This window comes from Leguminivora glycinivorella, chromosome Z (assembly GCF_023078275.1).
Source record: "Leguminivora glycinivorella isolate SPB_JAAS2020 chromosome Z, LegGlyc_1.1, whole genome shotgun sequence".
NCBI lineage: Eukaryota > Metazoa > Arthropoda > Insecta > Lepidoptera > Tortricidae > Leguminivora > Leguminivora glycinivorella.
The window spans coordinates 19494482-19782839 of record NC_062998.1 but is presented as its reverse complement, the minus strand read 5'-3'; the positions used below and the strand labels follow the sequence as shown (position 1 = coordinate 19782839).

General features: G+C 38.5%; 9 protein-coding genes across 31 annotated transcripts in view; 6 read left to right on the top strand and 3 right to left on the bottom strand.

Moving 5' to 3' along the window:
• The first annotated feature begins 11852 nt into the window (after window positions 1–11852).
• Window positions 11853–38516, top strand: LOC125240954 (inter-alpha-trypsin inhibitor heavy chain H4-like). Of its 13 annotated transcripts, XM_048149164.1 has the most exons (23): window positions 11853–12010; window positions 19334–19444; window positions 20099–20316; window positions 20577–20687; window positions 20816–21069; window positions 22234–22337; window positions 22723–22851; window positions 23575–23775; window positions 24911–25082; window positions 25417–25671; window positions 25993–26136; window positions 26680–26846; window positions 28022–28168; window positions 29186–29359; window positions 30343–30430; window positions 30838–30858; window positions 30937–31008; window positions 32078–32179; window positions 35088–35141; window positions 35643–35744; window positions 36855–37168; window positions 37491–37642; window positions 38120–38516. In XM_048149164.1, the coding sequence occupies exons 2-23, from the start codon at window positions 19340–19342 to the stop codon at window positions 38175–38177; spliced, it is 3144 nt and encodes a 1047-aa protein (XP_048005121.1). In that variant the 5' UTR covers window positions 11853–12010; window positions 19334–19339; the 3' UTR covers window positions 38178–38516. The 13 variants fall into 13 exon arrangements, with proteins under 13 accessions (XP_048005121.1, XP_048005123.1, XP_048005126.1 ...); XM_048149166.1 differs by lacking the exon at window positions 30937–31008; XM_048149169.1 differs by lacking the exon at window positions 32078–32179.
• Window positions 38517–46855: 8339 nt separating this feature from the next.
• Window positions 46856–49006, top strand: LOC125241704 (transmembrane protein 256 homolog). The gene is made up of 3 exons (XM_048150301.1): window positions 46856–47113; window positions 47245–47520; window positions 47739–49006. Exons 1-3 carry the CDS (start codon window positions 47042–47044, stop codon window positions 47880–47882), a joined length of 492 nt encoding a protein of 163 aa, XP_048006258.1. The 5' UTR covers window positions 46856–47041; the 3' UTR covers window positions 47883–49006.
• A 14858-nt stretch (window positions 49007–63864) lies between these two features.
• LOC125241933 lies at window positions 63865–70610 on the top strand. Its single transcript, XM_048150645.1, has 5 exons — window positions 63865–65286; window positions 65625–65773; window positions 66634–66867; window positions 68493–68731; window positions 69289–70610. Exons 1-5 carry the CDS (start codon window positions 64920–64922, stop codon window positions 69359–69361), a joined length of 1062 nt encoding a protein of 353 aa, XP_048006602.1. The 5' UTR covers window positions 63865–64919; the 3' UTR covers window positions 69362–70610.
• A 2594-nt stretch (window positions 70611–73204) lies between these two features.
• Window positions 73205–186620, bottom strand: LOC125241886 (E3 ubiquitin-protein ligase TRIP12). Of its 7 annotated transcripts, none has more exons than XM_048150571.1 (38): window positions 186301–186620; window positions 129809–130109; window positions 126774–127642; window positions 126236–126349; window positions 126016–126107; window positions 124655–124753; window positions 124091–124202; window positions 120607–120680; window positions 120108–120204; window positions 117371–117598; window positions 115169–115359; window positions 114628–114816; window positions 113490–113638; window positions 113241–113376; window positions 95794–95958; window positions 92264–92438; window positions 91082–91303; window positions 90613–90791; window positions 90270–90482; window positions 89835–89961; window positions 89360–89480; window positions 87888–88066; window positions 87262–87433; window positions 83569–83767; window positions 82466–82674; window positions 81574–81754; window positions 81024–81121; window positions 80629–80766; window positions 79378–79502; window positions 78615–78767; window positions 77980–78209; window positions 77676–77767; window positions 75842–76547; window positions 75542–75730; window positions 74929–75097; window positions 74539–74655; window positions 74224–74403; window positions 73205–74142 (listed from the first exon to the last, which is right to left on the bottom strand). In XM_048150571.1, the coding sequence occupies exons 2-38, from the start codon at window positions 129868–129870 to the stop codon at window positions 73946–73948; spliced, it is 6948 nt and encodes a 2315-aa protein (XP_048006528.1). In that variant the 5' UTR covers window positions 129871–130109; window positions 186301–186620; the 3' UTR covers window positions 73205–73945. The 7 variants fall into 7 exon arrangements, with proteins under 7 accessions (XP_048006528.1, XP_048006535.1, XP_048006533.1 ...); XM_048150578.1 differs by having other exon boundaries at window positions 89396–89480; XM_048150576.1 differs by having other exon boundaries at window positions 126774–127630.
• A 3550-nt stretch (window positions 186621–190170) lies between these two features.
• Window positions 190171–194946, bottom strand: LOC125241158 (zinc finger protein 626). 4 transcript variants are annotated; one of them, XM_048149501.1, is made up of 5 exons: window positions 193859–194946; window positions 191554–191751; window positions 190899–191002; window positions 190663–190702; window positions 190171–190584 (listed from the first exon to the last, which is right to left on the bottom strand). In XM_048149501.1, exons 1-5 carry the CDS (start codon window positions 194730–194732, stop codon window positions 190232–190234), a joined length of 1569 nt encoding a protein of 522 aa, XP_048005458.1. In that variant the 5' UTR covers window positions 194733–194946; the 3' UTR covers window positions 190171–190231. The 4 variants fall into 4 exon arrangements, with proteins under 4 accessions (XP_048005458.1, XP_048005457.1, XP_048005459.1 ...); XM_048149500.1 differs by having other exon boundaries at window positions 190171–190702; window positions 193859–194926; XM_048149502.1 differs by having other exon boundaries at window positions 190171–190702; window positions 194674–194765.
• Window positions 194947–196976: 2030 nt separating this feature from the next.
• LOC125241519 (coiled-coil domain-containing protein 39) lies at window positions 196977–231578 on the top strand. 2 transcript variants are annotated; one of them, XM_048150041.1, is made up of 24 exons: window positions 196977–197208; window positions 197314–197422; window positions 197652–197799; window positions 198658–198815; window positions 198957–199076; window positions 199154–199255; window positions 199368–199559; window positions 200825–200950; window positions 201633–201722; window positions 203885–204011; window positions 205537–205625; window positions 206585–206682; window positions 207843–207972; window positions 208186–208380; window positions 209056–209195; window positions 218227–218302; window positions 222026–222185; window positions 223508–223673; window positions 224295–224442; window positions 224827–225002; window positions 225764–225807; window positions 226154–226257; window positions 229097–229121; window positions 231406–231578. In XM_048150041.1, the coding sequence occupies exons 1-24, from the start codon at window positions 197081–197083 to the stop codon at window positions 231513–231515; spliced, it is 2961 nt and encodes a 986-aa protein (XP_048005998.1). In that variant the 5' UTR covers window positions 196977–197080; the 3' UTR covers window positions 231516–231578. The 2 variants fall into 2 exon arrangements, with proteins under 2 accessions (XP_048005998.1, XP_048005997.1); XM_048150040.1 differs by having other exon boundaries at window positions 226154–226272.
• A 7361-nt stretch (window positions 231579–238939) lies between these two features.
• LOC125241544 (ankyrin repeat domain-containing protein 13C) lies at window positions 238940–242474 on the bottom strand. The gene has a single exon (XM_048150073.1). The coding sequence runs from the start codon at window positions 242118–242120 to the stop codon at window positions 240789–240791; it is 1332 nt and encodes a 443-aa protein (XP_048006030.1). The 5' UTR covers window positions 242121–242474; the 3' UTR covers window positions 238940–240788.
• Window positions 242475–243788: 1314 nt separating this feature from the next.
• Window positions 243789–279351, top strand: LOC125241356 (basic proline-rich protein-like). The gene is made up of 3 exons (XM_048149799.1): window positions 243789–243971; window positions 244535–244680; window positions 279024–279351. Exon 3 carries the CDS (start codon window positions 279112–279114, stop codon window positions 279349–279351), a length of 240 nt encoding a protein of 79 aa, XP_048005756.1. The 5' UTR covers window positions 243789–243971; window positions 244535–244680; window positions 279024–279111.
• Window positions 279352–285624: 6273 nt separating this feature from the next.
• LOC125241354 overlaps window positions 285625–288358 on the top strand; it is a 2764-nt gene continuing 30 nt past the window's right edge. Inside the window, exons 1-2 of the mRNA XM_048149797.1 lie at window positions 285625–286170; window positions 286535–288358. The exon at window positions 286535–288358 is cut by the window's right edge and continues 30 nt beyond it. Coding sequence (XP_048005754.1) covers window positions 285927–286170; window positions 286535–288189 — 1899 coding nt within the window. The 5' untranslated portion in view covers window positions 285625–285926 and the 3' untranslated portion in view covers window positions 288190–288358. The remainder of the gene's footprint in view (window positions 286171–286534) is intronic.

Genomic DNA, 288358 nt, shown 5'->3' with positions numbered 1-288358 from the left:
AGAAAACTGTTGCCGGCCTGAAAAGTGGTGATGTTCTTCCCAACACCCATTTATCTCCTATAAAATGTTCATGGATTTCCCTAATAGTTTTAATAATTGAAGAAAATGGCATATCGGAATGATTTGACGGCCGAGATTCAGCATAGGTCGTTATACTTAAGAGCAAGAGCCCAGAGCCACCAGACCTTCCTCATTTTCTCAAGGACGAAACTTTGGGATAATGTAGAGTTCGTATCGACGTTTAATGTCTGCATATTACCTAGTACGGCCCGTCAGTTTCCTATTTTCTCAAGGATGATTTTTATATATGTGTTAGAAAATATTGCTAGGAATTGATAATCATTATTTCTTGACCCCCGATTTGCTTCTACGTCAACATTTGAAGTTTTGAGTTAGTGTACTGTAAAAATTTGATTCCGAACATGCTTCAAAAGTACTGTTAAACACAATGCAACGAGCCACGATATAGGACTATCTATATGCATAGCTGGGCACCGTTAATCAAATAGTTAACTTCGTTAATCGCTAATCCGTTACTAACTTCGTTAATCGTTAAAGCGATACATTTCGACAAATTTAACGTAAGTTAAAGTTAATCGTTAATCCGTTAACACGTGAAAAAAATGAACTTTTCTTTAAATATTTAGTTGCATCAGTATCCACTATAACGTATTATATTTCTGTAAAAGGCCGAAGTACAGCTAGCCTATTGAACTCTAGGCTGCACGTGGAAGGCAGTGATCGCCTGAGCTACTGCCAAGAGCTGTGTCAGGAGAGATGCTGGCGGTGACGGGACTGTTGTGGCACTTTGGGCGGTAGAGGCTAGGGAAGCGAATGTGGTCGTAAATAGGGCTCGAATTTGCTGCCATTGAATTTGCTATCACTACAACAGTCGCCATGGTAAAGCTTAGGATTCACCGAATCAAAGTTAGTAAAAGAAAATCCACGTGAAGAATACTTTTTTAGGTAATATTTCGGACTTTTAGCAATCGACATCGGTAAAACCTAGGATTTACCGGCAAATCATAGGATTTGCCGTACTTCGGGCTTTTATAGTAACGTTCAGAACGTGTTTTTCGCAGCGCAGATGGCGCCTGTGCCCTACTAGATTAACGATTAACGGACTCGGAGAACTTTAACGGAAGTTAACGAGTCCGTTAACATTTTTTCAAGTTAACTTAAAAGTTAATCCGTTAATCGAAATGTTAACTTCGTTAATTAACGATTAACGGATTAACGAGTTAATGCCCAGCTATGTCTATATGCACCTAGCCACCTACAGATGTACTAGTGCGAAAAGAATTTCCTTCGTATTTTTACGGAAACGTATGAACGTGTCATGTTATTTCAGTCAGTCTCGGTACAAGATGTACTGTGACGCTGTCTGAACTAACATGACATACGAAAATTTCCAGAAAAAAATACGAAAAAAACCTTTTCTCAAACATGCAATGAAATATTGTCTTTTCTCAAACATGCAATGAAATATTGTCTTTACGTTCCTTAAAATGGGCTGGGAAGTATCGCTTTTTGGGCGCAACAACTCGAGAGGACTGTAAAGGGATTTCATATTATTTTTTAGGCCTAGGCCTGCAAAGTAACTTTTTTTTATAAAATATTGTCCTTTAGAGCATTTTTTTTTATTTCATTGTATGTTTGAGAAAAGCACTATACATGCCTCGGCGTGAAAACGGATTCCCGGCCTCGTATCCCTATCCGGCCTCGCTCGCACGCTCGCTCGGCCGTATATACCCACTTGGCCGGAAATCCTCATTTTCCCGGCCTCTGATGTAATGTACTATTACGTTCTTTAAAATGGGCTGGGAAGTATCGCTTTTTGGGCGCAACAACTCGAGAGGACTGTAAAGGGATTTCATATTATTTTTCAGGCCTAGGCCTGCAAAGTAACTTTTTTTTATAAAATATTGTCCTTTAGAGCATTTTTTTTTATTTCATTTACTATTTCGCACTACATCTGTACTTGTGTATATAACTTTACAATACCTTTACAAAACTGATTTTTTTATACAACATTCAATTTCCCACTGAATATACCTATTAATTAAAACAAACTTTTCTCAAACATGGTATGAAATATTGATGTTATGTGCCTTATAATTGGCAGCGAAGTATGACGTTGCAGGTGCGGTGCGGCTAGGACGATTGATAGATAATGGAATTTCATACAAACCTTGCAGGCCAAGGCCGGCAAAGTCTTCTTTTTTAATTTATAAACACAGATAATTGTGACATAACATCCAGGTATTTAGCCAATTAAAAAAAAACTATAAGGGGCTTTATAGACGTGCCGACTGCAACTGGTACGGGCCCTAGACAATATTTGATCTTGGGGTGCGTTTTCATACAAAAAAAAATTTTTCGTTTTTTTTTTTAATTTTTTTTTAATTTTATGTTTTTTTATAGGCGTATACGGGGTAATTAAAGGGGAACGAAAATTCGATTATTTTTGCGCTACGACGCACCGTTTAGGAGATACAGCCATCCAAAGTTACTATTTTCAGTAGACTTTATTTATTTCATACCATGTTTGAGAAAAGCACTATACATAGTATACATACCTCGGCGGGAAATGGGGTTGCCCGCCTCAGACCTATCCGGCCTCGCTCGTTTATATGTCTTCGGCCGGCAACCCCATTTGTCCCGGCCTCTGTTAGTAATGTACTATTGTTATTGTTTTCCTTGTTTTCGTTGCACGCTTATTCTTAGTTAAGTAATCGTCAGCCGGCGTCAACACATAGATAAAGTCGCTCTTTCCAAGAAACTAGATTCAGAGTTATTCGTTGCTCAAGGTGGAATGAATAACTTACAATAGAACTGTCACCAAAAAACGTCGTATTTTTTAAAAACAGCAAAACTGTGAGCATAGCACTCCTGTGACCCCTTTCTGAAGGCTACAAGCGAGGATTATTTATATAGGATTCACATACTTCATACTAAGAGTCGTACCTCGATTTTTAGTGCCACATAATTAAATACTATCGTAACTACACTGATGATGCCTACAGATTTATTTTTTTCAACGTGATATCATGATTTTAAAATAAAGAAATATGGCATTTGTTGTTATAAAAAATAAAAACACCCTAAAATATTTGGGGAAAATATGATTTTGGCCACTTCGAGGCTGCGAACAGCGCCATCTAGTTTTAAGCCTGAAAGGCCCATACATTTCAGGGGTACGCTTTTTTTGTATGGGCTTTGTCATTCATGCTACAAGTTACAAATTACAAGAGGTAGTCTGTAGTCTCTGTCTAATATGAGAAGTTGAAAAGAAAAGAGTCTTCCGCTTGTAACTTTTAGTAATATAAAACGCGCCACTGCAATGCTCTTGTATGCAGATCACAGATGTCATATATACCATAGATCAAGCAAACGTATCTACTTAGCGTGTCAAATGAACTCAGTGAAATCCACTGAGTTGTCCGTCTTTACTCGCAGCTTGCAGCTTTCGGGCGTCAATTTTTGTAAGTTGAAGTCAATCAAAACATAAAAAATGCCTCGTTACGTGATATTCAATTGCAACAACACAAAAATTATGAACAATCAAGAGCCTGAGACATATTTAAAATTACAGGCAAGAAACAACTTCAGTACAAAATTTGACACGCTCGGCCCCTATACAAATAGATGAACTTGTTTCTTCTATATAAATAAAGTTCTGTGATGCAGATACATTTTTGTACTACTGTTCATATTGAAGTATACAAAGTACAGAAACTATGAAGAAATATCAATAATAAATTTAAACGGAGAACGACGTAGGTAACAATAACAACAGGCGGACTTATCGCTATACGGCTATCTTTTCCAGACAACATTCAGATAGCGAACTGACGAACCTGTGCTCAAAACTTATGTTCGGGTGACACGCGCAAATATTCAGTGGGCCTTAAAACTGCTGCTAAGCACTACTTATCAATAATAATTTAGCCCCTCTTTAAGACTGCCTAGTCCTTGACCACCAAAAGTGGCAGTTTATGTTCGATGGGTCGGAGCTCGGAGCCCAGTCCACTTTGAAACCACTGCCCTAGGCATTAGGGACTGTATCGTTAAGTATAAGGACAAAAAAAACCTGGTCTAAATATTGACATGTGCATAATTTTTGTATTATTATGTTCCGAGAGTATGATCTGAAGATATTGGTAAGCATTATTTGATATTTATAAGATGGTCTGATATTTTTTTTTATTTTAGGGAGTTTATGGTGAAAGTACCATAAACTCCCTAAAATAAAAATAAGGTCTAGCGAATAAATTTCGGACAACCCCTATCTGGCTTAATTTGTGAATATTCCAATAACCCTTTTGTACGATTTCAACAAACAAAGGTTAATCAAAGACCTTTACAGAGGACAGCGGAATCACATTTTTTGCCATACTAAATTGAACCTTATCACTGAGTCAGAAAGGTGATCGTATCAGACTAGCGAAAACGGTCCACATGACAGGGCATTGTTTGGGCTGGTGTCCCTCTCGCACGTGTGGCCAGTGTTAATGAGGTTACCATAGTAGGAGTATTTTTATCTGTATATTACCTGACTTTATAACTTCTTTTATTATTTTAGTGTTATATTCAAACTAGGGTTTCGATATATTTTAAAGAATTGGCAAATAATTATAATGTAATTATTTTGATGCCAATAAATCAAAGATTTGTATAATTAAAAAATACTTTCAATTGGGTATTAGTAGATTCAGTAGTAACTTTGAAAATTGACTGGTATCCCCAATTTATGACAGTGATGACGTCACTGAATAATGTTGACATTGTCAGTAAGTGCGAGAGGGACACCAGCCCAAACAATGCCCTCTCATGTGGACACAGACCTAACTACTCATTCTGGTTTAAGTATAATTCTGTGAGGTTAATATGCTGCCAAAACATATCCTTCATGGTTGTTCAATTGCAATTGCAAGCAGGATGAGAGAAACAGATAAAAAAATTAGCCATAGGCCAAAGTCTAATAGACATTCATGGTGTTTGAACAGACCCTAAACCACGAAGTTTGTGAATTTTCTAGAAGCATTTGTCCGAAATCGTAATTGGTACTCGGGAGGATTAAATTAATATTGTCTAAACCATATGCTTTACGTCGAGTTTCTAGGACAAAATGCGTATCTTATTATGTGACTTATTAAGCCCATGTCTTGTTATAAGAAAAAAATATAATAGCAAATAAATACGGCTACTCAAAGTTGTCTTCATACTTAACGATACAGTCTTTAGTATTCTACCCCTAAATAAATAGTTACCTAACACATTCTGATGTGTGTAATTCTTTGGGCTTTAGGCGCATTGACAAAATCGGAAAAAAGTATTGTTAATATTTACCTCAGAACTCTGGTTATATTAACGTTTTGTTGCGATTTTGCTCGCTGACCTGAGAAATTGCAGTCAGTCAGAGAGTCAGTAACGCATTAGTGATTTTTAGTGTTCCGTTCCTAACAGAGCCCTTATTATATATAATAATACGTTCGTGAATCTGTTTGACAGCGGGTTTTATCTTAAAAAACATCACAGGTGATTTTTCAGTGTTCATATTACAAAATTGAAATTTATAAAAACCAATGGTGAAAATAGGTTGGGTGACTTGGGTGACGACCAAAACTCACTAAGTGGGTATTATGTACCTCAAATTAATAGCCATAGTGAACTACTTATATATATGCTGAACTGAATGGCAAGTCTAGTGTCGGAGGCCAAAATCCACTACGCACGGTGGGCTGGATGGCTCGAAAAAAGGACATTCGCACTTTTTTCAGAAAATCATTTTTTGAAAAATGCTATCTGATAGAGAATTATATAACAAACAATAAATGTGGAATACATTTTTTCGAAATAAGGCATATTGACAGCAGAAAAAAATAAAGTCTGTTTTTTTTTGTATGGGACTCAAAAATAGGTATGTTGTTTCTCAGAAACTATTAGAGGTCCCGTCTTCTACCTTTCAAGGCTTTGTTTTTATACTTTTATAGAGTAGGAAACGATAAGCAGATTTTGTATACAGGTGCTGTTTTTTTTTTAGTCCAATAAAAAGTCCACACATTTTCGATTTTTTCGTTTATGTCTTTCTTGGGCTTTTTACATTATATTTCGATAGTTGAAAGTAAAAATGATAATAAAACATAATATATGTAACGTTTATTAAGTTATAAACACATCCTAAGTACATTTTTTACATTTTTCATACAACTAAAAAGTAAATAATCTAATTTTTTACAATAGACACATTTCACTTAAAATAAACAACTAACAACAAAAATTAATATGGTTATGGTATAATAATAACGATAGGATACATAACATCTCTAAAAATGATTGAGTTGTAAATAAATAACTAACAACATATTTGAACCAGAATCAACTCTTTCTCAAAAAAAAAAATGTCAAAAATCGTCGCATCTGTAACTTTTTATTATTATTATAGAATTAAACTATCGAGAAATATTGTGGAATCCCAACAAAGACGTAAACGAAAAAATCAAAAATGTGTGAACTTTTTACTGGACTAAAAAAAAACAGCATCTGTATACAAAATCTGCTTATCGTTTCCTACTCTATAAAAGTAGAAGAATAAAGTCTTGAAAGGTAGAAGACGGGACCTCTAATAGTTTCTGAGAAACAAGACACCTATTTTTCGGTCCCATACAAAAAAAAACCGGCCAAGAGCGTGTCGGGCCACGCTCAGTGTAGGGTTCCGTAGTTTTTCGTATTTTTCTCAAAAACTACTGAACCTATCAAGTTCAAAATAATTTTCCTAGAAAGTCTTTACAAAGTTCTACTTTGGTGATTTTTTTCATATTTTTTAAACATATGGTTCAAAAGTTAGAGGGGGGGGGGACGCACTTTTTTTCCTTTAAGAGCGATTATTTCCGAAACTATTAATATTATCAAAAAATGATTTTAGTAAACCCTTATTCATTTTTAAATACCTATCCAACAATATATCACACGTTGGGGTTGGAATGAAAAACAATATCAGCCCCCACTTTGCATGTAGGGGGGGTACCCTAATAAAACATTTTTTCCCATTTTTTATTTTTGCACTTTGTTGGCGTGATTGATATACATATTGGTACCAAATTTCAGCTTTCTAGTGCTTACGGTTACTGAGATTATCCGCGGACGGACGGACGGACGGACGGACGGACGGACGGACAGACAGACATGGCGAAACTATAAGGGTTCCTAGTTGACTACGGAACCCTAAAAAACAGACTTTATTTTTTTCTGCTGTCAATATGCCTTATTTTGAAAAAATGTATTCCACATTTATTGTTCCTTATATAATTCTCTATCGGATAGCATTTTTCAAAAAATGATTTTCTGAAAAAAGTTCGAATGTCCTCTTTTCGAGCCATCCAGCCCACCGTGCTACGGGTCGCTGAGCGAGCGAAGTAAGTAGGTAAGTAAGTGGACCATATATGCAGCACAACAAATAAATATATATAAAGTCAACCCTTTAGAAGAAACAAAAACCCTATACAACCCTATACTAATACTGTGAAATATAGTTAAAAATTAGGTGGGAAATATTGTATATTCCCACAGTGATGCAATAAGGTTCCAATATAGGCATGTGAGTTATTCAATGCTCTTTGGGTATGTGCGGAACCTTCGGGACGCGAGTACCGCTTGCACTAGGTTAGGTTAGTTTTCTATGTCATAGAGGTCTATTGTGCGTCATAGTTCGCGTCCCATCGACCTGTGTATATGAATGTAGGTAATGTAAAACACAATGGGTGGGCACTCGTTTCTGTACGAGTAATGTGAAGCCAACTCAAAGTACCTACCTACTCTTAAAGCCTTCACAAACCGTCTACTCGTCTCCTTTAAAGATTCTTTAATAGGACTGGTGGGGGTTAGGTACTAGTGCTCAAATACACCTAATTGTATACTCGTAAAGGAAAATCTTTGCTGCATGGTCACCGGTGTAAAATTAATAACATTTATAACTGCTCAGTTCACCTTCGAAGTCGACAATATAAATACATAATACCGTAAAACGGGGCTACCTTGCACCAAAATTTGCTCCAAACTTTTTACACATTGATTTTTGAGAAAATTGAATATGCAGAAGTATATTTTTATATGTATATGTATATACAAAAGACCTTCCCGAATTTTAACTGCCAATGTCTAAAATTGTGGTATGATATTAATGGTTGTCTATTGTTTGCCCGACAGTCATTTAACATAATATTCATTTGCCCGAATCTAACTTGCCTGAATTTCATTTGCCCGAATGATTTGTTTACCATAAAAATCATATGACATACTCGTTGTTTATCCGAATATTACCTTCCATAATCATACAATGCCATACTATTTGTTAGCTATATTATTAAGTGCAATAATATGGTTTCATAGAATATTCAAACGCCATAAGCAATTATTGCCATATTAATTGTTGCCCATATTATTACCTAACCTAACCTACTTTCTGATAGCAGTTTCATTTTCCAGGGGTCACAGTTCTAACCTAACCTAACCTACTTTTCCAGCAGTTTCATTCTCCAGGGGTCACAGTTCTAACCTAACCTAACCTACTTTCTGATAGCAGTTTCATTTTCCAGGGGTCGCAGTTCTAACCTAAACTAACCTACTGTCTGATAGTATTTTCATTTTCCGGGGGTCACAGTTCTAACCTAACCTAACCTACTTTTCAAGCAGTTTCCTTTTCCAGAGGTTCACAGTTCTAACCTAACCTAACCTACTTTCTGATAGCAGTTTCATTTTCCAGGGGTCACAGTTCTAACCTAACCTAACCTACTTTCTGATAGCAGTTTCATTTTCTAGTCCTTCTAGTACCTATTATAGTAGTTTTCGATTCTGCCAAAGCACATTATGGAAATAGACTTTTCTGGACGCTAATTTGTATGACAAATGATGGTATGGAATGTGGTAATTACGGATTTCGATGATTCTGACAAATGACATTATGGAAACTGACTTTATGGGAAACAAAGTTTCTGGCACTAGATTAATATAGTAAACAATGATTATGGCATAAGATGTTATGAGAAACAATATTATGATTGTTGAATAGGATGGCAAATAAAATTATGGCAAATGAAATTCTGGCAAATGGGGGTATCCCGATATTAATAATATCAGCCCCATATCAAAAAATAAGTTAGGAGCATTGTTACCCGGTGTCTGGGTAACATTGCTCCTGAACTGAATTTATAAAAAAGAATGTTGCTTAAAGTTTAGAAAATCAGTTCTACCCCTTGCTCAATCGAATAACGGCATCCGATAAATCATTAAACCTAAGAAGCTGTAACATTTTAATTACGCACTAGCTCACTATACGACAGACCCAATAAAAATACAGAAAAATAAGTCGGCGTGCATCTATCGCTATGTGATTCGATCCTTCTGTAATATTTTGTACTTAAATACCAGTATTTTTGTATGACGTCTGAAAAGCAAAAAAAAATTTTTTGCTTGTAGTGTAGTGAATTTATTTATTTGACACTTTTTTGATATGTGTATAAGGGTGGATTTGTATAATTCAGCGGTTCTCAAACTTATTTTCTCATGGAACCCTTTTGGAAAGCAAAATATCTGATGGAACCCTTAAATTAAATAAATAAAAAAAATAGTTTATAGCAAGGTTTTATAGAAGAGAGTTGAAATTGCATATCAGTCAGCCAAAATTCACACGGAGCCCCCAGAGAGGTTTTGCGGAGCCCTAGGGCTCCGCGGAGCACACTTTGAGAATGGCTGGTATAATTCATCTAATCAACCATACATTTTGATTTTTGAGGCAATCAAACCATATTTAAAGGTGGTTCAAAGTTACCCATAGGGGAGCAAAGTAGCCTCGTTTTACGGTACCTACATGATTATAATTTTTTTTTTTGTGTAACAAAAGAGAGTATCCGAATATTTTGCAAAAATGTAATTTCAGGTGCAACATTTTATCAATGACTTTTCTTTCCACGCGCACTAAACAGGTTGCTTTCTTTTATAACAAAGTTCTCATCTGTTCATCTGAACCTCGGTCCTCGAGCAAGTTACCCGACTGGCATAGACCACCCAGATGTTCAGGTCCTGTCCTGGTCTCGGGTGAGACAGATGTCGGATCCGGATCCGCATAACTTTACTTTTAACAGCGCATTAGCTCAACTGAGGGGCCGTAAAATCATATTCAATTAAATCTATTTGTTATTATTTCATTTTTTCATTTCATTTATTAACCATAATGTAATATGATCATTACATGGTAAGTCAGCATTTTACAATATTTTATAACATTTTACTATGTAAGTAAGTAAGCTTAGTATTAATCATAATAAATAATAATCTATTTACAAATTTCGTCAATTACATTTACACATGAAACTTTGCCAGTCAAACATAGAAAATCTGAAATGAGTCCAGTAAAGGGGGGATCATACTAAATGTAACAATCCATGTTAAAGGGATACAAAAAAGCGTGTAATCGAGGGGGAGGGGTCCAAAAATTTGAAATTTTGCTTGACGTCATATGTGGACGGCCCCTTGGATTAAAACTTAACATTTTCTTCTACACTATAAAACAAAAACACATTTCTACATAATCCAACAATGGCAAGTATCTTTAACCGAACCCCATAGGAAGGCAGTTGTTTTTTTCTTAATAGTTATTTGTTATACAAGGGGGCAAAGTTGTATTTTAACGCCGAGTGTGGAATTGAAAAACGAGCAAGTGAAAGGATTCTATAGTTGAACCACGAGCGAAGCGAGTGGTTCGAGAATAGAATCCTGAACTTGCGAGTTTTTTAACACACGAGAAGTAAAATACATTTGCACCCGAGTGTAACACAAAACTTTTCCCCTCACTATAGCGAGGAAACTACAACGCAAAAAATGCGTTAATCACTGCTTCCAGTAGTTCCACAGGTGGTAAATCATCTTTATTACTAGATTCACCTACTTTTATCAATTTTAAAGGAGTTAATTTGACTTTATTCAAGGTCAAATTACTTTACCCACTAGTGGATAAAATGCGTTTTTACCCGCTGGTATTAAAGGACAAAACACGTGTTTCCGAGCTAGTGAGGGGAAAAAATTATTTCTCCGCAAAATACATGTTCATACGTAAATTGATATTTAACAAATCAGTCACGTCTGCATTGCTTCTTTGTATCTTTTATAATTTATGGGTATGAGTACCTACCTACGGATATACTTTCTATAAATATTGTTTTTTGGAATAAAGAGAATTGTATTGAATTTTAATGTGAATACCTACCTACCTACACACCTACAGACACATGCGGACTGGCACTGGCACTATCAGCTGAATAATATGTTATTTTATCCTAGTAATCCACTTGTTAGACCCATTTAAGATTTTTGTAGGTTTTGTTTTATGTAAATGTTGATTTTTTTTTTAATTATAATCTTTGGTAATTAGACTGTAATTGTACATTGAGTACAAGTCAATATTTATAAGCACAAGTCTATTCGAGATCGAGTATAATGATATATGTAAAGATTTAGAAAAGTTGAGTCAACCTTTATCGGATGAGTTTACCTAATTGTTTTAAAATATTTAGAGTCAATCACAATTCACAAGCCATACTTCCTATTTGTGTAAACATATATTCAGACTAAATTATCAGTTCTGTTGAACAGAATTAAATACTGGAAAGTCCCTGCAACAGATTTGGGTTTTTGTATATGTTATGTTGTCAAAACAGGGCATGGAAAACCCTGCCTATTGGAACCGGCCGGGCCGGTAATGCGCTAGAGACGCAGCGCCGAGACCCTGCACAAGAATGTAGATAGCTATACACGTTGAACCCGCGGCGGCGGCGGCCGAGCGATAATATATGTAATATAAGTCGTCTGGTGGGCAGCGGAGCCGCGAGTTGCGTGGCGGCCGACGGCGACTGTACACGTAGCGGGCTCTCCACTCCTACCTTCGACTAGCGAGGAACGTGCCAGAATTTGACGGCCAATTGGAGCAATCATCTCGTTGAGAGTAAACAAACCGGTGCGTATGACTTTATGTAATATTGGGCTCTTGCATGCCGTGCCGGTAGCGAATCTAACTCTATCCTATCTTTAAATGTCTGGCTTCCCTGTAGTTTTCCTCATCTTTGTTTTGGATAGGTATCTTATCTTACGTTGATAAATTCAACAAAAACTTATATGTAGCTATGTTTGATAATTCGTATTCGTCTCATTATCCTTATTTATAGTCATGTCAGATGATTCTTATTTTATTATTAGTTACCGAATGAAAATAAATCAGAAATCAAGGTTAAGTAGGCGCCAATGTCCGATTTTTTGTATATTTACGATTAAGCACATACACTACATTGTTATATAGTCATAGGTACATAATTATTTACATAGTATACGTTGGTATTAGTAAACAAACAACAAAGTTGGTAGGATTAGGTATTCCTAATTTATATTTGTCGTTTGTAAAATGAGGCAATATTTAATGTAAATACTTATTTTATTATCTACTTACTACCTACCTACTTAACTTCTTCGTTAGGCAATTTGTTCGATGAATAGTTTTTCCTAAGATTTAAATGCGTTCTATTATTGGATTATGAAATCCTTTTAATACGCTCACAATTGGATGATTTTATTTGTTTTGTTATTAACAATTGCATTATAGTAAGACAACAATAAAGATGAATGCATAATTTATGCATGTTTACATTAGTACTAGATAGGCATGCAACAGTGATGCAACACAAATGCTGACCCTAAAGGATTTAGAGAGCTAGGACTCCTAATTTAGAGGAAGGAGGAGTTGGCTGGGCCTCTAGGACCGGGCCTTGTGGGTAAGTTTCCCTATAATTCAGCCCAGACTTATGTTCAATCAACTACCGTAATGTGAAGTCAATCCTATTGATTAATATTTTAACAATATAAAACAATTTACAGAAAGGCCATTTTATCGCTGAATAGCAATATCTTCCAGGTGTAATTTACTTGTTAAAATGACGTTGTTGTTAAATAGGAGTTAAGTTGTTTCATTTCATTGCATACCTGTCGCCTGACTATAGCCTGTACTCTATATCGCCAACATCGTGAGCGCGGAAGTCGGAAAGTGAAGAGAAACGATCCACTTTAAGTACCCACTGTTCTATTCAATTCGCAGTCGCTAACGACGTCCGTTCTGGCACACTGGTGGCACCCAATCCAATCCAAAGGAGGATACCTACAGTGATGCCGATCAATGACTGATTTTCTAAAAGTTATACCAATAACCATAATATTATGTATCTTCAACTGATATTCACTGTATGTTAACTTGTGAATAAACTTCAGTCGTAGGTACCATGGAAGAATTTTAACTCGCTATGTTTTACGTTACAAAGGCAATTGAAATATGGTACAAGTCTCCCATAGATCTTTAATTTTTCATAGTTTTTTTAAATAAAATATTAAAGTTCACGGTAATGTAGATTATGTAGATAAATGTTTTATATCCGCTCGATCAAATCCATACTATTATTATAAATGGGAAAGTGTGTGTGTCTGTTTGTTTGTCCGTCTTTCACGGCAAAACGGAGCGACGAATTGAAGTGACTTTTTATGTGGAGATAGTTGAAGGGATGGAGAGTGACATAGGCTACTTTTTGTCTCTTTCTAACGTGAGTGAAATCGCGGGCAAAAGCTAGTTTAGTATAATAACGAATGCTGTAAAGTGTTCGAAACGTCGGGATGAATTGTAAATTCATTATACGCGATATAATCCGTTTCCATAGTTTTATTTCATTAGTATAATAAGTTTAAAAGCTTAGATGAGTTGTCGAGTATTTCCGCATTGGAGTCATATTGCAACTAGTTATTTATTGATTGCGGGCTGCGGCCACTCCTCGAGGACCTCCACTTATCGTCGTCCTAGGCCTGACCAATCTTTTCTGAACGCATTCTAATCGTTTACAGCCCATCGTGAATGCTATGTATTATACTACTCTTTGATTATGCTACTCTCCGGGCCCGTCTCGCCACTTCGTTTGTTTATTTATAAATACATTGACTGCCGGTATATGCGGCCAACAGTATAGTTATTACCTACGTTTGATTTTCCTTGAACTTTTTTAATACATACAAGAAAAAACGTGGATACATTTTATTCTTTTTTTGTTACTTTGATCGTGGCTAGGCATCTTTAAACACACTACCTGTAAGTGTCGACGAGAAGATCCGTTAACATATAATGTTTTTTAGCGCTTTAAAGTTGGTATACAGAGTGATTCACGGCTCTGACAATAGTGTAGGTAGGGCTAATAAAATAATAGGGAAACTTACGAGTAAGTAAGTTAATACGTATGAATCGTATGATACATAAATAAGTAAATAACGGGTTGACTTTAAAACATTGAGGCTCTTCTGGATTCTAGTTCCAGTAGATAAATAGGATTCCTGATAATTAAATATTGATAATTTACTTTTTTTTTACGCGAATAAGTTTTCTTTTGAGTGGAGTGAATAAATATTTGGTTAGTAGCCGTTTAACTATTGTGAATGTGTTTAGTAAAGCGTCCCACTTTGTCGGTTATCATTCGGGCGAGATTTACTTGTATCTTTACCTATATGAATAAACTGACAAAGCGCAAACGGCTTTATAGCAATCGACAAAGTGGGACGTTTTCCCGTGCACACTCACATTTAAGATTTAAAGTTACCCCAACAGTTCCTTAAGCTACACTAATTGTTATTTAATATTCAAATGATTTACTGAAAATCATCCTGTACAATTTTTGGTCAGTTATTGTCCAAAATCAAAAATTGCAATTTTCTGTAACCATCTACTCAAACTAAATAGTTCTAAAATGTAATCAACGATGACGCTTCTTAAAACACTCTGTATCATTGGCCGGTGCTTCGCGCCGACTAGTTTAACCGGCTAAGGTACGGCTACACATGATGATCCGCACACTCACATCACGAACTCACGATCTTCCTCCTCCGTTACCGATACCTTTAAATATTTATACATAAGACTTATTACCATGTCACTTGTTACAAATAAATAGGTACCTATACCCAAATAATGTCCATGGAAAATTGCATATGGCTGGTTGTGAAATAAAAACTTCGACAATAGTAGAGCTACGTAATTTATCTTTTGTTACCGTATCTGCTTCGCTGTTTGCGGCTGCTTCATTTATGTTTCATTGACATACAACAATATACAAACAAGCGTCTGTTTAAGAGTCTTTTGAATCACACATGGATACTCGTGTATAAATAATTTTTAAGAAAAAAAAAACCGCCTTCCTTTGGGATTCTGGTGATAAATACTTTCAAATGTTGGATTATGTTATCAATTCGTCTGTATATTTTTTAATGTTTGTTATTCGATATCTCCGTCATTTCTGAACCAATTTTGAAATCTGGATGATTCTGAAGTACTTACAGATGAGAATGATTATCAGAACGGAACTCTAACCAGGGGCGGCTCACTCTTCATCAGCAGTTCCACTGCACCAAATGTCACTGTTCTGGACGTAAGTGCATGCTGTTCTTATAAAAATACCAAAGTCACTATAAGTGTGCCGTTCAGATTTGAGGAGTTCCGTTCTGACCATCATCAGCAATTCCACTGCACCAAATATCACTGTTCTGGACGTAAGTGCATGCTGTTCTTATAAAAATACCAAAGTCACTATAAGTGTGCCGTTCAGATTTGAGGAGTTCCATTCTGACCATCATCAGGAGTTCCACTGCACCAAATGTCACTGTTCCGTACGTAAATGCATGCTGTTCCTTTAAAAACACAAAAATCACCATATGTATGCCTTTCAGATTTGAGGAGTTCCCTCGATTTCTCCAGGGTCCCATCATCAGAACTGGGTGCTGAGAAAAATGGGACCAATCTGTATGCATATACATTCAATCAAAAAAAAAATTTTCAAAATCGGTCTAGTAACGACGGAGATATCGAGGAACAAATATTAAAAAAAAAAAAAAAAAAACATACAGACGACTTGATAACCCCTTCCTTTGAGATTTGGAAGGCGGTTAAAAAAATGCCATTTATTTTAATACAATAGGGGTGCTTGTACTTGACTCATTGACAGTCAACGTTTCACTAATACCAAAGAGGATCGAGTATTATAGAGAGTTACTGTCAAAGGAAAATGTGTAATCACAGTGCGTAGACTGCCATCTCTCGACACAAGCTTAAAACTTTTGAACCTCAGTTTTGACATTTTTGCCCATATTCTTAGCTTGATATGTTTTAAAATGTCAAATATTAATATTAGCGCCATCTAGCCGAGCGTACCCCAAAGGTGTAATGCCATCTAGGCCACCGTACCTTTTTCTGTATGGTACTGAGGTAAGTTTTTTCTTAGACTTTATCTGTCTATACGGAGTTATATATGTCTTTGCTAATACTAAGTATAAGTAAAGTAGGCAAAGTATCGATTTTATTTCCCAGTAATTCGAATGCAGAAATCATTTATTTAAAGCAGGAAATAATGGATTTTGCAAACCGTATGAGCAACGCCTGATTTCACGTCTAAGTTTGAACAAAAACATTTATGTTTGTGTGCTACCACTGCTAAGCAAGCACTAAGTATCAAATAGGTAAAGTATCGATTTTTATTTTCCAGTAATTCGAGAACACAAAACATTTTTTAAAGCAGGAAATAGCTTAATAGATATTGCAAACCCTATAAGCAACACCTGATTTCACGTCTAAGTGTGAACAAAAAAACATTAAATGTTAATGTGCTAACACCATCGATTTAAACTTCTCTAGATACACTATCACCTACAAATTCGGCACTCAAAAGTGTCCGATCGCTTAGTTGCAAATGTGTGCGTCCAGTTGACAAACGAAAACTTCGCAATGTAGTAAAAACTACTTTCATTTTTTTACAAAAACAACGTTATTTCTTAGTACTTAAAGTTCAATTTCAAATGCAAGCAATTGGCGGTTATGACATTAATGAATGTGATCATCGCGAAAGCCATAAAATTTTATTACCGCAGATCGCAGGTGTGCATATTTTTAAAAAAATCTACGTCTTATTGCAACTAACTTAAGTTTAATTTCGTTTGCGCTGCAACAATCTAAACGCCATTTTTACATTGGGAACGAGGATGGACAGAGGCATCATGGGAGTCGCGCTATGAGATGAAAGGCGAGAATGAGGAAATTTGCGGTATTTTTGCGAAAAACTGTTTTAAAAAATCCTATTAGATAGAAAATTTCTTAAGGAACAAAACGTTTGGTATAACATTTTTCGAGATGTTGCGTATTTTAAGCGAAAAAAAATGAGTTTTTACTGTACGATATTTTTATTGATATTATCTCAAACAAAAAAATATATAAGGTACGGCGGGACAATTTGGACTGGGGGACAATTGCAACTGAACTGATTAATATCTCCACGTTTTGCAATGTTTGCATTATTAAATAGAGTCAACTGAGGTATATATATATATATATATATATATATATAAATATATATATATATATATATATGTGTGTGTGTGTGTGTAGGTATGTATATATATAACATATGTGTGTGTGTGTGTGAGGGTGCACTTGGAGAATATGAATTAAGTAGCTATTAAAACAAAGAAGAATTGAACGATGACATTAATTTATTATTCTACGTATAATTTCTTTCAAAGCTTTGTTTGGGTAAATCTTCTCTCCGCTCCTCAGCTATAATCTTGCGCCATTTTTCCCTTTCAACGTCTTGTTTTGGGAATCTGGAATAAAAAGCTTTTTTATTACTTAAAAACGAATTTGCTATTCCCGGGTTGTTTCTTTTTATAATTAAAGTAATTTATAAGATATGTATTAATATTATTGAATTGAAATCATTTATTTCAGACTTATTGGTCCATAATAATAAATAAATACATACATTATTAATATGAAATAGGCTTCTTTTACAAAAAATATAAATTAGCGACTCCATCATTCCATTTTTAACTATGTTCCACTTCATCCATCTTTTGTCGCCGTCCGCTCATTACTAGTATAGCGCGAGAGAAAGAGACAAACTGCGTAAGACCAAATCAAGGAATTTACTTTAATTATTCTAGAAAATAAATGTTTTTTGTAAGTTAGGAAGCCATTTTGACCACAAATGCATAACATTATAAAATTATTAACAATTACTTACCGGAAATACGATACGTCATCCTTTTTCAACGTATATAAGGTGTTATTTTTGCACTTTTTTACGGAGCACTTAGGCATGTTGCCGACACGGCGGATGAAGCGCTACTGACCGCCCAATTGTGCTTAGAACATTTTCAAGCACAATTTGCTGCGGACACATTCTAAGCCGTGATGGTGCATCTAGGTAGTTTAGATCGATGGCTAACACTGGTAAGCAAGTATTGGCGAGGGGTATTTCCCAAGACCGAAACGGTCGGCCGGGCCGAGACCACGCGCGGTTTCTTGTTTTCTGCAACTTAGGTAGGTACCCAGAACGCGCGTGATAGCATGTCATCAGCTTATCGGAAATGTTTGTAGGTACATTTACTTATAGTTAGGTAAAACAATGATCTCATTTTGACCTCTGTTCTGAGAATATTTATCGTATTTGTCCTCTGTTGCACAATCCTAAATGTTTTTTTGCCACGATTAAAACGTGGTGTAAACAAAGTACATATGTATATGTAGATATAATTTATAGCACTGATAAATACAAATAAGACACACGGATTTACTTTATTTAAGGTATTAGCGCCTAAGATGGCCCGGTTTTTAAGATAAGGTGCATTACGGTAATTACAAAAGTCGTCTAATTTCGAAAGTCGCATCAATACACTAACATTATTTCCATCATATCAAGGTTCCCCTTTCGAATTTACCCGCGCATTTCTGTCATTCGGAATTACCCTAATGCACCTTATCTCACTTTCTGGTACTGGTACAGCTTAAATTATGTCTATGTTCGTTAGTACCATAAACAGAACTAGAAGTTAATATTAAAACTGAAAATAAGGTGACATAAACGATAACGATGGGCTACTTTAGGCGGCGGTACCTTATTCATCAGTATAAATGTATAATCGGGCTTTCATGAGTCGTGGCAATAAGACGAAATAGCGCAAGCAAGAAGTTGAATCATCACTTAGGGCCAGTTACATCAACCACATTTGACAGACACATCATCGTCACGCAGCAGACGTCTATGGAACTTTCCATACAATAAAATTTATCGAACGCTTTAACGGTGACAGACAGTTTGATGCAACCGGCCTAAGTCACTTTTATTCGCCTTCACGAGGAAACAACATAGTATTCTTTTTTGCAGAACAATGAAGAAGCCCTTTAGGAAATGGTGTTGAAAACATTGTTTTATTTCAGAGTAAGATGCTACGGTGGACGTTGTTGGTGGCAGCGCTGTGCGCGGCGGCTGCCACGGCCCTGCCCGCCAGCACCCACGACCCTCTAGTCGTCACTCGAGATGAAAATGAGGTATTTCAATTGTATTTTCTTTTGACTCGTATAAATTTCTTGAAATTGTGTTGTGAAGTCTCGGTATTTCAAACTAAATGTAGGTTTAGTTTTAATTTTGACTATAGTACAATAAACACACAAGTGTTATTGAGATTTTTAAGTAGGTATAGTGCGAAGACCTATACATATATCTTTTACACTTGATTGTTGTACTTTTTTGTGTATACTGAGAACCTATTTGTGTATACTGTCCGCGAAAGAGCAAAATTTCGACGATAGCTCATTTTTGTATCGAACACGACTGTACCATAGAATAAAATAGTAATTTACTATTCTTCTGAGTCATTGCGTGAAGCAATAGTTTGGACTCATGTCTTGAATAAATAACAGTTGTAGGTACTTTTATTTAAGTACAATCACTCGCAATAATATGAGGTTTTCCATAAAAGAAGGTTGCTGATGGTTCATGTGCAATGAAAGCTTTGGTCGTCCTGACTCGCCGCGGTCTGTATGCTATGTTTGAAAATGTTTGGGTGTTGTCGTTATCGCCTTCCGGCGTATGAACGATGTGTCGTTGGACGTCGCCTGCGGCAAGTCGGGACGACCAAGGCTACATAAACTTTTGTCACCTCGGGAATCCGTACCAGTCTAAATATTGACGTCGTTACTTAGCCGAGCACAAGCCCGACGTCGTCAACGCCGGCGCCGCCGACGACGAGCGGGCCGCCGCCGCCGCTGAAGGTGACGGAGATGGACGTGCGCTCCGAGGTGTCGATGCGGTACGCGCGCACGGCCGTGGTCACGCGCGTGCGCAACCCCGCCGACCGCGGCCAAGAGGCCGTGTTCCGGGTGCTCATACCGGAGACCGCCTTCATCAGCGGATTCCAAATGTAATTTTGCACATATTCATATACATACATAGACATAATCAAGGGCTTTGAAAACAGGATACTTACTGAGAATATTTCTGGATCCGACCGATAGTGGCATTGGCAAATATAGGTACCTTGAAAGTTTTCATTAAGTAACTATTAGGACATGAAAAGATGTTCTTTGCTAGTTTATAGTTTTTTTTTCATTCCCATATAAACGAATCTATTCTTTGTTACTTAAAAACAGTTTGACACACGTGATTGTTATTATTTTACAGGACTTTGGACGGAAAGACGTACAAAGCTTATGTAAAAGAAAAGGAAGAAGCTAAAAGGATATATGACCAGGCAGTCTCTCAAGGAATAAGTGCCGGTCATGTCGCTGCCAAGTAAGTTTTTTAGAATATGTAGAAATTATTTACGAATGTTTATGACTTATATGCTGGCTTTGTACATTTTCATAGCATTAGATCAGCATCAAAATAATAGAAATGCTACATGTATTTTGATATTTCAGAGCCCGCGACTCCAACGAGTTCATGGTGAACGTAAACGTGGGACCAAACAGCTTGGGTGTCTTCAATCTGACTTACGAGGAGCTGCTCGTGCGGCGCAACGGCGTGTACAACCACGACATCAACTTGCTGCCCGGCGCGCCCGTGCCCAAGCTCACCGTGACCGTGCATGTGCGCGAGGCGCAGCCGCTCACCACGCTGCGTGTGCCCGAGGTGCGCACCGGCAACGAGATCGACCCCACCGAGGAGGACCCCAGTGAGTACCGTACACCACATGCTGCACGGCAACCGTGCAAAAGCTCACCGTGACCGTGCACGTGCGCGAGGCGCAGCCGCTCACCGCGCTGCGCGTGCCCGAGGTGCGCACCGGCAACGAGATCGACCCCACCGAGGAGGACCCCAGTGAGTACCGTACACCACATGCTGCACGGCAACCGTGCAAAAGCTCACCGTGACCGTGCACGTGCGCGAGGCGCAGCCGCTCACCGCGCTGCGCGTGCCCGAGGTGCGCACCGGCAACGAGATCGACCCCACCGAGGAGGACCCCAGTGAGTACCGTACACCACATGCTGCACGGCAAGCGTGCACAAGCTCACCGTGACCGTGCACGTGCGCGAGGCGCAGCCGCTCACCGCGCTGCGCTTGCCCGAGGTGCGCACCGGCAACGAGATCGACCCCACCGAGGAGGACCCCAGTGAGTACCGTACACCACATGCTGCACGGCAAGCGTGCACAAGCTCACCGTGACCGTGCACGTGCGCGAGGCGCAGCCGCTCACCGCGCTGCGCGTGCCCGAGGTGCGCACCGGTAACGAGATCGACCTCACCGAGGAGGACCCCAGTGAGTACCGTACACCACATGCTGCACGGCAAGCGTGCACAAGCTCACCGTGACCGTGCACGTGCGCGAGTGTGCTGGTTTTTGCTTATCCGAGCGTCTTATCAGCAACGTTTCGCTTGTTGTTTTCCGAGGAATTTTTCATTTGTCGTGAGTCAGGAGGACATGCATAAAAATTGGGAGAACCCCGTCAGATTTGCAAACGCAAAACTGCAAACTGTCTACCTACTACTGACAGCTTTCATACATCTGAGTAGGTAACTACTGTAAATAGGTAACAGATTAGAAACGTTAAAATGTTAATTTTCTATAGGAGGCATACGCGTGTATGATTCCTATAGAAAATTAAACACCTTGAAGGACAGAACGTATCGTCGCAACGAAATTAAGAACACCGTTTAAAATTCTTAACAACAAGCATAGCAAAAACAAGCAACAAAACAAAAACGTGTACGAAGTTGGTCACAAGGATTACACGCTAAATACTCATGTTTTGAACTGCTCAATATCACATGCAACGCAGCAGTGATTTATTTAGTCTGTTGATATGAATATTAATGAAGATAGTTTTTGTCGGCGGCAGGTAACGCGATAGCGGTTATCGAGAGGTCGGAGGACAAGCGCGAGGCGACCATCACCTTCAAGCCGGATCTCGAGGAGCAAAAGAGACTCATGCAAGTCTATGAGGTTAGCAGTTAATCAATTTACCGTAGATGTGTATCAATTGCGTCGATATATTGCTATACAGATCACGATTTATCTTTGTCATTATTAAAATTCACACGTGTATTCTTGAATACATATATTATTATAATTATCGCTTTTATTGTGCTTTGAGTATTTTTTCTATGTAAATGACGATCGTTATTAGGAGGTACTATTAATAATATTACTTTAGAATTTATAAGGTAATGTAATTTTTTACAATCATGTTGAGAAGATAAACATAATTTTGACAAATTTATATTGTAATTTTTATCATTAAATAGAGAAACCTAAATCTAATCTATTTTCCAACTGCAACAAGACTTGAAAATATAAGACTTAATAACACGGTCCGTTAATTTTACAGGATAAAAGCAAGGAATCGCAACAGTCTTCCAGACCTTGGTACCACACTGAGAAGACCCCACCGAAAGGGGTGCTGGGACAATTTGTGGTGCAGTACGATGTGGAACGCCCAAAGAATGGTGAAATTCTTGTAAGTATTCGAGATCCCCTGTTTTTTTGTGTTTTTATAAAGCTTAGATTAAGTTAAGATTTCAATAGGAGTCCAAATACAGCTTGGATCTATGTTCTGCAATTATTGTGTTTGTATGTGCGAGTTACATTAATTGTAGTCGTAAATTAGAGTAATAACGAAACAGCGCCATCATCTCGATAAACATTTGTACACTTTTTAAATTTGCTGTTGTTTTATACACGGTCTAACACGAGGTTACCGAAAGATTGTAACCACGCATTTCTGAGGCCAAAAACAGATTAAATGTTATATGACGTCAAGTAAAATTCGCCAAAAAAAATTTTTTTTATGTGTATTTTTTAAATGTATTTTCACATAAAATCTCAATGTTATTCGTAAAAGAGGCACTTAAAATAAACTTTTACTTTTTTTTTCTCATTATATACTTTTTTCAGTGAGTAGATCACTTGTCACTTTTTCACATCTATGAGCGAAGATAGATTATGCCCGATAATAGCATCATCGCCACCAAAACACATCGCGTTTTGTGCTGAGAAATAATAATTAATTGTTAATTTTTTTTAATGCTAATAACTCTTAAGGTAGGAGAAATCCAGATTTTTTTTGACATTTTAGTCTTCTAATCTAATGTGATCAGGAATACGCTGTTAAAATTATTCGGTTTCCTCTTGTTGCACCGTGTATAGTGACGTTAACAGACTATAATGGATTTTGAAATAGGTGAACGATGGTTACTTCGTGCATTTCTTCGCGCCGGAGTCGCTGCCGCCGCTGACCAAGCTGGTGGTGTTCGTGCTGGACACGTCCGGCTCCATGTCCGACCGCAAGATCGTGCAGCTGCGCGAGGCCATGCAGGCCATCCTCTCCGAGCTGCGCGAGGGCGACCACTTCAGCGTCGTGGAGTTCAGCTCCAGCGTCAAGGTACCGTGTCCCACCGCAAGATCGTGCAGCTGCGCGAGGCCATGCGGGCCATCCTCTCCGAGCTGCGCGAGGGCGACCACTTCAGCGTCGTGGAGTTCAGCTCCAGCGTCAAGGTACCGTGTCCCACCGCAAGATCGTGCAGCTGCGCGAGGCCATGCGGGCCATCCTCTCCGAGCTGCGCGAGGGCGACCACTTCAGCGTCGTGGAGTTCAGCTCCAGCGTCAAGGTACCGTGTCCCACCGCAAGATCGTGCAGCTGCGCGAGGCCATGCGGGCCATCCTCTCCGAGCTGCGCGAGGGCGACCACTTCAGCGTCGTGGAGTTCAGCTCCAGCGTCAAGGTACCGTGTCCCACCGCAAGATCGTGCAGCTGCGCGAGGCCATGCGGGCCATCCTCTCCGAGCTGCGCGAGGGCGACCACTTCAGCGTCGTGGAGTTCAGCTCCAGCGTCAAGGTACCGTGTCCGACCGCAAGACCGTGCAGCTGCGCGAGGCCATGCGGGCCATCCTCTCCGAGCTGCGCGAGGGCGACCACTTCAGCGTCGTGGAGTTCAGCTCCAGCGTCAAGGTACCGTGTCCCACCGCAAGATCGTGCAGCTGCGCGAGGCCATGCGGGCCATCCTCTCCGAGCTGCGCGAGGGCGACCACTTCAGCGTCGTGGAGTTCAGCTCCAGCGTCAAGGTACCGTGTCCGACCGCAAGACCGTGCAGCTGCGCGAGGCCATGCGGGCCATCCTCTCCGAGCTGCGCGAGGGCGACCACTTCAGCGTCGTGGAGTTCAGCTCCAGCGTCAAGGTACCGTGTCCCACCGCATGACCGTGCGAATGGCTCTCAGGCAGTAGAGCTAGACATCCCAGTAATTCTTTGCTACGTGAACTGCGTGGACAGTGCACTACTACGACTACGAAAGTTTGTGTATCTTCGTTTCTGTATCCGTAGTAAACCCCTATCCCTGTATACGTTGTAAATATTTTGCCGTACCCATGGCAACACGATACATAATTTTATATTTAGTTGAAAAAGTTTCAGTCTCCATACGTAACTACCTACTAGCTAATTTTACTCTGCAAACGTTGCAGTGTGATTGTTTCTGCCTAAACTGTCACTATTCAGAACCTTACGTGATGTTGTACTAACAGGTCCACGACCTGAAGGAAGCCGACGAGCCGGCCGCGTCCCCGCCGCAGGACTACTACTACAGCTTCAACAGCGACCACAGCCGCAAGGTGACGCTGCTGCCGCCCTCCCCGGCCACCAAGGAGAACATCGAGAAAGCCAAGGTCATCGTCAGCAGGCTCGTCGCGGTCGGAGGTTAGTCCTACACTATTATAATCCTTGGCATTATTTTCCTCCATTTGGTATACTTTCTCATCAAAGCTCGGAAAAACGCTCGTGATTTTGAAATCATAACTATAATTTAGGATTTAGGAGTCGGAATTGTCCGTAATACGCAGCCTAGAGCCGTTATTTGACATGGGTAAATAGGAGCCTCTACGTTGTTCGGAGCATGACGAAAATTATCTAAATGACGAGAATTTCTCCGAACCTCGTTCGTCAACAATAAAGTATTGGCCCAGCCAAATTTTATTATACGTAATTACGTGTACATACACATCGGACTACATCGGACGTGTTACTTGCGCAGGTACAAACATCGCCAGCGCGCTCGACGTGGCCATCGACATCGTGCGCAAGGGCGTGGCCAGGCCGGCGCTCACGGGCAAGACGGGCGCCACGGGCAAGACGGGCGCCACGGGCGAGACCGGCGCCACCGGCAAGACCGGCGCCACCGCCGAGACGGGCGCCACCGGCGGCACGGCCGACGACCAGACCAGCGCTCCGCCGGCGGACTCCACTTCTGTCGCCCCTACTACTGAGGCTAACCAGGACGCTGATGAAGGTGAGACCAACCAACCTTTCATTTCATCAGTTTATAAACGGTCGTAGTTATGCGGAAGCATTCCAACCCAACAAAAAAACAATAGTCATTCTTACAAAGCTGCGTTCATTATTTTCATGAGATTTCATTGTACGTACTTGTCTTGCGTACCTATTTATAAAATGTGACTGTATGTGTAAAGGCATAAAATAGTCACCAATGACTAAGCACAAGTTTATATCACAGTAAGTGGCAGTAAAACAAGGCTGGATTACGTTTTTTTTAAGTCTCGAAACAATGGCATACGCTAATAGGTTACCAATAAAAAGTGTACAATTTCAGAGAAGCAAGAGCTGGAGTCCATCATCGTGTTCCTGACGGACGGCGAGCCGACGGTGGGCGAGACGGACCCCAAGCGCATCATCAGCCGCGTCTCCGAGAAGAACTCGGGCCCGCGCAAGGCCTCCATCTTCTGCCTCGCCTTCGGTATGTTTATGTCCCACATAACCAATATAAATTGAATTTTGCATTGAATCCTGCCAGTTTTTTAAAAATCGTAGCGATTTTGTTTCATCGTACGACGCCTTTCCTTAGTAACTGAACTACTCCAAGTCCACACATAATTTATTTATTTATTTAATCTTTTTGTACAGTCGACTACAAAGAGATGTATCCACTTTTTCACCTTATTACAATGCAATAAGGTGAAAAAATGGATACATCTCTTTCTAGTCGACTGTACACAAAGAAAAAAAACTTAGTACAAAAGGCGAACTTAATGCCAGACAGCATAATTAAACAAGTTTCACAGGTAGAAAAAGGTGTCATAATGTATGTTTGAACCGCATTTTTATATAGTGATCTACGTAGATTATTTTATTGTTGCATACTATAGGTATATTTTTTTGTGATTAATTTCAATTCAGATTAAGTTGTCGCAGGTACTAAAAATAGACAACTGACGACTGTCCGGACTGTCTGGCTAGTTCTTAGCGTAACCTGGAACTATAATGAACTGTTTGTGCGCAGGTGAAGACGCAGATCGTACGTTCCTGCGCAAGCTGGCGCTGCGCAACGACGGGTTCATGCGGCACATCTACGAGGCGGCCGACGCGGCGCTGCAGCTGCGCGACTTCTACAAGCAGATCTCCTCGCCGCTGCTCGACGACGTCACCTTCACATACCCGCCCGAACAGGTCTGAACATGTCTCCCGTACTCAACCCTATGGCTGCTGCTGAACGAAACGTCAGCAAAGCCATTCCAAATGGACGCCAACGCTTATGATGTTTGCGGGAGGGTGTATCACACTCTTGACAAACAACGGCAAACAGCGATTACAAATAAATAAATTTCCGTTTTTTTATACAAATAAATGGTGGGTGTGGGGATGCCGTGTTTGTGTTCGGTGGTGTTTTGCATGACTTTAGTGTTTATGGAAAACACCAAGAGCGTGCAGCCGCTATAACATCATCCCTTGTTTATAAACTGAGTCTCGATGGATGTCGTAGAACGTTTTCATCGACTTTCAATAAACCCAAAAGGAGTATCGGAGGCTAGTCATTATTTGTAAATGACTATCCTTATTGGGAGACACAGTAGGCCTCAGGTAATTCATCTTGGAGCAGGAGGGCACACAGCATTTTTAGGGTTCCGTAGCCAAAATGGCAAAAACGGAACCCTTATAGTTTCGTCATGTCCGTCTGTCCGTCTGTCCGTCTGTCCGTCTGTCCGTCTGTCACAGCCGATTTACTCGGAAACTATAAGTACTACAGTGATGAAATTTGATGGGAATATGTGTTGTATGAACCGCTACAAAATTATGACACTAAATAGTAAAAAAAGAATTGAGAATACATGTAACTGAGGGATGAAAATTTTTTTTTCGATGTACATACCCGTTTATCAATGGAAAGGTCTTTTAAAATGATATAAAGTTTTCTAAAAAACATTTTTCTTAAAGTGAACGGTTTTTGAGATATCAGCTCTCAAAGTCGTAAAAAGTATGTCCCCCCCCCCTCTATTTTTATAACTACGAAAATTCTAAAAAAAATAGAGGTGATGCATGCTAATTAACTCTTTCAACGATTTTTGGTTTGATCAAAGTATCTCTTATAGTTTTTGAGATAGGTTGATTTAACTGTAATTTTGGCAGGTGTATAAATTGACATAATAAGTTTATTATATTTGCTGCTACGGAACCCTTTGTGCGCGAGCCCGACTCGCACTTGTATTATTTTCCATTTGTAATGTGATTTTTGACTAGCATGATGAGAAGATAAACATAACTTTGACATGTAATAAATTTATGGTGTAATTTTTATTATGAAGTAAAGAAATCTAAATGTATTTTATTGTGTTGTGCGTGTGCAGATCGCAGAGGGCTCGCTGACGAAGCACAAGTTCCGCACGTACTACGCTGGCTCCGAGGTGGTGGTAGCGGGCCGCGTGGCGCCCGACGCCACCGAGCTGGCGCCGCGCGTAGAAGGCTTCTGCGGCGTTGAGGACGGCCACGGCAAGGTACCTATGTCTACAAATCGTATTACCCCCCTTGAAACCATAGTTTTAATGCGGTCTTCAAATTGAATCAGGATCGCCCGACGCTTGTGTTCTATGTGCGAGCAAGACATCGCTATAGCGCTGTAGTGATCATACATCGGAGCGACGTGAGGAAAACAATCGCAAAAGATGTCAATAGGCTACTTGACCCTTTTTTAAAGTCTGTCTTATATTAATAATTACTGTCCAATTAACCGAAAAAAAATATTACCATATTATTATGACTTGAAAACCGCAAAACACATTTTTAAAGTATACTTTCATATGATTAACTCGACATGAAGTTAAGTTAGGTTCTATGACGTCACTACATCGCTGACAGCGTTTTCGGTGGCCAAAGTTAAAGCAATATGACACATTTTTAATCGAAAATACGTAGTCATAATACATTTTGAATACCCAAAATCGAATGTTTATAGATAGAAGGTTTCTCAAGTCAAATACTACAGAAAAGAATCATTTCTTGTGCCAAATTCGATATGAGTCTAGTAGCCTATTAAGGCTGCAGGTCAATACCAACTTTCGTACATAGACAAAGGGTGGGTTGCGCTAAACCGCCTATCACCGTTAAAGCGTTCGCAGAATTTTATGTCTGTTAATTGTAGTTGATGCAACTGGCCCTTAGAGAGGCCCCTGGACGCGCCTAGCGGCATAGGCACGGTGTTAATATGACTCATGAATGTAAACAGCTTTATTGATGTACTTATGAATATTTACCCGTGTGGTGACGGGTTAAGAATTTCACCACCCCCTTCCTTCCCGTGGGTGTTGTAGAAGGCGACTGTGGGATATGGGTTAAATTGTGGCGTAGGCGAGAGGCTGGCAACCTGTCACTGCAATGTCACAATTTGGATTTCTTTCAACCCCTTATTGCCAAGAGTGGCACTGAAACTTAGTAGTTCATATGCTCTGCCTACCCCTTTATGGGATACAAGCGTGATTATATGTATGTATATGTATTATGAATATGTTCCTCAGAAACATTACACGGTGTTCCCGCGCGTGCCGGTGGCGCGCGCGCGCGACCAGTACCTGCCGCTGGAGCGGCTGTGGGTGAGCCTCACCATCCGTCAGCTGCTGGACCGCAAGGACGCCGCCGACGGCCCGCTGCCCGACGACCCGGAGGCCAAGGCCAAGGAGCTGGCGCTTAAGGTACTACTCTACTACATCAGCAATTCCCGTCAACTTTGTACAATGCCACGTCAGCAAATTTTAATTGATCCTATTTTGTTACCAACATTTAGTAATATAATTCGACTTTCGCAAGATATATACAGGATAATTGTTATAATTAAGAAAATATAGATACTAGAGAACCTTAATGACGAAATAAAACTTAATAAAATCTCAATTAATCAACAAAATCTTGGTAACAAAATAGGAATTAATAAAAACAAATTTAACTTTTCCCTTAATTTTTGTACAAAGTTGACGGGAATTGCTGACATACTATACTGGTATTACTGGTCAGACACAGTATAGCACGTTATCTTACTGCGTTTTCACATTATCCGATTCGATATCGAATGTAGGACCGATATCCCTTATATTTAAGCCACCATTAGACTTATATATTGACCGGTATATAGACCATGATTATCTTTTTGATTTTTGTCGAGCTCCCGATATATCGACGCAGTTGCATGCATCATGATCACGGAAAAACTCCACGAAACGTAATCACGGTCTCTATAAGTCAATATAAGTCTAATGAAAATAACCGTGAATCATTCAAAACTCTTCAGCCACCATCTTTGTCTTTGAAATCTTTCCTACATCCGATATCGGATCGGATAATATGAAAACGGAACGTGACTGTAATACATGAGACTACTGAATACAATGAAGTCTAGTGCCACACCTCGGACACTGGCGATCAAATATATGAAAGAGGCGCGTTCCTAGCACACAGTCTAAGCTCGTGTAGGTGAACGCGTACTATGCTTGTATGAGTGACATATGACAGGTCAACCGTTCGCGTTTTTGACAGGCGGTAACTGTGAGGTAACCGAGAGGGGGTGGGCGGCACTTTCAGCGGGGAGCGGGAGTGGCCATACTGTACGATAATACTCTTTATTATACTGTGCTAGTGCTATAATCGTGAAAAATTAATACATTTTTACCTTTGTTTTCAGTACGAGCTGGTGACCCCGCTGACCTCTCTCGTGGTAGTGAAGCCCAACGCCACCAACGCCGTGGACACTCAGTCAGTGGACGAACCAAGTGAGTACCTACTCTCTTCATTATCCTACCAACCAAAATCATTATATGTTATGTATGATTTAAAAATTCTTAATGGTACAGAGTTCATAAATATACATGCATTTTTTCACTTTATTGTATGCGTTATATTTATGAACTCGACTGTATATCACGGAAAAATGTAAATATTATAGTATATTAACCATCAATATTAAATGTAAGTATTAACCAAGTATTCCGATGACTATTACTAATGATGATATGTTGTATCATATGTACAAGGGACGATAAAATACTTCATGACCACTTAATTTTTATATATTTTTTGTAACCAAAGTTTTTCTCGAATAGCTTTTCCTCTGACCTTTATAACATGCTAGATTGCTAGATGCTAGATTGTAACAAAGTGTGTTTTGTCGTTGTTCCAGATCGTCCAGGCGTCGGTGGACGTGAGTATAAGTTGTAATAAGTAATAATGTGTTGCGTGCATGGTGTGGGTGGTGGTTGAGACGTGGGCTTTGTTGCAGCCGTGGCCGCGCACAGCTTCGCCAGCTACCCCTCCTCGCTGCTGGTGGGCAACGCGGGACACGCGGGATACCGTGAGTACCCTGTCGCTTTCTTGGCATTGCTTGTCAACAACCGTATACTCATAAACTATGTGCATTGGAGGCCGTTTAAAACAAGCTTTATGCTACTGAAATGGGGCAACAGCTACTATTTCATTTCATGATTTATAATATAACCCCCTTATTCAAAAACGTTCACTAAAGTTAATATAAGCCGATCCCTTTCTGTCACACCAATACGTCGGAAAGGGACAAACGATTTTTATCGGCTTGATAACTTTAGTTTACGTTTATAAGGGGGTAAGGATATAAAATCTAACCGTTACTTTGATGTCTCATCAGTACAGACCATACATTGAATTAAATGACGCTAGATTTCTCTTTTTTCCCGTAAAATAATACCATTAGTATATGTACTTTGAAGTCTTTGAACGCACTCAACCAAACCACTAGTGCATACGCTGTCTCTGATTTAATATATGGTCTGTGATTGCGGAGTTTGTTAGCATGTGTGTTGTGTTTCCATGGAACGATTGTCTAGTCAGTACTTCTCTATACCATTCGGATCTTGAATCGATTATCCTTCAACTATATCAATTACTACATCCTTTTTTTTTATTAACATTATTGAATGATCCAAATGGAATTGTTTGATGTGTTTATTTACTGCATTTCGTGCATGAAACACTATCATGTGCCGAAACATTTAAAAAAAATTGCAACATTAAAACAAGTTCCAAACAAAACCAAACTCTAAAGAGTTGAAATATCATTAGTAAAATAATGTGATCTAAAGCAGAGCTGCCGCTCAGTTAATAAATATTATGAAAAAAAAAACCGTTTTTCTACCAATAATTGGGGTAGAGAAGGTTGCTCCTCCACAAAAACCCTGTCTAACCGTAGAGACCGAACCAACTTTGGTTAATTCATGACCGAATGAGATGCCATAGGCGTTTATCTCTGTGTCCCTGAGATTGTCCAGAGTTGGCCCAACGCGAGCATCAGGCTGGGTGAGAATCATGGCGAATATCGAGTGTGGTGGAATGCGTGTGAAGTGTGATGTGCGTATCTGTGCTTACTGGGCGCTTGTTTTGTTCTAAAGAGGCTTTCTCTGGCGCGCCTATGCCGGTCGCGGACTTCGCCGTCGAATCTGCTGACTATTACGAAGCCGAGGATTACGACGGCCAAGGCGATGCAAATCGAGGTTTGTGTAAAGACTGATCTCTAGTAATAAGTATGTCTTTGTTGGACTAGATCATTTCTACTAGATATGATTGTGTGTGTGTGGATTGAGTGAGCACCTTCCGAAAATAAAAAAAAATATGCTGATCATTTAGTAAAAATTCTAAAACAATTGTAAAACGAATCTCTGAATTTGTAAAAAGATAAATCAAAAGATACAGCCATTAACATGTGCTCACTCAGTTCTCACAAACTACCAGCGAAAACAGTGAATATATTCATTTAACATATAATATTTATATACTAACATTTAGTAAAAAATAGGCCAACCTACCTTTATAAATATTAGATCACCTAGTGACGTATTAAATTTTTTACAAATAGTTTCTTATGCTCACTCAATCCACACACTTTTGAAAAGCCGAATTTTGATGAAAAACATAAGATTTAGACCGCTATTATATGTGTATAGTTTAGTAAAAGTGAAATGGGAATTTGTAAAATACAAAACGAATCACTAACGTGTCAGGTTTTTTTATAATAAATTTTTGTAAGTGCTCACTCAGTCCACACGTTTTGAGAAAGTTAAAAATGTAAATATCTTACGATTTGTAGCACCTAAGACACTCGAAAGTACTTCAACATTTAGTAAAAATTTTTACTAAATATCCACCATCTAATATTTTATATTCGTTGTCTGGTTTTAAAGATAATCAGACATAACTTTTCTCATACAAATGTATCAAGTACGGTGACCACACTATGTCGGCTCCTGATTTTCCCCACCTTTCCATTGTCATATTGAGATTGGGGAGTTTCGTTCAATTTTGATAATAGTTTACCGGATTTGTAAGTGGGAGCGAGAAAAGAATAACTATTTCTCGCTCCCACTTACAAATCCGGTACGCTCATCTGTTAGCGCGATTAGATTACCAGGTTCTGGTTTCTTACTAGTGAAGTATTATATTCTTTGTTTCTTACCAATTATTATTCATGTCCTTTTTAATGCATGCATGTCGATATGGTTATTATCCTGACGTCGATAAAAATTACACAATACACATCATCACTAGGCCAAGAACATAACCTAAAAACAGTTTGCAGATGGAGAATAATTCTCCTAATATTATTAATATGGTATTAGTTTAATATTATCAAAATTGAACGAACGAAACTCCCCAATCTCAATATGACAATGGGAAGGTGGGGAAAATCAGGAGCCGACATAGTGTGGTCACCCTACTTGATACATTTGTATGAGAAAAGTTATGTCTGAATATCTTTAAAACCAGACAACGAATATAAAATATTAGATGGTGGATATTTAGTAAAAATTTTTACTAAATGTTGAAGTACTTTCGAGTGTCTTAGGTGCTACAAATCGTAAGATATTTACATTTTTAACTTTCTCAAAACGTGTGGACTGAGTGAGCACTTACAAAAATTTATTATAAAAAAACCTGACACGTTAGTGGTTCGTTTTGTATTTTACAAATTTCCATTTCACTTTTACTAAACTATACACATATAATAGCGGTCTAAATCTTAAGTTTTTCATCAAAATTCGGCTTTTCAAAAGTGTGTGGATTGAGTGAGCATAAGAAACTATTTGTAAAAAATTTAATACGTCACTAGGTGATCTAATATTTATAGAGGTAGGTTGGCCTATTTTTTACTAAATGTTAGTATATAAATATTATATGTTAAATGAATATATTCACTGTTTTCGTTGGTAGTTTGTGAGAACTGAGTGAGCACATGTTAATGGCTGTATCTTTTGATTTATCTTTTTACAAATTCAGAGATTCGTTTTACAATTGTTTTAGAACTTTTACTAAATGATCAGCATATTTTTTTTTATTTTCGGAAGGTGCTCACTCAATCCACACACACACGATATCCCTTAACACAAACCGCCCTCTAAGACAATAGGTATGATAATCGTTTGTAGAAAGCGAATATGAATCGCTAAGATAAACGTAGAGAGAATTTATAGAATCGATAGCATCTTTTGACTTCAAAGTCAGGATGACAATTGTTTACAGAAGATTGCTTTAGATGGGCATTAGACATTTGCAAATAGATGCAGCGAAGTCCTTTCCTTGTCATGAAGCGCCAGTGGAAATATATTATGACAAATAGTTATTGATCACCCCATTATAAAGTACTACTAACGTTAAGTATTATACATTTTACATTTTATTTTTGCCAATGTCTATTCAAATAAGTAAACATAAAAACTATGCATAGGAATCAAAAGTAAACAACAAGTAGGTGCCAAATAACCACGACGTCGTTGCGTTATCGTGGAATAATAAGAATACCTAATGACACGTTTGCTTTGTTTATAATATTTTCGTGGAATTATCTGAGTCCAACAAATATGTATACTTATTACGCGAGTAATAAATACTATAACTATCTCCAATACACTGGAATATCGATTACTATTCAATGCCTAATCTGTTAGAAAGTGTTAGTTATCTTAAACTTATTCTCTCTTAAACAAAACATCTTTGAAATGTCGTTAAATAAGTAAGTACTTACTCTATAAGTTGTAATTGATTAACACATAATCGACAGCATTGTAGGTTCTATTGGCATTATTAGACAACAATCATTTTGACAATTTTATATTACCTAGTCATATTTGCATTAACTAATGATATAGAACACTCGGAATCCGTTGATTTTTTTGCAATTAAATCTGAAAAATCTTAGACCGATACTTAACGTTTTTTTTTTATTCGTAGCTGCTCGGGCAGGCATTACAAATTATGAAATGTTGTCAATTGAGCTTAAGGTTGCTCTCATGGGTATGGTTCCCACATCAAAAGGGTGCTAGGTTCATTCAAATCATTTATGTCATGAAAAAAAATATTTGTTCAACTCACAACAGTCACAACAGTTTACATAATACCTCTTTTTAGGTAAAATAATACCTGTGTTAAGAGGTACAGCTCTTCTTACAAACAGATCAGGTGGTGAGTTTAGAATTATAAGTATTATAATTTATAAGATACTAGCTTTTGCCCGCGGCTTCGCTCGCGTTTGAAAGAGACAAAAAATAGCCTATGTCACTCTCCAACCCTTCAACTATTTCCACTTAAAAATCGTGTCAATTCGCCGTTCCGTTTTGCCGTGAAAGACGGACAAACAAACAGACACACACACTTTTCCATTTATAATATTAGTATGGATGTGATACATATTGACCTCGTCCTGTGTTGTCGACGCCGGGGAAAATCGTTCATATAAAAGTCGGTTGTTAGTTCACGTCATCATTTCATGCATTGAGCGGAGGAAATTGTGTTACGACTGCCTGTCCACGCCTAGCATGTGCATATGATTTAAAAGATTGTAAGCATGATTGGGATTCATGAAATAAATAAGTAAGTACACTCAGAGCATGGAAAATATTTCATTAAGGTTTTCTTATAGCCTGTCGCCCTGACGATAGTAATTGGTAAATGTGTAAATTTCAGGACCATCACCGATGAGTGGCTATAGTAGCTATAGTGGCTATAGTTATCCCCGTCGTCGGTACCACAGTTCTATGTATCGGACGGATAGGCCTGCCATATCAGGTAGGCCTGCCAGGGATATTTAAGAGTTAGACAAGCAAGTAGATATGGAAAGTCCAAGCGGGGGTTCGAGTCATATGGGTCATACAGAATAAAATTGCAAACGCGAGCGTAGTGATCGCGATTTTTTTCATATTAATAACACAACGTTGGGATGTGATATGTATCATACAGAGAAAGGACATGTTGCGACAGTTATCTATCAGTGTCGCATAGGGTTTCACGACTCGGTCGAGTCCTGAGGTGAGGAGAGGCGGGCCGGTTAAACGCCCCCGACTTCAGATCTGGAAAGTTTTGATGGACATGCGAAGTTATTTACATACAATGTAGATACGCGATATACGCATTTCGTGCAACTGGTAAAGTACATACAAATACAAAAATATTTCTTCTGTACTACGTTTTGTAACTTCGCTCCTTGAATTTTAAGACGACAATTTTATGTAACATAACATGCTGTCGATTTCATAAGTATAAATAACTTAATATATAATTCGAAAGTACTTACTTGTATGACAACATATTATTTATAATATACAGGGTGGTCCAAACCTAGATGTCAAGAATTTTTTTGATTCCTCAATCCTCACATCATGGGCTATCAGAATATATGGAAGAAAATTACAAAAATTCGTAACTCGAAAAGCACAAAAAATCGACCAATATACATGGTATATTCTAATAGCCCATGATGTGAGGAATCTAAAAAAAGATTTTGACGTCAGGGTTTGGACCACCCTGTATATCACATTATGTTAAGGCAGGGGTCGGTGAAACAGTTCGCGAGCCACATGCAGCTCATTAAGCTACTTAATATACATACAAAATAAATATGTATTATTTTACATAGATACCTGACAATATTTATATTTTTTCAAGATTTTGATACTCGTATCTACTGAGGTTTTCTCTTCTGAAAAACTGTCCGACCCCTGTGTTAATATACCTACATGTACAACATAGAATAGTCTCTTCACGCCCTCATAATTATCATACTTGGAAACACACTTAATATATGAAATATTGAACGTGTTTTGCTAGCTCTGCTAGAGATATAATGTTTATTTATCTCATCTTCCGTGAATGTTGAAAACTAATTAAGATGTGTTTAAGGAGGCTTAGCTGGAGGATCAGCCGCGTATGGGATCGCGGGCCCGCCCCGGCCCGGCCTCCCCGCGCCCGCGCTCTACCCGCCATCGGCGCCCGCGCACTACCCGTCCGCGTCCTACCGGCCCGCGGCGCTCGCGCCCCCGTCGACCACACGCACGACCGCTGCGGACCTCAACGAGATGACTGCGAGCCCCTTGCAGCCCTACCACTTGGAGCAGTTCGGTTGGGTGCAACCCCTGCTCGATGACAAATCGGATGCGCTCGTTTTACAAGTGAACGGGACGACTATTAACCTTAAACTTACCAAGGATAATAATGTACGTTTTTTGACAGCCTTTGTTTATTATAACTATTTCATATACGTGTTGCATCTTAAATAGAAACTCTCAGTAATGCTTCGTTTGAAATAAGAATATTTTAACAGAATTTCATATGGATATGACCTTCCGGAAAGTCACATGTACTTTTTTGTAATTCGCCCATTAATGGATTACATATCTATCTGAAAATAAATATTCTAAATCTACATTTATAATTCTAGCACGATTAGATTTCTGTCTTAAGTAACCTACTTGGTCCAACAACCGATTGCCTCGTGTACAAAAGCAGTTACTGATAGTTTGTGAACACGGTTTGCAGGCGCCCTCTGAGGCGAGCGACGCGGCGTGCGCGCGCGCCACCGACGGCGCCGCCGGCGTGTGCGTCTACCTCACGCGCTGCGCCGCCGCGCGCAACATCACGCAGCAGCTCTACCGGGACATACACTGCGCAGTGCATGCTTCCAACCAAGGGTAACCAAATACGCTTCATATATATCTTACATGAGAACATCGGAGTTCACGTTCGTACACATAATGTGTAACAGCTGTGTACCTATCTAAAGCTAATACTTGGTGATGAGATACTGAATGTCACGACGAAGTAGGTGTTTGATGTCTTGGGACTCTAATCTCGTACGGGACTTTTAATAAATCACCTCAAGGATCAAGGAAGAAATTTGCTTTTGTTGATCCGGATGTTCTCTACAGATTGCAATCCTTATCTGATTCTCATGAAATCAGATTCCATGTTGCAATATTTGTAAAATTTTCAATATGCTGTAATTGGCATAAAGGTTTGCCTAAGAACATGAAATCAGATTCCATGTTGCAATATTTGTAAAATTTTCAATTTGCTGTAATTGGCATAAAGGTTTGCCTAAGAACATTGGGAGTTTATTAACTGTGTATAATGACGTACAATATAATATGCAATAACGATGTTTCCAGGTATGCAGGCGTGTGCTGCCCCAGCGCAAGCGTGGCGGCGCAGGGCCCGGCGCCGTGAGCTGTCCTGGCTGCCAACACTCAGAACAATCTTGTTCGAAACACTTACATATTATACTCTAAACATTATCCAAATGTTGTGAAAATGTGATTTTAATGTTTAAGTCAGACACACACTTAGACTTATTATATAAGGTACTATTTACTAAGTAGATACGAATATGAATAATGTTTATTAAATGGAAGAAAATTTCAGTAGTTAAGTGTTTAGTCCATTTATTTTGTGCGATGTTTTGTCAAATTCCATTTTTTACTTCTTTGTCGATAGCATAACTTCAATGACAGCAGTTTTTGTCCGCTTAGTGCAATTAAAAAAATAAAGAGTGATATATCGCATTTATAACTGCAGTTTCATTTTTTTTTTTTTTTTCTAACGGCTCTTTCAGCTTGGTAATAAGACACACTTAGAAATCAAAATATGTCTTCCATATAAAGGACATGACTGCTGTGAAAACATTATTTTTCATCACACGTGCCCGAAAAAGATCATATAATGCAGGTTTATATTTTTTCACAGAATAATAATATTTTTTCTTGAATATACATTCAAGAAAAAATATTATTATTCTGTGAAAAAATATAAATCCTGACCAGATATATGATATGACTACGCGCCATGTTGCGGAATTACATTAGAACTAATCTTCATACTATAGGCAATAGTTATATATTTTTGGTCAGGCATTAACTCCCTTTTTTTGCAAATGTGACGAAAAACATTGTATGTAACTCTAGAGGTCATAATATGGTAAACTGAACCTGCAGCTGTCGTGAATTAAAATCTCCGTTTACAATATTTTACCCCTCCCTCTACCCTCCTTGCACACCTGAGCAACTATATTCGGAGTTGGTTCCTGGGCTTTATGCTCATGGTCTTGAATGTTGTTTTGAGTATTTTTTAATGTAGGGGAAATGTGGACAAAATTATTTTCCCTAATACAGCTATGTTTCCGGAAGACGAAAGGCGTGAAGAGACGCAATAAGCTAGAAGTGTGTCATATTTCAATAACATATGGCCATGGCTGAACTAGATCTCCTGAGTTATAGCCTGACAAGTTTTTATTTGACCCTCGCCACGTTGCGGATTTTCAGCTGAACTAATTTCTTTTACTGGCAAGGATTAATATTTGACACCCGTCGTCAAAAGTCATTGAATGTCAGTGATGTAAACGAGAAGTAAATATTTTCAATTTTCTAACGGTTTCATCGCAAATTTGCCCAAAATAATATTTAAAAAAGTGAAAATAATTATACTTAAGGTGATAAATTACTAACAAAAAAAAAGGATGAAGGATTTCACAGTATTTCGTTAACAATGTTCCGAAATCGGTTGTTGACATGTCCGGTACTGACAATTTATAGTGCGGTTGTCCTGTACTGATTATTTGGTTTCGATTTAGCTTAATATATTTTTGTTCTTATTTAAGGTGTCTGTAGCTCTGCCGTGAAAAATATTTATAGAAATAAGAAGGCCGTTACATCATTGACACCAGTATAAAACAAGGTCCCACGCAAAAAGAAAATAAACATCGACGACTTCGATAAAGGCACAAGATTCATGGATTTTAGCCTGTGCAGAAACAAGAAGCGAGTATTGAAACCTTGCTTATTAAACATTCATTCATTCATTCATTTATTCCTTTATAAAACATAGTTTTACTGTGTTGTATGCATACTGCATGTAGGTGTCTATGAATAAGACTTAGTTGACATATGTCTGTATTTTCTATTGTCTTTTCATTCCTTTAATAGATATTGTTTTGGAAGCACGCTTTCCTATTTATGCCCGTTATTCCCGTAGCGTAGTCCCATATTTCACATTGGCGACGATCTGGACTTGCGCTATCATGTGTTAATAGATTTGGGAAAGAACTGTGTACCGTGTATAAGAGTGTGTGGCGTATGCTGTTGTGTGGGCAAACATGGCTGTGGGTAAGATCGAGCCTTTCGACGCAAACAACGATAAATGGTCATCGTACTTAGACCGTATTGAACAATATTTTATTGTCAATGATGTCAAGGAGGAAAAAAAAGTCGCAACATTAATCACCTTTATCGGCGGTCCTACCTATGAGCTGTTAGTGACCCTTTGTTCACCCAAGAAACCACACGAATTGTCATATAGTGAGATTGATAAAGTTATGTCACAACATCTGCAACCAACACCTAGTATATTAGCTGAGAGGTACAAGTTCCGCCAAAGAACAAAATCAAACGGAGCCTATTTCGGATTACGTGGCGGTTTTAAAGAAGTTGGCAAGGACGTGCGACTTCAAATCGGGCTTAGACGAAAATTTAAGGGATCAGTTTGTCTGTGGATTGTTCAGCGAGTCGATCAGACAAAGGTTGTTCGCGGAAGAGGACGTCAGTTTTTCAAATGCGTACAAACTAGCCCATGGTTTAGAAGCGGCGGAGACGAACGCGGCGGCTGTGAACGGCAAGCGGTCGACGAACGGTGACGATGCCGTGACATGTCATGCTGTCACGAGTGCAACCCAACGCAGTGAGGGCAGTCTAGAGATGTGCCAAACCGAAAATATCGCAAACCGGGCTGAACGGTTTGATTTTCTACGTAAACCGGTTTCAACCCGGTTTGACCAAACCGAGTTGCTACGACGGTCCTTAGCGTATTAATGTAGCGGTTAGGTTTGGCCCGTGTGAAGCGATTCGTCAAAATTGAACACGAATCAAGTCGGTCGGGTTGAGTCGAGTCAAGTTATGCCCGAAACACATGATATAAACGTGTTTTTTTATTTATTTAAAATTAAAGTTGTGTTTGAACGAGCTAAACTGAAACTAAATTAATGCAAATAAATATATTTCATTTCATCAAAATATTCGTAACGGAGACAGAATTCACAGAATATCGGTAAGGGCGGCAAGCCGGCAACGGCAGAATAGCGGGAGCATTTAATTACAGTTGTACAAACTGTTGTAAACTGTTATATTTCCCCATAGAGTTAAGGTCCATGTATTTCCCCATTTATTATTAGGAAAAAGAGCACCATCTGTTATAATTGATTTCAAACCAAAGCGAGCACGGTCGGGCGGACCGGGAGCGTGTTTCAGATTCTGGCCGTGGCGCCACTTCCGCGCGAAAGTACAGCTATCCTGCTTGCACTCGCTGGCTTGCAGTTCCGATACCGATATTGCCGGTTTCGTTATCAACATTTTCGAGTTGAGTCATGTGGGAGTGGGACCGATCGGTACGTTCGTTCGGCTGCGTTCCGTCTGCTCGTTGGAACCGGTTTGGTGGACTGTCAAACCGAGTCGGGCCGAGTTGAGCCTAACTCGGTTTGAACCGGGTTGGCAAACCGGGTTGACACATCTCTGGGGCAGTCGACGGAGCCACGGGGCAGCGGCGAGCGGCGAGCGAGCGCGCGGCCGCTACAGCGATGGCGCAGCCGGCGGGAGCGGCGCGCCTGGCGCAGCTGCAGGCGCGCGAGGCACGCTGGCGGAGCGGCGTTCGGCGTTGGGAGCGGCTCGACTCACTCGAGCTGTCGGGCTTGCGGCGGGCAGCATAATGCAGCGAGATGCAAATTTCGCGTTTATGTATGCCGCGTATGTAATGAGGAAGGCCACCTCAAAAGAATGTGCCCTAAACTTGCCGCAGGAGGCGCGAGTTACACAGAGGGCAATCATGTGAACGAAGGGATATCGACGACAGTGTTGAGGTAATGAGTTCCATTTATAACATAAGTAATTCAAAAGATTACAGACCCTATTATGTAACATTAGATGTTAATAATAGAGAGTTAGAAATGGAGATAGACACTGGTAGTCGGATATCATGTATTAGCTTCGATTGTTATCGTGAAATGTTCAGTGACTGTGAGTTACGAAATTCCAATCTGTCATTGCGTTATCTCACAGGCCCTCCCGTAACAATCGTAGGTAAAATAATGCCTATCGTTAAATATAAGGATAAAATGCGTCAATTTCCTTTGTATATCGTGAAAGGCGGGAGGACGACCTTAATAGGTCGCGAATGGTTAGAGGAGCTGGGTATTGTAGATCCTAAAAGTTTCCCGTGTAACAATATAGTGATGGGAGGGAAATTTGATTTAAAAACGTTCAGTTCCAGATACGCGCAGGTTTTTGAAGACGGGCTGGGGTGCTACACGGGCGAGCCGGTGGGTTTTCGGCTGCGAGAAGGCGCGACGCCCGTGTTCATGCGCGCGCGCCCCCTGGCGTTCGCGTTGCGCGAGCCGGTCGACCGCGCGCTGGACCAGCTGGTGAGTGACGGCATCATCACCCCGGTCGAGAGTTCGGACTGGGCCACGCCAATTGTACCAGTAGTAAAGTCGGACGGCTCTATACGTATCTGTGCTGATTATAAACTGACGCTCAACAAATGGTTAGAAATAGATAGGTACCCTCTGCCTAGGATAGATGACTTGTTAGTGAAATTAAATGGTGGGGACAAATTTTCAAAAATTGATTTAAGTCAGGCTTATGCGCAATTTCCGTTGGACGATACCAAGAAATTTACGACAATTAATACCCATAAAGGCCTGTTTCAGTACAATCGCCTGGTATATGGCCTCGCTTCAAGCCCTGGTATCTTTCAACGCAAGCTGGAACAAATGTTTGCTGACTTACCCACGGTCGGGGTCTACCTTGATGATGTGATCATAACGGCGAAAAACGACGACGATCATTTAAAAATACTTTGTCAGGTTTTTGACAGATTACTAAAGTACGGTCTGAAAATAAAAAAAGAAAAATGCACTTTTTTTGCGGATTCGGTCACTTATTTAGGTTTTGTCATTTCAAGGGAAGGAGTGTCAGCATGCTCAAGTAAAGTTGAAGTCATAAATAAAATGTCAAGTCCACAGAATGTTTCAGAGCTGCGATCATTTCTTGGAATGATAATGTATTACGCAAAATTTGTTAAAAATTTAAGCACGATACTGTCCCCTCTGTATGAATTATTAAAGAAAGATGTCAGGTTTGTATGGAGTAAAGCTTTTCAGGCCGCATTTGAAGAAATTAAGAGGAAGTTGCAGTCAAGTGAGGTACTGGCGCATTACTCGAGCGAGCTGCCGCTGGTGCTGACGACGGACGCGAGCAGCACGGGCGTGGCGGCCGTGATCGCGCACCGCACGCCGGCCGGCGAGCGCCCGGTCGCCTACGCGAGTCGGGTACTGAGCTCCGCCGAGCGACACTACTCGCAGATCGAGAAAGAGGCGCTGGCGATTATATATGGTGTTCAAAAATTTCACCAATACTTATATGGCAGGAAATTCCTTTTGAAGACTGATCACAAACCACTGGTAACCATTTTTGGAGACAAAGCCGGTATACCTACTATGGCTGCGAGTCGGTTACAGAGATGGGCGGTGATCATGTCTGGGTATCATTTTGATATAGAATATGTTAGGAGTGAAGATAATGGAGCGGACGCATTGTCGCGATTGATTACCGGGTCTGACAGAAAGGTACGATCGGAGATAACATATCTTAATTATGTACAAAACTTTTTACCTATAACTAGTACTGATATTAAAAAAGCAACCAGCAAAGATCCGATTTTAGTAAAAGTTATGATGTATATTGCTTCAGGATGGCCTGCTTATACTGTGATGATGAAAACCTTAAACCTTATCACACTCGTAGAAATGAGTTGTACATGGAGGCCGGGTGTATATTATGGGGGTATAGGATAATAGTGCCGTCTGTTTTTCAAAGCAAAATTTTACAAGAGCTGCATGTGGGACATGTGGGCATGGTGAAGATGAAGAGCACGGCCCGCAGCTACGTGTGGTGGCCCGGCATCGACGCGGCCGTGGAGCGCGTGTGCCGCGAGTGCGCCGCGTGCGTGGCCGAGAGCAGCGCGCCGCCCCGGGCGCCTCCCAAGCCGTGGCCGTACATTACAGAACCATGGACGCGTCTACATGTCGACTTTTTAGGCCCTATCGAGGACGAATCGTTTTTTGTTATCGTAGATTCGACTACGAAATGGATCGAAATTTTCCGAATGCCAAGAACGACGACGTCATCGGTCATTAAAGTTTTGTGTGAAACTTTTTCTAGATTCGGTTTGCCAAGGTCGATAGTTTCTGATAATGGTCCTCAATTTTGTAGCGCACAATATGATCAATTTTTACAATCAAATCACAGACCAACCCCTATAGACATCTATTACAAGACGACTCGCGGTCGCCAGCCTTCCTAGTATTTGCACTGATATAAGCGCGGGCGCTCGCCGTGCCCGATCAGTATCGACCAAGTAACAGACCCGAAAGCAGCGCGTGTTTTTCGCACAAAAAAATTGGAAAAGGGTATTTTGATGCCTTAAAGATGTCCACCTGTAGTGTGAAATGGTGTGGAAAGGTAACAAGAAGCTCAAATTTAAAAACAGACGGCATTACATTCCACAAATAAGTCATATTTATAATTTATTCAGAGCCGGCATAGGTCAACTTACATTGGCCACTTACGCGTCAGTAGAGGGACAGTCATACTTCTGTCCCTTTTCATCTGGCGCGACTGCCCGCCGTCCTTGAAACGGCCAATCACAGCGCGCTTAACACATTCCCCGCCCGCTCCTCGCACCCCAAACACCGGTGACTCGTATCGCGAACCAAATATACAAGACTGCCACTCTATAGGAGGTTCTCTGTGGACACCGACATATCATCCAGCGTCAAACGGTGCCGCTGAGAACGCCGTTAAGCTTTGTAAGAAGGCAATCAAGAAGGCAAAGCGAGAGGGGGTGGATATCGACTTAGCCTTGCAAGCATATCTAATGTCCTACAGAAACGCAATTCACGGCACCACGGGCGATTCTCCTGCATTGTTGCTGCAGAAACGGAGGCTGCGCTGCCGACTAGATTTGCTTCGTGGAGTAGAGGAGCGCGAGCGTACTGTGCAGCGCGCGCAGGAGAGGCAAGTTAGAGCCGCTGGGGGTCGCGAGCGTCAATTTCAAGTAGGGGATCTAGTGCACATGCGTGAGCACGCCAATTCGGAAAGGTGGATAAAGGGTACAATAAAAGAATTAGTAGGCTCTAGGAATTACATGGTGGAAAGGGTGGATGGTTCGTTAGTTAAAAAGCACGTTGATCAAATTAAGCACAGTGAGCGCAATCGTATTGGTACGTCGTTGGTGTGGCCTAGTTGGGATACGTCTGGTGGTGAGGTGTCGGGCACAGCTGATCCGGCGAGTGCAGGGACCGCGGGCGCGCATGAACAGGGGTCCACCCCGGCCGCTGCTGAGCCAGTGGCACCAGTGGCACCGTTGCCGAGGGCCCAGCCGGCTACTAGCCGTTTTGGTCGACTCTTAAAGCCTGTGAGATTCTTTCCGATGCCGGATATTGATTAATAGCTGTTTGCATTTATTTTCTTGTGAATTTTATAAGGTTGCCTATTATTCAATGCCTTGGTTTGTTATACCTGCTATCTTCAATTAAGTGTGAGGGTGTGTTGTATGCATACTGCATGTAGGTGTCTATGAATAAGACTTAGTTGACATATGTCTGTATTTTCTATTGTCTTTTCATTCCTTTAATAGATATTGTTTTGGAAGCACGCTTTCCTATTTATGCCCGTTATTCCCGTAGCGTAGTCCCATATTTCACATTTACATGTCAACAAAATTACATATAAATACAATTATTCTTCTTTGTTATTTTTTGTTATTAAGTGTCTACAGTCGGCACTTATAACTTACATAGTTAATGCAAACATGCTGTCGAAGATACATTTCAATTTTATAATTCAAAATGGTTGGTATAGTGAACCAGTTCAAGAGTGCACGTCGTTGAAAAATTCGTCAACAGTGTAATACGCTTCAAGCATAAGTTTATTTTTAAGTTCATTTACGAAAGATTTGTTATTACTCACATTTTTTATTTTTAGTGGTATTTGATTATATATTTTAGGACCTATTGAGTGGAGACACTTTTTAGACTTGGCTAAACGAGTACATGGTTGACGGAACTTTGATTCTCTAAAACCCTGTTTTCATTTTCTACAAATATTAACGCGAAACCAGTACACGCTGTCCCCACTATATATGACGTCCGCACATTATTGCCATATGAAAGCGGTTTGTAGCGACACTCTTTCAGGGTCAAATAAAATCTTGTCAGGCTATAATCTAAAGTAGCTAACAAACGACCGCACCGTACGGCGACCTTGAAGTTATTTCACGTAAGTGAGAGCGAGAAAAGAATAGCTTTTTCTCGCTCCCACTTACAGGAGGTCATGTGTTAGCACTAAAAGTGAAACTAGCAAGAAGTTTTTGCGTTTACTCCAGTTGATCAAATTGTCAATTCTAACCAATTGTATAGAAAATATTCCTGCACTTCGTAACAATGCTTGTGTTTGTTGAGGACGTTTGATCAAGCGCCGTGTGTGAGAGCCACAAATTTCAAACATACCGGACTGTTTGAGCTGACTGTTAAAACTTTATTTTTTTTAAAAGATTTTGTCGTTTTCTTAGGTGTATGAAACAACACATGTGACGTCACGAAGCTGTTGTCTTGACGTTTGTAACTTACGCTCTTTCTGCTCGAAGTAGTAATAAGAAGGGATTTTCTCATTAAAATAGCAGTTTTTGGAAAAATAAAAAAATACGTGTATCTTTTAGTATTAAGTTCTTTCAAACCAAACAATAAAAAGTAGTACTCAAAAATATGAAATGTTGTCAATTAAGCGAAAAATATGTTGGTAGTGGCAGTATGGTGTTACTATTTTAGCCCTGAAGCAATGATGAACTGATTAAAAAGTTATATTGTCAAGTTGACATTGACAGTCCAAGATAAATTTTACCACAAGATACGTTTTTATTGATCCAACTTCCGGGAATTTATCCCCATCCTTTCACAGTTTTATAATATCAATTGTAAATAAACAAAAGGTATGGTAAATTTGATGGATACTTTGATGATAAATACGGTGACGGACGGAGCTATGACTTTCTTGCGCCACATCGTAAGTTGCCAATCCATTCATTGTTGAATGATAAGGCAAAACATTATCTAGTTCAACCTGTTTGACGTAAATGATTTGCATGTCCAATTTATTCGGTATTCACGTAATCAGTACTCTATTTGGATTTTCAGGGCGTGTTTAAGTCGAAAACTGTTGAAGCTCCACCAGTAACTATAATAGTAAAGATGCCTTTGTGGGAGTTGGCGCAAGAAGCTGGGCCGTTCGTGCGGTTCGCCGGCCTGAGCGGAGCCTCTGCCGTAGTGCTAGGAGCTATGGGTGCCCATCGCACTTTCCCAGAAACTGATACCAAAGAAGATCTGAGGAAAATATTTGACACTGCTAATCGGTTCCACTTTTTACACACTTTAGCACTAATGACAGTGCCACTGTGCAAAAGACCATTCATCGTAAGTTAACAATGTTTTGGACAGCCCCACTGATGCACTTATTATTTTAAACATACTAATTCTATTAAATGATGATGTCATATAATATGACATTTACTTAACTCTTGCACAGTGAAGGTTACCAAAATCTCTGCCAGTTTAAGTTGGTATGACTGTAATATAGCTTGTAATATAAAGAAATTACAAGGTTGTGTAGGTTTGTTTTACTGTTATTACAGGCTGGAGCATTCTTCATGGCTGGGATGGGGTTATTCTGTGGTACCTGTTATTACCATGCATTCACTGGAGACCGCAGTTTGCGTCGACTTACTCCAATAGGTGGTTCATGCCTCATACTTGGCTGGATAGCCATGGTATTTTAAGCACAATACAATGTATAACATAATTATCAGTCATGTGTATCTTATCACTTCATTTATATTAGTGTTAATTGATAATTGTCGTTTTTGGAAATGGTATGGATATTTTATTAGAGAACTGTATGCATGTTTAGTAGGATTTTCTAGATAAAAACTATTTTTTAGTCTATTATGAGCTTCGGAACATAACTTATTTAAACCTTATTTTCTTCCAGTTTGCTTATACAAGTCAAATACATTGTGTAGTAGATAATGTTTAATGGTTGAATAGGAATGAAGTGATAATTACTGTACTTTGTGTACTTTTTGCTTCCATCATTTTGTAGAATAGGGAACATCTTCATACAATATACCCATTTAAAAATATAGTATTTTCCTTTGTCATATGTAATTGTAACATTATAAAAAGTTTCTTTTTAGTATTTCCGCCTGTGAGGTTTAAAAATGATTCACGCTGCATACAATATTTGAAGAAACCTTGGAACAGGTTTCCCTAGAGGATTATTCATTATGTGACAAAAGCCTGATAACCGCCACCGCTGGCCCCTTTCCATCTTAAAGTGATCACATAAATAGTATGGGCGTGTTCCTTAAATTGTTTTCAGATCAGCAACCACTTTGTCACGTCTTAGTGTATTTAAAACTCAAAGAGATGAGGTCTGCTCAAGAATATGTGACGTTATCTGGGTAAAGGGACGTTATTGTCGATGGCGCTTACAGCGTTATGAGCGATGTCCGTATACAAATACGACGCCGCGGGACGTAAGCGCCATCGACAATAAGGTTCCTTTACCCAGATAACGTCACATATGTCATCAGTAATGTAAATAAATGTATAGGGTAATTTCATGTAACAGAGTAAAGACTTACCAATGATTTGTTTATTTCTTTATGGCCCAAATTTAATTATCAATATGTCTATTGGTTAAAGATTAAAAGTAAGCTTATCTAGAGAAAACTTAACACTTTCATTTGCATTATAAATAAATGAATATGCAATTAAGTTGGTCACTTACTTTACAGTTACATGAATTTACCCAATACAGTTATTGGTTGTCGATAAATAGAGATTTAGAGACATAAGTAATTTTATTGTTATGAAAGTAAAGGTAGGTCCATATGTAAAATTGAGTTTTATTTAAAAAAATTTTAATGTCCATAGTTCATACGAATAAAAAAAGTATAAAACCTGTGTCGTTTGACTGTATGTCGATGTCATCGGGAAAGCTATAAATACATTTATTGAGATAGGAGGCAAACGAGCAGACATGTCGCCAGATGGTATGCGATCACTGCCGCCCATGGACACCCGAAACACCAGAAGTGATAGAGGTGCGTTGCCGGCCTTTAAGATGGGTGTATGCTCTTTTCTTGAAGGTCGTAGATTGTTTCACTATAAATAGGTAAGTGTAGCCAACAATTTAACATACTGTAGATTCGAATACTTATTTAATAAAGCAAGAGAACTGCTGCTCAAGGCGTGATTAGATATTCAATGCTTTCGAATGAGAATAGCCGGTTAGGGTCCCCCCACATCTAGCGTCTCGCGAGCGTCGCGTCGGGCCAACTGTATGGAAAAAGACGCCGCGTCGACGCGACGTCGACGTGGCGTCAGGCTTTGCCCATACAGTTGGCCCGACGCGACGCTCGCGAGACACTAGATGTGGGGGGACCCTTACGCGTGAGTGAGAACCCTTTAAATGCATGATGATGTATATATGCATTTATATGTAGCTATCCAAAATCATATTTATTAGTCCGTGCTTTTGCGCGCACATTTGCCTCGCTCGAGCAAATTTGCTGGGCAAGATGGCGGCCTTCGGTCAGCTGTTCAAAATAGTTCTACCAATGTTAGATATTTGCTAAGTTATAGGACTAGTATTATACATTGGTGTAGTTGCAGGTTTGACAGCCTACAGTCCGAAGTCGTAGAGTGAGACAGAAACATTATAATAGCTCTCTTGTCATTTGAGTAGATTGGCAATGTGCCTAGAGATTATCATATTGTTATTAATGTTAATGACTTTCTATGACACATTAAACATTATTTTAGACATTGTTATTAAATATAATATATTATTTATATTATAACTTTTCCAAAAGTAGAATGTCATAGTATAGTTAAGCCTACAGCAAAACGCTTCTTGAAAGTAGTTAATAACAAAACGCTTATGTCAAACACTCTAATTTAAAAATGGAAAAGGTAAAACAACGCTTCTCAAAAAGTCTCCATGTAATAAACCGAGTTCAGTTTTCTAACGTGTTTTCGTCCGTTTTCCTCCTGTTTCTATTATCAGAAGTGGGATGAACATTAAAGAAAATGAAGAAAAAGCGCGATCGTAAGGGGCGTCATCGTGACTATCGTGAGCGTCTTCGCACTAGATCCAGGTCTAAGACCCCCAGTACAGACAACAATGTAGCTTCTTCGCGAAGAAGTCGTTCACGCCAGCGTGATACATCCAAACGGTATCGGAGGAATACTTCGAAAAGTCGAAATTCTGGCAAAAGATATCGAAGTAGTTCCGATACGGATTCATCAACAGTTGTGTTTAGGAGCAAGAAGCTTCGTAAAAGCAAGCCACACCAACGAAGAAACAGTGATATTATTAATACATATGAGACACCCCAAAGACAGCAAAGCTTGAAATCTTCACACACGCCTACTGAAAGCTCTGCCAGACGTGCAACAGTTCAAGTGCCAGTTCATAGAGAAGATACACATGTTAGAGAAGTGACAACCACTTTAGAGCAACGAAGTGCTAAGAATGTTCAGTTGGCATCAGTGAATAACTGCGGCTATCCTACAGGACCGGAATTAAGGACAGAACCTTATCGTATTCACATGATAGACAACACTTCTATACCTAGGCAAGCCCCATCGGTAGTGCAACATACATATCCAGAGGTAACATCAATGCATACAGGCATGGAGGTCAGGTCAGGTATGCAATCATCAGCCACGGGTCACACATTGCAGCTTATAGAAAGTGGTGTATCAGCGGGGCCTATAGTACCAGCGTGGCCAATCAGTGTGTCTGAACATCAGGACAGAGCTGCTCAGGATAGTACAAGTAACATTGCAGATCAAAGTGTGCCAAATGCTTCTGGTCAGTTAACTTTTCAAGATTTTATGAACTTTATGAGTAGCTATATTAAACCTGAACAAAATAAAATTCAATGTGATAAAAATATAGTACCTGAATTTAATCCTGCTATTAAAAGTCATAAAATAGAAACTTGGATTTCTAAGGTTAATGAATGTGCACTGATTTATGGTTGGTCTGATAGGCAAACTTCCTTTTATGCATTGCCCAGGTTAGTGGGACATGCTAAGCTTTGGTATGAAACTTTATTAACAGTAAATTATTCTTGGCCAGAGTGGCAACAACAATTAAAAAATGCATTCCCATCCGATGTAAATTATGGTTCTTTATTGAGTGAATTGTTGGACAGAAGGCTCAAGGCAACTGAAACATTAGATGATTATTACTATTCAAAAATGGCTTTACTAAATGCATGTGAAATTACAAACAAGAAGGCTGTAGATTGTTTGATTCATGGACTTGATGATAGGACTATTCGTGCTAGTGCAACTTCAGCAAGGTTTACACAACCCGAGCAGTTATTAAAGTACTTGAAAGAAATGAATCGTGATAGTAAGGAGTCAAGGCTAGTCAAAAATGAATCTAGTCCAATTAGTAATAATAATGTTCCATGTACATCTTGTAACTTAGTAGGTCACCATGCAAGTCAGTGTAAAAAGAAGTTCAGTTGTTTTAATTGCAAAGAGCCGGGACATATAGTAGTGAATTGTTCAAAGACATTGATTAAATGTGATAAATGTAATAAAATTGGTCATAAAACTGCAGATTGTTATTTTAGATAAAAATACAAAATGCCAGTTCTGAGACTGATAGTGATAATGATAAAAACTAATTGTTATGATACATATAGTTGGCTGAAATTAACTTTAATAGTAAGAGTTCTATTCTGTTGAATATGGTGAATTTAAAATGTGATACTTAGATAACATATTTTCTAGATGTAGAAGGTGATATTATTAATATATAAAAAGTGCTATTCCTATGTGTTATTCTATGTATATGATATTCTGATGAAGTCCACTGTGCAGTAAAGGCTGGAAGTCGTTGGGTGGCCAGATCAATTGTGAACTGGTGAAGTCCACGGTGCAGCTGGAGCTGGAAGTCGTTGGGTGATCAGATGTAAATGCAAAGTTATGTTAATGTTATTAGTTTGATATGTCGCTTATTGTTTCTGGTGAAGTCCACGGTGCAGTAAAGGCTGGAAGTCGTTGGGTGGCCAGATCAATTGTGAACTGGTGAAGTCCACGGTGCAGCTGGAGCTGGAAGTCGTTGGGTGATCAGATGTAAATGCAAAGTTATGTTAATGTTATTAATTTGATATGTTGCTTATGGTTTTGGTGAAGTCCACGGTGTAGTTAAAGCTGGAAGTCGTTGGGTGGCCAGATCAATTGTGAACTGGTGTAGTCCACGGTGCAGTTTGAGCTAGAAGTCGTTGGGTGGCTGGAACCAGTAGTGAAGTCTACAGTACAATGTTTCTTAATTATTATTGAATTTGGAGTTGTAACACTTGTGACTAGCTACAACTAGGTTTTCATTTTAATTAATGTGGAAATTGTTTAATATTTGTGAAACTAAATCTATAAAATTGATATTGTTAATTATTTAACATTTAGTATTTTGTTTAGGGACAAACAAATTTTCATCAGGAAGGCCGACTGTTAGATATTTGCTAAGTTATAGGACTAGTATTATACATTGGTGTAGTTGCAGGTTTGACAGCCTACAGTCCGAAGTCGTAGAGTGAGACAGAAACATTATAATAGCTCTCTTGTCATTTGAGTAGATTGGCAATGTGCCTAGAGATTATCATATTGTTATTAATGTTAATGACTTTCTATGACACATTAAACATTATTTTAGACATTGTTATTAAATATAATATATTATTTATATTATAACTTTTCCAAAAGTAGAATGTCATAGTATAGTTAAGCCTACAGCAAAACGCTTCTTGAAAGTAGTTAATAACAAAACGCTTATGTCAAACACTCTAATTTAAAAATGGAAAAGGTAAAACAACGCTTCTCAAAAAGTCTCCATGTAATAAGGATTATTTTGTTTTACAATCTTCACACTAAGAAGGCACTGGTCCCACCGCGAGCTAGTAAGCTATGAGCTATCGGCTATAAAAACGAACAAAAGATAATCATTCCCGTGTAAATAAAACAGACATGGCGATGTTTATAGTTACTCGCCCAGCGGTGAGCTTGGTTCTACTAATAAAATTAATAAAAACCCGGCCAAGAGCGTGTCGGGCCACGCTCAGTGTAGGGTTCCGTAGTTTTTCGTATTTTTGACGTGATAACGTCTAATAACTCGTTACTACGGGCAGCATGCACGAAAAAGATGACGTCATTGTCCCGTTTCGCAATATAGCTTTTGCGCCATCTATTGGCGCGCGTTGGAACTAAGCGGCTGATCGATGCGCTCGGTATGGTTATAGCGTGTGGCCTGAGTAAAGCACCACAGCTGGGACAGATGGCGCGCCCGTGTGTTGTTCTCGACAAAATTAATTATTTTAATTTATACGACTTTTTATATATATATATATATAAATACTACTATTATGGCTCATTAACATTGGCCACACGTGCGAGAGGGACACCAGCCCAAACAATGCCCTCTCATGTGGACCGTTTTCGATAGTTCAGAATAGCGAAAACGGTCACCTTTTTGTCTCAGTAATAAGGTAGTAGTAGTAGTAGTAGTAACTCTTTATTGTACAAAAACACATTAAAAAAAAAAAAGCATACGTTAAGATGTGAAGTACAAGGGCGAACTTATCCCTTTGAGGGATCTCTTCCAGTTAACCTTTGAGTAAATGAGAGAGAAAACTTGAAGAGGGTAACAAATTCCGCAATTTGTACAACATGGTACCATAAAGACAATGGGCAAATAATATATAAATAATTAATAAATAAATAAATACACATACAGTAATAGGATAAACCTAACTATATCACACAAAAAGGAATGTGAAAGATACACAAAGAGTTGACAAGGAACACAAAATATATACAAAGCAACAAGGCAAATTAGTCAGATAACCATAGCTTCTTTAACCTCTCCTTGAGCGACGCGACCGATTGTGCCTGCCTAAACGAGACGGGCAGTTCATTCCATAGTTTCACTGCACGGACAGCAAAAGACTTGTGGTATCCACGAGATTTGTGAGGGGAATGGCAAGAGATAAATTCGCGCTAGAACGCAGACGGTGGCCACTGCCATCAGCCAGAAAAGTAAATTTTTCAGAGAGGTATAAAGGAGAAGAAGGTGTAAAAAGAGCATTAAAGAGAAGAGAAACAGCGTGGAGATCCCTACGGCGGCGGATAGGAAGCCAGTTAAGTTTTTGACGGTAGTAAGACACATGGTCGTACTTCGGCAGACCGAAAATGTACCGTATGCAAACATTTTGCAAGCGCTCTAACTTATTTAAAAGATCTTCCGACATGTCGAGGTTCACAGCATCGCCATAGTCGAGTAACGGCAGTAACAGTGAGCGAGCTAACATAGTTTTGGTATCGAGAGGCAGGAAATTCTGTAGGCGCCTCAGTGAGTGGAGAGAACCAAAGAGCTTTTTGCTGATCTCAGATACATGAGGGGCCCAGGAAAGTGTTTGGTCCATGGTGACCCCTAGATTTTTGACGGTTGGTGAGAAAGGAATTGGAACACCATCAAAGAAAATACTAGGTGACACCAGCTCCGACAGTCTTGAGACGTAGTAGGGACTACCGAAAACGATCGCCTGCGATTTCATGGCATTAACTTTAAGTCCGAAAGGTTCAATTTAGTATGGCAAAAAATGTGATTCCGCTGTCCCCTGTCTTTGGAACTCACTGACAATGACATTTGGGCCGCTAAACATGGTACAATAGGGACTGAGCTCACACTTTTTTGCCATACTAAATTGAACTTTATCACCGGCGCAGAAAGGCGTTCTTGTCAGACTAGTAAAAGTTTTTGGCTTAACAACTCAATCTAGCTTAATATATATAAATCTATGGCATAGAACAACATGTCGGGTCCCTATATATAGGTCTAAGGTTTTATTTGAAAATTGAAATGGTCATACAATGCCAAAAATTGTAAGTATTTGCAATATTACTTTCTATTATAGTAAAACATATATTTTTTAAGGATTATAATATATGTATATACGTATGTTTTTTCATAGCCAAATCTCTGCTTTGGCAAACATTGCCATCATTGCGGTAAATGGATGGAGCGAAGAGCTTTGAGGAAAGATTGTAAGTATTCACTTCTGATAATTGTGTTAAAGGCTTTTTATCTATCTACTCACACCAGTATTCCCAAAAGTTATTGGCAAATCACTAGAAAGAGTGCAGAGGAAGTTATGTAGGCACATTTACAAACGACTGTACGGGTATTACCCATATATGTATCCATCTCTATTCGTAACAGGCCCCGTAGCCGAATGGCATTTCTCCGACGCCAAACGAAAGCGATACGCCGCTGGCTCTGTCGCGCCAATACGCAAGCGCGATAGAGATAGATATCTACTAGCGCTTCGTTTCGTGAGCGTTTCGTGAGCGATTGTGCCATTCGGCTAGCCACTCAGGAATGGTTGGTCTTCAAACTCTAGAAACCAGACGGAAACTGCTGCATATTATGCATTACCGCCAACTGTTTCACCATAGAGTATATAGATGACGCATCCGTGCTTGAGAGAATGGGGCTGCAAGTACCAAGAGCGAATGTGGTGGTTGGCATGCCGGGCGCGGTGCCGGCGCGGCGGCGGCGGCGCCTGTTCGCGGCGGCCGGCGCACCGCTCGAGCCCGAGCTGCTCTTAACCGCATCATGTTGGAGACAGACGATATTGACATATTTGCTGATAGTGTTGGTGTGTTTTACAGAAAACTCTTAAGGTTCATAGACCCTACACTCCTTAGGTGATTAATGTAATAACCATAGTTTAACTTTTAAGTGTGTTTGCTTTTATTTATGTCAATTTAACATGTACATAATTATATTACCACATAAGTGCTTTGGTGAAATACTGTTAACTTTTGTGTATTTTTAATAAATAAATAAAAAATCGTGAAAAAAGTCCCAGAACGGGCCCCTTTTGCTATACTCTGACCGCCCCTGTCTATACTACTGTAATGTTTGACGTTATCACGTTAAACTGCCGTCCGTAAACCGACTTTACAGACAACCAATTTTTCTCAAAAACTACTGAACCTATCAAGTTCAGAACAATTTTCCTAGAAAGTCTTTATAAAGTTCTACTTTCGTGATTTTTTTCATATTTTTTAAACATATGGTTCAAAAGTTAGAGGGGGGGGGGACGCACTTTTTTTTCCTTTAGGAGCGATTATTTCCGAAAATATTAATATTATCAAAAATTGGTTGTCTGTAAAGTCGGTTTACGGACGGCAGTTTAACGTGATAACGTCAAACATTACAGTAGTATAGACAGGGGCGGTCAGAGTATAGCAAAAGGGGCCCGTTCTGGGACTTTTTTCACGATTTTTTATTTATTTATTAAAAATACACAAAAGTTAACAGTATTTCACCAAAGCACTTATGTGGTAATATAATTATGTACATGTTAAATTGACATAAATAAAAGCAAACACACTTAAAAGTTAAACTATGGTTATTACATTAATCACCTAAGGAGTGTAGGGTCTATGAACCTTAAGAGTTTTCTGTAAAACACACCAACACTATCAGCAAATATGTCAATATCGTCTGTCTCCAACATGATGCGGTTAAGAGCAGCTCGGGCTCGAGCGGTGCGCCGGCCGCCGCGAACAGGCGCCGCCGCCGCCGCGCCGGCACCGCGCCCGGCATGCCAACCACCACATTCGCTCTTGGTACTTGCAGCCCCATTCTCTCAAGCACGGATGCGTCATCTATATACTCTATGGTGAAACAGTTGGCGGTAATGCATAATATGCAGCAGTTTCCGTCTGGTTTCTAGAGTTTGAAGACCAACCATTCCTGGGTGGCTAGCCGAATGGCACAATCGCTCACGAAACGCTCACGAAACGAAGCGCTAGTAGATATCTATCTCTATCGCGCTTGCGTATTGGCGCGACAGAGCCAGCGGCGTATCGCTTTCGTTTGGCGTCGGAGAAATGCCATTCGACTACGGGGCCTGTTACGAATAGAGATGGATACATATATGGGTAATACCCGTACAGTCGTTTGTAAATGTGCCTACATAACTTCCTCTGCACTCTTTCTAGTGATTTGCCAATAACTTTTGGGAATACTGGTGTGAGTAGATAGATAAAAAGCCTTTAACACAATTATCAGAAGTGAATACTTACAATCTTTCCTCAAAGCTCTTCGCTCCATCCATTTACCGCAATGATGGCAATGTTTGCCAAAGCAGAGATTTGGCTATGAAAAAACATACGTATATACATATATTATAATCCTTAAAAAATATATGTTTTACTATAATAGAAAGTAATATTGCAAATACTTACAATTTTTGGCATTGTATGACCATTTCAATTTTCAAATAAAACAGACCTATATATAGGGACCCGACATGTTGTTCTATGCCATAGATTTATATATATTAAGCTAGATTGAGTTCAAAGTCCAAAAGTCCAAAAACTTTTACTAGTCTGACAAGAACGCCTTTCTGCGCCGGTGATAAAGTTCAATTTAGTATGGCAAAAAAGTGTGAGCTCAGTCCCTATTGTACCATGTTTAGCGGCCCAAATGTCATTGTCAGTGAGTTCCAAAGACAGGGGACAGCGGAATCACATTTTTTGCCATACTAAATTGAACCTTTCGGACTTAAAGTTAATGCCATGAAATCGCAGGCGATCGTTTTCGGTAGTCCCTACTACGTCTCAAGACTGTCGGAGCTGGTGTCACCTAGTATTTTCTTTGATGGTGTTCCAATTCCTTTCTCACCAACCGTCAAAAATCTAGGGGTCACCATGGACCAAACACTTTCCTGGGCCCCTCATGTATCTGAGATCAGCAAAAAGCTCTTTGGTTCTCTCCACTCACTGAGGCGCCTACAGAATTTCCTGCCTCTCGATACCAAAACTATGTTAGCTCGCTCACTGTTACTGCCGTTACTCGACTATGGCGATGCTGTGAACCTCGACATGTCGGAAGATCTTTTAAATAAGTTAGAGCGCTTGCAAAATGTTTGCATACGGTACATTTTCGGTCTGCCGAAGTACGACCATGTGTCTTACTACCGTCAAAAACTTAACTGGCTTCCTATCCGCCGCCGTAGGGATCTCCACGCTGTTTCTCTTCTCTTTAATGCTCTTTTTACACCTTCTTCTCCTTTATACCTCTCTGAAAAATTTACTTTTCTGGCTGATGGCAGTGGCCACCGTCTGCGTTCTAGCGCGAATTTATCTCTTGCCATTCCCCCTCACAAATCTCGTGGATACCACAAGTCTTTTGCTGTCCGTGCAGTGAAACTATGGAATGAACTGCCCGTCTCGTTTAGGCAGGCACAATCGGTCGCGTCGCTCAAGGAGAGGTTAAAGAAGCTATGGTTATCTGACTAATTTGCCTTGTTGCTTTGTATATATTTTGTGTTCCTTGTCAACTCTTTAGTGTATCTTTCACATTCCTTTTTGTGTGATATAGTTAGGTTTATCCTATTACTGTATGTGTATTTATTTATTTATTAATTATTTATATATTATTTGCCCATTGTCTTTATGGTACCATGTTGTACAAATTGCGGAATTTGTTACCCTCTTCAAGTTTTCTCTCTCATTTACTCAAAGGTTAACTGGAAGAGATCCCTCAAAGGGATAAGTTCGCCCTTGTGCTTCACATCTTAACGTATGCTTTTTTTTTTAATGTGTTTTTGTACAATAAAGAGTTACTACTACTACTACTACTACCTTATTACTGAGACAAAAAGGTGACCGTTTTCGCTATTCTGAACTATCGAAAACGGTCCACATGAGAGGGCATTGTTTGGGCTGGTGTCCCTCTCGCACGTGTGGCCAATGTTAATGAGCCATAATAGTAGTATTTATATATATATATATAAAAAGTCGTATAAATTAAAATAATTAATTTTGTCGAGAACAACACACGGGCGCGCCATCTGTCTCAGCTGTGGTGCTTTACTCAGGCCACACGCTATAACCATACCGAGCGCATCGATCAGCCGCTTAGTTCCAACGCGCGCCAATAGATGGCGCAAAAGCTATATTGCGAAACGGGACAATGACGTCATCTTTTTCGTGCATGCTGCCCGTAGTAACGAGTTATTAGACGTTATCACGTCAAAAACGATCTTAGTAAACCCTTATTCATTTTTAAATACCTATCCAACAATATATCACACGTTGGGGTTGGAATGAAAAAAAATATCAGCCCCCACTTTACATGTAGGGGGGGTACCCTAATAAAACATTTTTTTTTCATTTTTTATTTTTGCACTTTGTCGGCGTGATTGATATACATATTGGTACCAAATTTCAGCTTTTTAGTGCTAACGGTTACTGAGAATATACTAGTATTTTACTAATCGATGACCAGCTTGACCGTGCAGGATTGTCACTACCATCTTGAAGCATTGTGCTGAGCTTGGGCCAAAGTATACCAATTTCGGCTATTGTTCAAAAAAATATATTTTTTTGTGTTTTCGACCTGACACCTATATAAAGTTCAATCTAACGATTAGCACTTGTGAAAGAATGGAGTGTTTATTTATATTTTTTGAAAGTATTTTTTCATAAATTTATATTTTGATTATGTTTTTATTTCCGCTACCCAACGGTTGACTGGTAGAGATCGCTCTTTAGCGATAAGACCGCCTGTTGTCTGCCTCTATTTATAATTATTTGTTTTGTCTCCACTGTATCTTTTGCTGAGGTGTGCCAATAAAGAGTATCCTATTTATCTATCTATCTATATATGTATTGCAGTTTGGAGTGAGCAGCATCTTCAGCCGTGACGTCGAGCTGTCAGGAGTGTCTTCAGCGGAGGGACTCTTCGTGCAGGAGTTGGTGCAACACGTCGCGGTTCGCGTCGACAACACCGACACGTCTGCGACACAACTCTCAGGTACTTGTTACATCGTACTTGCCTAGACGTCTAGTTGGAAAGTAATGGCAAATGTATGAAGAGATCACCCGATATTGTAGGGCATTTTCGCGAAAAAAGTAAAAAATGGTTTTTTTTTCCGAAATAGGTAAATATAATGTTTTTCTTACGCAGAATCACAAGCCCTTTTCACAAGTCCTATTCGTTACTATTTTTCAAACCCAGCGGTTATAAAGTGGAAAGTATGCAAAATAATAGAACATTTTGAGACTACTTTTTTGTCTCTCGTTTTTTTTTATCCTAGATCGAAAGGGCTCGTGATTCTGAGTAGGAAAAACATAAAATGTACCTACCTTAAAAAATTTTTTGTTTGGTGATTCTTCTCGCGAAAATGCCCAGAAAGTACTAGAAACATCAGTGCACTAACTTTTTTTTCGCACCATTTTCTCTATTGTGTCATACAGTAAATTTCCAAGCTTACTACTTATAGTCAATGTTTGAAGGATTATACAAAAAAAAAGTTCATAATTAAGCGTTTAATTTACAGCATCCAACGCGGTTCAAGAGTCCCTCAAGAACATCCCATTGTCCAGCATCAAAGAGCCCCGCCGCTTCAGCGTCGACCGACCGTTCATGTTCTTCATCATCGACCGCCTCGACAACTTGGTCGTCATCGCTGGAAAAGTCATTGACCCAGAAGCACCAACGCCGTTCGAAATTTAAACAACTTATATTATTTTAAGAAACAAAAGACTTAATTTTTAGGGTTCCGTAGTCAACTAGGAACCCTTATAGTTTCGCCATGTCTGTCTGTCCGTCCGTCCGTCCGTCCGTCCGTCCGTCCGTCCGTCCGTCCGCGGATAATCTCAGTAACTGTAAGTACTAGAAAGCTGAAATTTGGTACCAATATGTATATCAATCACGCCAACAAAGTGCAAAAATAAAAAATGGAAAAAAATGTTTTATTAGGGTAGCCCCCCTACATGTAAAGTGGGGGCTGATTTTTTTTTCATTCCAACTCTAACGTGTGATATATTGTTGGATAGGTATTTAAAAATGAATAAGGGTTTACTAACATCGTTTTTTGATAATACTAAAATTTTCGGAAATAATCGCTCCTAAAGGAAAAAAAAAGTGCGTCCCCCCCCCTCTAACTTTTGAACCATATGTTTAAAAAATATGAAAAAAATCACAAAAGTAGAACTTTATAAAGACTTTCTAGGAAAATTGTTTTGAACTTGATAGGTTCAGTAGTTTTTTAAAAAATACGGAAAACTACGGAACCCTACACTGAGCGTGGCCCGACACGCTCTTGGCCGCTTTTTATGACTATTTTCAAGTTCGATTCAGGAGTAAGCCGTTAGTCAATTGTTTGTTTATAAAACCTTTTTCTCTATTTGGAACATGATTATGTTTCGCTGTGAATTTAATGTACTGTAATTGTCTTTTCCCCTCACTAGCTCGGAAACACGTGTTTTGTCCTTCAATACCAGCGGGTAAAAACGCATTTTATCCACTAGTGGGTAAAGTAATTTGACCTTGAATAAAGTCAAATTTACTGCTTTAAAATGGATAAAAGTAGGTGAATCTAGTAATAAAGATGATTTACCACCTGTGGAACTACTGGAAGCAGTGATAAACGCATTTTTTGCGTTGTAGTTTCCTCGCTATAGTGAGGGGAAAAGTTTTGTGTTACACTCGGGTGCAAATGTATTTTACTTCTCGTGTGTTAAAAAACTCGCAAGTTCAGGATTCTATTCTTGAACCACTCGCTTCGCTCGTGGTTCAACTATAGAATCCTTTCACTTGCTCGTTTTTTAATTCCACACTCGGCGTTAAAATACAACTTTGCCCCCTTGTATAACAAATAACTATTAATTTTAAATCTACAACAAAGCAAACCAGAAGCATTTGATAATTGAAAGTACACAGCGTAGGTTTAAGTAATTAGATTAAGATTATTTATTTTAGTGGCAGTTGTGATCGTGATTAAGATTATATTTATTTTTATTGAAATACAGTTTAGTTTTTATGCGCCTAACTACCCGTCCCAGTTTTTAATAAAAATAAATACCTTATTCAACAAACAGAGCTTTAAATGGCATCATACATTATTATATATTCTTATTTATTTTAGATAATTATATTAGCAAGAATTTTGTTTGCATATTTTCATTGGATTATGACATTTATGACTTATAAACATTCATTTTTATTACTTAGGTACTTATACTTATATTTGTATTCCATGTGTTAGAACTAGAACCATGTTACATAAAATAAAATACATACATACATCATGGACCTAATATTATACGGACGTAACGCTCAATACTAAAAAAACTGTGATTCATTAGACTTGACACAAGCGTACACCCGTAAGGGACAGATATAGAATAATGGAGCGAATTTAAGAATCACTTTAAAAATGGCTGACAGTTTACCATAAACAACCTACGTAATTTGGGCGGATAATAAGCTTGACAAGTCACGTCCTTATTGTTTGCCACAAACTCGTTTGTGGCAGCGGCGAAAAAGTGAAACTATGACAAAGACAAAAAATAACATTTTGCTCTCTGTCACTCTTATTATAATTTGTATGTGACCATCTCGTTCGGTAGTGGTATTATTATTTGGCTGTCTAGTCTATAGCAGGGATGTAACGGAAGTGCTTTTAACGGAAGCGGAAGCGGAAGCAGAAGTTTAGAATTTATTTTAACGGAAGCAGAAGCGGAACCGGAACCAGAAGCGGAACTTATAGATGTTAAAAATGAAAAGAAAAATACCACATAGGTATTACATAAACCAAAAATAACTAAATTACCTAGAACTTTTAGGTGTTTATGAACTAAGAATTGGCTTGGAATATTACTTATACAATCCAAAAATTAAAATCACCTTAGTTGTTTACTCACTAAAAATCACATAAGAATAATCAACCTTTTTTATGCCGTAAAAGGTTTTAGAAACGGAAAGAAAAGTTACCCGTTAGGTATAATACAATCCAAAACTAACCAGTTAAAGTTATATGTGTAATTGTTAGCACACAATTACATTTTTAAATTAAATGAAGTGATTCTAAAATAAGTAGGTAGGTAAATTGTATTTAATAAACAAAAGCTTGGCAGCTTCATCTTCCTGCAGTCTGCTTCTAAGGGGATCGTAGATATAAGCCCTGCACCACTGAATAGTTGTTCACTTGCTACAGAACTAGGTGGACAGGACAAAACATTGGCGCGAAAATCGAATGAAGCGATTGATATTTAGTATCGCAACACGTGGCAGCGGAGAGATGAGCGAATGACAGGTATAAACCTGTTGGTCTTTGATGTACGCCGCTCATGTCCCACCGTCGCGCTAGGTTTCGACATCCGCTATAACTTCCGTTTGAAAAATAACAGAACCGGAACCGAAGCGGATGTGTAAAACAAAACGGAAGTTCCGCAGAAACGGAAGCAGAAGCAGAGCTCCGTTACATCCCTGGTCTATAGTATCCTTTGTTTAAGGATTCTATCATCCACATTGACAGCTCTGTCTATGAGCTCATCCACTAATCTCCTGTCAGTCGGATCGAGGCGCCCGTGGCGAAAATATCTAAAGAAAAATAAGAAAATATGCCTACATGCGTTGTCAAACTTTGTAAAAATGACACCTATCGAAAGAAAAAAAGTACGGAGTAACTTTTCATGCGTAAATTAATACGTTATCAAGTTATTATACGTAAAATCACAATATTCATTAATGTTCATAATCATAAACCAACAAATTGCAAAACAAGAATGTGACCAGTATTTTTTTAAATAGTGTTTGCACACGGTGCACAGAGTCATTATTATTTGTTAAAAACAAGATATTTCTAAGTTTCAAGTGAAATAATTAATTTATGATAAATTAAATGAAGAATTGATTTTCTTTTGACCTGAATTATAATTATTTTGATTTTAAATCGTGTTTGCATATCGCTAACCGTCTGCCATTGCTGGCTTGAAGGTTCCGCCACCAAGCCATAAAATAGAATTAAATAAAATCCGCCATTGTAGGGTCACAGCCGGTCTTCAGTGAGGCTCTCTCTGTTTCTATTACTACTCTATGACATACATAAAAACGCCTGTATCCCATAAGGGGTAGGCAGAGCGCATGCAACTACTAAAGCGTCAGTGCCACTTTTGGCAAATAAGGAGTTGAAAGAAAACGAAACTGTGATAGTACAAATTAATTATGCCTATTATGAACATTACATTTTATAATGAAATGCCCTTTTATTTAAAAAATAAACTGGTCAAATCACAACTTCAAATAAACGAAGTTTGCCGCATTATTATTTAGAAATGTAACATTTAAGTTATTAAAATAATCTTTCATTAGGTATTTAATACATTATTTGACGCTTGACATTATACCTACAGTGATCTACTCAAGATGTACAAATTAGTTTTGTGAGAGAAAAGACGGTAGACGATACCCGATGTGAAGAGACTGACGAGTTTTATGAAGCTACCCGACATAAATCATCTTCAGTTTAAACACGGCGAATAACGGTCACCCTGGCCGTGACTCGTGCCTGCAGGTTATAGTGCAATAACATTTATAAAACAAGAATAAGATAACCAAACAACAAGTGTTCATAGAAGCTGTGTAAGGTGATTTCACTGAAGTCGAATATGGATAAATACCAAGACAAAGAAAATGTAAAAGCGAAAACAAGGATTCCTTTACCATTGCCACCCCTGCCAGCTCTGCCAAACCACTTGCTTAAAAAATAAGCGAGAGACCCCCATTGAATACATTAGCTGGCCCTAATGGACTCAGTCAAAATGTGCCCTCTAGTTTGCTTTGCGTGGCTGGACCAAGCAATGCAAAAAACAAAAGCATCGTGGATAGACTGAAAAGTCCTTTTCAAATTGACACAAAATTCGTAACAATGCAACGGGGATGTGAATATTTGGACTTTAATTTTGTTGCTTACCAAGATGATAAGCGAAGAGTTTCAGAGCCAACTGTCATTACTGTTAGCAGTGATGAGGAAAATGAATCAAATGAAAAGGAAATATATTTCACTGATAAAGACAGCCTTGCTAATAAGAGGCGGATGTCAGCAAGCACTCCGGCCCTTAACACATTAGTTCCAGCCAGGGTGAAGAATATCAAGCGAAGCTTAAAGAGACCTCATAGTAGGGAACTGCAAGGGTTAACGCCGCTGGAAAATCGGGAAAAGGTGGATGATAGAGTGAAACGGAGACTGAATTTCAATCAGACAGTTAGAGAGAGGATGCAGACACCTGATTTATGTACGTAGCATAACCTAATCACAAAATTAATATTAAAAAAAAAAAAACCCCGACCGCGATATAGTGGACCGATTTCCATGAGACATGGCTAAGAACACTCCCGACTAATTCAGCTTTCAAACAAAAAAAACTAAATCTAAATCGGTTTATCCGTTTGGGAGCTACGATGTCACAGACAGAAACACACACAGACAGACAGACAGACACGTCAAATGTATAACACCCCGTCGTTTTTGCGTCGGGGGTTAAAAATGATTAATAACAATTTTTTTTAAACTTTTTCCTATTTAGATCATTTGGATTTCTATTAAAATCATATTGTGTTATTTTATTTACAGCACTGAAATCATACATGGCTAATATGGACAGAGATTACGCAGGTGAAATTCTATCATATCTTCTACAAGCCGAGAGGAAAACAGCGGCGCTCCCGCGGGTGAAGAGTGAGACGAGAGCTGGCGTTATCATCTGGCTGATGAAAATAAATGTATGTGTCATATAATTTCCTATCTAAATACAATGAGCCCGATAGGGACATGTTATAAACCTAAATATGTAAATGCAATGTACTAAGAAAACGTGACCAGCACCGGTAGCATGGTCGCGCGATAGACGATAAAATATCAGGCCGTCCCTATCGCACTATTAGTAAGTGCGATAGGGACGGCCAGATGTTTTATCATTTATCGCGCGACCATAATTGCCTGCCAGGGTACGTAGCCGAATGACACAAACGCTCACGAAACGGTCACGAAACGAAACACTCGTAGATATCTATCTCTATCGCTCTTGCGTATGGGCGCGACAGATCCAGACTACCTTTAGCGGCGTTTCGTTTTCGTTTTGCGTCGCAGAAATGCCATTCGGCTACGGCAAGTGGGCAGGCCTCCAGTTGGCCGCGGCTGTAAACGAACCAGCGTCCATTGCTATCGCGGTGCTGATTCAGATTTACACATCTTGTGATGGTTTTGATTTCGATCTTGGTGATTATGATTAGTGTAATATGGATTGAATTATTTGCTCCAAAATCAAGATTAACGCTAAACACCAAAATGATCTTCAAGGTCTTAATAAAGCTATATTATAATGTTGTCTTCGGTTACCGCGATAGTTACTCATGAAATAAAACTATGGAAACGGATTTAAAGGTCGGGATGAATTTTAAATTCATTATACGCGATTTAATCCGTTTCCATAGTTTTATTTCTATATCAAATGATTAAATTAGATATTTGATAAATAATCCATTTTGTAGTTAAAACTACGAACCTATTATTGTTTGACGAGTAACTAAGTTCGAGTTTACTTCCATAATGATATTGTCATTGACAATCGAATTCAACCTAGGGCGTAGACGGCAACCCAGCCACCATTCAAACTGCGGTGTGGTACCTGGACGCCGTGCTGGCCACCGGCAACGTGACGCTAGAGAATATGCAGCTAGTGGCCGCAGCAGCGTACTGGATAGCGACCAAGCACCACGGCCCGCTGACTCCTGCGTCCAAGCTTGTCAAATACGCCAACCATGCCTTTACGCACCAGAGGCTGTTGGAAGCGGAGAAAGTAATATTGGCTAGATTGGTATGTACCTATACTACATATATACTTCTGAAAAACAGAACCCTTATAAGACCAGTTTCTTGATCATGGGCATAAGACGCTGGAGAACATACAACTGATTCTCGCGGCGGCCTACTGGATTGTGACCAAGCCCCACGGGCCGCTGACTCCTGCGTCCAAGCTTGTCAAATACGCCAACCACAGAACTAAATCTTGATATAGTTCTGTGACGCCAACCATGCCTTTACGCACCAGAGGCTACTGGAAGCGGAGAAAGTCATATTGGCTAGATTGGTATGTATCCTGATTTTTTAGGGTTCCGTAGTCAACTAGGAACCCTTATATTTCGCCATGTTTCGTCCATCCGTCCGTCCGTCCGTCCGTCCGTCCGTCCGTCCGTCCGTCCGTCCGTCCGTCCGTCCGTCCGTCCGTCCGTCCGCGGATAATCTCAGTAACCGTTAGCCACAGAGAACCTCCTATAGAGTGGCAGTCTTGTATATTTGGTTCGCGATACGAGTCACCAGTGTTTGGGGTGCGAGGAGCGGGCGGGGAATGTGTTAAGCGCGCTGTGATTGGCCGTTTCAAGGACGGCGGGCAGTCGCGCCAGATGAAAAGGGACAGAAGTATGACTGTCCCTCTACTGACGCGTAAGTGGCCAATGTAAGTTGACCTATGCCGGCTCTGAATAAATTATAAATATGACTTATTTGTGGAATGTAATGCCGTCTGTTTTTAAATTTGAGCTTCTTGTTACCTTTCCACACCATTTCACACTACAGGTGGACATCTTTAAGGCATCAAAATACCCTTTTCCAATTTTTTTGTGCGAAAAACACGCGCTGCTTTCGGGTCTGTTACTTGGTCGATACTGATCGGGCACGGCGAGCGCCCGCGCTTATATCAGTGCAAATACTAGGAAGGCTGGCCACCGCGAGTCGTCTTGTAATAGATGTCTATAGGGGTTGGTCTGTGCCGTTAGCACTAGAAAGCTGAAATTTGGTACCAATATGTATATCAATCACGCCAACAAAGTGCAAAAATAAAAAATGGGAAATTTTTGTTTATTAGGGTACCCCCCCTACATGCAAAGTGGGGGCTGATATTTTTTTTCATTCCAACCCCAACGTGTGATATATTGTTGGATAGGTATTTAAAAATGAATAAGGGTTTACTAAAATCATTTTTTGATAATGTTAATACTTTCGGAAATAATCGCTCTTAAAGGAAAAAAAAGTGCGTCCCCCCCCTCTAACTTTTGAACCATATGTTTAAAAAATATGAAAAAAATCACCAAAGTAGAACTTTGTAAAGACTTTCTAGGAAAATTGTTTTGAACTTGATAGGTTCAGTAGTTTTTGAGAAAAATACGAAAAACTACGGAACCCTACACTGAGCGTGGCCCGACACGCTCTTGGCCGGTTTTTTTATGAGTTCCGTGAAGTTTGTTTGATCAGTGTTCTGAAAAGGTTGCAAGTTAAAATCTGTTTTTGTTAATGATTTTAATTTTTCAAATAATACAAAAAAAAATACCTTTCTCACTGACGTAATGCACTAAACCCTGATCCGTCCTTAACACAACATCAACAAACGTCACCTTATTTTATCAGTTTATTATAGTTATAAAATGTACTCTTTGTTTTGTACAGAAATTTCCTCTCCTACCAGTAGTGCCCCAAGACTACATCTGGTACTTCGCGTGGAGGTGCAACCATGAGCGGCCCGGCGAGATCGAGGTGGCCACCACGTTCCTCTGCCTCTGCGGGCTGATGGTGAACAAGAGCCTCTGCTCGGAGTACCCGTCCGTCGTGGCCGCAGCTTCCGTGAGGAATGCACTGTTGTTGCTGAAGAAGAAGGAGCTGATACCGAGACTACAGAAATGTCCAGCGTAAGTGGAAATTCATATTTTTCTATCATGATCACCTTAAACTATAATCTGGCACATACGAGATACCAAAATAATTATGGATCGGTCTAAAATGATTAAATTAATGATTATTTAAAACAGTGAGTAGGTATTCATGGAAGAATATATACAGCTGTTAAACCATTTGAACTCAACATGGTAGGGAATCCCCTTGTTGATGTTGGAGGGGATCCCCTTAAATGACGAGGGCTTCACTTTACGCATTATCGCCGAAAAAGGAAATTTAATGTGTGTTTATCAGCGTTTCGCCTCACTGTGGCAACCTTTAAAGTTTATGTAAATTGTTGATACTATAAATTATTTGAATATTTGTAGGGTGCTAAATCTAGGATTTTAATTTAATTTTATAAGACTCGGTTGAGTTGGCTGAAAGTAGTCGCTCAAGACCGTAACATAAAGTGAATTGTTCTGAGAGCCCTATGTCCCTATAAAGGATAACAGAAATGTATCATCATGAGGGTACCTACCAGTAAAGTTGTAGCAATTGTCTTATTCGTCTATTTTTCCTTTGGTTTTAGATACGTAGCAGCCAAAAAAAGGCCGCGAACTTATCGCACATATGTGCCATCCTCCGCCACGCGGTGCGCGTAGTGGGCGCAAAGAACTACAGCTACAAGTTCATATTCGAGCAGTACGGAATGCCGCCCAAGTATATCGCGCAGACCATCGTGAGCTCGGCCAACGAGCTCGCTGTCATGGACACTATGAATACCGCTGTCATATTTTGAAGGGTTCACCGGGTGGGCCCTGTAACAAAAGCCAAAAATTTTGCTGTAGGCTCCTTAAACTGACCAACATTTGTTCAGCGACTTTCAAAAATGTTGAAGTGTTAATTTATATTATTTTCATACAAAATAAATATTATCTTCACGTAATTACGCCATTATTGTTGTCATTGTCGTTGTCTGTCACGCTTTAGACAAAATTAGTAATACATTACCTCTTAGTAAAAACTTTCTTAAGGGTAATAAAATCAAAATACACGTTATTTTTAAAAGTCGCAGAACAAATGTTGGTCTGTGGAGTATACTAGTAGGCTACAGTTATTTTTCTTGCTTTTGTTACAGGGCGCACTCTTGTGGAATGAACTGCACTTGTATTTATGGTTAAAGATTTACTTTTATCCGTAACATCGCTCACATACATATTAAACATGAATGATTAGACATGTCTCTAAATGGTTATTCAATTAATGTTAATTAGTTTGTTTTTAATTAGTCATTCTCGGTAGGTAGTAATTTAATTCAAACATTTTGCTAAATTAATTAATTCGTTGTTTGGTGAAAAAATATACTTATTGTTTTTTCATTGTTCAAAATCATTCTACACAACATATTTAAAAATGATGTAATATTTAAATATAAAACTCGTAATGCATAGATCCGCATAGTTACTAGTATAGTTGTAATTTTATTATAGGGTGTTTAAATGTGACGTAATTACGTATTGCACAGTTGGACTTTGATTGATTAGCAACTAATTAATGACGTATTAAATTAGTTTATTATATGTATGAAATTAAATTATATATGTGACTTTATTTGTTATTGTATCTTGAATAATTGTTACATTGCCGTTAAAGAGATGCTCACAGTTGCTAGTTGTTTTGAAAAGTAGACATTAATAATGAGCTTAATTGTAAATATGTATTAGCCTAATCTGACTTTAATATTAACCATACTTAACTTTCACAAAAAAAACTATGCATTTTAATTCTATGACTAATCATGATAAAATTTATAAAACTCTGACATTCTTAATACACGACACTAGATGTAACATACTTAATAGTAATTGATCAAACCGATTTCAATGTTTTTTAACTTTAATTAAGAGGATATTGAGGGTTATCTGACTTATAAAATAAATCATTTTTTTTGCGTGGATACGTGTAAGTTTCATTTGGATAGTAAGCACCACAATGAAATTAATAATTAAATTAAAGATTTTAAAAGGATATTATTTACTTTTATTGATCACTCGTAGGACTGTATGACGGCGATGAGACTTGAAATCGCGATTTTTTTTAAACTTGCCAGTTAAAAAGGTAAATAGCCACGTGCTAATATACTTCCTCCCCCCCCCCTCCTCCCTCCCACCTTGCACTCATAAAATGTCATTCAATTTTGGAATAAAAGTAAAGGCGTAAAGCAGAAGCAAACACATTCATTCATAAACATTACAGAGATTATTTTACCGTGACAAAAAAGCACACGGCTGACCCCTATCGTACTTCTGAACACCATACCTATGGCAGCAGATTTAGGAATTCCAATGAATTCTAAAAACAGAATTAGCTGTTGTCATTCCCCAGAAACGGTTACACTGCCAATCCCTTCTGACGTAGTTTCGAAAAAATATAAAATTGGATACAAGATAATACGAAACAACAAGGAAAAATGAAACCGGCTAAGAGGAAAATCCACAACGTAAACCTGATTGGTAGTGGAAGCTAAGTTGATAATGCGATATTAACGTCACTGTGCCATAGAAACAAGCACCTTGCAGACATTACAGTAAATTCCATTTTAAAGACTTTACCAGTATGACGCACTCGTCGGAATTAATTATCTTGTTTATAGTCCATCCCGAGATCTCATAGAGACCGGTCATGTAGCGCACAGTGACATAGCCAAATAAATAATCTATCAATTTAAAAGTCAATGTAATTATTGATAATAAAATTTAAGTGTCTACATATTGAGACAGTGAAAACTAGAAAACTAACAGTGTACAAACAACATGAGGCTTCAGAGTAAGTAGAACCGGTTTAGGTTATGTTGAACTTTTGTAAGGTGTAGGTCGAGTGAGATTATCCGCGGACGGACGGACGGACGGACGGACGGACGGACAGACAGACATGGCGAAACTATAAGGGTTCCTAGTTGACTACGGAACCCTAAAAAGAGTGGTAATTGCGACTAGATTCCAAAATATCGTCTATTACTAGCCGACCAACCAGCCTGTCCACCTAGGTGGACGGTTAGTATTTTTTTTTCGTAACCGACAACCTGCCTAGTTGGTTAGTAATATGAAAATTTGTTACTAACCGACCAATTTTTATGATCGGTGTGGCCGTTGGACGCACGACTATTACTAACTGACAAACCAGTTAACTTGGCAAGATCAACAACCTATTTAAGGCTCAAATCCTTTACAAATACAACTTGTATTTGTCGCCTGAAACACGAGCCTGCGACTTTCACCTTCACCCAGAACAAATTTGGTCAAGAAGTAGCGGATGCCGAAGATAATTTAACAGATTTTAATTTGTACCACATACAAGATATTGTAAATATCATGAAATCGCCAATGGCAATTGTAAAGTTTATGGTTTTAAGTGTCTTTGATTAAATTGTAACAATAAAATGAACGTATTTTAACATAAAATTTTATTCTATTCTTAAATAGGTAGGTATATAGATATTTCAATCAAGCTAGGTATTATTTTTTTCAATTATATTTTGCTATTATTATGTCCAATTGCTATTGTTGTAAGTATAATAACTATTACTATGGTCGGGGACACGAGGCTAGGTTGAGAAATAACTAAGTAGGTAGTCAGTTAGGAATAAATTATATTGGAAAAAACCACCAGGTAGTCAATCAGGAAAAAAAGTATCAACGACCAACCAGGTGGACAGAGAGGAAAAAAAATTAACAACCAACAAACTGGGTGGTTGGTTACGAAAAAAAAATACTAACCGTCCACCTGGGTGGACAGACTGGTTGGTCGGCTAGTAATAGACGGTAAAAATTAATGTGACATTTAAAGAAAATTGTCTGAACTCGAGGAACTGAAACTTCTTGAAAAAAAAAACAGGCTATTCCCTCTAGTCTTACCGCGTAGTTTTACCAGTACGAATTTTCTTCCCAATATACTTACTGATAGTAAGGACTAATAGGTAGGTTAGCTCGTTAGGTTTGTTAGGACCTATAGATGCCCGAAGGGCAAACATTCTAGAAATAGCTCCGGCTCCGTCGAAACAGTTGTCACGTCTGGTTTCGTACAAAAAAGCAGTCTGGTTCAACTGGTAAAACTACGCGGTAAGGCTACAGGGAGCGCTACATTTTTACTCTGTTACACTCAGGGTGTTAAACTGTTTTCATTTATTCTTCCGTATTAAATGGGTGTGGAAATTATTGGTACATATTTTTATCTCTTCATTAAGATAACTCAAAAATATCAAGATCGGTGAGAATCAGGTCTTCGACCTTTACTTTAGGAGAAAATATATATAATAATGATGCCTGTAATCAACCTGTAATCCCATTATCACGACCCATCCCACCCACAGACTACGCTGCGAATACTCCCTGGCAGTATTACCAAGTCACCAAGTCCGGTGCATAAATGTTTTTTTCCTTTTACTGACAGTTGATCCCTTCACATTCATTAATTTATCTGTTAGCTATCGCAAATAAAACACGTAATTGATTCAATATGTTTACATGTTTTTATTGAAATCGTTACATATTAAAATTTTGCACTTTTACTCTTTAATGAAACTTAAATGATAATGAAAACATACACCGTTTGGTAATAAATGCTATTTTAACTTTTGATTCTTGAAGGATAAATCCAGACGTCATTCAGACATGGAGCTTATTATATTATATATAACTATGATATAACAGTGCGGCGGTACAGGCGACGCGGTCTCCGGCAAGGGTGGTAGCGGGGCGGGGGCGGGGGCGGGGGCGGGCGCGAGCGCGGGCTCCGCCGCGACACATCACACGCGTCCGACAACACGGCTCATCACTTGTCGCGCAGAATCACCTCACACACATTCATATACTACTATATCGAGAGTCGTTAGTCTCCCTATAGAGCCGATAAAGAAATATACAAAGCTATCACATTACGTTAACACAGAATATAGTATAATTATATCAATTGTAAAAAAAGAATTCAAAGAAGAAAACAAAATGATAATAATAAAGGTCCGCACAGCACTTTTAGTGTCTGTAACGAAGGGTAAATATAGTCACTCTGATTGCACAAAAACTGTATGCCCTGAATCGGATTGCACGCGACGCACACACCGTACCCATCAGGGGTACGAACACAGTAACACGCGAGCCACGCGTCGCTCGAACGGATGGCGGCATTGCTGAGTGTGGAGGGTGGCGGATCACCGGCGAAACGTAGACGTCGAGAGCGGAGGAGAACGTTTAGGACAAGTGGAAGGAGTGCTGGCCCTCGGAGGCGGCCAGCCGCAGCTTGGCGCGCATCACCTCGGCGTTGCTGTAGTCGGGCAGCTTCAGGTAGTTGACGCATGTCATCACCGACGGCAGGTACTCGTCGGGGTCCAGCGACGACTCCAGCGATTTGCGGACCACCGTCAGAGGCGGATTCAGGGCCTTGAAACCTGCACAAAAACATATTAGTTATGGATACCTTATTATGATGATAAAATAGATAATAACTCGGGGAGTGTCGGTGAAGTTACCTCCAGTGGGCAGACGGGGGCTGCCCGTGACGAACTGCAGGAAGAGGCGCTGCTCGTCGCGGTTGTAGGAGGCGAGGATGTCGATGAGCATGCGGATGGCGCGCGACTCGGCGGTGTAGCCGTGGTCGGGCCGGATGCACTCTCCCAGCATGCGCGGCTCCCACCGCACCTCGCGACCGCCTGTCACAATACAACATCATCATTTTATCTTACAATTCATTTGTGCTTCCTGAGAATCCCAACCATCAAAATAACAAGGACAAGCCTAAGGCTGTTTGAAACTGTTGTTTTCAACTTGACTACAAAAGATCTTACCTGACGGGCTCCCGCAGAACACTTGCTCCAACTCTTCTGGGTAGAATATTTTGAGATTACTTAATGGGAATACTGATTCGAATCCTTCTTTGAATGCTTCCAGTTGACGAATCACGCCTGTAAAACAAATTATTAATCAGTAAGCTTTGAAATCTGATCTTTTAGTATTCGACAGTTAAATTAAAGTCTTAGGCTTAAAGAGTGTGGTTAACGTCTATTTCTTATATGTATAAAAATATCGTAACATTTATAGACACTCTCACAATTTGTCCGTCCTTTCGGGGTCAAGTTCATAGAAGATTCTTAGACGAACCCTGGGTTGAGGATTCGCGCAAGTTCGTATTTATATAGAATGACAATGTGTTTGTGAATGTTGTTGATTGTGGGTACCTTCGTAGAGCAGCCAGTGCGTGACGAGTGTGATGTAGTTGTGCAGGTTGTGCGCGGTGACGGGCAGGTCGCGGCCGCCGCGCCGCAGCTCCGTGCAGCCGTCGCCCGGCAGGATGAAGTCCAGGCCCAGCTCCTCGATCGGGCACCCGTCCAACTCCAAACTGCTGATCTGTAACGGCATCCACCACTTTATTACTAGTGCTCTATAAATATTTATTTATTCAAGTTATAGGAGGGTTGTTTCCATATGTAATGTTTGCTCTGCACTGCATAATATAAAGAACATCCAATTCCACCACGAACTAGTCTTTGCGGTGTACTTACATCCTTCTATAATAACCACAAAATTAAAATTTTGAAAAAAACCCCGACCGCGATATAGTAGACCGATTTTCATGAAACATGGCTAAGAACACTCCCGACTAACTCAGCTTTCAGACAAAAAAAAAATCTAAATCTATCTAAAAATACGATGCCACAGACAGACACACACACACACAGACAGACAAACAGACGTCGTTTTTGCGTCGGGGGTTAAAAATGCACCAAATTCAACTTAGTTACTAAGAGTGTAGTACAAATGTGTGTGTGTGTGTGTGTGTATGTTTATTACCAAGTGTTGTTTCTGTTCGGGCGTGTGTGAGTCGTCCTCGTCGATGAGCGTGGCGCGCTCGGCCACGCGGCGCAGGCGGCACAGCGAGCGCCACAGCTCGGGCGCCACGTGCCGCACGTCGCTCAGGCTCAGCCACCGCTCCTCGCCCACCACCCAGCGGTACATCGACACCGACAGGGGGATGTCCACCTGCATCACAACACACACTACTATTCCAGCACATTTTTTATTAACAAATTAAATTAAATTTAGCAAATGTTTGACAGTGGCATACGAAGGGTTAATATGCAAACAACGTACCATTCGTGAATCCATTACAGCTTTAGCCATGAATTTGCCTAAAAAGCGGAATTTGGCCTTGACACGGGAGAGATGAGACGCGCGCGCGTTTCGGCCGATGGCCTGGGGGAAGAGGCCGCACGGCCACGACACGAAGGTGGCGTCGGGCGCCGGCGACGGGATCGACGTCTCCTTCTCCAGCTCCGAGGGCTCCGCCGACCGCTCCTCGTTCAGGCTGAGCGCGTCGCGCACGGACGACGCCAGCCGCGCCGCCACTTCTGCGGACGACCGGTCGGTCACCATGGGCGGCTGACTCTTCACTATTTCTCCGCCGAACGAGTGCGGCTTCTGTTTAAAGTTTTCGCTACCGTGCCAGAGATCAAGGTCTGCGCGCTGGAGCTCTTGCGAGACGAGCGCGTAAAATTCTAGGGTAGGGCCGAGACCGGTGCCCACTTCGTTTTCGTATTGAATTTCGAGCAGCGCTTTAGAGTGCGCAAACTCGTGCATAACATGTTCGGCTTGGCGCAGCACGTTCTGCCGCTGCACGGTGCGCTTCCGGCGGTCGAGGCGCGGCGCCACGCGCTCCGTGTCTGCGCCCGCGCCGCCCGCCGCTGCCGCGCCTCCGCGCTCGCCGCCCGCTTCGATTAGCCTCTGTAGCGCGCGGTCGCGGTCGAACGACAACACGTAGAACAATAAGTGACGACATTCGAACGGAAATATGAATGGGCTGAAACAAAAAACGTTTTAAGTTCTCGTCTATATCTAAAATACAGTGTGTGTCTACAACCCTGGCTTTTTTTAAAGGAGGTTAATATAACGTATATTTATAATGTAACCATGATATTAATTTTATTTATAAACTAAATTTTAGACTTTGTTAACTTTCTAACAAAATTTTAATTGCCAGAAATGTAAAGCACAGTAATTTGACAAGTACCTAGGTGTAAATGTCAGTCAACAGATACTTTGATTATTATGTAGAGTAGGTATCTATTTCAAGAGTTAGCGATACAAGTATAACTGCACTTAAGATAACTACGGCAAATTAAAAGCACTTGTACATGTTCGATAAAAACTTTATTATCTACAAATTCAACAAAACTTAAATACTAACCTATCATTTAAATTTAATTCAGCTAAACTCTGTTTATTCTGCCTAAAGTGACTCAGAATCCTTTCTTCAACTTGCACTGGCACAATTGCGTTCATAGCCCCTTCAGGCTGACCAGGAACTATCGGCTTATTATCACGCACTCGCTGTAGAGCCGCTGTTATTACTCGAGCGTTGTGTGGATGTTCTCTGTTTGGGAAGTCTTAAGGCGTGAGCTGCATTTCCGCGTGTTTCGCCGTAAATTAGAAGCTTATCGGATAATTCCCGTGCATCGTAAACCATTTTGCATAAAAACGAATAACACATTTGACATAATTTACTTTTGTAGTTTGACAACCCGACGTAAAGACTTTTGAAATTGTAACGTCAATAATTAATAAAAAACTGTTCAGCTAATTTAAAACCTCCATACACAAACGCATTGAAAAGGACAACAATACATTCTACGCTAGCTATCACAGTTTTTCACCCCCGTACCACGACATGCCTTGTACCAAGTGAATAAACGATATGAATTACGACAATTACACAGTACGTCTACTACATTTAAGTTGAGGATTTAGAAAATTTAATTGTGGCGTTAATTAACATAATTATGATTTACTAATACGTGCAAACGATTGTTAACGAAGCATATTATCATCAGTTTTTATAAAAGCCCGGGTCGTAGACACACACTGTATATTAAATGATAAATTTCAACATCCGTGTATTTGTCTCTGTATTGACACAAATAATACTCACCACGCATATGCAACCTTTTTCAACCAAGGCGGAAGGTTTCCTGTCATTATAACTAAGGGGTCTTGAAGTTGTCTGTTGGCTTTGGCAGCAAGCTAAAAACACAAAAAATTACATGAAATTAAATATACAATTATCATCTTCCTTGCGTTATTAAAAGTCTTGTAAGTACAGGTCAGGTCAGTCTTGTAAGCTGGCACTAAAATATACATATCGATACAGGTTTCAATCATACAATCAAAGTTTTGTTAATTCCATGGGCAGCTTTCGTGAAACGGACTGTAGAGAATAAATAAGCGGTAAGTACCTTGGCATTGATGAAGTCAGCGTTAGGCACTAGCGGACGGTGGTCGGGCAGACAGGCGGCGCGGTAGAGCGAGGGCCAGTGCCGCGAGAGCGCGTGCAGCGCGCGCAGCAGCGCCAGCGCCGGCAGCGCCGCGTCCTTCACCTCGCGCTCGCCGCCGCTGCTGCCGCCCGCCAGCAGCGGCGACCGCAGGATCATCACCAGCGGTGATTCGCGCGTTGGTACCACTCCATCTTTCAATACATTATCAATTTCATATGGCTTCACCAAAAAATAATTCACTCAAAACATTGATCTAAGACAACTATCTATTTGTTTATAATCTGAATAGGCGAGCCCATACCAAGCGGGGCAACGTGCTCGCAAGGCAAACGTCCAAAGGCAAGGCAGATTGTTCAGCCGAGCAACTCGCACGCACTACCTCTGGTTGAAGCAGGTCTCACGTCGTGCCTCGCTCTGTGTGGATCCGGCTATAAGAGTCCACTATCATATGTCTTCCATAGAAATATGATCATAGGTCTGCATGCCTCCCTTTTTCCCACGTGAAGAAAAAGGACGGCATGTTGCCTATAGCATGATAGTGGACTGTCGGCCTTAGGGTAAATCGAGTAAGCTGTGATTGTGAGAATGTTTCCTACCGTTCCACAGAACGTCCGGCTTGCGGCGAGAGGAGAGCTTGGTGGGCTGGCCCTTGCCCTTGCGCGAGGCGGTGCTGTCGACGCGCGGCGGCTCGCTGGCCTCCACCGCGCGGTAGTAGATCGTGTGCGTTTGTACCCAGATGCCCGCGTTCGCTGCATATCACATCAAACGAAAATATTTACAAGAAGGTCATAATGACAGTATAAAGAATTTTACAAGTTTTTTTTTATATAATTTGATAATATGCATAGTTATTTAGTCATTGTGTAGAACCTCCTCCTTTTTTGAAGTCGGTTAAAAAATGCAAACAGTAACCGTGTTTTTGAAAGAAGGTAATCAAACTTTTATTAAAACATATTTGTATTATATTATAAACTTTTGCATTGCAGCATTTTGCACTGTTTGATTGTTTTAACTAACCTGTATAGTCTAATATTGTAACTTTTTATGACCCCAGTAATAATTAACACATTTGAGAGTAAGGGATATTAAGCCATATGATATTGAAGGGGTAAGCATAGTTTTTCATTCGACTTGTTCAGTGGTAGGCAAAGTACGGCCCGCGGGCCATGTCGGGCCCACGAAAGGATTGTATCCGGCCCGCCGCCGGTCTTTTAAAATAGTATGTGAGATGGCCAGCATTGTAGTAAAAATGCATTATTGGTATAAATCTAGCCCGCTGCCCGCATCTAAAATTTCTTCATATTTTGGGAGCCAATGATAAATTGATGTAAGTGACATAGGAAAGGGTGAGCAACTCACCGAGCGGGGTCTCGGTGTCGGTGTCGGCGTCCGTCTGCTCGCCGAACTGGCGCACGGCCTGGTACACCGTCATGTTGTACGGCAGCACCGTGTCGCCGATCAGGAACTCCAGCTTGTGATCCGTGCTAACGGCAACATATCATGTTTAAAAACGTTTTATAAAACAGGTAGACATAGTCTACGAATCGTGTAAGTGCCTCTGTGACCTTCATATATTATATAAAATGTGCAAATTTTTCAAATACATAGGAATATTCTTAGTAAGTTTTGTAGTGTTTGGAAAATACCATTAAATATGTTATTTTATGTCACCACATTACAAAGGTTAACAACGTACATAAAATAGTTTTGCTAAACTTGTTTTACTAAGTGAGAAATATATTTTATAAGTATCAGTTATGGGTTGTAATAGACAGTTATAAATAATGTAAATACTCTCTATTTGTAGTCATTTTCCACTACAAATGAGGAGTGTCTTTTCAAAAGGGCTTATTTCCACTTTGAACTTTTTTTGGGAATTCGAGAAAAACATAATTCCACGGAATTGATTTTGAAATTAATATTTAATTTGCAAAATTGTAATATTGTAAGTTGACGTTAATGCTATGATTACATCAAACGTAACATGTGTACCTAAATAAATATTTAATTACCATATGTTTTTGAGAATTAAGCACTTTTGATGCGAACTTTTGGGAATTAAGCCCTTTTGTTGTGGCCTCGTAGCGTAAACGTTATTATTTTAAAATAGTTTTATTTAATTTTTGGATTTTGTATTAAGTTAGTTGATATCAATGTTGTTGTATGTACTACATACATTGGTTTATCCACATAAATAATCATTACACATTTTTCAAAATGTGTTCTAAACTTTGATGTTACTCTTTTTTTTAAAGATCAGGGCGAGACTTTTCGAGCTTTAATCTCAAAACAACACGTAATTTTCTATACTAAAAAAAACTACATTCATAGTTTAAAAAAAAGAAAAAATGGAAATAAGCCCTTTTGAAAAGACACTCCTCAAATTAGGAACGTGCGGACACGCTGTAAGAACTTGCATGATGTGCCTAATTGAAAGTAACGTCATTACGTTAATAGTCCTGCCAGGTAAGTATGGTCGCGCGGTAAATGATAAAACATGCGCGGCAATGATTGCCTGGCAGAACATAACTAAATTTGCTTCCAAGTTCGTGTGCCGTCTAAAGGAGCCTGAAAACGTTGGCAGTGATAGTAGTAAATGAGTGTTCGTACTCAGTGGGCTGGTGTATGGGCGGCGTGGCGAGCGAGTCCTCGACGTCGTCGTCGGAGCCGGCCTCGTCGTCCGACTGCGCGGCCGCCGTCGAGCCGTCGCGCGACCGCGCGCTGGCGTAGCCCCGTTGTGCTAGATATCTGACGACAAACAAACACACTTCACAATCCACACACGGCGGCCACATAGATATTTAGTTAAGTGTAATATATTTTTGTTTCTAAATAACATCTGATTAAGTTATATAGGCAGAGATTTTGATACAGACTGTTTGATATAAACGTGAAACTTTTGTGAATTTAAGACAGTTACAATTCGCAGTTTGTGCTAACATCGTTGCAAAGTTACCTTGGACTGACTTAAGAAACAAATAATATACCACACTAGTGAATCTTACCTTTCTATCGCTTGAACTAAGGCAAGCGGATCTATCCGTACGACACCACCTTTCCATTGCTTGAGATTAGTGCAACTTGGGTGGCGTTTGAGATCACACTGTAATAAAATATACATTTTAGTTTAATCATAGAATGAATATTAAAAAATTGGATAATGTATGTCCGGAAAAATAATATGGGGCCATTATAGGTATATAAATTTCATGATAATTTTCTTTCCACACAGACTTTAACTAATAAATATTTTTTATTTATTTATTTTTACCCAAAGGTTGTCTGGAAGAGATCGCTCTTAAGCAATACGACCGCCTGTTGTTACCTCTGTTTAATTTGTTTTTGTTTCTTGTGCATTACTTGTAAACTATGTGAGGTGTGCAATAAAGAGTATTGTATTGTATTGTATTATTATGTATTTATTTCCAACTACTGGTGGCAACCTACAAAGTGCACCTTGTGTTGTTAGAAATGATCCGGAACCGTCCGAATAATAGTTATGAGAGATCTTCATTGTTGTTGCTCAAAGAGGGCACTTAGTTAGTGTAGACTGACCATGAGCTGATGCGTGTTGAAGAACTTGAGCGCGGAGGTGGCGGGGCGCGCGGGCAGGTCGTGCACGCGCACGGGGAACTGCTCGAGGTGCGACACGCACGCGTTCACCTTGGCCACGAGCGCGGCCAGCGCGCTGCCGCCGCTGCCCAGCAGCGCGCCGCTGTCCGACCACTCGCCGACACTGTAATATTACACCACTGTGAGTCGTCTCTTATCATTGTTCCTCGCATTGATAGAGTCACACCAATTTGTTTAATAGCTGAACGAAATTGTACTTTTTGACCATTATTTTACATTATTATACACTTAAAATTTTACTTTTTTTTAATTTGTAAGATTATATGATTCTCTCTGTCTATGTTTGAAATGAGCCAGTATGAAAACAAACTATACACGGAGTAACATAAGGAACCCACAAGATTTAACCACTGAGATATCTGGGACTAAAAGAAAGGGTAAAATTGTTATTTCAATTTCAGTAAATTACACAAAAAAATATTATTTTTGAGAGGTACATACCTATTTTCACATAAAACTTTTAGTTATTCGTAAAATTAACACTTCAATAGACTTATATAGACCGGGATATAGAACGTGATTACCTTTTTGATTTTTTATTGAGGGTTAAAACTAGCTATTAGTACTTAAAATTAATTTTGTGTCTTTTTTACTTCAAACTTACTTTTTATGTCTTACTTGTCAGATTTTGATATCTATCCAGATAGATAGTTAAATTACGCCCCCTAGTATGACATCATCGACATCATAAATGTATCATCGAAATCAGGTTTTAGTCTAATAAAAAACGTGATCATTTTTAATACGCTGTTAAAACAATTTTTCCTCATGTTACACCGTGTATGTGAATGATTATGTCGTGGGATCATCTTACTCGGGCACTAGCGGCATGTCGGCGAAGACGTGCAGGAAGAGGCGCAGGCGCTCCTCGCAGGCGGCCACCTGGTCGGCGTCGCGGCCCTCGCCCTCGCCGTCGCGGTCGCGCGCGCCCGCCGCCGCCGCTGCCACCGCCGCCGCCACCGTGGCGTCGTCCAGCCCCGTCAGGTACTGCAGCAGCGCGCCCAGCACGCCAGAGTGGTTCACCTGGACAAACAAAACACTGTTACACAACTGAATATCAATCTCAGGAACACCTATTAAGCCTCGGCCAAACATACGAGCATTTTGATAGCGTAACAATCCGCGCTCGTTAGTTCCCGCCGACGTCCGGCGCACCGCTATCATTGCGCTCCACTGACGCTACGCTCTCAAAACGCGCATATGTAGCCGAGCTTTTACTTCCTGATAGGTGACGAAGATGATAAATTGAGATTTATCATGATTGAAAGAAACAGCAACATTTACCTACTTTGCTCTTAATATCATTATCACCGTGTTGTATGTCCTCACAGGGTGTCATAGACTGACTTATCTACTGCAATTTATCATCAATAATTCTTCGAGAACATAATTACAATTACTGACTGTTTATGGTTTATGGTTTAAGAATTTATTTCTCCAAAAAGAATATAACATTCACTTAACTTAGAGAAATACAAAACAGTCTTACTTAAGTATTATTTACAAATGTATGAATACAAAATTTATATAAACGAAACATGCAATAAAATCATATTTAAATATGTGGGTACAGCGTTCGCCGGTATTAGCTGATAAGTGCTAATACCGGCCTAATTATGCCGCCTATTTTGTAATATAATCGATTAATCGTATATTAGCTATAACGGCTATATCATTTACTGTGATGGCCACAACTTTGATTTATTTTACCTTGTTAATTAGTTGCTTGCACGTAATGCACATGTAGTTACGTGGTTATTTAATAGAAGCGTCGTACGGAGCCGGCTCGGGGCCCACTTATGCGGTGCGTGTATTTATTGAGCTGTAACTTCAACAGACCGCAATGTGACTAAAAATGGATGCGATCTCGCACGCCGTGTTAGTAGGCCCCATTTATAATCGTATCGTATTGCATACCTCGAAGGGTGAGACGTCGTGTTGCATGAGCGTGTCGCGCAGCTGCTCGAGCGCGGCGCGGCGCTGCGACGCGGGCGCGTGCGGCAGCGCGCCGGCGAGCGCGGCCAGCTGGTCCAGCGCGCCGCCGCCGCCGCCCAACGCGCCCCACTCGCGCACCAGCCGTGCCGCCGTCCACTGGATCCACTCGCGGACTTTCTCTCTGGATAAATATAGCGGATATATGTCACACCACACTCTTAACTAAACAACTGACGACCACATCTTGTTATGCAACAGTATGTGCAAATAAAGGTCGGTGAGAACGTTATTAATTATTATGCTACATTTATTTTGTTGAAGCGTTAAGTATGTGCAGCATAATATCGTTAATTCGGGTTCGCCGGTTAATTTTATGGTATAAATTAGTAATTAATTGGGTAAATTGGGATTTTCTTTTCGGTAATGGTAACCATGAAATCCATTTAAAAGGGTAAAATATGTGAAAGATATTAAACCATTTTTGAATAAAAGACGACGTAGACAGTTATTATTGCGCACTCATTTAGCAGAATGGACAATCGCATATACAGTGTTTAACGTATGCAAAGTAAAAAGAATTTAGAATAATAATAAACCGAAAAGGCATTGTTTTATTAAGGTATATTAGGAATATTAAGGTGCACTAGCGCAAGGCAAGGCCAATAAAAAGTAAGAAAAAGTAGCTTTGGATAAAATACATGAGCAGATGCAAAGTATAAGAAAATCAATTGCTAATAGCTGACAACACAACAATAATAAGTAGAAATCTGTATGTAATGTAAGTATGTCAAGATTAAAATTTATGCAATATTTTAAAATAAGTTTTTCCTCTCATTTAAAAATACGTGTAAGCAGTTTTTTCACAATGGACAATTTGGAGCAACGTGATGTAATTAAATATCTTCATAAAAAAGGATTGACTGCGAAACAAATTTATGAAGATATGCAGTGTACATTAGGGCAATCCGATCCATCATATACGATGGTAAAAAAGTGGGCAGCTGAATTCAAGCGGAGACGAGTCAGTATCGCAGATGACCCTCGCTCCGGGAGGCCAACTACTGCGACCAATCCAAATAATGTGGCAACTGTATGCAAAATGATAATCCAAGACCGACGGTTAAAAGTGAGAGAAATAGCCGACATCGTAGGCATCTCCTATGAAAAAACTCAAAACATTATAGTCAACGAATTAGGGTTTTCCAAGGTGTCGGCGAGATGGGTTCCAAAGCTCCTTTCAGTGGAACAAAAAATCACTCGTCTAACAATTTCACGCGACTGTCTAGACCTGTATGAAGCTGACAATAGGTATATCAAAACATGTATAAAAGAGCCGGATTGATGTAATTTACATAAGTACTAGGCTGCAGTGTCAGTGGTTGAAAATAAGATACAAGCAAAGTAACGTAGAAACAATGTTATAAAAAAGCAAGAAATCGCCGATTATGAGCACGCAGGTATTTTTCAAGGTTAAATTAACGGTTCTTAACCCATTAGAATATTTATATAAATGCCCTCGCTGAAGTATTTACATGTGTTGCAAAAAAACTGCACTGAAACGGTTAATCTGTTACTATGTAAAATAAAATAATATAAATATTTATGTAATTAACTAATCCATAGGGTTGTGTTGTTAAATAATTAGTTCCTAAGATCTGATCAGCTAGATTTAATCAAAATATTGGATTTTTATCAATTTCTGCACAATGAAATAAAACAGGAGGTAAAAGTTGTTACCAATTTGAAGACATCTTACATATTTGTTACATATGAACTGGTTACCAGGTTTCTCTTTATGTGCGTGATAAATTATAACAGATTATTTTGTCTCCCAAGTTGCATATAAAGTGTGATTTGTTGGTCCCCATAGTTAAGAAAAACTACTAATAGCAAACGAAAAAAAGCAAAAGAATCAACATAACTTCTGGTTGGTTTATTTAGAAACAATGAAAATTAATTAATATTCGCATAGCAACAATGATATTCACATTGCAGATAAAACCAAACTGCTTCATATACACTCAAGTCAATCAAGATCGGTAAGAGAAGTCAGGATCATAGGGCACGACCACCAGTGTCTACACATGCTACCGAATATTGATCAAAATTGCAAGTGTATGCCGCTGGAACAAGTTAGTAAACACAAATATTTAGGTGTTATAATTGACAACCGCTTCAACTGGAGAGACCAAATCGACTCAGTGTGTACTAGGTTACGAGCAATAATGGCAAAAATATATATTCTACGAAATAGGATCCCATATCATATTAGACTCGATGTTTATAATGCACTTGTGGATAGCGTCATTTCTTATGGATTAAGTAGTTATGGTCGCACTTTTAAATCATACCTAGACAAAATATATAGGCTAAAAGTCAGGCTCTTAAAGATAATAGTACCTCATAAAATAAAAGAAGAGGTTGTATGTGATAGTGACCTATTTAAATTTTGTAAGGTCCTTCCGATTCACACTAAATTTAAATATCACATGTTAAACCAAATGCTTCGGAAACCACAATTTAATAATTTTTATGGCAGGAGAACGTCAGATTATATTATACCAGATTTAATTAATAAGTTACCTACACAGTGTAGAGATAAGTTAACACCAACTAATATAGCAAATATACTTAAAAAAGAAATGCTTAACCAATTAAATAATTTTAACTGATAAAAAATAGTTCATTTGTAATAAATGGAGCAGCCTGTATCACGTACCTACGGCTGACCGGTTCTTGTTTTGCTCGGCCGGCCGGTGTCATACTGATAACGTGACGCGCTCAGTATTAAGTATGTTATTTAGGATGTAAGTATTTATCTGTAGTGCACTTATTTAGTTTCTTTTTTTTTTTTTACCTTGCGGAATGGAGTATCGAGACAAACCTTGCTGGTTTAGCGATACTTTTTAAAAAATATTATGTAATTTGTGGTGTTTAAGTAAAATAAATAAATAATAAAAAATAAAATTGACAAATATTCACTTTACACAGTGACCATGTCACTCTCCAGTAGTCAACATCAGATCAGCTTTATGGCATCATAAGATTCATAATATTGCATTTTGTCCGCCTATTTACATACGTAAGTATGCAAATAAAAACAGTTCAAGAATCTTCGACTAGTTTTCAAGAAATGGTCCATCTATTAATTTTCATCTCGCATAGTGCACATTCATTATATGATCTCATATGATATCCTAAGAGTAACGTAATACACAACTCGCTTAACTGCTGATTTACATTCTCTTGTCAGTCCGAACATTGGTTGGTATATTTGCAACAGTTGTTGAGTATACACAAGCGCTGACTTGACTTGTATCCATTCCTCTCCACCAGACTCTCTAGACATACTTGTTCAATCAATGAGAATAATTATTACTTACAAAGTACAGCATTTATAACACAAATTCGCAAATGCATGTCGTTATTATACGTTCTCGCTAATGCACAAAAAGCCTCAGTATCCTGTATATCAATCTTGGTGCTAATACCGCATAATTAGTTAAACAAACATTTGCTTATCGTCCCTGAAGCTATAATTCATGTGAAAGATATGGTTGAAAACAACCTTGTAAAATATCTTAGGAGCATTTTTTCATTGGGTTGCAGGATCGATGACCAGTTAGTCATGATTGCGCGTGAATGGTAGAATAAAGTGTATAAACAATGACTCACTTGTTTTGAACGGTAAGGTTGGCGGAGGAGTGCGGGGAGGCTAGCAGGCCGGTGTCCTTGTGCGTGTGCGGCGAGCGGCCCCAGCGCGACGGGTTGAGCGAAGACAGGAATGAGGACGTCTTGGACGCGCCCACGCGGCTAGTGGACCGCGATGACGCGGCAGCGCTTGAACCTGACCAGAATTTACAGTCAAGTCAAAACTTTATAAGACTCGAACAATCAGTTTTCCGCTTCAGATTAGAAATTCGTTAGTAGGTAGTGTAACTTGATATTGTAAAGAATATTTTTACCTCTGTTTTATGACACAAATGGCTTAACCACTGACCACGAAGAGTCAAGGTAGTGCACGTCATCTCAAGTAAATATGAACTATATCAGAATGGATAGACTAAAACAATAATCAGCGAAGACATTGTCTCATTGACATGCTCGTCTAGTATTTCAAGCATTCCTCAAAGAACTGTAATATTCTCTGTTTCACAACGTTGTAAGTAGAAAGAAAAGCACAAAATTCAATTTTGCAATGGAAAGTAAACCCTTTGTGGCAACATTTTCAAAATTTGCCCCTTTTTCTGTTGGCAGAATTGTCTTAATAGACTGTTATAGTAGGATTGGGTTGTCCGTACTGTGAGCAGTGGCAGTGTGCTGATGGTGGAGCTGGTGCGAGTGGTGCGGCGGCGCGGCGTGCGAGCTGTGCGCGGCGGCGTCGTCGCGGCGGCGGGCGTGCCGCGCGGGCGCGCCGCCCGACCGCTTCACCGCGCGCTTGCGTTTCAGCATCTCGGCCAGCTGCAGCGGGCTCGCAGACCTGACATAATAACACACATATTAACACTGACATTATTCGCTTATTGTAATTTTTATTTTGCAATGTGTGGGCGAGCATTGTCGTGTAAGAAAAAAACTTTAGCATGCTGTGGACGATTCTGACAGATTTTTTGGTTTAAATTTTCAAGCTGATTACAGTATACTGATGCGGTAACAGTCATTCCACTTGGTAGGAGTTCCCAGTGAATAATACCATGAATATCCCACCAAACGGACAGTATAACTTTTTTCGGGTGAGGCTCTGTTTTGGTGCCTCTATTCCTTTTTCGTTTGGAGCTAGCCACTGACGTTTGCGTGTGTGATTTATATATAAGACCCATTTTTCATCTCCAGTGATAAGATGGTCCAACCAGTTGAATGTGCGGCGAAAAGACAGAAGTTGTATGCAGATATCGGCACGGCGGTTTAGTTGATCTCTATCAAGTTCGTGCGGTATCCAAACACTGTATTTGTAGTTTTTTCCCAACTCGAGTAAATGTGTTTCTATGGTGACATGAGAGCAGCCTAACTCGGTAGCAAGAGTACGACTCGTTAGCCAATTAATATAGTACGTGTGGATACGCATTTGCCTATTCTGTTTGGCACTTGGACACTGATGCTGGTCACTGGAATAGCATCCATGTCCGTTTCCTTTTCCAAAACCTTTGTTTTCCTCAAACATCCCTCTGGATGTTCGACAAACAAGCACGTTCGCTAAGCGTGGCGATGCCTTGTGTTTAGTCGTATTTGTTCATATATTGCCTAAATAGAATATTGTTTTTTTTTTGTCTGATTTTTACTGTTGTGCTATATTTATACCTATTGTTTTTATTTTTTAGTTTCACAGTGCTTTGGTTTTACTGTTATGCTGTGTAACTTATTTGAATAATAAATAAAAATAAAATAAATAAATAAATAAATATATTTCAGGTTTGTGGCAAACACCATAGTTAGCTTTAAGGCAATTACACATTACTAAATTATGTTCTCGAAAATGTGTGAAGTTTTTATTGAACAAAAAGAAAGAAAGAAAATAAATTTATTATGCATTTATGCATTAAGTCTGTTGTATGAGTGTCTTCATTTGTCTCTGTTTCGTCATGATTAAAAAAATAAAGACTTAGACTGCTTTCAAAATAAGCAGTATCATTGTCAAATGCATGCATTAGATAGACCCGTATTCATGCGTGTTGGTTGCATGTTCATTATTTATTTAGGTTTCCCGATTCCAATCGTAAACATAAATAAATAATGAATGTATTTGGGGATGCAGAAGTGTGTAAGTATTATTCACCTGTCGAATATGGTCGAGAAGGGCAACACAACTGACCTGTGCGTTGCGGCAGGCGCTTGCGGCTGCGCGGCCGACGCAGCCGTCCCGGGTTCGGGGCCGCTACTCTCGTTTCCAAGCGGAGCTGCAATAAAATTGACTCATTTTTACTTATTATTTGCTGTATAAACCCCATCTTAGAATTCGATAACGCACACGAGCAACAAACACGTGGATATGGGCAGCTGACTGTTTTGGTTTGAGTTGGTCAGAGATCGGCACCGGCGTCGGTGTTTTGCATCGAGGTACCGGCACGGTCACCAATGCCATGAGTGTTCGTTGGTGTTTGGCATGTGTCTGGTGCTTGTGGCAAAGCGTGTGGAGCCGCTAAAAAACCAGCTAGTCAATTTAGACAGACAGATCAGAAAGTTTGCGACAGATCCTCGCGATAAATAACCAAGTAAGGTAACGTTTAATATGTAGTCAGACGGATAGTTACGCATGGAAGAGTTGATGAAGGAGCCGGAGGCGGAGAAGGCCAGCGACAGGTTGTGGTCCAGCGAGGTGTTGGACGACGAGGCGGGCGGGCTCGACGCGGCGCTCGAGCGCGAGCTGGCCGCCGGGGACTGCACACAAAATATCACTTACATACAGTATAGCGGTGGATTACCATTGTTCATATATTTGAACACTTTTTTATTTATACTATAAAAGTGTCAATCATATATAATGAATTTTACATTTCATTCAGCATTCGAGAATCAACTGTACAGGTCAAATCACGAAAACTAGCATTGTATTGATTTAACAAAACCTTGATATGAGTAAGACCTATAACGATATACAGCCTTAACTGTCAAGAGAAATTCTAATGGTTAATCTGTGACACAAATTTGAATTCCCAACTCCATTGACAGAAGTAAATAAGGGTCACCTTAAGCTTAGGCTGGCGGGACTGGTTGGGCGTATTGGAGGGTGGTGTACGTTCGGCTAACTGAGCCACCTGGTGCAGCACGCCCTCGCGGCGGAACTGCGCGCCCATCTCCTCGGGCAAACGCTGCATCAGGATCTCAGCCAGCTGAAGCGACCCCACCACAATGCGCAGGTCCGTCGATGCCATCATGCCCGCGATGTGAGACGATATCACCTGCACAAACAGAAAACCATCAAACAAAATAAATTACATCTTATTTGGTTTTAGAAAAGATATATCTACTTACAAAACAATGAATAATAGGTATGTACTAAATTAAAAAAAAAAGTTAGTGGAAACTGACCTGCATCTTGAGCACTTGTCGGAGCAGCGCTGCGTCGGCGTAGTAGACGCAGCGCAGGATGGCCTTGAGCGCCTGTGAGCGCACGGCGGGCCCCGCAGAGCTCCAGTACACCTCATGTAGCACCGCCAGCAGCGCGCGCGCCAGCCCGGGGTTGCAGCGCACCATAGCGATGCGGGGATCTACAAATGACACAAAATATAATTTAATAATTATAAATTAAACAAGGTTTTCGGTAGAAATTGCTCTCGGCACTTGATCTTCCTTGAGAGATTCCGCGCATTTTGTACGGGTCGTGAGATCGTAGGATTACACGACCTAGTTTTACGGAAGCGACTGTTATCTGACCTCCATCCTAAAGGCCTCCTCATTGGGGCCTGTTTAAACGCAAGTAGTAAGCAACAAATGACGGATTCAGAAACATTCAATGCATGTAGTAAGTTTCTAAAAAACGTTGTGGAGTAAGTGTCACCTGGCGCCGCATTGGCGGAGTTGGTCTGGTCGGGCATGGAGGGCGCGGGGGCGACGCGCTGCACGGGGCGCGCCGTGCCGGTGTGGTCGTTGAGCTGCTGCATGGCGGTCAGGTCCACGGTGTACGAGCGGCCCAGCGTCGTGAGGCACACCTCCTCCTCGCCGGCGGTCGCGCCCGCTTCCAACGCGCGCGACTCGGCCCAAGAGTACGAGCGCCATAAGCCTGAACATGACAAGTGTTACATGAAATACATTGCATTTCAAATGAAATGTATGTCATAATAAAAAACAACCAAGTTCACCATTAGATTTTTTTTAGTTTACTTTTTTGAACGTAAAAAGGCTAGTTTTTATCCAACATAAATACACAAACTAGCTCAGAAAACGTTTATAACCTTGTAAACGTTTTCTGAGCTAGTTTGTGTATTTTGTGTTTAACTACTGATTCTACGATGCCGAAGTACTTAAAGTAGTCAAAGTTTTTCAGCTCGAATAAACGAATTTCACTATTGCAAGAGCCATTTAATTTTTATTGGTTTATTTAAACATCACAAAACACAAATATTTTTAATAGTCCACCATTCTATAGTACTCTTGAGAATACCAGCCAAGCAGTTCAGCCTTCCCATATTTTTGTACAATAGTTAGTCACTTCGTGAATGGGACTAGAACAGCTTAATTTTCCCCATGGAATAATCATGCTAAGTGGTTTCGTCCCTTGCTGTATACATAAAATGTGAGTGTGTTTAGTAAACCGTCCCACTTTGTCGGTTACCATTAAGGCGAGATTTACTTGTATCTTTATATGAGTAAACTGACAAAGCGGCTTTATAGCAATCGACAAAGTGGGACGTTTTCGCGTGCACACACAGAAATATTTGATAGTCTGCTATATTTTGTCCACTTCATGTCGTGTGTTTGTAAATCAATGCAGACATAAAAAGCGCAATGTTTAATAAGTTATTGGTTTATTTCATATAGTCCTCCTCATAGTTTCCGATGACGGCGACCCTAAATACATCTTACGAATGTTTCCTTGCGTGTACTCTAACGTGGCTGACCAGGCCGAACTTGCTTTTAAATACTCGCTGGCACGTGTGGCAATAAAGTTGGCTAGCGGAGTTATAGTGGTTCATAGTGAGTATGTTGAATGGATATAATGTAAAGCGTGTGGTACTGGTACCTCTGTCGTCGCGCCACTGCCAGTGCGCGGCGCGCTCGGTGGGCGCGGACCAGGGGCGGTCGAGGTGCTGGTCGACGGCGAAGATGCCGTCGGTGGGCAGGCGCGGCATCAGCTCGCCGATCAGGCACGTGATCTCGTACAGCTCCTGCGGCGACCGAGGGAGCAGCTCCACTTGCTGAATCACAAAGTACCACGTCAGGACAAGGTTATAGCGAAAGAGATTAAGGACAACCCTTACAGCGTTTTAACATTGCCCGATCCGATGTCGGCCGTAATGACAAAGTATAATGTACTGATATTTATTTACTTTTCTTTGATGTTTCAAAAAAAGCGATCATCCCTCAACAGTGTTTTAAACGGTTCCCATAACATGTTGAATTAATAAAACTCGAATCGATGAAGGTAAAAACATTGTTATTCTATTATACAAGACAAAACTACACTACAACGCAGAACGTTTAAACTTGCAATCATTTCAATAAAGTAGTTTAAGGAGGGAGGAGAGAGAACTACTTGGTTGTGTGAATCACACGAGTCATAGTGAAACCAGCTATGATAGTTCAGTTAATTTGGTATCAAGTTAAAATATCTTGCACCGTTTAAATCAACTTGAAATCGAGAAATTACAGAAAGTCGTTTATATTAGGTTGTTGCATAATTATTTTCCCACTTTGAAATACGAATAAATTATTTTGTAGTATCTATTTATTGAAACAATTAATCGACAATATAATCACCATTATTATCTAGAACATGTAGCCATCTGCTAGGCAAAGTTTCAATACCCTTAGCCCAGAAAGAAAGTGGCTGAGAGGCAAAAAAATTAAATCCAGTAACTCCCAAAACAACATTCCTTGCGAATCCCAGAAGACTGACAGGAGAAATTTCCGACCATGCGTACTGCTTTTCGGCTGTGTCGGTGGCCGTTAATCGCAGGTATCCAAAAGGCTTTTCGTGTGACGTTCTCGTACAAGATCCAGGATTCGTCTCCAGTGATGATTGACTTCAAGTTATTTTTTGGGGAAGCAGCAGCAGACTTTCACAAATGCTAACACGTACAGTCAGCCAAAAAAGTGGTTTACCACTTTTCGGCCGTATGTGTTTAAAAATAGAGTCGAAAAGTGGTAAACCACATTCTTGGCTGACCGTACTTCACGTTGAGCATCGGTCAAATCATGAGGCGTCCATCTTGACAAAACCCTACGGTAACCCATGGATTGTAGATGGCGATCTATGGTACTGTAGTGATATTTTAGAGTCTTCTCTAAATCTCTGGTGGTGGAATCCGGTTGCAACTCAAGCTCGCGCCGCAATGCCACTTCGTCAAAAGTGACGGGGCGACCAGTATGAGGAATGTCTTTTAGACTTGTGTCTCCTTCATCAAAGCGCTGAGACCAATTTCGTACTGTGCGATCGGTAGTAGTGTTTGGGCCAAAAGCACTGTTAATCTTATTTGCTGTTTCCCTTGAACTGGTTCCCAATTTGTGTTCGTATAAGTAAATCGCTCGAAGATGTTGTTGGTCCATTTTTTATATTTTAATTAAATCCCTGTGACAGCCCCCGTTTATATATATACCCGACGTGAAAGATTCGAGAACATTCTGCTATATACCAGATTTATTGTAGAATATTCCTGACAATACTGGAAATAGCAAGAAATTTTTGAAGTGGGAAAATAATTATGCAACAACCTAATAATAATACATTACAATACAAGTTCCGAAAGGAAGTTCGAAACGAGTGGCGATAAATTAAAACGACACGAGTTACGAATTTCACCACCACCGTCTTTGTACTGAAAAAATATATACAACCCATATACTTTGATACATAATACAATTTTTTCTACTTGTCGACTGTAATCTGTCAATTAGGGCACCACAGACTAAACTATAAGTGCTAGCTTTTCAGTGTTGGATACTCTATGGCAGTTCCGACTCAATTATAATAAGATTAATAAGCTCATTATAGTTGACTTTAGTTAACTGTAATAATTTCAAAAATAGAACTTCATACGATTTCTATACTAATTTGCGATACCTGGCAAATTTTCCTGCATCTGAAACACATTTTTTTTTATCTGTCGCGTTATCGGCCAATCAGAGACGGTTATTACAAACAATTGGTTGCTAGGTAATTCGATGTTGATACAACGGTGAACGACGCTATTAACATTAATTTTAACTTGCATGAATGATGATATTTCCGTCCATTGATGATGAAGATGATGACTCGTAGAAAAAGTATTGTATACAATAGTGATATAATTAAGCTTTTCACTCTCGTACCGTACTATTAGGCCACTCAGCAAGCTTCGTGGCCTAAACATGGTACTCGACTGAAAAGCTTTGTATTATATCACGATTGTATAAAATACTATTATGTATGTTTATGTGGTGATTGTGAATACCTTACAATGGAAATATTTTCTATAATTCTAACCGAAATCGTTTCGTATATTTTTATTAGCATCTGACTAGATTTAAATAACAAATAACTGGAAAGATCTCTAGTTTCATGCGTTTCCGCTTAGCATTAATGTATTTTTATCTACATGTCAACTTGCCTCGTTAATTTGTAATATTGCTCAGAATATTTGAAAAGATGTATGATATGTAAATACTATTGTGCATTTTGTGGTGCCTGGCTGCACCATTGTCCGTGTTACAAAAACACAGCGACGCGCATACGCATACAATGAATCTCAATTCAACATCTGACGCAAGTAGCTCGTTAATCTGCCGATCTGGTGAATCACTTTGGCATATTTTGTAATACATGAAATCACAATTCGATTTTTCTCGAATGAAACATTTTTATGCAATGGGAACGACATGTGTGTCATCAATCTGAATGGTTGTACTTACAAAAAACAATGGCTACGCATTTGACAAGATTTATACTAGTTTATATCGTCCGCAGATATCATAAGCTGCGTTTAATAAGAGTAGAACGTATAAATTGTACGTTGTTTTGCTTTTAACTTTGTCATAATCATGAAGTTACTTGACCTGTATCAACAGATATTTACTATAAGATAAAAAACATAAGAATCGTATAATATCAACCTTGTTATACTGGTATGTTGGTATATAGATAGTGATAAGTACAAACGAAATATTGAATACCCTAATTCGTTCTTTTATTGCTTAAATGTTCTCTAAATAAAAACAATTGTTTCAGTTCTAAAAAAATATCAGACCACGCATTTCAGACCAAGGGTTCCGTAACTATATATATATATATATAAAGTTTTATCTAGCCTGGCTCAGCAGTTACAGTTTATAAAAATAGTAATTTATGCGACTATGCATAATGAAGGGCATTACAACACAGGTGTGGGTTTATGAAACTCGCTAACTAAATAGCGGCTCGAAACTATAAGGATTCCGTTTAAGCCATTTTGGCTATGAAATCATAAAAAGTTCAAAAACGTTTGACATTGACACTTGACAGTTACTCCCTACAAAAGTGAACTGTCATAGGGATCATCATGGGCCGCATCAGCTATAGTGTGGTGTGAGTGTTACCTCCTGGTGCAGCGCGGACCCGGTGAGCAGACACAGAAGCGTGTCGGCGATGGAGCGCTGGTGCAGCGCGAGCGCGAGCTGCGGGCACGCGGCGCACATCACCCACAGCAGCCGCAGCACAGTGATGAACGTGTTGCCCGAGATCAGTGCCGGCACCACCACCAGCTGCCACACACAAAATTTCAACATGTAATCGCGGTAACAATCAGGTATTTAATACTAGGGAAGTTTATAGTTTGAGTTGGGTTGGGGTAGGTATTTAATGGGTTACTAATGTATTACCGAAAGTTATTTGCCAGATTTTCACATCCCAAACAATGTTTCCCAAAAATTTAAAAGGCAACTCATCATTTCCCAACTTATCGTGTGACATATGCATATTTGCCAAAATAATGATATCCAAATAAATATTTAGACATTTCCTTACTTTGGCAATGTTCATTTTACCAAACTTCAATTAATCAAAATGATTAATTGCCAACCAATATTATCCCAAAAGAAAAAATGCCAAATCTAACATTTGGTAAAACATTTTTTGGGCATTTTTTATTTTAACAAACCTTGTTTACTCAAACTGAGTAGTTGACAAAAATATAAATAGACATCATTTACTTTGACATTTTTTTATTTTACCAAATCATAATTTATTCGAAATGACTATTTACTAAATAATTAAAAATCCAAATCAAAACATGGCATTTTTAACATTTAAGGCATTCATGCAAATTGAACACTTCAAAAATGTTATCTTTATGTTGGTATGCATTGGAGTTTATTTAATATTGTAATAAGTGGGTAGACGATCGAGGTATTCGTATACGCGTAGAATTACGGTCGATATTTATTTATTCATTAAGTTTGTGTGGTTCATACTTGTATAATAGAAACTGTTTTACTTAATATCGGATATTACTTAAGTATTTAAGTATAATCATGAGTGAATCAAGTGATACAGATGACGAATGTGAGACATTTACTTCCACAAAAGGTGGTATAAAGTTATTTAAGAACGGTTTTAGCTATGAAAAAGTTAAATCAGTGAATGAAATTTCTTACTGGTATTGCGAAATGAGAAAAAATAAATTGTACTCATGCAGAGCATCTGTAAGTGCTACATTAAGGGATGAAGTTTATAAAATAAAGAAATTGAATGAAGACCACAATCATGACCCTGATCCGGGCAGAAAGTGTACTAGCGATTTGATAAAAAAAATGAAAAGTGATGTTGCATCTGGGATGAAAATATGCAAAGTTATACAGAGTAATAAAGCAAATGCTCCGTTAAATGTTGCAGAAAACTTGCCGTCCACTTCTGCTCTAAAACAAAACATGTATCGCCATAAAAAAAAAGGGCAATTAGTATCAGAACCGACTGACATACTTTTTGAACCAGATAAATTGTACACTTCTATTGAGGGTGTCAATTTCATTATAAAAGACCAAGTATTTGACAAAAGCAAACGGATAATAATTATGTCAACATTGGAATTAATGACGGCATTAAGTAACAGTTCCTTCTGGATCTTAGATGGTACCTTTAAAGTGGTACCATGCATTTTTCAACAGCTGTACACAATACACGGAAATATCTTAAGAGGGGGTCGTACGAAATCCTCGAAAAGTGCATTCGGCGTTTAACAAATGCTGCTCACATTTCTAAATTAAATGAAATAAAATAAATGGAGTTATTATCTTAAAGAGTGTGTCTACAACTTTTGACTATTCAGAATCTCTAATTATTAAAGGTATAATAAATAAACCCACGCAAAGTTGACCTAAAATGAGAAAAACGTATGTCGCCGTTTAGTAAACTTTGTTAAAAAAATTCAATACTTTAGTTATAACATTAAGTGATTCTAAAAGCCAGATAAATGGACTAGAAGTTTTGAGGTTTTTTATATTTTTCCTCTCAAAGGAAACAAAGAAATTTTACCTTAAATTTAAACTATCGTAAAATTTCCATACATTCGCCATTGCTGTCAGAATTCTCCTTTCGATTAGATGCCGTGAGCGGCTCGTCGGAGGCAGACGTGTCGCCGGTCGCTCCGCGTTGACAATTAAATTTGACAAATATTTTGACAGAAAATAGTGTACGTACACGAAAAACCATACCAGTGTAAAACTGTGCTCAAAATAAATAGGGTAAATCAAATATGTCAGGTGGAGATCCAATCTCATTTAAAATTTAAAGGTGCATGGCTTGTGCATAAAAAATAAATAAAAATATATCACATTATCAAAGAAAATAACGAACACAACCGAATGAGTATAAATGATTTCATTCTAGTTCGGTTAAATTGAAAAAAGTTTAATGTTTTGTTTTACTCATTGGAATACATTTTCATTACGCTGGTATTAACAGTACGTCATTTTAAAAATATATATGACAGTACCTACGTCAAATTTTGTCAACCAAACTTCACAGGTTGTATGTAAACAATTACAATTTAATTTATTCATACATATTCAGATACGTATTAATCGATTCTTACTTAGAATAGAAAAAAGGGGAATGCGAGCGGGTATAGGTATAGTGCTTCTGGTTCAAATTTAATTGTGTATATAAAAAAAATGACTCAATTTCATTAAAGATTTACTCTGTGCATACCGCGAACACGTAACCGTAAGTTGAAAACAATAATAATTATAAATCACCTAAATACATCGTTGTTTACAAAGCGCTTGTTTTGAATGGCACTTCTCCACTCAACTAAACCAAATATTCATGGAACACCAGCTGGTGACCAGCATAAATGACTATGAACAGCCGTGCAAAAATATCTGATTTTCTATAGTGGGCCATAACATAAGTATATGACGACATGTTCCCGGCAAAAATTTGTGATGCTCCGTGACCGGCAAAAACATCGTCTCTCTTTCTAGCGTCTCGCGAGCGTATAGCGTCGGGCCAACTGTATGGAAAAAGACGCCGCGTCAGCGCGGCTTAGCCATACAGTTGGCCCGACGCTACGATCGCAAGACGGTACATGTGGGAGGGTCCTTATCCGCATACATATCTGATCGGGTCGCTTAAAAATATTTGATTCTTTATAAAAACCTAAATTACACTTTCACCCGCATAAATATCTATCCATTGTTAAAGCAAATATTGGACGTAGTTACGCCATAACGTTCCAATCCACATGAAATTGTCATTAAATTTTGGACCTTGTATGAAAAACAAAAGTCTTTCATTTCAATGACAATTTCAGATGGATTGGAACGTTATTGCGTAACTACGTCCTATATCTTACGGGCTAGAAATCATTAATATGTAATTAAAGTGCAATAATAAACCCTACCTGGTTGCCTTACAGCCGTAAATTGTATGAGGTGATTTGACAGTTCACGAAAACGAGCCTTTATACAAGCTTTTATTCAACTTGCCTTGTTAGTAGGTATGTTAGTTTGAGTCAAAACGTAGAAGCTAAATTTGACCCACTTTCCGGTTTCCAATTGAGCTGAAATTTTGCACACCTATGTAAATCAAGTGACAATGCAATATTATGGTATCATGGAGCTAATCTGATGATGGAGCAGAAAGGTGATCATAGGAACTCTGTTATGAAACGTCGTATACCCATTGAGTCAGGGGTTTTTAAAAATGTCTCGGAGAGCAATAAATATTTTTTTTGCAAAAAAAACTTATTATAAATTGGGAGGTGTAATTTTTTATTATCTCTTACATAGCATTAAGACGAAAAATCGACCAAGAGCGCGTCAATGTAGGGTTTCGTAGTTTCCGACATTTTACATAATGACAATTTTTAGGGTTCCGTAGTCAACTAGGAACCCTTATAGTTTCGCCATGTCTGTCTGTCCGTCCGTCCGTCCGTCCGTCCGTCCGTCTGTCCGTCCGTCCGTCCGTCCGTCCGTCCGTCCGTCCGTCCGTCCGTCCGTCCGTCCGTCCGTCCGTCCGTCCGTCCGTCCGTCCGTCCGTCCGTCCGTCCGTCCGTCCGTCCGTCCGTCCGTCCGTCCGTCCGTCCGCGGATAATCTCAGTAACCGTAAGCACTAGAAAGCTGAAATTTGGTACCAATATGTATATCAATCACGCCAACAAAGTGCAAAAATAAAAAATGAAAAAAAAAATGTTTTATTAGGGTGGGGGCTGAGATTTTTTTTAATTCCAACCCCAACGTGTGATATATTGTTGGATAGGTATTTAAAAATGAAAAAGGGTTTACTAAGATCGTTTTTTGATAATATTAATAGTTTCGGAAATAATCGCTTGTAAAGGAAAAAAAAGTGCGTCCCCCCCCTCTAACTTTTGAACCCTACGTTCAAAAAATATGAAAAAAATCACAATAGTAGAACTTTATAAAAACTTTCTAGGAAAATTGTTTTGAACTTGATAGGTTCAGTAGTTTTTGAGAAAAATACGGAAAACTACGGAACCCTACACTGAGCGTGGCCCGACACGCTCTTGGCCGGTTTTTTTTTTTTTTAAATTATAAATGGGCTTACTCTTGACCACAGACTAGCCAAAGGCAAAGACGTGGCCTACGATGGAGTGAGCTCGCCCAGAAGATGCCTGTTCACTCTTGACAATTTAATAAATACCGTAATTTGGGGTGAAAAGGGTTCCGGGGGTATATAATGTTATTATATTTCTTGACATATTCCTTCTATTTTCCGCAATCAAAGTAGGAAAATAATATATTATGTTTTTTTATTTCTTTCAAATCTTAGGCTAGGCTGTTTATAATATGAATATAAAAGTAAAATACAAAAACACATACAAAACAATATAAAACACATATAAACACATTATAAAAAACCTAACCTAGGGTGCCGCCAGCAGCGGGGCAGGGCCCAAGCTGCCGGTGGTTAGGGCTGCAGAGAGAGGAACCGTCGAACTATCCGTGCTGTGTCCAAGATCACCGCCTTCTGCATCTGGCCCTTGATCCAGCCACCTAGCGAGAGTCTCTTAAGATGTTGGTCGAGACTCTTCGCTATGAGACCGTTCGCTGAAACGACTATCGGAACAATGATCGTTGATTCAACATCCCACATGGCGGTTATCTCGTGAGCCAAGTCTAGGTACTTACTGGACTTGTCCTTCTCGGCTTTCACGAGATTCTCATCATGGGGGATGGTGATGTCAACGAGCACTGCCCGGCGTTGCAGTCGATCTATTATCACAATGTCAGGTTTATTGGCTACAATAGTCCTGTCAGTGATAATAGATCGATCCCAATAGAGCGTGGCACGACCATTTTCGAGAACTGGCGCAGGTAAGTACTTGTAGTACGGTACTTCGCGGTCCATAAGGCCGTATTGAAGAGCAAGTTGCTGGTGAATAATCCTGGCTACGAGATTATGTCTGTGCAAGTACTCGCCGTTAGCAAGATGAGAACAACCGGAAATAATATGCCTGAGTGACTCTCCTGGACGGCGGCATGCCCGACAAATGTCGACCGTACCGTCCTTCAGGATATATTTCCGGTAGTTGTTCGTCATCATAACTTCGTCCGCAATTGCACAGGCAAAACCCTCGGTTTCTCCGAAGAGGTCCCCGAATCGTAACCAGTTCACCGATGCGAGCAGATCTACATCGGGTCCCGTGAGGGCCTTGTAGAACCGCCCGTGTAGCTGCTTGCTCTCCCATACCGCCTTGCGGTCCGCAGTACTTAGTACCACAGGTTTGCGCCAGTTCTGTTTCGCCAAGGAGAGCGGCGTGAGGTTTCCGTCCACTGCCACCACATCACGATGCATCCCGCACTCGTTGTTAAGGAAGTAATTCCTGAGATTGTACACCTCACGGTTGTGGAGATCTTTGGCGTTTAGGAAGCCTCGACCTCCGCACTTCCGTGGGATGTACAATCTCATAACAGACGAGCGCGGGTGTAACATACGGTGTGTGGTAAGCAGTGAGCGGACCCTCCGATCCAGGGCGTCCAGCTCAGTCTGGGTCCACCGTAGTATGCCAAAGGAGTATATGAGTAGAGGCATTACCCAGGCGTTAAAGGCGCGCACTTTGTTGCCTCCTGACAAAAGACTGTTAAGGACTTTTGTCAGCCGACTGAAAAAGCGCTCCTTCACCGACCGTCTAATGCCAACATCCTCAATACCCAACGACTGTGACATACCAAGGTACTTATAGGTTTCTGATTCAGAGATAGATCTGAACGACATCGTCTCAGAAAGTTGTAAATTTTCTGAATTTACAACCTCCCCCGCTGCACATGCATAACCGCACACTTATCGACACCAAACTCCATTCTGATGGCGGTACTGAAAACTTCTGTGGTTTTCAATAGCACCATCAGGTCTTGGGTGTTCGGTGCAAATAGTTTGAGATCGTCCATGTACAGAAGGTGAGAGATGACTTCACCCTCTCTCCGAAGCCGGCAACCTAGCCCAGAATCCTTCAGCAGCGTGCTGAGGGGATTCAGAGCTAGGCAGAACCATAATGGACTCAAACTGTCACCCTGGAATATTCCTCGCTCAATCCTTATGAAGTCCTGCGGGCCAGGGGGCCATCCCTGCCTCCTGGTTGACGAAGGACTGTGGTCCACTGCCTCATACATGCAGCCAGGAAGGATATTAAAGCTGCATCAAGTTTATACAGCTCCAATACCCTTCTCAGCCATGAATGAGGCACCGAATCATAGGCCTTCTTATAGTCAATCCAAGCGGCCGAAATGGCCCCCTTGCTCCGCCGAACTTGTTGGCAGATGGTCATGTCTATGAGGAGGAGCTCTTTAGTACCACGGGACCCAACCCTACATCCATTTTGAGCGGGAGCCAGAATGTTGTTAGCGACAATATGCGCGTTAATTTTTGCTCTCAAAATGGATGTAAGGAGCTTGTAAAGTGTAGGCAAGCACGTGATGGGTCTGTAGTTTTTTGCTTCCGTGGTACTACCGGACTTATAGAGCAGGAAAGTAACACCAGTTGTTAGGGAAGGTGGGAGAGAACCAAGATCGAGGGCTTGTTGAAATTGCGTTGCCAAATGCGAGTGCGAGCATCGAAACCATTTTAGCCAGAAGTTGTGCAATCCGTCCGGTCCAGGACTTTTCCAGTTCTGGGCCGTACGGGTAGCACAACTTACGTCGTCGGGGCTGATGGTGATAGCCCCCATAGGCTCGATGCTCTCGCACTCGCGTTCGACAACGGTCATCCACTCACCCTCCGTGTGTTCGACGGGCACCGACCAGATGCTACGCCAGAAATCAGACATGGCAGTAACATCCGGCAGCCGCACGTCAGACACACGAGGGTCGGTTTCCTCCCACCTTCGGTATACTTTCCTTTGGTCGCTTTGAAAAAGACGATTCTGCTGGAATCGGTCCACACGCTTTCTGTAGCGGCGAATACGGCTTGCCCATGCATAGACTTTCTGCTTCAGGAAGTCGATGCGCTCTGTGACATTGGCCAAATAGTCGCGGGGCCTGATGTCCGTCCCCGCGAACGCCTGGTTCACAAAGCGCATTACTCGGGGGCGATTATTACCCCTCTGAAGCAGATCAGCTTTGCAATGAGAGTCCTAAACGAGTTGATACGACGCTCGATCCGTACTTGCCATGCAGGGACACCTTCGGCGGTCCTAGTTGCACGGTCAGCGTCCGGAAACTTGACTCGAGCAACACGGCACGCCGCGATGGCCCCGCAGTACATGATCGAGTGTGTATCATCTAGATCTTTACTAGTCCGCATATATGGATCTAGTAAAGCATTTAAGGCTCCTATTAGCGCTAGATTGCGTCTATTCATGGGCAGACGTGGTAATCGTGGCCTAGGATTGCTTGTGGAGCGATACTGCGTAATCGCCTCTTCCAAAGACCTCCTCAGTTGCTCATTGGCAGGCTCACTCTCGCTCTGACTCGCGAAGTCCCCGCCGTCGTTACCGGAATCAACCCGCGGCGCCTCCGATGCCAGGTCGGGTTCGGGCACCGGGTCCGGCGACATGGCGGGCAAATCCCGCCCCGAGGCAGGGTCCGCGCGAGTAGCGAGAGCCTCCTGGCGGAGCCGATCAAGTGTGGCGTCATCCAACCGCTTTGACCGCTGAATGACGCGCACCTGATCCGATAGCCGCTGCTCCGATACGGTGGTGGATGGCTCGAGTGCCTGAAACAGAGGCAGCATTCTCGAACGGTACGCGGATAGCCGGGTTCCCCCCTCTGTGGCCCCGTAATAGGCGCGCATGACATTCTCGTTTATTTCTCGAGTCCATGTCATGCGACGCACTACACCACCGGCAGCGGGAGCCGTGGGCGGGGCAGGATGTCCCGCAGGCCCCAAGCGTGCCGGCAGCGGTGGCCGCCCTCGTCGCGCAGGTGGTGGCGGCGGCGGCGGCGGCGGCCCGCTCTCGTCGCTGGACCCATCGGTGTCGGGCGCCGTGGCGAACTCGTCGCCCGACGACGATGCGGACGGGGAGCTGGACGAGGCGGGCGGGGATGGTGGGCGTGCGTTTCTTTGTGCCGCTTTGGTGCGTGACCTCGTTAACATTTTCACAAATTTCACAATGCACTTATCGCCGTTTGACAGTTCATGCTGATATCCGTGTATTTAGATAGTATATTAATTCGTTGGATGTTCTTCATTGTACATGATTTTAATGTAGCGTAAGAAATACACAAAAACACACTTTTTATTATTATTATTATTGGTATTTAGGACAACAGCCGTAAATATTCAACTTACATAGGTATTTTTACATAGTCTTAGGCCAATAACAGTTATCTGTTGAATGAAAAGTATTATACACAATATGTTACTAAAAAAAAATGTGTTACATATTTAAAATTACAGTGAAAATGTGCAAGCCACACATTTTTATTTACAGTTTCATGTCTGTCAAAGTTGACGTTCAAATTTATTGGATTTTTACTCATTTTAATCGTTCATTATCCTTTTGAATGTGTATTCACTTCTAAAGTTTATGTATAACAGAAAATCATAAGACATATTTTCATTTTTATAATGGTTTTCATGAAGAAAGCGATGCAACTGTGTTGGGGAATTTTTACGGGATGAATAAATATCCGCGGCCTGAGGGGTGAATGGGATCAGGAATGGGGGGAATCGGGTCGCAAAGGGGTGAATAGGTTTACGAAGGGGCTGATTAGGGTCGGAAGAGGGGTGAATTGGGATGTGTGGTCAATGCTTGTCACATTGTATACAATAACTTACCTAAAGTGGTATTTTTATGAATGACCTCTCTGTATATGGACGCAATTTATACGTCAATGTATTGCTTCGTAGTTAGACTAGATACAAGAAATTAACACTTAGAAATGTTAATCACACTTCTGTCTACCTCCACGTTTCTACTTAAGTCCGCAAAAATCACCCATGGTTGCTATAATATAGACGGATTACTTTAAAATAAAAATCATAAGTATGAAACTATACAACTAGGGAAGAAATAAAATTATTTTATTGAATCATTTTTGATTTGTTCTTTTTCAAGTTTATATAAATAATACATTTTCAATTCGCTCAAAGGTTGGAAGAGATCCCTTATAGGGATAAGTTCGCCTTTGTACATCATAACTTGTCTTATGTACAATAAAGTGTTCACATACATACATACATATATTGAAATAGATATCATACACGAAAGAAAAAACGACAAGGCCCACGGTGGCTGAGCCGGGAATCGAATCCGGGTCTTCAGCTTACGCAGCTAACGTTATTACCACTAGGCCACCAGGCCAGGTTAAAAAAACCGGCCAGATGAGAATTTATTTTCGCACAATTGTAAAACTAAATTATTTTTACTAGTTACCTCCAAAATACCAAATAAAATTGGGCTACATAGTACATCGTTTTCTGAAGATTTTGGGTTCATGGGGTCGGAACGGGTATAACTAACGTAATGTATGGTGAATTGGGCCAAAACCGACTTTTGAACGTCGATAGCCGTTTTTTTATATGTGCCATGCTAATTTTTTACACAAAAAAATCTTCCGGCAGTGTGAACTTCGGTTTGTCTTTGAAAATATGTCGTTTTATTTAGTAATTTTCGCTCACCCTAACGTTGGAGTGAATAGGGTCGGGAAGGGGGTGAATAGGGAAAAGGGTTGACTCTTTCGGATTGCGAACAAAATATGACCTGTCACGAGCGTATTATATTTATTTTACCAAAAAATAAGGATTAAATATGTTATGAGTGGTCGGTAATGAAATCTACACATATTATGATAACCCTTAACCAACCTTTATAGTTAGATGGTGCTCTGACGCGGTGAATAAGTAAGTATGGTCGTGGGCAGTGCGGATAACGTGTCAAAATATAAGCATAGTTTATTGCTATTTTTCATGTTTAAATAAACTTATAAACTAACGTAGTGGGTATTAAAGTAAAAGGTTCACAGTGAATATTGCCAGAAATGTGTTTAGCTATACCATTGTATTGAATTTTGTATCATAAAGTCAAACTAGGTATTTACTACTAAGTAATGATTTACTCTGTGGGGTGTCTTTGATCACTTGCATGGGGTAACATTGACCATAATGACACATAGTTAATTATTGTCTGATTTTGTCACGGTACTTGTTGAGGCTGATAATTTGATCGCTTCTTGTGATAAATATTGAAATAATTGCAAAAAAAGTTGGTTTTTCGAAGATGTTAATTTTTATTCTTGATCAAAGTAACCCCAAAATAGCGTTAAAGAGTTGTAATATTTGACTGCGAACCATTTTTTTTTTTATCTTTTCTTGACATAAAATACTTTTGTAAGGGATTACATTCGATTATCATTAAAAAAAATATATAGTGTATCAAAGTAACCCCAATGTCAGTTTATGTTTGATCACATCGTTTTTTTCTGCGTACATTATTTTATTTATTTATTTATTTATTTATTCCTTATTGCACATAAAAAAATAAGTACAAATGGTGGACATAATGCCTTAAGGCATTCTCTACCAGTCAACCACTGGGTTAAAAAGAAACATTTCATACGTGCAGGCATTGTGACAGAAAACAATAATCCTGATATCACTTATTTTGTTACCTTGTTAGCTTTTTAGCAGGAAAAGACTGAAAAAACCGGCCAAGAGCGTGTCGGGCCACGTTCAGTGTAGGGTTCCGTAGTTTTTCGTATTTTTCTCAAAAACTACTGAACCTATCAAGTTCAAAACAATTTTTCTAGAAAGTTTTTATAATGTTCTACTTTTGTGATTTTTTTCATATTTTTTAAACATATGGTTCAAAAGTTAGAGGGGGGGGACGCACTTTTTTTTCCTTTAGGAGCGATTATTTCCGAAGATATTAATATTATCAAAAAACGATCTTAGTAAACCCTTCTTCATTTTTAAATACCTATCCAACAATATATCACACGTTGGGGTTGAAATGAAAAAAAAAATCAGCCCCCACTTTACATGTAGGGGGGGGTACCCTAATAAAACATTTTTTTCCATTTTTTATTTTGCACTTTGTTGGCGTGATTGATATACATATTGGTACCAAATTTCAGCTTTCTAGTGCTTACGGTTACTGAGATTATCCGCGGACGGACGGACGGACGGACGGACGGACGGACGGACGGACGGACGGACGGACGGACAGACAGACATGGCGAAACTATAAGGGTTCCTAGTTGGCTACGGAACCCTAAAAAGTTGATGGTCCCATTTTTTTTCTTCCTTAGTTACGTTACGTTTAAATTCCCAAATTGGTCAATGTAACCCCAGTTTACGGTAGACACCGTCAACCTATTCTAATAATTCTCTTTTTATTTGAAAGAAAATTCGTTACGATAATATGTATATAAAATATGCAATCTAAAATAAAAAATGCTTTTCATATAGTTACAAACTTAGTTCAGATTTTTTTTGTACAACTTTTAAAAATTGTTCTACCTATCAAGTTCAAAATAATTTTCCTAGAAAGTCTTTTTTCTACTCCCGAACTATTATTCGTCATTTACAGGGTCGTGCATAGATCTTTAAAACCCTACATAAAAGTCTATTCCCCAAAGCCAGTGTCCGCCGGCTTTCCGCGCATGCGCGCAGTATCGAAAAAACTGAAAACGCATTGTTTGGCCCTGTAACCATGGCAACGCCTTATAACGATACGGCGCGCGTGCGCGGGAAGGCTTTGGGCAGCTGAGCTGACAGTGCAAACCTTTGCGTCAAAATACAGGAAACAGTGTGAATTTCACGAAAGTTATTCGAGAAACCTATTAACAACTAAGTGCATGGTCGTAGAAAAAGTATTGTATGCAACGGTGTTTAACTGAGTCAAAAAATACTCGTGGCGTCTTAATAACAATTTTCGGCTTCGCCTCAAATTGTTACCCACGCCACTCGTCTTTTTTGATCTCCTTTAAACGCCTGTTGCATAAAATACTATTTAAAGTTCTGCTTTTGAGATTTTTTCATATTTGAGAAAACAGCCCTTATGGCCTGAAATACGGCATACGGCAGTGATATTGACATTGACATATGCTTTTTCGTATTTTGATGGTATTTTGACTGCACTGTATTTTTTGCCATGCTAATTTGAACCTTATCTCTAAGCGATGTTTTTTAATTTTCAGTTACATCACAGATGTGTATGACATGACATCTAGGTATTTTTCCATTTAAAAGAAACTACAAGGGGCTTTACAGACGTGGCGACTGCAACTGGTACAGGGCCTAAGCCATAATTTAAAATTATATTGTGATTTTTATATGTATTTGTGGTTTATTTAATACTAAGTATGAGTTTCAACATTTTCAACTCAAGGAACTGAAATTAAGAGAAGGGACTCGGAAATTGGGTAAGATCAAGAGTCTGATGCAGATGCCGATGGCAGTATTGGATAAGATAAGATATGCGTCGATATTCCCTGTCTTTCTTTATGTCTCTGACATGACTGCTGCTAGCTGTACTCTATTCATTAGGTTTTTATTTTATACACATACTTTATTTTTGTATCAAAATAAATGATAAATTGATAAAAAACCTAACGACCAAAAAGAATAAAGTACCTATCTGTTAGTCTTTAATACACCCCGCATATACGTAATGCACAGCACAGGCCTCCGAAGACCGGCAGGGCAATCATGGTCGCGCGATAAATGGTATAACATCGGGCCGTCCCTATCGCACTTACAAATAGTGTGATAGGGCTGATGGTTTATCATTTATCACGCGACCATAATTGTCTGCCTGGAGGTATCGGCCTTTAGCCCTTCACACACGTCTTTGAATAATGTTTGCGGGGATAGGCAGGCTGACGATTTTTAATCTAAGTATAGAAAAGTAACGCAAAATGAAGTGCAATGTAATTTGAAATACACCTAGATAAACAATCAATTGAATAAGGAACGTTATCTACATATTTAGGTAAATTTAAGTCACATGAGACATGAACAGAGAAGGAAAGCTAGATGATGCGTATTTTTTCTCTGTCTTCTTGTATGCTACCTTTTTTACAGTTTTAATTTCTCAAAGGAGGTCAGTAGTTGACTACAAACTCAAAATAACACTCTTGAAAAAAATTAAGGGTCACTGACCTTTCACAGTAAATTGAGGTAGTGTGAGTGAAGGGTGTTTGTGTGTGTAATGGGGTAATTTGACAGATTCTGAAAATTCTCCCTGCTCTACCCCCTCTTAAGTGATGACAAAAAACATTTCCATTGTGCTTTTGTTTATGTACAAACAAAGATAAACGAACTTATGACATTATGTTCGAATTGATTGTACAGTATGGACAAGAGAATAATATTCATATCAACCCAAAAGTGTGTGTCATCGACTTTGAAAAAGCTGTCATATCAAGCATAAAATCGTGTTTTGAAGATGTTCTACTACAAGGCTGTTTTTTCCACTTGGGCCAAATTATAAACAGGTACTTATTTTGCAATGATACTACAATTGTCTACTTATTTCACTATAAACCAAAAAAAAATACTAAGGAAAGGCAATGTGTTTGTAGCAGTTCGTATCACCCAGTAGGACTTTGATAGTAATAATGTGCAATTTTATAATTACCTAATTTTTTTTTTCAGACAACTTCAAGATATGAAATTATCAAAAAGGTACGGCTCTGATATTACATTTAACAATCAGGTTAAGTGTCTATTGGCACTGGCTTTTTTGCCAGAAGCTGACATTATCGCATATTTTAATAAATTGTTACAAACTATCAATGACCCCGACTGGAAGACCCTCGCTAATTGGTTCGAGGAAAATTATGTCAGTGGAACATGGAAAACGCAGGCTAGATATCCGCCGAGTTTTTGGAGCTGCGATGCCGTTGACAAAATGAAAATACCACGAACTTCAAACTCAGCTGAGGCATGGCATCGTAAAATAAATATTCTAATTGACAGATACCACCCTGGATTTTACCGATTGATTAAGGAATTAATGGATCTGCGATATACAGATGAAATTATTAGGTACGCCACCACAAACGAAAAAAAGAAAGTATTTAGATAAAGACGAACGAATTGAGAGAATTTTGAATCTGAAATCAGAATATTCCGAAATTAAATTACTAATGTGTATCGCAAAAAATTTGAAATTATAAGAAACGCGCGCGTTTATAAACACTGTATTTTTTGTAGTTGATTATAAACATTTCTAATCATTTTTTTTTAAGTAACTGTCATAAATTTGCTTAAAAACATTGTTGGAAGTAATCCAAGTTTGGTTATTCTACTTATTTATGTTGTCGAGTCACTATCAAATATATATAAACAACGACTCACAAATATCTAAGCACGCCTCAATCACATCTACAATATAACGCGTCGAGATATTTGTAGGTAGGTTCTCTTTCAGTTAATTATTATAACTAGCCAATTCACATTACAAAATATTTTGTTGGAAATAGATAATCCAATTTTGTTTACTATAATATTATGTACCGCGGAAATCAATTATTTAGCAGTTACGGTTCACTTTATGTTGACAGTTTTCTACATAATATGTTTATAGGTGTAATTGCATGTGTGTTGCAGAATGAAGGTGTAATTACAATTCATCTATTTTTTTTTTCCTAAAATATATTCATGAAATATATGGATAACGAAATACTGTATTGTTTTTTTTATCTCAATTGCATACTAAAATGGTAAAAATGGAGTAGGTAGGAAGGTCGCAGTCCTTTCTTAGCAACACTTTTGTGTGGGGGTCGCAGTTCTAACCTAACCTAAACCAACTTTCTTAGAAACAGTTTTGTGTGGGGGTCGCAGTTCTAACCTAACCTAAACCTACTTTCTTAGCAACAGTTTTGTGTGGGGGTCGCAGTTCTAACCTAACCTAAACCTACTTTCTTAGCCAGTTTTGTGTGGGGGTCGCAGTTCTAACCTAACCTAAACCTACTTTCTTAGCCACAGTTTTGTGTGGGGGTCGCAGTTCTAACCTAACCTAAACCTACTTTCTTAGCCAGTTTATTAGCAACTTAGGAACTTATACTTTATTAGCAACAGTTTTGTGTGGGGGTCGCAGTTCTAACCTAACCTACTTTCTTAGCCAGTTTTGTGTGGGGGTCGCAGTTCTAACCTAACCTAAACCTACTTTCTTAGCCACAGTTTTGTGTGGGGGTCGCAGTTCTAACCTAACCTAAACCTACTTTCTTAGCAACAGTTTTGTGTGGGGGTCGCAGTTCTAACCTAACCTAAACCTACTTTCTTAGCCAGTTTTGTGTGGGGGTCGCAGTTCTAACCTAACCTAAACCTACTTTATTAGCAACAGTTTTGTGTGGGGGTCGCAGTTCTAACCTAACCTAAACCTACTTTCTTAGCAACAGTTTTGTGTGGGGGTCGCAGTTCCAACCTAACCTAAACCTACTATCTTAGCAACAGTTTTGTGTGGGGGTCGCAGTTCCAACCTAACCTAAACCTACTTTCTTAGCAACAGTTTTGTGTGGGGGTCGCAATTCTAACCTAACCTAAACCTACATTCTTGGCAACAGTTTTGTGTGGGGGTCGCAGTTCTAACCTAACCTAAACCTACTTTCTTAGCAACAGTTTTGTGTGGGGGTCGCAGTTCTAACCTAACCTAAACCTACTTTCTTAGCAACAGTTTTGTGTGGGGGTCGCAGTTCTAACCTAACCTAAACCTACTTTCTTAGCCAGTTTTGTGTGGGGGTCGCAGTTCTAACCTAACCTAAACCTACTTTCTTAGCCACAGTTTTGTGTGGGGTCGCAGTTCTAACCTAACCTAAACCTACTTTCTTAGCAACAGTTTTGTGTGGGGGTCGCAGTTCTAACCTAACCTAAACCTACTTTCTTAGCAACAGTTTTGTGTGGGGGTCGCAGTTCTAACCTAACCTAAACCTACTTTCTTAGCAACAGTTTTGTGTGGGGGTCGCAGTTCCAACCTAACCTAAACCTACTTTCTTAGCAACAGTTTTGTGTGGGGATCGCAATTCTAACCTAACCTAAACCTACATTCTTGGCAACAGTTTTGTGTGGGAGACGCAGTTCTAACCTAACCTAAACCTACTTTCTTAGCCAGTTTTGTGTGGGGGTCGCAGTTCTAACCTAACCTAAACCTACTTTCTTAGCAACAGTTTTGTGTGGGGGTCGTAGTTCTAACCTAACCTAAACCTACTTTCTTAGCAACAGTTTTGTGTGGGGGTCGCAGTTCCAACCTAACCTAAACCTACTATCTTAGCAACAGTTTTGTGTGGGGGTCGCAGTTCCAACCTAACCTAAACCTACTTTCTTAGCAACAGTTTTGTGTGGGGGTCGCAATTCTAACCTAACCTAAACCTACATTCTTGGCAACAGTTTTGTGTGGGGGTCGCAGTTCTAACCTAACCTAAACCTACTTTCTTAGCAACAGTTTTGTGTGGGGGTCGCAGTTCCAACCTAACCTAAACCTACTTTCTTAGCAACAGTTTTGTGTGGGGGTCGCAATTTCAACCTAACCTAAACCTACTTTTAGGTTTTTAGGCTATGTTTAGGTTTTTAAAGATTATTGGACTCGTCATAATTATGCTACTTTCGTCAAAAGTGTTTGTGGGAAGCAAACGTGTAAGTAGTTGTTAAAATCTGTTTGGGAAATGAAATTCGGTAAATGAAAACAATCATGTTAAAACACTTGTCAAAAAGTGGTTTTGCATGATGTGTTTTTAAGGAAACATTTTTTTTCTAAACAAATTAGTTGACAAAATAATTTTGTCCAGTAATTAATTTGACGAAAGTAAAGTTGAGCAAACTTTATTAGTCAAGTTGGGACAAACGTGTATTTAATACTATATTAAAAGGATCCCGTAAGTTTATAGTTTGAGTCTTGTATAAAACCAGTAACAATTCTTCTAACAAATTTTGAGCCACGCGGTGCAGAGAGTACACGCGGAACCGGATGATGCCGGTCGCGTCAGTACGCGCCGTACTGCGTGCCGTGTCGCGCGCGGCGCGTGCGAGAGAGCCAAATACCGATCGCGTCGCCGCTGCCGGAGATTCATTACTGAGTCGTCCTTATACTGTGATCTTGTTGTCAGTCTGTCTCGGACGATACAACACATAGAGACGCTGCACTCACCAGCTGCTGCAGGTTGGTGAGCAGCTCCGGCGTGGCGATCTCCTGCAGGCGCGCCGGGTCCTGCTGGAAGCTGTCCACCAGCCGCGAGAATGCGAGGCACACGCATTCCACTGATTTCTTGTCTTGTTGGGTCAGTCTGTTGCCAAACAACAAAAATAAATTGTAATCAAGATTTTTTAATCACATTTAACAATTTTTCGTTGATAAGATATTACGTGTAGAAAATGAGATCTTTTATCATAGTGTTACCTGTTAGCAAGTAGCTGCAGCGAATCCCGGACGAGGTGGAATTCGTCAGGGGTCAGATTCTGGCAGCAATTTGCCGTTATGGAGAGCGCAGCTCGCTGGGCGTTGATTGAGAAAAAGTCCAGATATGTCAGGCACGCAGACACTCCGCGCTAAAAAATAATTAAATAATTTAGGACGCGTGTCCATTGTCTATTAAGAAGCATATATGTTTAAACAGCCCAAGAAAGTAGTGAGACCCAATGCGTAAAGAATCGAACATATTTAGTAGAATGTTGATGAATATAAACATGTGTTCCACGTTAGTACATACGTCAGGGTCAAGATGCATGCATCGCTATGGTAATCAGTAAGGCAAACGCCTGACGCAATGGTTAACCGGACGGTTGTAAGCAACAGCATATCTTTAGTATGGCTAATGGGGTGGGTCAACTTGTTCTGTTGTTATCCTGTTCCATCAGCCAGGTTACAGGACAATTAAATGGGAGCAACACTTTGTCAGACGAAATGTTTTTTATTACGTTATACTAATATGCTAAGTGCGACCAATTTTTTATTTTTTTTATAAGACAAAGGGTCGGGTGACCAAAATCATGACAATGAGTGACAAAAAGAAATTGAACCGGCCAGTATATCTACCTTGGGGTCCGTTCATCTAAATAAGCATTCTCACTGAGGCACGTGTCGCAATCCAAGGAGAATCAAAGAGGCGTAATAACGCATATGTATTCAGCGAATATGTACAGTCAGCATATAGATGCGTGGACAAAGCATTTTAGTGAATGATGTACAGTCAGCAACAAACCCGTGCCGTTTTGCCCGTGTGGTGACGGGTTAAGAATGTCACCACCCCCTTTCTTCCGGTGTCGTAGAAGTCGACTGTGGGATATGGGTTAAATTGTGGCGTAGGCGAGAGGCTGGCAACCTGTCACTGCATTGTCACAATTTCGTTTTCTTTCAACCCCTTTTTGCCAAGAGTGGCACTGAAACTTGAGTAGTTCATGTGCTCTGCCTACGTGATTGCTGATTGATGCGGGTGAAATTGTATGTATGTATAAAAATTTTTGCACTTTGGGTGTATTCGTAGTTTTGTTGCTGACTGTAGGTTAAACATGACGTTATAATAAAGAAAGTGGTTTACCGCCTGCAGGATGGCCTTGGAATGGCGGCGGGAGAGCATGTCGAGCGCGGTGAGGCTCTGCTCGGCCACGTCCATGCAGGTGATGGCCTGCAGCTTGTCGAGGAAGGTGGGCACGGCCAGCGCCACGGCGCCGCTGCTGCGTGGCAAGGCTTCGAGCATGTAGGTGAGCGCGCGGCATGCGTGGTTCATCTGGAACAAGTACAACAATCAATCGAAGTGCATACGACCCAAAATGTTATATAATGTTTCTATTGTTTTCTAGAATCTAGAGCAACCTAAAGAAAGCCTTCACTTCTTCTACAAACACTGGTGTGTTCGAAAGTTATGGAACAACCGTTACCTCTTGACGGTGACTAAAGCCGGCAAAACGATATTTAAACTTGCACAATACACATGCTGCGTACATATGTACATAGGCTGTCCCGAAAGACAAAACACATTTTATTTCGTCCAATATTTTAAACAGAAGATGTTTAATTGAGAATTTTTGACACATCAATTGGTAGTCAATTTCGTGAATAGAGTAGAGTAACCAACTCACCATGTCGAAGTTGTGTTCGGCGGCGAGCAGGTTGACCAGCGCGGGCACGACCTGGCGCACGGGGAAGCCGGCCAGCGTGTCCTCGTTGCCCATCACCAGCAGCTGGCACATCTCGATCACGGCCTGCAGCTGCTGGCCTTCGTCACCGGTTGCTTGCAGCCCGGCGAGAAGCTGGGCCGCTTTTGATGCCGCTGCAAAAGACAACATGTTATAAAGTGTTTAACAAAATCTTAGTAGATATTATTCTAAACTAAATAGTATTAAAAATTATGAGTGATTGTGATCGTACACTCTATTAATACATTCAGTGGCAACAACTTGACTATCGGTTATTTAATGGCTTTGTTACCAAGCCTGACGACCCCACAGTCGGATTCTTTGTACAGTCAAGTTCATTAATATGTGTACATTTCTTCACCTTAACTCGTAGCAATAATGTGAAAACATGTACACATATTTATGAACTCGACTGTACTAATCGTCGGGTGACAAGCAAAAGTCACTAAGTACACTTTTTAAAAAAGCCATTTTTTTTGGGTACAATGTAATATTTTTTCGTCTATTTGCTAATGACAAACACATAAATGCCATAAAAACAATTTAAAACTATCTTACGATTTACAAAAAATCATTAAATACTAACGCTGTAATAACACTCGGCAACAAAAACTCACTGTTTCATTTAATGAGTTTGTCCTGCCTAAAGTTTGCAAGTTGCTTGCAGTTAATGATATTTCGGTACTCTTAATGATACCTTGTAGAACATGCTATTTATTAGGTATTATTATTCAAGTAGTTTTCATACCGCATCAATATACAACCTATAACCGCAAAATTAAAATTTTGAAAAAACCCCCGACCTCGACCGATTTTCATTAAACATGGCTAAGAACACTCCCGACTAACTCAGCTTTCAAATAAAAAAAACTAAATTGAAATCGGTTCATCCGTTCGGGAGCTACGATGCCACAGACAGACACACACACAGACAGACACGTCAAACTTATAACACCCCGTCGTTTTTGCGTCGGGGGTTAAAAATAGTAACATTGATTTACACGTCAAGTAATTGCAGTTGAATTGTCACTTAGAAATAATGTAATATAATACGTTATGCGTGAAATAAACGTTATAAAAATATAAGATGTCTTTATAATAAACTTCAGGAGAAATGTATATGCCTAGGAAAGCTATCGGTCTCGCGAAGGTAAGAATTGCATAAAGTTTTCAAATTTGTAGATAGAAATATTCATCTGACGCCTCTTATTTACATAGATTTCGCTAATAATTGTACAAATTTCATATTCAGGCAATTAAGATACAATAGGTAAATATCAGGGGTAAAGGTCGTCAACGGACATTACTGGTAGCACTAAAAGTAGCGTACAAAAACTTGCAACCTATTTCAGAACAGAAAAAGGCAGATCTCATCAATCTAGTTAAAGCTAAGCAGATACCAGAAGAATTCGCTCCGTGGTATAAGAATCTTAAAACGCTGAAATTGCTCCGAAATCGCTTGCCAGAGCCAAATTACGACTAATCGGAAAGAAGTGATTCCGAAGCCGAGACTGATATTTAAGTACTTTTGATTGCCAAGATAAACTAGTTTATTTTTATTACCGAGTTGGTGTAAAGTTTTAATAAAGGTTACCGCTGTTCATACAAATGTTTCACTATATACACTGATTTTTCGAAACTGCGGCAGCAAAAACTCATTATGCATAATAACTATTAAACTAGAGATGATATTATTAATATTTGCATTATCATATATTTGCCACATTTTTTAATACTGAAAAAAATGCATTACACTTGATTTAAGTAATATACGGATTTATCAAGTCGAAAAATATCAAAACATTGATTATCTCCCTTGTGTCAATTTGGTACTTAGTGACTTTTGCTTGTCACCCGACGTAATATCTATACATTACTAAAAGTCACACCAGCGGACCCGATATTGGGTACTGCTTTCGTCGAGTTTGAGTTCTAGTCAAGTTAAAAATTATTTCAGACTATAAGTGCTCGCAGCGTCGCTGCCGGCCGCTGCCATTCCGGTGTGAGCCGACCTATAGACTGCGGATCCTGGTGTAAAGTGACGGTTCGTTCAATAAGTATGCAACTGTACCCGAATATCGCGCGTTCCGCGTCCGTTGGCAATAAATGCGTTAAAAGTGTCCAGAGTAGACGCAGCAAACTTACCAGAATTGGCGGTGACAGTCCTATGCAAGAGATGCTGCATGCGCGGGCCCAGCGCGCCGAGCAGATGGGGCGGCAGGCCGCGCGCCTCGAGCAGCGCCTGCAGGCGGCCCACCTCGCCCTCCTCCGAGGAGGACTCCTCGGCCGCCGCGGCCGCCGCGCCGCCGCTCGCGCCCGGCGCCCCGCCGCTGCCGACACCGCCGCTCGCACATTCTTCAGCTGAAGACGACGCTGTCACACACATTATTATCATTATTATTTGATACCAATTTTTTACAAGCGGAAACGTCCGCTACATTTATTGGTTAAGACTTAAGAGCCCGATCTGCAGTTGATGCAGGTTCAAGTACCGCCAAAAGTGTATTTCTCCTTGTTTCCTTTAATATATAAACATTGTAATATTTGTAATTTGAATACTTCTTTTGTATTTTTTGCTTCAAATGTGGTAAAGAAATAGACAAAACTATCTGATATGATTCGTTTTACATTTAATACTGATTGACTAATGATACCCAAAATTCATAAATATACCCCGGACAAACATAGGCAATTTAAAGGTTGACATCAATGCAAAAACAGATGAAAATTATCTAAAATCAAGCAGAGCGCTCCAAATTAAATAATACTACATAGAATGCAGACATATTATACATATACCATCCAAATGCGCTATTAGCACTATTTTAAAATTTGAATTGCCCGCGTCTATACGTCCGGGGTACGGTGTACCCTTGTTTCGCCGACAAACTTTTCATCGAATATCATTTCATCGACAACAAATCATCGAAAGTTTAGTTCGAGTAAAATTGTTTCGAGTAGTTTTGTTTCAACTACTATTTATTTGACATTTTCTTAGTTATTATAAATACTATTCAACTAATATTTCTTCATCGCTGATTCATTTCAAAGTACTTCAAATAGCAGAACTACAAAACATCGCAATTCATTTATTCGACGTATAAACTTCTCATTTGTCGTACTACACATTTATAGATGTTTTATTCTAGGAAACTTCAAATTGTCGATTTTATCGTGGCACATCACATACGTCCATAACTAAGCTATGTCCATTGGCTTAAATCCTATATTAGAGTACCAGTAGGTTTAGGTTAGGTTAGAACTGCGATGCTACAAAACGATGAACGGGGTTTAAAGTAGGTTTAGGTTAGGTTAGAACTGTGACCACACACAAAAACGACCAGCTTACAGAGTAGGTTTAGGTTAGGTTAGAACTGTGACCACACACAAAAACGAACAGTTTACAGAGTAGGTTTAGGTTAGGTTAGAACTGTGATCACACAGAAACAAACGGCTTATAGAGTAGGTTTAGGTTAGGTTAGAACTGCGACCATACACAACAACGAATCTTTTTGACGTGATAACGTCTAATAACTCGTTACTACGGGCTGCATGCACGAAAAAGATGACGTTCCATTGTCCCGTTCCTCAAGGCCACCAAGCAAGAGCAAGTTTAGTGGTTTGTGTATGGACCATTTTAGGACTTCGAAAATTTTTGTTAAAAATTTTCATTTATTATTTTTGAGTGTTTGTAATTTAAAAACATGAAAGATTGCATTAAAATAAGCATCTTTTATAGAATGAAGTTGTTTGAAAAACCTACTTATTTAGGAGTTAGAGCAGTACGAAGTTGCGAATTTTCCCATAGTATTTACTAAGGCGCCAGAGACTTAATAAATTTACGATGATTTTTTTTACCAGTATAACCTGTCTTAATATTGATAAATCATATAGAACACGTTTAAATAAGGATGTTTTGTTATATAAACTTTTTCTTTTCCATTAATATTTACTGAGATATTAGGGTTCTAAGATTAGTAAATAGCACTAGCACTTTAATAAAATTAACGCGTGCCTCGCAAACGGTCTAGGATACAAAATGACGACTTTTATATAGGTATAGGTTAGGTTCGTTAGGTATCTTCAAACGGCCGAAGGCTCCTATTCTGTGCAGTTTCTGTAATAAGCGGGGCTCCGTCGATATCGCTTTCTGTCTCTGGCGCCTTAGTAATGCTACGGGAAAATTTTGCAACTTTGCACCACTCTAACTCCTAAATTAATAGGTTTTAAAAAAATTTTAATTTATAAAAGATGCTTACTTTAATGCATTCTTTCAAATAAGAACAAAAAAACGTGAAAAAAGTCCCAGAATCGGGCCCCTTTTGCTATACTCTGACCGCCCCTGTCTATACTACTGTAATGTTTGACGTTATCACGTTAAACTACCGTCCGTAAACCGACTTTACAGACAACCAATTTTTTAAAGTAGGTTTAGGTTAGATTAGAACTGTGACCAAACAAACAGTTTATAAATTGTAAAATTTTAGAAGAAATCATAATTGAAATAATATTATGCGTAATGAATGAATTGTATTTAATGTAAAACAAAATGAAATGAAAAAACACGAAATGAAATACCACGATATAAAGTATACTCGGAATAACTTATCTACGAAGTAAAAGTCTACGGTTTGATTTTACTTGTGTCGATTGTTCTACGATATGAACTGTCGATGAAATAAATTATTTGAAACGTTGTCTTTGAAATAATATTCGAATCGAACAAGTGTCTGTCGGCGATTCAAAGGTAAACCCCGGGGTACTTTTTAATAGGATTTGATAATATTAACATTAATATTCTTCACTATAAAACGAACGAGTTCTGTAAAAAGAAGAGAACAGGAAACATGATAAAATAAACAACGGTACTTGTTTTGCTTACCTTTGCTTTTAGGTTTAGCATCGTCCGATGCGTTATTAGGCATCGAAGCCGCTGAAGCAGACGGCGGCGGCGTGTTCGAAGTGGATGCGACGGCACCCTGGGGAACAACAACATATTACATCAAATAAGTCATTCGATGTTGCCTGTGTTTCAACTGAGTTATATTATATCACACCATGCATTCAATATTCTTATTAAACACATTTTTTGTTTATCAAAAGTTTAGAACAATAAAGAGTAACTTGACCGTGACGCCATGATGTAATATTGCATTTAAATTCCATTATAATCAATCGAAGCATTTTAAAATTTGCATCTTGTAGTTTAGAACCTTATACTTGAGTTTACATGTACAAGGTTTGTAAAAACTCCATTAATCTATTATTTGAGTGGCCTTGCAGTTTCTTTTAATCCTAAACTATTTGCCGTAGGGAACTGCCCAGCTCACAGACCAAGGACCTGTTGAGGCGAAGCCGATCGGTAGCAGAGTAGAGCTTACCGTGGTTAAGGGCTGCGGGTGGGAGCGGCTCGACGCACCACCGGTACTCGCGCAGGAACCCAGGCTGCTTTTCCCTGTTAACACATACACCATAAGTAACATTTACGATCAACATGATACTATTATTTTATCTTATTTGTTATTTATTTGATTATTGTTTTCAAGTTTCTAATAGGTTGACAACGCGCATGTGACACTCCTTGAGTTGCAGGCGTCCACAGGTTACGGTGACTGCTTTCCATCAAGCGGACCGTATGCTTGTCTGCCACCGACGTAGTATAATAATTTTTAAGAAAAAAAAACCGCCTTCCTTTGGGGTTTTGGTGATAAATACTTTCATATGTTGGATTATGTTATCAATTCGTCTGTATATTTTTTAATGTTTGTTATTCGATATCTCCGTCATTTCTGAACCAATTTTGAAATTTGGATGATTCTGAAGTACTTACAGATGAGAATGATTATCAGAACGGAACTCTAACCAGGGGCGGCACACTCTTCATCAGCAGTTCCACTGCACCAAATGTCACTGTTCTGGACGTAAGTGCATGCTGTTCTTATCAAAATACCAAAGTCACTATAAGTGTGCCGTTCAGATTTGAGGAGTTCCGTCCTGACCATCATCAGCAGTTCCACTGCACCAAATGTCACTGTTCTGGACGTAAGTGTATGCTGTTCTTATAAAAATACCAAAGTCACTATAAGTGTGCCGTTCAGATTTGAGGAGTTCCATTCTGACCATCATCAGGAGTTCCACTGCACCAAATGTCACTGTTCCGTACGTAAATGCATGCTGTTCCTTTAAAAACACAAAAATCACCATATGTATGCCTTTCAGATTTGAGGAGTTCCCTGGATTTCTCCAGGATTCCATCATGAGAACTGGGTTCTGAGAAAAATGGGACCAATCTGTATGCATATACATTCAATAAAAAAAAATTTTTTTCAAAATCGGTCCAGTAACGACGGAGATATCGAGGAATTTTTATCTTAATTTAAGAATTTTTAAATAATAAACTTTATAATAGTATGTGACTCAGGATACAAGCAGTACTGTCAGTCTATACTAATCCATACTTATTACTTATACACCGTGTTTCCGGTATCACTCAAAACCTCAGACACCCCAACTGATTTTTATTTTTTCAAACGTGTCCAGAGTGTTCATCTTTTAATCTGATGATTATTATTTTTTTTAATTGAATTTTTCATTTTCTGTACAGCTCTACTCGACTTTTAACTCTACACTCAATAAAATAATTGCTAGCTACCATCATAAACCTTCAAACTATTTATTTGTGGACGTTACTGCAACGACATAAGGTTTAACAATAGACAGCTATATCACTGTAAAGCACTTAAGCTTTGTCACAGTAAACTTCAAATTGGACAGGTAATCGCAGTAAGCAAATTTAAACTTAACATTCAAAATGACAAGGTTGTAATTTGTCTGGAGTTCAATTTGTTATGACTTATGATAAACGTTAAAAGTAAACTGACACACAACGTCAAATTCGTAACGGAAAAAATAATCGTCCACGTAACCAGCCATTATTAATACCCCTAAATACTGAAAAAGGTATACAACCTCTAGCAATGTGATATGCACAATGTTGTATTACGAATTAGTAGAATGGGCACGTAAAAAATAACTAATAATACAAATTAAAACAAAAAATATTACCCCTATCAAGATATAGCTCAATCGATTCTACTCTCGATTCTGAACAAACGGTTTTCAGGTTTTTAGTGTTAAGTGAAACACGGTGTATATAATATTATAAATGGGAAAGTGTGTTTGTCTGTTTGTTTGTCCGTCTTTCACGGATTTTTTAAGTGGAGATAGTTGAAGAGATGGAGAGTGACATAGGCTACTTTTTGTCTCCTACTAACCCCCCACTTCCCTAAAATGGGGGGTGGAAGTTTGTATGGAGCATTTCGCAATTTTCGAATTTAACGCGAGCGAAGCCGCGGGCAAAAGCTAGTATTAAATAAATAGATTGCAGCAGTCAAGGTACCAGTCTACACCGATTGAATTATTTGGCCACCTTGAATGCTACAATGACAATACAAATTTAATAATGACAACAGTAGCTTCACTTTAGCCGTGGTATTGATACGAGGGTGCATTGGAAAGTTTTGAGCCTAACCTATAAAAAAACGGATTTAGTGTAAATAATTATTTTATTTCTCTACATAATCTCCAGAACGATATAAACACTATTGCCATCTGGTTTCTAAGTTTCGAATTCCTTATAAAAAAAAAGAATCTTCAAGGTCATCAAAATATTGAGCTACAGCTTCTTGTACCTCGATATTAGTCGAAAATTTTTTGTCCTGTCATGTGTTTTTTTTTAATTGGGGAAGAGATGGTAGTCGGACGGGGTCAAGTCCGGCGAATATGGTGGATGAGGCAACAATTGGTAGCCACAATTATGTATTTGTGCAATTGATTTGGCCGCTCTATGGACAGGTGCATTGTATTGGTGGAATGACATTTTCTCAGACAGCATACCAGGCCTTTTTATTTTTATTTCTTCACGCAAACATTGTAAAAGAGTGCAATAATAATCTACATTTATGGTTTTACCTTTTTCAAGAAAGTAAATCATAATGATCTGATCTACAGTCCCAAAAGACTGAAGCCATTACCTTCTTGGTTGACAAAACGGCCCTAGCTTTTTAGGGGGTGGTGAACCTGCTCTTTTCCATTGTTTCGATTGTACTTTTGTCTGTGGTGTATTGTAGTGAACCCAAGTTTCGTTCATAGTTATGTTATGAAACAGCTAAGAAAATCTTGAGGATCACTTTCAAACAGATCTAAACAATCCTGTGAAACTGTATGGCGGGTGCATTTGTTTTCAGCTGAAAGCAGTCTAGGTACCCATCTGATAGAGACCTTAGAAAAGCCAAGATCGTTGGTAATTATATTTTGTGTTCATTTATAAGAAATGCCTATTGCTTCCTCTATCTCTGCGATCATCAATCATATATCATTTAAAATCAGGTCTAGTATTTTATGGACATTTTCGTCTGTGGTAGCCGTCAGCGGCCTACCGCTCCTAGGTTCATCTTGCACTGTTTCTCTGCCACGTTTGAAATCCGCTACCCATCGTTTAATGGTGGCGTATGATAGGGCAGATTCCCCTTAAGTTTCATACATATCTTTATAAATTTTTTTTTTTTTGTAAATATTTTATGATGGAACGATGCTCAATTTTATCAATTTCTATGGAGACCGCGAACACTCTTTGCAAAATCAATCACAACTTTTGCATTTTTGACAGAAGAAAAACAAAAGACAGCAGTTTATAATTAAAAAAGAAGTGGCTATTACGTGCCAGTGTAATTTTTTCTCTTTTATTTAAATATCAACCTTAGGCTCAAAACTTTTCAATCCGACCTCGTATTGATCATGGAGTCAGTTGAAACTTTCAACCTGTTGCAATGTTGGGATAAAGCAGTAGCAACAGCGTGGTCCTACCTCGCTTGTCTCGTCGCGTGGACGCCGGCTGCGGCTGTGGCATGTCGCGAGCCCGCGCCCGCCTGCCGCCCTCCGCGCTGCCGCCCGCGCCCGCGCCCTCGCTTCCCGGCACCTAATGACAAACAGGTGACTAATACTTCCTCATACATCATCAATTGATCATGATGCCTTACACTTCCTTAACAGACATGCATGTTCAAATGTATGCATGTTCATATATCCTGAAAAGTTTTTAAATTGTCTATTAAATATTACAGAATAGAATCGTACACGATTTTGGTTGCTTATACACTTACTAATATTATAAATGGGAAAGTGTGTGTGTCTGTTTGTTTGTCCGTCTTTAACGGAACGACGAATTGACGTGATTTTTTAAGTGGACACAGTGGAAGGGGTGAGAAGTGGTATAGGCTACTTTTTGTCTCTTTCTAACCCCCCACTTCCCTGAAATGGGACACCTCATTACACCAAAAACTATTAATTGATAAGCTTATTATTAAGAAATCTAATGTTATCAAGTGATCGCATCGCGAAGAAAATGTAATTAAACACATCGAAATGTACCTGTCTCTTGGAAGATGTGTCCTGCCTGTGATGCTGAGAAGTGTTAGTCCTCTTCGTCAAACACGCACCCAGGGTAGCGCCCGTTGCAGCTGCGATGCTCTGCCGAACATTCCAACATGTCAATAACAAACATAACACACAAACACACTTGTAATGTATTATAAGAGACCTTGTCATCCACACTCGGCGTTCTATCTCGGCACTTATGACGTGAAAACCACGTAAAACAAGCCAGCGCGATCACAGCTATTATACAAAACGAAATAACGTAAAAGAGAACTAGGTATATCATTCTTGAAATTATGTTTTAACGTCTTTCACACAATTCTTCAGTTAATCCTATTGTTCTGATGACACTTAATTAGATTTTACTTTGCGTGCATGCAATGGACATGTTATATTTCCACGATAAACGTTATTACTCCACTATAAAATTATTTTAAAACTATTAACCATTACTCTTAAATCTCACACTTTGTCATTAGAATTGAGGAACTAATGAGGGTACTTTAACAACTAACCAAAACAGTTCTCAATTTATTTATTCTACCCCCACCGTTTAAAATAAAATCGGTATCATCAGATAGCTAAAGTAAATCACAGTAGGTAAATATTGTTAATGACCAATCTAGGTTGACGTTGCCGTGAAAATCAACACTGCACACTGAATTTCATTAGATTATCGATGAAAGTACCCAAAACGGCCAAAACTTGAATGATTTATTACTTATTTGCAATTATTATTGAAACCTTTACCTTCAAATATAATAGCAACATAGAATAAACAAATAAGTATGCGATCAATTTTTTTCAGCTCTTTACGATATTGAAATGACTTCCCCTTGTGCTTTAAAATAGGTTTTATCACGTGAAGTTTCCTGTATTTTTTTACCGTAGTCCTTAAAATAATACAATGGCTGTGTATTTGTGTACGTGCATTATAAGAATTATGACCGATTTCTGATTTTCTTCTTTTGCTACTGCTATCACTCAGACATTACTTCTGGCTGAATTCATAGGTTAGCTTCCTATGTCTATTTTGTCCTTTTATATGCAATATGCGGCTAGCGCGTTCACTTTTAAAAGAAATTTATTTACACATATTTAACGCTCTAACTGATCTAAAAAGGTATTTAAGTTATTTTAAGCCCCTTGCCAAAAATTACTGAACTGATTAGTTAAAAAAGTGTTTTGTCCTTTTCTGTCATGTGACTCATGTGGACTTATGTATTTGTGAGAAAGAGACAAAACACTCTTTAACTGTCAGTAACTTTTTTTATGAATAATGGGGTAATGCTCTACTTAAATAAATCTTGTATCAATCTGACAGTATCAGAGCACTTATAAAAGACAAAACTTACCCTTCGGGCGTTAGTCTGACGCAGATACGGGAGATCGCGAGGAACAATAAGGAGCTTGCTATCAGAACTGCGTGTTTTTGATGTGCTTGCTTCTGTGGATCAAAATAAAAGGGGTTTCAGTCAATCTTGATAGCGAATAATATAATTCAGCACAAAGAACACAGTAAAAAGGTTATTATTTTGCAATGTTGTACTAATATTGTAGAATATAACAAATTACCTTGAAAATCAGTCGGGAGTGGCGGTGTCTGAGGCCGCTCAGATGTATCTGTAGCGCTCTTTCGCTCAGTTACTTTACACAATGTTACTGTGCTGGTTGCCCGCGGTGGTGACGCTACAATAATATACATATTGTTAATGTTTAACTACCCTTATTAGATGTAATACTAGCGACCCGCCCCGGTTTCGCACGGGGAGTAAAACAAAAACGTTTATAGTAAGATATCTTTATAATTTAGACATATAGTTTTTTGTATACCTATGAGAGAGCTACAATTTCACCATACACTGTTTTATTAATATAGTAGAACTTCCTCCTAGAGATATATCCTTCCTAATAGAGATTCATCAAGAATCACTATTCACAGATGAAAACCGCATGAAAATCCGTTCAGTACTTTTGAGAGATCATCGCGAACACACACACATACTCACACAGTCACACGGACAGGAGCGGGACTTTGTTTTGTAAGTTGTAGGATATCAAATAAATTCATAATAACGATATTTAAAAGGGCAGATAATTATTGTATAATTACCTAGTTGCTCAGCTGGACGAGGGTAAGTATGTCTCAAGGAATATCGGCCGGCTGACTTCCTTAACAAGTACCCCTCTTTATCAGTGTATTTGGATTGTTCGGCAGCCTCTGTAGATTGATTGCCAGTCTTAGTCCTTTTAGAGATCAGCAGACCACTGCCCTTCTTACTCGATGAAGACCTCTTCCTTTTCTTTCCTTTACTACGGCTTGCTTTTGGACTATACACTGAATAATCCGAATCTAGAATATCAGTAACAGTGGAAGAGCTAAATGGGGAATAAGCAAAGTCCCTCTCGTCTAATGGCAACAAGCCACTATCTGGATTATTTACAGGAGCCTGGGCATTGGCTTCAGTGGAAGACCCAGTAGAACTATGATCCAATGGGATGTGAGTGGCTACTGGTTTCAAAATGTTGGGCGCCTGAGCACATACACTGTCGGTCGGCTTCAAGCCAGTCCGCGAGCGAGTACAATGCGCGATGCACTCTTCAGAAGCACTATTACTTAATCCTGAGTTGGTCTTCTGCTTCTTTCTCTCATGTGAAGACGGTCTGACTCGTTTGTTATGGCCGCTGGTGGATGGCTTGCCGGTGTCCTCTCCGGCTCTGAAGTCGGATGTGTTGTATCGTGTCTCGTATATGTCAGTTCCGTAAGACCAACGCTCAGTGAGGGAGTAGTCAGACCTCGGAAGAGCGCTGACTAGCCGGGAGCTCCGGCGTAACTCGCCGCGGACCGTGGAGTCAACTTGGATGGCGCGGCCCGACGAATGTCGGCTGGGAGGGCGAGGCAGGGGCGACGTCACGCTGCGTCTGTGGGCCCGACGCTCTAGACGCAACGACCGACCGCCCACCACCCTGCTTTGAGAAGACCTGAACATGTAACATTTGTATCATTTATGACTACCGTCATACATACTCCTCTATTTTAGTGCAATTTAAGTGTATCCCGAATACTATAGACATTGTATGAAGCCCAAGGAAGGAAGGATTTATGACAGTTAACTACATATGCTGTGGGGCTTGCAAAAGCCATCATTTTGATCAAAAAAACATTAAACTTACTACTTGTTATGTAAGTAATATTTGGTTTTTGGTGTCTGTGAAGTTTTTGTAAAGAGCAGTAAGATGATATTAGAATGAAAACTGTTCTGAAATGTATTGTCTCTTTTGATTCAAATTGTATCCAGGTATAAATACTATACAAAAAAAAATTAAGGGACATTCTACCACGAAAATGTGTAAGTCACTTCAGTAAGTCACTCTAGACATAACATAACATTAATTTGATTACAGTTACCTCTGTTTGGCTTATTATAACAAAGTGGAGGATAAGGTTGTACAAAGGTGGTTGTAATTAAAAGATGTTAGAATTGAATGGTTGTCTCAGTCAGCAGTCAATTTAAATTTATACAGTAAAGTTTTAATGGTTTCTATCATAATGATTTTCATTACAACTTCTTGGAGGAGATGTTTGGGACTAGAGACCTAGCCAATATGTCCACAGAGTATTTTAACTAAACTTGAGTAAGTTGTTAAGTTAAATGTCAAACATTTTTTACAATTTTGTATTTTGAATTATTGTAAGCTTAGCATATGATCTATTTTTTTTATTAAAGACTGATTTTGATTTGTGATAAACCCTAGTCACACCTGAAGGAAAGTGAAGAGAGAGTCTAAGATGGAGCTCACCAATTCATAAATAATGTATTCACTCTTGCTTTAAAATATTCTCTCTCTAAAATAACTCTCTTGTTATAAATCTAATCATGTTTTGGTTATTGAGGCTAGTTAAAGGCTGTACATAAGGTGGTTAACACAAAACCTTACTGTAAAAGTTGACTGTTGACTAGGAGAAACCATTCATTTCTCGCATTAATTTCCTGCTTCCTACCATTGTTCTACAATTACAAAGTTGGATTTCATATCTATTTATTCGTTTTTGACATGTAATTATGAAATGAGACCTGATAATTAACTATACAAACCTAATGGAATTACTAATAGCTAGGCATAATTTCTTTATAATGAAAAGTAATTAGGGGTTAATTATTAATGAATCTCAGATATAGAATTGAATGATTTCATTATTGTAAAGAAAATTGACCTTATCAGCAGTAATATAGTGATTTGTTATGCTTTATTAATAATTTAGAGGATAAGGACATTAAACACATATAATATTATTCTGATTCTTTGATATAAACCAATAAAACTATCATATTTATAGAATTTATAAGGAGACATCTATAAATATGTATAAATGCCAGTATTAATGAGGGTCTAAGTGGTCTGACTTTAATCACATTGATGTATGTGAGTCCATCCATGTCTAAACAGGCTAATGTAAATAAATGTGGGATTAATAATGTAAACTCCATCTGCCTTCCCATTCCCAGATTGCTTAGGATTGCTTGGATTTACAATGCTTAAATGTAAAAAAAAAAAAAAAACCTTTATTCATGTACCAAAAATAGCAGTTATAAACAGGCCATAAACTATATTAACACAAAATAGGCTTCACCATATCCATGCCTGAACTAGGCAGATCCTGTATCTCAGGCAGAAAATGGTATGGAATGTAACAGCAACACCGACGCATCTGTACAATTTTAAGAGAACTGACATGTTTTTTCATGTCCCCACTGTTAGTCAGACAACTGTTTGAAAATAACAAACATTGGGTATTGTTGTAAGTGGGGCTAAATCAAAGCATATTTTAAGCTTTTAATGTTCACACAAAATGGTTGCATACTGTATAGTAGGTCAGGTTCGCTCTGATATGCCCTTCCAAATCAAGAACTGGCGCAATAAAATCAAGAAGTAGAGCTAATGGCCTGCAGTGCTGGCAGCAAGAATCACCAACAAATTCATTGGCCTCTACATTATCTATGGTGTAGTGTAGCCTCTAAAGTAAATATTTGTTTCCGGACTGTTAATAAGTTATTTATTTAGGATATCTCCGACTTAAACGCGTAATTGAGCTAAATTGGTGTTAGGTGGTCTGTTAGACGAGAATAGAATAGGCAAGTTGTTTACCTTGTGGACTCTCTCGAGAGTGCAGAGTGTGACGACGACGGTGAGATGTGTTGCTCGGCCATAGACGACGCTGGGGAAACTCGCGGCTGCTGTTCTGGGCCTGCGCAGGCCGCCCGCGCGCGCTACCTGCCCGGCACCATACCCGAGCGAGCGCTACTCCGCTGCTTCCGCATCCACTGATATGTACGCAGCAGGTACTGGACGCGCGACCGTTCCTAGCACCATCCACGCGTACTACCACACCTTACGACGCGTTCCGAACCACGCTGACTAACGCTCAGTGATACGCTCACACAATAATCTGGAACAAAGATAATACACACTCAGCAAGCCTAACAATGCAACGTTACATAAACATTTCAACTATGCCACTGAGCCCACCTACAGCTTCTACTCAGTGTCCAATCGTCACTGCACAAGAACAAACAAGTCGGATGATACAACTAAACACCACGAAATGTAGATTACTGAAACCTACACGTTTCGTTGAAATTATTGTAATAATGGATGACACATCAAGGACGGCTACGCTACACTTTCAGAGATATTTTTCCAATACATTCCACACAGCTGGCTAGCTGTCAAACGGCAGTGTTGCCATCTAAGGCAACAAAATCTACTAAAACAGAGAGAGATATTGATTTTTGGGATGTTTGTTTACCACTATGTATTAAATTAGTTAATTAAATAAAATGTGTATTGTGTTGATTTTTTACATAATAATGTTTTTTAAACTATATGTATCATGATTTTTAATTATATGGTACTTGTATTTAATAGTTCGCCGAATGGTTGTATTGAGTTTTTTAGGGTTAAACTACAACTTAACTATTTACCTCTCTTTCGAACGTATTATGTGGTTGAAGGCATGTTGAAGGTTTCAAATAAGGGCCCCCACAGACGGGAGACAAAACTGTTTTGTCTCCGTCGCTCGGTCTATGGGCTAGTATGAAGGTGCGCACACGAGGCGACGCAACTTTTCATACAAATACGACGGAGACAAAACAGTTTTGTCTCCCGTCTGTGGAGGCCCTAAAGCTAGGAACATACTACGCGGACGTCCGTCGTAAATCGACCGCGACCGATCAGTGTGCACGGAACAAAACATCCAGCGAGCCAGATTTGGATCGGACGTCCACGCGCTCAAGGCCACGTCCACGTCCGTCGACCGATAGTTTGCACGTTATGTGTCATTTCATTGTCCAGATTCCCGTCCGCGGTCGATTTACGACGGACGTCCGCGTAGTATGTTCCTAGCTTAAAAGTTGAATGTTTTTTTTTTGTAATTTACGCAGTTTTAAATCTTACTTTGATTTGAAACAGATTTTACAACATTGCGAAATCCAGTCAGAACCTAAGGTCAGAACATAGTAACAAACGGGTGGGAATAATAAGTACCTAGTAGGAGTAGCAGACGACACTGAACAAGGAATTTGTAATATTTCTTTTAATGAAAAATATTTCTATTTAATATTTTATATTCAACAATCAATATGTAAAATAGGTTGTCTTCTAAAAAGTTGGTTGCCTAGATTTGAGAATAAAATCTTTTTAATTTTAATAAACGCTCTTTAATTTTATTTTTATTCTGCCTTTGAATAATTTAAATTATTTTATTTTACCGAAAAAGTTATCGTTTAGGTTTATCTTTATTTATTTAAATGTTTTTTCTCACAAACTTTATTGTATACTAGCGGACCGCCCCCGGGTTACGCAAGGGGATTACCTAAATTATAAAAATGGTGATAGTAAGTTATCCGTAAAATATACAACATATGCCATCGCGGACTTTTTTGTAGACCTATATGAGTAATGAGAGTTATCAGAAGTACAATAAAAATCCACCACCGTTTTGATTTATCTCAGTTCAATCCGCATGGGCAATGGGCAGAATATTCGATCGGATTTTCATGTGTTTTTCACCCATTAGGAAGGTTTAGGTTTATTTATTTTTTAATTTGTTTTAAATTGACTGAAATATGACGATATCCGATGTCGTAATATTTCTACAATCATTGCAAGCAAAAGTATTATGAATCGAAATAATCGCAGATAAATATACCTACAGGAAACCTAAGGATCAAATGAAAATTTAGATTTAGAGTAAAGCGCGAGATAGTGATATCTATTTCTATTCTCTTAGTGGAAAGAATTAGAGCAAATAGATATTATTTTTATTCTGAGAAGCAATTTATTTTATACTATTTTATACTATTCTTATAATTTTTAAAAAATACTTTTTGACGAGTGAAATATTGAATGAATTATCTGAAGATAGAAATAAATATATTTTTCATCACACTCGCTCGTAAACGTTGTTATTACATACATGCCTGCATACTACGTAATGAGCTATTTTACCGCCCTAGGGTGCGGCCTTCCACGACCTGTCAAAAATTACAAGATGGCGGACGAATGATCGAAATGTCAGCGTAGGTATTTCAATACATTTAGTTTAAAATTAGGTTATTACTTCACGAGTGTCATGAAAAACATTGTGTATATCACGGGCGGCTGAAGGATTACAATCTCGAGTTATTAGTCCTCCATCTTCGGCGTCGGGCATCAAACAGCCTCTCGTTCGTAATCCTTCACTTTCTGCCCTTAATACGCAATGTACTATTTCTACCTTGTCACTAAAAAAACTTACTTAAACAAAAGTAGTTGTAGCTGTAGTTGAGATAAAATCACAAAACTTGGCATATTTCATACACAACAAAATGAGGGGGTAGCCCATGAGGGGGTGGACCACTCCAATGAACAATGAGCCCAAAAATACCAGGATTTGTGATAGAGTTTTTTTTATATTGATTTCTTCTTCGTGGAATCCAGTGATTAGCAAATGTAAGCGTGAAAAAACACCGAGGGACACACCGGCTGATGTCGTGAGTGTTGTGTGTAGTGTAACGTAGTATATTTTCTTGGTCGTAATTAATATTTTTTTATAAATCTAAAATCGAAATTTCTTTAATTTTATTTTGTTTCAAATCCTGTCTTAGTGCAAAAATACTTGCATCCACGCATGTATGCATTTTTCTGCATAATCTGTGCACGGGTTGCCAGATAGCTAAAAATAACGCGTTGTATGAGATTTTTTAATTGTTACTCCAGTACATTTTTATAAATGAAATTAATATAATTATATAGAAATAATGCAGAAATTTATCTTAAATACATAACAAAATACTGTAATATTAATACTCTAAATAAGAGGCCTGTCTGGAGTGACAATCTTGCTATGTACATCATAGTAAATCTTTCATGACTCTGATGGAGTCTCAAATAAATATAATATATTAATTCGATATATTATGTCTTCCTGGGTTTGTCACCCTATGTCCTTGATTGCTCCATATGCAAATAGGTTAATGATCATGGGTGGTCCATTTCCTTTTATGACCCTTTTGGGTGCACACGCACTTTCTCCACAAGACCATACCGCATGGTGGTCAAAACGGTGGAAGCAGAAGGCCTGCAATAATCCTCGGATTGAGTAAGTATCTGAATTGTTCTGATCAACTCCATAATGGCGTGAAACGTTGTGGGTTTGTTCCTAACCATGTGCTTGGTTATTCACAGGGATGATCTGTCTTCTGCTGTGGGATTGGAGCGCTCCGCTAGGAAATTTCTTTGACCTTCAGCGGTGAGCTAATTTATTAGATTGTCTTCTATTTTGTCATGCTGGTCTTGAGAGCATTAGACTAATGTATTTTTATGTCGCTTTCAGGAGCCGGGATTTATAGATATATATATTATTAACTCTGGAAATCCTTGTGACCGGCGCAAGTTCTGAGTCCTGTTTGCTGGAAGACGGCCTGCCTCTGCCGCATTTGTCTCGGTGTCCACGTGGCACGCGTTCCGGGTTGAAAGTCTCCGCAGTGCAGCCAACATTCCCCGGGAGGTCCCGTGCCACCTTCCACAGCTTTCCCGAAGGTTCACCATCTTAGAGGTCGGTCCAATTTATCCTTCTAATGGTCAGGGCAACTGCGTCAGCTGAAATTTAGTTAGATTAAATTCATAGAGTCAGTAATTTAGAGCAAGCAAATATTTTTGAGAACTGGTACCTAGGTATTTTAGTAGTATAATTTCTAGTTAAAAATTAAGATAACTTGTGTGAAAATTTACTTTGAACCCTTTTAAGCGACCTAGCTTCCCGCTGAGCTCTGTACATTTCATTGGTGTCGAACAAGAGAATTATAGGTCAGTTTTCACACAGTTAGCGCAGTAAGTAAGTAAATTAAGAACCAAGTTAACAACGCTCTTTGGAAACAATATTTTCTATATAAATAAATGTTATAAAATATAAACAATTTACAGTACATTGTGATGCGTCGTCCTACGGGATTGGCGGAATGCTTTCTCAGACCATCGACGGTGTTGAGCATCCTGTTGCATACGTTAGCCGCGCCTTAAATAAATGTGAGCGCAATTACAGCGCCACAGAAAGGGAGGCTCTCGCGGTTTTATTTTCAGTGGAGAAATTTCAGGCATATTTAGGCTCGCGTAAATTTAAAGTGATCACTGATCACGCGTCACTCAAATGGTTCATGAACCTTGAAAACCCGTCAGGGAGGTTAGCTCGTTGGGGTTGCAGACTGTCTCAGTTCGATTTTGAGATTGAGCACAGAAAGGGATCGCTTAACGTTGTGCCTGACGCACTTTCGAGACTTATGAAAGTTGACGCTATAAATGTTACGAATGATGACGCTGAGCCAGACGAATGGTATGACAAGATTGTAAATGGCTGTAGGTCATTTCCCGCGAATTTTCCGAATTTTTGTTTAAAGGACGGGAAACTTTTTAGACTTTCGAAGGCCAAGTATAATTTGTTGCGAGAGTTTGATTGGAAAGAAGTGGTAAAGAAGAGTGATCGAAAGAGAGTTTTGCAGCAAAACCATTGCGAAGCAACTGCAGCTCATTTAGGTGTTTTTAAAACTCATCGCCGGTTGGCGTTGACATACTTTTGGCCCGGTATGTACAAGGATGTAGTCGAGTTCGTAAAGGCTTGCGATGTCTGTGCAGCGTACAAGCACTCGCAGAAACCGACTGCAGGCCTCATGGGACAACCAAAGGTATGTCATCGACCATGGTTGGTAGTTAGTATCGACCTCGTCGGTCCGCTTCCGCGCTCTCGGGCAGGTTATACATTTTTGTTGGTTGTTACATGTTGCTTTTCGAAACATACACTGCTGTTTCCACTTCGCCGCGCTACTAGCGCTTTGGTGGCGAAGCATTTTGAAAACCATGTCATTTTGGAACATGGCGTACCTGAAACCGTGATTTCGGACAACGGAGCGCAATTCACGGGATCAGAGTTTAAGCAGTTATTGAAACGCTACAACGTACCTAACATTTTTTACAGTCCGCGCTATTCTCCGCACGTGAATTTAGTGGAACGTTATAACAAAATTGTAATGACCGCCGTAGCGTCTTACGTAAAGGAAAATCACCGTACATGGGACGAAAAACTGCACCAGATTAGGTTTGCCATAAACAGTGCAGTCAGCGAAACCACCGGGTATTCTCCTTTCTTTTTAGTGCACGCTAGGGAACCGGTCATTAACGGCTCCTTTTATAAAGATACCGATAAACAATATGGTGTAGGTATCCCTAGAGAAGAGTATGCGGGCGAATTTGGTTGTTTGAAAGATATTTTTGAACAGGTTAGGGTACGTATGTTGCAAGCACATGAAACAAATGCCAAGTATTATAATATGAGACGCCGAGAGGCGAGATTTTCGGTTGGGGATATTGTTCAGAAGCGTACGTACACGCAAAGTGACGCTTCTAAGTTTTTTATGTCGAAGCTCGCACCTAAGTATGAACCGTGCAGAGTTAAGAAGGTTTTGTCCCCATTAGTTTATGAGCTCGAAAGGTTGGACGGTCAACCAATCGGGTCGTGGCATATTAAAGACTTTAAGTAGATTTTAACGGGAGTCAGGTTTTGAGGTGGAAGTCATCTCTGGACGCAAAGCCTCGAGCCTATAGGGCTTGTCGCTTTGCCGCCAGGGTTGACAACTGCTGTCACCTAGCTCTCGTAACATAACATATGCGGTTGAAATCGTTAGTAGTGTTAAATATTCGGTAAATATTTAATTCACGAATTTTGTTCGGAACGTGGCGAACAGGAAAGCTGCTTCGTTACTAAGTTTGCATTGTGTGATGTATGTTAGGTATTATGAGCGTTATAACATTTCGGCGTCGGGCGAAATTAGGTATTTTACCCGCCGCGCGAGACCAATATGCCGACCCTTTCTAGCACGTCTTATCACTCGCTCGCACTACAATAATGGACAAAACAATCTTGATCCTTTCTATGGAATTTTGATAACAACCACAATCTACTATCTCGATATAAACTTTTGGTTTCTAATAAACATTATTTTGTACGAAAATACGAGAATATAGCGCGAAATAATATCAATTATGTTAAAATTTATTTAAAAAATTAAAGTTATAATTATAAAAGTAGATCCCATCCCAAATATTTGCTTTTGTTATATGATAAGTATTAGAGTAAAGTATAATTATATTAATATGATGATAAAATAAGACAAATACAATTCTAATTACTTCAAGGTGGTGCTCAGGGTCTGATGATGGAGCCAGATGGTGGTCACCAATACCAATGAACAATATGACTATACAACTTCGTGGTTTACATGTCATTCTAGCATTTTCACTTTCACATTTCAAGTGCATATACCACGAGTATAGGTTTTCGGGTGTGCTGATTTAAAAATTAATGACCGATTTGGAATCTGACATTGCTGACTGTCACTTTGACACAAAAGTCGTCATGGGTGTCGTAAAATAGGTTTTAGGGGGTGCTGATTCCAAAATTAATGGCCAATGTGGAATCTGACATTGCTGACTGTCACTTTGACACAAAAGTCGTCATGGGTGTCGTCAAATAGGTTTGCGGGGTGCTGATTCCAAAATTAATGAACAATGTGGAATCTGACATTGCTGACTGTCACTTTGACACAAAAGTCGTCATGGGTATCGTAAAATAGGTTTTAGGGGGTGCTGATTCCAAAATTAATGACCAATGTGGAATCTGACATTGCTGACTGTCACTTTGACACAAAAGTCGTCATGGGTGTCGTCAAATAGGTTTGCGGGGGTGCTGATTCCAAAATTAATGAACAATGTGGAATCTGACATTGCTGACTGTCACTTTGACACAAAAGTCGTCATGGGTGTCGTAAAATTGGTTTTAGGGGTGCTGATTCCAAAATTAATGACCAATGTGGAATCTAACATTGCTGACTGCCACTTTGACACAAAAGTCATCATGGGTGTCATAAAATAGGTTTTAGGGGGTGCTATTTCCAAAAATAATGACTAATGTGGAATCTAACATTGCTGACTGTCACTTTGACACAAAAGTCGTCATGGGTGTCGTCAAATAGGTTTCCGGAGGTGCTGATTTGAAAATTAATGACCGATTTGGAATCTTGACATTGCTGACTGTCACTTTGACACAAAAGTCGTCATGGGTGTCTTCAAAAAGGTTTCCGGGGGTGCTGATTCCAAAATTAACGACTATTTTGGAATCTCACAGTGCTAATTGTAATTTTGACACAAAAGGAATCATGGGTGTAGTCAAATAGTTTTTAGGGGGCACTGATTCCAAAATTAATGAAATGATTTAAAAGGTAATGACCGATTTGGAACCTGACATTGCACAGTACCCCTGGAAAGGAAACCTATTTGACGACACCCGTAACGACTTTTATGTCAAAGTGACAGTCAGCAATGTCAGATTCCAAATTGATTATTAATATTGAGATCAGTACCCATGAAAACCTATTTGAAGACACCCATGATCACTTTTGTGTCAAAGTGACAGTCAACAGTGTCAGATTCCAAATTGGTCATTAGTTTTCAAACACCTCCGGATACCTATTTGACGACACCCATGACGACTTTTGTGTCAAAGTGACAGTCAGCAATGTCAGATTCCAAATTGGTCACTAATTTTGGAATCAGCACCCCCTAAAACCTATTTTACGACACCCATGACGACTTTTGTGTCAAAGTGACAGTCAGCAATGTCAGATTGAACATTGGTCATTAATTTTGGAATCAGCACCCCCTAAAACCTATTTTACGACACCCATGACGACTTTTGTGTCAGAGTGACAGTCAGCAATGTCAGATTGAATCATTGAACATTGGTCATTAATTTTGGAATCAGCACCCCCTAAAACCTATTTTACGACACCCATGGCGACTTTTGTGTCAGAGTGACAGTCAGCAATGTCAGATTGAACATTGGTCATTAATTTTGGAATCAGCACCCCCTAAAACCTATTTTACGACACCCATGACGACTTTTGTGTCAAAGTGACAGTCAGCAATGTCAGATTCCACATTGGTCATTAATTTTGGAATCAGCACCCCCTAAAACCTATTTTACGACACCCATGACGACTTTTGTGTCAAAGTGACAGTCAGCAATGTCAGATTCCAAATTGGTCATTAATTTTGGAATCAGCACCCCCTAAAACCTATTTTACGACACCCATGACGACTTTTGTGTCAGAGTGACAGTCAGCAATGTCAGATTGAACATTAGTCATTAATTTTGGAATCAGCACCTCCTAAAACCTATTTTACGACACCCATGACGACTTTTGTGTCAAAGTGACAGTCAGCAATGTCAGATTCCACATTGGTCATTAATTTTGGAATCAGCACCCCTAAAACCTATTTTACGACACCCATGACGACTTTTGTGTCAGAGTGACAGTCAGCAATGTCAGATTGAACATTGGTCATTAATTTTGGAATCAGCACCCCCTAAAACCTATTTTACGACACCCATGACGACTTTTGTGTCAAAGTGACAGTCAGCAATGTCAGATTCCACATTGGTCATTAATTTTGGAATCAGCACCCCCTAAAACCTATTTTACGACACCCATGACGACTTTTGTGTCAGAGTGACAGTCAGCAATGTCAGATTGAACATTGGTCATTAATTTTGGAATCAGCACCCCTAAAACCTATTTTACGATACCCATGACGACTTTTGTGTCAAAGTGACAGTCAGCAATGTCAGATTCCACATTGGTCATTAATTTTGGAATCAGCACCCCTAAAACCTATTTTACGACACCCATGACGACTTTTGTGTCAAAGTGACAGTCAGCAATGTCAGATTCCAAATTGGTCATTAATTTTGGAATCAGCACCCCCTAAAACCTATTTTACGACACCCATGACGACTTTTGTGTCAGAGTGACAGTCAGCAATGTCAGATTGAACATTAGTCATTAATTTTGGAATCAGCACCTCCTAAAACCTATTTTACGACACCCATGACGACTTTTGTGTCAAAGTGACAGTGAGCAATGTCAGATTCCAAATTGATCATTCATTTTGGAATCAGCACCCCCTAAAACCTATTTTACGACACCCATGACGACTTTTGTGTCAGAGTGACAGTCAGCAATGTCAGATTGAACATTAGTCATTAATTTTGGAATCAGCACCTCCTAAAACCTATTTTACGACACCCATGACGACTTTTGTGTCAAAGTGACAGTCAGCAATGTCAGATTCCACATTGGTCATTAATTTTGGAATCAGCACCCCCTAAAACCTATTTTACGACACCCATGACGACTTTTGTGTCAGAGTGACAGTCAGCAATGTCAGATTGAACATTGGTCATTAATTTTGGAATCAGCACCCCCTAAAACCTATTTTACGACACCCATGACGACTTTTGTGTCAAAGTGACAGTCAGCAATGTCAGATTCCACATTGGTCATTAATTTTGGAATCAGCACCCCCTAAAACCTATTTTACGACACCCATGACGACTTTTGTGTCAGAGTGACAGTCAGCAATGTCAGATTGAACATTGGTCATTAATTTTGGAATCAGCACCCCCTAAAACCTATTTTACGATACCCATGACGACTTTTGTGTCAAAGTGACAGTCAGCAATGTCAGATTCCACATTGGTCATTAATTTTGGAATCAGCACCCCCTAAAACCTATTTTACGACACCCATGACGACTTTTGTGTCAAAGTGACAGTCAGCAATGTCAGATTCCAAATTGGTCATTAATTTTGGAATCAGCACCCCCTAAAACCTATTTTACGACACCCATGACGACTTTTGTGTCAGAGTGACAGTCAGCAATGTCAGATTGAACATTAGTCATTAATTTTGGAATCAGCACCTCCTAAAACCTATTTTACGACACCCATGACGACTTTTGTGTCAAAGTGACAGTCAGCAATGTCAGATTCCACATTGGTCATTAATTTTGGAATCAGCACCCCCTAAAACCTATTTTACGACACCCATGACGACTTTTGTGTCAAAGTGACAGTGAGCAATGTCAGATTCCAAATTGATCATTCATTTTGGAATCAGCACCCCCTAAAACCTATTTTACGACACCCATGACGACTTTTGTGTCAGAGTGACAGTCAGCAATGTCAGATTGAACATTAGTCATTAATTTTGGAATCAGCACCTCCTAAAACCTATTTTACGACACCCATGACGACTTTTGTGTCAAAGTGACAGTCAGCAATCTGAGGTACTACATATTCGTAATCTGAAAGTAATAAAGTCAATAATTTCAGTTATTTTGAATCGACTATGATTCCAAATTATTGGTAATAGTAATGATTGTATAGATGATTAGTGATTCCTTTACATGTAATGGTAATTTACCGTTTCACTTGATTACATTACAAGTAATCTGACACCCAGTAGTGTCAGATTACAAAGTAAAATCAAGTAATCGTGTAATCCGGAATCGATTACGATTTCCCCATCTCTGGGTTTAGTTATATGGTTCATTGGTACTGGTGACCACCATCTGGCTCCATCATCAGACCCTGAGTACCACCTCTTGTCAAAGGTCTTGTTGAGACGAACCCAACGAGCCTAAACACGAAGTCGTTTACTTACATGGTTCACTGGTACTGGTGACCACCTTCTGGCTCCATCATCAGATCCCGAGTACCATCTTGATGTGTCTTATCATCTTGACCGTATTGTAATTTTCACATTTTTATCATCACAACGTTGTAATACTTTAACATTTAAACATAACAAAGTATTACAAAAGCAAATATTTACGGATCTAGGATCAAATTCGTTGGTCGCTGTTTACACACACACAATGCGAGGATAGCCCGTGTAGAAACAAGGCGTCCGACCCACACAACAATAAATATTCTCGACGTTTGCGATGAAAACTCGGAGACCAAAGCGACATACGTCTTACCTCCTCGAGCTCCGGCGCGGCACTGAAATCGCAGGCGTCCGTCGCCGGTAAAATAGCGACAGGAAGGCTAGTTTTCAAAAAATTGGCAAAAAATCATGATAAAATATTATAACGACAAATGGATAACAGCAGTTTAAGCACATTGTGCAGATTATTTATATACTAAAATAACTTCGATAACATGTAGATTTTCGGAGAAATGATCACTTGTTTCGATGTATTTTCAAGACAAAATTGAGTTCGTTTTACTTTCAATTTCTCAATTTCAAAGGATTAAATGATAAATATTGTTTAATGGGCCTTAAGTACAAGATATTTGGAACTTAAATTTACCTCATTTATGAGAGTGATCTTATCAAATTGTACATAATAAGAGCTCCGAATTCTGTGCTTCACGCGGTTTTTCCTAAACGAGCATCAGAAAAACAATCATTACTAATTGAAAAAGCTTTTTTTTTCATATGTTTTTTATTTAACCGACAGTTAATAAGATGTTCTAACTGAAACAAGTACTTTCACTGTCTTTTAGTATGAGTAAAGTGTACAATTTTGTCGATAAATATTGTGCATTTTACAATATATCGCCTTTTTTTGTCATAGCGCTCTTAAGAATGCGTGAAGTATGTTAGGCGCGATCGATACTGTGCTCAGTCTTAAATCGAATTGGGCTGTAGGTACTTATAGTTTGGTTAAGAGTTTGGAAGAGTTATCCTTGGACGCACGATCCCTCGTCTAGTACCTGTCGTCGTGCCGCCAAGGACGACAAACCACTCACCAGCTACTGTGCCTCTCAACCTCAAGGTCAGAGCCGTCTTTAATATGACCAAATAGCAACATTTGTTGCAAAAATTTTGTCAGGTACTACCATACCGGACAAACACAGAAATAGTACGTTTTTTTTTGTATTTTGTTAGCGTATCCTTTAGGTAACGCGTCGTTAGGCTAAATACCTAACGTTTTAGTTTAGGTACTATTTCGCATGTTGCCACGCCTAGTTTTTGTTTACGGTATACCATGTTTTGTGGGTGTTGTGCAACATGATTTTGGATGTTTCGTTTCCTCCGACAAGTTAGTCGGGGACACGCTTTTGGAATATTTAGGAGTTTAACTAAGAGGGATTAAAACTTAGATTTTGACGATTTTGTTTTGTTTGGAACTTAGGTTCTTTGGATTTCGGAGTCGGCCCATAGTTTATGGACTAGACATTTTCATTTTGCCCGGACAAGCAGAGTATATTTTAAGGAATGCTGATCAGCGGTCCTGGCGTTGAATATTGGCTTTCTTAGCACAAGGTGCTACATCGCGTTGTGCTGAGAACGCCAACGGTTCGTTCACTGGTTGTTAGGTATTACGGAGGTTTTTTCTATGTGTTGCGCGGTTGGCCTCATAGTTTTTTTTACCTGCCGTTATTGGTTACGTGGGTTCGAGATTTTTTAGTTTTGAGTTTTGTGGATATGGCCTTTCAGGCAAGTTGTTGAAAATGGTAGAATTGTTTAAAAGTTAGGAAGCTTTGATGGGTTTGTGTAGACATTTTTTTGAAATAAAATCTCGAAGCCTCGTTTTGTTTTTCCCTTTTTCATTGTCCTTCTGGGATACTATTTCTTTTAGTATTATAGTTTAGTTTTCTTGCCTTAGGGTTGTTTGTTGCCTTGGTTCCTCACAGTTCAATGTGATGAAAGCCGCTGGGGACAGCGGGCGGTTCACCTACGTTGAACCTTTAAATCGCGGAGGGAGGTATTGTAACGTAGTATATTTTCTTGGTCGTAATTAATATTTTTTTATAAATCTAAAATCGAAATTTCTTTAATTTTATTTTGTTTCAAATCCTGTCTTAGTGCAAAAATACTTGCATCCACGCATGTATGCATTTTTCTGCATAATCTGTGCACGGGTTGCCAGATAGCTAAAAATAACGCGTTGTATGAGATTTTTTAATTGTTACTCCAGTACATTTTTATAAATGAAATTAATATAATTATATAGAAATAATGCAGAAATTTATCTTAAATACATAACAAAATACTGTAATATTAATACTCTAAATAAGAGGCCTGTCTGGAGTGACAATCTTGCTATGTACATCATAGTAAATCTTTCATGACTCTGATGGAGTCTCAAATAAATATAATATATTAATTCGATATATTATGTCTTCCTGGGTTTGTCACCCTATGTCCTTGATTGCTCCATATGCAAATAGGTTAATGATCATGGGTGGTCCATTTCCTTTTTGACCCTTTTGGGTGCACACGCACTTTCTCCACAAGACCATACCGCATGGTGGTCAAAACGGTGGAAGCAGAAGGCCTGCAATAATCCTCGGATTGAGTAAGTATCTGAATTGTTCTGATCAACTCCATAATGGCGTGAAACGTTGTGGGTTTGTTCCTAACCATGTGCTTGGTTATTCACAGGGATGATCTGTCTTCTGCTGTGGGATTGGGAGCGCTCCGCTAGGAAATTTCTTTGACCTTCAGCGGTGAGCTAATTTATTAGATTGTCTTCTATTTTGTCATGCTGGTCTTGAGAGCATTAGACTAATGTATTTTTATGTCGCTTTCAGGAGCCGGGATTTATAGATATATATATTATTAACTCTGGAAATCCTTGTGACCGGCGCAAGTTCTGAGTCCTGTTTGCTGGAAGACGGCCTGCCTCTGCCGCATTTGTCTCGGTGTCCACGTGGCACGCGTTCCGGGTTGAAAGTCTCCGCAGTGCAGCCAACATTCCCCGGGAGGTCCCGTGCCACCTTCCACAGCTTTCCCGAAGGTTCACCATCTTAGAGGTCGGTCCAATTTATCCTTCTAATGGTCAGGGCAACTGCGTCAGCTGAAATTTAGTTAGATTAAATTCATAGAGTCAGTAATTTAGAGCAAGCAAATATTTTTGAGAACTGGTACCTAGGTATTTTAGTAGTATAATTTCTAGTTAAAAATTAAGATAACTTGTGTGAAAATTTACTTTGAACCCTTTTAAGCGACCTAGCTTCCCGCTGAGCTCTGTACATTTCATTGGTGTCGAACAAGAGAATTATAGGTCAGTTTTCACACAGTTAGCGCAGTAAGTAAGTAAATTAAGAACCAAGTTAACAACGCTCTTTGGAAACAATATTTTCTATATAAATAAATGTTATAAAATATAAACAATCTTAAATTATTTATCTCCACATATACTTCCCCTAGCAAGCTTATTTCGACACCGTTTTTTATTATTTTCAGTTTTAGTATTTTTTTCTATTATTATCACTTGTGTCCTTAATTTTGTACAGCCGGAGCTTTTAGTTTATTTACCAGTAAGGCACCCTGTGATAGTAGGCAAAGTGACAACCCTAGCGCAAAAGTGAATAATCAAGAACAAGTGCGGGTAGTTCGAGAAACTCGCGCGGCTAGAAGATGTTGATGCAATTCCTCGCCAGTCTACCCGTGACCACGAACATAATGTGATGTTCGAAACGTCGGGCCAAATATAAATGTAAGTGTTTACGTGATTAAGTCCCGTTTTGTTCTAAAATTAAGAGTTTTTTTTTCTTGAATACGCCCAGGGACCCCTTGTCTCCAGGCCCCGTAGCCAAATGGCATTTGGCCATGGCCAAACGGCACAGAAATGCAGTCTGGCTTTGTCGAGCCAATACGCAAGAGAGATAGATAGCTACGAAAGAGATATTATCGTGAGCGTTTGTGCATTCGGCTACGCACACTGTTCTGTTACACTGCAGGGAGAGCGTTAGCAACGGAGGTCGGAGTTGGACCGACGCCGCCGCCGCGCTACGTTTCTCTCGCTACGATCTCGTTCATAACCACATTATGCAGTTCTATATTTAGGACGGCGAGCAGAGCGGAGGCGATTAACGGAGCGGACGGTTTGCTCGCGGGGAATGCTTCGACGCCTGTGCTCTCCCGTTTTCAACAAATTACAAACAAAAATGCAATTGAATAAATAGTACGGATACAGAACAAAGGTTCATACTAAGATACTATACAGTATTATTATTAGTATACATACTTAATGATATAATATAGTATGTTCCAGTAGACGATATCTACGTATAGAAATAGAAGGTACGACTATCTACTTGTAACGTAGACCTTTAGTACGTTAAATAAAAAAACTAAGTTTTCTTAAAACCCGATATGGCGAATATTTAGAAACAATACAATTGGCTTTTTGCATAATTAAAATTGTTAGATTTATTTTTGGTGAAATTTAGATCATGTTCGTGATTTTCTACTAAGCGAAAATATAAAAACACAGAATTCGAATCGATTTATAAGCTATTTTTTGTCCATCCAACTCGCCTCAACTTCAAATCTGTTCACTGAGCCTACTGCACCTGCGGCTGCACCTCAAGTGAGTGGTAAGTCGTACAGATATAGCGTATAACACATTCTGACGGTGTATGTGCTCACCCAATGTTTACAGGTTCACACCCAGAAAACACCTCGGCACTGCCCCAGCCAAGCTATGTAGTGTGCACAGCTCAAACGGAGAGTATAAGTCAAGCACTACTAAAAGTACTAAATATTAGCAAAATGTTGTTTTACTGCATTGAAAAAAAAAAAAAACATATTCGTGAACTTTACCAATTATCAGCTTTGCACGCACGAGCATGCCTATAACATTTGTAGGTATCTATAAATATATAGGTACAAGTATATTAGATATGAACAACATCGAGTACTGCACAGGACAGGGCAGGCAGGTCAATAAATGATAATTATTGTGGCTCTGTGCACTGCCGTTGTAACGAGTCGATTTGTTTGATAGCATATCAACAGCATATACCTTTCAGTGTGTTTAATTCTTAGTTTGATACACATATCTGTTTATTTAATACGGTTGCTCAAAGTCCGCTCAAAATCGTACTCGGGGGAATATTAAGTACTTAAAAATGAGGGATGTCTGATAATTTTAAAAGTGGCTGATATTTTTTCTGGTGATAGGAATAACCCTCGGAGGAAATATAGACTGGAGTAGCCTTTCAGTTACTTACCCCTCTGCCAAAAAACTTGAACAAATGTTCATAAAGTCACGTAAATACAATTTCACAATCGATTCATGCTCATTCACAGAATCGCCACGACACATATCACTGGTAATTAAAAATGCCCGCGTGTGCTGTGAACACTTGTAAAAGCGCAAAAAGATGGCATAATATTCCATTTGTAAGTAATTTTAATATTGTTGTGTTACTGTTTTTATTATCTAAATGATAATATTTTTGTCATACGTCATCGAATATCGATTTATGTGATCGAATGCAATCGATTTGAAATTTGTTGGTGGGTAGAAATTACGTCACGAACACTCCCCACGAGACTTCGATTTTTTGCTGTTTAAGAAGTTACCTAATGTGGTTTAAAATAGGGTCGATATTTATATATCAATTTATTCATAAAAAGACGCACTGCCCACGAGACTTCATTTACAGTAGAACCCGGTTAAAACGATCACGTTTAATACGATTTCCCGCATATTACGCCATTTTACGCCGGTCCCTGCAATTTGAGACTTGTTTTCAGACATTTTTTCACGGTTAATACGACTCGCGTCCCCGCTTAATACATCATCTAAAACCACCCACCTTGCATTACTTTACAACTTTATTTATGCGGGTGACAAAAATCGGAACTAATTGTACTGTACTAATTACGCGATTTTGGCGACACCGCCACCCGTAAAGATAAATTTCTAATTTGTCGTCCTAACTCAGCGGCTAGTGCGATAGTTCGTACCTACCTACATACACTTCGCTCATTATCACTGCTGCGGTGTTGAGTTTCTGAATTCTTTGTCCCATCTTTGGTTCAGTGATGTCAAAAATAAGAAGAAAAGCATTATCGCTCCAAGAAAAAGTAACCATGAATATTAAAAGTTTACGATGAAACACATTTTTTTCACGTTTAATACGATTTCCCGTATAAAACGCTTTTTTGGCTGAGTCCCCTCAGAATCGTTTTAAGCGGGTTCTACTGTATATATTTTGTAAGAATTAACCTCATTGCAATTAGAATAGAGCATATAATAATATTGACAAGAATAATTGAAAATTAGAAAAATAATTTGACCGAGACTTGTCTTAGAGATGTGGGCATGGTCGATAAAATACCAAATATCGATAAAAAAGTATGATTTGCAAACCTTGATCACACAATTCATTTGAAATATATTTGCAATTTTCCGAAAGAGAATGATTTGAGTTTTATTACATGTACTTAATAAACTTTTCACTTTGAACCAGTATTGATAACAGTTAATGAAGACTAAACCATTTCTAGTTTATTTATTTAACCAAGTTTGTTTATAATGATTTAGTACCACCAACCGCAGTAAACGTTGTTGATTAGTTAGTCTGGAAAAATAAATTAATGTTTTGTCAAAATGTCAAATATTTCTTTACCTACTAATCGTATTATCCATCGCTAGTCCACCCGCGTGATACCTACTACCCAGGATTGTCATTAGTGAATCTTAATATGATTATAATAGTGCCAAACATTAAACAGATCTAGAAAAAACAACGACATCATTAAAATTATAATTTGCTTGATTAATTATTATCGACTTCTGTTATCGATGCCTGCCTCATTCCTATAGTTTGAGACACACACGTGCGCATTTAGTGTCCGTACACACTGTGTTTCTACGAAGTATTTCCAAGTGTGATATGTCTGTGTGCATCATAATGAGCATGTGTTATTTTTTTATCATAATGTGCGTGTGTATTGACAATAATATTTTTTGCATTTGTGAGTACTCCTTTACATGTGTTATTTCCTCACCTCCCGCGAATCTTGGCAGAATTATTTGTACGTAGACGCAACATGAAGGCTACTCCAGTCTATATTTCCTCCGAGGAATAACCATTTCTAATTACAGAAAAAAGTTACAGATTTTTTGGTAGCACCATACATTTTATAAAAATAAAAACGTGTTGCTTGACTGCGCGTACGACCCACTTCGGCTGTTATGAGATTTGTCTTAGTCTTTAAAAAAATTCCTAATTGAATCTGTGCAGGCCACGGACACTGACAGTTGATTGTCAGCTTGACATTTTTCTCGGAGAATTCATAACCTTATCTGGTGAACTATTTATTACTGTTTTCGACTCATTTTCTCTCCCTGGCCTCTGATTTTGCCTCCTTCTACGACTACCTTCGCTCTCGAACCCCGGACGTTGATTTTACTGGCTTAAAACGACGACCTTTGATTTTAACCTCTGGACCTGATTCTGCTTGCATTAACGAAGACGTTTGCTTTTAAACACTGGATCTGATCCTGCTGAACTGTTTACGATCCGTTTTGCCTCCCTGACTTCTGATTTTGCTTGATATAAGGACGATCATCGCTTTTAAGTTCCGGACACTATTTGTTATAATGAATACAAGTACATAAACACGATATAAGGATCCCAAAACATGCTTTATACCAACTTGTTCTAAAACCAACCAGAAAAACCCAGATTTAAAATTGTTCATATTAAGAAAGGAGCTGAAGGAAAGTTCGTGTCAATAGGTTGGCAGGAACTGCCCAACCAGAGTGCGATTTTGCTGTGAAGACCACCTGAGTGTAAGATACCGTGTCTTGTTTACCAACCTTAAAATGCAGTTACACACTGGCAATAATATCATAAAAAAGAAAGCCATAAATATCTGACACGGTGGCATTTTATAAAATGTGTATTTTTTGGATAGACCAATAGGAAAAATATGGTAAAATACATTTTTTTTTATAATTTGCAATGTCCTATAATAAAATACAATTGATTTATTTTATTGTGTTGTTTTATTTTACTTCTGAGTTGTAGGTGTGTGTCATGTGTGTTGAGTTACTGTCAAGTTACTATCAAATTCAGTCGGCTATGGCTTTCCATATTCTTCTATAGCCCTCCATACTGTTAAAGCATGATTAACAGCACTATAGTAGATTGTGTTACGAGGGAGCAAAATTGCATATTTATAGCGAGGATATAAATTGAATTGTGAACGAAGTGAAGTATTCTATATGTAATTGAATACTGAGTGTAGTGACTGGGATTCAAAAAGAAAGGATTATTTTCTTCCCTGCACTGCGAGGAGGGTGCAAAGATGCACTTTTCCTCTTTGCTATTAGGGACCAAAGTGATACTTTTCCCTTCAAGGACACATTTTTTTTACATGGTTACATAACATACCATTTTTAGGGTTCCGTACCAAAAAGGTACAACAGGAACCCTTATGGTGCGACTCTGTCCGTCTGTCACATTCCTAAATATCTCGAGAACTACTAATGCTATCAACTTGAAATTTGGAATAGTTGTGAACATTGTAAACCTCTACAAATAGAAAGTATATTTTTTTTAAATATATTAATTTTAATTGTAGAAAATGGCCAAAATGAAAGGGGGGCAAACTGTAAATTTCAAGTTACTAGGTCAAGTGGGGTATCGTTGGAAAGAGCTCAAATTGAACGTAAATAAACTATTTTTTATAATTTTTTTGTTGTGGAAAAAAAAAGAATTTTGAAGGAAAATGTAAAAAAAATACCGTTCCCCCCCCTTATCTCCGAAGTTTACCAACGAAAAATTATGAAAATTTTAGTAAACATTGGTTTTATGCTATATATTACAGGAAAAATATAATCGTGTTTGTATTTTGAACACTTTTTTTTAATTCACAAAAAAGTTTTCAGATTTTTACTTTCAATTTACCCACCCTTGCGGATGTATATCGTACTTAAAATTAATACGAGATGTTACGTAAACCATCTTCTGTCCAATAAAGTAAAAACTGTTTAAATCGGTTAACATTATAAAGAATTATCCCTGAAAAACCAGGTCGCGCAAATTAGTTAGCAAATTGACCGGGAGATGGCGCTATACACTATAATACTCATTAGTGCCTATACTTTTGTCTTCTAGTCAAGTCATTAGAGTTATATGAAAATATGAGATTATTTTTACTAGGTATAGTTTGAAAGAAAGTTTGTACGGAACCCTCGGTGGGCGAGTCCGACTCGCACTTGGCCGGTTTTTTATGTTCATATAACATATCATTATATATAAATTTCCTAAAAGTTGATGTTAATATGTGTAGCAAATTTAATTCCACCTTGTGTCTTAACACTTGAATCCCTCACTACGCTCAGGATTAAATTTAAGAATACCTTGCTACACTCAAGATATATATCTCATTTTTCTCCCTTGTTGCACAATCTACTATTGCTACCATTTGACACTTTTTTTTCACATCATTTCCTGATTCATATTTTGGTATTTGCTTATATACCAAAATATGAATCAGGTCTGTTGTAAAAATATTATGCACTTAATCAACACAATTTTTTTATGTGCAAACACTTTCCGTGGCGTTAATATTTTATACAGGCCAGACAAAGTTATTGAACAGAAAAGTGTCACTTAATTCCCTCCTAACAGGGCCGAAAAGTACCCTTTCTGAATGGGTGATGTGAAAAGCAGTAGGTGTCACATCGCAAACTCATTTCCTTTTTGAGCACTAACTACTTAAAGCAGACAATAAACCAACAATCTAAAGTTATTTGTTTAGGGCACAGGTCCTTCTCTAGTTCTCATCTGTAGGCAGGTGCTCTTATGAATCACTACTAGGAGTTAGCCTGTTTTCACATTACCCGATCCGATATCGGATGTTGGAAGGATTTCAATGGAAAAAATCCAAGACGACGCCTGTAATGTATGGGATATCGGTCCAACATCCGGTATTGGATCGAATAATGTGAAAACGTGCTTATGGGTGCTAAAATGAGTAATAATGTTAAATATAGATCAAGACAAATTTATGTTTATTACACTCATTAACATGTAGTTGCACTTTTCAAAATTAATGGGATACACATTCTCTGTCCAAAATATCTCTGCATCTTTCATCAATTTCTTCTTCACAGGCATTGTGTTTGTCGCTGTTCCACATTTTGGCAAATTAGATGAACTAGCTCTTACAAAATCGCTAGTACCTATCCACGTTTTCCCAATTCAATGGGCTTAAAAATTGTAATCAGGTCCGGGGTTCAACGCAAAGGCCGTCGGCAGCAAGCAGGGCAAGCACACGTCTTCGTTAATGCAAGTAGAATCAGGTCCAGGGTTTAAAATCAAAGGTCGTCGTTTTAAGCCAGTAAAATCACGGTCCGGGGTTCGAGAGCGAAGGTAGTCGTAGAAGGAGGCAAAATCAGAGGCCAGGGAGAGAAAATGAGTCAAAAAAAGAAATTAATAGTTCAGGTTCAGTTTTTAAAATTAAATGGCTTCAGTCCATTGGGACTATTTCGCCAGTGTCAAGGTGATATGAGCTAATATTAGTAATTTTTGTACGGTAAGTACGACATTGTACGGTGACTTAGCACTTGTAAATTGATAGCTAGATTTTACAAGAGCACGTGGACTACCGGCCGTTTACGACAAAAAAGAGGCTAAACGCGTTTCGAGAACAATTCTTCATCAGCTTCTCACTACACCATTAGTTTACTGCATAATACGCTATCAATATTACACTTTAAACAACATTAATGAGTAAAAGAAAAATAAATTATTCACGACACGAAACCGCTATGATGGCGTCCCAACCGGAAGATAATAAATAGTTAAAATAGTTTACCAGATAATTCTCCGAGAAAAATGTCAAGTTGACAATCAACTGTCAGTGTCTGTGGCCAGCACAGATTCAAAATGGATTTTTTTTAAAGACTAAGACAAATCTCATAACAGCCGAAGTGGGTCGTACGCGCAGTCGAGCAACACGTTTTTATTTTTATAAAATGTATGGTGCTACCAAAAAATCTGTAACTTTTTTCTGTAATTAGAAATGGTTATTCCTATCACCAGAAAAAATATCACCCACTTTTCAAATTTTCAGACATCCCCCATTGAGTAGCATCAGCATTACATTACATAGTATAAGCCCAGGCTCATGCACTTTTTCTATAAATATTTCTAAATTACACGAGTGCTGTTGACGAAACATTTTGGTTTGAATGTCTCTATCTACATCTACAGGGTGTTTGGACCCGGATGCAAAGCCAGGCCATTTAGTTATAAATGTATTGGGAAAATTTTAGTTTTTTTTTATCTTCCTAAGAAATCACTCGAAACATTTTTATTAATGTAATTAAATGTTTAAATCGCTGTAGTTGTTTTTTATTGGGCACAGATGTTCCAAATTACTTTTATTTATGATGTACAATAAACATTGTAGAATACGAAATAAAACAAAAAAAAAATGATACCTACAGTAAAAAAGAATTAATTACTATTATCGATTTAGTTTAAAATTTTGCGAGTTTTCATCGACAAATCAGGGGCGGCTCACTTCGCGGTTCTATCGCCGCGCTACAAGTAGATGTCGGTGGCCGAGAGTTCGCGGCCCATTCAGTGGTGATGGCCTTCGCGCGACGCAATAAAATTCAATGTCGGCTGCTCGCGTGAGGTCCGTTTGTTACCTCCCGGACCACCAGGTTGAATTCCTAAAATGTTGAAATCCCGAAACGTTGACTTTCCCAGAATGTTGATTTTTTTCAGTTTCGCAAAATGTTGAATTCTCATAACGTTGAAATATCAAAAAGTTGAATTCTCAAAATGTATACTTTCAACATTTTGGGATTTCAACATTTTAGGAACTCAAGTTTATATTCCTGGAATCTTTTTTTAACATGGGTATTTTTGAATATGATTTCTACTCAGAATCGCGTTTTAACATTCAACATCCTGCAAATTCAACTTTTTGCAAATCCAACATTTTAGGAATTCAACTTGGTGGTCCTGTTTGTTAATGTAGGTAAGAAATTAAAATGGCGGCATATTGTGAACATCAAAGGAGTGAGCCTTCTGTACTTGTACTATTATATATTCTGTGGACAAATCACAAAACATAAAAAAACGAATAAAATTTGTTTAAGACATGTATTATTATAGATTGTAGCTAAGAATGTTCTAAATGACCTATAAGACTATCACCTAGGTTCGGCTTTGCATCCGGGTACCACTACCAAAGAGCCTGTAGTGGTTGAGGCAGTCTGTGGGCCTACACAACTCGGGGAGTCGCTGACCGCTCGCGGGGAATCGCCGTGTCCGGTCGGCGGCGCCCCCGGCCCGTTTCTACCTGCCTGTGGGGCAAGCACATGACGGGCGCGACAGTATCGTGTGCTTGCCCTGCTTAATAGCGCACAGCGAATTGCCATTGTAAGAATGACAGTCAACCTAAAATACGGATGTTAGGTTAAACTTAAGATAAAACGCGGAATGTTTCACAGCACAACCAGGTCAACATGAGTTTGTTTTGTATTATATGTTGTTTTAAAAAAAATCTCACGTAGGTACAAATCTCTGTCCATGACACTTTCATGGTTCAACGTTTCCATCACACATCATCCTCCTTGCGTTATCCCGGCATTTGCCACGGCTCATGGGAGCCTGGGGTCCGCTTTGACAACTAATCCCATCACACACATACAATAAATTAAAATAAGTCCAAGGTGAAGTAAACGTTTGTATGTATATTTCCGCGCTGCGCGCCGCACTCCGCACCATGTGAAAGCGAGCGCGAGGGAACCTGCCGCCATCGCCAGTGCCGCTGCCGCCCAACCGAGGCGTAAACAACAAAAACAACTCGAGCCGGAGTCGGTGATTTGCGATTTTAAAATGACCTTCCTTGACTCCGGCCGCTTATCTCCTCCCTCCCTTCCGATTCCGACTCATTGTTATAATATTGAAGGTGTAAAAATATTGGTGTTAAAAAGTTGGTGTAAAGTATGTCCCCATAGCTCCTATGTCGACGAATTAAACGTTATGGGACATATTTTCACTCTTGACTATACCCTATACAGTGGAAACTGGATAAGTGGAACCTGGGTAAGTGGAAAACCTCTTTAAGTGGACCCAAGGTCTCAGTCCCAGTCCCTTAGCGACGAATTACCTCTACAAGTGGAATTTTGGGACCTCTATAAGCGGAATCCAGTTTTTCGGAAATATGTATGTAATGTTTGTGTGTACATGCATATTAGATAAAAGGTGATTATTTAAGTCTTGATCGTTTATTTGACCATATATATTATGTGAACTCTATAAGCGACATTACTAGCAACCACAACCTCTGTTAGCGAGAGCCTCTGTAAGTGAGAACACTTTTTATTTGAACCTGGTTAAGCGGAAAACTGGATAAATGGAAAACCTGGATAAGCGAAACTAAACAGCCGGTCCCTTGCGATTCCACTTATACAGTTTCCACTGTATATGTATAATATAACCTATGTTTGACAAATTTTCATATATCTACGTATACATAGTAAGTTGTCATTTTGCGTTCGTAAAGTAGGGCATTATGCGTCTAACACAAATTAAGGTTTCGAGACTGAACCTTAGGAAGTGATACTTTAAAACAGCGTAATCCCATAAAAACAATAAAATAAATGACTTATATTCTAGACAATAACTTAGGACTTATAACAATAAAATAGGTTTTTAATACTTTCTATCATAATACTCACTAGTTGACAAAGATGGCCAACAACGGCGGCCAAGGCAATGAGCAGTAAAGCCGATTATGGTAGATAGTAGGTTGTTCGTTGTGCCATTATTTGTTCAAACTTACTAGTATTGTTATAAGTACTTATTGATCTTAAATAACTAAAACAGTCTTGCAGGTAGAATATCTTTTGTTGCAAAAACAATTTAACTGTGGACTGTTTTAACTTTTAAGCTTACTGTGAAGTTTTAGTCCTACTTATAATAATAGTTTATTGTTTTATTAGATAGATATGGACAGAACCTGTTACAAAAACTTTGATTTAAATGTGAAGTTTGACTTGAGCTTATAATAACCTAAACTAACCACAAAATTAAAATTTTGAAAGAACCCCCGACCGCGACATAGTTGACCGATTTTCATGAAACATGGCTAAGAACACTCCCGACTAACTCAGCTTTCAGACAAAAAAATCTAAATCAGTTCATCCGTTCGGGAGCTACGATGCCACAAACAGACACACACACACACAGAGAGACAAACAGACAGACAGACAAACACACAGACAGACACGTCAAACTTCACCCCTTCGTTTTTGCGTCGGGGGTTAAAAATACAACATGGTGGGTATCAGTTCAGGGAGATTTGATCGTTAAGGGTGACGTTTTATGGTGCAGAGTTGCGCCGGAGTGGGTGCCCGGGGCCGGGGCCGGAGCCGGGGCTGCGCTGCGCCCAAGGCCGCGGGTCGACAACCCGGTCGTGCTGCAGCGGCCACGTGCGAAACCCGCTTGCCTCGGCTACATCCAAATCCAACGCGACTGCCGAGACCAGTGTCGCGAGTGTCGCGACACCCTAACCTGACCTAACGGGTTGGATACAATGGATACCCATTTAAATACGAGCTTCAAAATATATATGTATAAATATAATTTAAGATGCAACAGATTTCATTCGGATTGATTAAGTTTTGGAGGAGGAAACAGTCGAGAGCGCGGCACCTCGATTTTAAACATTTTTCGCAATATCTTTTATTTTAACTGTGTTGTTTTTAATGGACAATTTTTTTTCGATAAATCTAGTTAATAACACGAGTGTATTTAAGTAAAATTCCCAAATTGAAAGGTAGTTCCTTTCCATTTTAGCATTTTCGCTCCTGTTGCGTCTTAAACACAGAATTAATTACATATTAAGTTTTGCTTTACTTGATGCATAATTCTTTTTTTGGTTGATTTTCTAGTTCCTACTAGTTCCATAAAGGATTTCTACATACTCGTATATATGTTGTATCCTAGTTGTATTAGAAACCAGCGTCTATTTAATAGTATATATACTGCGTGTAAACAAATACGTATTCAGTAATAAATCCTGACGAGAAATATATGACTACGCGCCATGTTTCCATATACACTGAGATTAACAGCGCCAGCGCCCTCTTGACAATGGTCAGGCTTTACTTGTTCCCGTCTGGCTAAACCAGGGGCGGCTCACTCCGCGATTGTATCGCCGCGCTACAAGTACATGCTGGCGGCCGCGAGTTCGCGGCCTAATCAGGGGTGACGCGCGTTCTCACGGAACGCACGTTCGCACTTTCTATTGTTACTTTACGTCGCGAGTTTTTTTGAGGTTCATATGCGAAGTCCACGAGTGGAATGGCTAATAATGCATAGTTAAATAGAAATCATGAATAAAATAAGGTGAGCGTCAGGACCCCTGGACCACTACAGATATTTGATGTTTAGTACATACTAAAATTTAGTACCTATTTGATACTATTTGGTACCTGAGTACATATATTTGGTACCTCCACTGATATCGAAAAATCGAGCGAATAAAGTGGCCAGACATTCTGACGTCAGGATGTCTGGACCATTTTTGGTTTACATAGTTCTAGACAACACTACTAATTGATATTAATATTAGTCAATATTTACTACCTATTTGGTACCTGTCAATATATTTTTTTAAGATCAAATTTTTAATGAACTATTCATAAGGCGTACCAGAAAAAGATATTTTGTTATGACGGAATTTAAAGTTGTGAGCCCAGCCGTGGCGTTGAAGTATGTAGCGCCTGTCAAAAGAATAGAGGCAAATCCGCCTGCCCTCCTGCGGGTCAACTTAAATAGGAATTTATTTTTAGGCACTCGCACATCATCTCTACTGACTAGTGGCATTAATATAGTCGAAATATAAAAGTAATTAGTGTAATTACACTAGTTTTCCATTTTCCTCCTGAGAGAACCTCCTACAGTCTCAATAACGTCTAATGTCATGTCATGTCCCTGAGAGACATCTCCTGGCGGAGAAATTTGTAAATCAGTTTACCCCTGACAGCCGGTCATTTTTGCGACTGTTCAGCAGCTGTAGAGCTGTATGGCAGATTTGGCGGCATTGTGGTTGTAGGTACTGATAGTAGATGATTGATTTGATGCTTGTATTTATTCTTAATTCATAATTGACACTAATCGATGCAAAAAACAAATGTTACCGAAAGCAGTGGTTTATTTATATGATAAACCCCTATAACGGAGCTCGTGGACCATAGACTGGTCCACATCATCAAAATACATCCTATATACCAATATTACCAATGACGCTGTTAATTATAACAGTTTATGCTATTTCCCCCTAGAATTTGCCCAACTGTTGCCACGTGTTTAGGTCTCTCAGGAGGAAAATGGAAAACTAGTGTAATTACACTAATTACTTTTATATTTCGACTATATTAATGCCACTAGTCAGTAGTAGAAATGATGTGCGAGTGCCTAAAACTAAATTCCTATTTAAGTTGACGCGCGCAGGAGGGCAGGCGGATTTGCCTCTATACTTTTGACAGGCGCTACATACTTCAACGGCACGGCCGGGCTCACAACTTTAAATTCCGTCATAACTTTTTTCTGGTACGCCAAAAAAATTTTAAAAAATATATATTGACAGGTACCAAATAGGTAGTAAATATTGACTAACATATCAATTAGTAGTGTTGTCTAGAACTATGTAAACCAAAAATGGTCCAGACATCCTGACGTCAAAATGTCTGGCCACTTTATTCGCTCGATTTTTCGATATCAGTGGAGGTACCAAATATATGTACTCAGGTACCAAATAGTATCAAATAGGTACAAAATTTTAGTATGTACTAAACATCAAATATTTGTAGTGGTCCAGGGGTCCTGACGCTCACTAAAATAAGACAAACTTACACAGATCTTATTGATTAAGTCCCACGGAAAAGTTCAATAAGGCTTGTGATGCTGAAGGCTTAAACAAAATAATATATATATATATATATATACTGTATATATACCTAGAAAGTACCCAAGACTTGAATATATGTATAGTACAACATTTTATCTGAGAGTTAATTCGTTTTAATGCATCCGACGCTGCAACCCTATCATCCGACGCTGCGCACGTGCGGCTCGTTTCTTTGTTAAGGGCCTAGGAGCGGCCAGAACGTTTTCATATTTAAAAACATGTTTTTTTACTGTCGAATATGACTCTAAAGTGCATAGAATGCTTTAATTAGTCAATTACGTCTTGTACAAGAGAATATGTGTGATGACTAAGTACATGGAATTTATTTTATGGCTAGTTAAATGATACTTAATATAAATAAACACTTAGGAAAAAAATAAGAGTAAATACGAATAAATACTATACAAAAATATGTTTGAAAACATTATTACATACTACATACGCGAAAGTACAATTCAATTTTCATTAAATAAAGGTTTCGGGTTTAAGACGCTCATAATAAAAACAAAATGTTTTGTTTCACGCGGAATCGCTAGCCCCATCTAGCCGCCTAGGCCGGTCGCGCCGCTGTAATGTCGTGGCGGTGCGGGCGCGGCGCGCTACAGTTGTTCGAGTCTTTTTGTTTTTGTGACTTACCGCTTGCCGCTGCCGCAAAACGCCTTAGACCATTGTCGTGGCTAGGCCGTTAGAATTTTGTAGGCATTTTAAAAGGCGGCATTTCGTGAACATCAAAGCAGTGGGCCTTCTGTACTTGTACTATTATATATTATGTGGCTAAACTTAAATACTAATTTAAGGTTGCGACTCGCGTTTTACAAAATCTGACTCCTAGTACTTGCGAAAATAGAACGTAATTAATACAAATTAGTATTTAAGTTTAAATTGCCGACATTAAGATTATTGTGTAGTGTATTAGCACTTTATTTGAGAAGCCGGCAAACCGTTCCGACGTATGACCGTGTAGGTAGCTATTATTACAACTAATAGTTGTAATCAGAGGTCAGAGACATGGCGGTACCCGCCAACTGCGTGACCTTGGAGGATTACCCCGATGAACGGATCAAAGTTGTCTTGTGTTCCGTACATGCGAGTCTTTATACTCTCGCTACCTATTAGGTACCATCACGTTCCGTTCGAGAATAATCTGCAATTTAGGGTTATAGCTAAATTGGTTCTTTAATATTGAACGCTACAGAATTCAAATTCAGCTAGAATATATTTTATTATAATCCTTGTTGGTACAATCACTAACGTAACTGAGTATAGAGGGGCCTTATGCGCTAAAAATATGAGCACGACTCTAAATCGAATGGGCCTGGGGCATCGATTTAAACTTCTCTAGATACACTATCACCTACAAATTCGGCACTCAAAAGTGTCCGATCGCTTAGTTGCAAATGTGTGCGTCCAGTTGACAAACGAAAACTTCGCAATGTAGTAAAAACTACTTTCATTTTTTTACAAAAACAACGTTATTTCTTAGTACTTAAAGTTAAATTTCAAATGCAAGCAATTGGCGGTTATGACATTAATGAATGTGATCATCGCGAAAGCCATAAAATTTTATTACCGCAGATCGCAGGTGTGCATATTTTTAAAAAAATCTACGTCTTATTGCAACCAACTTAAGTTTAATTTCGTTTGCGCTGCAACAATCTAAACGCCATTTTTACATTGGGAACGAGGATGGACAGAGGCATCATGGGAGTCGCGCTATGAGATGAAAGGCGAGAATGAGGAAATTTGCGGTATTTTTGCGAAAAACTGTTTTAAAAAATCCTATTAGATAGAAAATTTCTTAAGGAACAAAACGTTTGGTATAACATTTTTCGAGATGTTGCGTATTTTAAGCGAAAAAAAATGAGTTTTTACTGTACGATATTTTTATTGATATTATCTCAAACAAAAAAATATATAAGGTACGGCGGGACAATTTGGACTGGGGGACAATTGCAACTGAACTGATTAATATCTCCACGTTTTGCAATGTTTGCATTATTAAATAGAGTCAACTGAGGTATATATATATATATATATATATATATATGTGTGTGTGTGTGTGTGTGTGTGTGTGTGTGTGTGTGTGTAGGTATGTATATATATAACATATGTGTGTGTGTGTGTGTGTGTGTGTGTGTGCGTGTAGTGAGTGTATGTGTAGCGATTATGTGAAGGTAAACAGTTGAGGGATTGTATGTGGTGTGTGTGAGGGTGCACTTGGAGAATATGAATTAAGTAGCTATTAAAACAAAGAAGAATTGAACGATGACATTAATTTATTATTCTACGTATAATTTCTTTCAAAGCTTTGTTTGGGTAAATCTTCTCTCCGCTCCTCAGCTATAATCTTGCGCCATTTTTCCCTTTCAACGTCTTGTTTTGGGAATCTGGAATAAAAAGCTTTTTTATTACTTAAAAACGAATTTGCTATTCCCGGGTTGTTTCTTTTTATAATTAAAGTAATTTATAAGATATGTATTAATATTATTGAATTGAAATCATTTATTTCAGACTTATTGGTCCATAATAATAAATAAATACATACATTATTAATATGAAATAGGCTTCTTTTACAAAAAATATAAATTAGCGACTCCATCATTCCATTTTTAACTATGTTCCACTTCATCCATCTTTTGTCGCCGTCCGCTCATTACTAGTATAGCGCGAGAGAGAGAGACAAACTGCGTAAGACCAAATCAAGGAATTTAATTATTCTAGAAAATAAATGTTTTTTGTAAGTTAGGAAGCCATTTTGACCACAAATGCATAACATTATAAAATTATTAACAATTACTTACCAGAAATACGATACGTCATCCTTTTTCAACGTATATAAGGTGTTATTTTTGCACTTTTTTACGGAGCACTTAGGCATGTTGCCGACACGGCGGATGAAGCGCTACTGACCGCCCAATTGTGCTTAGAACATTTTCAAGCACAATTTGCTGCGGACACATTCTAAGCCGTGATGGTGCATCTAGGTAGTTTAGATCGATGGCCTGGGGCACTTAAATATCGCGTACCAACCTTACTGGTACCTTGTATGTATGTGTTAAGAGCGATGCAAACTTTTTCCAAACGACTTAATAAAAAAATCTTATTAACAAGCTTCTCATCACCTACGAACTATCATTACTTGCGTTCCTAATCACGGTCAACGGTTGATCATTGAAGTTAAGGCTAAATAAAGGTATCCTTGACACCAAACCCGACCCGACCGGGCTTTACCGAACGCCGCTGAGGGCTCCGCTCCACCCGGGAGGTTGTAAACTAGGACAAATAGGGTTAACTAGGACGAATGGCCTGGTTGCCCTATGCCGAGGCCGCCTATTTATTCGGATCAGATATGCAATTATGGTTTATGATAATTCACATTATTACTCCTCCTGCTCTATCTGTTACCTATAATGTAAATATAAAATATAGATCCGCATACCAAATAACTTTAACTTTATTATCAAAATGTATACATATAGTGTCAGTCGATCTAGCTTTAGTCGATCTCAAGAAATTAAAACAAAATATTGAACGAGTTACATTTGAAACTGCGATGATGTGAAATTTTCCGCGCCATGACCATGACTCGAACTTGGCCTAATTTCGTACCTCAGTATTTGGAAGTAACAGCCTTGAATGGCTTGAAATGAAACTTTTTTTAAGTAAGTAGGTCAATTTATGTAAGTCGGTCCCGTAAATGTTTATTATTTTCTGTAATGGCTGATGGTCATTCTTGCCTATTTTCTTAAATAACTTGACTATAACATATTTTTAAATTAAAGGAAAAATGGAAAAATTCACACCTCCGCTCCGGCAGGACTCGAACCTGCGACCTCTGGCCTTGCCGGGGCAATTTATTATTTTTTTGCATTTTAGTTTCTCCGTGATTTCTAACGCGCTTATTTTTGAAGGCGGTTTTATTAAAAAAAATGTTTATTTATTTCTTAATTTTTAGTGGTTCCTATTGATATTATAACTATAAGTATCAGTCCGAATATGCGTACAGTAGTAAAATAATTATCCTTTAACTCCTAACCATTGAGGAGTTGACCTTCCATCATCAGCTCAGCCACATAAAATTATTACCATCAGGCGTAAATACTGGTGTACCTTTGAAAAATACACTAAAAATAAAAACATTACAAGTGTCTATAACATTTGAAGAGTTCCCTCGATTTCTCCAAGATCCCATCATCAGACCCCGACTTGCTGCCAATGGGACCATCTCGGGGTTATACCCGTTCGATAAAAAATTTTTTTTGAACATCGGTTCACGATTCTCGGAGATATCAGGTAACATACATACAAAAAAAAATCATTTAGTCGAATTGAGAACATCCTGCTTTTTTGAAGTCGGTTAAAACATAACCGTATCTGTACAATAAGAATTAAAGTTCAAAATTAAAGTTCGAATGAGTAGAACAAACGTCAAAATAGTTAAAGGGTTAAAGTCTGCCTATGTCGGTGACCGCTCGTAAGATGTAAAGAAATCGTGGTGTTTTAAGCATATCAAAATGTTTGGAGTCAACGAAACCAGGATTGTCTAGAATGTCTTATAATAATATTTAATATTTATATCTGATGACGTGATGACTGAGAGGTCTGATGGCAGTCGCTTACATAAAACCTAAAGTCTATGCCAACAATTTGCACAAGCCGGCCACAGGAAGAATATAATAAGAATATTTTCAGAATGAACCAAACTAAAACATTGTCGTTATTCGTTATGTATTTTTTAGTAATCATCTAACAGTTATAATTAAGGATACAGCCACAGCCTGCTCCACACGAAAGTTTAATCAATGCCAAATAAACACGATCACTAACTGACCTTCGAATTTTACACTATGTGCAAAATTAAACATTATTGTTGTTTAAATTTAAAACCAATCGAAAAGTAATCGGATGAAGACGTAGGCCTGTTGAGTTTTCGTCTAAATGCGAATCTGGCATACCCAGATAGCCTCCGCCACACATAAAGCGTTTTGATAGCGTAGCGACAGCGGAGCGCAATGATAGCGGTGCGCCGGCGGAACGCTGGCGTTCCGCTCGCAATCCGCGCGCTTTCCGCGCTCGTTAGTTCCCGTCGGCGTCCGCTGGGCGCAACGCCAGCGTTCGTCCGGCGCACCGATATCATTGCGCTCCGCAAACGCTCCGCCTACACTCTCAAAACGGGCATGTCTGGCTGAGCTTTAAGATTGGTTGCGTTTTGCATTGTGTTTCTCGACAAAAGCGAAACCGGCACAGTGAGATTTGAAATGATGCCCCAGGTTTAGGCAGGTTAGGTATCTTCAGATGTCCGTAGGGCAAACCGCCTTTTTTTTTGAGCTAACTGTAAATTGGGGGTATCGCGAAAAGGGCAAACAGCTTCTTAAGCTTAATGCGTTTGAGCCATATTGCGAAATAGGTAATATAAGTAATAGTAATAGGCAAATAGTTACATGTTGACCGAATGGTGGTCGCTGTCGGATGTAAGAAGCGCCTGGCATGCGTTGGCTCGTTGGGTGGACGACATTCGAAAAACTGCGGGGCACTTCTGGAGGAGATTAGCCCAGGACCGGGATAACTGGCTTACACGAAGGGAGGCCTATGCTCAGCAGTGGGCGATTAATGGCTGAAATGATGATGATGATGAAATAGCGACATAGTCTAATAGCGAATTTCAAATGAAGTTTAGCACAATTCATTCACATGATGATGATGGATCGGTCTGTGTTGTCATGTTGTGTCATACGAGTCACTAACAGTGATACAATGCGTACAGTAGTGAAAGAAGTATCCTTTAACTGCTAACCATTGAGGAGTTGACCTTCCATCATCAGCTCAGCCACATAAAATTATTATCATCAGGCGTAAATACTGGTGCACTTTCAAAAATACACGGCTAATGAATTAATTATAAACTTTGTTTTCAATTCATTTTATTCACTTATTTGAGTCTCTAATTCACTCCAGTTCGCGGCTGTACTTTCCAATATTTGACTTGTTCTGACGTCATTATGTTATATTTATAGTATTATATGAAGAAGTAGGTATGCAACGCAACAGTAAGGTCAGTGCGGGCAAGACCGGCATAGTTTATTTGAAATAAAGTTTGAGTGGATAAAACTCTATAATTAATGTACTTTGGCGTAATGCGCATGGTCCTATGGGATAGCAAATATTATATTTTACAAAGCTTTTACAACATTTTGGTGAATTAAGGCACTTTTAAGTGATAAAAATCACATTTTTTAAGGCTCGGCGGGTTGACCGTCCTCCCGCGATGAGCACGGAAAGACCGTCTAGTGCTTGTTGTCGCGTAATTTCATATGAGACTAGGTTCCAAAATCATGATCATTGTTATTTTACGTAATAACAGGGCATAATGTTCTAGATAATTAATAAAATAACGTTGAAATTTTGAACATATAAGCATTTTTCTATTTATAAGGCAAGACCGGCATATGTCCCGTAGATGGGGTTCATAACCTTTTCTTTTCAGGTCCAGATATTGCATAATACTGTTTTTCCAACGAATACCTGCGAATCCAATTTAGTCACGATAATTGACCCATGACACACTGACCCACGACCCGTTGACCCATGACAAATGTTATGTCAAAGTGACAGTCAGCAATGTCAAGATTTCCAATTAGTCATTAATTTTGTAGGGGGTAGGTAGGGCGTAGCGAATGATATTTGTGTGAGCCCGACTGGGACTTACAGAACCACCTTACAGAAGACCCCAGCCAAATAGCACTAGACCCTACTCATAGTGTTGTGTTCCTGCCGGTGAGTAAGGCTGCCAGAGCTCAACGAGGGTGCGGTGTGCTGATGACGGGAGGTCTTACGGAACTGACTTATTCCGTCTATTGTCCTTTGAGTCGTCGGCAACCCGAACACTCCTTGGAACTTGTACACTCCTTTTTACTGTGTATTTAACACAGTAAAAGGGAATGTACAGGTTTCTAATGAGGTGGCAACGCGCATGTGACACTATTTGAGTTGCAGACGTCCATAGGTTACGGTGACCGCTTTCCATCAGGCGGGCCGTACGCTTGTTTGCCATCGACGTAGTATAAAAAAAATGTTGAAGTCAGCCACCCCCAAAAACTTATTGACGACACCCATGACGACTTTTGTGTCAAGTGACAGTCAGCAATGTCAGATTCCAGATTGGTTATTAATTTTGGACTCAGCGCCCCTGAAAACATATTTGACCACACCCATGACCACTTTTGTGTCAAAGTGACAGTCAGCAATGTCAATTAACGGTCGGGTCGGGTGACCAACTTGAAACCCTACTCTCTTTGGAAATATTTGTCGTCGCATGTTGTACAATATACATAATTAATATACTTAAACAAAAATAATAAAAAAACGGGTACAACTTACGATAATTCTACCAACTTAAATAATTGAGGATGAATAATGCAGTGTAGGCTTACTTCTGTTCACCTCTTATCATTCTTAACAATCATCTCACATATATTTTATTTAATTACTTAATACTCTCGAATGATTTTAGTAACACTATACGAATCATTATGAAAACTGTATTTCGAAGTTAAAATCAAAAAAACCGGCCAAGAGCGTGTCGGGCCACGCTCAGTGTAGGGTTCCGTAGTTTTCCGTATTTTTCTCAAAAACTACTGAACCTATTAAGTTCAAAACAATTTTCCTAGAAAGTCTTTAGAAAGTTCTACTTTTGTGATTTTTTTCATATTTTTTAAACATACGGTTCAAAAGTTAGAGGGGGGGGACGCACTTTTTTTTCCTTTAGGAGCGATTATTTTCGAAAATATTAATATTATCAAAAAACCATCTTAGTAAACCCTTATTCATTTTTAAATACCTATACAACAATATATCACACGTTGGGGTTGGAATGAAAAAAAAATCAGCCCCCACTTTACATGTAGGGGGGGTACCCTAATAAAACATTTTTTATTTTTTATTTTTGCACTTTGTCGGCGTGATTGATATACATATTGGTACCAAATTTCAGCTTTCTAGTGCTAACGGTTACTGAGATTATCCGCGGACGGACGGACAGACAGACATGGCGAAACTATAAGGGTTCCTAGTTGACTACGGAACCCTAAAAACGGTACAACTATCATATGCCAAAAACGTACTTATATATTGATATTGTTTACACTCGACTTATTTCCAATGAAGCCTAAAAAAGGTTGGCAACTCCTTGTTTATCATATGCCGGTCTTGCCTTTCTCTTTTATGCCGGACTTTCTGAGTAGGCACAATTTCTAAGTTACATATTTCAGAACATAATACTAGAAATTGAGGTCGATTTCAGTAAATTAATAGTACTAGTCAGAAAGAACGGTTATTAAATGACTACGTTACATACATGATATACAAATATTCCGACTACTTCTATTTTATTTTAATTTTTTGCGGAACCATGTTGAACTCGATGTTCGAGTTCGAAACACGAATCAAGTTTATTGTTAACTAGTGTTCATCCTAGGGATATGTATTGAAGACCAATGGATTAAGGATGAAAAACTGTTATACCTCCGGAGGTGTGAGAGGCGTAGATATATAAACACAAAAGTTATAGTCAATAGACGGTCTTTCCGGGTAGACGGTCTTCCCCACACTGACCTTATATTTGAAATATATTCGTATGTCTCGAATGTGACATTGATAACATAAGCTGTGGGTGGAATATGCGGATGTGGTATAGTATGAATTTTCTGAGATGAACTTTTCGGTTTTGCTCTAATCTGTTAAACAAAGGCCTTTGTTTCTATTATTCGCCGCGGTTAGCTCCCGTTTCCACAGCACGTGCTAAAGTCTCAGTGTAGTTAAAAAGCAACTATCATGATAGCAATAAGGTTCAAATTTAATAAACAGTTTGCAGTGTGCAGGTAACTTTTTTGAAGATGACAGAACGTGTTATCTCCGAAAGGGCTTTTTATGGATTTAAACCTTATTGCTATCATGATAGTTGCTTTTTAACTAAGGTCAGTGCGGGCAAGACCGGCATAGTTTATTTGAAATAAAGTTTGAGTGGATAAAACTCTATAATTAATGCAGTCTGGCGTAATGCGCATGGTCCTATGGGATAGCAAATATTATATTTCACAAAGCTTTTACAGTATTTTGGTGAAATAAGGTACTTTTAATTGATAAAAATCACATTTTTTAAGGCTCGGCGGGTTGACCGTCCTCCCGCGATGAGTACGGAAAGACCGTCTAGTGCTTGTTGTCGCGTAATTTCATATGAGACTAAGTTCCAAAATCATGATCACTGTTATTTTACGTAATAACGGGGCAGAATGTGCTAGATAATTATTAAAATAACGTTGAAATTTGGAAAATATAAGCATTTTTCTATTTATAAGGCAAGACCGTAGATGGGGTTCATAACCTTTTCTTTTCAGGTCCAGATATTGTATAATACTGTTTTTCCAACGAACACCTGCGAATACAATTTAGTCACGATATTACAGGCTCATATAAATCAAACTACTTATCTGTTTTTGAAACTATGTTATTAAGAAAACGTAATAGGATATTAAGATACGTGAACTAGTTTGGTACCATTTCTTAGCAATGCTTGGTTTTGCTATAGTCACTACAGTATGAATGAATGCGTTATTTTTTTTTTCATCACACTTGCACACGAAATGTGATTTTGCACGCAGGCGGAGCGTGAGTTATAGAAAAATCGTTCTCCCAAGGGAGTTATGAAATTTCTAGTACCGTATTCAATTTTTTTTATCTTTTTACATATTTTTATATTGCAAGTGTGATGAAAAACATTGTATGTAACTCGGGGAGTATGAATATTACAAACTCGAGTCTTTAAATTGCTCTGGCATGCCGTCGCGATTTAACTTACTCTCGTTAGTAATATTCAAGTTCCTTCCCTTGATGCACAATTGCACAATGTACTATTAAATGCTAAATAAAAAAATACTACCCACTATTTATCCATTACAGCCTTTGTTAAAATACGTCAAATTGGCATTGTTAATACAAAGTTATTTTTTTTACAAGGGCGTTTTAAAGTCGTTATTTAATCGCAAGTAGGCTTAGTTCTGTTCACCACTTATAATTCTTCACAACTATGTAATTTTTATTTAATACTTTCGAATGATATTAGTAACACCATACGAATCATTACCAAAACTGTATTTCAAAGTTAAAATCAAAAATGGTACAATTATCATAAGCTAAAAACGTACTTATATATTGATATTGTTTACACTCGACTTATATTAATAAAGCCTAAAAAAGGTTAGCAACTCCTTGTTTATCGTATGCCGGTCTTGCCTTTCTCTTTTATGCCGGACTTTCTGAGTAGGCACAATTTCTAGGTTACATATTTCAGAACATAAAACAAGAAATTGAACGCGTTTTGAGTAGATTAATAGTACTAGTCAGAAAGAACGGTTATTAAATGACTACGTTACATACATGATATACAAATATTCCGACTGCTTCTATTTTATTTTAATTTTTGCGGAACCATGTTGAACTCGATGCTCGAGTTCGAAACACGAATCAAGTTTATTGTTAACTAATGTTCGTCCTAGGGATATGTATTGAAGACCAATGGCTTAAGGATGAAAAACTGGTATACCTTCGGAGGTGTGAGAGGCGTAGATATATAAACACAAAAGTTATAGTCAATAGACGGTCTTTCCGGGTAGACGGTCTTTCCCACACTGACCTTACACTGAGACTTTAGCACGTGCTGTGGAAACGGGAGCTAACCGCGGCGCATAATAGAAACAAAGGCCTTTGTTTAACAGATTAGGGCAAAACCGAAAAGTGCATCTCAGAAAATTCATACTATACCTACAGTAGATTTCATAAATATGTGTAATTTTTTTCACCTTATTGCATCGGGTTAAGGTAAAGAAATGTACACATTTATGAACTCGACTGTACTAAGTGTACTAGTTTATTGGTAACGTAAACAATGGTCGAAAGAATATGACATTATCATTATTATCTGAACTGATTTGTAAAACATTTTTTTTTTTCGATATTTTATCTCCTCAAATATTTGATAATTAGTGACAATAGGTTTGAACCCGCTATTTTTGACAGGGTGCAATACCCCAGTGCAGTGAGTCAACGACCGGCCTAGTGGAGTGCGCTCGCCCCCGCTTCGAACCGGGACGACTTTGGAACCCTAGTGGTTCAACGACCCCTCGCCGACCCCTCGGTGCAGCCCCTGGCTAAATCGTAAACGCACCAACTAGTCAATCCAAATTTACTACGAGACTCGATGCACTTGGAAATTACAATCTCTGACGCATTAAGATTATACTGCATAAGCCAATACCTTGTAGCTGTGACTGACGTGTCACGTGACCGAATACCTCACAAGTTTTTTCTTCCGTTATATGTAGGTACCTACATATATACATTAATATACCACATTAACAATTGGCAAGTAAATAAGTAGTTAATTTTATGTTGGTATTGATGAGTTTGTAAAGTTAGGAGTCCACATTAAAATAACCTATCTACAGAATTAAAATTTTGAAAAAACCCCCGACTGGACCGATTTTCATGAAGCATGGCTAGGAACACTCTCGACTAATTCAGCTTTCAAACAAAAAAAACGAATCTAAATCGGTTCATCTTCATGCGTTCGGGAGCTCCGATGCCATAGACAGACACACACACACACACACAGACAAACATACAGACAGACACGTTCACACGTCAAAATTATAACACCCCGTCGTTTTTGCGTCGGAGGTTAAAAAACAGAAAACAAACTTAGTATAGAAAGCCGATATCGAGAGACTAAAATATAAAACAACCAGTCAAATGCGAGTCGGACTCGCTCACCGAGGGTTCCGTACAAAATTTCAATAGTTGAATCATTAAAATGTTATTCATAGAACTCTTACAGACTTGACTAAATTCCTCCAGACTCAATTTCCCACATAACAATATACATAGTAATATTTTAATATACTATTTTAGTGTTAGACAACGTCCAAATAAAATCAAGACTATTCGACGACTTCAATAGTTTACGACTTATGACATGTCGCAAGGACGCTCCTGAACCGACCTCATTATATCCGGAAAAACGCGATTTAGGAAATGAGCGTTCAGCGTACAGCGACATCTATCGGAAAATTGAGTAAACTAATGCGCGCGAGCTAGTATGGAAGATGATTTTTATGGGTTAATTATTTATTGCGTGAACCGATTTTAACCATTTTGCCTCTATTTGAATGCAGGTAATTTCATTGTTATTTTGTTAAAAAATACAGGTACAATAATCACCCGCAAGGGTGTTGAAATTGAAAATGTAAAAGCTCGGCCACATAAGAGAGTTTTGATAGCGTAGGCGGAGCGGTAGCGGAGCGCAACCTGCGCAACGATAGCGGTGCGCCGGAGTCCCCGGACGAACGCTGGCGTTGCGCTCAGCGGACGCCGGCGGGAACTAACGAGCGCGGATTGCGAGCGGAATGCGCGCGGATAGCGAGCGGAACGCCAGCGTTCTGCCGGCGCACCGCTATCATTGCGCTCCGCTAACGCTACGCTATCAAAACGCTTTATGTGTGGCGGAGGCTTTAATCTGAAAGGTTTTTTATAAATTAAAAAAAAGTTTTCAAGATACGTGTACGATTTTATTTTTCCTGTAATATTCATTATAATACTCATGTTTGGTGAAAATTTCATAAATTTATGTTGTTAAAATTCGGAGATAAGGGGTGGGGAACGGTATTTTTTTTACATTTTCCTTCATAAAACATTTTTTTCCACAACCAAAAAAATATAAAAAATAGTTTTGATATGTACAGTAAGAGCTCTTTCTAACGACTTCTAGTTACTTGAAATTTACAGTTTGCCCCCGCTTTCATTTTGGCCATTTTCTGTAATTAATAATATTAATAAAAATAAAAAATACTTTCAATTTGTAGAGGTTAACGATGTTCATAAGTGTTCCAAATTTCAAAACGATAGCATAAGTAGTTCTCGAGATATTTAATAATGTGACAGACAGACAGACGGACAGAGCGGCGCCATAAGGGTTCCTTTTGTACCTTTTTGGTACGGAACCCTAAAAATACGAAAGTAATTTTATTGCGGAAATTGATAGTCTAGAGCAGTGTTTTTCAAACTTTATGGTGCCACGGCCCATTATGACCTTTCAAATTTTTTCGCGACCCCCATACCTCGTTTCTAATATTACCTATAACTTAGTGCTGAAAGATGTAATAAAAGTTGTAAATTCGATCAAAGGTAAAGATTTGCAAACTCGTCTATTGCGAATAGTATGCGTAGATATGGGTGTACTTTATCACTTATTACTCAGAGATGGCTTTCCAGAGGAAGGGTTTTGACACGCGTTATAGAGCTTGAATCAGAATTATTAATGTTTTTTCAATGTTGTTGTTGATTATGTTACGATATTGAAAGTAGCATATCTTGCCCGTATCTTTGACTACAAAGAAAGGGACGAAAACATAATTACAGAAACAGATAAAGTTAACGGATTTCTAGCAAAAATTGAGTTGTGGACAACATTTTTACACAGCATGCAGTTTGCGTATGCGTATGCAGTTTGATTATTTCCCTTGCATGGCTGAAAACATTCAAGAAATATCATCAGATATGGTGGAGAGCTTGCAAGGTTTAAAAAACCAACTCCAAAGTTATTTCTCAACTGAAACATTGATTGGTGACGGAAAGTTGGATTTTGAAAGTTGATTTTTTTTAAGTCCGTTGAGCTGGGGGATCTCAACGCCTCGGTGAAAGAAGCACCATTTCAATTGATGCGTTCTGGGTTAAAAGAATGGCTGAATATCCACATTTAGTAAAAGAAACCCTTGAAGTTTTGATCCTATTTGCGACTTCATATTATGTGAGCTGACGTTTCCAACAAATAAACACAATTTATTTATTTATCACAAAATGAATTGTTTTAAGGTTAACCTTTTAATTTTCAAGAATTTGACTTTTTTAAGTTAAAAAAAAAATAACCAGCCTGTTATAAGTTTATCTTAAAGCTGAACTTCGCGACCCCCTCTGATAAATGCCGCGACCCCCCTGGGGGTCGCGACCCACACTTTGAAAAACACTGGTCTAGAGTCTAGACTCTACGTGAGGGACAGGGATGTATGAATAGTTACACATCTTTCAGGGTTCCGTAGCAACAGTGTGAAAAACTGAACTTATTAGCATAACACATGGACAACACAATATTACATTTGTTTCATAATGATAAATTACTGTGTAAATTATTCTACGTGAATATTATTTTATGTATTTAATTTTTGTCCATTTGTACGCCTGTACGTAAGTACGTATGAAGTGAAACATTAAATATTATCTTAATTATCGTACATTTTTATATTATCTTTATTGTCAAATATTCTTAGAATCACATTTATCATCAAATAAAATAAATAGACACAAAACAACTCCTAGTCCAGTTGCTGCTATGTCACGCTGCTCCAAATTTTCATTAAAACAAAGAAACTGTACGCGTCTCTCGTCAACACATGTATACGTAGACCTTACTTCGTCAAGATAAGGTTGATAATTGGTCGGCACAAAGTATACCGTTTTCCAATTTTCCAAAAGTTGATTATTTTGATGTTCGCTTTCTGTTTAAGCGGAGTAGAGAGAGAAAGCTATGGTGTTGCAACGGCACCGCCTCAGATGCAAAGGTTTCGTGACGGCGGGTCGTGCGGCTTGCATAATAGGCCGCCTTCACCACGACGCCAGATTAACGCTCAATACAAAAGATCACATCAATGTAGCTTCGTTCAGGTGAAACTGTTTTCAACGGAGTTGCCGGAGTAGTCAGCCGTGGCTAATTCGTTAGTGGAAACAGTTCGAATTGAACGAAATCCACTATGCACGATTAACAAACTTCCTTCTTTGAGTATCCAACGTTGCAAACGAATAAAAACTTTTTTAATAAACAACAACATGTAAAACACAAAAACCTTGAAGCAGAGCTTTACCTAATTATGAACATTTTTAAATTATTATTTATAAAACAAGTGAGTCCCCGTGTGAGTTGAGTCTAGCTAGCTTCAAGCGGTAATCTTAAAATATAGCACGTACTCGCAGCGGGTGTCGATGTAAAGTGTGCCAACGGAGTGAAGAAGGAGTCCAAGTCTACGCTCGTTTACGCAACTCGCGCAACTAGGCCGACGATATTGTAACACGTCCCTATTTGCCTATCTGTCGGATAATGCTCACTTTGTCAGTAGCAGGTACTGATTCTGTGAAATATTCAATTGGATATTGAACATAATCTAACCACGATATTTTATAGACGTCACATTATTTGCGTTATCCCGGTTTTTTGTCACGGCGCATGGGTATTTGGGGTCCACTTGGCAACTTATCTCAGGAATTCGCGTACTCCTTTTTATCAGCCATCTGACCATCCAATCGAGATTGTAAATAAAGCCCTATCTGGGAATAGACTAAATTTCTCACGATGTTTTCCTTTACCGAAAAGTGACTGACATAATATCAAATAATATTAGTATTACGTAAAAAAGTTCTGAAAAACTTACTGGCTTCAGATCGGTGTTTACGAAAACTCGTGCCTTGATTTGGTTCATATTGTCATGCCATTAAAGGTTAGATTTGTGAAATTCGCGAGTCATAACTGTAAGTAAAACTCATGTTGATTGTGAACACATATTTTTAGTGCTTCAGCGGGATATTCTCTAATCGTAATTTACCACTATGAAAGAAAGACCGTTGTTTCGGAAAGCAATTCTCGTATTAAGTAGGAGATATCAGTAATCAGTATATTTATTGCTTTCATAGGTTATACAGGTGGTGGTGCATTATATTTGGTCAGCTATGAAACCCTGTAGGGCACTGCAATTTTTACTTAAATCTAACTTAACTACTATGGCTTAAGACTAATAAATGCATAAGACTATACAAAACATATTATCATTTATAGTAAGACCGTAACAAGTAGGTATTTTATAATAATATAGTATCACAATTACTATAGGTATTTAAATACTATTATATCTACATCAACTATCAAAAAATTCTTGCAATGTATAAAAACAGTTATCTATTAAATAGCTATTCAGTTTTCTATTAAATAAAGTATTTGTCTTCTATTAAATAAAGTACGAATAGTGATACATATATTTATAACTACATATTTGTTATTATGTCAGTTATAAGTCACAATCAGCGTGTCGAAAATCGCCGAGCATTTCTGATGCCCATCAAGAACAAATTAAGCTTCTTGATTTCAAAACCCACTATTATATCATGTCATAGAACTCATAGAAGGGAAACTACTCAGAAGGCACACAGCTTCTTCCACTGGCACGTTTGCCCAAAAGCTACAGAGATACGTTTTCATCAAAATTAAAATAAAATTAATCAAAAGTGTTTAATTTTTTTTTTACAATAATTATATTTTCTTTCAACTATAAGCACAACTATTAGACAATTTGGATGAGCTGACACTTTTAGGTAATTAGGTATATGTACTTGTTTATTAAGAAAAATATTACCACAACATTGCACGGTCATATCATCAGTGATTCATCACATATCCAATTGTATGTAATTAAAGACCGGGTTCCAAAAATAAACAATAATAAAGGTTTCAGTCGGGTTCCGGGCACGCGACGGTAGCCGGGAGCGGATAGCCAATTGGCAAATGCTTTGATGGTGCACTCAGTAGTAGATAGTAGACACCTATGTATAGCAATTATACCTAGAAATCCTAGAATGAAGTTGGATTTACAATAGGAAACCGGATGCATTTGTGGGAAAGGATTTAAGCTATGCTTTTGTACTACCATTGTATGCGTAATTAAAACTTATCCATGCACACGTTCAATTCGGTTAGATAAATGCAGGTAGAAATATGCCAAACATCCTTATTGCTTTTAAAACAATTTGCGGCGAGGCGAATGTTATAACTCTACACTATTATATTATAAGTAAATAATAAATATTAATACATTTTTAGGGTTCCGTACCTCAAAAAGGAAAAATGGAACCCTTATAGGATAACTCGTGTGTCTGTCTGTCCGTTGTCACAGCCAATTTTCTCCGATACTACCGAACCGATTAACTTGAAATTAGGCACACATATGTAAACCTGACCCAAAGATGGACATGTAATTTAAATTAACAAAATTCAATTATAGGGGCCACTATTGGGGGGTAAAAGTGAAAATTACAAATCAAAGTTTCTAGAACTATATTGTGTTACATATCAAATGAAAGAGCTTAAGTATTTCAAGTAAAGTAATTTAAGAAAATAGGCAAAAAATTACCATTCCCCTTAGCTCCGAAACTACGAAACGTAAAATTTTCAAAAAAAATACACGAGATAGTTTTCAATCTATAGATTACAGGGAAACCTATTAGAAATCTACAGTAAAGCGTAAGTCGGACTGAAAAGAAAAAAAACTCAAATTACGGATTTCACTTACTGCCGCTGTAAGGAGTTACCAAATCTCTTGAAATTGTGTGAGCGCGTTTGAATATTACATATAAACTCATTTCTGTTTCATTTTGTTCAAAATATCGATTATTCGCGAAAATGACATAAGTTCCTACTAAAAAGGAGGCGCTTAAGCCCTTCTTGTAGTGTACGGAACCCTAGCAACGCGAGTACAACTCGCACTTGGCCGGTTTTTAGATTAAATACGATTATTTATTTATGTATTTATTATTTTAAATAAATTTAAAGCGTCTATTTATTATTATAGCGAATTATTATAATATTATTTAATGTTGTCTATTATATAATGTTGTAATTATAAGTTAAGTTAAAACAGTCGACTGGAGGTGTATAGGTAGATAGGTACCTACTGTGTATGTATGTGTTAGCATACTTATAGTTAAATATGACGGCATAGATGAAATAGAAGCTGGATGATTGAGCGTGATTGGCTAGGCTAGTTCAATATGTGTAGGTAGACATCGAGGTGGCGCTGGGCCGGCAGCCGCGGCAGAGCGGCAGGGCCGGGCGCGCGGGCCGCGGCCGCCGGTACCGTGCGACGGATCGATACAGATGCGAGCCTGCCCGATGCCCTACACTCTTGTACCCTTGCCAATTTAACTTAGACCCCCGCGCCGCCTGTACCTCTTTGTGGGAACCGTTGTTCCACGGATCCACATACTAAATCTATGGACCTACATAAAATGGACACACGACCGATAGTGTCTGACCCTGATTAAAACATTATGTTAAAAGTAAATGAATAAATGCAGTCCCACAGTCCTACATATTTACGTTGCATTTGAACAATTCTGTATTTAATATACATGAACTAACTACGAAACAAAACGAATCACTTCATGAAAATATTATTTTTGGTAGCCATTCCAAGTTGAAAAAACACATTATAAACTTTAAAATTGGGGATTGAGAACTGGTTGGTCGACCCCATTTTCACAGTATAAGGATATATCAGTAGTTAATCTCCGGCAGCGGCGGCGCGGTCGTTACTACTGCGCAAGGTCACGCAGGGTTGTACAACGTTACTATAATCGACTTCGTACAATGTAAGTTGTTGTAAATCTAATAGGTACTATTAACTGTAAGTAGGTTTTAGTATAACAATACCACGTCATGACACCACATTAGTCAGTATTGAAGATACAAAAAATCATTATAAATATATTACTCTCATACGCGCAATAGTAGATTGTGTAACAATAATTGCAAAAGCGTTAATTTAAGTGTTCATTTTATATGTTTTCTCTAGAATACACCCAATCCATCACAATAAAAAAAAGATTCGTTTGAACTAGAAACGTAGGTACCTACTGTCCTACTCGTATTAGTAACTGTGTATGGCGCTATGCTAGTACCAACGCTCTTTCTACCTTTTTATCTAATAAAGATTCAAGTACGTATTTGTTTCTTAAATACTGACGAAATCATATTTACATAAAATGTTTGAATAGATGTTTGCACAATATTTAAGTAGGTACCAAACTTTCGAGCTAGATAGATCGCAGCATCTACCTAAATGTCGTTACAGATAAATCCTTATTGATTTTAATGTGTCATTCTAGCTTTAAATCTCACTTTTACGCCATTTACGTAAGCAATAATGTACCTAACACTGCAAATATATAACAACCACTTACTTTTCTGGGTGTCTAGGAATTCTAAAGAATGACATTTCCGCATTTTGAGAACTTTCCATACACCCATAAACACTACAGTAACGAAAATATGTCTTCGGTGCTGACGTCATTTTCTCCCGAACTCAACACGTCAACACAGCGCGCAAACGCGGCCCCGACTGTCCAGCCCAATAATCACCAGTTTCGCATGTTTTCGCCGCATGCGAGGGGAGGGAGGGGGACACACCGCGCGGCGTGAAGTTTGTAAGAAGAGTTATTACTGGTTTTATACTGTGCCATTTTATAGCCTACTTAAATTTCATCTAGCTAGCTTAATTTACGATGTAAAAAAGTCTAGTGATATTTGCAACAATACATATGATATTTACCTAGTATAATATAATAAATTGCGATATCAATATTGTAAACGTATGCATTATGATGTACGCTACGTGTAAAGCGAGTGTGATCAGCCATATCCACATTTGTCGCGTAATAATTTACTGTCGTCCAGATTTCAAGCCCGTAGACTGACTATTTGTAAACTTTGTTGCAAATAAACAAGGGCCACCGATGGACAGAGGATATTACTGTGTACCTGAGTATAACGAAAGCTATGTTAAACCTACGAGCTACGTGCTTCGGCGTGCTACAGAGGGATTTCAAATAAAGGGCTATGTTTCTGTCATTTACACAATTTGCAACTGTTTCCAGTTTGTTTATTTAACTTTTTGATAGTGAAGATCAATGTGTAGATTTCATTTACGTGGACCTGTTCCGGATTAGTAATCAAACACCCAGTTCTAGTATTTCGATTAAACTTATTAACTCTCGGAAAATTATCTGTGAAGAACAAATGGCCTATTGTCAGAGATTTAAATCATGCCGCTTTATTCATGTACTCCTTCAGCAATATTTTTGATAAAAATATATTGTATTAAAGCTTGTTAGTGGGTATACTGGTGAGGTAGCTAAAATGAAAGTAATCAAAGAATTTTGAAAACATTGTCAGCAGTTTTTTCGTACAACATAATGAAAATGTAAGGTGGTGTATAATCAATAATCATCCTTAGTACATGTACAACATATGTGGCGTACACAAAATCCCGCCTGCATTCCCAAAAGCGGGCAGAGCACATGAAACTCAAGTTTCAGTACCACTTATTCGAAAGCAAACAAAATTATGATAAAAGTATTTCAACCAACATGTTATCAATTGCACAACAATAACAAAAAAACTGCTTAAATATTGCATTTAAAATATATGTATCTGTTTCCCTGTTATTGTCCATCCATGCTTCTAATTCAGAACCATATGACTGATATGGTTGGCATGTGGTAGTTTAGTGGATAATATTATAGCATTTTACCCCTTTTCTCAAAAACATAAGCATACAAATTCGATTTAAAAGATAAATTAAATTGAGTTACATGATTGCTGATAAAAGTTAACCTAATTATTAAGAATAAATTTTATGTTATTTGATCTCAAAACAACATCATTTGGATCATGGAACGCTCATTTTGAAATTAGAACACTATGGTTTGTCTATAAATGCCCTAAACTTTATGTCTTCTTACCTTAGCAATAGAACACAAACAGTAGTTGTTAACAAAACTCGCTCTAGCGGGACTGTTGTCCAATTAGGAGTGCCACAAGGCTCAATTTTAGGTCCATTCCTGTTTTTGGTTTATATAAATGATTTGCCATGTATAGTAAAAAACTTTTGTGAAATAGTACTTTTTGCTGATGATACATCACTGCTTTTTAATGTTGACCGAAAATCTACGGATTACAATGTAATTAATAGCACGTTAGCTGATGTACTGCAGTGGTTTACTGTCAACAATTTACTTCTTAATTCTAAGAAAACCAAATGTATTCGATTCTCTCTGCCGAATGTTAAACCAATCGATACAAAAATACTTTTGAATGATGAATGCTTAGAGATGGTAGATACAACACTGTTCCTTGGCTTAACATTGGACAAAAATCTACAATGGAGTCCTCATATAAGGAAACTAGCAAGCAAATTAAGTTCAGCCGCATACGCCGTTAGGAGAATCAGGCAACTGACTAATGTTGAGACAGCTCGCCTAGTGTATCATAGTTATTTTCACAGTGTAATGTCATACGGTATTCTGGTTTGGGGCAAAGCAGCTGACATACAGACTATCTTTGTATTACAAAAAAAATAAAAAAAATAAACATTCAGTCGAATTGAGAACCTCCTCCTTTTTTGAAGTCGGTTAAAAAGAGAGCCATTCGTTCTATTTACAACTTAGGAACACGTGAATCAGTAAGAGAACTCTTCAAAGAAATTAATATCTTAACTGTAGCTTCCCAATACATTTATGATAGTATAATTTATGTTGTTAAGAATTTAGACTGTTTCACTAAGAATTCTGATATCCATAATTATAACACTAGAAACAAAAATAAGCTTGCCATAAAGAAGTTTCGTGTCCGTAAAGTACAGAAGTCATTTGTTGGGCAATGCATTCATTTTTATAATAAGTTACCTGACACTGCTTTGAGATTACCCCTCCCAGCTCTTAAGAACTACTTAAAAAAATCATTGATGTTAAAGGCTTATTACAGAGTCGAGGACTATTTGACAGACAAACATGCATGGCCCGAACCAGAAACTACAAAAAACGAATAGCAATTAAAATAATTGTATTATGTATAGAGGACACAGTTCAGATAAGAAAGCACATCAAATATTTTATATTTTATGTTGTGTAGGTAAATTACATATTTAATGACATTGAGATTCATATTATCTTTTTCTTCTGTGACAATTTGATATGTTTTCTCTGAAGAAGAACGACGTATTATTAAGCAATAATATAATTTATTGAAATTAATTTCCATAGAGTACCTAGTCTGTTCATATTCTTTGATGAATACTTTTGCAGGTTAAATTGTATCTTGTTATTTAATGCATGTTAGTTATAAGATGTAATGTTTTGAAAAGAAGTTGCCCGCCGAGTTTCTTGCCGGTCCCATAGTGGATACCCCCCTCCCAACTGAGGGGGGACTGAAATCTTCTCGAGGCTGAGGCGTAGGGTTAGAGCCGGCGTAGCTTTATTTGACGTTCATATGCGCATTGTAATATGCCTACTTGAAAAATAAATATTTCATTTTCATTTTCATTTTCATTTTCATTAGCTTAATATAGTCAGAAAATGATTGGGTGGTTGATACAGTTTGGGAAGTTTACATGGATATATTTATGTTTTTGACCCCCGACGCAAAACAATGGGGTGTTATAAGTTTGACGTGTCTGCCTGTCTGTCTGTGTGTGCATCTGTCTGTGGCATCGTAGCTCCCGAACAGATGAACCGATTTAGATTTCGTTTTTTTTGTTTGATATCTGAGTTAGTCTGGAGTGTTCATGTTATGTCGCGGTCAGGGGTTTTTTCAAAAATTTAAGTTTGTGGTACGGTATGGGTACCTAGACAATGATAATTATATACATAATTATAACACACCCATGACTCAGGAACAAAATATCTGTGCTCTCTCTCTCTCTCTCTCTTACTGGGTTTTGAACCCAGGATAATCGACTTTTAGCATCTTCGCACTTCGCACTTGACTTAGCAGTCAGGGTCACTGTCCACTAATAGGCCAGATACATTCCCTTGTATTTTTTGTTATAAGTATTGGACTTTTACATAATATTTTTTTTAATAACATACACCTATTCAATAGCATGAATTTGGTTTCTTATAGATTCATAGTTGACTATTAGTATTCAGTGGCGGATTTGCAGTCCTAGCCGCTCTAGGCCCCAGGCCATGTACCGCCCCTTTCTCAACACCCATAATTATAAATTAGATGCGTACGTACACGTTGCGTTGCGATTTGCGAAATGTCGTTACCAAATTGGCAGTGATCGGGGATTTGGATGCCACACTGCGGGATGTCAAGTAGAAACAGTGATATGGATACATCGTCTGGCCCGTGGTAATTTTTTTGATGCCATAGTAGACAAATGATCAGTCAGATCGCCTGATAGTAAGCAACCACCGTCGCCCATGAACAATGAGGTTACGAGTAAACTGTGAATTAAACTGTTCGAAAAATAAACGCTAACCCGTGTAGGTATTATATTTATAAAATAAACAATATTAAGAGGGCTTTCACGTGAAAAATAGTGAAATCGCAACCGAGCGCTTAATCATACCGTGTGTGGTATCAAATTATAGGGCTTTGCGAGTAGTTTACAAATATATAACATATATTATCCCGCGCGCAGGCCCAGAAGAAGATGGAGGGATGACCTAGACACCTTCCTTACCAACTGGCCGGAAGAGGCGCTAAACCGGGAGTCATGGAGGTTAAGGGGAGAGGCCTTTGCCCAGCAGTGGGACACCATTATAGGCTAGATAAAAAAAAAAAAAAAATATTATCATAGGACTTTTTCTAATTAGTCTGACAAAATATGAAAAAATGTCCAGAAGTGGTAATAATTGTGACGGTGAAGGCTCGTTTTCAAAAAAATAGCAAATAAATTTACTTTGGGGCAGTGCTTCAGAGATAAATACCATATTTATTCTGCAGAAGAGGGCTATTCAAACAATATATAAAATGAACCATAGAGACTCACTTAGAGATAAATTTAAGGACATTAATATAATGACAGTGCATTATCAATATATTTATGAGAATATTATGTATGTACATAAAAACATTTGTAATTTTAAGAAAAACTGTGATGTACATAATATAAATACTAGAAATAAACATAAACTCGCGGTGCCCTTCACACGGCTCTGTAAAATTAAAAAATCATTCATGGGTAATTGTGTTCGATTTTATAATAAACTTCCGAATCATATTACTGACTTGTCAATCATTAAATTTAAGAATCATGTAAAGCGTGTACTCATTTCCAAAGCTTATTATACAACACAAGACTACATGAATGATAAAACAACGTGGGATTAATTGTTATTCGAAATGGTTTCTTATTTTTACGTTTTTTATTATTATTATTGTTGATGAAATTAATATTGTATTTTTTTTGGACATTGGATTTTTCCTAGAAATATTTTGTTTAACGATTATTTTTATATGAAATTGTATATTATAGACTCAATATTATTATGAACAATAATTTACAACAATAAATTGCTCTGATAATTAGGTTAGATTAAGATCATAATATATATGTAATGAACTATTCATAAGAGCTTGTAACTAGGCCTACATGAATAAAGATATTTTGAATTTGAATTTAGCCAAAAATAGATAATAGAAATTTATAATCACTAAGGCGTAACAGCAATTTAAGTAAACGTTGCAGATTATTTTAGTACGAAAATAACTTCGATGTGATGTAGATGTTCAAAGAAATTGTCAGTTAATTTTAGGTAATTTTCCTCGTTTACTCTTTTTCAAAACCTTATAATAAAAATGTCGTCTGAGAAGATTCTAGTCTAGATACGTATTATAAATTTACCAGTTTCAGTATTACGAATTGTCCAAATTTTACAAATAAGATCGACTAATTCAGCGCTATACGCGGGTTTTCCTAAACGTGCATCAGAGAAAAAATCATAATTAATTTAGTGAGCTAACTTTCAAAAATCCAGTCTGATAAGAATCAAGATAATAAGATGCTCCAATTGAAACTTGAACTAAATATATCTAAAGGGTGAACACTATTAAAATGTCGCCTACTTTTTTTATTTTTCTAGCGTAATGCATCAAACCTTTTTTTTGTATTGTTTAAAATTTTAAATTTAGAACACTCCTGTATTATTTGATAACCATGAAATATGCATTTGTTTTTTATTTATGAAAATGGCGTTACACAAAAAAAGTACTCGTGAATTAATTTTGCATGAATTTAGTAAAAATCCCAGTTTATCAACTTTGGAGCTGGCAAAATCTTGTCAAACTACTAGGAGGACGGTTCAACGGACCCTAAAAAAATTAAACAAGGTGAATCTATAGATAGGAAGCGGCGTGAGGGTCAACCTACCAGAAAATCTAATGTTAAGTTACAAAGAAAGGTGTGCAAGCTATTTGAGAAGAATCCGTGTATCTCTTCCCGGGATGTGGCGAAAAAAGTGGGAACTAGTCAGTCAAATGTTCAAAAAATTAAAAATGTTTGCGGCATTAAAACATATAAGAAGCAAAAGGCTCCAAAGAGAACTGTGGATCAGTTTAATCGTGCGGTAAGACGTTCCAGGTTGTTGTATGCCTTATTGATTGAGAAAAAATGTTGCCTAATTATAGACGATGAAACTTATGTCAAGGTAGACTTTGAGTCTTTACCAGGTAACCAGTACTATTCAGCTCGTGACGCCTCGAATCTTGACGAGTCGAAAAAGGTTATCGCAGTAGAAAAATTTGCTAAGAAATACCTTGTTTGGCAAGCTACCTATATGTCAGTGCGGCTTGAGGAGCACCCTTTATTAGATAAAGGAAAGTGTAACATTTCACCGACTAAAACTATCAATTTTACATTATTTTGACGTTTTTGAAAGCACCCTTAAATAAGTAAGTGTTGGTTATGATATTGATAATTAAGTAATTTTTATATAAATTACATATTTTAGTGTAAGTGAGGCCTTAGATACTAAACTAATTTAATATAAAAAATGAATTCAGAAGTAATAACTCAGCTTTATTCAGCAGTAAGTAATTGATGATTGGATGTCGCATTTAAAACATTAACCCGTAATAGCAATATACTGACAATTAACTTATAATATAAAGGTGACAAGAGGTAATATAATAAAAACCTGTCCTTTATCTAACCACATCAAGCCTGGAATCCCGCGGCAGATTCATACTAGCATAATGATTGCTGTCATTCACCCCTTATGCCATTCAAATCCCCAATCACTGCAAATAAGTAGGTAATTAAAACACTTACCTAATCCGCTCACTGCAATTAATTGCTTTACGCACACCGATGACAAAACAATCGCAAATCGCAGACACACGCGTAATAGATAACAATAGGTAGGTACCATCCTATATATTTAACTAAAACTACTTAACTTTTATATGTCGGAGCCGGTAGCTCGACATCAAGGGGCAGGCACCAGCTCCATGGCGGGCGGAAACGGTGGGCATATCACGCACATAAGTCCAACAAATGTTTATGCAACTGGTAACGAATATTACTAATATCAAAACAAACACAATCACTTAAGTTCCAAAACACAAAAAAATCACACCAACTCAAAGCTTTAGCATCACTAAGTTATCAACCGGAAACGAATCCGTGGGTCAAGTGGTACACTACTAGGTACTTAAAGCGCACACGTAATCTCACGGCACGGTTATGGGATAGCGCGCGGTCGCGTGTCTCTATTCATCCATGTCCCAAATCTTAATGCCCTCTTGGCACCTTAAGGAATGCTTACAACAAATATTTTAATTAATTTCATTACGTACCACATCGGACCCACGGCTACGTTCGGCGGTGTTTACAATATCCGCCCCGTCTCAAAGTACAAAGACATCACTGTGACAATTCCGCTAATGCTGTTAACGTAAACATTGGACCAGGAATGTGGGCCGCCTCCATGCCTCCATGGGCCTCAGACACTATAAGGTTACAGGTGCCTTGCGCCGACATATTATATGTAATACGATGTACGAATTAAATATTTATTCTTTGATACGCAAAAATGGATACGATACTTACGCGAGCCTATATAATATTAAGATACTTTGCATTCAAGTTATTTGTTGTTAATCTTGTTATCCTCAATGAATTTTTTACTTTCTGATAGCAGCCACGATTTGCCGCCCTTAAAATCTGGCCGCCTGACAAATAGGCCAATGATTATGGCATAAGATGTTATAAGAAACAATATTATGGGAATAGGATGGCAAATAAAATTATGGCAAATGAAATTCCTACTGGGCCTTACGGCAAATCCGCCACTGCTAGTATTCATTAATATATATCTCTTGTCCTAACTAAGAATTTAACGGATTCAATGTTATACAGTAATAAGCAAACATGTAGCCTCAAAGGCTAGGCAAGGTCTTATTATACTGAAAAATAAAATGGTGTTGATTTCACTATTATGCACCATGCTTTACTACTGATTGTATTGTACAAATCTACAAATAAAGTATTATTTATTTATATATCTGCTTATTATGTATGTACATTTTTGCTTATTTGATTAAAGGGTTAACAGCAAAATGAAGGGTACAAAGAAAGAAAATGTCTAATAACTTTGACAAGTTTTGAGTAGGTAATCACAGTTTAAAAGGAACAACAATGTCAGTAATAGTTCATTAAAAAATCTAGATTGTTTCAACATGTTTTTTCCATACACTCTTTCAAGTTGTCACAGCACTGACAACGCATGTATGCTATATTTTATAAACTGGATGGCTGTTTAGCATAAGATAAAGCTAAATATTATGCAAGATTTTGTAACTGAGATCCAATTACAAACATTGTTTGTTGTGTTATTGACTGTATAGAAATTGTAACATTGTAATTATTATTTAATTTTTATAAATCATTTATTCTTTCAATCATTGAATCAAAACAATTTTTTTTTAACAACACAGTTCAATTCTTTGCCACCAAACTCTGTCTATTTACTTTAAATATACTGACTGTTTTTGGATCCCACAAGGAGCAAAAGTGTATGTTTAACTAAAACATAATAATAATACCTACCTGCATACTCAGCAATGTAAAAATAGTTTCTTTGTTATGATATGTTCTGGTTTCAGTGTGAAAACATCAACTCATTGTTATACCAAGCAAACTATTCTATTCATTTCACTTCCTAACAATATAGATCTACAAATTATTACTTTAATATAAATGCAGTCCTGTAGGTACTTTTTTATGATAATGACATTTAAATAAATGCTGCCTACTACCTTGACAAAAAAAGCATAAGTATGTATAGTTCTACAATATAGAATAATAATAGCAATGTAAAGCTGCAGTTAAAAAAAAGCATTAATTAAAATGCTAAAATTGATATGTTTTCCCATCTACTACCTAGTAGGTAGATACATCCTATTTGCCAAGAAACAAAACTGCAAGTACCTACAAAGGAGAAAGTTATAAACAATCTTATTTTTTTTAAATATATTTTGCACCAAAATATACAGAAACCAAATTAAACAATCCACTGCAAGCTGCGAGAAAACGCATCATTAAGAAATATACATCGTAATCACTGCAGAGTAGCGTGCAAGACGAGCATCCATTTGTATTAAAATTCTACTGGCGCATAGGCTTTAGTTGCAAGAATAAACAAGGATGGCGCATAATACCTTGCGTAGGTTGTCCTCGACAACAAATAAATAATACGTGGACATTTCGACACTGCGTTGCATCACCATACTTATACATTTTTATAGGTACTATCGTTTTCTTTAATATCCTAACAACGTAAATATCAATTACTTACTGTTTAAATGTGTCCCCGGAACAGAAGCAGCGATCTACTTTGGCCTCGCCTGTTGGCCTAATTTAAACACATCGCATGTACCGTAAATAAGACGTAATAAATCGCAAAACGCAGTCCATATATCATTTGTGACAAATTCTCAGTCTCATTAACTTTACACCAATTTCGAAGTAAATTACATAATCACTGTTAACGAATGATCACTACCGAGATGTAATGAACGACACTATTTAATTTAGATCCATACTGATTTTACAAGAACTCGATCGAGGAGAACAAAAACAGCTGGTATCTCATGTTTTTTCTCTCTACAAGTGCCAGCCACAGCTTCGCAATGGTAAGACAGGCAAATGCATTTTTCTACCATTTCTCATTTTCTACTACCAACACAATAAGACAAATGATTACTTGTCTGGCAACATTCAGCATTCAACCTTTTTTGATGCATATCCACGACGACCGTGTACCGCGAAACATAAACTCAAATTGCGTTATCTGTTAGCTAGGAACATACTACGCGGACGTCCGTCGTAAAACGACCGCGACCGCGACCTATCAGTGTGCACGGAACAAAACATCCAGAGAGCCAGATTTCGATCGGACGTCCGTGCGCTCAAGGCCACGTCCGCGTCCGTCGACCGATAGTTTGCACGGTTATGTGTATTTCCATTGTCCAGATTCCCGTCCGCGGTCGATTTACGACGGACGTCCGCGTAGTGTGTTCCTAGCTTCAAACTGAAGTTAAAAAATTGGTTGTCTGTAAAGTCGGTTTACGGACGGTAGTTTAACATGATAACGTCAAACATTACAGTAGTATAGACAGGGGCGGTCAGAGTATAGCAAAAGGGGCCCGATTCTGGGACTTTTTTCACGTTTTTTTATTTATTTATTTATTAAAAATACACAAAAGTTAACAGTATTTCACCAAAGCACTTATGTGGTAATATAATTATGTACATGTTAAATTGACATAAATAAAAGCAAACACACTTAAAAGTTAAACTATGGTTATTACATTAATCACCTAAGGAGTGTAGAGTCTATGAACCTTAAGAGTTTTCTGTAAAACACACCAACACTATCAGCAAATATGTCAATATCGTCTGTCTCCAACATGATGCGGTTAAGAGCAGCTCGGGCTCGAGCGGTGCGCCGGCCGCCGCGAACAGGCGCCGCCGCCGCCGCGCCGGCACCGCGCCCGGCATGCCAACCACCACATTTCGCTCTTGGCACTTGCAGCCCCATTCTCTCAAGCACGGATGCGTCATCTACTCTATGGTGAAACAGTTGGCGGTAATGCATAATATGCAGCAGTTTCCGTCTGGTTTCTAGAGTTTGAAGACCAACCATTCCTGTTACGAATAGAGATGGATACATATATGGGTAATATCCGTACAGTCGTTTGTAAATGTGCCTACAGAACTTCCTCTGCACTCTTTCTAGCATAGTGTTTTGTTCTTATTAGAAAGAATGCATTAAAATAAGCATCTTTTATAAATTAAAGTTTTTTTTAAAACCTACTAATTTAGGAGTTAGAGTGGTGCAAAGTTGCAAAATTTTCCCGTAGCATTACTAAGGCGCCAGAGACAGAAAGCGATATCGACGGAGCCCCGCTTATTACAGAAACTGCACAGAATAGGAGCCTTCGGCCGTTTGAAGATACCTAACGAACCTAACCTATACCTATATAAAAGTCGTCATTTTGTATCCTAGACCGTTTGCGAGACACGCGTTAATTTTATTAAAGTGCTAGTGCCATTTACTAATCTTAGAATCCTAATATCTTAGTAAATATTAATGGAGAAGAAAAAGTTTATATAACAAAACATCCTTATTTAAACGTGTTCTATATGATTTATCAATATTAACATAGGTTATATTGGTAAAAAAAATCATCGTAAATTTATTAAGTCTCTGGCGCCTTAGTAAATACTATGGGAAAATTCGCAACTTCGTACTGCTCTAACTCCTAAATAAGTAGGTTTTTCAAACAACTTCATTCTATAAAAGATGCTTATTTTAATGCAATCTTTCATGTTTTTAAATTAAACACTCAAAAATAATAAACACGGGCGCGCCATCTGTCGCAGCTGTGGTGCTTTACTCAGGCCACACGCTACAACCATACCGAGCGCATCGATCAGCCGCTTAGTTCTAACGCGCGCCAATAGATGGCGCTTAAGCTATATTGGGAAACGGGACAATGACGTCATCTTTTTCGTGCATGCTGCCCGTAGTAACGAGTTATTAGACGTTATCACGTCAAAAATCTCTCCGCTAGGAGCGCATAATGTCACTCAATGGTCAGGAACGTGACATGACATTAGACGTCCTTTTCTCTAGGCTGATTTCGTCAGATTGTACATCTCAAGACCAAGACGTAGTCCCGTGGTAGTGCGCTGGCTTCGTATGCAGATGTTATCAGGTTCGATCTTGTCTTGACAGCGGTTTTTTTCTTATTTATTTTTTAATACTTTAATTTTATTTTTGTGTATTTTAATTGTGTTTAGTTACTGTTTTATTTATGATACGCTCATTTACGTTGTTTGCCTCATCTTAGTCTTGTCGTAAGTCTTGCGAATGAAATTTCCTTTATTTTCGCATAAATTTAATTTTAAAGTTGCAACAAGATTTTTGGATAATAATAAAATAAGGAAAAATATCCGTAGAAAAAAAAAAAAATCCCTCATCAGGATTTGAACCCGGGACCTCTTGCTCCGTAGGCGGGGTTACTACCGAGAAGGCTAAGAGATTGTCAAACCCTTATGTACCTGTGATTGCAGCGCCACCTATCTTTTCTTTTATATGTACACATTTGATACGTGTTTGATACTTAAAGCTTTCGCTTCTCCCTCTAATCTCCATACCGAGGTTCCTCTACACAAGCACACATCGGACACTGGCGATCAAATATATGAAAGAGGCGCGTTCCTAACTCGCACACATTCTAAACTCGTATAGGTGAACGCGTACCATGCTTGTATGAGTGAGATATGACAGGTCGACTGTTCGCGTTTTTGACAGGGGGTAACTGTGAGGTAACCAAGAGGGGGTGGGTGGCATTTTCAGCGGGGAGCGGGAGTGGCCATACTGTACGATAGTACTCTTTATTATACTGTGACACAAGTCTCTATAATAAAGAGTGACAAAAGGACTAACAATGTACTGAAAGAGAGAACTAATCGTATATTTCGGGCATATTTGTTAATTTAAAAGAGAAAGTTACGGAATTTGTTTTATTTCGATACCTTCAAAACATTATCTGCCTCTCTATCACTCGAATATAATATCACTCGAGAGCAAGGCGAGAGCGAAAGCTGATAAGTAATATTAGATTTCAATGTTGGTGGTACGCCTTGAAATTTTGTTGACGTGTTTTGTTTGATACTCCAACACAAAGAATATGATACTGACTGCTCCTAACTCTTACAGGTATTGTCTTTGTGTTTGTACAGAAAGCATCATAAACAGACACATAGGGTCAGTCAGGAAGACTAATTTACTTAGCATGCGCGGATCCAGAGGGGGTAAGGGGGGGTCCTGGGGGTCATGACCCCAGCTGGAGCCTAGGTTGGCCATACAAATAGACCACGTGACCCCCTCTCTGGGGCCTGGGCCTTTACCACGTGACCCCCCCCTGGGCACGAAGCTGGATCCGCGCTTGTTACTTAGGTCATAGAGCTTTACTATCCAACTTTCCAGTACTAGTATTTAAGTCAGGATCTGTTCGAGAATAGAGAGATCTACGAATCTTCTTTTCCGCACATGCTCTACAGTTGAGTTGGCCACACGTCTCATCTTTCCTTCTCTTTATTTTTGCTCAGATATCAGGTGGTCGAGAGAGAGGGAAAAGAAACGATTACAGAAGATGTTAAATGTATTTTAATAAACTTAATAGGAATTCAGTAAGTACTTTTGTTAATCAATCACATTACAAGAATAAGTTAAACTCTTTATACATAGCATAATCTCCTTCATATTTCTCTTGTTGAACTCCATTATAATCATCTTCTTTAGACAAACATAAGTTTTTGAAGGTTTCCGATGGCGAAGGAATATTTTTGTCTATTACAGAACCATTGGATTCATGTAACATTATGTTAGGCTCATCATTTACCTCTTTTATAGAACTTTTAATATTTTCGTTGAATGCTTCTGCGATTAAAGTAAAATGATCAGTTTCTGTGTCTTCTAATGAAAGCTTCGCCCCCGTCCGTACTAATTCTGCGTTAGCTTCTGAAACTTGGTGGTATTTTATATTTTCACAACTTTCTTTTGGAAACTCTGAAAGTGACGAAGATGGTTCAGGATGTATTCTTTTCAATTTCTCTACCAAATTACCACTCTGCCTTACTACTGTACCTGGTGGCTGAGCCTGGCACTTATGAGTTCTCTGTGATACCTAAAAACATTAATTTACTTAAATTATATATATTTTTATTTTGCAACCAAAATAGAAGTACTATTAGGTACATAATGTGGCGCATATATGCTATGTCTAAAAAACTTGGGAATCTTAAAATGGTTGACATGAAAATTGCCTCTACAATGTGTCATGGATGCGGTCGTTGTTAAAAAGTTGAAAAGGTTTTACTTACTTTATAGCGAAAACTTTTGTCACAAGCTGTGCATTTGTATGGCATAACACCAGTGTGAATGCGTCGGTGAACGAGGTATGACACTCTTTGTCGAAAACATTTACCTGCAATCCAAAAAGCAAGGTTTATGACAATTTCCGTACATCAGGATAAAATCAGTAAGACCGGTGTCAAGCCCAGGGTGGATAGGGGGGCAATTTCAAACTTCGTCAAAGCGGCGCAAAATTCGTCATGTTTTAGTTTTTGTCCACCCTCAAAGTCTAGATCCAATGCTGCGTACAGCGTACAGCTTTCAATTCAAAAAGGGGATAAAAGGGGATGACACTATTATGTTTTCTTTTAACCCCACGCAACAACGACGGGGTGTGATAAGTTTGACGTGTCATCGCAGCTCCCGAACGGATGAACCGATTTAGATTTCGTTTTTTTGAAACTCCCGACGCAAAAACGACTGGGCTTGACGTGTCTGTCTGTCTGTCTGTCTGTGGCATCGTAGCTCCCGAACGGATGTACTGATTTAGATTTCGTTTTTTTTGTTTAAAAGCTGAATTTGTCGGGAGTGTTTGATGAAAATCGGTACACTTCATAATTGAAATTGTTTATTGTAGGTAGTTACGATTTTCTACTCTTTTTTTTGACAAGTTGCATTACGCACCACAGGTCTCGCAAGAGAAAGGCTTCTCGCCGGTATGGATGCGCTGGTGGTTATGCAACGTCGACAGCTCCTTGAAGGCGCGGCCGCAGTAGCTGCACGTGTGCGGCTTGTCGTCGTTGTGGTACAGCAGGTGCTTGTGGTACGACTGCTGGAACGTGAACGTCTTGTTGCACTGCGAGCAGGCGTATGGCGTTTCACCTGGAAATCGATATTGAGTCTTTTAGTGACTTCCCCCAATGGTTTTAAACTGATCGAGATTTTGACACATTCACTGTCGGTAGGTATGATTTTGTATGTAGGTGGGTAAACCTTGTCTTGCTGGCAGTGAATGTGTTAAGCGTACAGGATATACCGGTTTTACAAACAAATACAAAATTATACATCTTCATCTATAGACCGTCAAGCAAATTTTATAGCACTAAAAAAAGGTGGCAAATTATGAAAAGCTTGAAGCTTCATCGTCTCATAGAAATTTAGTGAGAAGATTTGCTTGACCGTCTATACTTCATATATTTCGGCAAGTGATCTCTACTAGTACCTACAGTTAGTTAGTTAGTTAGTTAATATAATCATCTATATCTGCGACATGCGGTTAAATAAATGCCATAACATCCATGCCATTCAAAGTGCTTAATTCGATGAATATTATTAATTACTTATTTAGCGACACTGTTTTTAACCCCTGACGCAAAAACGACGGGGTTTTATAAGTTTGACGTGTCTGTCTGTCTGTGGCATTGTAGCTCCCGCACGGATGACCCGATTTCGATTTAGTTTTTTGTTTGAAAGCTGAATTAGTCGGGAGTGTTCTTTTCTTAGCCATGTTTCATGAAAATCGATCCACTATGTCGGTTTTTTTTTCAAAATTTTAATTTTGTGGTTAAGTTATTTGTGTAGGTAATGGCTTCCTCAATAAAGTAGTTACTGTTCATACTGTGCTCGCCTTGAGCTGAAATCATGTAGATTGTAGGCTTTATCACAGAATATATAATAGTACAAGTACAGAAAGGCTCACTCCTTTGATATTCACAAAATGCCGCCATTCTAAATTATTACCTACTTTAACAAACGGACCGCACACGAGCATCCGACATTGAATTCCATTGCACCGCTCGAATGTCGGCTCCACTGAATGGCCGCGAACTCGCGGCCTCCGGCATGTACTTGGAGCAAGGCGATAGAATCGCGGAGTGACCCCTGGCTACATGGCGTTGCATCGGATAATTAATAGTGACGATATCACGTTTAAATTTATTTGTTATACAAGGGGGCAAAGTTGTATTTTAACGCCGTTTTTTAACACACGAGAAGTAAAATACATTTGCACCTGAGTGTAACACAAAACTTTTCCCCTCACTATAGCGAGGAAACTACAATGCAAAAAATGCGTTTATCACTGCTTCCAGTAGTTCCACAGGTGGTAAATCATCTTTATTACTAGATTCACCTACTTTTATCAATTTTAAAGCAGTTAATTTGACTTTATTCAAGGGTAAATTACTTTACCCACTAGTGGATAAAATGCGTTTTTACCCGCTGGTATTAAAGGTCAAAACACGTGTTTCCGAGCTAGTGAGGGGAAAATAACTATTTTATACCTAATAGTGTACCTAGTGATGATTATCTCTAACCTGATAACTAGCTTGAAGTCAAATAAATGACTATATAGGTACCTACACTCAAACCATTAGGGATCATCCACATATTACGTCACACCAAATTTCAGGTTTTTGGACCCCTCCCCCCCCCTATGTCACGCTTTTTTGTATCCCTTTAACAGGGCTTGTCACATTTAGTATGACCCCCCCCCTCCCCCTTACACTGTGACGTAATATATGGATGACGCCCAATTAATATTTTCGTGGAATAGGTAACATTAAAATATCCACCTTCAGACGTAATTTACACACGTCTTATGTCTTATTATTAGGAGTTATAGGTAATATGGATACCTAGATACTAATTGCAATATAAACTACTATTTATACAGTCAACCTCTTAAAGCTCGGCCACACATGCGCGTTTTGAGAGCGTAGGCGGAGCGTCAGCGGAGCGCAATGATAGCGGTGCGCCGGACGAACGCTGGCGTTGCGCCCAGCGGACGCCGCTCGACGGGAACTAACGAGCGCGGATTGCGAGCGGAATGCGCGCGGAACGCTAGCGTTCGTCCGGCGCACCGCTATCATTGCGCTCCGCTAACGCTCCGTTAACGCTACGCTATCAAAACGTTTTATGTGTGGCGGACATTCTCGCATCGCACATGTTAGTATAAATTATCTCTCAAACGAATACCAATGAATTTAACCTGTATGAAGACGCTTATGCTTTTTCAGAAAATATTTTGTGGTAAAACATTTTCGACAAACATCACATTGCCATTGTTTATTGTCATTCCTCTCGTAATTGCTAGGATTATCGTTTGCAGCCAAATGGTGATTGCCGGGGCCAGCTTCGTTTGCTGTGTCGGTTTGCGCGCCGCTGGTGTCGGACTGAAATCCGTAATGTGCTACTCGCAAGTGAACCATAAGGGATCCCCTCATCTTGAAGTTTTTTGGACATAAATGACATTGATATCTTGAAATGCTGTGATTAGAATTATCGTCAATATTGTGTATGAGGCATCTATGCATTCTTAGAATTATTTCGTCGACGAATTGGATACCACAAATATCACAGGTTGTGTTGGCTTGCAACTGCGACTTTTCCTTCTTAATCGAAGATACATTAAGTACCACCTCTTGAACTCCACCTTCAGCCGGTTCGCGTGACGTGTCTAATAATACTGGTGCCGTATTTGCGGGCATTACTGGCAACTTTGGACATATCTTGACAAATTTCACGGGTGCATTTGCCGTAGATGTTGATGGTTTATTTTTAGCGGTCGACGTTCTGGATTTCTTCTGTTGAGTAGAGGTGACTGGAATGTTTGCTTTTATTGGTTTACAGGTTTCAGTTAATTCATTATTTTTCTCGCTTAAATCCCTTGTATTAATTAACTTTACATGAGTAAACAAATGAATAGTTAATTTGTCTAGCCCACATACCTCTTCTTGACAAACAGGGCATAATATTTTGTTAGTAGACACGTGTATTAACCGATCCCTGAGTGATTGCACTGACTCGAAAACGCCACTTTGAAAACATATCGGACAGGGTAATGATGCTGCATCTGCGCTCATAGTCCTTGTAATTACTAATTTATTCGTTTTATTCTTCAGGGGCGGCAGTATACTGCGTTAGACAGCGCGAAACTAAACTTCTAATGAGTTATTTTGGGAAAACAGCGCACATATTCTTTTGGCCGCATTTCAAGTTTGGTACATATGATAAATTCATACGTGACGATTTATAGCACAACACAAGTTAAATTATATTTTTCGGTATATCAAATTCCAAAAACGTAAAGGTACCTATTTTTAAGGCGGGTAGGGTCTTTTTAATTTTCCTGATTTTAATATTATTTCAAAATACGTACATTGGTTTGCTTAAGTTTACTTATCTAGAAAGGGACATGTTGGATGCCAAATTAGACACCAGTTTTGGTATCAGCACTCTTGAAAACCTAAAAACGACACCTATGACAATTTTTGTAAGTGTATATCCGCCATTAAAATTCTAAATTGATCATAGTGCTTGAAATCTGCCCCCCTCGACAACATTATAAAACAAAATCAATTGATACTGCCAAATATACGTTGGTTAAGGATTTTTGTCATATTTGTGTACATTTTGATAATACATATATTTGAGGTACTTAAATTAGATTATTATAGTACTTAGACATGTTACACTTTAAATTATTTTTTGTAGGTAAATAAATATGCATTCTTCCCATCTCACCCCATTCCCGACCCTACTCACTCCAACTTCGTAGCGAGGGTTGACTGTTTTAAACTCTAGGATCCGATTGTTTCACATATGCTTTTAAACCCAGAGTCTTTTTTCATTCAGCATATATTTTATAGACTTTCATATTTTTTTCATCACATTTGCTGTTTAAAGGTATCATTGCGTCTACGTGTACTGAAGCATAATGTACTATTTTATTCCCAAGGGAATAATGGATTTAGTTTTAAAAATTTATATAATCCGTACAATACTTCAGGCAAAGGATGTTTCAATATGCCAAGGATTTTTATTACACAACCAAAATTTTACTATTAAACTGTAAAATATATTATACGGTATGAAAAATGCATTTTATTTATGTTTTACAATTATTTCAGTGTGTTTTGCATTTATTTCGTAAAATTTAACTCAGATAAATTGTTATAATTTACAATCTGACAATATGCTCTCTATTCGCGCTTGACCGCGGGCGTACGCGAGGCACCCACCGTTGCCTAGCAACGGAGAGTACAACAGATCAAAATAAAGTACAATTTTAGTTCAATTATATGATTTATATGCTTTTTTGAACGTTGCATTTAATTTATATGCAGTATTTTCGTGTTTGTTTTCGTTTAAAAAGTGTTTGTTATCAAAAACAATGGATTTAATATGAATAATCGGATGTAGATCAAGATACACTACTGGTCGCAACGCCGCCGGTTGAAGGTTTTGCCTTATGACTGTTTCCTCTGTATTTTTCTCTCAAATGTGATGAAAAACATTGTGTGTAACTCGGGGAGTATGAATATTACTAACTCGAGTCTTTTAATCGCTCCGGCAAGCCGTCGCGATTTAACTTACTCTCGTTAGTAATATTCAACTTCCTCCCCTTGTTGCACAATGTACTATTATTTATCCGGTGCCACTCTGATGGAAGTAGGAGGAGTTTTATTTAATAAATAACATAATCGACTAATATCAAAATTCCCGCTTTAAATGACAGATAGCGAAACCATAAACACCTTGACACTAAAACTTATTTCCTTTTAAAACAATTTTTAGCCAGCTACACTTTAATATGTCTCATTACATCTGGGACACCCCTAAGGTTTTACATAATTAAAGATTTAGATTAATCGTTACGTGTAAAAGTTATGAGTGTTATGACAATAGGTTGTTATTTATACGTCAAGGTTTATGACTGTAATTAATAGTATCGTCGAATTAATGATCTGTAAAATTAGTACATATAAAGATACAAGTGCGACATATTTTGCAGTTTTGGGTTGCGAATTACTTATTCGCATATGTATAGTACAACGTTTTACAGTACATATTGTCATTTCAATTTTTCAGCTCTTTCCTTAACTGGTGTGGTAATCAGGTGGTAATACATTATAGCGCCATTATTATTATGCAAATCATGACGTAACAGACTATTGCTCTAAGCCAAAAGTCTATAGCCACCTTTACACGCGTTTTTCAAACCGTTCCTGAACGGAACTTTATGGCTTTGTTATTCACATGTCAAACGTCAATGTCATATTTGTTTTTAAATACACGTTATGGCGGATTAGTTTTCTAATTTGTTATTTGATGTTATATGGTTGTCGTGGTATTACGAAGCAATCAATATCGATCTAACTATTGCCATATTTTTTAGAGATTAATTTAGTTTATTTCTTTAGTGTTAATAATGGCAGAGCAACAGAAAGCGCCGACTTATATGACTCAACTATTGGATGCACTTGGATGGAATCAGGGAACAAGAATTCCTCTCGCAAACCCTGATAACCAAATTCTAGAAACCCTCTTAATCGATAGGTGAGAAACTAGCAATTACATATGCATACAATGACATGCTTATTACTTGGCTATTCAATTATATTTCTCAAGGAGTTGTACCAATACAAAATGTGTATGTTACAGACAAAATGAGATACAGAGGCTGAAGGAAGCGCTTACGCTTCAAAACCAAAAAACTCGTGATCTTAACAACTACAAGCAACATGTTCATACGGAGTATCAGGAAAATACAGTTAGTATTTAGCTTGTAATCATTAGCTAAAGATTTTTCTGATTTGAGTGATTTGAGTCGCGGAAAGACACGTAAAATTGTCGAAGATCGCTCGACATGTTATGCTACGTAACGAGGAGCATTTTCATTGACCACGCGCGATAACGATGGTATCCTGATGCAGACTGCGCAGTCTTTATTTTACATGTTTAATATGTTAATTACATAAGTATAAACATTCATATTTCAGCGTCTGCTATTTGCTCACAAACAGCAGTTAGAACAAGAGGTGAAGCTCCGCCAATTGTCCTGCAATGACGCTGACAGCCTTGACAGAGATGTTGCTGCAACTAACAAGCAAAACAAGGACCTCACTGAACGCATTGACAAATACCAAGGTATTAAATATAAATTTGAGTTGTCGTAAAGCATTATAAGCAGAGGGCGGAATTACTCATGGCAAAAATCAAACGTCAATAGAGTTGGAACGTAAAATTTTATCGACTATCGATTACACTGAAATTATCAGTATATTGTTGAGTTGTTTTCGACGTAAGTAAGACAAGGATACTTCTTTATCCATTTGTTGGCTGTTTTTCGTCTTGGATTAACCATTTTTTTCAAACGTGAATTAGTTGCAAAAGGACTAGTGACAGAAATGGTAATTAAATGTCATTCAATTTACTTTTAATCTAATCAAAGAGGTCAAAATCAAATGGTCGACTAGCTAATCAAAGAGGTTAATGTTAAAGTCAGAAATATAAAAGGTGACTGAATTTATCGATAGCTGAATATGTCGATAAAATTTAACATTCCAACTCTATTGACGTTTGATTTTTGCCATGAGCAATTCCGCCCTCTGATTATAAGCTCAATAGAATAAGAGAGACAGCAGTTGGTTTTAGATACTATTTCTATTTTATTGATAGTACAGAACTATTTCATATAAATTCCATAGTAACTAATATTACCTTTGTGTTGAGTTTTGGTATCTTTTAATATGTATAAAGAATGTTGCATTTTTGGTATCTTTTTTCCCTTGCTCGGGTTTTAATATGTATAATCTAATATAATGCCTGAAGGGCACGAGTACCTTTTGTTTCATAAACTAAAAGGTCAGCATTTCAAGGATTTTCTGCCGGAACACGGTTGCATGGAAAACAAAATAAAATTATATGAGCATGTGAAATTGGGTTTATTGCGAGTGCTAACTATTGGTCTTATTATCTTTTACTCAATCAAAATTGTTATTGCAGGCAACATAGCGCGTCTTCTCAAGAAAGCGGATTCTCTAAAGAGCGAAGTTTGCGGCGAGCGAGGGGCACTGCAGGAATGGCGAGCTCAACTGGAACGGAACTCAGGGGACATCACGGCTATTGAACAGTTCACTAAGCAAGATCTTTCCAAAGCAAAAGTATTTACTCACCATACAAGCTACTAATAAATAAAATCCCCGCTTATTCTGAAAGATCTAATGACTTTTTGAAAAGTTTATGAATTGAATATGAAACTTATTTGTGTACGAAATGCATTTTATATATTTTTTTTTATTCAGGCACTGGAAACCAAAAGGCAAAAGCTGAAGGTAGATCATGATCATATGCTAGACCGGCTGAATCAGCTGGTGTCAAATCTCAGTGCTGAAGAGAGGGCGTGTGAACGAATATCTGTTCAGGTATATAATATTTCTATACATTAAATCTCTTTCGCTAAGTCCATCTTATGTACTTATTTTCTTTAACATTTTTTCAGGTTATGGAAGGTATGGAGCAAAGGAGACAAATGATGGTTATGTGGACTTCTGCTGTCGAAAATTTAAGGCAAAGGGACACGGATATTAGACACATCAGAGAGGTAGGTCCTGTAACTTGTCCATACTTTATATCTGCAAGGTTAGCATACTCGTTAGCCAAACCTATATTATAAAATCAGTTTTAAAAGCTTATTGAGATATTTCTTTTTCAAGGATTACGAAGTGCTAGAAGCAGAGGCGAACAACGTGGCCGACAAATGCCGCGAGCAGCAGAGTTTCTGCGATCAGCAGGCCAACAACAACGCGGAGGCGGCGCGGGCGAACATGGGGCTGGCGCAACAGCTCTCCAACCAGAGGCTGGCTTATCAGCAGCTGTTGGACTTTAACGCAACCCTGCACAGTAGCGTGAGTATTGTCGCGAGCGGCGGGCTGGCAACAGCGCGGTAACATGGGGCTGGCGCAACAGCTCTCCAACCAGAGGCTGGCTTATCAGCAGCTGTTGGACTTTAACGCAACCCTGCACAGTAGCGTGAGTATTGTCGCGAGCGGCGGGCTGGCAACAGCGCGGTAACATGGGGCTGGCGCAACAGCTCTCCAACCAGAGGCTGGCTTATCAGCAGCTGTTGGACTTTAACGCAACCCTGCACAGTAGCGTGAGTATTGTCGCGAGCGGCGGGCTGGCAACAGCGCGGTAACATGGGGCTGGCGCAACAGCTCTCCAACCAGAGGCTGGCTTATCAGCAGCTGTTGGACTTTAACGCAACCCTGCACAGTAGCGTGAGTATTGTCGCGAGCGGCGGGCTGGCAACAGCGCGGTAACATGGGGCTGGCGCAACAGCTCTCCAACCAGAGGCGGGCTTATCAGCAGCTGTTGGACTTTAACGCGACCCTGCACAGTAGCGTGAGTATTGTCGCGAGCGGCGGGCTGGCAACAGCGCGGTAACATGGGGCTGGCGCAACAGCTCTCCAACCAGAGGCGGGCTTATCAGCAGCTGTTGGACTTTAACGCAACCCTGCACAGTAGCGTGAGTATTGTCGCGAGCGGCGGGCTGGCAACAGCGCGGTAACATGGGGCTGGCGCAACAGCTCTCCAACCAGAGGCGGGCTTATCAGCAGCTGTTGGACTTTAACGCGACCCTGCACAGCAGCGTGAGTAACATATCTAGCAGCTGCTAGTAATGAATGCAACTCTGCATGTCAGCGTGAGTAGTGTCGTGAGCGGCGGGCTGGCAACAGCGCTTCAACATGGGCACAGTATAATAAACAGTACTATCGTGCAGTATGGCCACTCCCGCTCGTCGCTGAAAGTGCCGCCCACCCCTCTTGGCTACCTCACAGTTACCGCCTGTCAAAAACGCGAACAGTCCACCTGTCATATCTCACTCATACAAGCATAGTACGCGTTCACCTACACGAGCTTAGACTGTGTGGTAGGAACGCGCCTCTTTCATATATTTTTGATCGCCAGTGTCCGCGGTGTGACATAGGACTGTCGCAGCAACTCTCCAACCTGGCTGGCGCATCATTCAAGTTCGAAAAGGGAAGCTCGAAATAGGTCGGACCTAAGTGGTTTGCTTGTCCACCTGCAGCTGTAATGCAACTGATAATGATAAGATACTTGGTTTTAATTTGATAGATACCTACCTATAATGAATATATTTCGTCTCCAGGCCCAGTGCTCTCAGCGCGAGCTTCACAACATGCGCAACACGCTCGAGAAGCTGCACATGGAGAACCGACGCATCATGGACCAGCAACACCGCAAGGACGTCGCCCTCAAGGAGATTGTCAACAAGGTGCTTGCTTTCGCTAATCTTTTTTAACCCCCGACGCAAAAACGACGGGGTGTTATAAGTTTGACATGTCAGTCTGTAACCGACTTAGATTTCGTTTGAAAGCTGTATTAGTTGGGAGTGTTTTAGCCATATTTCTTGAAAATCGGTACACTGTGCGGGTTTTTTTTTTCAAAATTTACAGACTTTCCAGATGTATTTTAAGTTCAGGTATCAGTACGATTTATTTTTTTAATCCTTGCAACTTGCTTTAAAACGATCACTTACAGTTTACTCGCCCGAAATTGTATAGCGCTTCCAATTGCTTAGATCAAGTGCCCCATTGTAGTACATTTACTATAGCGTAGGTACTTAGAAAGGCGGATGTACAGTCACTGCCATAAACAAGTGATGATTTTTGTACCATGTCGCTTCTAATCATTTGACAATTTCGTATGACATTTCAAACCAAACGTTAATGTGACAAGGTATAGAAATCACTTGTTTATGCCGGTGACTGTATTATTATTATTTATTTTATTATGAAACAAACAGTCATCTAATGAAATAAGGTCACAACATGTTTTCTTAATTTTCCATACATTTTAAAAAATTGAGGTATCATTACATCTAAAAAGTAAAGTATGTTTCTCTATGGATGACTGGATGTGTATAATACTTACTAATACAAGTTATATATTTCCAGCTTAAAGAGCTTAAAGCCAAACTGGGTGAATCAATGGACAAGACCAAGACTTCGGAACAACGTGCCAAGGAACTGGAAAACATTTTGCAGGTTAGTTTGTTATTTATACATTTTAATCCATATTAATATTATAAATGCGAAAGTGTGTGTGTCTGTTTGTTTGTCCGTTTTTCACGGCCAAGTGAAGCGACAAATAGATGTGATTTTTAGGGTTCCGTAGTCAACTAGGAACCCTTATAGTTTCGCCATGTCTGTCTGTCCGTCCGTCCGTCCGTCCGTCCGTCCGTCCGTCCGTCCGTCCGCGGATAATCTCAGTAACCGTTAGCACTAGAAAGCTGAAATTTGGTACCAATATGTATATCAATCACGCCAACAAAGTGCAAAAATAAAAAATGGAAAAAAATGTTTTATTAGGGTACCCCCCCTACATGTAAAGTGGGGGCTGATTTTTTTTTTCATTCCAACCCCAACGTGTGATATATTGTTGGATAGGTATTTAAAAATGAATAAGGGTTTACTAAGATCGTTATTTGATAATATTGATATTTTCGGAAATAATCGCTCCTAAAGGAAAAAAAAGTGCGTCCCCCCCCTCTAACTTTTGAACCATATGTTTAAAAATTATGAAAAAAATCACAAAAGTAGAACTTTATAAAGACTTTCTAGGAAAATTGTTTTGAACTTGATAGGTTCAGTAGTTTTTGAGAAAAATACGGAAAACTACGGAACCCTACACTGAGCGTGGCCCGACACGCTCTTGGCCGGTTTTTTAAATGGAGATAGTTGAAGGGATTTTTATTTATTTTAAACCCCCCACTTCCCTAAAACACGGGGTGGAAGTTTGTATGGAGCAATCCGCAATTTTCGAATTTAACGCGAGCGAAGCCGCGGGAGAATGCTAGTATTTAATAATCATTTTAAGTTAAACGACGTTTTCAGGACAATTGTTTGTATAACACATGATTGTATCGTCTTCAGTTTAAATCAGTGTTACTACACACAAGCGGATAAAAATCGTTTGTCCCCTTCCCTTTCTACCACACCAATACGTCGGAAAGGGACAAACGATTTTTATCGACTTGCTAATTTTAGTGAACGTTTATGAATAAGCGGGACAGTATTACACATTTTTTTTAGATCATAAATGACATCTTGAAATTTTAGCTATGTTTGGATTCTGATCTGAGTGTCGTGCTGACCTAATTATGACCTAAAAACGTTGGTGTGAATGTATGATTTGTTATACATTATCAGGCCCATGTTTTTCAAAGCTGTCCACTCCATTTTTTTTGGATTTGGTAATTTTTATGTGATTTCCACTCAGAATCGCGAGCTCTTTCAATCCTTATAGTAGAAAATAAGTGTCCCAATGTTATTTCCCAAAATGGTAACGGACCATTTTTTCATACATTTTGTGTGGGGGAACCGGAATGGAAGGTTTGAAAAATGTACTTATGGAAATCTTGGGACATTTTTTTTCTCCTATCAGGATCGAAAAACCTCGTGATTCTGAGTATGAATCGCGTAAAAAATACCCATGTTTCAAAAAAGTGGGGTGGACAACTTCGAAAAAAAAATGGGCCAACAGGTATTTTTTTTATAGCCTATAGAGTGTCCCACTCCCACTGCTGGGCAAAGGCCTCCCCCCTAGATTTCCAATCCTCCCGATTAAGTGCAGCATCCGTCCAGTTGTTGAGAAAGGAGTGCAGGTCATCCCGCCATCTCTTTCCGGGCCGATCCCTCGGGCGTTTGCGTATTGGCATCCACTCCGTAGCTAACTTAGCCCACCGCTGTGGATGCATACGCCGTACATGACCTGCCCAGTCCCACTTCAACCTGGCGGTTTTGACTCCAACGTCAACAATGCCTGTCTTGGCGCGCAACGTAATGTTTCGGACCCGGTCAATCCTTTTCACCCCAAGCATGTTGCGCTCCATGGCTCTTTAGCAAATCTTCAATTTTGTCTTTTGTGACTCTGTGACTATGTCTGAGCACCGTGAGGATAAGGTATTAATACTCGGTATTAGTAGCGCCCCCACATGACGTGGGATAAGGATAGAAGGAAGAAGAACCACCTACAGCATACTTTAGTCGTATCATGTAGTCCTTTATGTTTAAGTATATATGTTCATAATAAATTGCAAATTGAATCAAAGGCTACACTTTATGTAATATGCCACTTCTTTCGTTAGTTCCGTAGTGGAATATGAAATGAATTGTATATTATTTTAGTTTTTCGTGGTTGTTTGTAGGAGGAAGAGCGGTACGCCAGTAACCTGACGCTGAACCAGCAACGCGCGATGCATTGCTCCTTCGTCGAGCAGCAGAAGCTCCTGGCGCTCAAGAATGAGGAGAAGCTCTTCAATATGCAACTTAAAGGTAGACAATAGGACTAAGATGGACTATCATTTGTCACCATGTCTCCCACATTTTATCAAGTATGTGGGTGAATCAACTTCTTCTTGCCTGTTATTGCCATGGTTACGGTCCCCTGAGTCACGCTGGTTTTATGCAAAATTATGCAACTTAAACTATGCAAACATGCATTATTCTGGTGTTAACAAGCCCTTTCCTTAATTTGCCACCTACAAACATGGACTAGAAAACTTGCATAATTTCAGTAGCATGATTATGCATAAAACCAGCGTGACTCAGGGGACCGTAACCATGGCAATAACAGGCAAGAAAAAGTTGTTTCACCCATGTAAGTGCCAAAGTGACTTATGATATGACAAGTGAAAAAAAACACGCCCATAATACGGCCACAGAAGTGTTTATTGTACTCATAGATGTCTGACCTATAGATTCGTCAAACGGGGTACCATCAGTGAGAGATTTGCCTTACGACAGTTGTAATCTGGAAAATTAGTAGTTTGGAATTATGTCCGAAATTGATGCGAAATTAGCATTTCATTTTCTGTAACTGAGGCTGCCCCAACAAGAGCTGAAATAATGACGCAATCATATTGAACACCTAGATTTCTAATCTAATCTTGTTAGTTCCTTACTTTTTGTATCAAGGGGCCAGTCTTAAAGCCCATTTTTATGGAGAAATTCTTCTTTTTAATATTGAATACAATGATAATGAGATATTCGATAGAATTGAGTTGTGCCTAAGAGGCCACAGTACTGGCTGTAGAAGGAATACTGTCATATTTTGTATTTGGTATAGCAACCGATTCTTTGATATGTTTGTTTACGTTTTGTAAGTTAGTCGGTCAATAACAGTTCTGATGTAAACACTGAATAAATTCCTAGTGTACACTTTCTTGATTTCCTTGTGCTATAGCTCTCTGCTGTATAGTGTTAGACCTAGGGTTGTAAATAGAAAAAAAACCAAATGTTTTTTTTCAGAATTATGAAAAAAAAACATGAAAAAAAACCGAGCACCATGGTTTTTTTTCTAAATATGGTTTTTTTTCAGATGAACAAATAATACGGCAATAACGGTTTTTCGTGAGATGTAATGTGTTTCAATAACAATAACGTGCATTTTAATTCAATTAACATTCAGTATACAAACGTTTATTGGGGAATCCCCGATGCTGCGTGTAGCGTGGAGAGGCGGTGGTGTTGCCAACAGTAAATAGTGATAACTACCAACTACAGATTTCGTAAATGTTACTTTTATAAGACCAGAAATTAAGGTTATTTGATTAAATTCGTTTAATAGTTAACATTAAGTCTAAAAAAACCGTATAAAAGTATTGACTACTTTGCAAATTTTGAGATTTCGTAATTTAGAAAAAAAACATACTCCAGAAAAAAAACTGTTTTTTTTCACGGTTTTTTTTTTCATGTTTTTTTTCAAGCCAGAAAAAAAACCGTTTTTTTGCAACCCTAGTTAGACCTGTGGGATATCCCCACATTTAAACCTTCTTAAATCCTTAGTATATTGTTTCAGCTTCAAAAGCGATCGTCAGCAAATTGGAAAAGAAGCAAGCGGAAGTCCTCAAAAATCTCCAGAGTGTCAAGGAGTCCCTTTACAATATCGTGAGTATCCTTTTTTTAAACTTGACTGATGTGTTTATAAGAATGGTTTGAATCTCTGTAAATTGTTTTTACGAGCATGTAAAATCTTAGAGACACCAGAGTTTTCAAAATCATTGCGCTTTTTTTAGATGACTAGAGGTGACACAGTGGCAATATGGATGGCAATTGGCAATCTTCTAGCTACTCTGTAGACAAGGATACATACACATACAGCCTCAAAACTTGATTAAACAAATTTCGCTCTTTCTTGTTATTCTTGCATATCTTACCGCAGATACATATGTGAGTGTATTTAGTAAAACGTCCCACTTTGTCGGTTACTATTAAAGCGAGATTTACTTGTGTCTTTATATGAATAAACTGACAAAGTGGCTTTATAGCAATCGACAATGTAGGACGTTTTCCCGTGTACACTCACATATATAATAGTACAAGTACAGAAGGCTCACTCTTCTGATGTTCACAAAATGCCGCCATTCTAAATTCTTACCTACATTAACAAAGGGATGGCACGCGAGCAGCCGACATTGAATTCTATTGCGCCGCGCCGAAGGTCGTCACCAGTGAATGGGCCGCGAACTCGCGGCCACCGGCATGTACTTGTAGCGCGGCGATAGAATCGCGGAGTGAGCTGCTCTTACTCGCATATGTTAGTGAGAGGAAAGACATATGTAACTCCGTATAGACAGCTACAGTCTAAGAAAAAAACGTACCTCAGAACCATATAGAAATAGGTACGGTGGCCTAGATGGCGTTACACCTTTGCGGGACGCTCGGCTAGGTAGCGCTAATAATATTTGACATTTTAACACATATCAAGCTAAGAATATGGGCCAAATTGTCAAAACTGAGGTTCAAAAGTTTTAAGCCTGTGTCAAGAGATGGCAGTCTATGCACTGTGTTTACACATTTTACTTCGACAGTACCTCTCTATAATACTCGATCCTCTTTGGTTTCAGTGTTACCAAGTGGAGACGACGGGCTCACAAGTGTCACACATGGAGGGCGCTCAGTCAGAACGAGAGGTGTCGGCCGAGCTACTGGCCCGTGAGAACAGGTCAACTGACACTACAATACCATATAATCAATGCAGTATGAGACATAACCTACTGAGTACTACTTTAAAATAAATATTTGAGATAGGAAAAACCGGCCAAGAGCGTGTCGGGCCACGCGTGTAGTGTTCCGTAGTTTCCCGTATTTTTTTTTTTCGAAAACTGTTCAACCTATCAAGTTCAAAATGATTTTCCTAGAAAGTATTTATAAAGTTGTACTTTTGCGATTTTTTCATATTTTTTAAACTTATGGTTCAAAAGTTAGAGCGGGGGGGACACATTTTTTTTAACTTTAGGAGCGATTATTTCTGAAAATATGAACGTTATCAAAAGTGACTTTAGTAAACCCCTATTCATTTTTAAATACCTATATCCAACAATATATCACACGTTAGGGTTGGAATGAGAAAAAAAATCACTCCCCACTTTACGTACTATGGGGGGTATCCTAATTAACCCTTAAATGTATGAATTTTTCTTTTAACGAGATATTAATATATGTGATAGACAGTGGTTTTATGACTCTGGGAAAAATAATAAAAACAATATTTAAGATCGATTTTTATACTAAATCAGTGTTAGAAGTTAAATAGGCCAAATATCATTTATATTGATATTGGTAATGTTTTATTTAAAAAAAATACTACTATTAAAAAGGTACACTTTTTGCGAAACCCCTATGATAAAATGTTTAAACATAAACTAATTAGTAACCCCAAAAAAATTAGCCTAAATCACATACTAAAAATCACCATCATCCAGTTTTTTCACACTTTTCCGCCATTTCGTCTTAATCCTGAAATAATAAATAGTAAATCATTATATTATTTAATTGTTTATTAAATAATAATAATTAAGCAATAAATGTGATTTTGGATAGCTACATATCGAGCCACGGGCCATCAAATATATGATGCATATATACATCACCATGCATTTAAGGGTTAAACATTTTTTTCCACTTTTTATTTTACCATTTTGTCGGCGTGAATGATATACATATTGGTACCAAATTTCAGCTTTCTGGTGCTAACGGTTACTGAGATTATCCGCGGACGGACGGACAGACATGGCGAAACTATAAGGGTTGACTAAAAGTAGTTGACTACGGAACCCTAATTAAAGGATGGAAGTCATTTAAGTATTGTTGCAATTTTTGTAGGCTGTTGGAGGTGCGCGCGCGGCACGCGGCCCGCGCGGCGCTCCTGGAGCGGCACTCGGCCAAACTGCAGGACGACATGCGCCGCCTCGCGCGCGAGCTCGAGACCTTCGTCACCACGCACATGGCGCTGGTCTGTACCACTTTACAGTCGCACCACTGTGGGACATATATAAACCAACAAAATATTGTCGCTCCCGTGTAAGTAAAAGGGACGTGATGGCAACGCGAGGAAGTTATAGTTCGTAGCCGAGCTATGAACATAACATATTATAACAGCTAGTGTGGGAGCACTATTATATCGCTGTTTGTTTCTTTGTTTTCACGATACGTTTTCATGTTCCAGCAAAGCCGTCTGCGCCAGTCAATGTTGAACGTGGAAGGCAGCGAGAAGGACTTGCGCGCGTCGCGCGGCGAGTGGCGCCGCGCACGCGTCGAAGAAGCTCTGACGCGGCTGCGCGTCGCGCACGCATCCCGCGCGCTCACCTGCCTCGACGACCGCGCGTACAACGCGGACACGCAGCGGCTGCGGCTCGATGCGGTGAGTTTACTGTTTATTATGGGCCTTAATTGTTAGACGAATGATGGATGAGTAGCGTAGAAGAAGCGTTTGACTCGACTGCGCGTCGCGCTCGTATCCCGCGCGCTCGCCTGCCTCGACGACCGCGCGTACAATGCGGACACGCAGCGGCTGCGGCTCGATGCGGTGAGTTCTCTAAGAATAGTATGAGACTCCTCGAAAAAGTGCTGAGGCGTCTTATAGTAGTTCTCACCTGCCTCGCGGACTTGCAGCCGCTCGATGCGGTGCGTTGAGCTGCTATTTGTTACGGCCCTTAGTGCATTTTCACATCATCCGACCAGATATCGGATGTCGGAATGCTCTTCAAAGGCAAAAATGAAAGTAACGGCTTAAATGTATAGGAAATCTGTCCTATTTCACATAGGCTAGTGATGCGACGAGTCGAAGGAGCGTAGACGCCGCTGCGGCCCGATCCGGTGAGTTCTTGAGACTGCTTCTTATGGGACACAGCGATTCGCGAGAAAGTCTTGCACTTGCTAGCCTAGAGAATCTAGCAAACAACGCACGTTTTATTAGAGAATTCTTATCACTACCACCTGTTTCCGCCATCAGTTTGATGTCACATAACGTTGCCGTCGGCATTTAACATACAACAAATTATTGCCACTTGTCATTTAATAGGCTGTCTGTTAACAGGCGATGAACGAGCGTTTGGTGGAAATCGAAGCGCGCCGCCAGATGTTCAGCGTGCAAGTTCGCGCGCTCACCGAAGATTGCGGCAAGCTGCGCGGCGAGATTAAAGAGCGCGAGAACCGCATCGACCAGCTCAAGAAGAGGTGAGGATAGTTTGTTGTAGACATACTTACCCCCTTATTCATAAACGTTCTCTAAAGTTATCAAGCCGCTAAAGTTCGTTTGTCCCTTTCCGATGTATTGGTGTGATAGAAGGGGACAAACGAACTTTATCGGCTTGATAACTTTAGAGAACGTTTATGAATAAGGGGGTTACTCTTTGCGATATGTTTCTGAGAGCAGGTGACCCATATAGACGAGTGTATAGCTCACTCAAAGGTTATCCTGAAGCCTTCTGTAGACAGACTGTTTGTCTGACACCCGAATATACTTAGAGGCACTTCCGGTTATCTTCAAAGAGCGGGAGAACCGCATACACCGTGTCCAATAAGTTTTAATACAGCACAAATAGCCAATAAAACAAAATGAACAAATAGTTACTACATTATTATTATATTTTATGAATGGCACTCTTATTTACTACATTCACAACAAATGTTTTGGAATAACTCCAGCATTAACTTGTTTACCAGCCTCAAACGCTTCTCAAACGGATCACACGCGGCACGCACCGTTTTCTTCACATTTCATCCCAAATACTCTCGATAACCTTTTTGAAATTATCTAGGTTTATGATTTTATATAAATTTAGTCTTCAAAGCATGTATACAAAATAGTCTAATACGCCTAAACCTGGAGGCCTGGGTGGCCACTCATGTTTCGGATAAAAAAGCCGTGTTTGCATAGAAAATCGGCCCTTTCGCCAAATGTTCACTGTAATTTTTTTTTAAAGAGCTCTCGTGACAAATATTATTTACTGTAAGTTAGAGGTTTCTATCTTTTTTATTTTCTGAGATATGATTTTTTTATTAATTTACATAATATCCATTTTTTTTTCAACATTGGCTAATGCGATTCACTTGAACTTTTGGGACAATAATATACATGTAATGACTCACATGTTCTAGCAATAATATTTAATAGTGCCGAAAAAAATCTTGGCTTAAAGTAGGAAACAAATCTTCAGTATTTTTTTTCTCGCTTTTTAGAAAAGCGACACCTATAGTTCTCTGTCAAGTAATTGCTTATATAAAGGCCCGCAATATATATTTTTTTCAAAATAATCCAGGAGGTACTTCATACTAGAAAATGGAATAATAAAGTATACTACCCATACCGCAAACGAGCTACACAGTAAATAGGTGAATTTTAGTCGCAAACCTCTTTATTATTAACAATATTGGTACTGGAAGATTGCATTCATAAAGGTATTACGACTAAAATTCACCTATTTACTGTGTAGCTCGTTTGCGGTATGGGTAGTATCCTTTATTATTTCATTTTCTAGTATGAAGTACCTACTGGATTATTTAAAAAAAAATATATCTTGCAGGCCTTTATATAAGCAATTACTTGACAAAGAACTGTAGGTGTCGCTTTTCTAAAAAGCGAGAAAAAAAAATACTGAAGTTTTGTTTCCTACTTTAAGCCAAGATTTTTTTCGGCATTATTAAATATTATTGCTAGAACATGTGAGTCATTACATGTATATTATTGTCCCAAAAGTTCAAGTGAATCGCATTAGCCAATGTTGAAAAAAATGGATATTATGTAAATTAATAAAAAAATCATATCTCAGAAAATAAAAAAGATAGAAACCTCAAACTTACAGTAAATAATATTTGTCATGAGAGCTCTTTAAAAAAAAATTACAGTGAACATTTGGCGAAAGGGCCGATTTTCTATGCAAACACGGCTACGCTCTTAGTCTGAAACTACGCTAGAATACCATTTGCCGAATGTGCTCGAGGTGCGTCTTGTTGGGACACATGGTACTCATTTCCAAGCATCCTTTTTAACTTTAAGGCATTTTTTTTTCTCCAAAACCTTGGTTTTAAAGAAAAAAACGTTGATTTTAACGCTTTTAATGCTTATATGACGTAGTCTGGTCCGACCACTTTCCCCTCATATTAGAATGTAATATAGGTATATTAACCCCTAGATTAACTGCTGCGCCGCTTAAAATCACTAACTGCGCATTATGGGGGGAGAGAACAAATGAACGGATTGCGATGTACACAAAAGAATGTCATAACAGGTTAAGAAATATTAATTTTCCTACCAATTTCATTAATTGTGGTGACAAATGTTGTAATGACCCTGGTCATAAAATAATTTTGGATAACATGTACCGAGACATTGTGACGGCGCTTAGCCAGTCTGCCATAGTCAGTAAGGAAAATGTAAGACATAATAAAAGTAACAAACATCGTATAGTTGGTTGGAATAGGCACGTGAAGGACGGGCGAGACAAGCATTTATTGAATGGGTGTCTAATGGCAAACCTTTGGTGGGCACTGAATATACTAACATGTGTGAAAGTAAACGTATATTTAAGTCCCGACTAAAATGGTGCCAAGACCATCAAAATCAAATACAAATGGACATGATAGCATCGCATCACTCTAAAAAGGATTTTAAGGCATTTTGGAAGTCGACGGGCAGGTTAAATGTGAGGTCTGGCCCGCCAGCGGGTGTGGAGGGGGTAACAGATCACGGGGTCATAGCTAACATCTTTAGAGATCACTTTACTGTGCAACCTAGCATAGCACCTGCATGTGAGGGGGGGAGCACGGGGGGCATTATGGAGAGGCGAGCGACGCGGATATCGGCCTCAGACGTAGCTAAGTCTATACATGCTATGTCTGGTGGTAAGTCGCCTGGACATGATGTAGTAGAGCGGCGACAGGGTCTCGGAAAAAGTTGATGTGACTGGAGAGTATACTGCTGACAAGTGGTATCGTTGTGATCGGTAGACTTTACTGAGTACGAAATAATGACTTGTCGCATTCTCAGACTGTGGGGGGGTTAACTATGACGTTACAAAGATCCCGGTCCCGGGTTTAAATTTTTTGCCAATTTGTCTAGAACCCCTTATCCAATTTTGAAAAATGAGGTGTCGATTGAAAGCGTATAACATGCTGATTAAGATTTCTTATACGTGAAAAGTATAGTTTTGTTAGTTATTTTTTAATTAACAATAATGCAAAAAATCCTTTTTTTTTACTCTCTTTTTTGATTTTTGTGACTCAAAAAGGCAATGAAAACGGCCACTTAGCTAAAAAATATGTTATATAAATCATTTAACTACATTATTAAGCTATCTGTTGCTTTTTAAATTTCTACGATCGGATAATAAATAAGCAAACTACAACCACATACCTGTAGGCGGGGAGTACCGCTTGACACGCGTTCCCATACATTCGGCGTCTACCAAATTACACCTCGCGCAAAATTCGTTTCAAGCAGATATACCTCTAATCTTATTCATCGTAACCTACCAATATTGGTATCATTTGAAAGTACAATTAAAGTACTTTAAGAAACAATGTCAATCATTTTCTTAAAATCAATAATCGCCAGTCTGCGGTGGTTACAAAGAAAAAAAGTGGGTATGCAATTTGACTGGTTTCCTAGGTTTGATACCCTAGACGAGTTTAAAAGGGGAGGTAACGGTGACATATGGGTTGTTCTCTGGCCTAAAAGCTACACACGAGGGTCAGGGGAGAAAAACTAGGGTTTAAGTTTAGTTTTAAGTTATTTTTTCTTTTATTTGTTGATTTTATTGTGTTGAATTTTTTTGTAATTTTATCAAGGATACACGTTGGTTTCTTTTGCTGAAAATTCCCTTTTTTATGAGAAATGTTATGAATTTCATGGCATTTTCCGATAGAGACTAAAATTAACTTTCAAATAAGGCCACATAGTCATACTTTTACTTATATAATATTAAGGGTAATAGCCCCGGCGAAGTAGTGCAAGCGGGGCAGCAGTGTAGCAGTCCATCGACCTGACTTTACTGGTTCCTCAGTGCCACACATAGTCTTACGAGGCGGCCTGCGTGCCCTGCTCTCTAATATGTTGGTCAATACTGCTTCAACGCAAACGATTGAGATGTGTGATTTTTATGATACTGAGTGTATTTGCAGGAGCTTCATTAGGGTGTTTCATTTTTCCAAAATTTTGATTTATCTTTGACTTCGCTTTTCTTCTTGGTTCTACACCTATACAGAGCCCATATACCAAAAATCAGGGAAATCGGACAATATTTAGAGGTCGCGCTCTGTGGCAACTTTTGTCTGAAGAAGTTACTATGGGCGCAGGAGAGGCTAGGAACAAAACTTATGTAACTTTTTGTAGGAGGTGGTTTAAAAGTGATTTTAATGAGTAGTGTCTATATTGAAGAAAGTTCTTTTTTAAAAATGAGTAGTAGTCGTGACATTTAGTTTCTAGGCATAGTTCCTTATGGTCATTTTTTTGGACGCTCGACTTCCTTCTAAGGAACAAGTTTTGTTGATTTTTTGTCCTGTTTTTGGCATGAAGCAGTGGTCTATCGGCCCTCTCAAGGCACTAATAACAGGATAGGTGGAAGAAATCAAGCAGCACATGGCTATCACCAGGTCCGCCATGGACCGGCTCAGGAAAATATGGAGAAAAAGAAACATCACAAATGCCACTAAAATGCGACTTGTCAGGGCATTAGTATCTCCCAATTTTCCCATACTTCTTTACGGTGCTGAGACATGGACTTCAAGGGAAAAGAAGATAGATGTCCTAGAAATGTGGTGCTGCAGAAGAAAGCTAGGAGTGTCCTGGACAAGGTTCAGATGCTATGGACCGGCCAAGTCAAGGCTGCATTCAGTGGCCCACTCTACGAATGCCCTTGCAAATGGCCATGCATTGTTAAGCTTGCTACTACCCCTGATGTGACGACTACCACTCTGCCAAGAGTGTAACGACAAAGAAGAAAACAAGATCGTTCTTTGACTTAAGTATATTTACCGGGACATAGACCGTACTTACCTTTGTGATTTTTGTTTTCGAACTATTTAATGTCCAGGATGTTAGCGATTATTGTAGCCCTAACACCAGAGACTTGGTCGATAGTCTGACAATAGTCTATGATACCGCAAAGAGGAGAATATATTTAATAATAGAAATTAACTAAGATAAAGAGCAAAACATCGGTGTCGAACATCACAGAAAATGCGTTACTACTTACCTACTACTTAAGCGAACAGAAGATAAGATTGCGGCTTACATTTGTAAGCTAAATTATGATGATGATGACTTTCTTTTATCAAGCATGGATGTTACAACTGTTGTATTTTAAGTTTAATAAATTTACTTTTACTTAAAAATAATTTACAAGTACTCTATTGTTTTATTTGGTAATAAAATTGAATAACATTACTTTTTAGTGACTTTCTTTCAAACTGTTCATCAAGCGCGACCTCTAAACAACGTCCAAATCACTTGAAATTTGGTATATATGCGTTTAAGATAAGCTAGAACCGAAAGCCGAGCGAAGTCAGAAAAAATATCACAATTTTATTTTTCCCATACAAATATGAAACACCCTAAGCTTCATGTACTTAAAAAGTGTACCTCAACAACTATTTCATATTTATAACGCATTATTAATAATAAATATGCTCTTAATGTTATCTTGACTTCTGTTGAATAATTACGTTTTGAGAAAAGTGGCTAAAAGTGAGGATTATAATTACTAAAACATTAAAGGTAACTTAATTTTAGTGATTTAATGTGTATAACGACCGAAGTCCAATCGTTTTGATTTTACGATTACTTTTTAATACCTACTGGGTCAAAAAACCGCACCTCTAAGTCGTTTGAGTTCAAACGGTATTACTTGGTATTACCCTTAATATTATATAAGTAAAAGTATGACTATGTGGCCTTATTTGAAAGTTAATTTTAGTCTCTATCGGAATATGCCATGAAATTCATAACATTTCTCATAAAAAAGGGAATTTTCAGCAAAAGAAACCAACGTGTATCCTTGATAAAATTACAAAAAAATTAAACACAATAAAATCAACAAATAAAAGAAAAAATACCTTAAAACTAAACTTAAACCCTAGTTTTTTCTCCCCTGACCCTCTGTATAGCTTTTAGGCCAGAGAACAACCCATATGTCACCTTTACCTCCCCTTTTAAACTCGTATAGGGTATCAAACCTAGGAAACCAGTCAAATTGCATACCCACTTTTTCCTTTGTAACCACCGCAGACCGGCGATTATTGATTTTAAGAAAATGATTGACATTGTTTCTTAAAGTACTTTAATTGTACTTTCAAATGATACCAATATTGGTAGGTTACGATGAATAAGATTAGAGGTATATCTGCTTGAAACGAATTTTGCGCGAGGTGTAATTTGGTAGACGCCGAATGTATGGGAACGCGTGTCAAGCGGTACTCCCCGCCTACAGGTATGTGGTTGTAGTTTGCTTATTTATTATCCGATCGTAGAAATTTAAAAAGCAACAGATAGCTTAATAATGTAGTTAAATGATTTATATAACATATTTTTTAGCTAAGTGGCCGTTTTCATTGCCTTTTTGAGTCACAAAAATCAAAAAAGAGAGTAAAAAAAAAGGATTTTTTGCATTATTGTTAATTAAAAAATAACTAACAAAACTATACTTTTCACGTATAAGAAATCTTAATCAGCATGTTATACGCTTTCAATCGACACCTCATTTTTCAAAATTGGATAAGGGGTTCTAGACAAATTGGCAAAAAATTGAAACCCGGGACCGGGATCTTTGTAACGTCATAGTTAACCCCCCCACAGTCTGAGAATGCGACAAGTCATTATTTCGTACTCAGTAAAGTCTACCGATCACAACGATATCACTTGTCAACAGTATACTCTCCAGTCACATCAACTTCAAAACTAGACGACTTTTTTCAATTCCGCCGCCTTACTAATGGCCTCAGTGTGGAACATCTACGCTATGCTGGGTGTCATATTTCACGTGTACTTGCATTGTTTTATTCTCTCTGTATATCCCATTCGTACCTGCCAAGTGACTTAATAAGAACCCTTGTAATACCAGTAGTGAAAAACAAGACCGGAGACCTAACTAGTAAATCGAACTATAGACCAATATCTCTTGCTACTGTTATTGCAAAGGTACTGGACGGTGTGCTTAATGTATAGTTGAGTAAAAACCTTTCGTTGCATGACAACCAGTTCGGGTTTAGGCCTGGGCTGTCAACTGAAAGCGCTATCCTGTGCCTTAAGCATACTGCCGCGTACTATGTTGATAGGAATACTCCGGTCTATGCTTGTTACCTTGATTTATCGAAAGCGTTTGATCTGGTTTCCTACGAATTGCTTTGGAAGAAACTAGAGGGAATTAACTTAGCGCCTGATCTTATAAGTATATTCAGATATTGGTATGGAAACCAGATCAATAACGTGAAATGGGCAGGTACATTGTCTGAGCCGTACAGGTTGAGGTGTGGAGTGAGACAGGGGGGATTAAGCTCACCATCACTTTTCAACCTGTATATGAATGACCTTATTGTAGCGCTCAGCACCATGCATGCCGGCTGTCATATAGATGGGGTTAATGTGAACAATTTGAGTTATGCAGACGACATGGTGCTGTTGAGTGCGTCAGTTTGTGGCATCAGAAGGTTACTGAAGGTATGTGAGGAGTATGCTCACTCGCACGGACTTAAGTATAATGTTGAGAAAAGTCAGTACATGGTGTTTGGGGTAGAGTCAACATTTATACCTGCAGTCTATGGCGAAAGTTCAATCTTAAATCGTATAAGGCCCTACAAGTACAATATAATAATGCATTTAGGGCGCTGATGGGGCTGCCGCGATACTGCAGCGCATCGGGGATGTTCGCGGAGGCGCGTGTGGCATGTTTTAAAGCTACTATGCGCCTGCGGGCTGCATCTCTGGTGCGGCGTGTGCGCTCCAGCTCCAACAGCGTCATGTCAATGATTGCGAACAGGTTTTGCCCTTATGTCGCATTTTGTTGTGGGCTTCATGCACCTGTGGTTGACACAGTGAGGAATAACTATAGATAAGGGTTATCCTATCAGTGTGTCAATCACAGCTGCTTGACTTTTTAGTATGTGTGTTGTGTCTGTGTGTTTTTTATATTTTATTGTAAATTATGAGTTGTGTTACTTGAAATAAATAAATTTTAAATTTTAAATTTTAATTTTTTATCTGTAAGTACTGAAGGTAGTTTACCTCGCTTACATACTGCATCCCACACCTGGGCCGATGGTGAGCTCTGGAACCTAGGCACATTTTTCTAGTTGCCCGGAACGTTATCTATCCTCGGTACCCATAATAGTTTATTTTGGACACGTGGCATCTGTTTTATCACATACAGATTCTCCTTATAAAACATAACTCTTCACCTGCGTGCCGAGCAAGTATTTTGTTGGCACTTTACCTCTTTGTTTTTCTTAGACACTTCGGAAATTTCATGTACTTTGTGCTTGTATTTTATTAAGAGGAATATACTCTTTAGTTTAAATAAGAATTTGATGGCCTGTGATCCCTATATCTTTAGAACTGAGGTAAAATGTGAGTATTCGGACTTATTGGACTCGGTGTAGGTCAAGAATAGGTTAGGGGGTAACCCGTTGTAGACCTGTAAGCAAATGTATTTGACAGACGAATTCACGACAGGTTCTGACATATATTATACATACTTTGCCATATCTTTTGCCCGCGGCTTCGCTCGCGTTAGAAAGAGACAAAAAGTAGCCTATGTCATTCTCCATCCCTTCAACTATCTCCACTTAAAAAATCAAGTCAATTCGACGCTCCGTTTTGCCGTGAAAGACGGACAAACAAACAGACACACACACTTTCCCATTTATAATATTAGTATGGATTAGTATGGATTTATTATAACTCAATATATATTACTTACTTACTTACTTCTTCACTGGCTCAGCGACCCAAAAAGGATCTTGGCCTCCGACACAAGAGATCGCCACTCTGCCCTATCCTGCGCCACTTTACGCCAGTTGGGTACACCAAGTGCGGACAGGTCTTTCAGGGCTTCCTCGCACTAGCGATATCTGGGACGCCCACGCGGACGTTTTCCACCCGGGCGTCCCACATATGCTCTTTTCACACCACGATCCTCTCCCATCCTTTCCAGGTGGCCAAGCCAATAATCAATATATATTACCTCAAAGTAATTACATCTTATTTAATTTACAGATATGACATCTTTATTGCTTCACTGGGCAAGGATGAGTCTGGGCAGCAGTTGTCTGTGACCTTCTTCAAAATAAAAGTTAGTAGTATAGTATTTTCTCGTCATTAATCCATGTTTTAAATACCTTTCTAACTATCCCATCCCAAATATTTGCTTTTGTTATATGATAAGTATTAGAGTAAAGTATATATTAATATGATGATAAAATAAGACAAATACAATTCTAATTACTTCAAGGTGGTGCTCAGGGTCTGATGATGGAGCCAGATGGTGGTCACCAATACCAATGAACAACATGACTATACAACTTCGTGGTTTACATGTCATTCTAGCATTTTCACTTTCACATTTCAAGTGCATATACCACGAGTATAGGTTTTCGGGTGTGCTGATTTAAAAATTAATGACCGATTTGGAATCTGACATTGCTGACTGTCACTTTGACACAAAAGTCATCATGGGTGTCGTAAAATAGGTTTTAGGGGGTGCTGATTCCAAAATTAATGACCAATGTGGAATCTGACATTGCTGACTGTCACTTTGACACAAAAGTCGTCATGGGTGTCGTCAAATAGGTTTGCGGGGGTGCTGATTCCAAAATTAATGAACAATGTGGAATCTGACATTGCTGACTGTCACTTTGACACAAAAGTCGTCATGGGTGTCGTAAAATTAGTTTTAGGGGTGCTGATTCCAAAATTAATGACCAATGTGGAATCTGACATTGCTGACTGTCACTTTGACACAAAAGTCGTCATGGGTGTCGTCAAATAGGTTTGCGGGGGTGCTGATTCCAAAATTAATGAACAATGTGGAATCTGACATTGCTGACTGTCACTTTGACACAAAAGTCGTCATGGGTGTCGTAAAATAGGTTCTAGGGGGTGCTGATTCCAAAATTAATGAACAATGTGGAATCTGACATTGCTGACTGTCACTTTGACACAAAAGTCGTCATGGGTGTCGTAAAATTGGTTTTAGGGGGTGCTGATTCCAAAATTAATGACCAATGTGGAATCTGACATTGCTGACTGTCACTTTGACACAAAAGTCGTCATGGGTGTCGTCAAATAGGTTTGCGGGGGTGCTGATTCCAAAATTAATGAACAATGTGGAATCTGACATTGCTGACTGTCACTTTGACACAAAAGTCGTCATGGGTGTCGTAAAATTGGTTTTAGGGGTGCTGATTCCAAAAATAATGACCAATGTGGAATCTAACATTGCTGACTGCCACTTTGACACAAAAGTCATCATGGGTGTCGTAAAATAGGTTTTAGGGGTGCTGATTCCAAAAATAATGACTAATGTGGAATCTAACATTGCTGACTGTCACTTTGACACAAAAGTCATCATGGGTGTCGTCAAATAGGTTTCGGAGGTGCTGATTTGAAAATTAATGACCGATTTGGAATCTTGACATTGCTGACTGTCACTTTGACACAAAAGTCGTCATGGGTGTCGTCAAAAAGGTTTCCGGGGGTGCTGATTCCAAAATTAACGACTATTTTGGAATCTCACAGTGCTAATTGTCATTTTGACACAAAAGGAATCATGGGTGTAGTCAAATAGTTTTTAGGGGGTACTGATTCCAAAATTAATGAAATGATTTAAAAAGTTATGACCGATTTGGAACCTGACATTGCACAGTACCCCTGGAAACCTATTTGACGACACCCATAACGACTTTTATGTCAAAGTGACAGTCAGCAATGTCAGATTCCAAATTGATCATTAATATTGAGATCAGTACCCATGAAAACCTATTTGAAGACACCCATGATCACTTTTGTGTCAAAGTGACAGTCAACAGTGTCAGATTCCAAATTGGTCATTAGTTTTCAAACACCTCCGGATACCTATTTGACGACACCCATGACGACTTTTGTGTCAAAGTGACAGTCAGCAATGTCAGATTCCAAATTGGTCACTAATTTTGGAATCAGCACCCCTAAAACCTATTTTACGACACCCATGACGACTTTTGTGTCAAAGTGACAGTCAGAAATGTCAGATTGAACATTGGTCATTAATTTTGGAATCAGCATCCCCTAAAACCTATTTTACGACACCCATGACGACTTTTGTGTCAGAGTGACAGTCAGCAATGTCAGATTGAACATTGGTCATTAATTTTGGAATCAGCACCCCCTAAAACCTATTTTACGACACCCATGACGACTTTTGTGTCAAAGTGACAGTCAGCAATGTCAGATTCCACATTGGTCATTAATTTTGGAATCAGCACCCCCTAAAACCTATTTTACGACACCCATGACGACTTTTGTGTCAAAGTGACAGTCAGCAATGTCAGATTCCAAATTGGTCATTAATTTTGGAATCAGCACCCCCTAAAACCTATTTTACGACACCCATGACGACTTTTGTGTCAGAGTGACAGTCAGCAATGTCAGATTGAACATTGGTCATTAATTTTGGAATCAGCACCTCCTAAAACCTATTTTACGACACCCATGACGACTTTTGTGTCAGAGTGACAGTCAGCAATGTCAGATTGAACATTGGTCATTAATTTTGGAATCAGCACCCCCTAAAACCTATTTTACGACACCCATGACGACTTTTGTGTCAAAGTGACAGTCAGCAATGTCAGATTCCACATTGGTCATTAATTTTGGAATCAGCACCCCCTAAACCTATTTTACGACACCCATGACGACTTTTGTGTCAAAGTGACAGTCAGCAATGTCAGATTCCACATTGGTCATTAATTTTGGAATCAGCACCCCTAAAACCTATTTTACGACACCCATGATGACTTTTGTGTCAAAGTGACAGTCGGCAATCTGAGGTACTACATATTCGTAATCTGAAAGTAATCAAGTCAATAATTTCAGTTATTTTGAATCGACTATGATTCCGAGTTATTGGTAATAGTAATGATTGTATAGATGATTAGTGATTCCTTTACATGTAATGGTAATTTACCGTTTCACTTGATTACATTACAAGTAATCTGACACCCAGTAGTGTCAGATTACATAGTAAAATCAAGTAATCGTGTAATCCGGAATCGATTACGATTTCCCCATCTCTGGGTTTAGTTATATGGTTCATTGGTACTGGTGACCACCATCTGGCTCCATCATCAGACCCTGAGTACCACCTCTTGTCAAAGGTCTTGTTGAGACGAACCCAACGAGCCTAAACACGAAGTCGTTTACTTACATGGTTCACTGGTACTGGTGACCACCTTCTGGCTCCATCATCAGATCCCGAGTACCATCTTGAGGTGTCTTATCATCTTGACCGTATTGTAATTTTCACATTTTTATCATCACAACGTTGTAATACTTTAACATTCAAACATAACAAAGTATTACAAAAGCAAATATTTACGGATCTAGGATCAAATTCGTTGGTCGCTGTTTACACACACACAATGCGAGGATAGCCCGTGTAGAAACAAGGCGTCCGACCCACACAACAATAAATATTCTCGACGTTTGCGATGAAAACTCGGAGACCAAAGCGACATACGTCTTACCTGCTCGAGCTCCGGCGCGGCACTGAAATCGCAGGCGTCCGTCGCCGGTAAAATAGCGACAGGAAGGCTAGTTTTCAAAAAATTGGCAAAAAATCATGATAAAATATTATAACGACAAATGGATAACATAAATATTGTGCATTTTACAATATATCGCCTTTTTTTGTCATAGCGCTCTTAACTCTCAATTCCATGTTCGATATTTGCCACCCAGTCTCCTTAAACGCGCACTAAACACCAATCAATGTGTAAATATTCTTAGCATGTTTTGTTTGACTCATCGTTATGAACAGTTCGCAGCGGAGCGAGCGGAGCTGCGCGAGCGCGGCGCGGCATTAGACGTGGACATCGGGCGGCAGGAGCGAGACATCTCCGCGCTGGAGGCCACGCTGCGCGTCGTGCACGCCGCGCACACGCACTTCCTGCACCACATCTCGCCGCTCGCGCAGGACAGTCAGTACCCGCACTAGCCACAGTGGCGACACCTGTACAGCAGCGATACATCTCCGCGCTGGAGGCCACGCTGCGCGTCGTGCACGCCGCGCACACGCACTTCCTGCACCACATCTCGCCGCTCGCGCAGGACAGTCAGTACCCGCACTAGCCACAGTGGCGACACCTGTACAGGAGCGATACATCTCCGCGCTGGAGGCCACGCTGCGCGTCGTGCACGCCGCGCACACGCACTTCCTGCACCACATCTCGCCGCTCGCGCCGGACAGTCAGTACCCGCACTAGCCACAGTGGCGACACCTGTACAGGAGCGAGACATCTCCGCGCTGGAGGCCACGCTGCGCGTCGTGCACGCCGCGCACACGCACTTCCTGCACCACATCTCGCCGCTCGCGCAGGACAGTCAGTACCCGCACTAGCCACAGTGGCGACACCTGTACAGGAGCGATACATCTCCGCGCTGGAGGCCACGCTGCGCGTCGTGCACGCCGCGCACACGCACTTCCTGCACCACATCTCGCCGCTCGCGCAGGACAGTCAGTACCCGCACTAGCCACAGTGGCGACACCTGTACAGGAGCGATACATCTCCGCGCTGGAGGCCACGCTGCGCGTCGTGCACGCCGCGCACACGCACTTCCTGCACCACATCTCGCCGCTCGCGCAGGACAGTCAGTACCCGCACTAGCCACAGTGGCGACACCTGTACAGGAGCGATACATCTCCGCGCTGGAGGCCACGCTGCGCGTCGTGCACGCCGCGCACACGCACTTCCTGCACCACATCTCGCCGCTCGCGCAGGACAGTCAGTACCCGCACTAGCCACAGTGGCGACACCTGTACAGGAGCGAGACATCTCCGCGCTGGAGGCCACGCTGCGCGTCGTGCACGCCGCGCACACGCACTTCCTGCACCACATCTCGCCGCTCGCGCAGGACAGTCAGTACCCGCACTAGCCACAGTGGCGAAACCTGTGTGCTGAAGGCCGCGCTGAGCTCCATTCCATATGAACTTCTCGACACACTTTACCACTAAATAAAAATATTTGACACCAGCTTTTGCCCGCGTTAAATTCGAAAATTGAGGAATGCTCCATACAAAATTCCACCCCATTTTTGGAAAGTGGGGGTTAGAAAGAGACAATAAGCAGCCTATGTCACTCTTTATCTCTTCAAATGTCTCCACTCACGTCAATTTGTCGCTCCGTATTGCTGTGAAAGACGGACAAACAAACAGACACACTTTCCCATTTATAATATTAGATTAATATGGATATGGTCGATTCTTTTGTGCTTTTTGCCTGATACAATATCTGTTCCACAGCACCCGAAATCCAGGAGCTAGAGGAGCTCATGAAGAAGTACTATGAAATACGCGACGAGCTCAAAGACCTGTACAACGCGATCGCTTCCATGGAGGCGCGCGTGCAGGACGCGAGCGCTCGCGCCACCGCGCTGCATGACAAGTGCAAGCAGCTGGAACAGCGGCAGTGAGTAGTCATGTCAATCATGTCTCACACCTGGGGGTTACCATGACGTACTAAAGCCGTTCAGTTTAGGTTGAGAGAGAGGGACGGAGCTATGTAACTGCTATAGCTGTGTCCCTTTCTCTCAACCTAAACTGAACGTCTTTAGTACGTCATGGTAACCCCCCTGGATAGTGTAGTACAACGTACGTGGCTAGTTCAAAGACTTGTAGGTACAACGAGTTCGCTAGCACTGCTAGGAGCTAGAGCAGAGGCAATCATGTATCGTAGACGCTAAGAATAAATTCACTGCTTCTAAAGTGGAGTATACGTACGTTTTTTTTAATACCACGTCGTTGGCTAACAGATGTACGGTCCGCCTGATGGAAAGTGACCACTGTAATCTATGGACGCCTGATGTACCAGAAGACCAGTTACGCTTTAATTTTGGAACGCCATGAATATGATATGACAGTCATAGCTAGGTGCTTAAAACTTCTAATCAGTATGTTTTCTTTGTACAGTGAGCTTCGGATTTATGTATACTGTTTCATATAATAGACCAATGGAGATTATTCAAAATATAGAGCCTCAGCAGGCTACTCATTTACGATTTTAAATTATTAAAATAATTCTCTTCATTAGGGCCGACTGTGAGAATGAATTGGACAACTTGAAGGATAGAATCGCGAAGCACGAGGGCCGTCTACAGAACGCGCTGGAAGTAGTCAAGAATAACGCTAAACGTGCGAAGAAGATCTTTGATAATATCGACGACTGGCGCATATTCCAGGTTGGTTTTATTATTAGAACGATTCCTTATAAATAACAGATTCTAATCTAAACAAGATTGTATTCCCTTTACAAGAAAATATCAAAGAAAGGTAGTTGTTAGTACTTTATCATGATTCAATGTACCGTCGACCATACCAATATCAATAGGTAAGTAAATATGACCCGTTATTGCCTCATTTATTTGATTTTTAATCAATAAGGTGCCAATATTTTAAATAATATATAGGATTGATTTAGAATTTTGGCACCCAAGGTATGGGTTGATGATATATTCAAACACATGATACATATTACGTGCGCCTACGTATCATAAGTGTTCAGTCTACGAAGGCACACACAAGATATAGCATTGAAAGTTAAAGAGGGTTGGTATTCTGTACAGCTAGCCCTCTGGATCCGCGACTACTCGGAGGCGGCGAGCGGCGCGCTGGAGGCGTTGGCGCAGTCGTGCGCGGACACGGCGGCCGTGTACTCGCACTTCGCCGCGCTCGTGGCCGCCGCGGACCTGCAGCGCCTCGTGACGCGCCACCAGCGGCGCCTGAAGCACCTCGTGGAACGGTACCACACTGGATCTTACTGCCCTCTACTACACGGAGACGTGTACGATAGCAGCGGCCGTGTACTCGCACTTCGCCGCGCTGGTCGCCTCCGCAGACCTGCAGCGCCACCGGTGGCGCCTGAGGCACCTCGTGTCACGGAACCTTACTGTACAGGTCAATTCACAAGAGCTGGCACGAATGGAACGAATGTTTGAATGAAAATATGCATGTGTGTGACAGATTAACCAATAAAATGGTGGCTCTTGAACTCACACAATCAAAGTTTCGTTCATTTCATTCGTGCCAGCTTTCGTGAATCGACCTGTACAGCTAGCCCTCTGCTACTCGCAAACGTGTGCCGGCGCGGTGGCCGTCTATTAGCACTCGACAGCAATCGTCGCCACGGTGGACCTGCGGCGCCACGTGACGCGGCGCCTCGCACACCTCGTCGAACAGTACCACCATACCACAGATATAGTATAAGGAAAGATATCGGACATGCCGAGCGATTGGTATTGAATACGCCTGTCGCAATTTCTTGAACACCACACTCACTTGTAGATGGACGCTCCTATTGCGTAAAACACGGGCATCATTTCCCTGTCCGAATCGTGTCATCACGCACGCATACAACGACAGCTGTATGCTCAACTTGTCCGCTCTATTATATGCTTTGAGGATACCACACTGAATCTTACTATCTAAACATGACGTGTTCGTTTCATGAAACATAAAAGATAAGAAGAATGTCATTAAAATTATACATTTTATTTGTTCCAGGTTGCATGCAGATGCGCATATTGGAATGCCTGCTGAGGAAGACGGTAATAGTTGCGTTTTATCCTGTGTTTGGGCCATAGTTAAATCCATATAAATTTGAGTTCCTGTTTGAGTGACCAAGGCATTTTAATCTAGTCTCCTGTTGCGCCTTACGCTCTGTGCAGAGCTACAGAGACACGATATAGTAGAAATACAGCAACGTTTTAATATGTTATTGATTCTGTGACCTGTTTCACCACAAATTTGTGATTATATCTGGGTTGATGAGAAGTTGTTGATTAGTACTCAACTTCATTATTTATTTGTTGGTACAAGCAACGAACGGCGAAGTATCATGGTGAAACAGTTGCCTGCCGACCAGAAGCTTAACTAAATGAATGTTGTCCTCAGAGTCCGTGTTTTCCTCGTCGAATTCATCAAACCGCAGCGGGATGAGTGTCACGAGCGACACCACCAAGCGGCTGTCCGCGTTCCGCAAGACCCTCGCCACCAAGGTTCATGAGCCTACTGTAAGTTCCACTAACACCATAGAGGAATTTATGGGAAGAGTTGTAACCATACATCAGTAAATGCGGGTTATTTGTATGGACATAGTTAAGTGACATCTAGCGACAATCTCGCGTCAACTAGGTAGCGTCAATTATCAGTACTGCTACTTGTCAATAGATGTCGCAACGAACGAAAAGTCTAATGCTCACCAATTATTAGCTAACTAGCTTTTGCCCGCGGCTTCGCTCGCGTTAGAAAGAGACAAAAAGTAGCCTATGTCACTCTCCATCCCTTCAACTATCTCCACTTAAAAAATCACGTCAATTTCGTCGCTCCGTTTTGCCGTGAAAGACAGACAAACAAACAGACACTTTCCCATTTATAATATTAGTAAGTATGGATATTACAATAGTATTAATCAGTATTTTGTTTCCAATTCCTTCTGCTTGTAATATAAGTTGTAAATTGTTCTAATATTATTTTTTTGGCAGAGGTACTGATAATTCACGCTATTTGACGCGTGATTGTCGCTAGATGTCACTTAACTATGCCTATACTTACAAATAACCCGCATTGGGTTCCCTCTATGTGGCATAACTTTATTTGTCCGACGCTTTTGTCATAACATATTTGGCATAATCGATTTTTGCCGAATGTTAATGTAGCATAAACATTGTTTGGTATAAATTCACGATATTTCGAATATTATTTTGTCCGAAAATATATTGGCCTACTATTATTGAGGCCGAGTGTCATTAGGAAGAAATTGGATGAGCATAAATATTTTTAGCACATTTTTCGTTAAGCAGAAATGCGCTTTTAGGGAAAAATGGTTACACTAGGTTAGAATTGCGAACTCTACAGATACTCACTGCTCCAGAAAAGTGGGTTAGGTTAGGTTAGAGCTGCGACTATTACAGAAAAGCACCGCTAGGGAAAAGTGGGTTAGGTTAGGTTAGGTTAGAACTGCGACCACAACAAACACGCACCGCTAGGGAAAAATGGGTTAGGTTAGGTTAGAACTGCGACCTCAACAGAAAAGCACCGCTAGGGAAAATGGGTTAGGTTAGGTTAGAACTGCGACCACAACAGAAAAGCACCACTAGGGAAAAGTGGGTTAGGTTTGGTTAGAACTGCGACCACAACAGAAAATTACCGCTAGGAAAAAGTGGGTTAGGTTAGGTTACAACTGCGACCACAACAAAAACGCACTGCTAGGTAAAAGTGAAACCCACCCACCAAAATAAATTCGGCAAAACATTAAATCAGAACACTAAGTTTATGCACATAAAATGTATGCGTAAAAATGATTCGGAGCACCAAATTTATGTACAAAGAATATTCGGACAAATCACAATCAGCCTAAACAGATTATGCTAAACTTGACTATGCCATAGCAGTTTATGCACAAAGCCAATTATGACTAAATCGATTATGCACAATAGAATTATTCATAAAAAAAATATGCCACAACAGGGTGAACCAACCTGCATTTACTGATGTATGGTTACAACTCTTCCCTTACTTATTCCTCTATGACTAACACACAACCTAGAACCTAGCATAACTTGCGCGTCAATATTTGTAGTCGCGCCTGGTGTATGGACTCGCGCACGAGAACGTATGTTGTGCTAACCGCTTGATACGCTCTGATATGCTGCTTCGCCTGCTTCTCATGCTACTAAGTTGTTGCCCGCTCTGGCCACGCTTTTGCGGCCTAACCATACGAGTCATCCGCCCGGGGTCACAATTTTTTGTTATATTGTGCTGTTATGCTACTATCCCGATTAATGGGGTCGTCCGGTCTGGGAGCCAAATCACAATATCCGATAGTCGGGTTTTTATCACTGAATGTATTAATCACTCGGTATGCCGATCCTTTGACTTTTGGTCAGTATGGGAAAGTCTAAAACTATAAAACATACGAAGATCTGTTCTTAGGAACCATGTCATCGATTTTAATAAAAAGAAAATCTGCACTCATACATTTGAAAAAAAAAATACTGTACCCAGCTGGGGAATCGAACCCGGTTGTTTTGAAAAAATAATAATGTTAAAATTAAAATAATGCATTTTATTCATTTTAGACATCATGTTTCATAGAAACATTTACTGCTTAAGGTAGGTCTTAACAATCGATATTTAAATAGAAAAAATGATTTTTTTTTTCAAACAAGGTTCAATTCCCCAGCAGAGTACTACAGTTTTTTTTTCAAATGTATTAATGCAGTTTTAATTTTTATTAAAATCGATGACATGGTTCCCAAGAACAGATCTTCGTATATCTTATAGTTTCAGTCTTTCCCATACTGACCGATTTGAATGAGCTATAGAGTGTAATGAGTAATGACAGGGGTAATAAATGTGTCGCTTAACTTCAAAACTGGGTAAATCCGTTCTGCTATGCTATAAGGTTGATTATCTTTCGGGTCATATTATATTTTTATATATTCAACCTTAAAGCAGAATGGATTTACCCAAGTTTGAACTAAAGCGACACAAATAACAACTCTGCTGACGCTACATTGGTTAACATTGTATAATAACGGTCCAAGTGGTCCAACTGACTTTTTTAAAGCAACACAACAGAGCTTATAACTTATAGGTAATATAATATTTATGGTCTTATAGCTAACAAGTAATCTCTTCCAGATATCCTACATATACCTATATTGTATGACCCCTGATGCCTCGTAAACCTACATATTTTGTTAACATTAATCATTAACCTCATATATTGCTTGCGTCTATTTTAACATCGTTTCACAATGTGCTAATTAATGCTATAACGTTTTTACTGTAATTAACATGACTTACATAATTTTAATCTGCTGTTGATTGCAGCTAGTCGAAGACCTTCCGATATCAGGTAATCGTTGCTTTATTAATTATTAAAATGTGGCGTTTTCAACGAAAATGGTACTTATTGTCAGTTGTCAATAAGGCGTTATTTCCATGAAGCTTCAATTTAAAATCAATCTTAGCGACAACCGACAGTGTGGTACCTTTTACTTGAAACGTCACAAATATGTGTAGTCATTATAGCAGAATGTTATAATGTTTATTTGGGCACAAACGGTACATGTTTCTTATAGGATAACTAGAGTAAATACATAATTTATGAACCAAAACAGTTGCCACCACTTAATATTAAATACGGGATAACTACATTTAAAATTATCCCTACAAAGATACAAGTACGAAGGTACGAATGCCAGATAGTTTGGTGTCACCGTGTTAATTAAATAATAACCAGGGTCAGGTGATTACTCAATTGTTATTTTTTTGAGACATTGAGGTATGTAATTATTTAGCGATTATTAAGGAGCAGTTTGTTTATGTGTTAATAAGTAACATTCATTCTGATTTATATTTCATTAAAACACTTTGTTCGGTTCTCGTTTGTTTCTTTTCTTTTAGTTAATATTTTGATTACACATACGATTTTGACTCTTGGAGACCCTATACAACATCTCTAAGGATAATTAGATTAAGTATACATGTTATCTTTAGTTGTGACATTTAGAGTCATTTGCATCTCTAAAGTAATTTTAGACTTCTTTTTTTGTATTTGTACTTTTCTATATTATTATGTGTAGTTTTTAGTTGAATATCGACATTTAGAGACCTTATACATCTCTAATCATTGTAGTAGCGTAATACTTTAGTTAGAACTTAGAATTAGTATTATCAATTGTAATTTCAGTTCAACTTGTATATTGACGTGTAAAAGTGCCCCTGTGGCCTATTTGCTGAATAAGGCCTAGTTCAGACACGGCGGATTCCGCGCGGTCCCAATCCGCGCGGATCCAATCCGCGAGCGAACGAAAGTGTTCAGACATGCGCGGTTATCGTGCGGTGCGAGGTGATGTGACGTGACAGCCTCTCAGTTCAATAATACACAATTTTGTTAGAACAAGAGATGGTGTGCGGTATAAAAACACTTTATACTCTGCACCCATGAGAAATCTTAATAGATCGTACGCAGGAAGAAGTACACCGTCATCTTTGAACATAAGAGATAGATATGCTCATTACTTTGTAAATGAGGGTCGCGTAGAATGGCAAGATATAAAAATATAGAATTTACATGTAACTACTGTAGAAAATGGTAAATAAAGTACCAACTAACCAAACATTTTTTTTTCGCCAACGAATCCTCTTTGTCACCAAAAATCTCTACCAGCTCCTGCCTACCTCTGGTTTTGACTATTTTACTGGAATAATCTGCACACTGGATGTCCCATAGCGCTGGTCTTTTTAGGGTTCCGTAGTCAACTAGGAACCCTTATAGTTTCGCCATGTCTGTCTGTCCGTCCGTCCGTCCGTCCGTCCGTCCGTCCGTCCGTCCGCGGATAATCTCAGTAACCGTAAGCACTAGAAAGCTGAAATTTGGTACCAATATGTATATCAATCACGCCAACAAAGTGCAAAAATAAAAAATGGAAAAAATGTTTTATTAGGGTACCCCCCCTACATGTAAAGTGGGGGCTGATATTTTTTTTCATTCCAACCCCAACGTGTGATATATTGTTGGATAGGTATTTAAAAATGAATAAGGGTTTACTAAGATCGTTTTTTGATAATATTAATATTTTCGGAAATAATCGCTGATAAAGGAAAAAAAAGTGCGTCCCCCCCCCCTCTAACTTTTGAACCATATGTTTAAAAAATATGAAAAAAATCACAAAAGTAGAACTTTATAAAGACTTTCTAGGAAAATTGTTTTGAACTTGATAGGTTCAGTAGTTTTTGAGAAAAATACGAAAAACTACGGAACCCTACACTGAGCGTGGCCCGACACGCTCTTGGCCGGTTTTTTTCAATTTCGTCTACAAATAATTTGGTGTCAAAGCGCTCCATTGTCATGTAACGTGCGGCACGCGCGGATTCCGCGAAGCAACTGAACACGCGTAGGCAACGTCATAGAATTTGGACCGCGCGGCGAACGCGCGTTTTCATTTTCTTGCGGTCGAGTTGCGGCTACCGCGCGGATGCATAGTCCGCGCGGTGTAGTGTGAACGTTCTGGTACCATGCTATTGAAATAAGATCCGCGCGGTTGATCCGCGCGGTTTGTATCCGCGCGGTTTCCGCCGTGTCTGAACTAGCCCTAAATGATTTGTGATTTTGTTAATTTGTTGATGGTTTGCAGCGTTACGGTCATCGGTGTCTCTTCGCGTGGTCACGCTGGGCCTGGAGCGGCCCTCGGTGTCGGCCGCCACATCAGCCTCAGCCGCCAAATTTGGGAGGATGTCACGATAAATTGCATCGCTTTTTTACTTTGGATATTTATTTATTTAACCAAATAAACACCGGGTGCATTACTTTTGATAGTTTTATTTCAATTCATGATGTCAAAAGTCGTCGCGTAAACATGATTCAAAATTCAATTTTAATAGGATTTGAAAGTAACTAAAAGTAGACAGAATTTAGGGCTATTCACCTTTAGAAAGTCATCTCCTCTATTACATTACCGATCCTTTGAGTCATACTTACTGAAAATCAAAGACATATGTAACTCCGTATAGACCAGTATAGACGGATAATACTCGGAATTATTCCACTTACGTCACCTGCCAATTAGGTCAGATTTTATTTTTTCATACATCAAAATTTTAGAAATTCCATATAGGTCAGAAAATCAAAACCGCTGACGTAAGTGGAATATTTTAATGCCATTTTCGTCAGGTCCAATTAGGACAGAAATTTTTATTCCACTTATGTCAGTTTCCAGTTAGGACAGATATTTCTTAAGCTAGGAACACACTACGCGGACGTCCGTCGTGAATCGACCGCGGACGGGAATCTGGACAATGACATTACACATAACCGTGCAAACTATCGGTCGACGGACGCGGACGTGGCCTTGAGCGCACGGACGTCCGATCGAAATCTGGCTCTCTGGATGTTTTGTTCCGTGCACACTGATAGGTCGCGGTCGCGGTCGTTTTACGACGGACGTCCGCGTAGTGTGTTCCGAGCTTTATTCCAGCTACGTCTGATTACAGTTCTGTTAGAGAATCACATTGCCGATGGTCCCGGGTTCGAATTCCGGTAAGGGCATTTATTTGTGTGATGAACACGGATATTTGTTCCTGAGTCATGGATGTTTTCTATGTATATACGTTATGTATGTATATATATTAGGAATCGGATGAATTCCTGACTTTACCAGGATAAGCTGGTGGACCAGTCTAAGTGATTCCGGTGGACGGAATGGTCGAAACTGTATTTGTAGATATAACAGAGTCCAACTGTAGAGTCAGGTTAACATGCTGTCATTATTGGAGTGCAGTCAAGTCAGCCTGCTGTCATAACTGGAGTCCAGTTAGGTTAGCATGCTGTCAACACTGGTTTCCAGGTAGGTCAGTTTTTTGTTTGTCCACATTGGAATCCAATTAGGTCAGAGATGACCTACCTAGATGGAACAAATTTTTTTCTGACCTAATTGGCAGGTGACGTAAGTGGAATAATTCAATACTCGATCCTCTTTGCTGAAAAAAAAATGTTTATAAGTACCACAACTCATGGCGAACAATGGTTGTATTGAATACTTTTTTTACATTTTTAATAATGTTAGTATAGTATTACTAGGTGTCCAGTGCAAATTAGCCGTGGTGTTTATAAATTCAAACAAAAAATCAACATTCTTTAATACCACTTCATCCAAGCTAGCTTTGCGTTGACTTGGACAGTACTTACAAATTAGTCAAATTACCTAAGGAGTGCTATTTGAAAGAGCATCCAAACTATAATATTATAAATGGGATAGTGTGTCTGTCTGTTTGTTTGACCGTCTTTCACGCCAAAACGGAGCGACGAATTGACGTGATTTTGTCTCTCTTACCCTCCCCCACTTCCCTAAAAGGAGAGGTGTGCATATTTGTATCAAGCTTTCCGCAATTTTAGAATTTTAAGGAGCGAAGCTTCGGGCGAAAGTTTCTAGTATAATCGTAAAAATCTCACATAGAATACTTGATAATTATATACCTACAGTTATTTATCTTGGATCGACTCTACTACTCTCATTTGATAATGTAGGTAATTGTCGGTACATATTTATGGTATACTCTTGGGTCGACACGTTCGTTTTTCGTCACGTTCCTAAATTTGTCCGATTCTTCTTTCGTCAGCCATTCTTTATTCGCCACGATCATCGATGGTCTTTCTCAACTACGGTCAATTTCGTTGTTCATCTTTATCTTAATTCGTTTCGTTCTGTACTCGTCATAATCTTCTTTCGGCATGTTCGCTGTTAAATCTATGTTTTTCGTGTTTTTTCGTATTCTTTGGTCGGTACCAATAATGACTGCAGACTAAGTTGTCGGATGAAGAATGGCTGACGAAAGCAGAATCGGACTAGGAACGTGACGAGAAACGAACGAGTCGACCCAAGAGTATACCATATTTATCACTAGGTATAAGTGTTTTGGAAAGCACTATCAACTACGTTATCTACGATATAGATCTTTAATTGCGGTACCCATAACATAACAGAGGAATTTCCTCCCGCCGCTCCGACTGAGGAAGCTATAACGAGATTTTCCCGAGAGGCTAAAGGTACAGTCTGCAACAAATATATAAATACAGAAAGTGCAAAAAAGGTCATAAAGTCCTGTATACATATTTTTGGCAATTCAAACATATGTATATTTTTATTGCTGACTGTAACATACCTAAATGTTTTATAGGGTCGTGAACAAGCACGTAACACCTCTCCAATTGTATGCGTCTATCTATAGGCTATGGGAACTCCTCCTCACGCTCAGGCGAACTTTATGCTTGTTTTCCACCGACGTAGTGTAAAAAATATCTCAGTGCTGCTTTATTTACGTTCTAATGTAGATAAGTATGTTTTCCCCTCACTAGCTCGGAAACACGTGTTTTGTCCTTTAATACCAGCGGGTAAAAACGCATTTTATCCACTAGTGGGTAAAGTAATTTGTCCTTGAATAAAGTCAAATTAACTGCTTTAAAATTGATAAAAGAGAGAGGTGAATCTAGTAATAAAGCTGATTTACCACCCGTGGAACTACTGGAAGCAGTGATAAACGCATTTTCCCCTCACTAGCTCGGAAACACGTGTTTTGTTCTTTAATATCAGCGGGTAAAAACGCATTTTATCCACTAGTGGGTAAAGTAATTGGACCTTGAATAAAGTCAAATTAGCTGCTTTAAAATTGATAAAAGCAGGTGAATCTAGTAATAATAGTTATTTGTTATACAAGGGGGCAAAGTTGTATTTTAACGCCGAGTGAGGAATTGAAAACCGGCCAAGAGCGTGTCGGGCCACGCTCAGTGTAGGGTTCCGTAGTTTTCCGTATTTTTCTCAAAAACTACTGAACCTATCAAGTTCAAAACAATTTTCCTAGAAAGTCTTTATAAAGTTCTACTTTTGTGATTTTTTTCATATTTTTTAAACATATGGTTCAAAAGTTAGAGGGGGGGGGACGCACTTTTTTTTCCTTTAGGAGCGATTATTTCCGAAAATATTAATACTATCAAAAAACGATCTTAGTAAACCCTTATTCATTTTCAAATACCTATCCAACAATATATCATACGTTGGGGTTAGACTGAAAAAAAATATCAGCCCCCACTTTACATGTAGGGGGGGTACCCTAATAAAACATTTTTTTCCATTTTTTATTTTTGCACTTTGTTGGCGCGATTGATATACATATTGGTACCAAATTTCAGCTTTCTAGTGCTTATACGGTTACTGAGATTATCCGCGGACGGACGGACGGACGGACGGACGTACGGACGGACAGACAGACATGGCGAAACTATAAGGGTTCCTAGTTGACTACGGAACCCTAAAAACGAGCAAGTGAAAGGATTCTATAGTTGAACCACGAGCGAAGCGAGTGGTTCGAGAATAGAATCCTGAACTTGCGAGTTTTTTAACACACGAGAAGTAAAATAGACTGCTTCCAGTAGTTCCACAGGTGGTAAATAATCTTTATTACTAGATTCACCTCTCTCTTTTATCAATTTTAAAGCAGTTAATTTGACTCGCTTCGCTCGTGGTTCAACTATAGAATCCTTTCACTCGCTCGTTTTTCAATTCCACACTCGGCGTTAAAATACTACTTTGCCCCCTTGTATAACAAGTAACTGATTTTGCGTTGTAGTTTCCTCGCTATAGTGAGGGGAAAAGTTTTGTGTTACACTCGGGTGCAAATGTATTTTACTTCTCGTGTGTTAAAAAACTCGCAAGTTCAGGATTCTATTTTCGAACCACTCGCTTCGCTCGTGGTTCAATTATAGAATCCTTTCACTTGCTCGTTTTTCAATGCCACACTCGGCGTTAAAATACAACTTTGCCCCCTTGTATAACAAATAACTATTTTATACCTAAGTCGCTATAATAGTTATTTGTTATACAAGGGGGCAAAGTTGTATTTTAACGCCGAGTGTGGAATTGAAAAAGGAGCAAGGGAAAGGATTCTATAGTTGAACCACGAGCGAAGCGAGTGGTTCGAGAATAGAATCCTGAACTTGCGAGTTTTTTAACACACGAGAAGTAAAATACATTTGCACCCGTGTGTAACACAAAACTTTTCCCCTCACTATAGCGAGGAAACTACAACGCAAAATAGTACATTGTGCAACATTGAATATTACTAACGAGAGTAAGTTAAATCGCGACGGCTTGCCGGAGCGATTTAAAGACTCGAGTTAGTAATATTCATACTCCCCGAGTTACACACAATGTTTTTCATTACACTCGCAATGTAAAAAATATGTAAATAGATGTAAAAAAGTTAAGTACGGTACAAGAAATTTCATTATTCCCTTGGGAGAACGATTTTTCTATAACTCACGCTCCGCCTGCGTGCAATAGCACATTTAAAGTGCGGGGGTGATGAAAAATGCGTTTATCACTGCTTCCAGTAGTTCCACAGGTGGTAAATCATCTTTATTACTAGATTCACCTACTTTTATCAATTTTAAAGCAGTTAGGTAATTTGACTTTATTCAAGGTCAAATTACTTTACCCACTAGTGGATAAAATGCGTTTTTACCCGCTGGGATTAAAGGACAAAACACGTGTTTCCGAACTAGTGAGGGGAAAAAATATAAACATGACCTCTGTGTGTTCATATCTAATAGGTATCTCAGCGAGAAAATGATCGAAGTAGGTAGGTGGCCAGGGGCATTTCTTTAGTTTATATATGTGTTTATCTACCCAAATATCATAAACCCTCTATAATATAATGCGTTCAAAAACCATACCAACAGAAATAAAAGGAACTGTGTGCGTAGCCGAATGCACGAACGCTCACGATAATAGAGGTATCTCTTTCGTAGCTATCTATCTCTATCGCTCTTACGTATTGACGCGACAGAGCCAGACTACATTTCTGCGGCGCAGAAATGCCATTCAGCTACGGGGTCTGTAATGTTAACATTACCTACTGCTATTCTTGTATCTATAGAAAAACAGATATTGGTACGAAACCACAATTCAGTATGTGTTTTACTATAATTCGCACGACAAGAATAGGGACTTTGTTCGTTTTCAGATAAGGTACCTACAGCGGGGCAAATCTCGACTGGGGGACAAATGTAACTGGTCCATTTTTTATAATGTTTGTATTATTAAATAGAGTGTCCACGGTTATTTATGGTAGGCGTGTTCAGTGGATACATGTAAAACTCAACATCTTGTAATATGTAATGTAAAAAATGGATTAGTTACAATTGCCCCCCAGTCGAGATTTGCCCCGCTGTACCTTATTCGAACCGCCGCCATTCGCAGTCGCATAAACTACTGAAACTTCCTAGTAACTAGCAGCATAGGAAGTTCAAACTTTGACAAACAGCGAAAAATATCACGAACGAGCACTACATTTTTAAGCCATTCCGAGGTACAACTGGACAACGACTAATTTTAACTAAGTATAACAAGTAAAAAAAAATGTAGAGACCACAATTTTGTTACCTAAGTAGGCTATTAAGGTCAACCTTGTCTGTTCGCTCCAGTTACAGGCTTCTTGTACACTCGCCATCAGAGTCCTCTCAAATATCGGAAAACGCCTCTATTGCCGAGACGTTAGAGTGCGTGTTCCCATATTTGACTATGGTGACTGTACCTACATCCAAATACCACCCTGAAAAGACAATCGATTTCTACCCCTCGATTATTAACGGTTTGACCTAGAAAGTGGAACAACTTGTCAGTGGGCCAAGGTAACATGGGCCAATACCTTTCCATATGTACCTTAAGTCCCTTTCCTCGTTAACAAAATAGTACCTACAATTTTAAAAAGTTTAAGCTGATATTCTGCTTATCTACATAATTTAGTAAGTACTTTTAGAGTTAGTGCGTTTTCACATTATCCGATCCGATATCCCATACATTTAAGCCGCCATCTTTGATTTTTACTATTGAAATCCTTCCGACATCCGATATCGGATCGGATAATGTGAAAACGCACTTGGAAACAACCAATGATACAAAATATTGTCTCTCTTTATGTTGAAACGGTGATTCCACCCACCAGTCTGCTTCATGATTCGTCAGTCATGAATGTCATGATTAGTATGACAAAAATAAATCGATAATAACGATAAAGGCGCAGTCTTTACACGTTTTGCTGCAAAATAATCAATCGCTACGCATATGTTATCGTTTCTGCACTTTCCAAAAGAGATTAAATCTAGAGACTGATACCGACGCTGATACCTATATACTTACCTACTGACGTACCTACGTTGTACATTGCATGCGGGGCCCTTGACGCGTCTGCTGCAGTGTGAATGCTTGGCGGCAGGTACGGTACGACATGATTCGCAGTTCGCATTGCCAAAAAGTTATCTAATCTAATCTAGAGATTTTAGAGCTAAGCTTCTAATTGGTCTCGCTTTCTTTAAGAGAGATTCTATGTATAGTTATATAAATAAAATACCTGCTAGACTGTCACAAGGGAGTAAACTGACATATTTACGGCGAGGTAGTTTATTGAATCTTGATCGACGTGAAGGGTTTTATAATTGAATCCTGATGAATATTAAGCGTACCTACTGTGGTATTTAAATGTTAACGCCCAATGTGCAAATAGTTTTGCTACACTGTGACACATCATATATATGAGGGAATTATTATATTTAAAAATGTCATTTTAACATAAGTATCATGACAAAAAAGTAAATATACCTAATAGTGTCCTAGATAGCATAAGTGTCACTTTTGGCCCTTGCAGGAAAGAAAAGTGCCAGTTTGCTCCCTCCTAGCGATTGCAGGGAAGATATAGCCCCGAAATGGCTATATTAAAATAATATCTAGGTACAGATTGAGAATTATTAATTTATGGAAAAAAATATCTGCATAGAGGCAACTATTTTGCATTACTGTAAGTGTGTTTTCCCACTATCCGATATCGGACGTAGGACCGACATCCGACATCCTATACATTAAAGGCGGTGCCATCTTTGATTTTTGCCTTCCTTATCCAACATCCGATATCGGATCGGATAATGTGAAAACGCTCTAAGGGTCTGTTGCACCAAACTGTCCGTTACGGAATTTAACTGTTTGCTAATTATTTTGTATTGAAATTTCCATAGACTTTTGCGTGACGTTGACTAAATGTGGACTATGATTGATGCAACTGGCCCTAAGATAGATGGTTGTATAGATACTCGTTAGAGCTGCTGAGGTGAAATAAGACACAGCCCACTTTTAATACCTTGTTATATAATAAACAATGGGATTAAATGTGATTTGATGATGCTGGATGAAGTAAATGGTAGTCAATATAAACGGTACAAATTATGCATAATACCTAGGCCATGAATGACTATTTGAGGTAATAAATAACAAAGGAACCACATTCACATTCATAACTCATTCATTGCCTATTTCTTAATATTCTAACTGTTCTAATACTTGGCAAGCAATAAGAAATTTTAAGTAGTGTTCAGCAGTACCCACATAATTAAAAATAATCAGTAAGTTGCTGGTGTTTCATCTATTATACAATCACTGTTCCTAATTTTGGCTATCTATGTCAAACAGTCTCTAAGAAACACACATTTAACCGATTAGCAAGATCAAAGAGATCCTATAAGTGTTCCATGGACAAAGTTTTGTGTGGAACACTAAAAGAATAAGTTACATATGTATTAAGCTCTATAAAGGTAAAGGTACAAATGTATACAAATTTTATAAGAAACCAAAGTTTCTTTTAAATAATTATAAAAAGCAACAAAAACAATAACATAATAAAAACCCAAAAGTACTTGTGAATCTACCTGTAGTGACCAATTATTATCTTTACACTACCTAATTGTTATCATAATCTATATTTTTCTAAATTTGAATCTACAAATACAATTAATTGGTAGATATATAATCCCCTTAAACATAAAGTTCAGTCTAATTAAGACTAACAATGAGGTTTTGGAATAAGGCTGTTTTTTATTATCTATCTGTTCACTTCATTCCTCTAACAATTCTATTACATTCACAATGTTTTTCAATGACCTCTACTCTTTTAACAAAAGCTACATTCAAACAACACATTCTTAGTCCAGCTGTATACAATACAAATTATATACAGTTGAAGTAGTAAAAATATGGTTAGGTAATTCCATGTGGGATCATTGGTGTTCCATTCCAACCAAGTAGCAAGTCACAAGTCACACTACCTGCATACAGTCATGGGTATTACAGAAATAGAAAACATCAAGTAAACTATAATTAATTCCTCACACTATCTTCAGTGACTACACATTAAGAGGGGTTTCATATCATTGCTTTGTTACAATAAGTTAACACATTAATTGTGCAAAGCCTTAACCTCCCCAGTCCTTGTATACAAATTTGTGTACATATTCAAAAATTTATTTTGAACTTTTATTGAGTAACAAAAGGTTCCAAATTAAAAAAACAAAACAGATGCTTTCAGAACTCAGGAGGTTAAGGTTGACAGTTCAGTTACGCTGAGTGAATTTTTAAATAAAAACAAATCATCCTAGGTCTGGTCTCCTTCACCTTAAAATACTGATCCCCAAATAGATGGACTATATGGCACCCTAGGTAGCAAGAAGTACTATAATGGTTTCATTATTATTAATCTCTCCCGATTTACGTTACATATGTAAATCGAAAGGTAAATGTTTAAGTAACTTAGTGCATTTATATTTTTAATTACTTCCCTGTTTGTGTACCAAATAAAATAAGATAATTATAATAAAACAGTTTTCATAATCATAGGGGCACACAAGGTGGACAACTACACATGAATGTAGGTGGCTTGCAACAATTTGTATGAGGACAGTGAATATTAGAGGGTACACCTTGGACTCCAAGCATTTTAAAAACAGTTACTCCACAAAGAGAACACAGTGGCTAGAATAGGAGCTGCCTAGGCTGAACAACATTGGGAATTCTATAGTGATAAGCCCTTGTGCAGAAGCCTTGCAGCATGAGCTCTTCACCCTTCTTAACATGTGCCCACGTTTTCCCTCTCGCCGCCAAACAGGCTTTTCGCTAACTTCAAACAATGTTAAAATATCAAAGCGTCATAAATCAGGAAACCTCATGGGGTCTTCTATGTAATCATCTGGAATAATGAACATATCATTTGGTATGTCATTTTGGAATTCAAATTTTTGAAAAGTTATTTTTGCAGTAACTGTAGGTAAAATTGGTATGTCAATTTTAACTGGGAATCCATTAGGTAATTTCATTGCAACAAATTGACGCAACTTAGCAAAATGTTTAAAAGGAGCAATTACTTCTAATACATTCAGTAACATATCAACACTTAGTGGAAAGTCATCACTCATAGCAATTGTAGCTCGAAAGTTTCGAGATGATTCTTTATAAACTAGCTCCCTGCCCAGACTGGGGTACTGGCCTGGAGGGGCAGCAATGTAGGTTTCCCAGTCCACTCCACTCTCTGGCGGTGGGTTTAATGATGCTCGCCTCGTTGGTTCTCCATTAGTGTCTAGATTCTGTGTATTACCTTTAGTTAGACTCTCAATTATAGCTTTATTCTTTTGCAAATCATCTGTAGATAAGTGCTCACGTCTTTTACGTGATTCCAGGACCAGGCCGGAAATAGTGTAAATGTCACTTCTGTAGAGACCTGCCACAGTCTCCTTTCGGTCTTCACGAAATATCCAGCCAGACTGTGCTCTCAAAAATGCTATACCTTTAGTAGACATTTGAGCTGCCAAAATATCACTTGACATAAGTATGTCCACTTCATCTTCTATTTCATTCTCTGTCTCTTCATAGCGCACTCTCTGGTACACCTTGGCTTTGTTGTCCAGCACAGTAAGTGATTCACTAGGTTGCTTTTCTCCTTGAAATATAAATGATATGTCTCCTCTCTCCCATTTCATATCTGTGAAATCAACTAATGTTGTGTCTAATCTAATTCCAGAACCAGACTTATAAATTTTACAAACATCAGATGGTAGAATTCTAGACACCAGAGGGACCCATGAGTGAAAATCCCATTTTAGTTCCATGTAGAAATCTTGTATTTGAGTTAGAGCTCTAATTAGGTCAGGTCTCCTACGTTCCATTTGTTCGCGAGCCTGTTGCTTGAGCTTGCGTACGAGAGAGGATATAGTCTGGCGGTCTCCATAACTGATAGCCTCCGCGAGCGGTGACCAGCCCGCGAGATTCTTGAGCTTGACGGGTGCGCCGTGCGCCAGCAGCAGCTGCACGCACTCGCGCCTCCCCAGCATCACCGCCAGGTGCAGCGCCGAGTTGCCATGCTTGTCCTTGCGTGCCACGTCCTCCAGCCGTAGCAAAGATGACAGTTTTCGCACGTCCCCCTTGAACACGCACTCGTGCAAAGGAAACGCCTCATCCTCCTCGTTACACTTTGAATCAGACATTTTGGTCACCACATCTAAATCATCACTCCTATAAAAGTATTCATCATAATGAGGCGCTATTGCGAGTAATTTTACACTAAGATTAGATTAGATTAGTTTTAGCGGAAAATACATCAAGAACTAACATCATAATCGTTTTCAGTTGATACGGACAAATTACATTACTGAAAGCCAAAAGCTCAGCAGCTGTCAGTGAGGCTGTCAGTTATTCACATTAATTTGGAAGCACTGTTCAATTTTCTTGATTCACAAAATAAACGATTACCCTTTTCTTTATGAAAATGCCGTAACGTAACAGCTAACATACGATGAAACTTTACGAAATGTCAGTCGTTCCCTGCCGTACTCAACCAATTTTTTTTGTATATAACATATAAAAAGTATATATTTACATACTATTGATACTATATGTATGTACGTTTTAGGCCCCGCGCACACGGAGGCAACAGTTGCTCGGCGACTTTCGTATTTGTATGAAAAGTTGCGTCGCCTCGTGTGCGCACCTTCATACTAGCCCATAGACCGAGCAACGGAGACAAAACAGTTTTGTCTCCCGTCTGTGGGGGCCCTTATCTATAAAGCACTCCACAGATAAACGGCAGTTCGGTCTTCGGACATCGCGTCGAAGTTCGAATGTATTTCTATCTCTTTTAGCTATGGCTAGATTATCCCGCGGCGGCGCCTGTGCAAGTGCTTCTTAGGCCATCTAGACCTTCCGTGATCTAAGCAAACTTATCGTGGGATGACTTTAGTAGGCATGTCACTGTCATTCATATGTGAGAGAGAAAAAAAGTCATCTTCTCGCTCTCACGTATGAAATTCTTTATCTGTGCCGTGGACTAAAAAGGTGTCGCCATCTGTCATAAACCTTTGAGTGTGCCTTTTTTAAAATTGCGTTCCACATAATGTACAGCCACCTTTATAAATGCAAATAAGTTTTTAGGCTTCCCACAGACAGTCTTAAAAATTCATAATCTTAAAAAAAACTTGTATGCAATCTGACAGTTCAAACTGACACTGACAAGACACTGACAGATTTGAACTGTCAGATTGCATACAAGTTTTTTTTAAGATTATGAATTTTTAAGACTGTCTGTGGGAAGCCTAACATTATTGATTGTCATAAGGCTCCGCGAGTCCGCGCACACGGGCGACAAAACTGTTTTGTCTCCGTCGCTCGGTCTATGGGCTAGTATGAAGGTGCGCACACGAGGCGACGCAACTTTTCATACAAATACGAAAGTCGCCGAGCAACTGTTGCCTCCGTGTGCGCGGGGCCTCGACAAAGTTGCTCGGCAACTTTCGTATTTGTATGAAAAGTTGCGTCGCCTCGTGTGCGCACCTTCATACTAGCCCATAGACCGAGCGACGGAGACAAAACAGTTTAGTCGCCCGTGTGCGCGGAGTCTAAGATCAACATATGATTGATGTAAAAAAAAAACAATATAGGTTGGTTTGGTTTACATTATTATTTTTTGAGATATTTGATTTAAATACTTCGATTGATTTAATCATAAAAAAAAAAGTTCTATTTCTTAAGTGTACGTGTAGTACACCCCTTAGAGAAAAAGTACTTGAGTAATTGCAAAGGAATTGTACAAGATGGCGTTGACAGTATTGTTTTGGTAAAAAAAAAACCATTGACATGACAGATGCGCATACCGTACTCGAATTGAAACGCCTTTTTTCCTGTTTGTTGGAATACGACGTCTAAAAACTGTCGCGTTTCGTATCAATAACGTTGTTTGTGATTTTTTAAACTATATTTAGGACTGAAATATCACAGGTGTTAGTGCTTGTAAAAAGTTAAGAAATCTAGCCAATTCGTGCTCCATTTCAACCGCATAATTAGTATGTTAAACAGATTTATTTACTGAATTTATATTTATTTAAATATTACTAAGTATCGGTGTGTTTACGATAGTTAACGTGCCGATTTGAATAATCTTCGTATCCATAATTACGTAGTTTGTAGATGTTTTAAAGCATGTGCATATCTTTTGTTTATCTCTTTATTTTTTATACTTCGGTTCTGTCGTCATTACTTTTAAAGATTCTAAATAATATAAGTTATATTTCCGTATGTAGAGATTTAGTTTGAAGAGATAAGATACTTATTACAAGCGATAATACAAAGCATGTGCATATCTTTTGTTTATCTCTTTATTTTTTATACTTCGGTTCTGTCGTCATTACTTTTAAAGATTCTAAATAATATAAGTTATATTTCCGTATGTAGAGATTTAGTTTGAAGAGATAAGATACTTATTACAAGCGATAATACCTGCAAATTTAGTTATCTACTTGTGATTGTTGATGCAAATATGTATTGACATTGTGAAACTTAAATTAATATGATTTGTAATTTTTTCTTTGTATTGCTAAATAAATTAAAGATTCTTTCTTTTCTTAAGAAGGAATGTTCACTATTTTAGAGGGTAGTTTCTATTGCTTTAATCGGAACTTATAAATGACTTGATATCGATGTAAGTGTTCTGGCTGTGAAACCTACAAAAAGAAGATTTCGGGACACCTACACCATCCATCAAGACAACATTATGTAAGTTTGAAATAATAATTTATACTAACTATAATTTTATGCATGTTTATCATTTTATCATTTTAATATTGGTGTGAGGTTTAGATATTTAGATTTAGTTTGTACTAGTTATGCATTGATCATGTTAGTTAATACATTGCAAGATATTCCATATACATTTTGGTACTTGGATAAAAATAGTTTATGCATTTTTCATTTACAAGGAGTGAAGATTTTGGACTGGATTTCATTTAGGTTTTCATTTCATTGGTATACATAATGTCTACAAAAGGTTCTAAGAAAGCTCTTAAAAGCTCGGAGCCAGCAAGGCAATAACATCACAAGTCTCATATGTTTTCTTATTCTACACTACTATAGCCTAGCCTACTTACTTACTTACTTACTTACCTAAGATTGAGTGTGCCACAAGCAATAATCATGGTTTTGGCTGCTACTTGAAGATAACATCCTAATTTCATATATTCTTTAAAAATATTACACTTAAAAATGATTGTTTTATAGCAGGTTTAAATGTCAGGACTTAAAGGTGTATCCATGTTACTATTTCAAATTGATATGCCATAGTATGGATATGGATGGCAACTAAAACTTCTTAGAAAATTGGACATATCATACCACAGAAAGCAAGTTAAACAACAAATCTTATAAAATTCAAAACGCAATTATTTCCTGTGTATTTTAAGCAATATACTGGTCTAATATACTATTACACCTACTAATTGAGTGATGTTGGTTTTGAGAGTAATAAATAACCATAAGAACTAATACTATCTTTGTTAATATGCTGTTTCTTCATGGTGAAGGACTAAAACTAAATTAATGAAATGCAACATGTTTTCCATTTGATGCATACATCCTGTTTGAATTGTGTTTATTTAAAGAACAACATTAGATAAGATAACTTTCTCATTCAGACCATAATTTATATTAAATAGTCTAAAATTTGTATTGTAAACACAAAAATTACTTTACAAAGGGACAAAAATATTTTTTTGGATTTGTTTTATTAGGCTGAGTTAAACAAGTTAGTCAAATAAATGTTTCTGCACATGAAAATCAAAGACATGAAAATTCTGTTTGTAATAGGTACCTAAAAGTTGTGCTCTTCAAGTGCAAAATGTCACTCACATTCCTAAGTAAATCCACAGGGGTTTTGTGGAAGACATAAGAATTCAAACTATTAAAAATATTAACCATTTACAATCATGATATCTTTAGGAGCATTGCATGAAACTATCTGCTGTTGTCCTAAACTAAACAATCTCCATCATCATATCGGAGCTGCCGTGGTGCTCATAACTGTACTTGTACTAATATGTTGACAATATAGATTCTATACACAAGACGCTCTGCTGTACTGAACGCCGACTTGTAATTATGTAACAATTTATGTAAACTTTGCTCAATAGGGAACTTGATTGTAATTAAAATAAAATATTTTTCCCCTCACTAGCTCGGAAACACGTGTTTTGTCCTTTAATACCAGCGGGTAAAAACGCATTTTATCCACCAGTGGGTAAAGTAATTTGACCTTGAATAAAGTCAAATTAACTGCTTTAAAATTGATAAAAGTAAATGAATCTAGTAATACAGATGATTTACCACCTGTGGAACTACTGGAAGCAGTGATAAACGCATTTTTTGCGTTGTAGTTTCCTCGCTATAGTGAGGGGAAAAGTTTTGTGTTACACTCGGGTGCAAATGTTTTTTACTTCTCGTGTGTTAAAAAACTCGCAAGTTCAGGATTCTATTCTCGAACCACTCGCTTCGCTCGTGGTTCAACTATAGATTCCTTTCACTTGCTCGTTTTTCAATTCCACACTCGGCGTTAAAATACAACTTTGCCCCCTAGTATAACAATAGTTATTTGTTTTACAAGGGGGCAAAGTAGTTGTTTAACCGCACGTGCCAATATTGATACCCGAGCAAGCGAAAGATTCCAATATTGAACCGCGAGCGTAGCGAGTGGTTCAAAAAGTGGAATCTTGAGCATTGCGAGGGTTTCAAGGCACGAAGGTTAAACAAACTTTGCCACCGAGTGAAACACAACATTTTTCACCACACCAACACGAACAAAATACTGACGATAAAACATCAAACTAAATCAAATCCATCGATTTATTCAATATTTATGATTCTAAATCATCATTTATAGGTAAATTCTATCAGCTAGCTTAAGGCATCAAGTTAAAATTTGTATGTAATTACTTTGCACTCTTGTGGATAAAATGCAATTTTGCTATCTGTTTTCGAATAGCAAAGTAAGCCTTTACCCGTTGGTGTGGTGAAAATAACTATTATACCATGCACGAAATAAAGCATCAGATAATTATAAGAAAAACATGGACAGAAGTCATTTTTGAATCCAATTTCTATTTAATAAGTCTGTTAGAAATATATAAAGTAACTGAGTTGATCGTGACGTCACTCAATTCGATTTTATATAAATTTCATATTAGCAAGTCGTTCAAATTCGTTTTGACAGTTCTTAAAAAGAAGCTGATTTGATTAGGAAGCAAGTAGCCTATTGCGTATAACTTGAAACTGTACTCCGACGTTTCGAGGACGGCGTTGTCTCGGAGAAGACCTGCGAAATCACGGGCACCGTCCTCGAAACGTCGGAGGTCGGTTTTATAACATAGTTAAATGCAATTAAGTTCCGTTTACAATGTTCTGTGATCAAAAATATGTTGCGAATGTAAATCGTCGGATTTAAAGCGAAAAAGAGCTGAAATACGTGGAATCAAATGCTATTGAACGTTTTATAACTGCGTGAAGTACACAATGAAGTATTATGTGTACATGGCATACACAGTTATGAATCATAGCTTCTAAATAATATTTTTTACACTAAACCTTATGGCCATAATCGACATTATTGTCAATTTATTAAACCAATTCTGTTTACAGTCTGGACCGATTTAACGTTATCAACGTTTAAGGTTATCGCGAATGGTTATCTCAATATTTTCTCTTAATTGTTGTTTTAAATACATTTAAGTTTATTTACATTAACTAGTAATAAATTACTAACGAATCAAAATAATTTGAATAGCTTGTAAAGACTGTACACGATTGTGATATACGAGTAGACACTAGACAGAAACCCCGCCTCGCATGTAATATATGACTATTGTCAGGAGGGCGCTGTTATTCTGATGTATGGGGTGACAGTTCAGTTTAGTGTCAAGAAAATAGTCCTAATGAAATTCCGCAGCATGGCGCGTAGTCATATATTTCTGGCAGGCAAGCATTGACGACCGGTTTGGCGTAGTCGGTAGTGACCCTGCCTGCTACCCCGCGGTCCCGGGTTCGAATCCCGGTAAGGGCATTTATTTGTGTGATGAGCACAGATATTTGTTCCTGAGTCATGGATGTTTTCTATGTATATAAGTATTTATATATTATATATATCGTTGTCTGAGTACCCACAACACAAGCCGTCTTGAGCTTACCGTGGGCCTCAGTCAATCTGTGTAAGAATGTCCTATATAATATTTATTTATTTATTGACGCGCGATAAATGTAAAAACATCATGCCGTCCCTATCGCACTTACAAATAGTGTGACCATGCTAATACGCCTTAATATTATAAACGAAGAGTGTCTTTTCAAAGGGACTTATATCTATAAGTCAACAGATGTTATTTGGATCTATGTCTTCCTAGAGAAATAACCCTAGGTTGTTGACTTATAGAAATAAGTCCTTTTGAAAAGACACTCCTCAAATAGGAAAGTGTGTGTGTCTGTTTGTTTGTCGGTGTTTCACGGCAAAACGGAGCGACGAATTGACGTAATTTTTTTAGTGAGAGTTACTTAGAGGCTTCTTTTTGTCTCTTTCTAACCCCCCACTTCCCTAAAATAGAGAGGGGGGAGTTTGTATGAAGCATTCCGCAATTTTCGATTTTAACGCGAGCGATGCCGCGGGCAAAGCTGTTTTGCCGTGAAAGCCGGACAACAAAATACACAGACACTTTCCCATTTATAATATTAAGTTTAGATTTACTGTAAACATAATTTACAGCATTACAGTCAAAACCAAAGCACTGTACAATTCAGTTTATAGATTTATTTATTCGTATGGCTTAATTGTTCAGTCGTTTACTTCATTTACTTGAGTTGCAACTTTCGGCGTATAAACAGCGAACGTGCAGTGATAGTGTATGCTTGATATTGAAACTATTAGGATAGGAAGAAACAGCATAGAATATACACCATGTATAAAGGGCGGCAAATTTTAAAATTGTAGGGCTCACCGGCCAATTGTCTTCATAAAACCTGTCTACTTAAAGTTTCACGTTAACGGAATCATTAAAGGATTAAGACGATACAGGAGGCAAGCACGAATTCAGATTTTTAGGTCTTTATCGCCGTCGCGTTGACGGGGGCGGAACCCACAGAGAGGCCCTGTATAGTAAAGTTGTGTGTGCGCGTGGCGCACGCACACAGACGCGTACGCCGGCGGCGCAAGTACTCGCGCTCGAGCCGACCGGCGCCCGCAATCGCTCTCTATAGTCTCTATCTATATTTTTCTAGTTTTGGACTTCTGATTTGCGTATAGTTTTGGACTCCGTGAAGTATACTCGTACTGATTTGAATAGAATGCAAATTTGTCATATTTTAGGTATTCTAAATATTATTCCTTACCTTATACATAATGTAATTATCTTAAAAGGAATCATGATACCGAAATAAAGTTATTCGGTATGTAAAAAACTAAAGCCTTTTCGATGTCAAAAAGAAAGTTTAAAATAATTTTGTGATAAAGTAAATATTTTCTGAAAGGATTGGGTTATACCTAGGGATTTCAATAATATAAAATCCGGATTTTCGGATTATTTTTAGGTCAAAATCCGAACTCCGGATTAAATCCGGATTTTTTTAAGTAACTAAAGCCTGACAAGTTTTTATTTGACCCTGGAAGAGTGTCGCTACAAATCGTTTTCATATGGCAATAATGTGCCGACGTCATGTATAATCGGGACAGCGAGTACTGGGTTTCGTTTCGCGTTAATATTTGTAGAAAATTAAAGCATGGTTTTAGAGAATGACAATTTAATAAGCTAGGTTTGAAGACTTGCTACTTCCACACAGCCTAAAATTCATGAAGCTTGTGCCTGTATCGAAGTCGTCGATGTTTATTTTCTTCTTACGTGGGACCTTGTTTTGTACTGGTGGCGATGATGAAACGGCCTCCTTATTTCTTTAAATATTTTTCACGGCAGAGCTAAATACAGACACCATAAATAAGAACAAAAAATATATTAAGCTAAATCGAAACCAACTAATCATTGCATGAGAACATTATTAGGGTGCCCGCCCCCTACACGTAAAGTGGGGAGAGATTTTTTTTTCATTTCAACCCTGACGTGTGATATACCTATTGTTGGATAGGTATTAAAAAATGAATAGGGGTTTACTACTAACATTTTTTGATATTGTTAATTTTTTCGGAAATAATCGCTCGGAAATGTATGGGACATTTCAGAGGTAAACTTTTGTATGGGCTTTGTCAGTCCCGGTATCTATCGTCCTTGATATTAGGCAAGTCAATGTGCACCTCTAACGACTCTTACGCAGTGGCCATTGAGGCCAATCAATTAAAGGTGAGGAAACAGTCTCAGCTGTTGCCATTAGATTTGGTGAAAATAACATTGATCGCGTTGGATATGGTAAGTATGGTTAAGAAACTAAAGCCTGACCAGAAATATAAATAACTATTGTCAGGCAGGAGTGCGCTGTTATTCTGATGTATGGAGTGACAGTTCAGTATAGTATGATGACTATGAAGAAAATAGTTTTAATGAAATTCCGCTACATGGCGCGTAGTCATATATTTCTGGTCATGCTTTATATGTGTATAAAATAAAACAAAACTTATGAATCTTATGATAATTATAATCTTTCCAGTAATTGCCTATGGGAAAATAACATTGTAGTTACCACTGGTAACAACTTAGTGGTAACTCTGACTAGTGGAATAACCCTTATTTTATAACGATATTTCACTAACGAATGTACCAAAATATGATTGACTTTTACACTGAAGCTATAATTATGATAGAGTACACATAATCTTGATACACATTTAAGGCGAGATGATCTGTCAAACTAACCAAACCAAGGGGGTGAGGTGCGCGGCGTCCGGGCAGCCCCGCCCGCGCGGCTCTGTTCGCTTGTCGCACACGGGAACTCAAATTCGCGCGGCAGCATGACACAGACGCAGTATAATGATCGCCGTATTTTAACTGGGCTTTCTTAGTTGTTTCATGAAATAGGAGGCAAATGAGCAGCTGTATCGCCTGATTGTAAACGATCACCGCCTTATTTTTTTTTATTAGGTTTCATCATTTGTGTAAGTAATACGAATGATTTATAGTTACAGTATGTTTGGTCAGCGTTGTCGTTGCTTTTAAGGACGTCCCTAAGCTACAATTAATTTTATCGATTTTTTCGGATTCTCCAACTGCCATCGTCGAAATTTCTTAGTAATCGCACTTAGCTACAGATCGACAGGGTGAAATGAAAAGGACCATTCAAACTTTGCATAGTGACTTTTGATGTCATTATGAACAACTTTTATTAAGGGTCCAATGCTGAAACCACGAAAAAAAAATTGGATGTTCCATAGAAATGAGCTGTATCATAACAGTCGAAATGTATACAATAGATTTTTTTTTGCGTTTTCATCATTAGTCCCATAATAAATAGGAGCATAATTTGAAAATTACGAGTTACAATTATTTACCTGCAAAGATAATACTGTGTGGAGAATTTTATGGAAATATACCTTAAAGGGATAAGTTCGCCTTTGTACTGTCTATCCTGTGTCATATTTGTGTTTTGTGTTTTGTACAATAAAGAGTTTATACATACATACATACATACCTACTTCTGCTAAACACCATAACCGTAGTTTTTACGGTTTTCCTGAATATATAAAAAAAACCGAAAATGGTGACATAAAAATGGGGAGGCGGGAGGAGGGGAAAGATTAACATCTCGGCGTGTTTTCTACTTTATGTAGAAGTTTTTTCTTATAAACCTATTGTTAACGGAACACAGTAACCATCAGCTTCTTTGACCATAAGTAGACTTTATGTAAAAATATATTATGTCATGTCACTGTTGTTTAAAAAGACACATAAAATTTGTCAGTCGTGAATAAATAATGCTTTTTAATTTTCATATTGAAAGCCTTTAAGCTGTATATATGCCAAAGTTTCGAATTTTATTCTTGTTGTTTATGAACTTACAACTTCAAACATGATGAAGTCACTCAGCCAGTCACTGATGAAATCTGTGCTATTTATATTAAGATATGAATAAAATCTAAAGTATGAAAACTATGCAATTGAAACTTTGTCTATTTAATAAAGTTGCTATTGATATCATATCCTGACAGTTATATTTATCTGATTTAAACCAGACCCAAAATTCGAGGATTCAGAAGAACGACAAAATGCTTCAAGAAAACAGCTTTTCTCTTCGCTTGACTCGTGTTGGCGGGGGCACTACCGCCACTACCGTACCTCCAAATGGAATACAACCCAGCACAGGATAAATTATCAATACCATTCTATGCCTACCTTGAATTCTCAAGTAATATAATATTCATATCAAGTATCAACTATTGTCAAAGGAGTCAGACAGCTTGTTGAAGGATTCATATAATCTTGCAAATTAGACAAATATCTTTAAATATCAAGTACCGTAATCATACCCACCAAATAAAAATATAAAAAAATTGTCCTGCTTTATCAATGTATGATTATGGACTATCATCAAAATTTATTGAGAAGTTAAAATACTGAAATCTTTTAACTATTGTGGAAAAATGGCGATAGTTGTCAAACAAAATTTCTTACAGGCTGGCCACATGTTTGGCATAGACACAGAAAAAATATAGACGGAGGGTAGCACGATCTAATTAACCTTATACCAAATTTTGAAAGACAGAAATACCTACCCTACCTGATCTTCAATCAGTACTGTATCTACCGCCGCCTTTTCTTTCGAACAATTCAATATTTTTATGAAAATTTTGCGTAAGTTTGTTCACTAGCTGGACATCAGTTATATATTTTCTAAGTGGAAAAGTTGTGCTGTAATGACGTCACAGACCCGTCATCTAGGGGTTTCTAAAATCTATGATGTTTAGATATCGTAAATGTCACTTGATAACATCATATGAAAATGAAATACTTACGTGTATATATAAATTATCATTTTCTTACCTTTTCACGGGCTTTGATTAGAATTTTCTTTATGTATTTGTTTTCTAGCACGCAATTATTTTTTCTGCCACCTCAAAGCTTTGTTCCCCATTGTTTCAATGACACGTGACCACGCGGAGAAAATTGACACAGGTCCATCCTCTGAAAGCGCCGCCGCGCGACTGAAGAGGCCATAAGTGCCATCGAAAATGTTTTCAATTTCAAAACAATTTTCAAATTTATTTATTTTTTTGCAAAAACAGGATTAGTAACAGGTCTTAAAATTGGGTTCATAGTTGTTCCACCTTTCCTTTGCGGATTTGGTAGTATTTGGTAAATATTATATTATTTTAATGACGCTACCTGCACAAACTCATCAGATTCGTCTAGATAATCTTATTACCTATATATTGAAGTAAAAAACAAGTCAAAAAAGTTCTTATCATAGCCATGGGAACGATTTATTGTTAAGAAAAGAGGTAACTTTGGAGTCATTTTCTATCGAGCGAAGTTGTAACATTCATATTGTTCAACTCCATAACATACTTACCAGATCCTGAAATTTAACATATATCGTTTTCAGATTTTTCCATTGCGTTTTCCTATGTTTTTAACGGCTTCAAAAAACGAGTGCGCGCAGCGTCTACGGAAATATATCGCCTTAATAATATTTTTCTATTTTATTTTCGAGATCTTCTAAACAAGCCCGTAAATTCTCTTCGGGAACTTGTTCTAACTTTTTTCTTATAACGACTGCAACTATATTACGCTTGCATGAACAAGGGCACATCGCGTCCGGTTCCGGTTCACTATAAATGGATTGCATGGGTTGTGCTCTCTCAAGGACTGCATCTTGGTCCTTAAAAACATTTAAAAACATATCACTATTACAAATTCACACAGATTAAGTAACACACATATTTATACAAATTAGTGCAGATTATATTTTATACAGCTTTCTCACACTATAAGCACTTACATCCAACTCAAGGTCATCAGAATCGCTTGGATATGGGGTAGTTTTTTCTCTATATATATTTTTTTGAAGGCTAGATCTTCATCATCTATGTCAAAGCTTTTATCTGCAATACAAATATCTTATTTATTTTGCATAATGTACTTACATTTCTAGAAAATTATTACAATAAGTTACAAGCTTTTGAGAATTGGGCCCTTGGTGTATCTACATGGAATACACAACTGTAGTTGGCGAGTGTATTAGTGTCTACACTGTCTACAGACGACCAAACCGACCAAGGTCCAACAAGTACGGGATTGTAAGAGCGGGAGAGCTACGTCAACCGGGGTGGCTTTAGGAAAATTTGGGGTTACTTTGATGGTATTTGAACGGCTTTAAAATTAACATCATTCATTATTTACTGAAACTGTTCATGTAATTAGTAGATAGATAATAGATCAATAAATATTCTTGTAAATCTACCATAGAAAATCGCGAATTTACTTACAGTATGACTTTAAAACGAAATTTTCAAAGTCACCCCTGCGTTTTAAAGCCACCCCGGTTGACCGTATAAGGCTTTCTCATTTTTTTACAAATAACTGCGTCCCTAATTGACATATGTCGGTACGGTCGCCTGTAAGTACCTACTTTAGGAGTGACACCGAATAGGGCTTGTATTGTAATCCGGATATATCCGCTGATTTTGAAATTCGGATAATTTGCACGTTAAAATCCGGATAAAACGAATAATTCGAATATTGTGAATGACAGAAATACCATTGCAATTTTTAAGAAGCTCATTTGGAAAACAAATTTTAAAGTAAAATTAACACATTTACGATATTAAAGCGATTTATATCAAAAATTACTCCTTGAGTGGCACTACTACCTTATTTAATAATAGTCATACTAGTTATGAAAAGAAAGCTGCACTTTTGGATGGAAGCAAGTCGCTTTGAATGGTGATAGTAGACATCATAGTAAACGATTTTTTCCGAGGATATCGAAATTTCATCCCTTAAGAAGCCGAGCGTAGCGAGGTGTTTTATGAAAATGAAAAAAATTCTATCTTTTTATTGTATCGTCCGATTTTGACAAAACGTATCTCAAATGAAAGGTATTAATTTGTGTAATTAAAAAAAAATACAAAGAAAAAAAATTTAAAATAAAAGTAAGAAAAAAATAAACAAAGTAAATTTCCGTCTCGCATTGAATAACTTCAAAGAATGACAGACAAAATGTACAATGTCGATATACAAGTTTTTTTTAATCGAAGACAGATAAATTTTTAGTTGAAAACTGAAGACCGCATCGAAATCAGATCAGCATTTTTTAAGATACAAGTTGCCAAAGTTGGGAAAGATCGCTTTATATGGCCACTTTGAAATTCCTTTGCCAGAAAGTCAGAAATAATATGTTTTTCGGACACAGAAAAATACATAGTAACAGTACACATCAAAATAAAATTAAAAATTCCGAGGATATTATAATTTCATCCCTTAGAACGACGAGCGTAGCGAGTCAGTTACGAAAACCGAAAAAAAAATCTCATTTTTTTGTACGTCGTCCGATTTTGACAAAACATGTTTCATTTGAAAGGTATTACTTTATGTAACTTAAAAAAAATATTGAAAAAAATTGGAAAAAAAATGTAAGATTTAAAAAAAAAACCTTAATTTTCGTATCACACTGAATAACCGCAAAAAACGGTAGGCACGGTGTATAATTTCGATATATGATTTTTTTAAATTAAAGACAAATAAATGTATGAAACTAAAAACCGAATCGAAATCGAATCAGTAGTTTTTAAGATGCAATTTGTCAAAGTTGGCTTAGTTTGTTTATATGGTCGCTTATAAATTCCTTAGCCAGAAAGTCAGAAACATTATATTTTTCTCACAGTTAAAAGTATGCATAGGTAATAGACATCATAATAAACAATTTTTTACGAGGATATAAAAAATTCATCCCTTGGAAAGCCGAGCGTAGCGATGTCTGTTACGAAAAACAAAAAAAAGGCAGTTTTTTTTATTGGATCGTTTTTGTAAGGGTTTCTAAGGAATGAAATTTTTATATCCTTGTAAAAAAATGTTTATAATGATGTCTATTACCTATGCATACTTTTAACTGTAAGAAAAATATAATGTTTCTGACTTTCTGGCTAAGGAATTTATATTATAACTATTATAAGCGATCATATAAACAAACTAAGCCAACTTTGACAACTTGCATCTTAAAAACTACTGATTCGATTTCGATTCGGTTTTTAGTTTATAATCATACATTTATTTGTCTTTAATTTAAAAAAATCATATATCGAAATTATACACCGTGTCTACCGTTTTTTGCGGTTATTCAGTGTGATACGAAAATTAAGGTTTTTTTTTAAATCTTACATTTTTTTCCAATTTTTTCAATATTTTTTTTAAGTTACATAAAGTAATACCTTTCAAATGAAACATGTTTTGTCAAAATCGGACGACGTACAAAAAAATGAGATTTTTTTTTCGGTTTTCGTAACCGACCTCGCTACGCTCGTCGTTCTAAGGGATGAAATTATAATATCCTCGGAATTTTTAATTTTAGTTTGATGTGTACTGTTACTATGTATTTTTCTGTGTCAGAAAAACATGTTATTTCTGACTTTCTGGCAAAGGAATTTCAAAGTGGCCATATAAAGCGATCTTTCCCAACTTTGGCAACTTGTATCTTAAAAAATGCTGATCTGATTTCGATGCGGTCTTCAGTTTTCAACTAAAAATTTATCTGTCTTCGTTTAAAAAAAACTTGTATATCGACATTGTACATATTGTCTGTCATTCTTTGAAGTTATTCAGTGCGAGACGGAAATTTACTTTTTTTATTTTTTTCTTACTTTTCTTTTAAATTTTTTTTCTTTGTATTTTTTTTAAATTACACAAATTAATACCTTTCATTTGAGATACGTTTTGTCAAAATCGGACGATACAATAAAAAGATAGAATTTTTTTCATTTTCATAAAACACCTCGCTACGCTCGGCTTCCTAAGAGATAAAATTTCGATATCCTCGGAAAAAATCGTTTACTATAATGTCTACTATCACCATGCAAAGCGGCTTGCTTCCATCCAAAAGTGCAGCTTTTGGCCAAAAATTCTCCATAACAAGTACGAGCCCCAATGCAAATGATATCGTCTAGTCACACTTCAACGTGCGATATTTATTTCCGAAACTGGTATTTAAACCCAGATTGACTTTGATGATAAATGGAATACACGACACACTAAGCCATTAAAACTAGTTTAATCTTGCGCCGTACAAAATGCCCTAATGTTATATGTTTTAATATAATCATATCATAAAAATAACATATCTAAAGCAAAAAAATACGCCTAGTTCATATTTGAGGCATAATAGGTCGTCTATTTTAAATAAAAATAGTTTAGTAAGATTAATATTATACAATAATATTTTAAATTGAATTAATAATATTATAAGTCGTCTGATATGATATACGGCTACATAAAAAGGTAAATTCTGTAAAAAATATAATTATTCTACAACATTTTTATACCAAAATAGCAAGAGGTAAGTCGGTGCCTGAATCAGTGAGGAAAATTATAATTTCCAGTAACAATAGCGGCAAATCTACGTTCCAAAATATCCAAAGACCTTTTTTTGCCAAGATCTACGGCGCATACAATCATCCAGCATCAACTAAAACACGGAACCGTCTCCTGTTTAAATAAATCTGGCCGTTGAAGAATAACTGCCAAAGAGAAAACAGGATTTTGAGGAGCATCATCAGGAAAAATCGTCATGCAAGAGCAGGAGAACTTACCTAACTATGGCATGACGCGATCAAAATAAACATTTCAGTCGATACCTGAAAGACAGTAATGAAAATAATGGGCTTCGGTTTTCACACCGCTAAACAGAAACTATTACTTACTCAAAAGCAGAAAACTAACAGGTTGAAATTTGCACAAAAGTACAGAAACTGGACTGCCGATCAGTGGCGAAAAATAATATGGAGCGACAAATCCAAATTTGAGGTCATAGTTGGCGATGAACGAAGTAAAGTCATTCAAGATAAAGGAGATGCATTTCACAAAGACTGTCTTGAACGCAAGGTGTAGTTTCCAGCATCTTTAAATGATTTGGGGCTGTATGTCGGCACAGGGTATGGGATGTCTGCAATTTATAGATGGAACCGTCAATGCAGAGAAATACAAAAGCATCTTGGAACAGAGTTCACTACCGTCTATAAGAAAGTTCAAGTATATAAATGGATTTACTTTTCAACGAGATGGTGCCTTATGTCATACTGGCAAGACAACGATGGAGTGGCTGAAACAAAAACAAATTCCTACCATATCATGGCCATCCAGCAGTCCAGACTTGTCTCCCATAAAAACTTTGTAGTGGTAAATGAAGAAAAAGTTGCGAAAAGATCCTTCTAAATCCAAAGCTGATTTTAAGGAGAAACTTGTGGGTGTCTGGAATGGAATAACCCCTGAGGAGTATAGACAGTTGGTAGATACAATGCCGCTCAGAATTAAGGCCGTTTTAGATGCAAAAGGTGACGCCACCAAGTGGTAGTTGTTCTTTTCTGCATCGGCTACGCTGAAGACGAACATTTTTGCGAGTGTTACATTTGGTGAAATTATGTTTTTTTATTTACTAGTGAGGAAAATTGTTAATTTATGTTTTGAATAAATAAAATATGCATTATAAGCTCTCTTGTTTTTATGTTACATGTTCTACTAATCATCTAATTCATCCTGAATTTTGAGGTCGAAGTTAGGACATAATATTTTTTTCATACTAGACGATATCATTTGCATTGGGGCTCGTATGACTATAAGTAAATAAATAATAAACAAAAATATTGGGGGACATCTTACATAGATCAACCTAGCCCCAAACTAAGCAAAGCTTGTACTATGGGTGCTAGGCGACGATACGAATACATACTTATATAGATAAATACATACTTATATACACAGAAAACATCCAAGACTCAGGAACAAATATCTATGCTCATCACACAAATAAATGCCCTTACCGGGATTCGAATCCGCCGGGACCGCGGCTTAGCAGGCAGGGTTTTTTTCATGAATATTTGTGGATAATCTCATGTAAATGTATATCAATTTAACTCAATCAATCAAGTGACACTGAGTACCGTATCAAACGCTGCACTTTCATTATTGTTAGCATCCGAATACATTATAAATAAATAAATAAATTGCAAACAGAACTAAAACTGTTCAAATTTTCTGACAAAAAGAAGTCTTCTATGTATCCCGCGGCGGAAGACCTGTTTAGTATTGAACTGCAGAACAAGATGAAGTAGTTAAGCAGATACGCTTTTACATTTTATCCTTTCAAAATAGGTTGCAAGTGTTGCAACACCAAAACTTTTTCGCTGTATACGTAACGTAAGGCCCTCTGGCTAAGAACGTCTACCCGAGAGTCCCAAGTGTAACTGGAATGGAGTCACGAAGTCATCAAAGATAAGAGGTGAAAATTATTAGAGAGAAAGATCATTCAGCCTTGTTATTTAACAAAGCTAAATGGTGTTTGTAATATGTCATAGTTCTTTTTGCATTTGAATAAATCGGCAATGAAAACCTCGTAAATGCAATCTGATATTTAAACAAGGAGTAGGTAGGTAATACCTTTTTTAGGTAATATTCGATCTAAACGATCACAACATGACGTTTTGCCTCATATGGCAATCAGATTATGTCTCTAGCATTAAAATTCATTAATATCAAATATTAGTCAAAATTACATAAAAATAAAATCATATATCTTATGGGCAACTGAAGTCATTTCATAAAAACCGGCCAAGAGCGTGTCGGGCCACGCTCAGTGTAGGGTTCCGTAGTTTTCCGTATTTTTCTCAAAAACTACTGAACCTATCAAGTTCAAAACAATTTTCCTAGAAAGTCTTTATAAAGTTCTACTTTTGTGATTTTTTTCATATTTTTTAAATATATGGTTCAAAAGTTAGAGGGGGGGGGGGGACGCACTTTTTTTCCTTTAAGAGCGATTATTTCCGAAAATATTAATATTATCAAAAAACGATCTAAGTAAACCCTTATTCATTTTTAAATACCTATCCAACGATGTATCACACGTTGGGGTTGGAATGAAAAAAAAAATCTGTCCCCACTTTACATGTAGGGGTGGTACCCTAATAAAACATTTTTTTCCATTTTTTATTTTTGCACTTTGTTGGCGTGATTGATATACATATTGCTACCAAATTTCAGCTTTCTAGTGCTTACGGTTACTGAGATTATCCGCGGACGGACGGACGGACGGACGGACGGACGGACAGACAGACATGGCGAAGCTATAAGGGTTCCTAGTTGACTACGGAACCCTAAAAAAGGCAAGAATGAAATAACTAAGTAACCTAACCTAACATTAAGGTTACGAACAACAGCTCAAGCCTGATTATAAAATAACAATTTCCTACGACGTGTTTTTCGTATCGTAGTACATAATTATGTTACTAATTATGAGATTTATTAAATAAAATAAAAAATATTCGAAATATCCATTTTATCCGAATATCCGGATTTTCAAATATCGAGTCGAATCATCCGGATTTCGAATTGGACGGATAATTGCAAGCCCTAACACCGAACCACCGGGCAGAGTTTCAGTATTTAGGTTTATGAAGGTTTAGTATAGGTAAGTACTTACTCAGTGGCTCATTCTGTGCATCGATCAAGTCATAAATATCATCATTAGTGCCCCTTTCACTCGCAGCAGTATAAGAACATTGGATGAATTGGGATTCTTCGAGTTCTGGGACACGGGAGTGTTGAATACTAAAAACAATTTATTTTTGTGACTAATTGCACATTTCACATCTTTTATTGTGACGTTTTTAGACTAAGGGCCCGTTGCATCAACCACATTTGACACACACATCATCGTCACGCAGCAGACGCCTATGGAACTGTCCATACAATAAAATTTAACGAATGCTTTAACGGTGACAGACGGTTTGGTGCAACTGACCCTAAAGGTCCATTGTTGATAGTAGCTGATGTAATTTCTATGGTAATTGACTATCTACAGTACCAATTAGGGTTTGCTCCCGGGAAATACCGGTACCGAAAGTACCGGGAATTCCCGGGATTTTTGGCCAAGCAAAGAACCGGGAAATCAACTTGAAAAATCCCGGTACTTTCGGGAAATATTTTTTAGTGACATTTTTTGCTACAAAATTTATTTATTTCTGTTTATATTATTTAAACAGTTAAAAAATAGGCGTAGGTACAGTAACACGCGCTTAATCACTATTTAATAGCGTATGGCAGTTGCAGCCTGGCATCTGTGGCCACCGCGATACCCTAGCTAACTCCACTAGCCAGTTCAGTAGTCGAGTTTTGTATTTTTGGTGAAGGTTTGTTATATTAAGTTGTTTATTTATGTTTTCTCTCTCAATATCATTTGACTCATTTCTCTGCATGTTATAAAACCGTATTCGCGAATTATGCGATAGACTCAAAAACTACCAAACGGATATTTATGCGTTTTTCACCTATGTATGAATAGTGCGTGCGAGCGTTTTTCACCTAGTGATTCTTGAGGAATGTTTAAGGTTTTCTTATTATAAATTAATTATTAAAACATGACATATGTGCTAAAAGTCGGTGAAAATCACGCTGCTAAGAGCTTCAATCGAAAACCCTGCTCGTACGTACCGATCGACTTATAACAAAATAATGTGTGGTGGAATTGTCGCTCTGATACATAAATGTAGGTCTAGAAAAAAATTCGGCAATGAATGGCTTATGTCTAACTTTTAATGATAACTGCTATAAACATGCTTAACTTTTAAAAAGATGTTTAGATATATTGTGATATTACGGTATTCCATAGAAATTTTCTCGAGAACGATCCCTCTGACTAGCAAAAAATTAGTGCACCATCTCAAATGTTTTGTTTCCTGGAGTTTACATTCTTTGATTCAAATTACATGTTTGGGGAATTTTGTGAGGTTTTACTGCCGGTCGTTAATAAATTATTATATTTCTTCAATAGTATTTGTCTTATTTCTTTTACTAAGCGTTTTTGTTGTTGCACGGTATAATCTTACTATGAAATAAAAAAAAGGCAGATAAAATAATACGCCGAGCGAAGCCGGTGCGGTTCGGTTATGGTAAAATATTAATAAAAGATGAAAAATGCCAAAAAATATGTTGATATATTTGAAAAAGCGAAAAAATTAGACCAGTCCCGAAAGTACCGAAAATCCCGGGAAATCCCGGTTCCATATTGCTTCGGTACCGGAAATCCCGGTTCTTTAAAACAGTACCGGTACTGCAATCCCTAGTACCAATACCAACGACACAATTAATGGGAAAGTAGTGTATATTGTACACACGCACACGCACACGCACACGCACACGCACACGCACACACTCACACACACACACACACACACACACACACACACACACACACACACCTGAGATGACCGTACCAAGGTCAAATAAGGACGCTCGCTCTTGCTAATAGCGGCGTCCCGTCCTTATTTGACCTTGGACTGTACGATTGCCTGTAAATAAATACTTAAGCGTCGTGACATTACTTAAATTTTAAAATCGGTAAAATTGAAAGCACTAAGTTAAAAGAAAAAAACTTACTTCATTGTGGTTGTGGTGCAGAATGTTTTCGACGTATTTGTTTCGTTCGACGCCACGTTTACTCACCGCTAGTCTCAAATCAAACTAAAGTTACTAAAGTGATGGCCGTGGCCGACACCGCTTGCACTGTTCGTTCAAATTCTTGGAAATAGAAAAACCGAAATAATTTCGTTCCTGCGAACTGTTCTTTAAAGAACGTATCATTTAGTTCCGTTCCCGCGAACTGTTCTTTAAAGAACGTATCATTTAATTCTGTTCTTCGGAACAGTTCTCACTCATAAACGTTCGTTCACTGAACGAAAAAGAATACCGGTTAATGGAACCAGAAACGCTAATATAAAGTTCTCGGGTCAACGTACGGAACCGTTCCGAAAAAAATACCGGTATCCGATCCCTGGTTCAGTCGTTTATAAAGGTATTCTAAGGTTCTGGATCCATTGGATTACGTCATTATGCAGGGTGAACAAGTCCGCAGGGTTTCCACTGTATTTGCTGATAGTTTATAGATATTATTAGGTGATTAACAAAAGAAACAAACATATATAAAATACGATCACCTTTCGTCCATCTGCTAGCAAACACATCACATTCTGGTGCCCATGACAGAAACGAGTTCAACTGTTTTAGAGCTCGCACAGCTGGTGAATTTCTATGCGCTACAGTTCGTGTAATAGAATAGCCTACTTGACCCTTTTTTAAAGTCTGTCTTATATAATTAAGTACTGACTACTGTCCAATTAACCGAAATAAAATATTACCATATTATGACCTAAAACAGCAAAAACCATTTTTAAAGTATACTTTTACGTAATCAGGCGAAAACAACTCAGTCATGTTAATCTATATATTATCTGTGCATCAGATCATTTTATTCGAAAACAACATTTTCTGACTTTTGAGTATGAGGCATAAAGTTCATTATGTCAGTGATTGTTTTGACATGAAGTAAGTTCGAATTCGATGACGTCACTACATCGCTGACAGCGTTTGCAGTGGCCAAAATAAAATAAAAATTATACACATTTTTAATCGGAAATACTTAGTCAAAGTCATCATACACTTTTAATACCCAAAATCTATAAATATTGTTTTTTTTTAATGTCAAATACTACCGAAGACAATCATTTATTGAGCCAAATTCGATATGTGTCTAGTAGCGATTTCGTGGTCTTAGTAGATTTTTGAGCACAAATGGAACACTAAGTTTAACAATTCTTCCTACGAGTTTAGGACAGTCTGTCTCGCTGCGTAAAATCCACACGCAGTGAGAATCTTTTACTACAGGACCAACCCCGAAAATGCGAAAAAAAATATCAATTAATTGAGGCACTGGTCCCACGGCGAGCTAGAAACTATGAGCTATCGGCTATTTGTGCGACAAAAGATAGTCGCTCCCGTGTAAATAAAAGTGACAGATGTATTATAGCTGAGCTATTGACTATTTTCTAGTTCATCGCTCAGCTATAATACATCTCTTTCTTTTGTTTACACGGCAACGACTATCTTTTGTCGCACAAATAGCCGATAGCTCATCGCTTTACTAGCTAGTGGTGGGACCAGTGCCTGATTATGACTGTTTCATGCATTTTGGCTATTTGATCGTGACATGTATGTGATATATTATGAGAGTTGTTGTTTGCGATATCCCATAGTAAGGGCTCATTTTCTTACATTGCGGTATTTGATGGATGTGCAAATTTGTATGTAACCTCAATAGCCCGCAATGTAACTAAAATTGCATGCGAGTTCGCACGCCGTCTAAATCAGGCCTAAAAGTGGCCTAGTAATGCCCTAAACATCCTGTATCATATAGCTCATATAATAAGATTGGATGCACCCGCATTTTAAGTTGTTAAAGAGCGGGAAGATGGAAAGACGCTTCATTTCCGAACTTCCGACACATCCCGAACGGCAACTCGTAACTGAAGCTACTTAAAGTACTTAAACCAATCCAATGAGCTACTTAAACCTGCAACCTTAAGCATGCAGATGAAAAGCGAAAGCACGCTATTATTATACTATTTTTCACCTTAGATGAGTTGGGCGACACTTCCAAAAATTTTGAATTACGCATACTTACTATGTTCGCAAAATATTTTTGAAAAATAATTTATACTTTGACGAAAAATAATAAAAAAATATTTAAAAACTATACTTTTTTGAATATGTTGCATTATCAGTGCTTATTAAATAGATTCCATCAAAAAAATTACATGTTTGAGATGAACTTTTCGCTTTTGCCCTAATCTGTTAAACAAAGGCCTTTGTTTCTATTATTCACGGCGGCTAGCTCCCGTTTAAGCGGCACGTGCTATAGTCTCAGTGTAGTTAAAAAGCAACTATCATGATAGTAATAAGGTTCAAATCCATAAAAAGCCCTTTCGGAGATAACACGTTTTACCATCTTCAAAAAAAGTTACCTGCATACTGCAAACTTTAATAAATTTGAACCTTATTGCTATCATGATAGTTGCATTTTAACTACACTGAGACTTTAGCACGTGCTGTGGAAACGGGAGCTAACCGCCGCGAATAATAAAAACAAAGGCCTTTGTTTAACAGATTAGGGCAAAAGCGAAAAGTTCATCTCAGAAAATTCATACTATACTTTCAAATAGACAATGTATGAATCGAACCTCCGCCCCTAGTATTTTCCGTTTCATGCATTGTGTTATTTAAAAATACATACAATCACGCCTGTATCCCATAAAGGGGTAGGCAGAGCACATGAACTACTCAAATTTCAGTGCCACATTTGGCAAAAAGTAATAAAATAATATTATTTTTCTCTCATATTTGATGAAATTTAGTTAATAGACCTTGATAATGCAATATATTAAAAAAAGTACAGTTTTTATATATTTTTCTTTATTTTAAACAAACATATAATTTAGTTCACAAGAATATTTAGCGAACATATTTATATATCCTATATATATCCTATTTGCAGACGATATATCCATAGTTTTTCCATATTCAACAATAGAAAACAACCTGAATTTCCAGCTAGACGTCACTTTTACTAAAGTAGTAGATTGGCTAAACTTTCATAACCTAGAATTAAATATAGAAAAAACAAAAATCATGCAATTTAAACCGCATCAAAGACGTAAGTTAGATATCAACTATAAATACAATGACCAAATCTTAAATTGCGTAAACTCCTCCAACTTGCTGGGTCTCGAGATAGACACAAACGTAAACTGGAAATCCCATGTCCAAAAAATCACTTCAAAATTATCATCATTTATATATGCTCTAAGGGAAGTTAAGAAACATGCAGATATAAAAACCGCCTTATGCACCTACCATGCTTTTGCCCACTCCTGGCTCCGATATGGTATAGTCATGTGGGGCAATAGCACAAACATACACGAATTATTTATTCTTCAAAAGAGATGTATAAAAATCATCACTAACATACAACAAACAGATAGTTGCAGACCTTATTTCCGTAAACTCAACATACTTACATTGACCTCTTTATACATACTTGAGATATGCAAATTCAAAAGAAAACACAGCCATCTGTTCCCATTACCAAAAGACCCTAGTACCACAAATTTACGCCCGCGAAATACAATCCCAGTGCCATTTTCAAATTTAAATATCCATAGCTCCAGTCCATATATAATGTGCATCAAAATCTACAATAACCTACCAATGAGCATTAAGGAAGAAAAAATTGACAGTTCATTCAACAAGAAGCTTACGAAATACTTAATAGAGAATAGTTACTATAACATGAAGGAATTTTTTGAAAATTAAAATATGTTACAACATAAAAATGTTCTCATAGCAATATAGGTATTAAGATTTATAAGATTATAAGTATTAAGATTTTTAGTTATTAAGAACTATATTTGCAGTGCCCTTACAGGGTTCATAGCTGTGCTATACCTACTGAAATGTACCAACTTATGTACCTATGATAGCAATAAAGAATTACTGATTACTGATTACTGATAACATGCACATAAATGCATTCAATGAAAATGGGTCATCTTAAAAGTGATAAGACTGATAAGTTTAATTGCTCTTGAATTTTAACACATATCATGCAATTAGTTTGACTATTTTTCTATAATAAATATTACTTGAAAATATAAATAGGACCTATCGCGACCCGCAAAAATGCCAGTATTCTCTGGGAAACCGGTTAGTAACGTGATTTTTAAATATTCAAACAGATAACTTTTTGGTGCATAACAAGGTCGAGCTAGAATATTAGAATTTGTTTTTGTTAATTAAAAACTTAATGTATGTAGCCACAGAACACCCCACTAGAAGCCTAATGCAAGCGATATTGTTCGAGACGCAAATCACCAATCCTTGCGGGGTGAGGCGGGCGCGCACGGTGCTGCCATTGGTCGTTTCAAATAATGGCGCGCCTTTACGATTAGCAGCAGGGATGGGAATGGGACATGTCTATTATAGACAATGGTACCGGTACCAGTACTGTGGTGAATTTGTTTTGCAACAAATTATATTATTATAATTAAATTATAATAAGGCCTAGTTACCCTTCGGGTTGGAAGGTCAGATGGCAGTCGCTTTCATAAAACTAGTGCCTACGCCAAATCTTGGGATTAGTTTCCAAAGCGGACCCCAGGTTCCCATGAACCGTGGCGAATGCCGATGCCGGGATAACGCAAGGAGGATGATGATTGTGATAGCACCTCAATAAAAATCATTCTAGTAACTAATAACTAAACTGTGCATTTTTACTTACGTTTACTAAGTTAAATTACCAACTAAATATTCTAAACTAATCAATCAACTAAATAACACTACAGACTCTACAGATTCTAGATAATTATTCACAATTACAAATCTGCTTTCATAAAATGGTAGCACATGGTACGAACGGTAGTACGAAGTAGAATTTGATGTGTTCTGTAGTTGTAATTATAAACTTGTCAATGTTTAAAAACATCGTTTATTAAATAGGCAAATCCGGCGGATCGCAATGTTCCTGTGCAATGTTTTGACGTCACAATTGAATCAATAGGTAGATAGGCAGGATAGGTTTGTTAGGTTACTTCAAATGCCCGCGCAAACTGCAGAAATAGGGAACACTCATCCACCCATGGAATCAGAAAACGATTTACCTTTTCACGATATTTCTAGGAAGTATCGTGAAACGTCAAAATTCTAACTGATGTGCGCACCGCACTCTATGTATATGTTGATTTTCTAGGATAGTTCTATTCTGTGTATTTGTTTTATTCGATAAAAAAACTGTCAAGTGTGAGTTCGAGTTCGCAGGTGCAAGATCAAAATCAGAAAAGTCTTGAAAATAGCGTGATGGGCAGATCTTTGACAAGTTGATCCAAAACCGTATCTTAGTAAACTTTTGCACTGATTTGAACCCCTTTTTCGCAATGAACCTTAGTTGGACCTTGATAAGATACTCCCGACCAGACTATCACTGATGGTGTATGATGCCCATTGCCCATGTTGCGGCCGCGGGACTCTTTCCTGCTTTTTCAGAGCTCCTACCATACCATACAACCATACAGTGTTCAAAGGAAAGGGTGACAGGTGTGACGTCAACAACTATAGGCCTATTACAATAGTACCCACAATCTCTAAAATGGTAGAATCGGTCCTGTCGTCTCACCTTATGAGTCATATAGAATCGAATAACCTACTTACGGAAAACCAATTTGCATACCGACAAAAAATGTCAACAACCACCGCGACGTATAGGATATTCGATTCTATAATGACAGGGTTAGACGATAAGGATAAGATTGCCGCAATACTGTGCGACTTGTCAAAGGCATTTGACGTCATTAGCCACGAATTACTCCTTGAAAAATTGAAAATGTATGGAATCACAGGCACTGCCCATAAACTGTATACCTCATTCTTGTCAGACCGCAAGCAAGTCGTGAAATTACTCACTGACGGCAAGTCAATCCAATCTGATGTGGGATACATAAATATCGGTATTCCTCAGGGTTCGTCCCTCGGAAATACCTTGTTTTTATTATTTGTGAACGACCTACCATCGAATATTGGAGCTGGCTTGCCTGTATTGTTTGCGGATGATACGAATGTATTAGTTGGTGCAAGTACATATGACCAGTTGGCTTTAAAAATTAATGATGCTTGCCACCAATTGCAGTCATGGTTTTCAGCAAATGGTCTCATACTCAATTATTCTAAGTCAAATATAATGTTATTTTCCGGTCGAAAGGTACAACCACCATCATGCATGACTAATTTTCCGATGCCCATGTGTGAACAGAGTAAGTTTTTAGGGTTCCTGATAGACAACACTCTGAATTGGAAGTGCCATGTTGACAATCTTTGTGATCGATTGGGTGGTGCGTCGTTCGCGTTGAGAAAGCTGAAGCCTCTTATCTCCGCAGAAGCCTTAAAGCAGGTGTACTTTGCGCATTTCCACTCTATCATGGCATACGGATCACTGCTCTGGGGAAACTCATCAGATACAATAAGAGTACTTATAATGCAGAAACGCGCAATACGTATACTTGCTAGTGTAAGAGACAGGCACCCATGCAGAGAGCTCTTTATTTCTCAACGTATAATGACGCACTACTCACAATATATGTTTGATATACTGTTATTTGTTAAGCAAAATATATCTCAATTTGCTCGCGTTGCCTGTCCGGGCAAACAGCTTCGAGCTACAGGCCGCCTGAGAACAGTCCCCCGTCGCATGGCACTTTCAAAAAAGAACCCGCGTGTCATCGGCCCTACTTATTTCGAACACTTACCTGCCGATCTTAGGAATGAGCCATGTGACGAAGCATTTAAGCGCAAATTGAGAAACCTTTTGTTAGATAACCCTCTGTACTCTGTAAATGAGTACATGGAATTGAATTTGTGATAGCATGCATTTGATTACACTGACTTCGGATTTTATTTCATTTGTTAATTTTATTGTGCTTTGTGTATTTCATTTCTGATTTTATTTCATTTGTTAATTTTATTGTGCTTTGTGTATTTCTCTTTGTAAATGACGATCCTTATTGGGAGAAACTATTCATTTTATTATTTTCAATTCATAATGTAATTTTTGACGATCTTGATGAGAAGATAAACATAACTTTGGCATGTAACAAATTTATAGTGTAATTTTTATCATGAAATAAAGAAATCTAATCTAATCTAATCTACCTACGCACTATCATTCTGTTTATTGTACTTTTTTTCAACATCGAAAATTTCGAATGAATGGATGAATAAATTATTTATTGCGTATATGTTAATTCAGGTTATAATAGCAGGTACAAATGCATATTATATGTATATAAAACAGTCCCACTGAACAATACCTTTACAGGTGTATACGCTTAACATAACTTACAATAATAAAAATAAAAGAATACAAGAATTACAAAATGTCATGACATATCAAAATATGAGGTAATGTAAACGTATAAATGTTTTTACTTCTGTAAAGAGGATATCACGGTGTAGATTTTTCGAGTACCGCTTTAACAACTCCCGGGATCTTGTAAACCTTATTGCTTTTAGACCTGCATTAGGTAAGTAAATGCCCACTCTTTTTTTTGTATGCTCGTAGACTCAGCTCAGATCTTCATTTAACCTTTTTCACGGCTTTTACCCGGCATACGGATACCCATCTGCAAAGCCATCAACTACTGTTTTCGGACAGGATTTCTTACTATACACGCCTTGATCGCTTTGATCACTGCTGGTGTTCTTATGGAGCGTGGCCGGTGGGCGGCCAGTTCTTTTCTTGGCCTCAACACTGGAGACTTCATTGTACCTTTTAATAGCACGGTACACAAACCTTAAGCCCTATGTTTACATTTTTAAGCAACTTGAAAATGGTACTTGGCGAGTGCCCCCAGCGGTACGCTAAAACAGGTAAGTATTCGGTTTTCTTTCAATGTCGTCTCCATCGTGAGACGTCGCGGAAAAATAGTGTTTTTTGTTTTAAAATAATTGTCAAATTTTGGGAACTTTGGAAAAACTTCGGGACTGACTACGTACGATACCGATACGTTAGTAATCGGTGGAAACTCTCTTCTCCGTAGCTAATCGGCTTGCGTGCATTATTTCAAAATGGAGCTTAGATCATTAGTATAATTGATTAAAAGGTGTTTAGAATCCGTGAAGGTAAGAGTAGTGGTATATAGTGTAGAGTAAGTAAGGAAGTAGGTGTTATAGGACCGTCCTGTGATTATGTGGGGGCGGCGTCGGCGTCGGTGTCGGCGTGGAGCGGGGCGGCCCGCCGGGCGCTGTTGTTCGCCACCCGGTCCGCGCACCGCGCACCCCTGTCCCAGCCCAGCGCTCCTATCTCTATCTAACATCAGTTGCACGCTTCCAGCCTTCGAAGCAGATCGTGTAAGCGTTATGCCGTATTACCTGCAGCCAGCGCTTCTTCACACAATCCTTGTACAGCCTCTTCGGTTCGTTGCATCGATGCATGGACCACATTAGATGCTTTGACTGCACTTCATTATTCATTTATACTTGCCGAAGACAGCGAATCGTTAATGTTCCATACATCATAGTCATTGTTTTGTTATCAATGTTATCACATAGGGAAACTAGTTCCATATTCATCATGATATCATGACTTGTATATTAATTCATACAATCATCACCAAAGTTAAAAAAAAATAGCAAAAAATCAGTTGTTGTTGCGTAGTTAAAGCAGTTTTATTAGAAATTAAAAGTGTTTGTGTATTGGTTGGCATCGGATTCAAAAAATGTTTTATTAAAAATCTGTGGTAGTTTGCATCAAAATCAAATAATATGACAAACATAAAAAGTTATTAAATTTAAAATAATCAAGGAATTCTGCTTAAAATCGGTATATCTATAAAATTTTATAATAATATGTAAATATTTCGTGATCGGTAAGAACATTACATATTTATCTCTAAAGTTAGGATTCCTAAGATGAAAATCTTCAATATTTATGTAGTAAATAACTGTAAACACAAATACATTCAAACACAAATTAGTCTTGTACTTATCGCCCACCTGTTTGAAAAGTTTACTAAATAAGTACAACATGAAAGTAAAAAAACTATGTTGTTTAGTGAGTCGCATGGCATGGCTGTCGAGAATAACAGCTGATCGCGATGCGAGCGCTGGGCGGCCGGGCGGCTAGCAGGGAGCAGGCGCGCCGCCGCCGCAAGGTCGCTGGTATCGAGCGGCACCGGTCAAATATTTAGCAAGCGCAACACGCGTCCGGTGTTCGCTCCATACTCGACAAGTCGACACCCTGCTCACTTATTGCTTTACAATACATCTACTACTGTCACTGTCACGATAGACTACTTAACAATAAAAAAATGGTTATCTGCTGAATATTTGAAATGTTTTTAAGACTTGAACTATTATTAACGTCGTGCGTTGTACTTAAGTTTATATGCATTTCAGTATAAAGTTTGTCAATGGAACTATAAAGATATAAAGTTAGTAATTTGATAGGTGTAAGAATAATTTCGCTGATGGCGCTGCGTATCATTGATGGCTAGGAATAGGAACTCGGGCGTAATAGGTATGGAACTAATACGATGAATGTAACGTTATTGAATCTGACTTAACCAAGGTATAAAAGTTACACCTACACATTACTTCCTACTTACGATGAATATGACATTCAATTGTCTTCCATTGGATGTAAGAAAAATATTGAATTATAAAACACTGACAATGAGTGTTTAAATATTATCTTGTCGAATATTTATAGGTCAGGTCGTAATAGCTACTCGTATGGGCTCTAAATATGAATATTGTTTTATATTCTGACAATACCAACTGAGGGGCTTAGGAAACACGGTCGAAATCTAGTTCCCATTTCCAAATAGAACAGGCACGTTGTTCGACTGGGTTATCCCCTACTGCCAATGCCGATCCCGTGAGACATCTGAGGTATGGAGGCAATCAATCAATGTTGCTATTCGCTGTGGTTTATGTCAACTCGCATAGCGTGGAGGATTCCTGACGATGATATACGATATCAAAATAAAGTCATTCGAAAAGGTGCTTAAACCATGTATGCCTAACCTGATTACATCTATCTTAAGTTTTTAATTAGGCAAATCCATGTGATTACGAAATTGTGTGGCTTGATTTAATTAGAGTGGAGATCGGTGGGATGGAGAGGTAGCCTTCGATTTCATTTCCTATTGCCTAACTATTATGTTATATGCTATGAGATAAATGGGCGCCCCTCCAAAGCTCTTAAAACAATGTTTTCCGCCCTAAGCATATTTAAGAAGTCTCGCCATTCGACGGCAAAATCTGATTGAACTTAAGTTCTTCATCAGTTATCCAGTTCCTAATTAGTTATAATTATTCTTACTTTGACAATGTAATAGAAATATCCGCCTGCAAAAGGTTAAAGTTCTCTATCTATTTTTGTCCCTAATTTTGTACTGTAAATGCTTGTTTTTTTTTTTTTAAACCCGAATATCGAATTTCACCAGATCTGACGTATTTTGGCTCATTCTTATGAGAATCACGAGCTGATTCGATCCCGATGATAAAAAAATGTGTCCAAAATTTTCCATACAAAATTCGAGTTCCCAATACGCCACGCTCGTATTACCTAAGTTCATACTAAAATCGAAAAAAATAAACGAGGACATATGTCCAGATCTGGTGAAATTTGATATTCGGGATTTTTTTTAAAACACTCAAATTAGGTAATCTATTCTGTTACAGTACGAGAATGTCTGTTCAATTTAGATGCCCACTTTATAATATAAAATAAGTGTTTATGAAGTTATTAAGGCACGATAAATTCAACATTTTGAGCTTTTATTTAGGCTAACATGACAATTATCCATAGGCTCTATTGACAACTCCTTCTATATTGACACTATGGAAATAAATATTATTTTTACTCACTATAAATAACATACTCGTGTTTCTCGTACATTAACCACAACTCCGCTATCAACAATTACCTATAGAAGCGAAAAATAAATACGACAGTAACGTTACATACGTATGATCAAAACATGAAATAATAAACAAATAAATACGGATCCTTTAATGAAAAGTGAACCTTAATTTCTACTAGTCAATAGGATACTTGACCCTTTTTTAAAGTCTGTCTTATATATGATTATGTACTGTCCAATTAACCGAAATAAAATATTACCATATTTTATTATGACCTAAAAACAGCAAAAAATATTTTTAAAGTATACTTTTACGTAATCAGGCGAAAACAACACAGTCATGTTAATCTATAGATTATCTGTGCATCAGGTCATTCTACTCGAAAACAACATTTTCTGACTTTTGATTATGAGGCATAAAGTTCATTATATCAGTTGTTTTGACATGTCTTACTTACTTACTAGTCGATAGCGTCATTAGGTCGCTGACAGCGTTTTCGGTGGCCAAAATAAATAAATAAAATTATAAAAAACCCGCATTTTTAATCGAAAATACGTTGTCATTATACTATCATCATAAATATTGTTGTATTTTATGTGCCAAATTCGTCTAGCAGCCTGTGGTTTAGTTTCTAATGGGCAACACAGAGATAGATGATGAAACTACATGTAAAATCATTTAAATAATACAGGAAAACACACCATGCAAGTACCTACATTATTATTTTGTCGAGAAAATCATTATTCAGGCTAGAAAATGGGGAATGTAAGGTCATCTTCTACCCTCTTAATTTATACAAGACTCAGGATAAAACAAAGAAGCTCCCACTCTAGAAAGCGCTTGATTATCGCAAGAGATATGGATGACTAGATGAGATGCCAATATTTTGCTCCGTAGTGAACTATACGCGTATGTTGTTTTTTTTTGGATGCAAAGGATCGACATCTTGACAAGGCTTGCAAAAAAATCTTGACTATAAAACTTTTGTCTTTCTTCGTTTCGTAAATATCTAACTGTCACAAGAGAACTATAATTTCATACTAGCAAACCGAATAATTTTAACAGAGTATTCCTGATCCAATTTTAAGACTAAAGTGTCATATAATATAAGGTTTTCTGGGCTTCGCCTAGTTTCAAAGTTATTACCCAACTGCAAAAAATAAACTTATCGTTACTCAGTATACAAAATCTTTTTTAACGGAGTTGATGCCATTATGGAGAATAGTTTCACTAACTTCATTGATAGATGTCAGAAATTGAGAAGTAAAATCTTTAAACAATGAGGTTTTTACAAAAAAAAACTTATGTGAAAATGCATTAAAAATTGTAAAACTTTAACACTTTTCTTTCTTTTAGACTCAGAAATGCGTGGTTAAAATTATTCGGTTTTATTTATAAGCGCCTAGGTGTGTTTATGTGACAGGCATATTATGAATAGGTATCTATTATGATATTGATATCATTAATTATCAGATTAACGGGATTATAGTCGCACGTAGAGTCTCAAGGCAAACTAAGTAAGCACCAAGCCGAGTATTGTGAAGACACACAGGAACAGAGCAGTGTTCGTTGCCAAGGGTACAGGGGTGGGTACGATCAGCTGAGCTTACGTAAGGTTCGCGGGATGGGCGGGGGGTGGCGGGGCGGGGCGATCAAGGGCCGATCGATAAACGCTTTCGGTCCGTCGTGTTGGTGTTCGTTAGAAATTCGGAGTTCAGTTTCACCCATCCCAATCTTCCAGTAATTGTAATTATCTGATACTTTTGTACCGACATGACTACTAAAATCGTCAGTGTCTCTGTCGAATAAATTCATAAATTGGTACTATTCTTCTTCTTCTATTGATTGTAGTTAAATATTAATTATGTTACCTACGCTCCAACCGTAATTCCTGTTGCAGTTAATGCCTTCGAATTCGCTGAATCGCGCCAGAAATTTCATCGCTGCTGAATCGATTGAATTCCTAGTATTTCGACGTATTTAATAGGAAACATATAGGTGATATAAGAGCAACGAAACCTGGTCTAAGCTCGTTTTCTATAAATATACCAACTGTCTGAATCGTAGATATAGTAGCAGAGTAGATGTGAGATGTACGACACGTATATAGAGATACCTATGATGCGAGGTTCGATCCGCCACTGTTGATGTTGAGACTGTACGATACGGCAAAATATAAAAGACGGATTAAAAAAAAAACTTTAGAATACTTGGCGTACAAACTAAACAATTAAATCCCGAAGTAATCTATTTGAAATCAGATCTACAACTTTGTAGTTACAGAACAATCCCGTCAAATAGTAATAAGAACACCACCTACTTATTACTTATTTGACGGGTTTCATTGTTCTGTAAGTACCTGTTTAACTTTTCCAGAGATATTTCTTAGACCTTTCGATCTTTTCAACTAATGAAAATGAAAATTATTGAGAAACTTCTGCCTTAGCTATTGGACTAAGGTACAGCGAGACAAATCCCGACTGGGGGGGCCATTGTAACTGATCCATTATTACACTATTAAGTTGAGTTCCACATGTATCCATTGAACACGCGTGCCATAACCAGTGGGCACTCTAATTAATAATGAAATCATGGAAAATAATGGATCAGCAAAATAACGGATTTGCCCCCAGTCCCGCTGTACCTTATACTAATTTTTGAATATGTCAAGTAGGCAGGGGCTTTATTAAAAATTCAAGTTTCTTGGTCTTGGAGCGCAAGATTTTGACGTTTTTTTTTCCTTTTCCTTCAAGTAAAGCTTAGGTTGTGGGACCTGTGGGTGAAGTTACACAAGCAAAAGATTGTTCATACATTCAATCACGCCTATATCCCATAAAGGGGTATTCAGAGCACATGAAACTAATCAAGTTTCAGTACCAAACTTGACAATTAAGGGGTTGAAAGAAAACAAAATTGTGTTATTGCGGTGACAGGTTGCCAGCCTCTCGCCATACGCCACAATTTAACCCATAACCAGAGATCGGAAAAATTTGCGTCATTGCTCGCAATAATGTGGACATGTCTCCAAAATTAATCAAATAATTAATCATTTAATAAATTTCTTACTTGACATATAATTTGATTCCTAGCCAACAAATACTATTTTTTCCAAATTTTCAGCAGTCATTTTATTTCTTTTTACATCAAAAACATACTTAAGTGCTGAAAAACTCCGCTCGCAATCCACTGATGTTACGAGTAAGACGATACGGTAGGGGTCAATTCTCCATACAAACGCTCTCGACTATTTCCTCACTGGTTTTTGAAGATAGAGCAATGATTTTTTCAACACAGATTGTTATTATTTTTATCTGTGTCGTACCGTTTTGATTTTTTTGATATTCTGCTTTTTAAAGACTAGAGCCAATCAAAAATTTCCAAAAACGGCCTTTTTCATTGTGGCGCAAAAAAAGGTGTGATACTCAAGATTGGTAACAATTAACCAAAAAAGCTAAACGATCCGACATAGATTATTTTATTGTTATTCAGATTCTCAAATTTCGCTCGATTGATTAAGTTTTGATTGGAAAGTCGAGAGCGGAACCTCGATTTTAAAGATATGTTTTGACTGAGTTGTTCTTAATAGACATTTTTTTTCGATAAATCTAGTTAATAACACTTGTATATTTAACTAAAATTCCCAAGTTGAAAGGGGGTTCCTTTCCATTTTAGCATTTTCGCTACCGTATCCTCTTAATGGGGCAAACTGAAGTAGTTTTATAGGAATATTGTTATTCCAGTATAATTCAGAGTTATTCTGTGTTCTAAGTTGTGGGCGATAACCTCAAAATCGGGATTTAGTATCTGCATAGTTGTTTGAATTTACATCAATATAAATAGTATAGGTAAATACGCATACGTACCATTTTCACGTCGCAGTATATTAAATTCAATTTTCGCCATTAATTCGTTTTTAAACTGGCGATATTAGGTAGGTACTCATCAGTAAAGAAAATGCCATTATTTAATTTTGCTGCCGTTTAGGTAAGGTACGTACGTAATTTAGGTACGGCAAATACGACTGTAATTGTAATTTAAAATTAATTATTGTATTAGGTTTTATATCTAGAGAACTAGACGAACTAGATTAATAAATCTATACTTTAACAAATTTTTGTATTTATATTTATTGACTAAGAATCAAATTATATGTTAAGTAAGAAATTAATTAAATGATTAATTATTTGATTAATTTTGGAGACATGTCCACATTATTGCGAGTAATGACGCAAATTTTTCTGATCTCTGCCCATAACCCACATTCGACTTCTGCGACACCTACGGGAAGAAAATGGGTGGTGAAGGTCTTAATCTTAACCCGTCACCCCACGGGCAAAGGATTATTTATATTATACTAGCATTTACCCACGGCTTCGCTCGCGTTAGAAAGAGACAAAAAGTAGCCTATGTCACTCTCAATCCCTTCAACTATCTCCACTTAAAAAAATCACGTCAATTCGTCGCTCCGTTTTGCCGTGAAAGACGCCCAAACAAACAGATACACCCACTTTTCCATTTATAATATTAGTATGGATGCAAAAGATATAGATGATATTATAATATTAGTATGGATGCATAGATAGAGATCTATGTCAAACACATATAAGCACAAATGTCCCGTAGACTCACCAGCAGCGGCTGGTCCATACAAGCTGATTCCCACCGGCTTGCCTAAAATTGATTACTAGTAAAGTAGGTACCTAATGTTAAGGTTAGGTTAGGTAAGGTTTGCTTTGGTGTTGCCTTGCATAAATTTTCACCAGCCGCCACTAGGACTCACATATTAGTATTTGACGTATATTTAATAGTGTAAGACTTGGAAAATATTTCATTTAAGTCCTGATACATACCATTTATAATTTTTTGCACATTGTGTAAGGTCTTTGGCAGAGACAAAACATTAAGAGAAGAAAAGAGAATGTTTTTTTGTAATTTGCTGAAGGTTTGACCAAAATATATCTATAATCTTTTGACATTAATTTCGGAAACGTATTATCTCAGTTTTATTATAAGGGTAAAAAAAGCGATTGCTACTCTCATTTTGGGAACCGGCAACGCACTTTCAATCCCTTAAGACTTGCGTGTCCATGAGTGATAAATAATAAAAAAATATCGTCTGATATCGTGGACTCCAATTTTGCATCTACGTTCCGGCCTCCCTACAACCACTACCTGATATTACACTATCATAATAATGATGTACTAGATATATACTTTAATAGATATGATTTACTCGAAAGTTTAGACGGCCACGAGCATTTTGACGGCAGTATAAGGAACTTATGCAGTTAAACATTCAAAAGTTAATCGTGAACATTAATTTAGCACGCAGTACTCGTACGTTTTATATCATGACTGATGAGTGAGTTGATTTATGTTAAAATATGATGATAAATATCTAAGACTCATTAAAAATATAAGCAATCAAATTGAAAGTATGTTTAACTAAAAACGCCTGAATGAATGTTAATGCTTACTAACTCGTTTTGGTGTTGTTGCTCTCATAGTATGCATGGCGCTTTTAGTATCCGTCTTGTAGTGTTGTTCTTACACATAATGCTTTATGCGTTTGCCAAATGTTCTAATGGAGCTTTGCTTTATTTATATTTATTTGGCTTTGGTTGTTCTATCGTGTTGCAGCGCGCGTGTGTAGTGGTGTGAGGCGGGTGCAGTGTGATGTTAGTGTGCTTGAGAGGCTGGTAGTGCGCCCGCGCCGCGTGCGGCTGCCATGTCATCGCCGGCCCGCGCGCCGCCGCCGGCGCCCGGCGCTCCCGCGGGCCCGCCTCCGCTCGTGGCGCACGCGCCGCCCGGCCCACCCGGCCCGGCCGGCCCGCTCGGCCCGCCGCGCTCCGCGCCGCTGCCGGCGGGCTCCGCTATGCTCCCTCCGCCGGGACCGGGACCCTCGAGACAGCGTTCACTTAAAGACCGTCTGCGAGAGGGGATAACTGGACCATTCCATTGGCAGTGAGTACATCCTTTCGTGTATTTGTATAAATATTTGTTGGCTTTTCAAATTATTGTTAATTATGTTTATTAGCCTTTTCTCACACTCGACAAGCACGATTTTAAGTCTATGCATGTACTATGTTCAGAGACTCAGAAAGTAGCGTAATGTTCGCTGTTCAACACAGACGCGAAACTCGTCGTTACCAACATAATTAATATTAAATATGCGACGCAAAACGAACAGAAACGGGACGCGACTGAAACACATGTTAAAAATAAGGTTCCAGGCTATAACAATCTAAACACGTTACTTAGACTGGACAGTTTTGAGAACAAAAAAATGGTTTATTTTTGAAAAGTATTTTTTTGTTGTATATGTATGTAACTAAGTATTAAACGTACACGTATGACCGTTTTATTAAACTCGTTCATTAACTCACCCTATTTTATTTGAATGCATTTTATTATGTAGTACCTAAGGGACCGGCCACACTTAAGAGACGCATGTCCTGTCCTGAGGTGCGCAACGGACGTCCGCGCCACGCCGCCTGAATGTAATTCAAAAAACGTCTCCTGAGTACATTTTGTTTAGGAAGGACGTAAGACGCGCCCCAGGGCGCGGCGCGCGCCACGCCGCCGCCACGCCACCTGGGGCGCGTCTTACGTCCTTCCTATACAAAATGTACTGAGGAGACGTTTTTAGGGTTCCGTAGCCAAAATGCCCTTTGTGCGCGAGCCCGACTCGCACTTGGCCGGTTTTTGAATTACGGCGCGCGCCGCGCCGCCTGGGGGCGCGTCTTACGTCCTTCCAATACAAAATGTACTGAGGAGACGTTTTTTGAATTACATTCAGGCGGCGTGGTGGAGACGTCCGTTGCGCGCCCCGAGACACGCGACGCTTAAGTGGGAACGCTGGCTAAGTCACATCAACAACTAGAATTACAGCGTACATCATTACATTTTCCAAAGGAATCCGAAACTAGTTAATGTTTTCAGATAAACCTAGAGCTACCTTTTTCTATCCTAGACTCATAAGGTACACCGACCTATTTAAAATGGGGGGCATTTCTACTAATCGACTTATTTTCCATGTTTTACTATTAGAGTGCTATATATGTGCACAGAACTAACTACCTTTATAGTTATTAGTTTAAAACATGAACAATATTACGATAAGATGAAATTTGAATTGACCTTACATATATCATTTGCACGTTAATAAAAAATAATTAAAGTTCAGTTACTTAAATAAAATAAAAACCTAGGTGTCAAACCGACGTGTGTGTTCAAACGCAAACCCAACTTTTAATAAAGCTACGTTGAAATACCGACCCGAAAAAACTTCAATTTTGCCTGATAAATATTTTTTGCTGCAATTGGACGATAGCTTTAAAAATAAAAATGTACAATACCTCTAAAACTAGGCGTTTGCTCCATGCCATTATAATTAAGTATAATTTACAAATTGTATACTGTTCAAATCAAATGTTGTTCTTAGTGCGCCATCGCCATCGCCATTTAGTAAATAATCTTGACAATTGTTTAGGAAAATCGAAGTCTTGGCGGAAATATAATTTATTAAATGTACATTGTATTTACCCATAGACACAGAACAGAGGTAAACTTATACCATTTATTTAGATAAATTTCGGGGTAAGATATCGATACAAGTGTATCTAATTAAATGATATTATTAGTATTTCTTCTTTCGTATAAGAGTACCTATGGTAAATATTAATTGATAAAGTAGGTGTATTATAGCTCGAATTTATGTAGTTATGAAAACAGTTATCAACCTGATCATGAACGACTTGTAACTCATGTAAGTTCGAAGCCCTCGCTTCTCGCTTTATGCCAAATGCTTACAAGATTACATTTGTTTATATTATTGGCCATTTCTACTGAAATCCACTTTAATTACTCATTAACAGACATGTTTCTCGGCGGGACTGAACACAAACCAACACAAATGCTTTATGAGTTTTGGCACGAAATATTGTTTTGATTTCAACTGCATTCGTTTGAATGTTTTGGCTCTCTTGTTTTTCGTTTTGTTCAACGAATGTGTTTATTAAAACTTGAATAAGAGCTACTGGGATTGTCTGTTATTCTGCTGTTTTTTTTTTTTTTTATATTTATAGTAGCGTGACGTGCGATTGATAATGCAATGACTTATAGACATAACAATTCTGGACCTAGTGCGAATAAAGCCATAATATAAAAGTATATCATTATACGTTACTACATGTCATTATTTGATAATATTTCTTCACATATCTTTGTAAAACTGCCTTTTAACTTCCCTTTTCTGCAATAAAGAGGGACGCCACGTTCTGGCCGACCTTCGTACCTAATCCTACAAATGTAGGTCAAAGTCATAAAATTTACTTCCACTTTCAGAATATACATATTTTCAGTTTGGTTTGGTGCCAGTGTACCTACTTAAAGAGGTTGCTTAGAAAATCTGAGAATATGAAACTGATGAAAGTGAAGTTTAATGAAGTAGACCGCGATACTGTTTCTTATACACCCTGTTTTTATTGAATTCCGTTAATTTTAAAGGACGATTCTTTAGATCAAATACAATCAATTTCTCTAAGAAAGTAGCCCCTTAACTCTTACGGTTATCAAATTATTAAAAAAAAAATACTGAACACGTGTCTGGCATCCCTTACCCCTTCCTAATGTTATATGTTTTATTGACATGTGCCGTCAAACACTTGACAATGACTTTAATGTTATGATTAAGATCCTCTCACACTAATTAATCCATTTATTATGTATGAAAACGAAAAAAAAATTTTTTCCTGATGATGGCCCTAACTGCTTGTCGAATTTAACGGACAACAAAAAAAAACACGGTATATGTTCTAACCGGCCAGTAGTTAATTACGATCGCGTAGAACCCTAGTTTTATATCACACCTCGCGGACACTGGCGATCAAATATATGAAAGATGCGCGTTCCTAGCACACAATCTAAGCTCGTAAAGGTGAACGCGTACTATGCTTGTATGAGTGAAATATGACAGGTCGACTGGTCGCGTTTTTGACAGGCGGTAACTGTGAGGTAACTGAGAGGGCGGTACTTTCAGCGGGGAGCGGGAGTGGCCATACTGTACGATAGTACTCTTTATTATACTGTGTTTAAACTGCCGTTACTCTAAAACATAAATAATTAAATATGGAAATACAGTCTCAGTTTTTATATAATGTCTACTACACATATTTGTTGTGGTTATAATTTTATTATTTTCGTAAACAAGATTACGCAAGGATTTAGTGGTCACCGATTTTAATACAGTCAAAAGCAAAAGAAACTGGGTCACTCTACGTCGAAATTTCGATAGAAACTGAACCGTCGTTCATTGCTCTTGTGTTTATTTGTTTATTAAACGTGACTAGTTGACTGCAAATAATAATAAAGGTATACATAAGGCGTAGGGATGTGAGGACCGCATTGCCCACTGGTTTTTACCAACGCAATCAGTGAACGCAGGGCAGTTTGTTTCGACCAGTACAGTAGGGGAGTAGCGATCCCACGTCGTATCCTCTGTTACCCAAAAGGAGGGTGGGTGTTGGACTCTCTACCTCTGGCTTGCCTTTGCTGGCTGTTCAGAGTGGAGTAGTGGGTGAATGTGAATTGTCTAAGACGCGAATTGACACAGTGGATTAACAGCTACTGGGTACTCGTAGAAATCGGTGTACACCTCTCGACACCCTTGAGTTCTCACACCGGTGTTGCCCTTGAGCCATTTTTGATGTCGCTTTTTGTGGGGGCCTGTCTTTTAAGGACGATTCACCGTCTACGTCTGCCAAAATTAAAATTGAATACCGTTTTATCAGTCAGGCGTCTGTTTTTTTCCCTTAGTAGTATTTTGTCCATCACTTTCACTTACATTACATCCAACAGCCTAGTTGATTTTAGATTCCATCAACTCTTTAGCTCCGCGTATAAGTACTCCCCGAAGGTCCGGAATACAAACAAAAGGAATAGTGTATATGTACACATACAAATGAAGTAGGTACATACTAAATCCTGGAAACTTCGAATCGAGATCGAGACACGACACGAAAAACCCAGGACAAATCGTAGCTATCTATTTTTATTTACATTTTACAAGTACAATAATACATTGTACATAAGTCATTTTGTTCAGATCAAGGTTTTGATCATTGCTCAAAAATTGACGAAGTCTGTAGTTCAGTTTGCGTACTGAGTTACCGAGGCCACAACAAACTAGCTTAGGCACCTTCAAATATTTGCTCTGTGCAACATCCCTATCTCAGTGTGTACCTTCTCCGCTCCCGGGCCGTTATCTCCCCTAACAGCCGCGCGCGGCGCCCAGCGCTGCGGTGGCCTCCAAAACCCAATCTCGCTTGTTTGCCATTCCTCTTTATAACATCCCTTAATTAAAAACTTTGAACCAGTTATCAAGCGAGCTCAGCCGCTGCTTAAATTATTAAATATGTTCAACAAGTATACAAAACGAACTATTTATTCTTACGTGGAAAACACGTAGTCTGCTGTAATTACTCCTAGCCACCTACTGCTTAACTTGACTATTTACGGCAAGTATGAACAATAATGTTAACTTAGTTGTGCATAATTACTTATTATGTTAAAATTACTGAAAAAATGTCTAAAACACCGTTTTCCTTGATACACATCTTATAATACAGATAAAGGGTATAGGTACGTATGCCCTGTGTTGTGCGTGGTACGGTACGACATTCACTTGGCCGGAGCGTACGACGATTGGACGGAACGGGAAAGGGCCTTCTGCGACCCAGATTCATTGTAATTTATTCCCGCCAGTCTCGCATTTATCTACAGGGGCGAGTTTTGATGCAGTGCTATGCATATCAGACTGTGTCCTTGGCCGATATAAAATGTTTAGACGACAAGCACTCAGAACGAAGTGTGGGTCGAGGGTGGAGTGGAGGGTGGGTCACTCCGGTATTGTTTCCTTTGTGGCTTCTATCCTATACGGCTATACAATCGTTACCGTGATGTATATCTCACGATCGCAACTTATGTCTGTAGCTTCACTACGTCTACTCTACATCTCTGCGACATCGCTACTACTCGTAGTTTATTGCGGAGTGACTAGATTTTGTATTAGAATACTATGTACGTAATCAAGTACATATCGATCCATCCATATATCTACCTATCTACAAAATTTGGTCTATATCTTCATGACTGGATCTACCTATCCAAAAATTACGTACTTAACTCAAAAGTTGTAACTAATCGATATTATTATTGACAATCGGTCCTAGTGGGTATTATCTCTGCCTATTACACCAAAAGTTTACTCGAATGTCACTATGTCGGTACGAGTAAACTAATACTTAATTATCAACACCTGCAAAACATAATTCGTCTTTCCTCAAGTGGGTTAAAAAATGTGTGAATTTATTTTAACTAACGGACTGTTTGCTTAAACTCTACATAGTCGAGCTATAAGTTCTTTCACAAAAATAGGACGTATTTTATTTTATTTACTTACTGCTTTTCCGAATTTTACATAAAATCATGCAAAATAAGTACACCAGCAAATTACTTTTCCCCTCACTAGCTTGGAAACACGTGTTTTGTCCTTTAATACCAGCGGGTAAAAACGCATTTTATCCACTAGTGGGTAAAGTAATTTGACCTTGAATAAAGTCAAATTAACTGCTTTAAAATTGATAAAAGTAGGTGAATCTAGTAATAAAGATGATTTACCACCTGTGGAACTACTGGATAGCAGTGATAAACGCATTTTTTGCGTTGTAGTTTCCTCGCTATAATGAGGGGAAAAGTTTTGTGTTACACTCGGGTGCAAATGTATTTTACTTCTCGTGTGTTAAAAACCTCGCAAGTTCAGGATTCTATTCTCGAACCACTCGCTTCGCTCGTGGTTCAACTATAGAATCCTTTCACTTGCTCGTTTTTCAATTCCACACTCGGCGTTAAAATACAACTTTGCCCCCTTGTATAACAAATAACTATTATATTATATTGTTATTTATTCAGTATTAAAAGAGCTTTCAAACCATATATATATAAATAATAAGAAATAACCATTTTTTTTATCAGTTAAAACATTTGTGAGAGAACTTATAGGTGGGCTAAACTAGTTTCATGTGCTAGTAGTCCTATAGAGTGCTCGTTTAATGAGGTAAATAGAAAAGTATGAGAATATAAGCATATACATGTACATAGTAACCCAGTTTAATTATGATATAAAATAATGTATGTCGGGCAGCGATGCAACAATGCTGGCATCTGGCATTGCGATCAGGGTTCGAAAGGATAATTATCAACGATAATTATCACGATAATTATCACGATAATTATCGTGATAATAACAGGTGGATAATTATCAATTGATAATAACAAAAAATTGCGTCTGTGAAATAAACTATATTCTAAGTATCCAAACGTGTATTTCTGCGCTTGTTGCGTCTATCCGAACGCACGTCTAGCCGCGACACGGGGATTCCCCCAATTCACAAAAAATGTCAGTTGGTGTTATGTAAAGTCAAGTGAACTCGAATGTCATTGGTTTATTAAGTTAAATATTGTTTAGTGTGTTGAATTTGAACAATGCCGCGCGAGAAAGATCCAGTGTGGTCATTCTTTAGTTGCACGAAGACAAAAAATACTGGGTTATGGGCTCGGTGCAAAAAATGTGACAAAGAGATGCAAGGAATACTAAATAGAATGAAATCTCACGTAAAAGTATGTCAGCCGCAAGTACACATAGCAGAACCAGATCCACAGCCATCATTGCCATCAACCAGTTCCAGTTCAGTTCAGTCTCAGTCACATCTGACTGGGCAAAACACAGGTTTGGCATTTCATGTTTCTTTATGAACAGTTATATTTACAATCATAAATTATAATAATTAATCTCAAATTGTTGATACACGAGAACGAGAACAAAGATCAGTTTATTAAGTCAGTTCAAAGCTCACACGCAGACGCAATAAGAGGCCAGTAGTTTCAAGCAGCAGCAGCGCGACTCCGCGCGGCAATTTCAAATTCTAGTACCTAAATAAATTTGTATTTTGTATCGCTAATAAGAGTGATAAGAGTAATAAGACTTGTACGCGCGACGGGTCGCGTGATTATGTGAAATAACTGTCTCTAAGTAACCTCAACCTCAGTTTTTTTTTAAGAATACCTAAATAAATTAGTTTTTTTTTGTTTAGGCAAAACAATAGAAGCTAGTGAAGAAACTGGAAGTAGCCGAAAGCAGTTATCTACACAATCGAAAATACTATGTCTTAAAAATTCCGAAGTCATAACAACAACCAAGGAATATAAGCAAAAAATTGATATGCAGGTCGGAAAATACTTTTACGCGACTAACACTCCATTCAATCATGTTGAACACGAAGAGTTTAAAAAATTATGCGCCCTTTTACGTCCTGGGTATAGACCTCCATCAGCATATGAAATAGGCAATCCCATATTAGAAAAAAATTATGCTGAGACAATGACTATATGTAAAGAAAAACTTACGAATCAAACAGTTTGCATGTCTCAGGATGGCTGGAGCAATGTTCATACTGAACCTCTGGTTTGCAGCAACATTGTTACTGCTCAAGGCGACTCAATTTTTGTTGATTGTGCGGATACAAAAGAAAATCCACACACAGCTCTTAATTTGAAGGACATCGCACTAAAATCAATCGCTAAAGCTAAGCAGGAATTAGGCGTTACTGTTAGAAGTTTTGTCACAGACAGTGCTGCTAATGAGCGATTAATGCGGAGTCATCTTGAGAAAACTGAAGACGTGGACATAATACAATATGGATGTTCAGCTCACATCTTAAATCTACTGGCTAAAGATTTGGAGATCCCTGCCGTTACCGCATCGATAATGAAAGTAATAAAATACTTTCGCAACCATCACATTCCAGCAGCTCTATACAAACAAGCAGGTGGTAAAAAGTTAGTCCTCCCTCTAGAAGTACGTTGGAACACGATGAACGACGCTATTCGCTCGTATCTGGATAACAGAGGAATTTTAGTTCAAGTTAGCCAAGACCATAAAGACAAAATCGATAGGGAGGTTATAAAAATTGTGAATGACTGTCAGATTACAATGAATGCTGTAGATTTCCTTAAAACATTGTCACCCATTGCAACAGCTCTCGACAGGATGCAACGTAATACTACCACAATAGCTATAGCTGTTGAAATATGGAATAAACTCGAGTTTGACCTGTTGGGTAACAGTGCATACCAAAATGCAAAAACAAAGAAAATCTTTTTGAGTCGTAGAGCAATGGCACTGCAAGGCTTACATTACGCTGCAAATATGGTAGATCATAGGTTCCTTGGTCGAAACCTAAACAATGAACAGAAAAAACAAGCGTATAACTTCATAACTGCTGGAGAAGTTGATGAAAACTTTGCTCCTTTCATAATGGCACTAACAGCAAAAGCTTACCCTTTTCCCAAATTCATGTTTGGCGAAACGTTCAAGAACACCTGCCCTATTTTGTGGTGGACTTCCGTGACTCTAGAAGATGAAGAGAGATGGCCACAAAAAGAAAAGTTCGTAAAGTTTTGTGAACAGTTATTAACCGCAATAGCTTCAACTGCACCATTAGAGAGATGTTTTTCATCATTTGGGCTAGTGCAGTCAAAGCTAAGAAACAGACTGGGCAATGAAAAGGCTGCAAAGCTGGTATTCTTGTTTAAATATTATAACCAAGAGGATAAAACCAAGAAGCAAGATCTTAGTTGGATTTTAGAGGAACAAATAAGTTCTACTGAAGCTGTAGCAACGACAATGCCAATGGAAATAGAATCACCATCGGATGAAGATATTCCTTTGGCTTCTTTGGTCAAGTAATTTATGTTCAAATCTGACGAACACAGATTTTCATTAAATCTACTGTTAATTATTAGTGTTGATTTGTGTAGTATGTTATGTAAGAAAAATTAACAATTTTTTGTTTTTAAACAATAAACCACTGATATTTCTTCTGAAACAATTTTACAAATGATCTTTTAATACTGGT

Bases quoted from the DNA above. Each gene is read 5' to 3' on its own strand.
- LOC125240954 (XM_048149164.1), top strand. From the start codon at position 19,340: ATGCTACGGTGGACGTTGTTGGTGGCAGCGCTGTGCGCGGCGGCTGCC. The intron at 25,672-25,992 runs GTGAGACCAACC...GTACAATTTCAG, and splicing joins TAACCAGGACGCTGATGAAG to AGAAGCAAGAGCTGGAGTCC. The intron at 35,142-35,642 runs GTGAGTTTAGAA...TGTAAATTTCAG, and splicing joins TCTTACAAACAGATCAGGTG to GACCATCACCGATGAGTGGC.
- LOC125241704 (XM_048150301.1), top strand. From the start codon at position 47,042: ATGGTAAATTTGATGGATACTTTGATGATAAATACGGTGACGGACGGA. The intron at 47,114-47,244 runs GTAAGTTGCCAA...TTGGATTTTCAG, and splicing joins TGACTTTCTTGCGCCACATC to GGCGTGTTTAAGTCGAAAAC. The intron at 47,521-47,738 runs GTAAGTTAACAA...CTGTTATTACAG, and splicing joins TGTGCAAAAGACCATTCATC to GCTGGAGCATTCTTCATGGC.
- LOC125241933 (XM_048150645.1), top strand. From the start codon at position 64,920: ATGCAACGGGGATGTGAATATTTGGACTTTAATTTTGTTGCTTACCAA. The intron at 65,287-65,624 runs GTACGTAGCATA...TTTTATTTACAG, and splicing joins GATGCAGACACCTGATTTAT to CACTGAAATCATACATGGCT. The intron at 66,868-68,492 runs GTATGTACCTAT...TGTTTTGTACAG, and splicing joins AAGTAATATTGGCTAGATTG to AAATTTCCTCTCCTACCAGT.
- LOC125241886 (XM_048150571.1), bottom strand. From the start codon at position 129,870: ATGGCCGAGCAACACATCTCACCGTCGTCGTCACACTCTGCACTCTCG. The intron at 124,754-126,015 runs GTAAGTTTTGTC...AATGTTCGGCAG, and splicing joins GTCAGACTAACGCCCGAAGG to AGCATCGCAGCTGCAACGGG. The intron at 74,143-74,223 runs GTAACTTCACCG...GTTTTTGTGCAG, and splicing joins CCCCCGTCTGCCCACTGGAG to GTTTCAAGGCCCTGAATCCG.
- LOC125241158 (XM_048149500.1), bottom strand. From the start codon at position 194,732: ATGAGCGCAGATGCAGCATCATTACCCTGTCCGATATGTTTTCAAAGT. The intron at 191,752-193,858 runs GTTAAATTCATT...ATCGATTTCCAG, and splicing joins GCATAAGCGTCTTCATACAG to GTGAAACGCCATACGCCTGC. The intron at 191,003-191,553 runs GTGCGTAATGCA...TTTGGATTGCAG, and splicing joins TTTCTCTTGCGAGACCTGTG to GTAAATGTTTTCGACAAAGA.
- LOC125241519 (XM_048150040.1), top strand. From the start codon at position 197,081: ATGGCAGAGCAACAGAAAGCGCCGACTTATATGACTCAACTATTGGAT. The intron at 209,196-218,226 runs GTGAGGATAGTT...TTTAATTTACAG, and splicing joins ATCGACCAGCTCAAGAAGAG to ATATGACATCTTTATTGCTT. The intron at 225,003-225,763 runs GTACCACACTGG...TATTTGTTCCAG, and splicing joins CTGAAGCACCTCGTGGAACG to GTTGCATGCAGATGCGCATA.
- LOC125241544 (XM_048150073.1), bottom strand. From the start codon at position 242,120: ATGTCTGATTCAAAGTGTAACGAGGAGGATGAGGCGTTTCCTTTGCAC.
- LOC125241356 (XM_048149799.1), top strand. From the start codon at position 279,112: ATGTCATCGCCGGCCCGCGCGCCGCCGCCGGCGCCCGGCGCTCCCGCG.